The sequence below is a fragment of the Chiloscyllium plagiosum genome, unplaced genomic scaffold, assembly GCF_037043375.1.
Source record: "Chiloscyllium plagiosum isolate Xiang-an unplaced genomic scaffold, Cpla_swu_hap1 HiC_scaffold_23, whole genome shotgun sequence".
Lineage (NCBI taxonomy): Eukaryota > Metazoa > Chordata > Chondrichthyes > Orectolobiformes > Hemiscylliidae > Chiloscyllium > Chiloscyllium plagiosum.
In genome coordinates, this window is record NW_028270161.1 from 22,788,176 (window position 1) to 23,031,968 (window position 243,793).

A 243,793-nucleotide genomic window follows, 5' to 3' on the forward strand; every position below is an offset into this window, starting at 1 on the left:
CTGTTTTGTATGACTTTCTGAATACTTTTGCAGAACAAAGCCCTATGATGATTCACTAAGTGAAAACACTTTTAACTTATAATACTTCATCTAATAATATTTGTATTTAACAAGAATTTTAAAAATTTCTGGACACCTCAGCAGGCTTTTTTTAAGTTACCCAAAACTCTTTAAAAAAGACAGTTTTGAGAAGCCTTCCAAAAACTGTCCAACTTGATCACAATACAGCATGATACAAAAAAGAAATTCCCAAAGTCTGTAAATGGGCACCCCCCCTATGTTAGAGGGTGTACGTTTGAGGTTTAGACTTTGTCCTGCTTATGAAAAAATGGACTCTGCTCATTTTCATACTGGAAATTTAAATTTGCTCTCAAAGAAGCAAAGATTTGGTGATTCCCAGTCTTAGCCCTAACTCTAGGAAGATGCATTAACCCAGCCTTCTGTGTCTAGGCTGTGCTATATCTGCCCTGAGAGTCTTTGACAGGATAGTGCACAAGATGCTTTTTTTTCTGTATCTAATCAATGCGGTACTTGCTAAACAGGACAGTGTAAGGGGGTGCTTTACCCAATATTTCATTAATGCTATAATCGCTATGGAGGTATTTGATTATGCTTGTAGCTTGGAAGGCTCACAAAATTCTGAGTTACAAATGATTCTATACAGAAATCTAATGAGGCAAATAAAATTCAAATCCTTCTGCATTATCATGATGTGAGAGATTGAGGCTGTTTTTCAATGTAACTGATGCATTTTTTCTTGCAATGGGGGCACAAAACCATTTTACTTTGATGCAAATTAGAAATAGAGGGGCAATTGTGAAATAAGAATGTTTTTGAATGTTTTGAGATTTCTTGCAGATCTGGGGTGTTCCTCATGTACTGTGTGATACATTGAGCAGTATGAAGCTCTCTGCAACCGAACTCTCTATTGTTTTCACATGACAAGATAATAATGCCCACAAAATAGGCTGCCAATAAATCAGAACATTTTCTGTCAACAGTCAACCTAAATAAGATGTGGACAAAAAAAAGAATTGATAGTTAGCAAACTGAAATTTGACATGATATTTTTAAAGGTGCTAAAGGCTGTTTCAGCTAATCAGTCAAACCAGAGAACATGGTCTGAGCTTGAAGAGGGGCATTTCAAAAAAAGGCTGCAGAAACCTGGGGTGGAATCTTCTGCCCCTCAAGCATTTGGAACATTTCTGGGACTTAGACCCACCAAGGGTCGGAGGTTCTCCGAGGGGCAGAATCTTCTGAAAAACTGCCAACAGGAGATCATTGTACTGTTCAGTTAAGGACAATAGCCCGGTTCCTGAGGTACGGGTGACTGGCAGAGGGTGTGACAGATGGCAGCCTTATTGTGAGAGGTAGTTGATGCCAACACAGGGATTGGAGTGCCATTGTACTCAAGGTAGAGTGTTATCAGCTGCTTGCTTAATAAATGAACTATGGAAAGTATATAATACATAGTGTTACAGGAGATCCCTCCACAGGAATGGTTGGCACAGCCTCCATTATTTGCAATTATACAGCTTAATAACAGCATCAGTACAATGAGACACCAACAGTGCTCCGTCACCCACTAGGAGACTGCCTCCTCTCCTGACTCAGGGTGTGAAAGGTCCAGTAGCAGAAGAACCTTACAGGAGTTTATGTTTTGGTTGTAAGTTTTAAATTGACTTTGATTACTGCCAAATGGGTAGCCACTGCCACTTGAAAGCTACCTCTTACAAGGTCATTTGGGTGTCAGAAAACGTGTCTATTGAGAGAGTAGTAGATGCATGGAACGCACTGCCTGCAACAGTAGTAGACTTGCCAACTTTAAAGGCATTTAACTGGTTATTGGAGACATATATGGATGAAAATGGAATAGTGTAGGTTAGATAGGCTTCAGATTGGTTCCACAGGTTGACATAACATCGAGGGCTGAAGGGCCTGTACTACACTGTAATGTTCTATGTTCTATGTCTGGGAATCAATCAGATATAAAACATTCAGCATTTATTCCCAGTCCAGCCTCCAGTCCCGTGTCCTGGGGCCAGGATCATTCCACACAATATTTAGTAAGTAACTCAAAAAAAGCTCTAAAGGAAATGGTAAAAGCACTTGCATGAATTCATTCTAATACAAATGTGATAAACATAATTCAGAAATAACACTTTGCGATACAGCATTTGAGTTCTTTGAGACATAATATGAGGTAAATGTAGGATGATTAGAAGAAACATGTGACTTTGGAGCTAAGGTTCCCAAATTTCTCCCTCACTGGAAGATTTCCTCATCTTATGAGTGGGTTTGCTGTAGACTGGTTAATTGCATTTAATTGCCATGATTAGTCAACAATTCTGTAATCATTATATCAAGGAACTACTAGGATGATTGAAAGTGAAATGGATGGCCTTTGAGTTTACATCTAGCATTTCTTGATTATTTTGAAATCACTGCAAACAATGACACAAATCATTCCGTGTCCAGACAGGCTGACCCAACCTTACACGACAACCTGTATGATGGTATACCCCAATACCACCTTTTCAGCACTGTCCTGAGGGTCACTGGACCCAAAACATTAACTCTGCTTTCTCACCATAGATGCTGCCAGATCTGCTTGGTGTTTCCAACAACTTGTTTTTGTTTCTGATTTCCCACACCTACAGTTCTTGCAGTTTTTTGAAAATCCCACTCCTTGTATTAGATAAGCAAAGCTGTCCTGTCATCAAAAATGGAGAAGACTGAAGTAATTGAATTTTGGTGCTTTGGATCCTGGTCGGGCAGCATTTTGATTTTAAAAGTCTTATCCTCATTTTCAGTTCCCTCTTTGCACTCACCCTTCCCTATCTCAGCAATCTCCTCCAACCCCTCAATTCTTTGAGATCTCTCCGCTCATCCAAGTCTGCCATTTAACACATAGCTTCACTATTGGCAACCGTGTCTTCAGCTGTTAAGGCCTGAAGTTCTGGAAATCTCTCCTCAGTGTATCCACTACTTTCCTCCTTTGAAATGCTCTCGTAAACAAATCGGTTTGACCAAGGTTTTATCAACCTTTCCTGACTTCTCTTACGACACTGTACAATGTTGTCTGATTACATTCATGTGAAGCACTTTAGGATGTTTTACTCCATTAATGGCATGATATTAATGCAAATTGTTGTTCTAGTTCAATGGGCAAGTTTCCATGCTTCACTTTCATGTTGCTTGAAAACTGAAAATAAAACCAGAGAGGAAAAGTACAACGATTAATAATCATTGTCAGAACCAAGGTCTTGTTAATCCTCAAGTGAATGACTGAGAGGATTACTGTCAAATTGTACCCACAGGGAAATTCTCCAATTAAACAGGATAAAATGACTGTGAAAGATAAAGAAATGTAAAGCATTTAATAGGACTATAGTCTTTATTGGATCCAAAGATAACAAGTATTTAATCCTTTCTCTCCTGGACAAACATTGCCTCAGGAAGCTTCTTAACTGAAATGTCATGCCAAACTTTAATGCAACGGTTCAACTTTCTACATTCGGGTCACAGGTTCAGACCCCAGATGTGCTCTCACTCCCACTTGCTTCATTCACTCAAACTCACTCTCTTGCTGCCTATCATTTCCCAAAGACCCATTCCTTCAGTCCACATTCACCCAGAGACACTCCTCATCTCTGCAACTCAGTCCTTCAGTCCACATCATTCGGACTGTATCTCTCTCAATTCCCATCACTCAGACTCATGCCCTCAGTCTTCATCACTGTGACTGAGTATTCAGTCCCCACTGTCTATTCCCACTCCCTTAATCCGCCATCTAAATTCATCGAGATCTACCTCAGGTTTCCCCCAAGCACCATGACACATTCAAAATTCTCCTCATTATGGTCAAGTTCGTACATGGTTCCGCTCATTGACTAGCTTAGTAAGTGCTTCTAGTCTTCCAATGTCTACATATTCATTCAGGAATGCATGCTGATTTAAGTTATACCAATGGTAAGGGATATGGAGCTCTCTAGCGCAGCTCTGGAATTCCTTCACTAAACCTCTCCCTCATTCTTTGTTATACTTTTAAAAATACTATTTATTTTACAAAGCTATCTGTTGTTATCTGTCCTTATCATTTCCATATATGGCTCAGAGTTATTTTTTGTTTAATAATGCAACTTCAGAATTTTTACTACATCGGAAACATTTTACAAATTCATAGTTTTGTTGTTTGACAGGGAAAATGAGAGTGAGTGAGAAAGAGACACAGAAAGATAGATAGAGAGAGAGAAAATGAGTTGGATAAAAACCCGTTTGCACAGCTGTCTAAGATGTGGGGACATCTTTTGCAAGTTACTGAACCTACAGCAAATGAATCCCAAATATCTTCCAATAAACATTACTCCCCAAGCCCTACATCACCCTGCACAGTGCAACCAGTGAGCATCTTCTCTGCGGCACTGCGTGGATTTTTAATCACTATTCACATCTAACAGATGTTCTGCTCAGTCCACAGAGGGACCTGACTGACTCTCAGCTCCGATACTCTGTGTAATTAGGTTGAATCTGTCTTACTGCTTATTAACAAGTGCCTTTGGGGAGCGTGGGAGCTCAGCATGCTTATAACAGAGGTGCATCAGTTCCAGTCAACTGAGTCAGCAATTCTGCCGCTGTGCACATGACTCCAGTGATGATAATGTTATACAGACATCTATATACCCACACACACAGTTCCTTCACACATGCTGGTACCCTTTCTTACTCACTTCACCACTTGTCTTGATACTCTGTACACACATCTTACCATACACGCACAATCCCCACATCCACAAGAATGTCCAGCACACACACAACCATCCCTCTCCCAAGTGCACACACTCACCATCAGGTTCCATTCAGATTTAATCAGATCACTCCCCCTAAATACACTCGAAAGAAATGCAGAAACAAAATACTATTTCAGAGATGTTGTGGTCCACAATCTACTCAGTGCAAACTCATTAACTGGAGCTGCATATTTTAAATATTTATTTAGATATTACAGTGAATTGCAATTACTGATAATTGTTATAGGCCAGATCTTTGGACTGAATGTTTTGTACAGTTTCTATCCTGAGAGATGTTTTTTTTTTTGTTATCCATATTATTTGAATTGCTGCAATAATGGAGTGATAGCGTTTCTGTTTCAATCTCATTGAAAAATTCATAACTGGTTATTTTTCAGTGCCAGTCTGGTTTAATGGGCAGATAAAACAATATTGTCCGAAAAAATCCTGACTATGTCACCGGGTAGAAAACTGAAACACAATATCATTGCAAATGAAACCAGGAGAGTCACAACAGAGGGAATACTTGGACAGTGGTGAGATGTGGATTGAAAGGAGATGTCAGAATGGTGAGGATCAGCCAACAACAGTCTGCATTCCATGAGTGAACTAAAGAAAACAGAAGAGCACCTATATTCAGAGTTTGGAATAATCTGGCAGATGTGACAGGAGACAAGCTTTTGCAGATGTTCAGATTTGTACAAGAGGGATGGAATTTGAAAAAGGAAACAACTTTTTCTCAGTTTTTTTTAATACCACAGACTGAGATTCCAAATCTGACATTGATATCTTTACACATAAAATTAGTGCAATGGTCAGGGCCCAGCATGTGCAGACAGAATGGGATGACACATTAAAACGTGTTCCACTTGTTCCACCTTGGAACCCATACATTGATAAAGGTGAATCGCAGCATCTGTCCTAGTGGGTACTCTTGGCTCAGGCAAGTTTGTGGACGCCAAGTGAATGGGGCCTCAGTCTTTCGACAGCAACGTTTTGCTTTGTTTGCTGGCCGATCTAGTACGTTTATTCCAAGTAAGGCAGTGAGTCATATAGGTCAGCAAGACCTAAGGTTCCTTTTATGGCCTGTAGCCCATTGGTTTATTTCTGCTCGCACAACTCTACAGTGCCCTTTGAGACATGCAAAACCAGTCAGTTCCGTACTGCTTAACAAAACAAAGTAGGGCATCAGTTGAAGACAGATCTGGACTTAACAGTGATGTTCCAAACAATGGAATAAACTGCTTGTGCTCATCATTTAGCCTCACATAGAAGCGTATTGAAGGGCAACAGGTCGACATAGTACAGGCAATCCTAATTCCAAATACTCCCCAGAGTTTATCAAAGATACAAATAAAAGTTCAATGTGGGGAAGTGTTGAAATTCCAAACTTTGGGAAAAAGAATTTTGAGGACAAAATACTTTTACAAAAAGGTGAGAGATTTGTAAACAGAGTCATAGAGATGTACAGCACAGAAACAGACCCTTCGGTCCAACACGTCCATGCCGACCAGATATCCCAACCCAATCTAGTCCCACCTGCCAGCACCCACTCCATATCCCTTCAAACCCTTCCTATTCATATACCCAACCAAATGCCTCTTAAATGTTGCAATTGTACCAGTTTCCATCACTTCCTCTGGCAGTTCATTCCATACACATACCATCTTCTGCGTGAAAACGTTGCCCCTTAGGTCTCTTTTATATCTTTCCCCTCTCACTCTAAACCTATGCCCTCTAGTTCTGGACTCCCCCACCCCAGGGAAAACACCTTGTCTATTTATCCTACCCATGCCCCTCATGATTTTATAAGCCTCTATAAGGTCACCCCTCAGCCTTCGACATTCCAGGGAAAACAGCCCCAGCCTATTCAACCTCTCCCTACAGCTCAAATCCTCCAACCCTGGCAGCATCATCCTTGTAAATCTTTTGAGTCCTTTCAAGGTTCACAGCATCCTTCCAATAGGAAGGAGACCAGAATTGCACACAATATTCCAACAGTGGCCTAATCAATGTCCTGTACAGCCGCACCATGACCTCCCAACTCCTGTACTCATTACTCTGACCAATAAAGGAAAGCATACCAAACACCTTCTTCACTATCCTATCTACCTGCGACTCCATTTTCAAGGAACTATGAACCTGCACTCCAAGGTCTCCTTGTTCAGTAACACTCTCTTGGTCCTTACCGTTAAGTGTATAAGTCCTGCTAAGATTTGCTTTCCCAAAATGCAGCAGTTTGTACTGAGAGAAATTTGGATGAGCCTGTACACAAAACACAAAGTTAACATGAACAACTTGAAATTAGGAAAATTCTAACAAAGGGGTTGGAGCAAGGAAATGTTGTTACGAGGGTTTTGGTGAGATTGCTCCTGAAATATTTTGTACAACTTTGATCTCTATACCTAAAGAAGGACATGCTTGCCTTAAAGGCAGTAAAACAAAGTCTGATTAGATTTGATTCCTGGAATGAGAGATTGAGTAAAATGTATTAATATTCACTGGCATTTACAATGAGGAGGTAGTTCACTGAAACATAAGAAGGATTTAATAGGTTATCTGCTGAGAAGCTCTTTCTCCTGGTTAGAGCTAGGATCATAGAATCCTTACAGTGCACAAAGAGGTTATTTGGGCCACCGAGTCTGCACCAGCCTTTCAAACAGCATCACACCCAGATTAACCCCTTACCCTATCTCTGTAACCTTATATTTACCATGGTTAACCCAGCCAGCCTGCACATCTTTGGACTGTGGGAGGAAACTGGAATACCCAGTGGAAATCCATGCAGATACGGGGAGAACTTACAAACTCCACACAGACTGCAATCAGCCTCAGGTCCCTGGTGCTGAGAGGCAGCGGTGCTAACCCTCTGGACTCAGTCTCAGGAAAAGGAGTCGGTTGTTTAGAACTGAGAGCAAGAGAAATTTCTTCACTCAGAGAGCTGAGTATCTCTACTCAAGGACTGTGAACATGAAGTCAACTACATATTCAAAACTGTGATCTATAGACCTTTTTCAAAACCGAAGGGAATCAAAGGATTTGGGAATAGTGCAGGAAGATGGAATTGAAATAGAGGTTCAGCCGTGAATTGTCTGAACTGGAGATCAGATTCAAGTGGTTTACATTTGCTCCTATTTCTTGTGTTCCCAACTACATTTCAATTATATTACAACTAAAGGCTCCTTCTTAAAAAATAACATGATATGCAGCTATAAGGTTCAAGATCAATAAGTATAAGTGCAAATGATTAAATAATGCCAGTTATGAATAGATATGCTGAGACCACTGAAGGATCAGAGGTGATGCACTGATCTAGTTCTTTAAACTTTCTGAATAAAACACAAAAAGGCTGAAGTCCAGGTTAATTCATGGCTTTCCTATGCAGAGACTTTTAGCAATAAATGCAGAATACTTCTTCAACTGCTGCAGATTTTACACAGGAATTTATTTCTCTGGAAAACTGCCCAATGCAGAGTTTTATTGACTCAGCAGAATTGCCATGCGTAAGATGCATCACCAGCCTGAAATAATTTTACAACCATATTAAAAAGTCAAAAAAGTAATTTACAGATTAACATTGATCTAAGGTTATACTTTGGGTAAGGGCATACAATCTATGCTCGAGTCAAATATGATAAGGAAAATAAAAATAATAACAGACAAGTTCCAACAGTATTTACAAAATAATCGCCTTCTCAACAGACCCTGGAAACAAAGAATGACTTGTTTTTTTAAACTCCAGAGCTGTGGGTACTGAGGTAACTAAAGCACAATCCACACACCCTGCTGCAGGCAGGCTCTGAAGAGATGGGTGGATGGATTGCTGGGGTTTTTGCATACTTCCTACTGTTTATGCTTAGCCTCCATTTGGGCCAGTGGAAGATGCTCAAGATGGTTAACATCTCAACAGATGCTTCTTCAAGGTTGGGTGGCCTTACGCAAGATGGCGCATATCTTAACTGAAGCTCTTTTTTATTCATTCACAGAGTGAAGGCATCGTTGGCTAGGCCATCATTTTTGGCCATCTCTAAATGCCCAGAGGGCAGTTAAGTGTCACCACATTGCTGTGGGTCTGGAGTCAGATGTAGACCAGACTAGGTAAGGATGGCAGTTTCATTCCCTAAAGGAATTAGTGAACCAGATGGGCTTTTTCAACAATTGACAAAGGACCCTTGATCATTATTAGACTCTTAATTCCGGATATTCTTATTGAATTCAAATTCCACCATGCACCACGGTGAGATTCAAACCTGGGTTCCCAGAACATTGGTCTCTGGATTAACAATTCAGTGGTAATACTGAAGCCTCCCTCCTCTTGAAGCGCTTTCTCAGTCCATCTGATAACTGGCTTCCTCAACAAAGTTTGCAGTAGGGAGTTCACTTCAGAAGTCTTGTGTCAGGCATGCAGAGAATGTGACTCATCCATTGCAGCTGATTGACTGTAATCAGTGGGGATGTTGGCTTACAACATTGATATTGGAGTGGTTTTCTGCCACTGGATTGGCGGTACTGCTCAGAGACCTGAAGCGTCGATTCTCCTGTTCCTTGGATGCTGCCTGACCTGCTGCGCTTTTCCAGCAACACATTTTCAGCTCTGATCTCCAGCATCTGCAGCCCTCACTTTCTCTCGGTACTGTTCAGAGATATCATTGAGGATACTTCAAGGGATTTGAGATATCTGCTGTATGTTGTCCTTATCCTCAATGCATACAGAAAATCAGGTAGCACCACTACGGTGCAGATGTGTTGTCAGGTTTCAGGTCTTTATCATCAAACACTTTTCTTCAGAAAGCCAAATACTGCACAAATGCACGGGAGGCGGTTTTGAATTTCATCATGTGTGAATGTCTGCACTTACTGTAATGAGGCTGCACAGGAATGAGAATTGATCCACATTGTCAGTGACTTGCCATGGACCCTGACAGTTGGGGGACAGTGTTGCCCAAGTGAGTGAAAGCTAGCAGAGGACTAGTGACTTCCAGGCATGTAGACAAAGGCACATTCTCTCATATACCACAATTAACATATTGGCAATGCCTCAGTTAGTGCACATACCATCACTACAAACAATGACGAGACAAAATACAGGAGAGAGACAGAATGCTATCTTTATACCAAGTTACCAAGCAATCTCTCCCTCAATGTCATCAATACTAAAGATTCAATCATCGACTTTAGGAAGCAGTGAGGAGGGCATGCCCCTATTGACATCAGTGGAACTGATCTGGAAATAATTGAGAGCATCAAGTTCCTAGCAGTGATGATCACCAATGATCTGTCCTGGACCACCTACCCTGTTGCAACAGGCAGAAAGGTACAACACCTCACCTTCCTCAGGTGGCTAGGGAAATTTGGTATGTCCATAAAGACTCTCACCAACTTTTATAAATGCACCATTAAATCCATATAATGTGGAAATAAAGCCATTCGGACCATCGTGTCCACCCAACCTTCCTAACAGTATCCATCCAGACCCACCTCCCTACTTTATCCCTGTAACCCCGCCTTTCCCACCCACCCAGCCTGCACATCCCTGGACACAAAGGACAATTTAGTATGGCCAATCCACCTAACCGGTACATTTTTGGACTGTGGGAGGAAACCCCCGCAGATGCAAGGAGAATGTGCAAACCCCACACAGACAGACAGTCACTAAAGGTGGAATTGAACCAGGACCCTAGTGCTGTGAGGCAGCAATGCTAACCACTAAGCCACTGTGCCACTGTGCCACCCTAGAAAGCATTCAATCTGGATACATTATGCTTTGGTAAGGCAACTGCTCTACGCAGGACTGTAAATTAACTACAGAGAGTTGCAACACAGCTCAGTCGATCATGCAAGCCAACCTTCCATCCATTGACTCCATCTACACTTCCTGCTATCTCAGAAAGGCAACCAACGTCATTAAAGACTCCTCCCACCCCAGTTATAATCTCTTCCAACCTCACCCATCAGGCAGAAGATACAAAAGCTTAAACACACGTACCAATAGGTTCAATGACAGCTACTTCCCTGCTGTTATTACACTTCTGAATGGACCACTCAAATTTCAAATCTGATATTGATCTTATATGTTGTGCACCTTCTTTGCAGCTGTAACTCTGCATTCCTCACTCTGTTTTATCACTCAATGATCATCGTTTGGTATGATCTGCCTGTACTGCACACAAAACTTTTCACTGCACCTAGGTACATGTGACAATAATAAATCAATTCAAATATCGGTGTACTGCAGCTTGTCAACCAAGGTTGGGATAGTCAAGGTTCCGGACTGATAGCAGTGCTCGGTGAAAGGTCTCCAGATTATCCATTGGAGAATCTCCACAAAAATAGGAAGCTCCACGGATACGGGGACAGAGTGTGACAGTGAGGAAGACAGAGAAAACCACAGTGTGATGAGATACCCTTGCTTGATACCAGTTTCCATACATATTGGGTCTGCGGTGGATCTGAGAATTATAGCACACGGACAATAATCTTTAGATCCCATATCCATGTTAGACACCGAGTGACACTCCTGCTATACTGCCTAATCAGTGCATTTGGAGAAGTAATTCTGGATCATCCCATTGCAACACGTTCTTGTTCATCGTCAGGTCAAGGTCACTTCAATGCTGCAAGTGCACCTCTCATAGAAACCTGACTCAACTCAAAGCCAAAATAGAAAAGGTGCATTCAATATATCTGCTTCAAGCCATTAAAACCATTGGCAAAATTTATTGGGGAAAGCACCAGGCCTCCTTCTCCTTTCCAAACTTTAACACAACAGCCTAATCAACTGAAGGAGCTTCTGGACTGAAACAGACAGCTGGGTCTGGTCCTTCTGTTCTGTAATATGCCTGACTGCCAAAGGATGCAAATTGCTCCATATTGCTTCCTAGCTCGAAGTAGGATATAGTTTACAGTTTCCAGATTCTCTCCACAGTCTCACCCAAGTTACCATCTTAAGTTGCAATCCTCAGCAGTAGGTATGTAAATTTAGAAAATACCAAAGACAAGATGGAACAATGTGGATCCATGTCCTTGCTGATCATGCTCTTTGCTGCCTCAGGATAAAAGGCAGTTGTGACAAGTTGCACTGAGCCTGGCTGAGGTATGAGCAGGAACTCTGAGCTCAGCCGAGCTGCTCAGTATCATATACAACTATCGGATTTTTAAATAGATTCATTTCAGACAATAAACCATGAGAGCATTTGAATTGTTTTTAATTAATGCCACACTGAGTTGATATACAATAAGTAGAGATGAGCACTAAAAAGTCCATCAAGCGTAAAAACATAAACGTAGCATTGAACTTTCCCACCCTCTGAAGATGCTGACTCCTCCCTGGGTATGGATTCTATGAGTTTTGCTCTCCCTGTATTCCCTTGCATAAAGGGCTCAGGGACTGCTTGCGGGCAAGCTGCACCTCTGTCCAGAGGATGGCAGCCCAAGCTAATCTGACATTACATTATATTTTCATGAATCCAAACACACTTTGACTTTTCAACAGGAGACAGTGGGTAATAATTAAGAGCAGGAACTCCAGTTTCTTCTCCCGTTCACAGTTCAATGATACACCAATGGTACAGAGGCTTGGCAAAGGTGATCTGAATCAGTAGCTTGGAACAGCCAGTACCACACCAACAGGTATTTTATCCCATCCTGTGGCCCAGAGGACTCCAAACCACATGATTTCTTTCTCACCCAGCACTGATGACAGCAACTCCACAATATTTTTTAAAAAGCCCCATGAAGAGGGGTCAAGCCAAGAGGGTCACACAACAGACACATTTTCAAGTGCAGTGGAAGATCTCTAGAACAACAGACCTTGGGGATAGGGAACAATTCTTGCACATTGCTACTCAGAGGCAAAGAGGGTTGATACAGGCATGTCATGGGATATAAACAGCAGAGCTGCAAGACATTGTGCTGCTCTCACACCACTCCCACCCTACCCAACATCTGTACAACTGCTGTTTGTGCTCCAGTTTCTTTTTGTTTAAATAGTTGAGCAGCTTGAGTGAGGAGAATAAGGGAGAATAAAGTCCTCCGCAGGCCAGGAAATGAATTTGCCATCACACTTATAAATCAGCCATGCTATGAAGTAGCTTCCTTATTCAGTGTGTTGCGGTGAATGTTAGAAGATGAAAGTTCAGAGATGAGTTCCTTCCCACAATGTAGAACAGAGTGCATCAGAGCCTTCACTCCAATATTAAGGCTCCTCTCCTTGGCAAACATCATCATGGTGATTGGGTTTTCTCATTTTTTGATTTGTCATCATCTTTGGCAGCAATATCTTCCTTTGCTTCCAAGTCAAAGTTCTGGTGGAGAAGGGAGGAGGTAGAGTCAGCCTGGTATATAAGTTAGAAACACATATATCCGTCACCTGACTGCTGCAGGAGTCCCACAGCCTCACCTTCTCTCCATTTCCACATACTGGTCCCAAACTGATCCCACTGCCTCACTATCTCCACTTAATCATAACGTTACCAAACTAACATTATATTGGCTGCTGTAGATTTTTATATAAACAAGTAAGAGTCAAATCTTAGAACAGTATGAAGTGAAACTCAACCAATGCCAGACTGTTTTTAAGCATTGAGACAGCTGGCAGTTAAGATCAACTATCAGTAAATGCAACAAGAGAGATGTCACGCCTCACGGAGCATGACGGGCAGAGAGCCAGGCTCACGGAGCAAGATAAATACTAATTCCACAATATGTGTACTTACCTACATGCTCTGAGATAGCATTCCCATGGCCAATGACCAATGTGTTGGTAGAAATTTGGAGGGTGCGACAGCATTTACTGGTTGACTTTTTAGTAACTGGGTATAACACTGGGCCCAGTCATCTCAATGCAGCACAACAGTACCACCTGCCAGGACAGCACTGAAACTGCAGTACAATGCTGCTGGAATATTAGCAGAGTACTGGATAACTAAAGGCTGGCAGTGGTGAGATATGTGTGAAGAAGAGGCAATTTAAGCAAACAGGTAAAAACAATGACTGCAGATGCTGGAAACCAGATTTTGGATTAGTGGAGCTGGAAGAGCACAGCAGTTCAGGCAGCATCCGAGGAGCAGCAAAATCGACGTTTCGGGCAAAAGCCCTGCACCACTAATTGATTTTAACCCTACTGCGAATCCTCTTGCAAGGATGCCTGCCTTGAAGAAGTTTTCCTCCTCTCTCTACAAGTATCTCTCCACGCTTCAGGCTCTCTGCCTTTATTCCTGATGAAGGGCTTTTGCCCGAAACATCGATTTTGCTGCTCCTCCGATGCTGCCTGAACTGCTGTGCTCTTCCAGCACCACTAATCCAAAATTTAAGCATACAGCACATTGTACAAAACTGACAGAGAGGGCGACAAAGTGAGCAACACACAAGAGGGAATCATACACACAAACAGAAAGGTAAAGACGCTGATTGTTGCACACACTATGCAGGATTGTGGGGTGTGGGGAGAGGCTACAGATTGAGGCAGAGTGTGGCAGGTGGTACACACTCAGACAGAGCGCAGGGCAGCACAAAGAATCTTATGTAGTGTTTTTTTAAACTGATGGAATGGCAAGGCTAGACAGAGGCGACACATTCTCTTCCAAAATTGGCTCAGATTGCCTTAGTTAGATCTTTTCACAACGTAAAACATTCCCCACCAATCCCTCCCCAGCTAATACTTTATGTGACAAGCCAAGGCCTTGTCACCTCTGGAACAGAAATTGCAGAGAGCAGGTTAATCTCACAAACTGACATCTATTCTGTGCCCCACTGAGCTCAGAATGAGATCCATTCTCCCAGCAATCATCTTGCAAATGAGGTTTAGTAAATGCAAACTTTCAGAAAGGATAAAAAAAAACCCATCTGTGTTTGATTAGCTAATCTCAGTCAAAATGTCATCTATTACTACAATTTCCAAGAGTGCCCTGAGCTTGGGACTGGATGAGGGTATAGTCAGTCAGGATTCTCCCTCAGGTTTGCCGAGACTCCCTGCTGGAATCAGTGGGTTTGAGAATGCTCGGTGAGAATGCAAGCAGGACCCTTGCTGTCTAACAGCTGTCTTGACCAGTAAATGAAGAATTGGGAAGACCGTATGAAGGGATGCTGGGAGACAGCTGCTATTTGCAAGAAAACCTAACCTCCTCCTTCACTGGGTGAGAGAAATATCAGCTAGTTCTCACTAAGTCTCTCTGGCCTATGGCTCCCTTCTAATCAAACTTAATGCAGGTCTTAGAAATAGCATTGCCTCTCCCTCTGGAAATTTTGTAACCCTTTAACCATAACAGTGACTTCACACTTTAGATTAGATTAGATTCCCCACAGTATGGAAACAGGCCCTTCGGCCTTACAAGTCCAGACCAACCCTCCGAAGAGTAAGCCACCCAGACCCGTTCCGCTACCCCTACATTTACCCCTGACTAATATAGCTATCAATGTAGCATGACCAATTCACCTCACCTGCCCATCTTTGGACTGTGGGAGGAACCCAGAGCACCCGGAGGAAACCCACACAGACACAGGGAGAATGTGCAAACTCCACAGAGACAGTCGCCCGAGGCAGGAATCAACCCCGGGTCTCTGGCGCTGGGAGGCAGCAGTGCTAAGCACGGAGCCACCGTGCAGCCCCATGACCTGCCTTTCATTCTCTGAAAGCCAAAGGAAGCTGGGTTGAACAGAGAGCCTTCTCATGCTGAGCCAGTTGATATTTTAAGAGGAACCTGTGCTGGCTGCAGCATCCATGATGACAGGTAACCTTATCTCAAAAGAGTATGGGATTCCAGATTCCCGTCCTCTCCATTTTCCAACATCTTAATTTCATCATCTTTCATTGTCTTGTTGAAATGATCTTTCCCATCATTCTCAGTTCTCTCTTAAAATAAAATTCCATGCACAAAACGTCCTTGGTTCTCATTACCAGCACAATGCTGTCCTCTCCCAGCCACACTTGTTGTTTGGTCCATTCTAAGGACCAGCACATAACTTGACTTCTGGGTGTAATGAAGGACACAATGACCTGTTCTTTTACAGCTAACACATATTGACAGACCAGCCACAATTCAGAATATTTTTCTTTCACAGGATGTGGGCCTGGTTGGCTAGGCCATTTGTTATCCACCTCAAACTGCCCTTGAGAAGCCTTCTTAAACCGGGTGGAGTTTAAAGACGATAACTCTTCTTTTTTTATTTTTGGACTGTGACCCAGAAGCCATATAAACAGCAGAAAGAGATGCTGCACTTTTAAAGACAAGTTATTGGAATTCATTGTGAGTTGCAGTTTCACAACTGTGTTCAAACAATGGAGGATTGCTCGATTCATCAGTGTTGGCTGTGTGTACATTCAGGGCAGTTTTGCTCAAAGACAGCCTGTTCATTAGATTTTGAATCAGGATGAGTTGAGTTGAGAGAGTCAGCAGTGTTCAGCAGGACAATTATCTGACTGGTTCCTGGGTTTGGGGTCAGCCTGTCCATGAATACAGTAGCGGAAAGCCTTCAGATCCTAAAACGGCAGCATTTCTGTCACTCCTTGCTGAGCAGAAACAAAGAATTGGAAGATAGCCAGTTATTCTCACCTACTATTTGTCTACAAGTTGCTGTCTCCAGCCAGTGACTGAGGCCAAAAGATTAGCATACTAACTAATCAGTATCTACAGTAAAGATATGAACTTGGAAAGAAGATCAGAGATCTGAAGGAGTTGCAAAACAGCAAAAGGACACCTCACTGCATCCTGTGGACTTATGCTATTGAACCATGTTCTCTTATGTTTGTCCTCCACCAGAAACACTTACGTTCTTTTGTTTCACTATGTCCATCTGCACATTGGTGCAGAGGGTTAAGGGATAGAGTTTAAGTCATATTTTGTTTGCCTGTGGTTATTTTAAATAAATTGCAGCTTCTTGTTAAGTCCAGAAACTTGATCAGTGTAACGTTAACCTAATTATACAGGAAATTTGGGGACTTTGAGTTGTGTGGTTACACCTTTAACTTTTGCGACAAGCAAGGTATCAGTGGGACTCTGGTATCGGCACATTTTCCTAAATGAGTTGTGACAGGTGCAAGCACATAGTGAAGAAGAGGTCACATAACTGTAGGTCAGGAGAGCAACTTACAGGTAGGGATGTACACATACATCAGCTGCCTTTGTCCTTCTAAGGGCAGAGGTCACAAATGTGGAAGGTGCTGTTGAGCAGCTTTGATGAGTTGCTGCAGTACATCTTGTAAATGACACACACTGATGGTGAGATTAAACATTTAAGGTGGGTGATGGGGTGCCAATCAAACAGGTTGCTTTGCCCTGAATGGTGTTCATCCTCCAGAGTGTTGCGGGAGATGTACTATCCAGGCAAATGGACAGTACTTCATCACAGTCTCAACTTGTGTCTTGTAGATAGTAGATGACTTTGTAGAGTCAGGTGGTGAATTACTTGCCATAGAATTCACAGTCCTTGACTTCTCTTTTAGTCAAAGTAGCCATATATTACCAATCAATGGTAATCCCCAGAATGTTGACTGTGAGGGATTCAGCAATGATAATGAATGTCAAGAGGAGATGGTGAGGTTGTTGGAGATGGTCATTGCCTGGCACTTGTGTTTTAGCAATGCCAGTTTCTTTTATTTGCACTTCTAATCATTTCTCAGCAGCCCCTTCTGAAAACCACAAATCCAGAGAAGACAGAAGCAAGCCTGACCACAGTCACATCTGGAATCTAACCTGAGCCACTTGCCTGTGGAACATGAGCAGAGAAAGTACAAGACCGCAGGTACTCCAGTTAATTCCCGAGGCTGAAGATGCTGTGAAGGTTCTACAGGTGAATTCACACCTACCCCAGCAACTGAACACTCACCTCCAGCTCCCGCATGACTTCATCCATGAAATCATTGGTGTTCTGTTTGTATGACACCGCTAGCTTTATTGTGTCCCGAAACAGCTGTAGAGAAAAGAACAGGAGAGGGTGAAGATGCAGGTATAGGTATTTAAGGAAACCATAATTTTGCATGTTTTATAGCACCTTTCACAATCCTGGCACCACAAAGCGTTTTAGAGTTAACAATGAAGTTTAGAAGCATAGGCACACAATAACATTGCCAAATTAGGATCACAATTACGTACACATAAGCTTCCAAAAACCCTGTTGAGATACTGATTACATCATTTTTGTCTATCTTACAGTTGTTGCCCCAAATTTTGGTCCGGTCCACAGGTGGAAAAATAATTTATATATCTACCCAATAAAACTACAATAATCTTAAAGGCTTCAATTTAGACCTGCCCTCAGTCTTCTCCTTCATAGACAAAGGAAGCTTCAGACTTTTCAATAATCCCAGATAACCTTTAATTTTTGTGAAAATCTTTTTTTTTTTTGCATTTACACTGGTGCCTGTTTTCTATAATAGAAAGCAGGACTGTTCAAACAAGCCAGGTGTAGTCAAAAGCAAAAATAGAAATTGTGAGACAAACTCAGGTCTAGCAGCTTCTGTGGACAGAAAACAGAGTAAATATTTTCAGGCCAGTGACCCTTCAGGTTTACTACATATTTATTATAATTTCTGCTTTCCAACTTCATTCCCTTAGAAACAAATACTAGTGCTTCGTTTGACTCTTTTTAAAATGGTCTTCTTAACATATCAAAAGTGGAGAATGACTGCATTACCCTTTCACTATCTCACAGGAGGGAATTATTACTGAAATAAGAGCCAAGTTGAAAAAGACAAGAATCAGATTTATGATTGGACGATAGGTTATATAATCTGCCCACCTCTGCTCCATCTCAACCACTGGACTGCAGCCTACAAAATGGCTCCCAGTGCACAAAAAGGTGCTTCAGTTACACAAATGAAATCATCCTGTATTGCCCTCTGTGTATACACCACACTTGCCTTGACAACATTGGTACCATCTGCCGCTGACACAAAATAAAAGGGTAGCCCCTGTTTCTTGGCGAAGTTGAAGCTTTTCTGTGTGATTTTCAGATCAGCTGAAAGACAGAGAGCAGCAAGTAGTTCATTTAGTAGTATGCCAGCAATCACAGTGCCTGTTCACAGTACTACTTCTCCTGAGCATGGAATAGCCAACAAAAGGATGTTTGAGCCCTCACATTCCATCTCTTGCCACAACATGCATGGATACCTTCTCCTTCTGTCCTCTCTCCCTGCTGTCTGCCCCTTACCCACTGTGCTTCTCATCTCTACTTCCCAAGAAAAGTCTCAGGAAAGTGAGCTCAGTGAAACAGATCTGGTTCCTTATCAATTACAATGAAGAGGTGTTCTCCGTCCCAGTACTGTGGCTACCACCTCACTGCAGACAAGGGTGATCTGAGACCTCTAATAGCTTGATCATGCCATTTCAGTATGGCATGACTGGGTTACTTTAGACTCATCAAGTTTAAGAAGAATTGAACAATGTGCATGATAGTAGATAGGATAAGAAAGAAAGTAATTATCTTAGTCAGAAATATTTGTCTTTACATTTTCCTTTCTCCCCAGTGTCAGTCCACTATCTACAAAACACAAGTTCAAGGTGAGATGGGATACTTACTACTTGCCTGGATGAGTGCAGCTCCATCGACACTCAAGCAGCTCAGCAACATCCAGAACGAAGCAGTCTACTTGGTTGGCACTATATCCACTATATTCAATATTCACTCTCTTTGCCATCAGCAACTGATAACTGCATCTACAAGATGCACTGCAGCAACTCAACAAGGCTCCTTTGACTGCATCTTCCAAACCCATGACCTCTACCACGCAGGATAAATGGCAGTGAATGCATGTGAACACCATGACTTGCAAGTACCCCTCCAAGAGCACTCAGAACCTGACTGGACCAATTGGTGGAGGTATTCAACCTCTCCTTACTACAAGTCAAAGTCCCTGTCTGCTTCAAGAAGACCACAGTGATCCCGGTACCTAAGAAAGCACATGCAATGTGCCTTAATGACGACCTCCCAGTGGCTCTCACCTCAATAATCACAAAGTGATTCAAAAGGCTGGTCATGGCCGACGTCAACTCCAGTCACTCATCCTGCCTCGATCCCCTACAAATTGCCTATCGATATAACAGGTCCACAGCAGACCCTGTATCTCTAGCTCTGCACCTATATCTGGAATGTCTGGACAACAAGGACACCTACATCAGACTCCTGCTCATTGACGACAGCTACACAGTACATGTGACAATGAATCAAATCAAATCAAATCATCCTGATTTGGAACTATGTTGCAATGTTTTAACTGTGACCGGGTCCAAGTCTGGAATTCCCTCCTTGACAGCATTGTGTGCCTACATTGTAATAATTGCAGCAGTTCAAGGAAGCACCTCATCACCGTTTTCTCAAGAGCAGCTTGAGATGGGCCACAAATGCTGTCCTAGCCAGCAATGGCAACATTCCATGAATTAATTTTAAAAACCCTGAAGGATGTTAAGACAATCATACCTGCACTCCTGTGTCCACTCTTGAATGAGCACACCCAGACATTTTTATTTTTTTTCGATCCCTATTTAAAATCACTCCAAAATACTTCACATGTGATGAGGTATTGGAAGATTAGGTAGGCAAGACCAGCACTTAATATGTGCAAAACAAAACTTATGAAGAACACCCAGGAAATTCTTTGCAGAAACAGTGAAATGGACGTACAGGATGAAATTCCCAAAATCCTTAGCAGCCAAATATGATAAAGTGTGAAATTCCTCCTAATCAATAAGCTGAATGAGTTTGGTCATTAGCATCTACTTATGGTCTCCTGTCTTGTTCATTTAAAACTTCATATGGAGATGAAAGAACAGAATGAAAGTCATTGCTTCTCATACTGCCAGATAAATAATCTTCAAACTTACCGTCTATTTTGTTAGCAACAACTACACAGGGGATTTCTGGCCGAGACTCCCTCAGCTCTGTGTACCAATTAGTCAGGTTTTTGTAAGTTATCTTCCGCTGGACATCAAACACCTAACGTCAAAATTTTAAAAAATGAAATTAGTTTTCTTCTAATTAATAGTATCTGGTCTGTTCTTTCTGCACCTTGACAGATATGAGACAGAGTAAACTCCCTCTACACTATTTCCCACAGCAACGACATGCTGGATTCAGTATACAGAAAGTCATCATAGAATCCCTACAGTGTGGAAACAGGCCATTTGGCCCATCGAGTCCACACTGACCCTTCGAACAGCATCCCACCCAGACGCAGTTCCCTACTTTATCCCTATAACCATGCATTTCCAAGGGCTAATCTAGCTAGCCTACACATTCCTGTACACTACGGGCAATTTAGCATGGCCAATCCCCCTCAACTGCACATCTTTGGGCTGTGGGAGGAAACCAGAACACCCAGAGGAAACCCATGCAGACCAGGGAGAACATGAAACTCCACACCGACAGTCACCCGAGGCTGGATTCAAACTCGGGTCCCCGGCACTGTGAGGCATTTAACACTTAATGTTGGTGTTTCAAATGTTGAAGTGGCAGACATGTTACAGGCTGCTCAGTACAGGTTCCGCTGCTTCATTGGAAATTATAGTTTATTGGCCAGTTGGTGAAAAACTCTAACATTACCTGAAAAACAAAATGGGCCTCATCACAGCTGGGTAGCTCAAGTAGGAGTCAAATGACAACGGAAGATTTTAATCAAGCCACCTTTGACAGCAGATTTGTTACTGATGCAGACAGGTGTGTGAAACTCTGGGAAATTGTTGGTGATCAGTAATCCCATAATGGTACGTGTGGCAATGAGTACTAGGATCTTTCCACTCCAACTCCAGGTAAGGCTGCCAGTGGGATCTGGCTGTGTGGGGGGGTTGCTGTTAGGTCGCACAGATTTAAAACATTCTCAAAGCATTGACATTGCCAATTTGTGTCTGATGTCCCTGGACTAGATTTCTATGTCACAACTCAGATCAACTTGTTTACTTTGTATCAGGCAAAATGAATCTCATTCTATGTTGTGTTTGGAGCATAATGAGATGATATATTTCAATCTATTGGTTAGTGATAATGCACTTTATTTCTGAATTAAATAATTTTACATTTTGTACTGAATTGGAATTGAAGACCACTCACCATTATACAAGCATGTGCCTTATGGTAATAAGATGGGTGCATACTCTGAAAACGTTCTTGGCCTGCTGTATCCCAGAAATCTGTGAAAGAAAACACCCAGTTTCAACTTCTCTATTTCAAATCATAAATGTTAAAATTAAGGAGATTCAAGCCAACAAATTTTTTTCGCTCTGCCTAAACCTCACCCACCCTTGATCATAACCCTTCTTTCACAAGTGTTTCAATCCATTCTCCTCGCATACTTAACTGCCCCAATTCCTCGGTACAGTTTGGATCACGTCCTTCCACAGGATCGTAAAGAGGACACTATCCTCTCACTTCTTTTGGTTTCATCTTTTGTTCAATGATAGATTCTCAGTCACGAGCAAAAGCGTGATGTTTGCAAGCTTTCAAGATTTCAGCACATAACCGAAGCCAAACCTTCAGGGCAGTACTGAGGAACACTGCACTATCAGAGGGGTTGTCTTTCAGATGAGACATTAAAGAGAGGACACATCTGACCTCAGGCTAGGAATACTGAAGATCCCACTACACACTGAAAAAGAACACAGGAATTCTGATCCTCTAGCCAAAATTTATTCCACTTTCACTAAAATTGATGATTTGGTCACTTACCTTACTGCTGTTTTATGCAAAATGGACACATTTTCAGAACCACAATACATCAAAATTATTTCATTTGATATGTTGGGTTTTCTGACATTCTCAGGTTGTGAAAGGTGCAACATAAATGAAATTCATGTTGTTTTTTCCCTTTCAATTTGATCTTTACCGCAACTACATTTACCAACTTTGGAGACCTATTCCCTGATCCTATGTGCAAACAAAATTTTCAATCTTTGTCTAAAAAGTTTGAACTGTCCCACAGGATCCATAGGCTATTAGGAGGAGAGATTCCCACTATTTTCTGTGAATAGTGTTTTCATATTTAATTGCTAAATGGCCAGGCTCTAACAGGACCACTAACTATCCATTGTATGAAAATTTTGATGACTTGACAACTCAACCAGTCAGCAAATTCAGAATATCTTTAGTGCCATTCATGGCACAGAAGGGTTTTGACCCAATCAAGTCCTGACAGCAAGCCAATAAGTCCTACTTTCCCACTCTAACCCCATAGACTAACAAATCACTTCAATTTTCCTCAAGTGACCATTCAAATTTCTTTTGAAATCACAGTTTCCACTAACCTGCCAGGTCAGAACCATGCAATGCATAAAAGTTTTTCCTCACATGCCCCCTGAATCGCTTGCCCAAAACCATAAATCTGTGTTCCTCATCCTTCAGTCATCAGCTAATAAGAGTGTTCCAGGTCTATCTTATCCAAAACTGTCATAGTCTTGCACCTCACACTCAAATCTTCCTCAATCTCACCACCTTCTCACCTACCCAGACTTGTAGTAAAAATCCCTCATACTTGGTATCATTCTGGTAAATCTCCTGTGCTGCTCCTCAAGGGTCCTTATGTTATTTTTCCAAATTCTGGTGGCCAGAACTGGATACAATATTTGAGTTTTGGCCTAACCAAAGCTTAATTTTGATTCAGCAGAACTCGCTTTTGTATTCAATACTTACTTAAAATGAAACCTAAAATCTCTAGGCTTTGCTAATTACTTTCTCAATATGTCCTACCACCTCCTGAGAACAATGCACATGAAACCACAGGCCCTCCCCCTTTCACTCCACAATCTTTCAAACTACCATTAACTCAAATACCCCTGTCTTTATCCTTTCACCAAAATGTGGCACCCATCTGCTTTGTGTCTTCCCATTCTATTAGCCTTTCCCTCATTATCATCCTTATTCTGTCATTCTTCTAAGTTTGATGTCATTCACAAATTTTGAAATTTAATTATGTATTTAAATACCCTCGACCTAGTACTGACTCGTGCAGAAAAGAAACACACTAATATCTTTCAGTCTGAAACAATAATCTTTAATGCTTTCTGTCCTTTAAAGAAATTTTACATCCAACCTGACATTTAAATTCCATTTGCTATAATTTTGTTAACCAGCCTGTGTGCGCATTTTGTCAAACACTGTTAAAATCCATCCAGGTATTATCCATTTCATCAATCTTCTCTAATACTTCATCAAAAAGTTCAATTACTCAAGCACAATCTACCAATTACAAATCCATGCAAGGTTTCCCTAATCAACCCAAACCTCTTCGAGTGAGTGCATATTGTTGTTCCCTTATTATTTTCAAAAAGTCTGGATGTAGGTTTGCTCGCTGAGCTGGAAGGTTCTTTTCCTGACGTTTCGTCACCCTACCAGCTAACATCTTCAGTGGGCCTCAGGCGAAACACTGCTGATAATTCCTGCTTTCTATTTATATGTTTGGGTTTCTTTGGGTTGGTGATATCATTTCCTGTGGTGACATCACCACAGGAAATGACATCACCAACCCAAAGAAACCCAAACATATAAATAGAAAGCAGGAATTATCAGCAGTGCTTCGCCTGAGGCCCACTGAAGATGTTAGCTAGTAGGGTGACGAAATTCTGGAAATGAATCTTCCAGCTTATCGAATAAACCTACATCCAGAATCTCAACCTGAGCTACAAATCTTCTCAAAACTCGTTTCAAAACATTATTGTTGTTAAAATAGCTAGTCTATAGTTATTAGGGTTGCATTCAAACCTGAGTGGGGGGCTTTTTCTGAATAGACAGGACCCCTCTCCTTTAGTTTTGGTGCAATGAAGGTCAAGAATAATTAAGAAATGTAACACTTACCCACGAGAACAGTCTTGTCATTGACAGTGGTGGTGTACTTGTACAGTGTGAGCGCATAAGTGGACAACTGCTGAGGGCGACTGCAATCTGAGTTAAGGTATAAAAGACTCACACAGAAAATAAAATTATCCTGCGAAATAAAAATGATATACGAGTTTTACATTTAACATTTTCAACATATTACACTATCGCTCATTTGTGATACAGCTGCAAAAAACGATTGTCAGAGTCATACAGCATGGAAACAGACACTTCGGTCCAACATGCCGAACATGTTCCCAAACTAAACTAGTCACACCTGCCTGCGCTTAGCCCATATCCTTCCAAACCTTTAATGTCTATGTATTTACCCAAATGTCTTTTAAACATCGTAACTGCATCTGCATCCACCACTTCCTCTGCCAGTTCATTCCACACACTAACCACTGTAAAAAAAAAGTTGCCCCTCTTGTTGTTTTTCAATTTTTCTCCTCGCAACTTAAAAAATGCCTCCCAGTTTTGAACTCCCTCACCTTATGAAAATTACCTTTGCTGTTCATCATATCTATGCCTCTCATGACTTTATAAACCTCTATAAAGACACCCTCAACTTCGGATGCTCCAGTGAAAGAATATTTTTCTAACTCAAACCCTCCACTCTAGCAACATTCTGGTAAATCTTTTCCGAAACCTCTCCAAGTTAATAAGATCCTTCTATAACAGGTTGACAGAACTGCATACTGTACCCCAGAAAAGGCCTCACCAATGCCCTGTACACTGTGACATCCCAACAACTATACTGAAGTCTGAATATTGAAGGCAAGCTGCTAAACACCTTCATAACCACCTTGCCCTACCTGTGATGCAAGATGCAAGAATTATGTACCTGAACTTCTCGGTCTCTCTGTCCTACAACACTACTCAGGGTCCTACCATTAATCATGTAAGGCCCGCCTTTGTTAGTTTTACAAACTGCAATATCTTGCATTTATCCAAACACCATCTGCCACTCAACTCACTGACCCAATTGATCAAGATCTCTTTGTAATCTCAGATAACCTTTCACTGTCCACAATACCACCAATTTTGATGGCATCCACAAATTTACTAACCCTGCCCCCCCCATATTCTCATCCAAATAATTTACATAAATGACAAACAAAAGTGGAACCAGTACTGATCCCGATGGAACACCGTTGGTCACAGGCCTCCAGTCTGACAAACAACGCTTCAGCACCACCCTCTTTCTCCTACCGGAAAGCAAATTTGTACCCAATTGGTAAGCTCATCCTGAATCCTCTGTGATCTACCTTTATTAATCAGTCTACCATGCGGAACCTTATCAAAGGATTTTCTAAAGTCCAACATCTACCACTCTGCCCTCACCAATCATTTTATTACTTCCTCAAAAAACTCAGTCAGGTTTGCGGGACACGATTTTAATTGGATTAAGGCAAATTTTAATGGTATGAGACACGATTTCCCTCGCACATACTTGGCTTCTCCAAATGCATGTAAATCCTACCTTTCAGAATCATTTCCACCAAATTACACATCACCAATGTCAGACTGACAGGTCTATAGTTCCCAGGTTTCTCCTTACAGCCTCTCTCAAATAAAGGCATAACATTAGCCACCTTCAGTCCTGTGGCACCTCACCCATGATTAATGATGATACAAATATTTCTGCTCGGGGCCCCACAATTTCCTCCCTAACTTCCCTCAATGTCCAAAGACACACTTGATCAGGTCCTGGAAATTTATTCACCTTTATGTTCCTTTCCTGTAACGTATACAGTTTTTAAAACATCAATATTTATTTCCGAGTTATTGAGCCCCCATTTCTAGTTGCGCAGGATTATTGTTTATTCTTGATGTGAACCTCAATATCTTTATTCATCCATTGTTCTCTACTCTTATCAGCCTTACCTTTCACTCTAACAGGAACATAATGCCTCTGAACTCTCGTTCTCATACATTTGAAAGTGTCCAACTTGTCAATTGTCCCTTTACCAGTGAACCAACCATTCCAACCAACTTTTGAAAATTCTTGTCTCATACCATTAAAATTTGCCTTAATCCAATTAAAAACTTTAACTTTTACATATATTATAGTGTCGTGCATTTATATAACCCTTCAATGTCGTAACGTTCCAACACACTTCACTTGAATGTATTCACGCAATATTTGACATTGAGTCACATATGGAGATTTTACAGCAGATGGCCAAAAGCTTAATCAAAGAGGTAGCTTCTTAAAAGGAGGAATGATTGGTAAAGACAAATTTTTAAAAAACCATGAAATTACTTTGTAACTTTTTTCAAAAAAAAACTTATGTCACGTTGGAAACAACATGAACATACTCCAGATGTTAGAAAATTGAAATTAAAGCAGCATTGCACACTCATTCAACTGAAACTCTGACTTATTTCCTCGTTCCACAGATGTTGCCTGCTTTGACAAGCATGCCCAAATTTCATGCAAAACATTACAAGCTGCTACAAATGGTGAAATTAACTTCAGTTCACGAATAGCTACAATTATCTAGATGAATGGTGAGTTGTTTTCTTAAACCACCAGCAGCAATACTTCAGAGGGTGTGAAGTTGGTGTAGGATTGGATTCACATTAATAGGTTTAGAGTATTATTAAAAGGCATTGGTCAACACGACAGCTCTTACTGCAATCTAACAAGTAGTGTCCTTTACTGAGAATAACTTTTCAATTCCAGAATTTTTAAATGAATTCAAAGCTTGCTGGGCTCTAAACTCTCATTCTCGAGTTTACTACCTTAGTAACATAAGCATTGTGTTACCAGGCCTGTAGCATTAGTAAAGGTAATGTATAAGTACAAAAGAATATTAATTACACTCCACCAGCCTCCATTTCCAAAGGCCTGTGACCAATGGAGTGCCACAAGGATTGGTGCTGGGTCCACTATTCTTCCATCATTTACATAAATGAACTGGATGTGAGCATAAGAGGTATAGTTAGTAAGTTTGCAGATGACACCAAAATTGGAGGTGTAGTGGACAGTGAAGAAGGTTACCCCAGATTACAACGGTATCTTGATCAGATGGACCAATGGACTGAGAAGTGGCAGATGAAGTTTAGTTTAGATGAATGTGAGGTTCTGCATTTTTGGAAAGCAAATCTTAGCAGGACTTATACATTTTATGGTATGGTCGTAGAGAGCTCAAAGGATACTATCCATCCATCAGGAACCTTTCCATTAACCTGCAAAAGTACACCATCAAAATTATATTAGTACAATTTCTTATCTTTCTTGATTGACTGTCCCAATTTCGTTTACACCACCTCAGCATTTCCCATTTGAGGATGACTTTCCCATCTGTAAAATCCCCTGGAGCTCCCAAAAATCAACACCATACCCTTGGAGTTTCTTTCACCTGTATCACTGTTAGTGGTACTGTCGAAGCTATTGACTTTGAAGAGACAGGGAATCTGACTTTGGTTGTTTTTTCGGAACTTTCAAAACAGCAAATTCTGAACCTATGACCAGGGAGCAAAAGCAGGTCATTCAGCCCCTTGAGTCTGCTCTACTATTCAATAAGACCATAGCTGATTTGTTTCTGTTTTGAATTCCACATTCTCATCTACCCCTCATAACCTTTGATCCCCCACCCAACAAGAATCTACCTCCACCTTAAATATATTCAAGACCCCACCTTCACTGTCTTCTGAGCGAGATAATTCCAAGAGTACATGTCCCCTAATTCTGCACTTGCCCACAAGAGAAAGCATACTTTCCATGTTCACATAACTTCCCTTTCTCAAAACTGTACTAACTGTTGATTGCCTTGAGATTTCCCAAGTATCCAACGTTAACCTCCTTAATGATCAATAATGACACTTTCCCCATGACAGACATCAAGCTAACTGGCCTACAATTTGCTTTTTTCTGCCTCCTTTTCTTCTTGCATACAGCAGTTATAATTGTTACTTTCCTATCTGACAGAATTTTTACAGAATCTAGCAAATTTGGAAAATGAACGCACTGGTTTCTTCACTCAAAGTTTAAAATGTTACTCTTAAACCTACTTTTCTCCCTTTCAAACTGAATGTTAAATACAATCAACTTGTAGTTGTCGCTACCCAGAGGTGCCTTTACTGAAGTGGTTAGTGATCGTGTTGCATTATGCAATACGAAATCCAATGTAACCCACTCTCTAGGTGGTTCCAGAACATGCTGCTCTAAGAAATTCTCAAACAAATGCTATAAACTCTTTATCCAGCCTACTATTGCCATTCTGATTTTTCCAATTTATGTGTACATTAAAATCACCATGATTACTGAATTCTCTTAATCATAAGCATCCAAATATAGAACATTGGAACAGTCAGCCATTCAGCCCTTCAAGCTTGCTCCTGCTTTCCCTTCAGAAATCCTCACTCTGTCCGACCCTGTCACTATCTTCCAGGTGCTCTGCTATTTCATCTTTTATGATGGACTTTAGCATTTTCCTCCTACTGGTGTCAAGGTAACTGGTCTATTATGTTCTGCTTTCTTTCAGCTTTCCTTCTTAAATAGTGGGGTTACATTAGGCTAGCCTTCAATCCATAGGAATTGTTCCAGAGTCCATGGAAGTTTGGAAGATGACCACTAGTATACCTTCTACTTCTAGGACCACTTCCCTCAATGCTCTGGGATGAAGGTTATCAGGTCATGGGAATTTATCTGCCTTGAATCTCATTAGTTTCCCCAGTACCATTTCCCTACCAATACTAACAAATCTGTCAATTCCTCTTTCTCATTAGACTCTGTGCTCATTGCATATTTATGGGACATCATTTGTGTTTTCTTTTGTAAGACAGAGCTAAAGTACATATTCAATTGTTCTGCCATCTCTTTGTTGTGATTAAAGTAATAATCAAGTTCTGCTCTTCAGCTTGGAGCCCAACACCTCATATTGACCATGCAGAAACTGTTTCCTTGTCTAGCCTGAATCACTGGTACTCACATGAACCACAATAACTGAATTTTTCCCCCTCCCATTCCAAGTGCCTGTCCAGTCCTGAGTAGATGTCCCAATCTGACACCAGGTAAGCAATCTAGCTATCTAAACCTGTACTCTTGGCTGCACAGAACACACTCACACTCCCTCTCTCTCTCTCTCCATATATACTATTTCCTCCTAGCACTACATTCCATTTTGCTCCCACTCCGAATTAGCTGCTTGTACCATGGTGCCATGGTCAGTCAGCTGATCCACCCTGCACCTCATCAAAAGTAGAAAGAACCTCAGATATGGAAATGTGTTGCTGGAAAAGCGCAGCAGGTCAGGCAGCATCTAGGGAACAGGAGAATCGACGTTTCGGGCATTAGCCCGAAACGTCGATTCTCCTGTTCCCTAGATGCTGCCTGACCTGCTGCGCTTTTCCAGCAACACATTTCCATCTCTGATCTCCAGCATCTGCAGACCTCACTTTCTCCTCCTAGAAAGAACCTCAAACCAGTTGGACAACTGCAAAGGCTGAGCCACCTACTCTCTTGCACTCTGGGTACCCTTACCTGCCTCACTTGCAGTCACACCCTCCTTTTCTTAAACACTGACCAAATTGGAAGTGCACATTGCAAGGGGCATAACCAACACCTATTATGACATATTCAGGTCTCCCTCCTTGATGTGCTGTACTGCTTGTAGTTCAGTCTTTAGTTTATAAACTCTGAAACAAAGTCACTTGAACTCTAAACAATTACCAAACCTGGATTTGCCCTGGACCACACTCACATCCAGGAGTTCCTACATGCTGCAGCTATAACACATCGCCTGCCATCCTTACTGTGTTTTAGTTGGCTATCTAAATAAGCTATTTAATTTTTTTTTTTACACATCTTATTTATCCTATTAGCTCTTGTACTCTTGTAAATCATAGGAACAAAATATTGTAGACCTTAATCACTTACCAGGTGCCCACCAGCTAGCTCCTTCCAGCTAGCTGGAACCAATACCAACCTACCAGCAAGCTGCCTCCATGTCTTTCTTTTTTCTGCTCTTCTGATGCTGACTGCTTCTTGGCCCTTTCTTCGCTGCTCTTTGTGTAACTACTGCTTCACAGCTGCCTTCATTTCTTTTGTCCCCTCCAAAATATTCAGCCTATATTCTCCCAGAACATTTCCGTCCTTATTTCCAAGTGTCAGAAGGCTCTGGAATGCAGCATGGTTCACGTACATGGGGTTTAAACATAGGTTGGCAGATTTAGTTTCACCACAGCACTATAGTTACTCTCCAACCAGGACCTCACATCATTTCAGTAGCAGCCTGTTTTGTAGGGCAACTTCCAGCTTGTCCCTGCTCACCACAGCTTCTTCTCCAACACACGCAAGAAACCTGAGGACCTTGACATTCCAATAAGTGCGACCTACGTATACTTAATTTTCCTTCCCCTTCCTTACTCTTCTTCAGATCTCCCTCCTCTTTAGCATCCTGTCCAACAAGCCTACCAGTTCTAATCATGAAAGGTGACTGAGGGCCACACCAGCAGCACGGTACAGAATAAGCATTCATGTCAAACCAAATTGAGGCCTGCAGGAGAAAGACAGGGAAGGCTATTTTGATAAGGTTAGATTAAGAACCTGGGAAAATTTTCAAATGGTGATTGAAAACAGGCACAGTCTGACTGCACTGAATGGCCTGTTATTATGCTGTACATTCTAAGTATTTTTAACTGGTCATTTTCATGTGTTCCTATATGATTAGATAAGCACCCTGGTTATGGATTGCTTGATTATTGTGGCACAGATACAAAGAGACGAGGACCATCACAGGTTCCAAGTCCATACTAAAACTAGATAATCCCTGCCTTGGATCAACCCTCCCGTCAGTAATCTCTGGGAGAGGGATGGGAGAAAAGTATGCAAGGGATTGTCCTCTTTATCATTAAGCAAATCCTGCCAGACAAGGTGAGAATGCACCTGTCACCAGATGACACACCAAGCCAGGTTTACAATGCCTGACCCCTATGATCAAACAGCCCTTGTTGTCCAGGCTCTGAAATGAGGGTCAATGGGTGAAATATTGGAGGGTTGGTATAATCTGTCCCATAACAAAGAGCTGCTGTTCCAGGACAGGATGAGGACGAATAACACCCAATTGTTTTGTTGTAATCTGCCTCTTTACATTTCTGCCAATGTATGCTCACCCAAACGTTTTACTCACTTGGACTTTCCAACGGCACTGTCACCCAGACAGATAATTTTGATGTGTTCATCGCCATCGTACTTATCTTGGTTCAGGTCAGAGAGACTACTACTCTCTGTGGCCATATTCTCGCCAAAAATGTCACAGCTTCAAGTGACTGCACTTGATCTTCTCCACTAATTGCTGGCTGAGTGTGCCTGCTGCTCCTGCAAGCACTCTACACACTCTAGAACTCCCACTCTGCCCCTAACCTGCCGACTAATCTGCATATAACAATTACCAATTCTCCCACTCTCTCTTCTTATATCCTTCCTTGGGTCACTGTTCTTTTCGTGTATTATTCAAAAAGCCAAACTATCCCCAATTTAAGCCCAACATTAACTCCTGACCAGTGTTTTATTTCTAAAATAGACTGATTACTTCAGTGCTGAACGCCTCTTTATTCATCTTCCCACTGGTCTCACAGTATTCAGTTCAATAAGTCTTACCCTGTCCCTAATTATTTTCTGTTCGTCTATATTTCAATTCTGCGTCAGTCTTTTAATCTCAGACTCCGCTTCCTGTCCTATGATCCAGACACCTCCTCTTAACCTATCTGTCACAATATGTTCTCTTGGTCTGGCTATCCTTGCACTTCCTTCGTGAATTAGTTTCTCTCTCGCTCTGTCCCTCTGTATTTGTATCGTTAACAGAAGTCTTGATTCTCTTACACTCTGACACTGTTTCTTTGCTTTTCTGTCCAAACTTCTCACACCCTAAATCTTTTCACACGTGTTTTGCTCCCAGATGTTGCTATTAACGAATGCCTTCACTGTGTCAGCTGAAGGTCAGTTTCTTTCTAAGGGTCTAATTTTTAAATCACTGCCTCAGGTAACTCCTTCTCTCTGATTCTCAGTAATCTCAGTCTTTGCCAACTGCCCCTTGATCAGGTTTTTTTAAAAAAATGTTGCACTTTGTGAGTGTGCTTTTAGTAATAGCATTATTTTTATATCTCACACCATTTCTTCTGTATAGTTTTCAATTGTTCTTAGCTGTCTAACTGGCTGCACCTTTCTGTGTCTCAATTTCTACGTCTCACACTCACACTCTGAATATAACTGCCCCTTTATCTTTCTGTCCACTCACTCCCTTTATAAGTTTACTTTGCTGTCCATAAGATTTTCTCTCAGACCTCTTAGCCCTAATAAAAATATAAATAAAAATAATCACAGCATGTCAGTTTTGCTCTGTCGCTAAGTTTACCAATATGTACATGTTCCCTTTCTCTTCATATCTCTACCTACGTATACAACCATGTTATACACCACTCCTTCGCTAATTATCCCTCAGCTTCTTTTAATGCCAATCTATGTTCATAACTAAGCCTTATCTGTCTCTATCCCTCTAGCTGTATTCCTTTTGCTCCAAATTTCTCCCTTTGCTTCTATTCCTATTTCTTTTCCCTCTCTACACTGAAGCCTGTGTCCCTTTCTCTTTAGCCCACTGTCTCTCTAGCTCTTTCTCTCCCTCACTCCGTCTCCTTTTCTATTACTCACTCTCCCTCCCTCCTCTTCTAGGTTTCTTACTCTATGTCCCTATTTCTCTTCCTATCTCTCTCTCTTTTACTTCTCCCACCCTGTCTTCTATTTCAATTTCTCCCAGGCTCTCTCTCCCTCTCTTCGATTCCTCTCTCTCCTCCTCTTTTTCTCTCACCCTCTATCTCTCCTTTTTCTTCCTCGCTCTATTTCTCCTTTTTCTCTCTCCCTCTATCCAACTGTCTCTTCCTCCTATCGCTCTCTCCCTCTATTTCACACCCCTCCCTATTCCTCCATCTCCCACTATTCCTCTCTCTATTTCTTTCTCTCTCTCCCTTCCAACTCTATTCTTATCTTTCTATTCCTCCCTATTTCTCCTAATCTCTCTCTCTCCCTCCCTCCCTCCCCCTCTCTATTCCTTCCTCCCTCTATTCCTCCCCCTCTCTTTATTCCTCCCCCTCTCTTTATTCCTCCCTCTCCCTCTATTCCTCCCTCTCTCTCTATTCCTCCCTCTCTCTCTCTCTCTCTCTCTATTCCTCCCTCTCTCTCTCTATTCCTCCCCCCCCTCTCTCTCTCTCTCTCTATTCCTCCCTCTCTCTCTATTCTTCCCTCTCCCTCTATCCCTCCCTCCCTCTCTAATCTGTCTCCTCTCTTTCTAATCCTCTGTTTCTTGCAGCTATGCAACAGACGCCAAGAAGGTCCCCGATAGGAGCTGTCTAAGGAACGCCTGAAAGCTCGACGCCAGTACCGATCTATAAATGGAACTAATACAACAAATATTATAAACCGGATAAAATATAAACAACAACTAAGTAAATTCCGTCACCGGCACGCTTTCCACAGGACCCCAACTGGACAGCCTAAACCATTCCCGATACCATTCTCCGAAGACCCCAGGCCCAGGCCCAGTCCCGCCTCCAGGGGACGGCCGGCCCATCGTGTAGCCCCGCCCCTCGGTAGAGTCCCACCTCGTGGTAACACCCCCACATTGTGTACCTTTCTACGAGGAGCTCCGCCTCCACAATAGGCCCCGCCTCCTTGAGGTCCCACCCTAACCCCAGAATGAGGAATCCCATCATTATCTTATTTTCGTTTCAGATTTTCAGCATTTTGCAGAGGGAAGGTTACACAATAACTGTTGCTGCGGTTATATCTTTGATCATTCTTCTTGCAGGAATAGGATAGAATATGCACCGCCACATGCACTTTTACATGAAAAATACAGTGGGAAGTTTGATAAGTTGCCCCACCATGGCGCCTACATCAATGATAAAGAAAAATAAAATTTATCAATTTCACCAACACCTTCCACCCTGCCCTCAGGTTCACCTGGACCATTTTGAACACCTCCCTCCTCTCCCTTGACCTCGCTATCTCCATTTCCGGCGACCGACTCAACACAGACATCTAATTCGAACCCACCGACTCCCACAGCTATCTGGACAACACCTCCTCCCTCCCTGCCTCCTGTAAAAACACTATCCCTTACTCCCAAACTCTCCAACTCTGCCGCATCTGCTCCCAGAAGGAGCAATTCCATTCCAGAACATCCCAGATGGCCTCCTTCAAGGATCACAAATTCTTCTCCCGCGTGGTCAACAATGCCCTCAAGCGCATCTTCTCCACTACCTTCACCTCTGCCCTTGAACCCCACCCCTCCAATCGCAATAAGGATAGAACTCCCCTTCCACCCCATCAATCTCTGCCATTTCTGCTACCTGCAGTTAGACCCCACCACCAGAGATATATTTCCCTCCCCGCCCCTATCAGCACTATGCAGAGGCTGTTCCCTCCGCGACTCCCTCGACAGGTCCAAACCCGCCCCCCACTAACCCTCCGTTCACTGCTGGCACCATCCCTTGTCACTGCAGGACGTGTAAAACCTGCACCCAAACTTCCCCCTCATCTCCATTCAAGGCTCCAAAGAATCCTTTCACATTGGGCAGAGATTTTCCTCCATATCCAAACACCTCATCTACTGTGTCTGTTGTTCCCGATGTGGTCTCCTGTACAGGACGCTAACTTGCAGAATGGTTCAGCGAACATCTCCAGTACACACACACCCAACAACTCCACCGCCCTATGGCTGATCATGTCACCTCCCTCTCCCACTCTGCCAAGGACATGCAAGTCCTGGGCCTCCTCCACGGCCAAAACAAGCCACCCAAAGCCTGGAGGAGGAATGCCTTAGCATTCTCCAACCACACAGCATCAATGTTGATTTCACCAGTCTCCTCAACTCCCCTCCCCCCACCTTATCCTAGACCCAGCCCTCCAACTCAGCAGTGCCCTTTTGAACTGTCCGACCTGTCCATCTTGCTTCCCACCTGTCTGCTCCACCCTCTGCTCCAAACTATCACCATCACCCCCCACCTTCATTTACCTATTGGCTTCCAAGCTACGTTCCCCCCAACCCCACCCCCCCTCCCATTTATCTCTCAGGCCCCTTGGGCACCACCACCCCATCCCTCCATTTCTGATAAAGGACTTCTGCTCAAAATGTCAACTTTCCTGCTCCTCGGCTACTGCCTGACCTGCTGTGCTTTTCCAGCACCACACGTTTTGACTCTGATCTCCAGCGTCTGCAGTCCTCACTTTCTCCAAAGTTCATTGCAGTCAGGTTAATGGCTCCAGGGTTCGAGGAAACCCAATTAAGGAACAATGAACCCTGAAGTTGCAGCCTGGATGAGTCTGCCTTGCCGAGCTGCTAGAACACTGGACCAGAAGCCTCTGCTGAAGAAGACCACCACGCCAGGCCAAGATGGCCTCTCCTGGACAATAACAGGCAGCTGGAAAACCTGTATGCTGAAGATGAAGAAGACCTCCAAGTGGGACAAAACCATCACACAGGGAGACTGTGACGCTGTGCTGAGACTGCCATCTCTCCTCCTTCAGATGCCCTGACCCAGCAGCAGACTCAGAGGCTGGCCTGCGAGTCATGGGCAGGGGAGTGAGTCCGGCTTGATGATGCTTCTCCTTTAACAAGATTATGTTGTCCTTGGTTTTTTTTTTCTCAGGTGGCCGTAAAAGACTCAGGTTCGGAAAAGTCTGGGTTTCAATGGGTTTTGGGGCTAATTTAATTATAGCTAACAGACACTGTCTCAGGCAAAAGGCTTTTAAGTTTATAAAAACACTTGTACAATGAAAAGGGAGTGGCCAGTTCTCTCAGTTCAGATTTTACTCTGGTTTTGGTTTGGTCTGGCTATTCACTGAAAGCGGTCAGGCAGTTGTGAAAGCTACTGGACCCAAAGAAGAAGGTCCAGGCAGATCTTCCTCTTCCTCTGACATCTCTCCTGTAAGACAAGGGGTGTTTATGGGGATTGTTGCAAGTATTGGGAACAGCATCTTTACGTTGGGGTAATCTGTTGGGCTTTTGGATTGGTTAAGTTATTCAGTATTCTGTTCTCTTTTGTTTGTGTTTCATTTGGTAATCTTGTAAATAAATTCTGTTTTGTTTAAAACTAAGTGGTTTGACCAGCTGCATCACTCTTGGAAAATCCATGTTACACTTGCTTAAAACAATGAACAAAGTTAGGGTCTGAGCTACTTTCTTGAAATGTTTTGAAGGGGTCTGGCCTGGTCCATAACAACCTGCTTCCTGTTCACTGGGAGATCCTGGGCTGGACTAGAGCTGTGTCTGGCTCGTCCCCTGTTTCTTCCACTGCCGCCAACACCGGAGGCCTCCTCCCTGACCTGCCACTCTCCAGAGTCCAAAGAAAAAAACAAATAAAAAAGAAAAGAGAAAGAGCCAAAGGAAAAAAAAAACAGAAAGAAAGCTGATGGCTGTGGATGAACCCTATCTACTCCGCCGCCATCTTGATTAAAAAAAACTCCACCAAAGTGCAGCAGATGCTGGGACATTGAGTAATTTTAAGGAAAAGATAGACAGATGAATAATTAATAATCATGGAATCCACACAGTGTGTAAGCAGGCCATTTAGCCCATCGGGTTCACACTCAACCTTCAAAGAACATCCAACCCAGAACCACCCCCTAACCTATCCACGTAACCCTGCATTTTCCATGGCTAATCCATCTCATCAGCCCCTCCCTAGACACTATGGAGCAATTTAGCATGGTCAATCCACCTAACCTGCACATCTTTTGCTTGTGAGAGAAAACTGGATCACCTGCAGGAAATTCACGGTGAGAATGTGCAAACTCCACCCAGTCGGTGACCCAAGGCTCGAATCGAAGCCGAATCCCTGGTGCTGTGAGGCAGCAGTGTGAACCATTGATGTGTTGAAGGGTTGAGAACGGGCAGCAAAGTGAAGGTGAGGCGACAATAAGATCACCATGATCTTACTAAATGCTGGAGCAGGCTGAATTATCAACTCCTGCTCCTAGTTCTTGTGTTCCTCTGTAATGTCAACTTTGAACTGTCACATGATGTACTTCATAAATGTAGTTTGAAAGCAAAATCTCCAAACCAAAGAATAAGGAATGTTGTTTACTGATGTGGTTAAGACTTAAAACAGAAGGAAAACCTGAGGGACGCAGCTTGGTTGAGTGTATGTTGGCCACAATACTGTTGCATCTTTTAGGGCACAGTTGAAGTGAAGTGTTAAAATATTAACCAGGAGGTGAAGATGTTTCAGCTGGACAGATGAGATGTCATTTGGCCCCCATCACTCATGTGGAAATAGATTTTATTAAGAAAGGAATAACACTGTTGTATCTTTACATTGGGTTGCCAAGGTTCCAGGAAATGAGAGTTAATCTCCCAGCTGGGCAACCCAAGAGAACAATAGTCGAGATATTAAAAGAATTAGATGCTTTTTGATTTTCTACGAACAATTTAGTTTATTGGTTATATAACTGATGTAATAGGTTGTTTCACTGGATTGAGCTGTAGAAGCAAGGAGATTATATAATTGACACAGCAAGTGCATGCTCGAGCAGAATTGGCAAGCCAATTTATCCATCACTTTACAGCCAATTAGTGTTTTTGTATAATGTGGGGGTAGCCTTGCCTTCTGTACGATGACGGCTTATGATTAGATTAGATTACTTACAGTGTGGAAACAGGCTTTTCGGCCCAACAAGTCCACACCGACCCTCCGAAGAGCAACTCACCCAGACCCATTCCCCTACATTTACCCAACACTACGGGCAATTTAGCATGACCAATTCACCTAACCTGCACATTTTTGGACTGTGGGAGGAAACCGGAGCACCCGGAGTAAACCCACGCAGACACAGGGAGAATATGCAAACTCCTCACAGACAGTTGCCTGAGGCAGGAATTGAACCCTAGCCTCTGGCACTGTGAGACAGCAGTGCTAACCACTGTGCCACCGTGCCACCCAGATGTCTGTATGTATGGAATGAGTCACCAGAGGAAGTCTTATGTTTAAGACCACCTGAGTGGCTCAGGAACCTCACCATCTCCAGCTGTTTTGCATTGGCTGTAATGTAAGACAATGATCTAAGAAGCTGCACAATGTGCTGGTCTCTATTTACCCTGAGCCCTTTTCTTGGCTGACTGCCCTTTTTGTTTCTGCTTACTTTTTCCAATCCCCTCTCAAACAATCATCCATCAGAGGTTACGTAGATTAGCAAATTCCTTCCAGTCATCAGGATCAATGTCAGTCATTATCATATCTCACTTACAAATGTTCCTGTAGTGGACTTAGAGTCATAGAGATATACAGCATGGAAACAGACCCTTCTGTCCAACTCATCCATGCTGACCAGATATCCTAAATAAATCCAGTCCCATTTGCTAGCATTTGGCCCATATCCCTCTAAACCTTTCATAATTATATACCCAACCAGCTGTGTTTTAAATGTAGTAATCAAACCAGCCTTCACCATACAGACACCTGGGAATCTGTGAACTGACTTCAAGTTGACCACATGGAAGGTCCTAATGTATGTGGCCATCAGTAACCTGATGACATGGCCAAGTCAGTGCAGACATCCTTGGTTTAGCAATGTGTGTATGTTGGTGGGTTAGCATGTTCCAGAATTCCAGCCAAGAGATCCTGAACATAGATCTGAGATAGCAAAGATGAAAACTATTGAGTCTTCTCTTCTGTATTTTATTTTGAAGTCCCATTTTAATATAGGAAACCTGCAACCAGCAGCACACAGTTAAACAATTACCAGGTTGTAGGTTTGTGTGTCACTCTGTAGATTTGAGCAAAAACAATCATCACTGACAAACTGTTAGTGAGGGAGAGATATTGACTAGGATATGAGGCAAAATCTTTCCAAAAGTGCTACTTCCTTTTTTTTATCCATCTGAGGGGACAGGCTCTTGATCTACCATCACCTCCAGAGGAGTATGGCATTGAAATGTCCATTTAGTTTATGTGGTCAAGCTTCTCAATTGAAATTGAACCTACAACCTTCTCAGTCAGAGGCAAGCATTAACTATTAAGCCAAATTTGACACCTATCAGAGTTAAATGGAAGGTTTATCCTTATACAGTATCTGATCACTCTTTGTGAACTGTCCACACAAGACAATTGCCATGCCTAGACATCTTAAAATGGCAAGAGTTCACTAAGAATAATAACTGGTTAATCTGCTATTGATGATGTTGGCTGCAGGCGAGTGTAACTGGACAATCAAATGAAACATTAATTGTCTATTCCTTGAAAAATTGACTGGGGACTTTCTTCTCAAAATATTATAGTTCCTGTAATGGAAGTGCTTCCATGTGGTGGCTCAGTGGTTAGCACTGCTGCCTTGCAACACCAGGGACCAGGGTTCAGTTCCTGGGGCAACTGTCTGTGTGGAGTTTGTACATTCTGCCTGTGTCTGTGTGGGTTTCCTCCAGGTGTGGCAGTTTCCTCCCACAGTCCAAAGATGTGCAGGTTAGATGGATTAGCCTTGGGAAATACAGAGTTACAGGTAAGGGTTGGGACTGGGTGGGATGCTCTTTGGAAGCTTGGTGTGGACTTGATGGGCCAAATGGCCTGCTTCCACACTGCAGGGATTCGATGATTGAGTAGGAAATTCCAGACTAAGATTAAGCTATTGAGTAGGACATTCCAGACTTCTGACCAAGCAGTGATGGATGCCAATATATTTCTCAGTTGGAAGTTTTCTCAAATAAAAACAGAATTGCTGAAGAAACTCAGCAGGTCTGGCAACATCTGTGGAGAGAGGAACAGTGTTAATATTTTAATTCCAGTTCAACACTTCAGAATTTTGTTTTCATTGAATTTTTTTCTGCCTATTACTCCTTTATGTTGTAACCACTGCATCTTCATGGTTGATCTATTATCTGCTCTACTGAGCTGCCCTGGACTGGTGCCCTATGGGTGTAAGAACCATTTATGACCATTTAATGATTCTTGCAGCTGGTGCTGGTGGAGGGTTGTTTTTCAGACAGGAGGCCTGTGACTAATGGATCAGTGCTGGGTCTTCTACTTTTCATCATTTATATAAATGATTAGGATGTGAGCATAAGAGGTATAGTTAGTAAGTTTGCTGATGACACTAAAATTGGAGGTGTAGTGGACAATGAAGAAGGTTACCTCAGATGACAACGGATCTTGATCAGATGGGCCAATGGGCTGAGAAGTGGCAGATGGAGTTTAATTCAGATAATGCAAGGTGCTGCATTTTGGGAAAGCAAATCTTAGCAGGACTTATACACTTAATGGTAAAGTCCTCAGGAGTGTTGCTGAACAAAGAGACCTTGGAGTACAGATTCATAGCTCCTTGAAAGTGGAGTTGCAAGTAGATAGGATAGTGAAGAAGGCGTTTGGTATGCTTTCCTTTATTGGTCAGAGTACTGAGTACAGGAGTTGGGAGGTCATGTTGCGGCTGTACAGGACATTGGTTCAGCCACTGTTGGAATATTGCGTGCAATTCTGGTCTCCTTCTTTTTGGAAAGATGTTGTGAAACTTAAAAGGGTTTAGAAAAGACTTACAAGGATGTTGCCAGGGTTGGAGGGTTTGAGCTATAGGGAGAGGTTCAATAGGCTTGGGCTGTTTTCCCTGGAACGTCAGAGGCTGAAGGGTGACCTTATAGAGGCTTATAAAATCATGAGGTGCATGGCTAGGATAAATAGACAAAGTCTTTTCCCTGGGGTTTGGGAGTCCAGAACTAGACGGCACAGTTTTAGGGTGAGAGGGGAAAGATATAAAAGAGACCTAAGAGGCAACTTTTTCACTCAGAGGGTGGTACGTGTATGGAATGAGCTACCAGAGGAAGTGGGGGAAGCTAGTACAATTGGAACATTTAAAAGGTATCTGGATGGGTATATAAATAGGAAGGTTTTGGAGGGATATGGGCCAGGTGCTGGCAGGTGGGACTAGATTGGGTTGGGATATCTGGTTGGCATGGACGAGTTGGACCGAAGGGTGTGTTTCCATGCTGTACATCTCTATGACATGAACAGACACAGACTCAGTCATCTGGAAACACTGCAATATTTTGGACACTGACTGAAATAGTGCAGGGAGAAATATTTGGAGATCAACATAGGCTGTGAGTTGAGTGTGCCTTCCAACACTGAACCTCCACAGCTATCCCTGCCACTGCTTATCTGTCATGATTTGGAGATGCCGGTGTTGGACTGGGATGTACAAAGTTAAAAATCACACAACACCAGGTTATAGTCCAACAGGTTTAATTGGAAGCACACTAGCTTTCGGAGCGACGCTCCTTGATGAAGGAGTGTCGCTCCGAAAGCTAGTGTGCTTCCAATTAAACCTGTTGGACTATAACCTGGTGTTGTGTGATTTTTAACTGCTTATCTGCTCATCCTCACTCGTGAACTGTGGATCATTGGAAGAATAGTCGTCATAATCTCTCAGGACCCACCAAAGTGTGAGAGTTTGTACTGCCATTTGTAGTATGGTATGTCAGAACGTAGCCATATATAAGCTTGAGAAGCAAGATATAGCCTACTTGAGTTTTCTCCACAGCTCAATAAGATTTAACCTGTAACTTATGCCTAGAGAGCACAGGTTTAAGGTGAGAGGTATAAAGGGACCTTAGGGGCGAATGTTTCACACAGAGAGTGGTGCATGTTTGGAATGAGCTGCGAGAGGAGCAGGTGGAGGTGGGTACAATTACAACATTTAAAAGGCATCTGGTTGGATACATGATAAAAAGGTTTTAGAAGCATATGGGCCAAATGCTGGCAAACGGAACTAGATTAACGTAGAATATTTGGTGAGCATGGACGGGTTGAATTGAAGGCTGTATTTCTGTGCTGTACGTTTCTATGACTCTTCAGATTTTCCCACCCAATAGTCATATCCACTGCTTCCCTTCGTCTCCAAAAATATATCTATTTCTGACTCAGCTGGCTGAGTAAAAGAAATTGCTGCCAGTAATAGAAATATCACGAACCAATTAAAGGGCATCAATTAAAGCTTTTTGACAAAGAAAACAATGCTAACATGGTTAGAATCTTGAATAGCCAGCTTGAGAGTATGGTGGGGGCAGATTAAATGAAAGCCATAAAAAAAGTAAGTACCTGAATTTTGTTTTAAAATGCAGGGTCAGAATGTGGGAGAATGGGATTAGATGACTCTTGTAGAGAGGCAGTAGGGACACAACAGGCTGAATGGCTTCTTGTTTATAGCTATTCTATGATACTATGAGAACCTGCAGTGATGTTATTCCCAGTTATGTCTTTTGAGGTGACAAGGATTGTGGTTTTAGAAGTTCTTGTTGAATGTTATTCTTAATAAATGGCTCTATGTGAGAATTTTTTTTTAAAAAGCTATTGCTTGTGATAAGATTTCCATTCCTATTTTTGGCTCGAGAAACCAGAGAGCAAATGCACACTTCATTGTTGAGTGACTACATGTTAAATAACACAGGCATTCCCTCCTGGTTATAAAACATTGAATGCTTCAGTACCATTTTAAATGAAACTGGTGCATGTATGAATCCTTTGAAAGTCAGCAGTAATTTTACTTTTTGATTTCGGATAGATAGGCTTATTAGAAATGCTTAATGACAAAGTCATTAAATAATCAGCTTTGTCTGATAAAAGCTGGCCATTTGCTGTCTTGTCTTGATCTTGGATACTCTGGGCTCACAGAGGCCTTTGGTGCAATGCTCATTAATGGCAGGAAAGCAATTTCAACCATTGAGTCATTGATCTAGCTTGACTAGAAGTTCTGTATCCAATGCATGCACAGTTTCACACAGGCTGAGCAGATTTCAAGTCACATCCTCATCTAATGTGTTTCAGTCATTTCATTGGATGCTGTAGGAGTGAGTCAAAGCTACAGAGAGCTAAAACCCATGTACAGATCATACAAATCAGCATTGAAAAAATGATTCTGGGAACTTTGAAAATTTCTATTTTGGTGTCATAAAATGGTTTAAAGGCCAGGCATAAAAATAAATGCTACATCTGCTGATTTATTTTGCTTTTGTACAAATCTACCTTTCATGGTAATATTAATTTGTAGCTTCGCTGGATATAAATACCCTGTTAATGTGATAATTTCAATCACGGGCATAAAAACAACTGATGATCATTAATAGAATCTATATGGGCTGTGGAAGGGAATTAAATGGGAAGGAGACTAAGGGCTTGGAGGGGGTATAACATTGATTAATTGAATGCAGCTTGTGATGAGAAAGAAGGCTTGAAAAACTGTTTCATTACAACAATATAGGTTTCAAAACAGAAAGATAAACAGTTGTTTGGTTATATAGAACTTGAATATTGCTGAAAAGGGAGTCACATTTCCAAAGTGTTATATCTTGCACTCATCAGGACAAACACAAGAATTCCATATTTCAAATGATCGCAACAATTTACATGACAGCGGAGAAGGATACCGACTCATTGGCAAGTCAGCATTGATAGGCTCAAGCATATCTTGTGTTTGTCCTGGGAAATGTACAATGAAAGCAACATAACTCTCTTTTCAACAATAGTCAGGCAATATACTAATGTGCTTCAGGGAAGATAACTGCCATCCTTACCTGGTCTGATCTACATGTGATTCACAAACCCCAGCAATATGGTTGACTCTTAACTGCCTTCTGGACAATTAGGGATGGACACTGAATGATGGCCCAGCCAGAGACAGCCATATTCCATGAATGAATTACCAAACTATAAAAGTTACTAAATTCGAGACTGTGGAATTCATATTTGGCTTTGTGTTTGAGGCAGGAACTGGGTCAACTTTGAACACTAAATTGGATTGTGGCTGAAAGAAAAAGAAAACTTATTGCGACAAATGTGATTTGGAGCATTTGCTCACATGTTGTATGCACACTGACAAAGACACAGTCCATTCATTTGAGAGTGGTTGGAGAGAGATCAGTAGCTACAGTATAGAAAAGCACCAGTGTGGTATCTTTGTACTGTCTCCTCATCACAACTTCCAGATTCATCCTGAACAAGCTGTGTCAGCCGCTGTCTGAAAGTAGTGTTTCAGGCTTATGATTTCTATCTCCTAATGGCTGAAAAATCCAATGTTATCTGCTCTATCAGACGTTTCCAAATGTAATTAACAGAATTGATCAGCTGGAGCATCACAATCTTCCCCTGGCATTATTAAAACTCATTAGATATACTCCAGGAGCCATTGTTATAATTTCTCCTACAATGTCCCATCAAATATTCCCGAGGTTTGTACAGCGTGTGATAAATAACTCTTCACTCACAAAGTGAAAGCTCTGTGCTGACACCAGGCTGAATTGAATTAAACATATTAAGGCTGCTGTGTGAATGTCTTGCAAACCTTTCCTGATATATCCCATTCTGGAGCTGTAATCATGGAAGGTCTCAGACTGCAGTAATATGGAAGGTTTTTCACTGTTATGGAAAAGTTAGATTATAACATACAATTGGTGCATCAAGGTACAAGTCTTAGGATCATAACTATGGAAACAATGGGAGAAATGAGAGGAAATATTTTCACACACACAGCAGTATTAAAACATGAATGCTTTATTACAAGGAGCTATTCAGGCAGACACCAGAATAACAATTAAAAAGGAATTCAATGAGAATTTGAACACTTTTCCAGCGTATGCAAAGTCAATTTATAATTCCAGCAACTTGAAGCATTGTGAGCTAACCTCACAGGTCCCTGATCGTTGCGTTAGTTCAGCAACATGGAGTGCAGTTTGCATTTGTGCACAAAGGTAGCTGTCATCATCACAAAGTTTTCATGAGCGATGATTTGAGGCTATCCAGTTAAGAAATGCCAAAGTGCAAAATGACCAGTTGATGGGATCAGAGACAATACAGTGATTGAAAGGGGACATCTGCTGTCACTTTAGATCATGAGTCAGTGAGGAAAATTCAAAACGTGACCAACTGATATGAAATAAAGCAAAGGACACATCTGAGCTTGGGACCAGGACTAGGGGAAAAAACTTGCTGGTGATCACAGAACCCGCTGGTGGCTGATAGCCGTAAGGTGCTTAGTAAGAAAATAAACAGAGGCAAATACACAAAAGTACTCAGAGTATTAGTCTTCCATTTCCCTAACCCTATATAGTACTCATCCCTGGAACATGTGGATAATAAGAATACCTATATCAAGCTTCTACTTATTGACTATAGTTCCATCTTCAAAATTACCTGAACTGCCTATATTGCACACAAAACAGAACTTTTCACTGTACTTAGGTACATGTGACAAGAATAAATCAAATCAAATCCACAGTCTTCCCAGAAATAGGGCACAAAAGACAAGTCTCCTAAGGTGCATAGGACAAATAGTCAGAACAAGGAACAATATCTTGCAGTACAAGACAACTGGTCATCCGGTCAACCATGTTAAGTACCTTGAAGATGGAGAGGGATGGAGCAATGGAGTTAATTGATAACAAGATGTTATCACAATGTTTATTCATCAATTTTGTGTCTGAAGGAGGAATACATAGAGGAGCTGTTTTACCATGAGATAAAGTAGACCGCAAGGAGCCTGACAGAAAATACTTCATTATTTGCAGCTGAGTAAACATCAGTCGAATGTGTAGTGAGCAATTCTAATCTGAAAACTCATTATTCCACACTAAATAGAAGAATGATAAATGGGAAGTCAAGGAATTTGCTCCCCAGGCAAAGCCAGCAAGTTTGGCAATTAGATAAGAATTTGGAAAGGAAAACATAAAGGATACAGGGAAATAAGATTAGAATAAGTAGATCTGAATTAGCGCTGACAGACAGTGATAGTTGGTATTCAAATTTTCTATGCTGGGATCTGTCAGTGTGGTAACTCTTTCAATCATAGAAACAGCAGAATTTGGGTTTTAATGAGAAGCAGAAGAAATTATTTATGTTTTGCAGATGCAATATTATTACAATCTTGATGAGTTTTAAATCCAGTTGTGGGAGGTTTGGTATTGATAGCGAAAGGTGAGATAAACTCCATTTGCATTGGTCTATGCTCACTGTATCAGCTCCACATAATTTGCTGGGAAGAGTCCGACCTTGCCATTGCATTGGCCCTGCCACCAGCCCTCATCAACCATCTCGATGTTTGTAATGATGTCTTTGGGATCAAAGGAGATTTCGTCGTCGCCCTCTGTAACATATTTAAAGGAGAATTGATGGTCAATACAAAAGCAAGTTGCTGTTGAATCAAGCCAAACATTTCTGCAATGGCTGCAATGGGGAGCAGCAAATTATTTCCCGCTTCTTTAAGACAGCGTTGGATTTATATAGCACCTTTTCAAACCTTCGCATGTCCAAATAGCATTACAATCAATGAAGTGCATTTGGAGCGTAGTCACTGTTATAATGTAGGGAAGACGACAGCCAAACAGTGTACCAGAATACTATACAAACATTAATAATGAATAAATAATCTGCTCTAGCAACGTTATTTGAGGATAATATTACTACTCTTCATTGAATAGGACAATCAGACTTTTGCTGTCATTGTGATTATGCTTCAAACTTCCTTTATCAGCTGTAAAGCTGTTTGGGACAATCTGAAGGCATCAAAAGGCAGGACAAAACACAGCTTTCTTTATGTCCATTTTCTACCCCACCCAACAGAGAGCAATGGGACCTCAATTTAATATTAGATTAGATTACTTACAGTGTGGAAACAGGCCCTTCGGCCCAACAAGTCCACACTAACCCGACGAAGCGCAACCCGCCCAGACCCATTCCCTTACATTTACCCCTTCACCTAACACTACGGGCAATTTAACATGGCCAATTCACCTAACCTGCACATTTTTGGATTATGGGAGGAAACCGGAGCACCCGGAGGAAACCCACGCAGACACGGGGAGAACGTGCAAACTCACACAGAGAGTCGCCTGAGGCGGGAATTGAACCCGGGTCTCTGGCGCTGTGAGGCAGCAGTGCTAACCACTGTGCCACTGTGCCGCCCAATAGCTAATCTGAAGGACAGCACTCTGGCAGTGCAGCATGTCTCTTGCAATTTAAACCATCACTCGTTAACTGGCTCTGTGGTTACCACATTTGGGGAGTGCATGGGGCTCATTCGAAAGAACAGCAGTTAATTTCTGAAAGCCTTGTAGAGGTGAGAGTGCTGCCCACCAAGTCATGGCTGGCATTGACGCATGGGGTGCTTTAATGGGAGCTAAGTGTGTAACAAAGACAGATTTGAGGACTTGGAGTGTAAAAGAGACATTGGAATTATGTTGTGAATGATGAGCTTCATAGGGGTTGAGGCACAAGGGTTCAGTTCATACTCCAGCTGAAAGGATGTGGTAAGTGATAAAGAGAGGGATCTGTATTGGAGCTTCAGCTTTTCACCATAATGTCACAAACACATCATTATGATTCTGTAGATTTGTAAGGATAACTTGCTAAAAGCAAATTATTGTGTCAAAAACTTTGAATTTAGAATTAAGTTAAAAGCCATTGGACTGGGAGATAAATGTTTTAAACAAAGGTTAGTCACAACAGACAGCTGTTTCCATGGATATTTATGTAAAGTTTGTCAGACTCTGCAATCTCTAGACTATCTGTAAAGAGTCATTTAAATGCAAAAGGATCCTCCAGAGATGTGCACTCGATCTTATAAAGGTCTGAAGTCTTCCTGGCTTCTGAGAAAACAAGAGACAGGAACAATACTTCAAAGGGACTTCAAAGTGGGTAACATGTTTGCCTATTGGAACATCATCTCATTTGAAATTAACAGAGCAGCCATTTTTACTTTAGCTTGAAAGTCATTATTTTGGAACCGCCAGCAAAACTTCTGAGAGATATCATTGGAGGAGATTCTCAGCCAAGGGAACAGGGAGGAAGGTAGCCAGGAATGAATTTTTATTCTGTCAAAAGAGTCCAGGCAATCTCTAAGTGCTGTAACTGTGGGACCAGTGAGGAACAAGAAGCTTTCACTCTCTCCCCTTCTCCCAAAACCTGCTGACCACCAGCCAGTATACCTGTACTGGCAAAACCGTGTACCATAGAGGCCATCACATCAGATTTGTTTGAATCTGACTTCAAATTTCAACCTTTCACTTTGGAAAGAGAAATTTTAAGAAGTAATAAGTCTGCAATGATCTTGGAAACATCTTTATAAGCATCTTTCATCCTTACCTACTTCTAATGTTCATATATATCCTTTGAGCTAATAGCCCTAGTTTTGCAAACAAAAGGCAAACATTTATCTTGTTTAAGAGTAAACCTTTGCTCCTGGATATTTGATAAAATCAAAATTAAATGGGGCCTACATATGAACTTTGTACAAATTCTTGAACAAATCTGAGGATATGTGTGTTGTGCAGTTGTAATAATTAATACCAATGAACTGGATGATGGATTAGAGAGTTTTGAATCCAAGTGTGTAGATGACAATGAAGTAGGAGACAGTAATTTTTGCATAAGCAAGCAGTAGGTTACAAGAGGATTTGGACAGGCCTCACTGGGTGGGCAAATTAATAGCAAGTCAAGTCAAATGAGGTCATCCATGTTCGATCGAGAAAAGGCAAATCCGAACTGTTTTTTAATGGTGAGAAACTAGAAACTGTGAAAGAACAAAGGAATTCAGATCCAAATGGATATAAATTGCTACAAGCTAATAGTAAGGTACAAAAAGATGAGCAAAAGGTGAATGGAATGTGAATGTTTATCCCATTGGGGCTGAATTACTAATGAAAGGAAAAGATATTTATTTGTCCACAATTTTAGTCAGATGCCATCTGTAATACTGCAGTCAGTTCTGGGCATCCATTTCTATGGAAGGGTATAAAAGACTTGCAGCTAATACAATGACGATTCACCAGAATTACACTGCAGTTGAAATTGTTAAATTATGAGGTCAGATTGCATTAACCTGACTCGTAATTTACAATTTCATCATATGTTTTGAGATTTTTGAATGATAAAAGAATTATTAGAAATAGGAGTAGTCCTTTTTTAATGAAAAATTGTACATGAGATATGAGCATAGCTGGCAAGTTCAGCATCTATTGTCCATCATTAATTTCCCTTGAGAAAGTAAAGATGAGCTATTTTATAATCTGCAGTAAATGCACAGTTCGGCTAAGTAGGTGGTACCATGATTTTGAACTAGCAACAATGAAGAAATGCTGATTAGTTTCTAAATCAGATTTAGGTATCACCTTGGAAGCAAATTTGCTGATGGTGATATTCCTATGTGCCTGCTGCCCTTTAGTCTCCTAATTGGGAGAGCTCACAGGTTCGGAAATACCAGCAAAGAAGAATTGGTGAACTGATTCAGTGCATCCTATCGATTGGACACACTGATGCCACATGGCGGTGCGAGATGGAATGAATGGGGACTGGGTAAATGATCAAATCATTCCCTTTGTCCTGGTTGGTGTCAGGTTTCTTGAGTGTTGCTGGAGATACACACTTATCCAAGCATGTGGACAGTATTCCATCACAGCCCAGTCTTTTGTACCTTATAGATACTAGAAAAATTCTGGAGATTCACAAGTTAGGTTATTGAGCACGGAATTTCCAGCCTCTCACCTGCTCATGAAGATAAAGCATTTATATAGCTGGTCTACTTTGGTATTATAAGACCATAAGACATTGTAGTGGAAGTAAGGCCATTCTGCCCATCGGATCCACTCTGCCATTCAATCATGGCTGATGGGCATTTCACTTACCCACACTCTCCCCGTGTCCCTTAATTTCTTGTGAGATTAAGAATTTATCAATCTCTGCCTTGAAAACACTTAATGTCCCGGTCTCCACTGCACTTCATGGCAATGAATTCCATAGGCTCACCATGCTCTGGATGAAGAAATGTCTTCTCATTTCCATTCTAAATTGACCCCCTCTAATTTTAAGGCTGTGCCCATGGGTCCTAGGACCCCCGCCAGACGGAAATAATTTCCCAGCATTCACTCTTTCTAAGCCATGCATTACCTTCTATTAGATCTCCCCTCAACCTTCTTAATTCTAATGAATACAATCCCAGAATCCTCAGCCATTCATCGTATGTTAGACCTTCCATTCCAGGGATCATCCGTGTGAATCTCCGCTGGACACGCTCCGGTGCCAGTATGTCCTTCCTGAGGTGTGGGACCCAAAACTGGACGCAGTATTCTAAATGGGGCCTAGCCAGAGCTTTATAAAGTCTCAGGAGCACATCGCTGCTTTTATATTCCAGCCGTCTTGAGACAAATGGCAACATTATATTTGCTTTCTTAACCACGGACTTAACCTACAAGTCAACCTTTAGAGAATCCTGGCCTAGCATTCCCAGATCCCTTTGTACTTTGGCTTTAAGAACTTTCTCACTGTTTAGAAAATAGTCCATGTCTGTATTCTTTTTTCCAAAATGCAAGACCTTGCATTTGCTCACAGCGAATTTCATTAGCCATTTCCTAGACCACTCTTCTAAACTGTCTAAATCTTTCTGCAGCCTCCCCACCTCCTCAGAACTACCTGCTGGTCCACCTAACTTCGTATCATCAGTGAACTTCGCCAGAATGCCCCAGTTCCTTCATCCAGATCATTAATATATACGGCCCCAACACTGAACCCTGCGGGACACCACTTGTCACTAGCTGCCATTCCAAAAAGAACCTTTTATTCCAACTCTCTGCCTTTTGTCAGACAGCCAATCCTCAATCCGTGCCTGTAGCTCACCTCGAACACCATGGGCCCTCACCTTACTCAGCAGCCTACTGTGAGGCACCTTATCAAAGGCCTTTTGGAAGTCGAGGTAGATAACATCCACTGGGGTTCCCTGGTCTAACCTACTTATTACCTCTTCAAAGAATTCTAACAGATTTGTCAGGCACGACCTCCCCTGACTAAATCCACGCTGACTTGTTCTAATCGACCCTGCACTACCATGTTGGATCAATGGTAATGACGAGAATGTTAATGGTGGCAAACTCACAGTCATAAGTAATCACTGCTGATAGTAATCTCATTGAAAGTCAATAGGAGGTGGTCAGAGATAATTATTATCTAGTACTTACATGACATTCGCACCACATGAGATTCCAACCCTTAACTCCAGACTCCCCTCTCACTTCCCCTATCTCCACCCATACAAAATGGATAGGTTCCCTCTATTTCCATTGACTCAAATTTTCCTTGGCTCCTTGATGCCACTCTGGTTTAAACTCTGGATCTTTTTAATTCTGCAGATTTGACCACATTTGGACAAAAGCAGTATTGGAGTCTGGAGCTGACTGATCCTGTCAGGATCCCAACTGAGTGTAGATGAGCAAGTCATCGATGAGTAAAGTGCCACTTGATAACACTGACAAAGGCATCTTCCACCACTTTGCTAATGATCAAAGGTAAACTGGACAAAAACTGGTTGGGTTGGAACTGTCCTGATTTTTGTGGAAGGGACAATTTTCCACATTGATGGCTGGATGCCAGTTTGTGGTCTCCTCTACATCGGGGAGACAGGATGCCTTCTTGTGGATCATTTCAGAGAACATCTCTGGGCCACCTGCACCCACCAACCCCACCACCCCGTGGCTGAAAACTTCAACCTCCCCTCCCACCCCATCAAGGACATGCAGATCCTGGGCCACCTCCACCACCAAACCGTTACCACCTGACGCCTGGAGGAGGAACGCCTCATATTCCGCCTTGGGATCTTGCAACCACACGGGATCAATGTGGATTTCAACAGCTTCCTCATTTCCCCTCCCCCCCACATTACTCCAACCCCAAGCCTCAGCACAACCCTCCGGACCTGTTCCATCACTCCCCCCCAACCTATCACCTTCTTCCTCACCTTCATCCACCTATCGCTTTCTCAGCTACCTTTCCCAAAACCCCACCCCCTCCTATTTATCTCTCAGTCCTGACCCACATGCCTCATTCCTGATGAAGGGCTAATGCCCGAAACGTCGATTCTCCTGCTCCTCGGATGCTGCCTGACCTGCTGTGCTTTTCCAACACTACACTCTCAACTCTGTATTGGAATAATCTAACTTGAAGTGTTGCTAGTTCTGGAGCATGTCTTCAGTACTCCAACTGGGGATGTTGTTACTCAAAGATTCTTCAGTGTTCAGTATGGTCTGCCATAGCTTTACGCTATGTGGAGTGGGTTTAATTGGCTGAAGTCAGATGGAGTATAATGTAAGCAAATGTGAGTTCATGCACTGTGATGAGAGGAATCAAAAGGCAGACTATTATTTAAATAAATAAAGATTCAACAACAGTGCAGCAAAGAGCTATCTGGTGTTCTGCAGATGCAGCAAGTAATTAAGTAGGCAAATGGAATTTTGACCTTTACTGCTACTGGGGTTGGAATATAAATGTATGGAAGTGTTGTTGCAACTGTACTGGGAGTTGGTGATACCATACTTGGAACAGTATGTACTGTTTTGGTCCGTGTATTTAAGAAAGGATATACTAGCACTGAGGGAAGTTCAAAATGGTTCATTAGGCTGATCCTCGGGATGAAGGAGTTGACTTATCAAGAAGGGTGAAACAGGTGAGGCCTTTATTTATTAGAATTTTAAAAAATGAAAAGTGTTATATTGAAACATGCGAGATTCTGAGGGCACTTGACATTGTAGATGTTAAAAGGATGCTTCAACTGGGAGGAGAATCTCAAAATTGGAGGCACAATGTAGATGTATAAAGGGACTTGGGTATCCTAGTCAATCAGTCACTGAAGGCCAACATGCAAATGCAATAAGCTGTTAGGCAGGCTAATGGAACATTAACTTTTATTGCAAGAGGATTTGAGTACAGGAGTAGTGAAGCCTTGCATCAGTTGTGTTGGAGCTTGGTTAGAACACACTGTAACACTGGGTGTAGTTTGGATCTCCTTCTCTCAGGTAAGATATTATTACCACAGAGGAAGTACAACAAAAGTTCATCAGACTTGTTTCTCGGGTGGCAGGACTGTCCTATGAAGACAGATTGTGCAAATGGGCTTGCATTCTCTAGAATTTCAATGAATGAGGGATGATCTCATTGAATCTTCAGAATACTTAAAGAGATGGTGATAAATGCCCTGGTTGGAAAATCTAGAACCAGGTGGTTTAATTTAAAAATACATGGAGAGCCACCTAGGACTGAAATGAGGAGACATATTTTTACTCAGAATCTGGTAAATAGAGTCATGCAGTCATAAAGTCATACAATATAGCAACAGAGCCTTCAGTCCAACTCATAGAATCATAGCCCTATTCCTGATGAAAGGCTTTTGCCCGAAACATCGATTTTCCTGCTCCTCGGATGCTGCCTGACCTACTGTGCTTTTCCAGCACCACTCTAAACTAGATTCATAGAATCATAGAGTCATACAGCACAGCAACAGAGCCTTTGGTCCAACTCATAGGACCATAGAATCATACAGCACAGCAACAGAGCCTTCGGTCCAACTCATAGAATCATAGAGTCATTCAGTTTGCAAAAAGGTCCTTTGGTGAAACCATTCCACGCCAACCATGTTCCCAAAACAAACTAGTTCCACCTGCTTGCATTTGGCCCATATCCCTCCAAACCTTTCCTAATCATGTACTTATCCAGATGTCTTTTAAGTGTTGTAACTATACTCGCATCCACCACATCCTCTGGTAGTTCATTCTATACACTAACCACTAAAACAGTTGCCCCTCATTGCCTTTTTAAAACTTTCTCCTCTCACCTTAAAAATACACCACTTTGTTTTGAACTCCGTCACCTTATGGAAAAGACCTTTGCTATTCATCTTATCAATGCCCCTCAAGATGTTTCATAAATGTGTATAAGGTTACCCTCTACCTCATGCACTCTAGTGAAAAAAGTTCCAGCTTATCCCTCTCCTTCTAACTCAAAACCTTCATTCCTGGCAACATCCTGGTAAATCTTTTCTGAACCCTCTCCAGTTTAATGACATCTTTGCTATAACAAGGTGACCAGAACTGCACACAGTACTCTAGAAGAGGCCTCACCAATGTCCTATGCTATCTCAACATGACATCCCAACTCCTATACTCTAGAGATTTATCTAACGTTTTGTTAGATTCCTCTTCAGTAATGTGAGCTGTTTTCAATACATCAATATTTCTTTCACTGAGCTCTCTAACCTCCATTTTTTACTTGACAGTAAAAATTGATACAAAATACTCATTTAAAATCTCTCCTGTCTCCCAAGGTTCAATACCAAGATGACCTTGTTGGTCTTTAAGGGGCCCTACTCTCTCTTTTCCTCTTAATGTACTTGTAGAATCTCTTTGTGTTATCCTTAACCTTATCTGTCAAGGCTATCTCAATATCCCCTCTTTTTCTTCCTGATATGCCTCTTAAGAATGCCTCTACATTCTTTATATTCTTCAAGAGATTCATTTGATGCAAGTTGTCTATATCTAATATATGATTCTTTTTATTTTTGACTAGAATCTCAATATTATTATTCATTCATTGTTCCCTAATCATACCAGCCAAGTTTTTACCAAAATACAATACCTCACATTTGGAATTCTGGCTATGGAAGCACAGTTGTTGAGTATATTTTAAATTGAGGTTGATAAGTCTTTGGTTATTGATACTGAAAAGAGTTATGGGAATAGTATGAGTACAAGGCAGTCAACCATGATCAGATTAAATGGCGGGGCAGACTTGATAGGCAGGATTGCCTACTCCCCGTCTTCCTCCATTTACAAAATAAGAGGACACTCACTTAAAACAGAGAGGCGCAGGATTTTTTTTCTTTGAAGATAGTGAATATCTGAAATAATCTAACCCAGAGAATTATGAAAGCTAGATCACTAAAAATATTTAAGGAGGGGGTAGTTGTTTGAAATACCAGGGAGTTGAGGGTATGGAAGAGTAAAGGACTGAGGCAGACCAGCCATGATTCTATTGAATGGCAAGGCAGGCCTGAGGGGTCAAATGGCCAATTCCTGTCCTATTTGTTTTGTTTCATGTCTCAACAGACTGATCTATCTCTCATTTTAAGATTACGGCTCATTGTTATGAAATTCCCAGAGTAAATGATTTACTTTTTTTGATCTTATTAACTCCTTTAATGACCTTATACACCTCAATCACCCCTTAATTTTCTATATGAAGGGATAACACAAATAATTAACACAGCCTGCCATCATAATTTAACTTGCAAAGCTCATTTTGGTGAAATGATTTGTGTTCAGAACATCTGGAAACAACCTTGGAATTAGACTGAGCAACATCAGGAAACCCTTCTCCGATAGAAATTCTGGAATTTTCTCCCAGGATGTCTTTCAATCAAGCAATGCAGGACTGATGTTTCCAGATTTTTGGGAGGCAAGGGCATCACACAAAACCTTTTTTTTTAGTAAAAGTGAGTCAATGGAGTTGAAGTACAGGTTAGCTGTGTTCTAATAAAATGGCAGAATAACTGGACCCCTCCTGCTCCCCGACAGGAAGTCAACTGACAGATGACATGAAGTAGAACTGACAAACTCCAAGGAAAGGTTTACTGCCCACACTCCACCGGGAACTGGACTAAGCAAGCTAAATAGTGAGGTTTGTGTGAAACACTTTGCAATGAATTACTTTATTTATTTATTATATCAATGACTTACCTCCTTGGTAATCATACAAAGCTACTGCAGTCACACCAGCATTGGCAATGTCATAAATACTCTCTGCATCTATAAATAAATTATAACAACAAGATTTTAAGCAACAGGAAATGATACCGGTCCTGTAATTTTGATGATTTTAGCCATTACCTGACCGTATTTTTAAACCCATCTGTCCACTGTTCTTCCATATCCCTTAAATGTGATTATTGTTAAAGTTCCCAAACACACCAATGCCCTCATTTATACCAACTCACGCTCCTCCCCATACCCTCAAAACCATTTTTCCCCACAGCACAATCCAGAGTATATTATCCTTCACATGCATCCAGATGATCTAGAGACGGTATCTCACCAGCTTTGGCCTCTGTGTTCACTGGTGCCAACTCCTCATAGTCTCCCTGATCATCCACATCTTCCTTGGGCACTGTTTGCTGAGAATAGTCCATAATGTTTTCATAGTCTTCATCAGTCACTTGCTGTAAAGCATAACAGATAGGCAAGCAATTTGTAACTAAATGTCACACTCAGCAAGATGGGCAATAGGCATTGCTACAACAGGCTCTACAATGAGAGATGACCTATGGCCTTTGCTGATAAATACAGACATGGAATTCCCAAGAGGATAGGGTCAGCCTTGCCTGTAACATGCCCGTGCCTGACATAATGAAATAGCTTTGCTATGAGGTCTAAGCTGATCACCAAAATCCACCGAAATCCTTCTTTACATCATCAGATTGCAATCTGTATGTTTAATCAGACCTTGACTGTCATTCTTACTCTGGCCCAATGAATTATTTTCCACCGAGATAACAATAAGTTAAAACCAACAAGTAGGAACGTGCTAATGAGCCTCAAAAAATAAAGTTTAGGCATCCCCCTACTTGGAATGGGCAATACAGTGAACCCTCCCATCCTCAACTCCATTACCATATCTGTCTGTACAGTAAAGTCCTTGGGAAACCCTTCCCCCATAGAACATAGGATATCAGTGGTGGAGTGACTCAAATTGCAGAATTCAGATAGAGTTAATAAATTTGCGGATGACGCTAAGGTCGGAGGAGTTGTGAGTAATGCCAAAGGATGTTGCAGGTTACAAGTGGATATAGATAAGCTGCAGAGCCAGGCTGAGAGGTGGCAAATGGAGTTTAATGTGGGAAAGTGTGAGGTGATTCACTTTAGACAGAGTAACTGGAATGCAAAGTACTGGGCTAATGGTAAGATTCTTGGGAGTGTAGATGAGCAGAGAGATCTCGGTGTCCATGTACATAGATCCTTGAAAGTTGCCACCCAGGTTGTAGGATTGTTAAGAAGGCATACAGTATGTTAGCTTTGGCCCTCGATGTTGCACTGACCTGTGGAACCAATCTGAAGCCCATATATCCTACATTATTCCATTTTCATCTATATGTTTATCCATTGACTCTAAATGCCCTTAAAGTTGGGGAGTCCACTCCTGTTGCAGGCAGTGCATTCCACGCCCCGACTACTCTCTGAGTAAAGACACTACCTCTGATATCTATCCCATATCTATCATCCCTCAAATTAAAGCTATGTCCCCTCCTGTTTGCCATCACCATCTGAGGAAAAAGGCTCTCCCTATCCACCCGATCTAACCCACTGATTATTTTATATGTCTCAATTAAGTCACCGCTCAAGCTTCTCTCTAATGAAAACACCCTCAAGTCCCTCAGCCTTTCCTCATAAGACATTCCCTCCATACCAGGCAACATCCTAGTAAATCTCCTCTGAACCCCTTCCAAAACCTACACATCCTTCCTATAATGTGGTGACCAAAACTGTACACAATACTCCAAGTGTGGCCACACCAGAGTTTTGTACAGCTGCAGCATGACCTTGTGCCTCTGAAACTCAATCCCTCTATCAATAAAAGCTAACATACTATATGCCTTCTGAACAATCCTACAACCTGGGTGGCAACTTTCAAGGATCTATGTACATGGACACTGAGATCTCTCTGCTCATCTACACTACCAAGAATCTTACCATTAGCCCAGTACTTTGTATTCCAGTTACTCCGTCTAAAGTGTATCACCTCACACTTTTCCGCATTAAACTCCATTTGCCACCTCTCAGCCCAGCTCTGCAGCTTATCTATATCCACTTGTAACCTGCAACATCCTTTGGCATTACTCACAACTCCACCGACCTTAGCGTCATCCGCAAATTTATTAACTCTATCTGAATTCTGCAATTTGAGTCACTCCACCACTGATAGCCATGTTTTGAGCTTCAAGAACACTAAGCTCTGGAAACCCCTCCCTAAACGTCTCTGCCTCTCTTCCTTTAAGACATCCCTCAGAACCTACTACTTTGACCAAGCATTTACTCAGCTGCCCTATTATTTCCTCATGTAGCTCCGTGCTATACATTGCTTTATGATGCCCATGTGAAGTGACTTAATACGTTTTATTGGGTTTAAAGTGCAAGTTGTTGCAATTGCAGTAACTCCCTCTGTACTGTTTCATCAACCACTTCCAGTCACATACAGCATAGTTACATTTAAAATGAAGCTCCCTCTACACTTTCCCCAAGCACTTGTGGGATAGATACAGTATATACCTAGTAACTCTCCCTTTATGTAATTCCATTATCTATACCCAAGATGGGTAGAGTATGCAGTTACATACACAGTAAAGCTCTCTAATCTAAAGGGCAGGCAAAGCATAATGTTCCCTCTGCCAACTATTACACTGGGTGACTTTTTATTAGAATGGCACTTATTATCAGATCAGTTAGAATACAGGAACAAGGATGTACTGCTATGGCTTATAAGGCTCTGGTCGGATCGCATTTAGAATATTGTGAGCAATTTTGGACCCCGTATCTCAGGAAGGTTGTGCTGCCCTTGGAAGGGATCCACAGGCAGTTTACAACAATGACCCTGGGGATGAAGGGCTCGTCATATAAGGAGCAGTTGAGGACCTTGAGTTTGTATGGAGTTTAGAATAATGAGGCGGATTTCATTGAAACTTACAGAATACAGAGAGACCTGGATGGAGTGGATGTGAAAATGTTTCCCCTGGTACGAGAGATTAGGACCTGAGGGCACAGCCTCAGAGTGAAGGGACGATCTTTTAAAAATAAGATGAGGAGAAATTTCTTCAGCCAGAGGATGGAGAATCTATGGAATGTATTGCTGCAGTGGGCTGTGGAAGCCAAGTTATTGAATGTATTGAAGACATACTTAGATAGTTCCTTGATTAGTAAGGAGATCAAAGGTTGTAGGGAGATGGGATTGAGAAACATATCAGCTGAATGGCCTAATTCTGCTGCTCTATTTTATGGTTTTATGTGTTTTCCCATTTCCCAAAGTGGCCACCATCTGGTCTTCTAATGCCAACCCTGGCTGAAACATTGGCTGTGGTGCTTAGGTCTCATGGTGACTCTGTGATTGCCCAAAACTATTCCATGTAGAAACATTACTTTGGGTAGAAAATGCTTGAGAAAGTACACGGAATGCTGTAGAAACTTTAATGTTCTGCCTTGTCCTTTGGTGGTTAATGATCAGATATCCATTACCTCCTGGTAAGACTCAGGATTGTCATAGACAGAGGCTTCATCTGGCTCTGGCTCTGGCTCTGGCTTTGGATTTGGCTCTGGCTCTGGCTCTTGTTCTGGTTGTGGCTCTGGCTCTGGCTCTGGCTCTGGCTCATTCATTGCTTTTTGACCCCGGGTTCGAGGAACAGGTGGAAGCCGTTTTGTTCTCTCAGGTTCTTGTATTTCTGCCTCTTCCTCCTGGCACACTTCCTCCTGTGAATGAAGAGGGTTAAAGGTTAATGTGGGAGGAATCGTTTGAACCCGAGTGCATTGTATAAGTGGTCAGTTCCCAACACATCTGGCTGATGACCTCTCAACTCAAGACCTTCTGTCATTCAGTAATTTTTTTAACTCTCTGTTTAATCCATCCCACTTGGCTCAATTCTCTCTCTCGTGTCTTCCCAAGGAACATCACCATCCCCCCTACCCAACCCAATCAGTGCTTCCTTTCACTTTCCCTCCCGGATTTTCATTTTTTTTAAACCAACTCATTTTATTTCCTGTTCTAACCCCGCACCAAGGCCTCAAGCTCTTTTCAGACATTTTCTCAGATGCCTGAGATTCTGACATCACAAATCCAGCTGTTTGTTCACATGTTAATCCTGATGGTGTGTGTGTGAGGTCCTCCCTGTCTGAAGACCCCACACAACTGCCCATTCAACAGGAGTGGCTTCAGTGACTGGTCCTCCTATCACCAACGTTTGAATCTTTCATCAGCCTGGCATAGACAAAAGATTCAGATCAGTGGCACACAGCCATACAGCAAACAAACTTGCTGACACATTATGTGAAGACACACTCCCAGGCTTTCAATAATGTGTGCAGTCAGAGAGACATATGGATGACTCTGTGAGTAAATGGTGAGAAGGAGCTGCCAATCCATGTGCTGATGAATAGCGTTTTGCACTCCACACTATGTTCATGGATTGTCTGCCTTGACCCAGTGACAGCAGTCTGTTCCTCACTCAGCAGGTCAAAGCTTCATAGTCTCAATCCAGAGATTGGAACCCATTTGAGTGGGAGCAGCGGCCGAGTTGAGGTGAACCCGGGAGACTACAGCTAAGGTAAGAGTTTTTTTCAAAATTACTTACCTGTAGCGGGCAGCGGTGTTTTGTTTTCTCTCTCCTTCACAGAAAGAGCGGGAGCAGCAGAGGAAGTGACGGCAAGCAGAGGGGCAGCTGAGACCCGGAAGCAGTTAGTGTAAACTTAGCTGGGTAGGTTTTTTCACCCTTTAAAAGCGTGAAGGACCTCCTGCGGCCATTCCCCTCAAGAACAAGTATACCGTTTTGGATACTTGTGGGGGGGATGACTTACCAGGGGTAAGTAACGGGGCTCAGGTCTCTGGCACGGAGCCTGTCCCCGTTACTCAGAAGGGAAGGGTGAAGAAGAGCAGAGCAGTAGTAATTAGGGACTCGATAGTTAGGGGCACAGATAGGCGGTTTTGTGGGAACGAGAGAGACTCACGTTTGGTATGTTGCCTCCCAGGTGCAAGGGTACGTGATGTCTCTGATCGTGTTTTCCGGGTCCTGGAGGGGGAGGGGGAGCAACCCGAAGTCGTGGTCCACATTGGCACCAACGACATAGGTAGGAGGAGTGCTGAGGATGTTAGACAGGCTTTCAGGGAGCTAGGTTGGAAGCTCGGAGTTAGAACAAACAGAGTTGTTGTCTCTGGTTTGTTACCCGTGCCACGTGATAGAGATTCGAGGAATAGGGAGAGAGAACACTTAAATGCGTGGCTTCAGGGATGGTGCAGGAGGGAGGGGTTCCAGTTTTTGGATAACTGGGGTTCTTTCTGGGGACGGTGGGACCTCTATAAACAGGATGGTCTACACCTGAACCTGAGGGGAACCAGTATCCTTGGGGGGAGGTTTGCTAGTGCTCTTGGGGGGGGTTTAAACTAACTCGGCAGGGGCATGGGAACCCAGATTGTAGCTTCAGGGTGCAGGGCCTGGAGTGTAGGGAGGTGAGGAACATGGCATCAATTTCCAAGGAGGGTGCCTGTAAACAGGGAAGTGGCTTGAAGTGTGTATACTTCAATGCAAGAAGTATACGAAATAAGGTAGGTGAACTTGCAGCGTGGGTTGGTACCTGGGACTTCGATGTTGTGGCTATTACGGAGACATGGCTAGAACAGGGACAGGATTGGCTGTTGCAGGTTCCGGGATTTAAATGTTTTAGTAGGGTCAGAGGTGGGGGTAAAAGAGGGGGAGGTGTGGCATTGCTTGTCAAAGATAGTATTACAGCGGTGGAAAGGACGATGGATGAGGACTTGCCATCTGAGGTAGTTTGGGCTGAGGTTAGGAATAGGAAAGGTGAGGTCACCCTGTTAGGAGTCTTTTACAGGCCTCCTAATAGTCCTAGAATCATTGAAGAAAGGATTGGGAAGGTGATTCAGGAGATGAGTGACAGTAATAGGGTGGTTGTTATGGGGGACTTTAACTTTCCTGATATTGATTGGGAAAGCTATAGCTCAAGTTCGTTAGATGGGTCAGTGTTTGTTCAATGTGTGCAGGAGAGTTTCCTGACACAATATGTAGACAGGCCAACAAGAGGTGAGGCCATACTGGATTTGGTTCTGGGTAACGAACCAGGCCAGGTATTAGAATTAAAGGTAGGTGAGCACTTTGGGGATAGTGACCATAATTCGGTGATTTTTACACTCGTGATGGAGAGGGATAAGTGTGTACTACAGGGCAAGAGTTATAGTTGGGGTAAGGGAAATTATGATGCGGTGAGGCATGACTTAGGATGTGTGGCTTGGAAAAGTAGACTCCAAGGCAAGAGTGTAAAGGATATGTGGAACTTGTTCAAGGGGCAACTATTGAGTGTCCTTGATAATTATGTACCTGTCAGGCAGGAAGGAAAGGGTCGTGCGAGGGAGCCGTGGTTTAATAAGGAATTGGAATCCCTTGTTAAATGGAAGAGGGCGGCCTATCTCAAGATGAGACGTGAAGGTTCAATTGGGGCGATTGAGAGTTATAGGGTAGCCAGGAAGGACCTGAAGAGAGAGCTAAAAGCAGCAAGGAGGGGACATGAAAGGTCCTTAGTCGATAGGATTAGGGAAAACCCTAAGGCTTTCTATAGGTATGTTAGGAATAAAAGAATGACTAGGGTAGGAATAGGTCCAGTCAAGGATAGTAGTGGGAAGTTGCGTGTGGAGGCGGAAGAGATTGGGGAGACACTGAATGAATACTTTTCTTCAGTATTTACTCAGGAACAGGGCATTGTTGTAGATGAGAATACTGAGTCACAAATAAGTAGAATGGATGGCTTTGAGGTATGTAGAGAAGAGGTGTTGGAAATCCTGGAAAAGGTGAAAATTGATAAGTCCCCTGGGCCTGATGGCATTTATCCTAGGATTCTCTGGGAAGCAAGGGAGGAGATTGCAGAGCCATTGGCCTTGATTTTTATGTCCTCTTTGTCTACAGGAGTAGTCCCAGAAGACTGGAGGATAGCAAATGTGGTTCCCTTGTTCAAAAAGGGGAGTAGGGATAGCCCTAGTAACTATAGGCCGGTGAGTCTCACTTCTGTTGTGGGCAAAGTCTTAGAGAGAATTGTAAGGGATAGGATTTATGCACATCTGGATAGGAATAATGTGATCAAGGATAGTCAGCATGGTTTTGTGAAGGGCAAGTCGTGCCTCACAAACCTTATTGAATTCTTTGAAAAGGTGACGAAGGAGGTTGATGAGGGGAAAGCGGTAGATGTGGTATATATGGATTTTAGTAAGGCGTTTGATAAGGTTCCCCATGGTAGGCTACTGCAGAAAATACGGAGATATGGCATTGAGGGTGAATTGGAGGTTTGGATTAGGAATTGGCTGGATGGAAGAAGACAGAGGGTAGTAGTTGATGGCAAAGTTTCTTCATGGAGTGCCGTCACTAGCGGTGTTCCGCAAGGATCTGTTTTGGGACCATTGCTGTTTGTCATTTTTATAAATGACCTGGAAGAGGGGTTAGAAGGTTGGGTGAGCAAGTTTGCGGATGATACGAAAGTCGGAGGAGTTGTTGACAGTGAGGAAGCATGTGGCAGGTTACAGCAGGATATAGAGAAGCTGCAGAGCTGGGCAGAAAGGTGGCAGATGGAATTCAATGTAGCTAAGTGCGAGGTGATTCACTTTGGGAAGAATAACAAAAAGATGGGGTACTGGGCTAATGGTCGGATACTTGGTAGTGTGGATGAACAGAGGGATCTTGGTGTCCATGTACACAGATCTCTGAAAGTTGCCACCCAGGTAAATAGTGCGGTGAGGAAGGCATATGGCGTACTGGCTTTTATTGGTAGAGGAATTGAGTTCCGGAGTCCTGAGGTCATGATGCAGTTGTATAAGACTCTGGTACGGCCGCATCTGGAATATTGTGTGCAGTTTTGGTCGCCATACTATAGGAAGGATGTGGAGGCATTGGAACGGGTGCAGAGGAGGTTTACCAGGATGTTGCCTGGTATGGAAGGAAAATCGTATGAGGAAAGACTGAGGCACTTGGAGCTGTTTTCACTAGAGAAAAGAAGGTTTAGGGGTGACTTGATTGAGGTGTACAAGATGATTAGGGGGTTAGATAGGGTAGACAGTATGAACCTTTTCCCGCGTATGGAGTCGGGTATTACAAGAGGGCATAGCTTTAAATTAAGGGGGGGTAGATATAGGACTGATGTTAGGGGTAGGTTCTTCACTCAGCGAGTCGTTAGTTCATGGAATGCCCTACCAGTAACAGTGGTGGACTCTCCCTCTTTATGGGCATTTAAGAGGGCATTGGATAGGTATATGGAGGATAGTGGGTTAGTGTAGTTTAGGTGGGCTTGGATCGGCGCAACATCGAGGGCCCAAGGGCCTGTACTGCGCTGTATTCTTCTATGTTCTATGTTCACTTCAAAGGGGCAGGGAGAGCTGTACCCTCAGAGGGCAGTATTAAGGGTGTGCCACACTCTCAGAGGGCAGTACAGAGAGTGTGCATCACTCTCAGAGGGGCAGCACTGAGGGTGTGCTGCACTCTCAGAGGGGCAATACTGAGGGAGTTCCGCACTTGAGAGGGCAGCAGTGAGGGAGTGCTGCACTCTCAGATGGCAGTACTGAGGGAGCGCGGCACTCTAGAGGGGCAACACTGAGGGAGTGTTGCATTATAGAGGGCAGTAGTGAGGAAGTGCTGCACTCTCAGAGGGCAGTACCAAGGGAATGCCACACTCTCAGAGGGCCAGTACTGAGGGGTTGCTGCATTCTCAGAGGTGCAGTACTGAGGGAATGCCACACTCTCAGAGGGCAGTACTGAGGGAGTGCTGCACTGTCAGAGGGGCAGCACTGAGGGAGTGCCACACTTTCAGAGGGGCAGTACTGAGGGAGTGCCACACTCTCAGAGGGGCAGCACTGAGGGAGTGCCACACTCTCAGAGGGGCAGTACTCAGGGAGTGCCACATTCTCAGAGGGGCAGTACTGAGGGTGTGCTGCACTCTCAGAGGGGCAATACTGAGGGAGTTCCGCACTTGAGAGGGCAGCAGTGAGGGAATGCTGCACTCTCAGATGGCAGTACTGAGGGAGCGCTGCACTCTAGAGGGGCAGCACTGAAGGAGTGTTGCGCTATAGAGGGCAGTAGTGAGGGAGTGCTGCACTCTCAGAGGGCAGTACCAAGGGAATGCCACACTCTCAGAGGGGCAGTGTTGAGGGGGTGCTGCATTCTCAGAGGTGCAGTACTGAGGGAATGCCGCACTCTCAGAGGGCAGCACTGAGGGAGTGCTGCTCTCTCAGAGGGGCAGCACTGAGGGAGTGCCACACTTTCAGAGGGGCAGTACTGAGGGAGTGCCACACTTTCAGAGGGGCAGTACTGAGGGAGTGCCACACTTTCAGAGGGGCAGTACTGAGGGAGTGCCACACTCTCAGAGGGGCAGCACTGAGGGCGTGCCACACTCTCAGAGGGGCAGTACTCAGGGAGTGCCACACTCTCAGAGGGCAGCACTGAGGGAGTGCCACACTTTCAGAGGGGCAGCACTGAGGGAGTGCCACACTCTCAGAGGGCAGCACTAAGGGAGTGCCACACTCTCAGAGGGGCAGTACTCAGGGAGTGCCACACTCTCAGAGGGGCAGCATTGAGGGAGTGCCACACTCTCAGAGGGGCAGTACTCAGGGAGTGCCACACTCTCAGAGGGGCAGCACTGAGGGCGTGCCACACTCTCAGAGGGGTAGTACTGAGGGAATGCCGCACTCTCAGAGGGCAGTACTGAGGGAGTGCTGCACTCTCAGAGGGGCAGCACTGAGGGAGTGACACACTTTCAGAGGGGCAGTACTGAGGGAGTGCCACACTCTCAGAGGGCAGCACTGAGGAAGTGTTGCACTCTTGGAGGGAAGTACTGAGGGAGTGCCACACTTTCAGAGGGGCAGCACTGAGGGAGTGCCACACTCTCAGAGGGCAGCACTAAGGGAGTGCCACACTCTCAGAGGGGCAGTACTCAGGGAGTGCCACACTCTCAGAGGGCAGCACTGAGGGAGTGCCACACTTTCAGAGGGGCAGTACTGAGGGAGTGCCACACTCTCAGAGGGGCAGCATTGAGGGAGTGTCACACTCTCAGAGGGCAGCACTGAGGAAGTGTTGCACTCTTGGAGGGAAGTACTGAGGGAGTGCCACACTTTCAGAGGGGCAGCACTGAGGGAGTGCCACACTCTCAGAGGGCAGCACTAAGGGAGTGCCACACTCTCAGAGGGGCAGTACTGAGGGAGTGCCACACTCTCAGAGGGCAGCACTGAGGGAGTGCCACACTCTCAGAGGGGCAGTACTCAGGGAGTGCCGCACTCTCAGACGGCAGTACTGAGGGAGTGCCACACTCTCAGAGGGGCAGCACTGAGGGAGTGCCGCACTCTCAGATGGCAGCACGAAGGGAGTGCCACACTTTCAGAGGGCAGCACTGAGGAAGTGTTGCACTCTCGGAGGGAAGCACTGAGAGAGTGCCACACTTTCAGATGGCAGCACGAAGGGAGTGCCACACTTTCAGAGGGCAGCACTGAGGGAGTGCCACACTCTCAGAGGGCAGCACTGAGGAAGTGTTGCACTCTCGGAGGGAAGCACTGAGGGAGTGCCACACTTTCAGAGGGGCAGCACTGAGGGAGTGCCACACTCTCAGAGGGCAGCACTGAGGGCGTGCCACACTCTCAGGGTTCAGAATTGACGGAGTGCTACACTCTGGTGAGGCAGTGTTGATAGAATGCTGCATTGTTGGTGAACCAGTACTGCACTATTGACCAGCTGCCTTTCAGGTACAACATCAAAGCTGCTGCCATCTTCAGGGGTATTGCTCACGTGTTTCCGATGGGTATAATTTCCTGGGATAATTTTACAAACAAGACACTTGTGTCAGAAATCTCATTCCTGACACAAAAAAAACTCGAAACCTGTTTCTAACAGCAGTCACCATTACAGAGAAAGATCTCTCTACAGTAAAAGGTCAAACAAGTGCACTCCTTCCTCATAAAATAGGATGGAGGCAATAAACTTATCACGCAGCTGGCCAAAGTGTTAGGACAGAGTAGGTAATTGCACATAGCTCAAAGCTCACTTCCAGTGAGATACCAACTGGCTGTCACTCATTTAGAGGCATAGAGAAGTACAGCACAGAAACAGATCCTTCCATCCAATTCGTCCATGCTGACCAGATATCCTAAATTAATCTCGTCCCATTTGCCTGCATTTGGCCCATATCCCTCTAAACCCTTCTTATTCATATACCCATCCAGATGCCTTTTAAGTATTGTTATTGTACCAGCCTCCACCACTTATTCTGGCAGCTCGTTCCTTACGTGCACCATCCTCTGCGTGAAAAAGTTTCCCCTTTTTGATTAGATTAGATTCTCTACAGTGTGGAAACAGGCCCTTCAGCCCAACAAGTCCACACCGACCCTCCGAAGAGTAACCCACCCAGACCCATTTCGCTTAGGTCCCTTTTCAAACTTTCTCTTCTCATCTTAAACCTATGCCCTCTAGTTTTGGACTTCCCACCCTGGGAAAAGATCTTAACTATTCACCCTGCCCATGCCCCTCATGATTTTATAAACCTCTATAAGGTCACCCTTCAGCCTCTGATACTCCAGGGAAAATAGTTCCAACCTATTCAGCCTCCTTCTACAGCACAAACCCTCCAGCTCTGACAACATCCTTGTAAATCTTTTCTGAACTCTTTCAAGTTTCACACCATCCTTTCTATAACAGAGAGATCAGAATTCAAAGGTGGCTGAGCCAATGTTCTGTATAGGTGCAACATGACCTCCCAACTCCTATACTCAATGCACTGACCTAAAAAGGCAAGGATACCAAACACCACATTCATTAAGGTCTTGGAATCCATTGTGAAAGATGAGATTGCTGAATACTTGGAAGTATATGGTAAAATAGGGCAAAGTCAGCACGGTTTCATCAAGGTGAGGTCATGTCTAACAAATCTGCTAGAATTCTTTGAGGAAGTAACAAGCAGATTAGACCAAGGAGAGCCAATGGATGTTATCCACCTAGTCTTCAAGAAGGCCTTTGACAAGGTGCCGTACATGAGGCTACTGAGTAAGATAAGGGCCCATGGTGTTAGAGGCAAGATGCTAGCATGGATAGAGCTTGGCTGTCAGGCAGAGAGTGGGGATAAAAGGGTCAGGATGGCAGCCAGTGACAAGTGGTGTTCCGCAAAGCTCAGTGTTGGGACCACAGCTTTTCACTTTATATATTAATGATCTAGATGAAGGAACTGAGGGCATTCTAGCTAAATTTGCAGCTGATACAAAAATAGATAGAGGGACAGGTAGCATTGAGGAGGTGAGGAGGCTGCAGAAGGATTTGACAGGTTTGTAGAGTGGGCAAAGAAGTGTCAGATGGAGTACAACATTGGAAAATGTAAATTCATGCACTTTGGTAGGAAGCAAAGAGGAATGGATTATTTTCTAAATGGGGAGAAAATTCAGAAGTTGGAAGTGCAAAGAGACTTAGGAGTTCTAGCAAGGATTCTCTCAAGGTAAACTTGCAGGTTGAGTCAGTGGTTAGAAAGGCAAATGCAATGAGGGCATTTATTTTGAGAGGACTTGAATATAAAAACAGGGATGTACTTATGAGGCTTTATAAGACCATGGTCAGACCACATTTGGAGTATTGTGGGGAGTTTTGGGCCCCATATCTCAGGAAGGCTGTACTGGCCCTGGAGCAGGTTCAGAGGAGGTTCGTGAGAATGGTCCCAGGAATGAAAAGCTTAACATATGAGGAAGATTTGAGGATGCCAGGTCTATACTCAATGAAGTTTAGAAAGATGACAGGGAATCTAATTGAAACATACAGAATGCTGGATTGCCTGGACAGAGTAGATGTTGGGAAGCTGTTTCCATTGATAGGAGAGACTAGGACCAGAGGGCACAGCCTTAGGCAAAAGGAAAGACCTTTTAGAATGGAGATAAGGAGAAACCTCTTCAGCCAGAGAGTGGTGAATCTATGGAATTCATTGCCTCAGAAGGCTGTGAAGGCCCGGTCATTGCATATATGTAAGACTAAGATAAATATGTTCTTGAGTATCAGGGGATCAAGGGTTATGGGGAGAAAGCAGGTGAGAAATTTATCAGCTATGACTGATTGGCGGGCAGACTCAATGGGCTGGTCCTATGTCTTATGGTCTTATCCTATTTACCTGTCATTCCACTATCAAGGAACTTTGAACTTGCATTCCAAGGTCTCTTTGTTCAGCAACATTCCCCAAGGCCTTACCATTAAGTGTATAAGTCCTGCTTTGATGTGCCTTTCAAAAATGCAGCATGTCATATTTATCAAAATTAAACTCCATCTGCAACTCCTTGGCCCATTGGCCTATCTGATCAAGATCCCATTGTACTTTGAGGTAACCTTCTTTGCTGTCCACTACACCTCCAATTTTGGTGTCATCTGTAAACTTACTAACCACACCTCCTATGTTCAAATCCAAATCATTTTATAAAGCATAAAAAGCCATCGATCCAGCAACAACCCTTTTGACACACCGCTGGTCACAGGCCTCCAATTTGAAAAGTAACCCACCCCCACCACTTCTTCTTCTATCTTTGAACCAGTTCTGTATCCAAGTGGCTAGTTGTCCCTGTACTCCATGTGGTTGAACCTTGTTAATCAGTCTACCTTGTCAAACGCTTTACTGAAGTCCATATAGATCACGTCTATCACTCTGCCCCCATCAATCCTCTTTGTTACTTCTTCAAAAAACTCAATCAAGCTTGTGAGACATGATTTCCCACACACAAAGCCATGTTGACTATCCCTAATCAGTCCTTGCCTGTCCAAATGTATGTAAATCCTGTCCCTCAGAATTCCCCCCAGGTCTGTCACTTGCTTACCTGCTGCTTCCTTTGTGCCTGCTCTCGCTCCTGTTTCTCTCGGGCTTGTCTCCGAGCCCTCTCCTCCTCCGCTCTCTTTTTGTTCTCTTCTTCACTGGCTTTAGCCAAGTTCTCGAACCTGGCCTTCAGGCTACTTGCGCCACTGTTGGCTGCAGATACAAAGCCGGAGATGGTCTGTGAGAAAAATGGGGTAGGGGGAGCAGATAGACACAGAGATAAAAGGAGGAGAGGGAGAAAAGAGAACAAAAAGGGAGGAAGAGAGCTTGGGAATAGAGGAAAGGAGAAAATGGAGGGGGGAAGAAAGGAAAATAAGAGAAAATGGATGACAAATTCATTTGAGTTGAGACAGGAGATTCTGGGAGAAGGGAGACTAAGGGAGGAATAGGATTAAAAGGCAGGCAAGGAAGGTGAGAATCAGAAATAAGAGAGATAGATATAGGTTTGTTCTGAGGAAAAGTCACCTGACCCAAAACATTAACACTGATTTCTCTTCACAGATGCTGCCGGATGTGCTGAGTGTTTCCAGCAATTTGTGTTCTTAATTGGATATAGGTTTGGTTCTCAGATGTGAAAAGAATGATGGAGGGAGGACGTCAAGTGGTGGAAAATGTGCAAGTTAAAAAGTGTAATACAGAGAGAGTAACAGAGGATGCCTCGGTTATTAAAATCGCTTCATGACATAATATGTACATGTGAGTATAATGGAACAGGGTGACAAAACACTGACACAGGGAGCACAGAAAGAAGGTGGAAATACTGACACACAGAACACTATATTAGTGTGTGGGAACATTGCTGAAAATGTGTTGCTGGAAAAGCGCAGCAGGTCAGGCAGCATCCAAGGAACAGGAGAATCGACGTTTCGGGCATAAGCCTGCCCGAAACGTCGATTCTCCTGTTCCTTGGATGCTGCCTGACCTGCTGCGCTTTTCCAGCAACACATTTTCAGCTCGGGATCTCCAGCATCTGCAGTCCTCACTTTCTCCTGTGTGGGAACATTGTCAAACTGGAACTCCTATCTTCCTTATGTATTGAAAATGAAACATTGTATGTATGTAATAGGGTATATGGAGAATGTGATCTGCTGTGGCTATCAGACCACTCATCATTACAGAGAACAGGAATGCATCAGTCCAATTACCAGTCAGCACTGGCCAAACTTATTCCAGACTGGCAGCACTGGAGTTGGCCTCAGTACCTCTGGGCTAAGCCGTGACAGAAGAGATGAAGTAGCTCAGGAATAAAAGCCATGGACCAGTATTCCAGCTGCTGATTGATGTTAATTCCCTAAGAGGGACATCGGTGTATCACTGGCACAGAAGGGTGTGATGAGTCTTGGATGTAATGACATCTCTTGCTGAGAGTCCCTCTCTGGGCTCAGACATTGATGAGCTACTGGGAGTTTGTCTGATTCTCAGTGAATAGAACTCAGGTAAGGGTCAGAGCATCCAGGGAAACCGTGGAGGAATGGAGAGACAGGAAACTGAAAAGTAACAATGTGAATCGTTTGCCAATTAAGATGATGGAACCAACTTGGCACCATCTACACTTATATTCCAGACTCTAGCCATCATTCCGGATCGGTTACACCAACTCACCAGCTTCTACAGGCCTTGTCTTTTGATAGGACGAGGTTGGACTCTCCATCTCAGTGAAAGAGGCAGCGTTCTAGAACATGAATTGAGAAACCAGTCAGTCAACCAACAGTGTAACAAGAGAGTAAAAACAGACCTGAGCTTCAGTTAGTCACCATACCATAAGGACATTAAAATATAGGAGCAGAATTAGGCCATTCGGTCCATCGGCCTTGCCATTTGATCATTGCTGGTAGGTTTCTGACTCCCATTCTCCTGTTCACTCCCTGTGACCCTTGACACCCTTACTAATCAAGATCCTTGCCCAGAGACTAGCAGTCCTGCAGAATGCTAATCCCATACACACACTCCCCTGCTCAAGGGCAAGAAAAGACGAAACAGGTTTTGTGTCCCCCCGGAAGTCTCCTGTACACCTCTGAAAGGTCAGCTCCAAAGCACAGGCCTGGCCTGTGGATTTCTCTACTGTAGCTTGATCATTCAGCTGAGGGACAAATCCCTGGGGAGAACGATAAGGGTTTATAAAATAGCAATTAGGATGTAAATGTGACATTGCTAAGGGTGAGCGTGACTTACCAGTGAACTTAAGGCCAAACTTTCTCCCTCCACAGGGCTTCAAGAGTCTGGCTGTGGGACAGGCAGAATAATCAGGAGGGCTCTTCAACTAAAGCCAGCAGGTGTCAGCAGCTGCCTGGGGACACCACATGTTCTCTGCAGAGAACATTCCCTTTATTTCAACTCTGTCTGCTAATTCACCAACAATTTCCAAATCAACTCCCAACTTTCCCTCTAATTCTGTATGCTTTCATTTTAGTCACAACCTTTCATTTTTCCAGGGGCACAGTAAGGGCATAAATGTAAATTCAAGTCATCAGCTCAAGTCCTGGGTCAGGGCTCGAACCTACAATCCTTTCAGGTGAGACTGCTACCTCCAAGCCTCACTGACACATAAAAGATTCAACTCAATGAAGTTGGAGAAGAATTTTGAAAGTTAATCTGTACAGGAAATGTAAAGGTACAACAATGTAGATATCCGTCAATGTACTGTTGGCATGGAAATGATAAAACATCAATCAAGCTATTGGCGCCATGTATCTGAATACTTGACTCTCTAATCTGCTGGAACATTGATGTAAAGAGTCATGGTTCAAAGGGCAACACAGCAACAAGGGGAAGAGCAAGTAAGTAAGTCAAAGTGCAAAGCCAAGCTTGGGTTTACAATATTAGAATCATTGGGTCATACAGCTTAGAAGCAGACCGTGCAGTCCAACTCATCCAAGTTAACCAGGTATCTGAAACTGAACTAGTCCCATTTGCCTGTGTTTAGCCCACTGTTGGAAAAAAGGACACCTCAGAGAATGGGGACATTCCGTGGCTTGCATTGTTACATAGAGCTGTGACACATCTGATGGAGTTTAAATGAGTACCTTGTCCATCCGGTCCTGCTGTACACCATATCGCCCACCGAAGCCCTTGGCATAATCTGTAGAAGGAAGGCAAACAACACAGAAATGACAAAAAGGAGTAAGAGCTCTGTTTGATCTCTCTTAACGCCACTTCCAGGGAATTGATGTTAATCATGGTGCTCTGAGGTTGGCTAACTCAGCATGGGCCAAGCATTGAACGTGGGGCCTTTAACAAGGCCCAGTGTCATAGCGAGTTATACAAGTAGGAACTGGAAGCTCCTTGAGTACATGTAAATTGGATCATGAGTGATCTATATCCGAATACCAGTTGTGCAATTGGGAAAGGTCTGGGATTTTGCAGCATTATCATGCCTTGCAGTTGCTTGCTTAAGGGGCAATGTGGTGTGTGCTTAACCAAGACCCATCTCTATTTCACCAGAACCACATTAGTTCATCCCTTAACTCTATCCACAGAGGAGTGCGTAGTGCTAGAGTACTGGTGGGCAGCTAATGGTCCAATACACAAAATGGGAGATGGAATAAAACTGTGAGTCAAAGTCCATTCAGTTTGATGGGAAAATCCTGGGATCTACACTATAAACAACAGAAGCACATCCAGAAACAGGAAATACATTCAAACATAGTCAGCACAGAGTCTGAAGTGTTTAGTCATCTTTAATTAATTTCATAGAATTACTTGAATTGTAACGGAGAATACAAAATAACAACATCCAACGGTATTTATATAGCACTCTTTTTAGTTTTCATAGAATATGAGTTTTTTTTTGGTCCATTTCCAATTGTGCTTGAGAAAGTGTTGGTGTGGTATGTTCTTGAACATTGTTGTCCTATTTAGGACAGATCAATCCACAGTGCAGTTGAAATGAGCATAGTGCTGTCCTGTTACACTTTTTCTTACAACTGTGTAATTATAATATAAAATATTTTGTAAAGAAGTCTTATCTACCTTTGTCAAATGGGCACAGAAACTTCGAAGGTGGCTTGCTGAAGTCACATGACTGTTGTACAGCTCTATGACTCTACTCTTGTTGATTCACTACAGCCAAGAAAACAGACAGACTGATGTGTTACCAATCACAAAGGGCGCCACTTAGGATTCCATTCACCCTCAGGAAAACAGTGGGCCCTTCTAAAATTGTGAGAATTCAAAGCTTCTGAGAGAATAGGGCACGGGAAGGACACTACCAAGAATTCCAGCACAATTGGCTTTGTTTTGTGGAACAGTGCTTCATCAAAGATATGTAGCAGCAATTTTAAGTTTTCACCTGTGAGCAATCAGTTGTGAACTACCATTTTGAGCAACAATTAAAACAGAACTCTGAAAGAGGCCATCAGAGATCGAGGGGGTCATCAATAGGAACACAAAGGGAGGCCAACCAACGACAGGTCTACAATACTGTTGTGACTGGAACTGGGTGGATCCCATTGTCAATGATGGGGTTGTTAACCTGGGTACATCATGGAGCCCTGGCTGACAGATATAAACAGGGACATCTCCTGATGTCAGGGACAGACTCTGAGCTGGCTGTCACAGCCAGTTCACTGTCCCCATGTAAGTAAAAGAGTGACTTGGTGATGGGATACTGGCCTCTGTGCAGTTATTTCAAACACTGAACCAGGTTATCATAGGCCACAACCTGCAGTGTCATAAACGTAAAATAAAGGGAATTTCACTTCCTCCTGGAACCTGTAATGCTCAATCCACCTGTGAGAAAAATCTCCAACAATTCGACTACAGAAACCATCACAGTATCTGACTTTAACTTTCAATCCCTTCACCTTAGAAAGAGATATCTTTAAACAAGGCAAGCCCTCAACACTAACAGGCCAATCTTGCTTTCACCATTATTTGTATCTTTTACCAATACTTTTTCAGCCTTATATCTGCATTTCAGCCAATAATTGTATTACTTTTTACTTTGAAATAAGAATTTCAGTGGTGGTTATTCAAAAACTAGCCTTTGATCATTTGAAGGTCAAATGCTGGCCAAGTTTAATTTAGAACATTCAAAAAAACTCACAGAGGGCTAAAATGAGCTGTACAAATTTTCAGTCTTCACAAACAGAGCTGCTATAGCAATGGCATCTTCATAAACATGATGTTATCCAAACCTCTGCTGCCTGTGTCCTTACTCTCACTGTGTGCTGTTCAACTGTTTGCTGACCTGTGCTGACTCCTGATTGAGCAGTACCCCGTCTGTAATTTTCTTGTTCAATTTTGTTTTCAAATCACTCCATGGCCTTCCCCTTCTGAGCAGTCTCCTCCAGCACACTAACTCTACACGATATCTGCTTTAATTCTGAACTCTTGAGGATTCATGATTTTAACTGCTCCACCGTTGTCTCACCTGCCTACGTCCTACGTTCTGCAATTCCCACCCTAAATCTCTGGTTGTCTTGATCTCTTTTTCCTCCTTTTAAAGCCTACCTCTTTGACCATCTGTCCGAAGGATTTACCAGGTTGATGTCAAACTTTGCTCAAAACTGCACAGTGCGCTACTTTGGAACCAATCATTATGTTCAAGGTGCTATATAAATGCGAGTTATTGTTGATGAATTTCAGTTTAGTGAGAATGTCCCCCAAGTTCTCATCGCACTCAGTGGGAGATCAGGCTTCTCTCCCCCACTTGGCATTGTAAATATATAAATGGCTGATTGATGGGTACAGGGAGCTGCTCCACTGAGCTCTTGCCCCTCGATGCCAATATTGGAATTTTCCACCAGAGGTAAGATGACCAGACTGTCCCAAAGTGGGATCGTGAACTACAATGAGATGCAGTCGATATATGACATACTTGAATCGTTTGTATCCCCTTGTATGCAGGATGCCGATACAGACAGTCCTAGAGTTGCTGCAGGCATTGGCAGAAGGGGTTATGTTTGAAATGGGTCATTTGACCTCAGTTAGTCAGATAATGATTGCTTGGGTTGCTTGAAATGGCAATGCCAACCTTCCCTTTACACAGGAGGATAAGCTGTAACCCCTCCTGCCCAAAGTGAGCATACAGACACTGTCCCTCCCCAACCCAGCATCTTCCCTCAGAATGATTGTGGGGGAGGAGGCTGTTGTCAGGGATTAAAACAGAGCTGACCAAAGTCTGGCCTTACTGATGGTCACTCATGGCCTGGCAGATCTCTGACAAAGCTCCCCATTGTCACTAGCTCACTATTGTCTGGTATTATCGGCGGGAGGTGGGGGGGGGGCAGTGCACCCATATTTATTTACTGCCAAGATCTTCACTCTGCCCCTCACCTGTCTGTGATTCATGAAGCTTCACCTCCTCCTTATGATCCCAACCGTGTGCAGTTTTATCCTGGTGGTCCTTCTGTACTCCATACTTCCCTCCAAACCCTTTCGCATAATCTGCAAGGCAATTGCATCAATCTCACATTCTTGGTGCCAAGGGCTACCCGTTATATCATGCAGTCAGTCAGGTGAATGCGGTAAGTTGATTCATGCAAAGAGGGTGAATTCTCAGAGACTTTATCTCTCCCCATTTGGATTTAGTAGAGCCAACAGTGAAGGGGTGAAAATCCCCCCCAGGTGTTTCACGGGACACAAACTAAGACACTTTCTGAAGCTACAACAAATTGGTATAATGCTAAAATAATCATAATATAGCCGTCTCAATCAGGAAGATTTATTCAGGGAATGTAAAGCAGAATTCCACTGGCAGGGAGAGGGTTTTGATTTAGTGGGTGGGAATAGGAGCTGCCATTCTGTATGGGGGATGGGGAATGGGACCATGGGAAGTGAGGGAGCAGTTGTACCATTCTGTGTGCGTGGATGGGAGATGTAGGAATACAAGGTATCAGTTTGTGTGAATGGGTGAGATTGGGTTGCACAGTGGCTCAGTGGTTAACGCTGCTGCCTCACAATGCTAGGAATGCATGCTCAATTCCAGCCTCTGGCAACCCAAAATGTGCAGGTTAGGTGAATTGGCCATGCTAAATTGCCTGTAGTGTTAGGTGAAGGGGTAAATGTAGGGGAATGGGTCTAGGTGGGTTACGTTTCGGCGGGTCGGTGTGGACTTGTTGGGCCGAAGGGCCTGTTTCCACACTGTATGTAATCTAATCATATCAGTAGTGGACAGCACGGTGGCACAGTGGTTAGCACTGCTGCCTCACAGCGCCAGAGACCTGGGTTCAATTCCCGCCTCACAGCTCTTGAGTACAGAACTCATGTCCTTTAAGTGGAGAAATATCTTTTCTTCTCAGTTCTAAATGGCTGACACTTTATTCTGAGTATCCAAGCCCTCACTCATGAGAAACATCCACCGATCATCTATTGGCACGGTGGCACAGTGGTTAGCACTGCTGCCTCACAGCGCCAGAGACCCGGGTTCAATTCCCGTCTCAGGCGACTGACTGTGTGGAGTTTGCACATTCTCCCCGTGTCTGCGCGGGTTTCCTCTGGGTGCTCTGGTTTCCTCCCACAGTCCAAAGATGTGCAGGTTAAGTGAATTGGCCATGCTAAATTGCCCATAGTGTTAGGTAAGGGGTAAATGTAGGGGTATGGGTGGGTTGTGCTTCGGCGGGTCGGTGTGGACTTGTTGGGCCGAAGGGCCTGTTTCCACACTGTAATGTAATCTAATCTAAACCCTGTGTGGAGTTGCAAATTCTTCCTGTGTCTGCGCGGGTTTCCTCTGGGTGCTCCAGTTTCCTCCCAACACTCCAAAGATGTGCAGGTTATGTTGATTGGCCATGGTAAATTGCACGTAGTGTCCAGGTATGTGCAGGCTTGGTGGATTAGCCATGGGAAATGCAGGGATGGAAGAAGGGAGGTGGATCTGGGTGGGATGATCTTTGGAAGGTTGGTGCAGACTTCATGGGCACTGTAGGGATTTGATGTGGGAATGGGAATGCATGGAAATAGAGGTACCACCCTGTGAGATTAGCAGGAGGGGTGTGATGAACATACCTTTCTGTGAATCATGTTTCTCAGTTGTTCCTTTGTAGTCATATCCCAGAGCAGATTTATCCACTTTGTCCTTTTCAACTCCGTATTTCCCTCCAAATCCTTTGGCATAATCTGAGAGAGTTGAAGAAACAATCAAATCAGGGTAAATCTCAAACCATTTGACTCACTGTGGTTTTGCCAAACATATAAAGGAGATACACAAGTTAATCCCAACTCTGCTCTTTCCCAGATGTTACTCCTCAAGGAGGAAGGGGCTGGTAATCAAGCCCCACTATGCCAGGTCTTGTGCCAAAAGCATGAATGTTTTATTGAATCACCAAAATGGTCAATTTGTTTCCATTTATTACTCATTAATAGAACATAAGAGATTTTCACTAGGTTTCTCTAATAAATGCAAAGATAACTTGTTTCTTGTAACCAAACTTACTCTTTAAACTTATGAAAAAAATTGGTTAAGAACTAAGCTGTATTCAAGATTTAAACTTTTCTCTTAATCTTGGATAAACACTTTGGGAAAAAAGCAAGACAATACAGCTCTGCAGAGGTAATAGACAGTTTATTAATTTGAAATGGATTGAAGGGCTATGGGGAGTGGGTAGGAAAGGTGAGTTGAGGCTGAGATGAGGTCCGCCATTATTGTATTAAATGCCGAGAAGGCTTGAGGGACTGAATTGCTTACTCCAGCTCCGAGTTCTTTATGTTGATGTGGATTTTAAAAAATGAATACGAAAATTCTTTGGTGGACCAAGGGTCATAGAGTCAGAGAGATGTACAGCATAGAAACAAAACCTTCAGTTCAACTCATCCATGCTGACCAGGTATCTGAACCGAATCTAGTCCCACCTGCCAGCACCCAACCTGTACCCCTCCAAACCCTTCCTATTCATATACCCATCCAGAAGTCTTTTAAATGTTGCAGTTGTACCAGCCTCCACCACTTCCTCTGGCAGCCCATTTCACACATGTACTACCCTCTGCATGAAAAAGTTTTCTCTTAGGTCTCTTATACCTTTCCCCTCTCACCCTAAACTGATGCCCTGTAGTTCTGGACTCTTCCATCCCAGAGAAAAGACCTTGTCTATTTATCCTATCCTTGCCCCTCATGATTTTATAAACCTCTATAATGTCACCCCTCAGCCTCTGATGCTCCAGGGAAAACTGCCTATTCAGCCTCTCCCTAAAGCTCAAATCCTCCAACCCTGGCAACATCCTTGTAAATCTTTTCTGAACCCTTTCAAGTTTCACAACATCTTTCCAATAGGAAGGAGACCAGAATTGCACGCAATATTCCAACAGTGGCCTAACCAATGTCCTGTACAGCCGCAACATGACCTCCTAACTCCTGTACTCAATACTCTGACCAATAAAGGAAAGCATACCAATCGCCTTCTTCACTATCCTATCTACCTGCGACTCTATATTCAAGAAGCTATGAACCTGCACTCCAAGATCTCTTTGTTCAGCAACATTCCCTAGGACTTTACCATTAAGTGGATACATCCTGCTAAGTTTGCTTTCCCAAAATGCAATACTTCGCATTTATCTAAATTAAACTCCATCTGCCACTTCTCAGCCCATTGGCCCATCTGGTCCAGATCCTGTTGTAATCTGAGGTAACCTTCTTCACTGTCCACTATACCTCCAATTTTGGTGTCATCTGCAAACTTACTAACCATACCTCTTATGCTCTTATCCAAATCATTTAGGTAAATGACAAAAAGTAGTGGACCCAGCACCAATCCTTGTTGCACACCACTGGTCATAGGCCTCCAGTCTGAAAAGCAATCCTCCTCCATCACCCTCTGTCTTCTACCTTCGAGCCAGTTCTGTACCTAAATGTACAGTCTTCCAGCACCTCACCTGTGACTATCGATGATACAAATATCTCAGCAAAGGGCTCAGCAATCACTTCCCTAACTTTCCACAGATCATGTCCTGGGGATTTGTCCACTTTTATGCATTTCAAGACATCCAGCACTTCCTTCTCTGTAATGTCGACGTTTTTCAAGATGTCACCATCTATTTCTCTACATTCTATATCCTCCATGTGCTTCTCCACAGCAAACACTGATGCAAAATACTTGTTTAGTATCTCCCCCATCCCCTGCGGTTCCACACAAAGGCCGCCTTGCTGATCTTTGAGGGGCCCTATTCTCTCCCTAGTTACCCTTTTGTCCTTAATGTATTTGTAAAAACCCTTTGGATTCTCCTTAACCCTATTTGCCAAAGCTATCTGATGTCCCCTTTTTGCCCTCCTGATTTGTCTCTTAAGTATACTCCTACTGCCTTTATACTCTTCTAAGGTTTCACTTGATCTGTCCTGTCTCTACTTGACATATGCTTCCTTCTTAAGTCCAATCTCAAAACATAAAATGGGGAGATCTCAAAATATAAAATGCTGATAGCTGTAGAATTGATGAGGTATTCAAATAACAGTGAATCCAGATTAAAGTCTATTAGAAATCTTGATATTTGACTTTTGGGATCCTTCAATATTTTAGCCAAGAGAGAGGGATCATTGCAGCTAGTTCTGCTTTAGGGTTTTTTTCCTAGCTTTTCCAGTGGAGACACCAAGTCATGCTTTTCCCAGCTTGGAAGTCTTTCTTCAGCTGACATAGTTGGATATACTGAATTCACATCAATTCCAGACCAGAGACTGTTGCTAGACAATCTTAAGCATACAGCCTCTTGTAGGTTGTCCAGCATTTAACACCATGAAACACAGCTCTCATCTTTCTTAATCTTGCCTTTCTTCTACAAAGTTAGCTGAAGTTTTGTAAACAGTGGGTGAACCACCACACATTTCAAACTTCTGACGTTTCAGTTCCAAGAGATTACTTGGCAAACACTCTTCAACCCAGAAATGGTTCGAAATCTTGTTCCCTCTTCCAGCTTCTTTCACATATTCTTAAGCAAATCACATTCCCAAAAATGTACACAAGCAATTGCCATTTGAAAGTTCCTAAGGAATCTAATTCCAGGATCCTTTTAGGTAGCGCCTTCTCGGTTTTAGCCATCAAGAAAAACAATCTTTTCTCCACTTTAGTTTTTTATCCAATTATTTGAAATCTGTGACCCTTTTGGTATAGCAAAGGATTTCTCTGCAGTTCCTCCACAAAAAAAAATCTCCCATCATTTCAAATATTGTTAAAAGGTCTCCCATTATCCTTCCCTGCTCCAAAACCATCAACTCCAATTTATCCAACTTCTCCACAAAATACAAGCTGAGGCAGATGGAGGTCAGTATGGGAAAGAGAGAAGTGAACCACAGAAAGAGGGATGTATTTACATTGGAGTATATAATGCTCCTTTTGGCTCTTATCTTGAGCACTGCACTCAGTCTGGGCACTGTATCTCAGGACAGATTCATTAGAACTTTAACAGGGCTAAAGAGTTAAATGATGAGGACAAGTTGCAAAAACTATAAATAAAGAAAATTGAGGCATGATACGACTTTAAGATGACTGAAGGAATTGACAGAGCAGACAGAGAGAAACCATTCCCTCTGGTGACAAAGTGGTCAACAAGGGATAGAACACCAAAATTACAGAGTCGAGCCTTTTGGGACTGAGAGCAGGAACCAACACTTTTTACACAGGGGAATCCAGAATTCACTCACCCAGACCAGGAATCAAGCGAGAATATCAGAACTGAGATCATTTGAGTTTTGTTAGATAAGAAAATTAAGGGAAATGGATCTAAGTTGGGAAAATGGAATGAAAGTACATGTTAGCCAGGATCTAATTCAGACTTGTCCTATGTTTGGACATCCTTATTTACTCTCTGCTTTCTCCCTCTTCACTCACTCTCGTACACACATGCGGCAGGAGTCTGGTCTACCCCAGGTCCTGTGTTCTGATGATGTACTGTTCTGTGCCAGGTCAGGCAGGTATCATTCTGAGTGGATTGGGGAGTTGTAATGAACATACCTTTCTGTGAACCATGTTTCTCAGTTGTTCCTTTGTAGTCATATCCCAAAGCAGATTTATCCACCTTGTCCTTTTCAACTCCATACTTCCCTCCAAATCCTTTGGCATAATCTGAGGGAGACATGAATATCACAGAATGTCAAACCACAGTGAACACAGAGTATATCACACACCCAGGTAAATGAAGAGAATATCACGTATCCAGTAATGCAGAGAGATTACTGACTCAGATCAACTTCAGATAAATACATACATTATCATATTAGATAGCATCAGGTATACTGGAGAGATACCAAGCAGTACCACATACCCAGACAGATGCAGATGGTATCACACACTCAGGTTAAACAACGGGTAACACATATCCAGATAAATATAAGTGACCAAACACTTATATAAATACAGAGAGTATCACACACTCTGTTAAATACAGAGAATGTCACACACTCTGTTAAATACAGAGAATGTCACACACTCTGTGAAATACAGAGAGTATCCCACACTCTGTTAAATACAGAGAATGTCACACAACTAGAGAAATTCAGAGTGTCACACACCCGGGTTGATACAAAGCGTGCTGCACACCAGAAAATGCTGAAGATATCACACACTGGGACAAATATACAGAGTACTTTACATAAACGCTGGAAAATACAAAAGCTTTCACGCAGCCAGATAAAAAGTCTATTACACACATGGACAAATGCAGATTACTACAAATTCAGATTATTATTACTGGGAAACTTTGCTCTAAAATAAACAGAACCACATATCTTTAAGTTTGATCTGTATTTCTGTATAGTGAATGCTGGTGGAAGACGTTTTTTCTAGTTTCATTTTTGATATCTGCAGATAGCACTGGGTTGTCTGGAAATTACTTTATATAACTTTAAATAAAGTCTTTCCTCACAGGGCAACAGATCAGTTCTTTCGAAAACAATGATGAAAGAGGAAGAATATTTGGCTGTTGTCACGCATGAAGGTAAAGTGACAAATTCTCTTTTTTTGAAAAAGGGACTTCTGAAAGGTCTATCAATGTGTGGGATACTTTCAGAGAGAAGCAGTTCATTCAGAGAGAAAAGGTCTTTAAGATCAGCAGTACAGTTCAGACATCTTCAAAGCAACCAGGGCAGAATTAAAGAAGACCTGAATGGCTTTGGAGTTAGCAAGAGAAAATCTCCAGAAACAGGGTGTCTTAATGTGTCAGAGAGGAAGGTATCTAACAAGGCTGTGAACGCAGGAATGTAAGGAACAAATGTTAAGAAATGAGTGAGCTGTATTATAGTTTGCTGAAGGTATACAATGAAGAAACATTAACAAAAGAAGATAGCACAGGGAGAATGGACAAGTTCGCTGTAAAAAAGCCAAATACAGCAGTGCCAACTGAACAAAGAACTTTAATGTGGAAACGGGGGAACATTCACAGAAGCTTGAGTATGGGGTGGCACAGTAGCTCAGTGGTTAGCACTGCTGCCTTGCAGCGCTAGGGACCTGGGTTCGATTCCAGCCTCGGGTGACTGTCTGTGTGGAGTTTGCACATTCTCCCCCTTTCTGAGTGGGTTTCCTCTGCGTGCTCTGGTTTCCTCCCACATTCCGAAGATGTCCGGATCAGGTGAATTAGCCATGCTAAATTGCCCGTAGTGTTAGGTGCATTAGTAGGGAGTAGGCGTGTGGGTGGACTACTCTTCATAGGGCCGGTGTGGACTTGTTGGGCCAAAGGGCCTGTTTCCGCATTGTAGGGAATCTAATCTGTAAGGTTCCAATTGAGGGCGCAAGAAACAAGCCATTATTTCTGATATTTATTATAAGACCATTTCAAATTGTTTTTATAGTGTTTCTTTTCTTTTGCAGGAATAAATTTTGATTTTCTATTGTTAAAAGTACATTGATCTGTGACAGACTACCACGGGAAACAAAGTATGAACATAAACCATACGATCTATCAGTTCAGAGTCACTTTCAGCTCGGATTATAACTTACCTTTTTGTGAAGAATGTTTGTCCACCTCTCCTTTGTACTCATATCCCACAGCAGACTGTAAGAGAGAGCAACAAGACTGAGTTATGTAGGAACAGAGTAATGAACACAAAGATGGCTATCTTCATATTTAGATAAACATATTTAAGAACAAAGATAAACAAGAAAAGACAAATGACATTCTTCCAGTGATCAACTCCACCCACCCCGATATCTGTCATTCCTCTCCAACATCCCTTGTCCCCCTTAACCACATTTCCCCATATTCCTCATCTCCCACCTTTCCCCGTATCCCTCGTCACCTCCTATGCAACATATCCATTCCCCTCATCCCCCTACCCACCATCCCAATATTCCACATCCCCATCCACTCTGTCCCACATGCCTCACTAACTCCCCCTCACCTTCCCTATCCCTCATGAACCCCAACTCATCCTTTCCCTCATCCCCTATCTTCCCTCACCTTTGCCCCATATCGCTCCTTGGCCCATCTTCTCCTTATATTCTTTAACTTTCCCTCTCTTTAAAAATACAAATAGTTGTCCATTGAATCGAAATTTTGTCTGATAACAAACCTGTGAATTGCATTGGAATATTTCACTATTTTAAAGCTGCTATATAAACAAAGTCACTGTTGTTTATATTCACTGTAAATGATCCCATCAAACAAAAAAACAGGATACTTACAGGCTGAGTAAGATACAGAGCATAATTCCATCTAAACTATTCAAACAATTCAGGCTGGTACAAACTGAGTTAGACACAGTAAAACTCCCTTTACACTGTCCCATCAAATACCCCCAGGACAGGTACAATCTCGGTTTAGATACATGGTAAAGCTCACTCAGTGATGCTTCAATAATCATCATTAAACATTAGCTAAGGCCAGGTGACGTTCTATGTCTCACCCTTCTGGTTTCTACCGCCAGTGAATGCTGGTGGATGAATTAAATTACAGCTGAGTCACTGACTGTTGCCAGAGACTGCAGACCTCTCTACTCCTGTGTGTGGACTGGGGGAGGTCCCTCAGGTTAAAAGGTCTCTGCCCCTCTACTCTGTTGTCACACCCACAGACTTACAGTCACTGGAGAGTTCCATTTTACCCTTACCTTGTCTGTCCGATCTCTCTGAACTCCGTACTTCCCACCGAATCCCTTGGCTGCATCGGTCTGTGATGAATGCTTTTCAACATCTGCTACGTACTCATTTCCTAAGGCAGACTGGGGGAAGAGGAATACCAAAAATGAGAGCATGCACACAACCTGCCCGTCATCCCCAGAGACAGTGTTCCATTGGCATTGTGTAACCCAGAGGCTACATTTGGGCTGGGTCCTGGTGAAACTATTGCCAATGTCAACAGTTAATGGCGCCACTCAATCACTCCACACTCACACAGTTCCTCAGTCACTCCAGGCTCACCCATCACTCCCAGCTCCCCCACTGTTTCCTGCTTATCCAAAACGTCATCTTAGGAGTGGTGGCAAGCATACAGTATGCCTGCTATATCGTCCTGGGCATTCTCCTACTCCCGTGCAGTTCCTCTCCTGTTCTAGAAGGTTTCAGCTCATCTTTCTAAGACCCTGCCTCTCCTGTTACTGCAGCCTGCTGTTCTAGAACACTGTCTGTCTTTACGAGCATGCACCTTCTTCTGGTCCTGGCATACTGCTGCTCCTGCTCCAGATCATTCTGTAAACGGTTCAGTATATGAAGTTTGTGATCCAGATTTCCATTCCTAGTAGCATTCAAGAAAATTTGGGAGCACAGACAAACTGGAATGATAAATTACCTTGTCCATTCGATCCTTCTGGACCCCAAACTTGCCACCATATCCGTACGATGCTTTTGCTCCTTCCTCCAGCTCTTTCTTCTTTATGGTCTCATGATCTTTTGAGACGTTTTGCCTCAGCTCATGGACGCTGCCAAAATAAAAACCCAGGGTGTCATAGCTCAGGGTTGGAGCAGTGTTTTACAGGAATGTGCATTCATCGTATGAATCTACATGCCCAAGGAGGGAGAGGATGAAGAGCGGTAGACCAGACCTACCTTATCCTACGGTCCAGCTGTAGAAGAAAACAAATCTAGGAAGTGCACCATTCTGACCCCACCAGACAAGGAAAGGACTTCATCCCTGTTTATCTGGGAGACACTTTAGTCCATGTCTCAGTGTTCCCAGCTTCAGATCCTGAGGTAGCCTGAATTTTAAAGAGGAGTCTGGCAGTGAAACCTCTGTGCACCAGCAAGAAATGAAGAAAGCTGTAACACACCCACCCCCTGCCAGCTAGCTGGATAGCAATACATCCCTCCTCCAGTCAGTCAGAGGAAACCAAGTCAACAGCCGCACAGTAAATTGCATGGATGAATGGGAAAGATGTTCAGCTACATCACATTCGAACTATGCACTCCCTTCATTTCTGTTTGCTCCCCTTCCCTTTGTTAAGAGATCACTCAGTATAAGGTTTTCAATTATCAGGATTCCAATATCTTTATTCATGCTACTTCTCATTATCTCTTACACAGGACTCTGCACTTCGATACTGAAGGTCTTTCAATGTATTTCATTGCATCCTCTCTCAATATAAACCTTACTGATCCATCACTGAAGTATTCAGCTGTTTCCTTAAATGCATCCAAATTCTCATGTCTGTCACTCTTCCCGCTAACTCTATTTTGCCGGGAATCTTCCCCCATACAAGGAAATCTTTGATGCGTGGCCCAAACCCAATCTTTACTCCCTGATCCTCTTGTTCTCCTGTCTCATCTTTCCCTCAGTTTTGGACATGGTGATGTGCAAATGAAGCTGGAGAATGACGTCCTTAGCTTCACTGAGAAGAGAGTGGTGGGCTCCTTATTGGGTAAGTAGCTGTTTGTACAACATGATAGTTTGCCAGGTCACTTTACCAGAGTCATCCGAGTACACTGGGAATTGAGTCACATGTGGGTTGGAGGTGGCAAGTTCATTTCCTGAAGCCCATGGCCCACTTGGAAGATTTGGACCTGTTTGGTATTTACTGTAATAAACTCTCTGCATTTTACTTTTGCCACCAGGTCTGAGGAGCCCAAACTAGTCCAGACTTCACTCAAAAGCTCTTCGCTCTGACCATAGTGGTCAGCTTCGCTGTTCGGCTGGGCATAGACTGTCGGGTGCAGAAATAGGCTGTCGTCATGGGCAGGAACAATCTGGGTAAAGATGCTTCACACATGAGGAAATCGACAACTCAAATTAATCTAAAAATGCAGTTGAATGTTTACGGGCATTTTATTTCCTCACGATGCACCAAAATATTTCACGGACTTTGAAAGGCTTTCGTGTTATGTAAGCAAACACAGTAGCCAATAGGATTCAGTAAAGAACAATGAAGCAAATGGATGGGGAAACTAATTTTAATAATACTAGGAAAGGGATGAATGTTGGTCAGTAAAGCAGAAGAACTCATCTTAACTTCTCGAAATGCACTGTGGGTATACAAAACCCATCTTTGTAGGATTTCTCAGTTTAATATCCCAATCATAAGCCTTTCCATTTATTCTTCCCAAAGTTCCAGGTATCATTTCACCATTGGGAGCCCAGGTCCCACTGCCAGCCTCTTTGGAGAGATGGATGTGACTTTACCCCTAGAGGGCACTCTCAGGGGAGGACAGGCACAATCATGTTTCTCAACATTTCAATCAACCTCAGGAAATAAAGTTTTATTTTGTGGTTATTCACAAGTCAAGAAGGGACTGCAATCTCTTAGTCTCGGTGAACAAATTTTGCAGCTGTTGAGACCATCTCCAATCTCAGAGAGTCCGGAAGCTTCTCGTCTCTGCACAGTTGTGGTGTGCTGTCTACAGATGCCCTAATTTGGTGATTGGCCTTTTGCAAGAGCAGCTTACGACATCCTTGTCTGTAGTCAATGCACCAGCAGCTTTGTCATCCCTCCCCCATTAAGGAAACCACAGAAATTGCTCAAACAGGAAACTTGAAGAATAAGAACAAGAATATAAGCGACAGGCTGAGGACAATGAACTCCTCAGTCAATTTTAGGACTGAGCTATTGACAATTGACTTGCCTCCCATCCAGTGCTGCTAAATTCTGCTTTGCACTGTCCAGAAACTCCTACATGTTAAACTCACTACTTTAACAGAAACAGAGATTGCTGGAAAAGCTCAGCAGGTCTGGCAGCATCTGTGAAGATAAATCAGAGTTAACGTTTCGGGTCCGGTGATCCTTCCTCAGGACAGTGGATAAAGGGGATCCAGTGGCACTACTTTCAAAAAGAACGAGGGTGGCGGGAGGGTTCTCCAGGACTCCTTCCCTTAACTTATCTTGGTCATTATCATGTTGCTGTTTGCTGTGTGCAAGCTGGCTGTCACATTTGCTGTTTTATTATGACTACACTGTACATCATTGTCAGTAAAGTGCATCATCTGATGGTCATGAATCGTTTTACATAAATGCAAGTTTTTCTTCATGTAACAGCACCTTTCTTCCCCTCTGGCCTTGACCACTGAAGAACACCACAAGCTCCTCAGCGTAATGTAGTCTTCCATTGTCCCTGGCTCTGAATTCTGCAATTTTCTAATACAATTGTGTGGGTGTTGAAGGCCCCTACTGGCAGTAGGACCATGCCCAGAATAATCCCTCCACTGTTCTGCTGCAATATTTCCCTGTTGTTATTAAATCAGGGCGTATCCCACATTTGCAATCCCTCCCAATACTTACTTGATGTGCTGGGGCCGGCCTGACCCTGTGACAGTCTTTGCACCCCATCGCTGCTCCTGCTCTGAAATGTCGTTCTGAAACAAGAGAAATTGGAACTATATCAATCGGAATATTCCTCATGGGCAGGACACTATTTCAGTCGTACGGTACAGGGTTCTAAAAACAGCAAAATACTGCAGATGCGAGAAACCTGAAGTGAAAATAGAATATGATGGAGAAACTAGAGACATACCACACTCAAAACATTCCTCGTGCCTCAGATGCTGCCAGACCTGCATAGTTTCACCAGCATTTCCCATTTTTATTTGGTACGGGTTGAAACCTGTTCCAGGCAGTGTCGGAACAGGATCTCCAGGACAGAATTCTGGATTAACACTGAAACAGGCTTCATCTGGATGGCAGCACTGAAACAGAACTGCACTATTGGAGAAACTGTACTAATAGAACTCCACACCGTCAGGGACAGTACTGAGACAGCACTGTACTGTTGGAGAGACTGTACTGATAGAGTTCCACACTGTCAGGGACAGTATACAGAGAGCACTGTACCGTTGGAGAGGCAGTACTGATAGAGTTCCACACTGTCAGGGACAGTACTGAGAGAGCACTGTACTGTTGGAGAGACAGTACTGATAGAGTTCCACACTGTCAGGGACAGTACTGATAGAGTTCCACACTGTCAGGGACAGTACTGAGAGAGCACGGTACTGTGGGGGGGACAGTACTGATAGAGTTCCACACTGTCAGGGACAGTACTCAGAGAGCATGGTACTGTTGGAGAGACAGTACTGATAGAGTTCCACACTGTCAGGGACAGTATACAGAGAGCACGGTACTGTTGGAGAGACAGTACTGATAGAGTTCCACACTGTCAGGGACAGTATTGATAGAGTTACACACTGTCAGGGACAGTACTGCTAGAGTTCCACACTGTCAGGGACAGTACTGAGAGAGCACGGTACTGTTGGAGAGACAGTACTGATAGAGTTCCACAATGTCAGGGAAGTATACAGAGAGCACTGTACTGTTGGAGAGGCAGTACTGATAGAGTTCCACACTGTCAGGGACAGTACTGAGAGAGCACTGTACTGTTGGAGAGACAGTACTGATAGAGTTCCACACTGTCAGGGACAGTACTGATAGAGTTCCACACTGTCAGGGACAGTACTCAGAGAGCATGGTACTGTTGGAGAGACAGTACTGATAGAGTTCCACACTGTCAGGGACAGTATACAGAGAGCACGGTACTGTTGGAGAGACAGTACTGATAGAGTTCCACACTGTCAGGGACAGTATTGATAGAGTTACACACTGTCAGGGACAGTACTGCTAGAGTTCCACACTGTCAGGGACAGTACTGAGAGAGCACGGTACTGTTGGAGAGACAGTACTGATAGAGTTCCACAATGTCAGGGAAGTATACAGAGAGCACTGTACTGTTGGAGAGGCAGTACTGATAGAGTTCCACACTGTCAGGGACAGTACTGAGAGAGTTCCACACTGTCAGGGACAGTACTGAGAGAGCACTGTACTGTTTGAGAGGCAGTACTGATAGAGTTCCACACTGTCAGGGACAGTACTGAGAGAGTTCCACACTGTCAGGGACAGTACTGAGAGAGTTCCACACTGTCAGGGACAGTACTGAGAGAGTTCCACACTGTCAGGGGCAGTACTGAGAGAGTTCCACACTGTCAGGAACAGTACTGTGAGAGCACTGTACTGTTGGAGAGGCAGTACTGATAGAGTTCCACACTGTCAGGGACAGTACTGAGAGAGCACTGTACGTTTGGAGAGGCAGTACTGAGAGAGTTCCACACTGTCAGGAACAGTACTGAGAGAGCACTGTACTGTTGGAGAGGCAGTACTGATAGAGATCCACACTGTCGGGGACAGTACTGAGAGTGCACTGTACTTTTGGAGAGGCAGTACTGAGAGAGTTCCACACTGTCAGGGACACTACTGAGAGAGCACGGTACTGTTGGAGAGGCAGTACTGCTAGAGTTCCACACTGTCAGGGACAGTACTGCTAGAATTCCACACTGTCAGGGACAGTACTGAGAGAGCACAGTACTGTTGGAGAGACAGTACTGATAGAGTTCCACACTGTCAGGGACAGTACTGATAGAGTTCCACACTGTCAGGGACAGTACTGAGAGAGCACAGTACTGTTGGAGAGACAGTACTGATAGAGTTCCACACTGTCAGGGACAGTATTGATAGAGTTCCACACTGTCAGGGACAGTACTGAGAGAGCACTGTACTGTTGGAGAGGCAGTACTGATAGAGATCCACACTGTCGGGGACAGTACTGAGAGAGCACTGTACTGTTGGAGAGACAGTACTGATAGAGTTCCACACTGTCAGGGACAGTACTGAGAGAGCACGGTACTATTGGAGAGACAGTACTGATAGAGTTCCACACTGTCAGGGACAGTACTGAGAGAGCACTGTACGTTTGGAGAGGCAGTACTGAGAGAGTTCCACACTGTCAGGAACAGTACTGAGAGAGCACTGTACTGTTGGGGAGGCAGTACTGATAGAGATCCACACTGTCGGGGACAGTACTGAGAGTGCACTGTACTTTTGGAGAGGCAGTACTGAGAGAGTTCCACACTGTCAGGGACACTACTGAGAGAGCACGGTACTGTTGGAGAGGCAGTACTGCTAGAGTTCCACACTGTCAGGGACAGTACTGCTAGAATTCCACACTGTCAGGGACAGTACTGAGAGAGCACAGTACTGTTGGAGAGACAGTACTGATAGAGTTCCACACTGTCAGGGACAGTACTGATAGAGTTCCACACTGTCAGGGACAGTACTGAGAGAGCACAGTACTGTTGGAGAGACAGTACTGATAGAGTTCCACACTGTCAGGGACAGTATTGATAGAGTTCCACACTGTCAGGGACAGTACTGAGAGAGCACTGTACTGTTGGAGAGGCAGTACTGATAGAGTTCCACACTGTCAGGGACAGTACTGAGAGAGCACGGTACTGTTGGAGAGGCAGTACTAATAGAGTTCCACACTGTCGGGGCAGTACTGAGAGAGTTCCACACTGTCAGGGACAGTACTGATAAAGATCCACACTGTCAGGGACAGTACTGAGAGAGCACTGTACTGTTGGAGAGGCAGTACTGATAAAGATCCACACTGTCGGGGACAGTACTGAGAGAGCACTGTACTTTTGGAAAGGCAGTACTGCTAGAGTTCCACACTGTCGGGGCAGTACTGAGAGAGTTCCACACTGTCAGGGACAGTACTGTTAGAGTTCCACACTGTCAGGGACAGTACTGAGAGAGTTCCACACTGTCAGGGACAGTACTGAGAGAGTTCCCCACTGTCAGGGGCAGTACTGAGAGAGTTCCACACTGTCAGGGGCAGTACTGCTAGAGTTCCACACTGTCAGGGGCAGTACTGCTAGAGTTCCACACTGTCGGGGCAGTACTGCTAGAGTTCCACACTGTCAGGGACAGTACTGCTAGAGTTCCACACTGTCAGGGACAGTACTGCTAGAGTTCCACACTGTCAGGGACAGTACTGAGAGAGTTCCACACTGTCAGGGGCAGTACTGATAGAGTTCCACACTGTCAGGGGCAGTACTGAGAGAGTTCCACACTGTCAGTGACAGTACTGAGAGAGTTCCACACTGTCAGGGACAGTACTGAGAGAGTTCCACACTGTCAGGGGCAGTACTGAGAGAGTTCCACACTGTCAGGGGCAGTACTGAGAGAGTTCCACACTGTCAGGGGCAGTACTGATAGAGTTCCACACTGTCAGGGGCAGGACTGAGGAAGCACTGTACTGTTGGAGAGTAAATATTGTTGTAGTTTTGTGTTTATTGGCACAATTGTACCAATTTCACACGTGGATTGGTAAATGCACTGAAATCTTTCTATTTGAAGACCATGTTCAGGAAGCAGATTTTTTCCCAAGTTCAGCAAATGTTGTTCCAGGAAAAGTAGTTTTAATCCGTCATATCATTTGCGACAACATTAGCTGTTGTTCACATGCTGTGTATCCTGGTTACTTGCACATTAGTATGTTTCATGTTAAAGTGATTTCACAACAAATATTGAGAGATGGTAAACAGAGAGGAAAAAGGAGGAGGGAGGGGTTTAGTAATGAGAGAGCACTGTCCGAGGGTGGTGTAAAAGGATTACAACAGAGTTGGAAAGGAAGTATTGAGGTGTCAGTGCAAGGTCAGAAGAGTCAATCTCCATATATTACACCAGTGTCGTGTCTCTCTTCCTTCAACTGAAGATGTTTCAGAGTTCTCATAGCGTACTGGAAATGTTTCATCCTCCTTCACCATTGGCCTCTAATCTTATTGTTGTTGGGTTGATGTCCCATCACTCTGTCCTTTCGGGTTTTGTGTTATATAGCTGTAGGTACAGTATGTGATAAATAGTTTTTGCACCATTTGGTTAGGCATGTTCAGCCAAGGTTTCTACTCAGTGATCCTGCAAGAAACTGAGTGTCTGCTTCCTGATCAAGCTCAGCAATGATGTCTTACATGATGTCTAATCTAGCAACACACATAGGAGTAGTCTATTCAGTCCATTGTGTCCATGTCACCATTCAACATGACCATAGATGCTCCTCCATCTCAGTGCCATACTCCATCTTTCTCCCCATATACCTTGACACCCTTACTCTCTAGAAATATATTTATTTCTTAATTATATTCAGTGACTGGCCCTCCACAGCATTCTACAGCAGACAAGACCACAGTTTACAATCTTCCAAGTGAAGAGATTTCTTCTCGTCTCAGTCTGAATTGGCCCAGCAGATATCCTGAGATAGTGATTCCCCCCTGTTCTGGACCTCTATATCAGGGGATCCCTGTATCCAGACTATCCAGCTCTATTGGACCTTTACATGTTTCAATCAGATCATCTTTCATTCCTGTAAACTCCAGTGAATACAGGGCCAGTCGGCCCAACTCCCAATAAACCTGCCATCCCAGGAATTATGCTGGTGAACCTTTGCACTACTCCTTCTATGCCAAATGTATCTTTTCAAAAATAAAGGGGCCAAACCTGCACTCAACATCCTGATGTAGTCTCACCAAGGCCCTGTACAGCTTCAGTGTGATTTCCTTGCTATTATACTCAAATCCTCTCACAAGGAAGGGGGACAAACTACAAGCCTTCCTAACAGCTTGCTGCACCTGTTTGCCTACTTTCAATGGCCAATGTACAAGACAAAATTTGTACATTAACATTTCCCAATCTATCATCATTTAACTTCCATCTCCCCAGACCGTTTCTCCTTTAAAAATAAACAACTTCAAATGAGGCACATCACATTTCACCAGCTAATATTTACCCACTCATTCATTTTGTCTGAACTGGCCTGAGGCCACTTTACATCTTCTTGACCACTCACAATCCTAAGTATTTCTGTGTTGTCAGAACTCTTGGGAAATATTGCTTTTTATGCTTCTGTCGCCTAAATTGTTCATTTATTGTCAATAGCTGGGGTACAGGTGCTGACCCCTGTGGGGCCTCACTAGTCACCCTGTTCACTCTGGAAATAATCCATTCATTCCTAATTCTTTTCCTGCCTGGTAACCAATTCTCAATCCATGATACAATTCACAATCCATCACCTGATTCACAATCCATGATCCAATTCATAATCCACAATCCAATTTACAAGCTATCATTCAATTCACAATCCAAGATCCAATTCCCAATTCATGATCAAATTCACAATCCACGATCCAGTTCATAATCCACAATTCAATTCACAATCCATCACCTTGCAATTCTGGTCTCCTTCCTATCGGAAAGATGTTGTGAAACTTGAAAGGGTTCAGAAAAGATTTACAACGATGTTGCCAGGGATGGAGGGTTTGAGCTATAGGGAGAGGCTGATTGGCTGGGGCAGTTTTCCCTGGAGCGTCGGAGGCTGACGGGTGACCTTATAGAGGTTTATAAAATCATGAGGGGCATGCATAGGATAAATAGACAAAGTCTTTTCCCTGGGGTGGGGGAGTCCAGAATTAGAGGGCATTGGTCTCGGATGAGAAGAGAAAAATTTAAAAGGGACCTAAGGGGCAGCTTTTTCACGCAGAGGGGGTGTATTTATTAAATGAGCTGCAGAGGAAGTGGTGGAGGCTGATACAAGTACAGCATTTAAAAGGTATCTGGATGGGTATATGAATAGGAAGGGTTTAGAGGGATATGGGCCAAGTGCTGGCAAATGGGTTGGGATATCTGGTCAGCATGGATAAGTTGGACTGAAGGGTCTGTTTCTGTGCTGCACATATCTAAAACCCTATCTAACTCTCAATCCATGTTCCAGTTTTCGAGCTACACAATTCCAGGCTCAGACAAGAAAGATCTGTTGAATATAACACGGGGTTTAGCTGGCACCATTTGAACAGCCCCAGCAAAGCCTCAGGAAGAAGGAAACAAAGTAGACAGTAGATTTCAGGATTGAGATGTTACAATTCCATTGACATTATTCATTGTACTGTAACCACTCCAATCTGAAAAGTGTGGGACCAAGTCATTTCTGGATTTCGGAATTTCTCGATTGTGTTGAGAACAGAAATGTTCAGCAGCTTTTCATTTCCTGTCATCAGGCAGAGAGGACAAACAAGAAAAAGAAATTTCAAATGATCTCAAGATTTCATTCTTCAGGGAAAAGACTGCTCATTGGTTGGTGAGTTGACTCTGATTGGCTGAGCTGTTGCCACGGCAAAAGCATCATGAACTACAGATTCCTAAGAGAATGATGTCAGAGTGCCTAACCTTTAATGTGAGATTTGTAAAACAGTATTGTCAATATTTACCTGTCACCAAACACGGAGATAAAATATTATACAGCAGTAATAAAATTACTTTATTTACCCAAATACTGCATCTTCCATTTTTCAGCTCCCAATGTGCTATACCAAAATAAGTTTGTGAGTTGCTTGGATCTATTTAAAAACGTTCTGGATGCTCCGATGTTTCCAAACCATTGACATTCTGATTGGGGATGTTGCAGTGTATCTGCAGAGTTTTACCCTCACAGGAAAGTGAAAGGGCAGTACTTCTCCCACTGCACTAACCAGTTCCCATGATAGGCAACAACTTCTGAGTCAAAGCACATGGTGCTGGAAAAGTACAGCCGGCCAGGCAGCATCTGAGGAGCAGGAGAATCAATGTTTTGAGCAGAAACTCTTCATCAGGAAGAACTTCTGCACTGCCCTATCAAATCCTCAGCACTGAACTGATTGAGTGCATTAATTCCACAGCTCAGAAAAGTTCATCCGATGCACAACTCTGTTTTCCAGAATAGATGTTCTCTTTATCCATCCCAACTGAACAAATATTAGAAGAGGTAACGATCACATTACCTGGGCTCTGTCAGAACATACCTTGATTATTGTGTTCAGTTCTTTTTCCCGGAAAAGCAAAGGGCTGTTCAGGTACATGGGAGAGGGCAGAGAGGAGGAACCAGGAAGTAATGAGAAAATACTGGAGCCGCTGGGCTTCTCAAACAGGAAGGCAAGTGTTGAAAAGGTATTCTTACTGGAATGGTCGACCTGAAATCCTAGTTTAAGAGTAACTTTGTGAAAGCAAATGGACAAAGATTGAAACTGACACCAGTTAAACTCAGAGGACTGATTCTTCTGTGTTGGATGTGTGATCCACATTTGCGATGGACTCCCAGAGAAAGAAGTGGAACCAAAAGCTGTGAATCATATAAAAACTTAGTTTTTAATTCATTTACAGGATGTGGGTATCGCTAGCTAGGCCAGCATTTATTGCGCATCCCTAATTACCCCGAAGGCAGTTGAGAGTCAACCACATTGCTGTGGGTCTAGATTCACGTGTAGGCCAGACCAGGTAAGGGTGGCGGTTTCCATCCCTAAAGGACATGAGTGAACAAGATGGGATTTTCCTGACAATTGACAGTGTTCATCATTAGACTTCTAATTCCCAAATTTTATTGAATTCAAACTCCACAGTCTACTATGGTGGGATTTGAACCCAGGTCCTCAGAACATTACCTGGGTCTCCAGATCACTAGTCTAACAGTAATACCATCACATCAGAGTTGGAGGGGAGACAGACAGAGAAAGGGGAAGGGGAAGAGGGTGAGATGAGAGGAGAAAAATAGGAGGAAAGAGCAGGGGAGAAAGGCAGAAAGTGAGAGGCAAGAGGAAAGGGTTGAGAGACGTGGGAAGTGGGTTGGGGAAGATAGGTAAGGCGGCTTGAAGGAAGAGTGGTAAGGGAAGGGCAGGAAGTGAAGAGAAGGAGAGGCAATTGAGGGGAAGTGGGGGGAAGCAGGAGATGAACGAGGGGAGGGAGACAAAGCAGAGAAGGTATAAAGGAAAATTAAAAGTTACAAGAGCAGAAACAGAGAGAAGGGGGAAAGGAGGATGGGAATAGAATGAGCTGAAATGAATGGTATCAGTATGGTCTGCTGCTCTCTCCTGGGCTTTGGTTTTGTAAAGCGGAAGATGAGGTAGTGCAGTTAAGGAGAAGGCAAACTGATCACAGCAGTAACACTGGCTAAAGGGGAAGTTCAAGTTGACCACACTTCCTGTTTTTCAGCTGATGGTCCATAGTTTAAGATCAGCATTGTTGCCTGTCAATGATGTCTGTGTTATATTCTTCATGTTAGCATCATAAATTACAAAAATATTCCAATAATAAGTTTTAAATAACAGAATTGTTAAGGCTGCATTGATCTCAGACTAAGTGGAGGTTATGATCATGTGATGGGTATGTCCCTGTGCTAATAATCTAGGAAATCTGAAGCTTAAATTCCTGAGAACTTGAATTCAGTTTTTTTGTTAAAAAAAACAAATAAAAATCACATCAGTAAGACTGACCAGTGGAGCTATCTGATTACCTTAGATATCCAACCCATCAGCTTTATCAACATCCTGCTGATGTGTTGAAGACTGTGCTCCAGAATTCAACATGCCCCCTAGCCACATTGCTGTAAGGAAAGGCTCCAGGGTTTTCAACCACTCAACACAGTCACACACTCAATCTATACACAATGACACACATGCATATACTATCAACCTACACAACTCAAATCCTATACATGCATTCAAACACTCAACCTATACATGGACACTCAACCCACACAAATACACATACCCATGATCTCAACCCATACACACACACTCAACACACACACACACACACCCTCACAGACAGACACACACACAGTCAACTCACACACAGACTCAGAGAGACACACACACCAGTAAATAGACAGGGACATAAAGAAAATGAAAGGTGGACTATCAGAGAGACGAATAAATCATGAAATTGCTAATGACACCCACACTCCAGCTCAACATTTTCCCTCTTCTTATGCATGGGGTGAATAGACTTTCCACCTGACCATTTTGTTGTTTTCTATCTTTTCCAGTTTACTTTCCAAATGTTACCAGCTCCCCACCACTGAAGGTGTTAGTTCCTTGCGGGGAACATAGCTCTCCAGATATCCAGTGTCCTGCTTTGTGATCTTTTACAATGTATGAGCGAAAGAATTCAGTGCAGGAAGACTGTTCCATCAGACAGAGCCACATGCTCACTCCTGTCCTTATCCCAACCTACATTCACAGACAAGAACTTCCAGCAGGGGGAGAAACAAAGGAGCAAGAATTTTCCTGAGTGCAGGAAGACTAATGGCATTATGTCGATGAGCAGAACTAACCCAACAATCACCAACGATTCAACGTGGCATCCTCTTTGTCTTTAACTCAACTTCAGACTGAATAATCAACTGCCCTGCCAGGGAAGGCTGAATGTCGAGAGTTACACTGGCTGCTGAAGGGAAGCCCAGCTCAGACAGAGAACAGGAAGAAGTCATTCTATTGCAACTTTATAAAAAGACTGACTTTCAAAGTTTGTCATTGAATCTTCCAGGTTTGAGTGAGACTACCTGGACTAATATAGGACCAAATCAGTCAACAGAGTCATACTCCATGACTTTATTAACTGCTTTATACCTACATCACTCCAGATATTCTCACTCAAACCTGGAGGATTTAATGATGGAACTTTGATATTCAGGTCTCCAGAGAATATAGGACAAGGCCATTCAGTGTGGCAATCCCATTTCCGGGGAATTTTCGAGACCGTTTTAAAGTTCGGAATTTATTGAAACAAAAATGGATTACTCACAACGAAGTCAGGATCTGTTTCCCAATCATCCCCATCCTTCTCTGCTTCCACTTTGACGTTATGGCCCACTGCTGATTTCCACATTTCTGAGAGCCAAAAGAAAAGGATTTAATAAACAAACTAGCAACAACATGAAACCAGCTAATTGAGATCTCCCACAGGCCCATTTATATGTGACCCTCTTAAAGACTCCATCCCACCCACTGAATCCATGAAGAGATGGTTCTGCTAAAGTATATACAAAATCCATCCAGGTGGTGGAGAACAGGAGGGCTCCACTTACAAAGATTCACTTTCGGGGGAATACTGATATTTAGTTAGTATTGCTATGATGTGTTTTCTATTGACTGGGTGCTGTCAGTGAACATTCAATCCTCACAGCCAGTTCCATCATTACTGAAGGCAGAATCCAAAGCTCATGGCCTGGCTTCGACAGAAATGTTAAAATTCATCCATCAGCATATAGCCCACCTCCTTTGAATGTTACTGCCTCACTTTTAGGTTATTTATACATGACCTTACACGAGTGTAACTGAGCATGTTGCAAAACAAAATCTCAAGTCCCTTATGCTTTGGTGTGTAACATTTTCCACAAAACAGTTAGATAAAGTACAGTATAATCCATGCAAGCTGAGATAGAGCCTTTAACTAATCACAACAGCACCTGCATAAATTTTATAGTGCCAGATAAACTGTTCTCTCATATCGCCTATTGGGTAACTCACAATTGAATAGTTACAAGGTGATCCTGACCCTGAATAAATGGTCATTCCGTACAGTTACACAGTTGGTCACCCCGACTCTGAATAAACAGTAAACTGTGTACAGTTACACAATGAGTGATCCTAACCCTGGATAACCAGTGTATCTACACAGTTGCACAGTGAGTCACTTCGACCAAGTTTGCCATAATCGTTCTGAATTTACTAATATTAAGAGCATGAGGAGCTCTCAAAAGCTTCCAACAGCGAGACGGTGAGAGACCCCTTCCCTGAGTAAGTAGTGACAGTGTACAGTTACATTGTGAGTGAATTTTATCTTGAATAAACACTGTTTCTGTAGTTACATAGGAAGCGACCCATATCCTGAATAAATAGTGACTATGTAAGTTACAAAGTGAGTGAATATTATCCTGCATAAACAGTGAATCTGCACAGTTACAGAGTGAGTGACCATACCCTGCATAAACAGCGTATCTACACAGTTACACATTGAGTTACCATACCCTGAATAAACAGTGTATTTGCACAGTTACAAAGTGAGTGACCATACCCTGAATAAACAGTGTATCTGTACAGTTACAGAGTGAGTGACAATACCCTGAATAAACAGTGTATCTGCACAGTTACACAGTGAGTGACCATACCCTGCATAATCAGTGTATCTGCACAGTTACAAAGGGAGTGACCATACCCTGAATAAACAGTGTATCTGTACAGTTACACAGTGAGTGACCATACCCTGAATAAACAATGTATTTGCACAGTTACAAAGTGGATGAACATACCCTGAACAAACAGTGTATCTGTACAGTTACAGAGTGTGTGACCATACCCCGAATAAACACTGTATCTGTACAGTTACACAGTGAGTGGCCATACACAGAATAAACAGTGTATCTGTACAATTACACAGTGAGTGACTATACTCTGCATAATCAGTGTATCTGTACAGTTACACAGTGAGTGACCATACCCAGAATAAACAGTGAATCTGCACAGTTACACAGTGACTGGCCACACCCTGAATAAACAGTGAATCTGCACAGTTATACAGTGAGTGACCATACCCTGAATAAACAGTGTATCTGTACAGTTACACAGTGAGTGACCATACCCTGAATAAACAGTGAATCTGCACAGTTACACAGTGAGTGACCATATCCTGAATAAACAGTGAATCTGCACAGTTACACAGTGAGTGACCATACCTTGAATAAACAGTATATCTGCACAGTTACAGTGAGTGACCATACCCTGAATAAACAGTGTATCTGCACAGTTCCAGTGAGTGACCATACCCTGAATAAACAGTGTATCTGCACAGTTACACAGTGAGTGGCCATACCCAGAATAAACAGTGTATCTGCACAGTTACACAGTGAATGAGCATACCCTGAATAAACAGTGTATCTGCACAGTTACGCAGTGAGTGGCCATACCCAGAATAAACAGTGTATCTGCACAGTTACACAGTGAATGAGCATGTCCTGAATAAACAGTGTATCTGCGCAGTTACACATTGAGTGACCATACCCTGAATAAACAGTGAACTTGCACAATTACAAAGTGAGTGACCATACACTGAATAAACACTGTATCTGTACAGTAACACAGTGAGTGACCATACCCTGAATAAACAGTGTATCTGCACAGTTACACAGTGAGTGGCCACACCCTGAATAGACAGTGTACCTGTACAGTTACACAGTGACTGACCATACCCTGAATAAACAGTGTATCTGTACAGTTACGCAGTGTGTGACCATACCCTGAATAAACAGTGTATCTACACAATTACACATTGAGTGACCATACCCTGAATAAACAATGTATTTGCACAGTTACACAATGAGTGACCACACCCTGAATAAACAGTGTATCTGCACAGTTACACTGTGAGTGACCATACCCTGAATAAACAGTGTATCTGCACAGTTACACTGAGTGACCATACTCTGAATAAACAGTGTATCTGCACAGTTACATAGTAAGTGACCATACCCTACATAAACAGTGTATCTGCACAGTTACAGTGAGTGACCATACCCTGAATAAACAGTTTATCTGCACAGTTACACATTGAGTGACCACACCCTGAATAAACAGTGTATTTGCACAGTTACAAAGTGAGTGACCGTACCCTGAATAAACAGTGTATCTGCACAGTTACACAGTGAGTGACCGTACCCTGAATAAACAGTGTATCTGTACAGTTACAGTGAGTGACCAGACACTGAAAAAACAGTGTATCTGTACAGTTACACAGAGGAGTGACCATACCCTGAAAAAACAGTGTATCTGCACAGTTACAGTGAGTGACCAGACACTGAGAAAACAGTGTATCTGTACAGTTATACAGTGAGTGACCATACCCTGAATAAACAGTGTATCTACACAGTTACACATTGAGTGATCATACCCTGAATAAACAGTGTATCTGCACAGTTACAGTGAGTGACCATACCCTGAATAAACAGTGTATCTGCACAGTTACACAGTGAGTGGCCATACCCAGAATAAACAGTGTATCTGCACAGTTACACAGTGAATGAGCATGCCCTGAATAAACAGTGTATCTGTACAGTTACACAGTGAGTGACCATACCCTGAATAAACACTGTTTCTGTACAGTTACACAGTGAGTGACCATACCCTGAATAAACAGTGTATCTGCACAGTTACAGTGAGTGACTATACCCTGAATAAACAGTGTATCTGCGCAGTTACACATTGAGTGACCATACCCTGAATAAACAGTGAACTTGCACAATTACAAAGTGAGTGACCATACACTGAATAAACAGTGTATCTGTACAGTTATACAGTGAGTGACCATACCCTGAATAAACAGTGCATCTACACAGTTACACAGTGAGTGATCATACCCTGAATAAACAGTGTATCTGCACAGTTACACAGTGAGTGACCATACCCTGAATAAACAGTGTATCTGCACAGTTACACAGTGAGTGACCATACCCTGAACAAACAGTGTATCTGCACAGTTACAGTGAGTGACTATACCCTGAATAAAAAGTGTATCTGCGCAGTTACACATTGAGTGACCATACCCTGAATAAACAGTGAACTTGCACAATTACAAAGTGAGTGACCATACACTGAATAAACAGTGTATCTGTACAGTTACACAGTGAGTGACCATACCCTGAATAAACAGTGTATCTCTGCAGTTACACTGTGAGCGACCATGCCCTGAATAAACAGTGTATCTGCACAGTTACACAGTGAGTGACAGTACCTTGAATAAACAGCGTATCTGTACAGTAACACAGTGAGTGACCATTACCCGAATAAACACTGTATCTGTACAGTTACACAGTGAGTGACCATACCTTGAATAAACAGTATATCTGCACAGTTACAGTGAGTGACCAAACACTGAAAAAACAGTGTATCTGTACAGTTACACAGAGGAGTGACCATACCCTGAGAAAACAGTGTATCTGCACAGTTACAGTGAGTGACCAGACACTGAGAAAACAGTGTATCTGTACAGTTATACAGTGAGTGACCATACCCTGAATAAACAGTGTATCTACACAGTTACAGTGAGTGACCATACCCTGAATAAACAGTGTATCTGCACAGTTACACATTGATTGACCATACCCTGCATAATCAGTGTATCTGCACAGTTACACAGTGAGTGACTGTACCCTGAATAAACAGTGTATCTGAACAGTAACACAGTGAGTGACCATACCCTGAATAAACAGTGTATCTACACAGTTACACAGTGAGTGACCATACCCTGAATAAACACTGTATCTGTACAGTTACACATTGAGTGACCATACCCTGAATAAACAGTGTATCTGCACAGTTACAGTGAGTGACCATACCCTGAATAAACAGTGTATCCGCACAGTGACACTGAGTGACCATACTCGGAATAAACAGTGTATCTGCACAGTTACATAGTAAGTGACCATACCCTACATAAACAGTGTATCTGCACAGTTACAGTGAGTGACCATACCCTGAATAAACAGTTTATCTGCACAGTTACACAGTGAGTGACCACACCCTGAATAAACAGTGTATTTGCACAGTTACAAAGTGAGTGACCGTACCCTGAATAAACAGTGTATCTGCACAGTTACACAGTGAGTGACCGTACCCTGAATAAACAGTGTATCTGTACAGTTACACAGTGGAGTGACCATACCCTGAATAAACAGTGTATCTGCACAATTACAGTGAGTGACCAGACACTGTAAAAACAGTGTATCTGTACAGTTATACAGTGAGTGACCATACCCTGAATAAACAGTGCATCTACACAGTTACACATTGAGTGATCATACCCTGAATAAACAGTGTATCTGCACAGTTACAGTGAGTGACCATACCCTGAATAAACAGTGTATCTGCACAGTTACACAGTGAGTGGCCATACCCAGAAGAAACAGTTTATCTGCACAGTTACACAGTGAATGAGCATACCCTGAATAAACACTGTTTCTGTACAGTTACACAGTGAGTGACCATACCCTGAATAAACAGTGTATCTGCACAGTTACAGTGAGTGACTATACCCTGAATAAACAGTGTATCTGCGCAGTTACACATTGAGTGACCATACCCTGAATAAACAGTGAACTTGCACAATTACAAAGTGAGTGACCATGCACTGAATAAACAGTGTATCTGTACAGTTACACAGTGAGTGACCATACCCTGAATAAACAGTATATCTGCACAGTTACAGTTAGTGACCAGGCATTGAATAAGCAGTGTATTTGTACAGTTATACAGTGAGTGACCATACCCTGAATTAACAGTGCATCTACACAGTTACACAGTGAGTGACCATACCCTGCATAATCAGTGTATCTGCACAGTTACACAGTGAGTGACCATACCCTGAATAAACAGTGTATCTGCACAGTTACACAGTGAGTGACCATACCCTGCATAATCAGTGTATCTGCGCAGTTACACAGTGAGTGACCATACCCTGAATAAACAGTGAACTTGCACAATTACAAAGTGAGTGACCATACACTGAATAAACAGTGTATCTGTACAGTTACACAGTGAGTGACCATACCCTGAATAAACAGTGTATCTGCGCAGTTACACAGTGAGCGACCATGCCTTGAATAAACAGTGTATCTGCACAGTTACACAGTGAGTGACCGTACCTTCAATAAACAGTGTATCTGTACAGTAACACAGAGAGTGACCATTACCCGAATAAACACTGTATCTGTACAGTTACACAGTGAGTGACCATACCTTGAATAAACAGTATATCTGCACAGTTACAGTGAGTGACCAGACACTGAATAAACAGTGCATCTGTACAGTTATACAGTGAGTGACCATACCCTGAATAAACAGTGTATCTGCACAGTTCCACAGTGAGTGGCCGCACCCTGAACAGACAGTGTACCTGTGCATTTACACAGTGAGTGACCATACCCTGAATAAACAGTTCATCTGCACAGTTACACAGTGAGTGACCATACCCTGAATAAACAGTGTATCTGCACAGTTACAGTGAGTGACCATACCCTGCATAATCAGTGTATCTGCGCAGTTACACAGTGAGCGACCGTACCCTGAATAAACAGTGTATCTGCACAGTTACACAGTGAGTGACCGTACCCTGAATAAACAATGTATTTGCACAGTTATACAGTGAGTGACCATACCCTGCATAATCAGTGTATCGACAAAGTTACAAAGTGAGTGACCATACCCTGAATAAACAGTGTATCTGCACAGTTACACATTGAGTGAACATACCCAGAATAAACAGTGTATTTGCACAGTTACAAAGTGAGTGACCATACTCTGAATAAACAGTGTATCTGTAGAGTTACACAGTGAGTGACCAGACCCTGAATAAACAGTGTATCTGTACAGTTACACAGTGAGTGACCAGACCCTGAATAAACAGTGTACCTGTACAGTTACACAGTGAGTGGCCATACCCAGAATAAACAGTGTATCTGTACATTTACACAGTGAGTGACCATACCCCGAATAAACACTGTGTCAGTACAGTTACAAATGAGTGACCATAACCCAAACAAACAGCGTATCTGCACAGTTTCAGTGAGTGACCATACCTTGAATAAACAGTGTATCTATACAGTTACACAGTGAGTGACCATACCCCGAATACACAGTGTATCTACATAGTTACAGTGAATGACCATACCCTGAATTAACAGTGTATCTGCGCAGTTACACAGTGAGTGACCATACCCTGAATAAACAGTGTATCTGCACAGTTACACTGAGTGACCATACTCTGAATAAACAGTGTATCTGCACAGTTACATAGTAAGTGACCATACCCTACATAATCAGTGTATCTGCACAGTTACACAATGAGTGATCATACCCTGAATAAACAGTGTATCTGTACAGTTACACAGTGAGTGACCCTACCCTGAATAAACAGTGTATCTGCACAGTTACAGTGAGTGACCATACCCTGAATAAACAGTGTATCTGCACAGTTACACAGTGAGTGACCACACCCTGAATAAACAGTGAATTTGCACAGTTACAAAGTGTAGTGACCGTACCCTGAATAAACACTGTATCTGAACAGTTACACAGTGGAGTGACCATACCCTGAATAAACAGTGTATCGACACAGTTACACAGTGAGTGACCACACCCTGAATAAACAGTGTATTTGCACAGTTACAAAGTGAGTGACCGTACCCTGAATAAACAGTGTATCTGCACAGTTACACAGTGAGTGACCGTACCCTGAATAAACAATGTATTTGCACAGTTATACAGTGAGTGACCATACCCTGCATAATCAGTGTATCGACAAAGTTACAAAGTGAGTGACCATACCCTGAATAAACAGTGTATCTGCACAGTTACACATTGAGTGAACATACCCAGAATAAACAGTGTATTTGCACAGTTACAAAGTGAGTGACCATACTCTGAATAAACAGTGTATCTGTAGAGTTACACAGTGAGTGACCAGACCCTGAATAAACAGTGTATCTGTACAGTTACACAGTGAGTGACCAGACCCTGAATAAACAGTGTATCTGTACAGTTACACAGTGAGTGGCCATACCCAGAATAAACAGTGTATCTGTACATTTACACAGTGAGTGACCAGACCCTGAATAAACAGTGTATCTGTACAGTTACACAGTGAGTGACGATACCCTGAATAAACAGTGTATTTGCACAGTTACAAAGTGAGTGAACATACTCTGAATAAACAGTGTATCTGTAGAGTTACACAGTGAGTGACCATACCTCGAATAAACTATGTATTTGCACAGTTACAAAGTGAGTGACCATACCCTGAACCAACAGTGTGTCTGTACAGTTACACAGTGTGTGACCATACCCCGAATAAACACTGTATCTGTACAGTTACACAGTGAGTGGCCATACCCAGAATAAACAGTGTATCTGCACAGTTACAGTGAGTGACATTACCCTGAACAGACAGTGTATCTGCACAGTTACAGTGAGTGACCATACCCTGAATAAACATTGTATCTGCACAGTTACAGTGAGTGACCAGACACTGAAAAAACAGTGTATCTGTACAGTTATACAGTGAGTGACCGTACCCTGAATAAACAGTGTATCTGCACAGTTACAGTGAGTGACCAGACACTGCAAAAACAGTGTATCTGTACAGTTATACATTGAGTGATCATACCTTGAATAAACAATATATCTGCACAGTTACAGTGAGTGACCATACCCTGAACCAACAGTGTGTCTGTACAGTTACACAGTGTGTGACCATACCCCGAATAAACACTGTATCTGTACAGTTACACAGTGAGTGGCCATACCCAGAATAAACAGCGTACTTGTAGTTACACAGTGAGTGACCAGACCCTGAATAAACAGTGTATCTGTACAGTTACACATTGAGTGACCATACCCTGAATAAACAGTGTATTTGCACAGTTACAAAGTGAGTGACCATACCCTGAATAAACAGTGTATCTGCACAGTTACACATTGAGTGACCATACCCTGAATAAACAGTGCATCTGCACAGTTACACATTGAGTGACCATTCCCTGAATAAACAATGTATTTGAACAGTTACACAATGAGTGACCACACCCTGAATAAACAGTGTATTTGCACAGTTACAAAGTGAGTGACCATACCCTGAATAAACAGTGTACTTGTACAGTTACACAGTGAGTGACCAGACCCTGAATAAACAGTGTATCTGTACAGTTACACAATGAGTGACCACACCCTGAATAAACAGTGTATTTGCACAGTTACACATTGATTGACCATACCCTGCATAAACAGTGTATCTGCACAGTTACACAGTTAGTGACTGTACCCTGAATAAACAGTGTATCTGAACAGTTACACAGTGAGTGACCATACCCTGAATAAACAGTGTATCTACACAGTTACACAGTGAGTGACCATACCCTGAATAAACTCTGTATCTGTACAGTTACACAGTGAGTGACCATACCCTGAATAAACAGTGTATCTGCACAGTTACACTGTGAGTGACCATACCCTGAATAAACAGTGGATCTGCACAGTTACACATTGAGTGACCATTCCCTGAATAAACAATGTATTTGAACAGTTACACAATGAGTGACCACACCCTGAATAAACAATGTATTTGCACAGTTACAAAGTGAGTGACCATACCCTGAATAAACAGTGTACTTGTACAGTTACACAGTGAGTGACCAGACCCTGAATAAACAGTGTATCTGTACAGTTACACAATGAGTGACCACACCCTGAATAAACAGTGTATTTGCACAGTTACACATTGATTGACCATACCCTGCATAAACAGTGTATCTGCACAGTTACACAGTTAGTGACTGTACCCTGAATAAACAGTGTATCTGAACAATTACACAGTGAGTGACCATACCCTGAATAAACAGTGTATCTATACAGTTACACAGTGAGTGACCATACCCTGAATAAACTCTGTATCTGTACAGTTACACAGTGAGTGACCATACCTTGAATAAACAGTGTATCTGCACAGTTACACTGTGAGTGACCATACCCTGAATAAACAGAGTATCTGTACAGTTACACAGTGAGTGACTGTACCCTGAATAAACAGTGTATCTGAACAATTACACAGTGAGTGACCATACCCTGAATAAACAGTGTATTTGCACAGTTACAAAGTGAGGGAACATACTCTGAATAAACAGTGTATCTGTAGAGTTACACAGTGAGTGACCATACCTCGAATAAACTATGTATTTGCACAGTTACAAAGTGAGTGACCATACCCTGAACCAACAGTGTGTCTGTACAGTTACACAGTGTGTGACCATACCCCAAATAAACACTGTATCTGTACAGTTACACAGTGAGTGGCCATACCCAGAATAAACAGCGTACTTGTACAGTTACACAGTGAGTGACCAGACCCTGAATAAACAGTGTATCTGTACAGTTACACATTGAGTGACCATACCCTGAATAAACAGTGTATTTGCACAGTTACAAAGTGAGTGACCATACCCTGAATAAACAGTGTATCTGTACAGTTACGCAGTGTGTGACCATACCCTGAATAAACAGTGTATCTACACAGTTACACATTGAGTGACCATTCCCTGAATAAACAATGTATTTGAACAGTTACACAATGAGTGACCACACCCTGAATAAACAGTGTATTTGGACAGTTACAAAGTGAGTGACCATACACTGCATAAACAGTGTACTTGTACAGTTACACAGTGAGTGACCAGACCCTGAATAAACAGTGTATCTGTACAGTTACACAATGAGTGACCACACCCTGAATAAACAGTGTATTTGCACAGTTACAAAGTGAGTGACCGTACCCTGAATAAACAGTGTATCTGCACAGTTACACAGTGGAGTGACCATACCCTGAATAAACAGTGTATCTGTACAGTTATACAGTGAGTGACCATACCCTGATTAAACAGTGTATCTGCACAGTTACAGTGAGTGACCATACCCTGAATAAACAGTGTATCTGCACAGTTACAGTGAGTGACCATACCCTGAACAGACAGTGTATCTGCACAGTTATAGTGAGTGACCATACCCTGAATAAACAGTGTATCTGCACAGTTACAGTGAGTGACCAGACACTGAAAAAACAGTGTATCTGTACAGTTATACAGTGAGTGACCGTACCCTGAATAAACAGTGTATCTGCACAGTTACAGTGAGTGACCGGACACTGCAAAAACAGTGTATCTGTACAGTTATAAATTGAGTGATCATACCCTGAATAAACAGTATATCTGCACAGTTACAGTGAGTGACCATACCCTGAATAAACAGTGCATCTGCACAGTTACAGTGAGTGACCATACCCTGAATAAACAGTATATCTGCACAGTTACAGTGAGTGGCCATACCCTGAATAAACAGTGTATCTGCACAGTTACACAGTGATTGAGCATGCCCTGAATAAACACTGTTTCTGTACAGTTACACAGTGAGTGACCATACCCTGAATAAACAGTGTATCTGTACAGTTACAGTGAGTGACTATACCCTGAATAAACAGTGTATCTGCGCAGTTACACATTGAGTGACCATACCCTGAATAAACAGTGAACTTGCACAATTACAAAGTGAGTGACCATACACTGAATAAACAGTCTATCTGTACAGTTACACAGTGAGTGACCATACCCTGAATAAACAGTGTATCTGTGCAGTTACACAGTGAGCGACCATGCCCTGAATAAACAGTGTATCTGTACAGTTACACAGTGAGTGACCATACCTTGAATAAACAGTATATCTGCACAGTTACAGTGAGTGACCAGACACTGAATAAACAGTGTATCTGTACAGTTATACAGTGAGTGACCATACCCTGAATAAACAGTGTATCTGCACAGTTACACAGTGAGTGGCCGCACCCTGAACAGACAGTGTACCTGTACAGTTACACAGTGAGTGACCATACCCTGAATAAACAGTGCATCTACACAGTTACACATTGAGTGATCATACCCTGAATAAACAGTGTATATGCACAGTTACAGTGAGTGACCATACCCTGAATAAACAGTGTATCTGCACAGTTACACAGTGAGTGGCCACTCCCTGAACAGACAGTGTGCCTGTACAGTTACACAGTGAGTGACCATACCCTGAATAAACAGTGTATCAGTACAGTAACACAGTGAGTGACCATACCCCGAATAAACACTGTATGTATACAGTTACACAGTGAGTGACCATATCTTGAATAAACAGTATATCTGCACAGTTACAGTGAGTGAGCAGACACTGAATAAACAGTGTATCTGTACAGTTACACAGTGAGTTACCATTCCCTGCATAAACAGTGCATCTACACAGTTACATAGTGAGTGACCATACCCCGAATAAACAGTGTGTCAGCACAGTTACTGTGAGTGACCAAAGCCTGAATAAACAGTGTATCTGCAGTTACACAGTGAGTGACCATACCCTGAATAAACAGTGTACCCACACAGTTACACAGTGAGTGACCATACCCCGAATAAACAGAAGTATCTGCACAGTTACACAGTGAGTGACCATACCCTGCATAATCAGTGTATCTGCACAGTTACACAGTGAGTGACCATACCCTGAATAAACAGTGTATCTGTACAGTTACACAGTGAGTGACCATACCCTGAATAAACAGGGTATCTGTACAGTTACACAGTGAGTGACCATACCCGGAATAAACAGTTTATTTGCACAGTTACACAGTGAGTGACCATACCCTGAACAGACAGTGTATCTGTACATTTACACAGTGAGTGACCATACCGTGAATAACAGGTGTATATCAACTGTTACACTTTGAGTGACCATTCCCTGAACAAACAGTGTATCTACACAGTTACACAGTGAGTGACCATACCCTGAATAAGCAGTCTATCAGTACAGTTACACAGTGAGTGACCATACCCCATATAAACAGTGTATCTGCACAGTTACAGTGAGTGACGATACCTTGAATAAACAGTGTATTTGTACACTTACACAGTGAGTGACAATACCCTGAAAAAACATTGTATCTATACAGTTACACAGTGGGTGACCATACCCTGAATAAACAGTCTATCTGTACAGTTACACAGTGAGTGACCATACCCCGAATAAACAGTGTATTTGTACAGTAACACAGTGAGTGACCATACCCCGAATAAACACTGTATCTATACAGTTACACAGTGAGTGACCATACCTTGAATAAACAATATATCTGCACAGTTACAGTGAGTGACCAGACACTGAACCAACAGTGTGTCTGTACAGTTACACAGTGTGTGACCATACCCCGAATAAACACTGTATCTGTACAGTTACACAGTGAGTGGCCATACCCAGAATAAACAGTGTATCTGCACAGTTACAGTGAGTGACATTACCCTGAACAGACAGTGTATCTGCACAGTTACAGTGAGTGACCATACCCTGAATAAACATTGTATCTGCACAGTTACAGTGAGTGACCAGACACTGAAAAAACAGTGTATCTGTACAGTTATACAGTGAGTGACCGTACCCTGAATAAACAGTGTATCTGCACAGTTACAGTGAGTGACCAGACACTGCAAAAACAGTGTATCTGTACAGTTATACATTGAGTGATCATACCTTGAATAAACAATATATCTGCACAGTTACAGTGAGTGACCATACCCTGAACCAACAGTGTGTCTGTACAGTTACACAGTGTGTGACCATACCCCGAATAAACACTGTATCTGTACAGTTACACAGTGAGTGGCCATACCCAGAATAAACAGCGTACTTGTAGTTACACAGTGAGTGACCAGACCCTGAATAAACAGTGTATCTGTACAGTTACACATTGAGTGACCATACCCTGAATAAACAGTGTATTTGCACAGTTACAAAGTGAGTGACCATACCCTGAATAAACAGTGTATCTGCACAGTTACACATTGAGTGACCATACCCTGAATAAACAGTGCATCTGCACAGTTACACATTGAGTGACCATTCCCTGAATAAACAATGTATTTGAACAGTTACACAATGAGTGACCACACCCTGAATAAACAGTGTATTTGCACAGTTACAAAGTGAGTGACCATACCCTGAATAAACAGTGTACTTGTACAGTTACACAGTGAGTGACCAGACCCTGAATAAACAGTGTATCTGTACAGTTACACAATGAGTGACCACACCCTGAATAAACAGTGTATTTGCACAGTTACACATTGATTGACCATACCCTGCATAAACAGTGTATCTGCACAGTTACACAGTTAGTGACTGTACCCTGAATAAACAGTGTATCTGAACAGTTACACAGTGAGTGACCATACCCTGAATAAACAGTGTATCTACACAGTTACACAGTGAGTGACCATACCCTGAATAAACTCTGTATCTGTACAGTTACACAGTGAGTGACCATACCCTGAATAAACAGTGTATCTGCACAGTTACACAGTGAGTGACCATACCCTGCATAATCAGTGTATCTGCGCAGTTACACAGTGAGTGACCATACCCTGAATAAACAGTGAACTTGCACAATTACAAAGTGAGTGACCATACACTGAATAAACAGTGTATCTGTACAGTTACACAGTGAGTGACCATACCCTGAATAAACAGTGTATCTGCGCAGTTACACAGTGAGCGACCATGCCTTGAATAAACAGTGTATCTGTACAGTTACACAATGAGTGACCACACCCTGAATAAACAGTGTATTTGCACAGTTACACATTGATTGACCATACCCTGCATAAACAGTGTATCTGCACAGTAACACAGTTAGTGACTGTACCCTGAATAAACAGTGTATCTGAACAATTACACAGTGAGTGACCATACCCTGAATAAACAGTGTATCTATACAGTTACACAGTGAGTGACCATACCCTGAATAAACTGTGTATCTGCACAGTTACACTGTGAGTGACCATACCCTGAATAAACAGAGTATCTGTACAGTTACACAGTGAGTGACTGTACCCTGAATAAACAGTGTATCTGAACAATTACACAGTGAGTGACCATACCCTGAATAAACAGTGTATTTGCACAGTTACAAAGTGAGGGAACATACTCTGAATAAACAGTGTATCTGTAGAGTTACACAGTGAGTGACCATACCTCGAATAAACTATGTATTTGCACAGTTACAAAGTGAGTGACCATACCCTGAACCAACAGTGTGTCTGTACAGTTACACAGTGTGTGACCATACCCCAAATAAACACTGTATCTGTACAGTTACACAGTGAGTGGCCATACCCAGAATAAACAGCGTACTTGTACAGTTACACAGTGAGTGACCAGACCCTGAATAAACAGTGTATCTGTACAGTTACACATTGAGTGACCATACCCTGAATAAACAGTGTATTTGCACAGTTACAAAGTGAGTGACCATACCCTGAATAAACAGTGTATCTGTACAGTTACGCAGTGTGTGACCATACCCTGAATAAACAGTGTATCTACACAGTTACACATTGAGTGACCATTCCCTGAATAAACAATGTATTTGAACAGTTACACAATGAGTGACCACACCCTGAATAAACAGTGTATTTGGACAGTTACAAAGTGAGTGACCATACACTGCATAAACAGTGTACTTGTACAGTTACACAGTGAGTGACCAGACCCTGAATAAACAGTGTATCTGTACAGTTACACAATGAGTGACCACACCCTGAATAAACAGTGTATTTGCACAGTTACAAAGTGAGTGACCGTACCCTGAATAAACAGTGTATCTGCACAGTTACACAGTGGAGTGACCATACCCTGAATAAACAGTGTATCTGTACAGTTATACAGTGAGTGACCATACCCTGATTAAACAGTGTATCTGCACAGTTACAGTGAGTGACCATACCCTGAATAAACAGTGTATCTGCACAGTTACAGTGAGTGACCATACCCTGAACAGACAGTGTATCTGCACAGTTATAGTGAGTGACCATACCCTGAATAAACAGTGTATCTGCACAGTTACAGTGAGTGACCAGACACTGAAAAAACAGTGTATCTGTACAGTTATACAGTGAGTGACCGTACCCTGAATAAACAGTGTATCTGCACAGTTACAGTGAGTGACCGGACACTGCAAAAACAGTGTATCTGTACAGTTATAAATTGAGTGATCATACCCTGAATAAACAGTATATCTGCACAGTTACAGTGAGTGACCATACCCTGAATAAACAGTGCATCTGCACAGTTACAGTGAGTGACCATACCCTGAATAAACAGTATATCTGCACAGTTACAGTGAGTGGCCATACCCTGAATAAACAGTGTATCTGCACAGTTACACAGTGATTGAGCATGCCCTGAATAAACACTGTTTCTGTACAGTTACACAGTGAGTGACCATACCCTGAATAAACAGTGTATCTGTACAGTTACAGTGAGTGACTATACCCTGAATAAACAGTGTATCTGCGCAGTTACACATTGAGTGACCATACCCTGAATAAACAGTGAACTTGCACAATTACAAAGTGAGTGACCATACACTGAATAAACAGTCTATCTGTACAGTTACACAGTGAGTGACCATACCCTGAATAAACAGTGTATCTGTGCAGTTACACAGTGAGCGACCATGCCCTGAATAAACAGTGTATCTGTACAGTTACACAGTGAGTGACCATACCTTGAATAAACAGTATATCTGCACAGTTACAGTGAGTGACCAGACACTGAATAAACAGTGTATCTGTACAGTTATACAGTGAGTGACCATACCCTGAATAAACAGTGTATCTGCACAGTTACACAGTGAGTGGCCGCACCCTGAACAGACAGTGTACCTGTACAGTTACACAGTGAGTGACCATACCCTGAATAAACAGTGCATCTACACAGTTACACATTGAGTGATCATACCCTGAATAAACAGTGTATATGCACAGTTACAGTGAGTGACCATACCCTGAATAAACAGTGTATCTGCACAGTTACACAGTGAGTGGCCACTCCCTGAACAGACAGTGTGCCTGTACAGTTACACAGTGAGTGACCATACCCTGAATAAACAGTGTATCAGTACAGTAACACAGTGAGTGACCATACCCCGAATAAACACTGTATGTATACAGTTACACAGTGAGTGACCATATCTTGAATAAACAGTATATCTGCACAGTTACAGTGAGTGAGCAGACACTGAATAAACAGTGTATCTGTACAGTTACACAGTGAGTTACCATTCCCTGCATAAACAGTGCATCTACACAGTTACATAGTGAGTGACCATACCCCGAATAAACAGTGTGTCAGCACAGTTACTGTGAGTGACCAAAGCCTGAATAAACAGTGTATCTGCAGTTACACAGTGAGTGACCATACCCTGAATAAACAGTGTACCCACACAGTTACACAGTGAGTGACCATACCCCGAATAAACAGAAGTATCTGCACAGTTACACAGTGAGTGACCATACCCTGCATAATCAGTGTATCTGCACAGTTACACAGTGAGTGACCATACCCTGAATAAACAGTGTATCTGTACAGTTACACAGTGAGTGACCATACCCTGAATAAACAGGGTATCTGTACAGTTACACAGTGAGTGACCATACCCGGAATAAACAGTTTATTTGCACAGTTACACAGTGAGTGACCATACCCTGAACAGACAGTGTATCTGTACATTTACACAGTGAGTGACCATACCGTGAATAACAGGTGTATATCAACTGTTACACTTTGAGTGACCATTCCCTGAACAAACAGTGTATCTACACAGTTACACAGTGAGTGACCATACCCTGAATAAGCAGTCTATCAGTACAGTTACACAGTGAGTGACCATACCCCATATAAACAGTGTATCTGCACAGTTACAGTGAGTGACGATACCTTGAATAAACAGTGTATTTGTACACTTACACAGTGAGTGACAATACCCTGAAAAAACATTGTATCTATACAGTTACACAGTGGGTGACCATACCCTGAATAAACAGTCTATCTGTACAGTTACACAGTGAGTGACCATACCCCGAATAAACAGTGTATTTGTACAGTAACACAGTGAGTGACCATACCCCGAATAAACACTGTATCTATACAGTTACACAGTGAGTGACCATACCTTGAATAAACAATATATCTGCACAGTTACAGTGAGTGACCAGACACTGAATAAACAGTGTATCTGCACAGTTACAGTGAGTGACCATACCCTGAATAAACAGTGTATCTGCACAGTTACACAGTGAGTGGCCATACCCAGAAGAAACAGTGTATCTGCACAGTTACACAGTGAATGAGCATGCCCTGAATAAACAGTGTATCTGTACAGTTACACAGTGAGTGACCATGCGCTGAATAAACACTGTTTCCGAACAGTTACACAGTGAGTGACCATACACTGAGTAAACAGTGTATCTGCGCAGTTACACATTGAGTGACCATACCCTGAATAAACAGTGAACTTGCACAATTACAAAGTGAGTGACCATACACTGAATAAACAGTGTATCTGTACAGTTACACAGTGAGTGACCGTACCTTGAATAAACAGTGTATCTGTACAGTAACACAGTGAGTGACCATTACCCGAATAAACACTGTATCTGTACAGTTACACAGTGAGTGACCATACCTTGAATAAACAGTATATCTGCACAGTTACAGTGATTGACCATACCCTGAATAAACAGTGTATCTGCACAGTTACAGTGAGTGACCATACCCTGAACAGACAGTGTATCTGCACAGTTATAGTGAGTGACCATACCCTGAATAAACAGTGTATCTGCACAGTTACAGTGAGTGACCAGACACTGAAAAAACAGTGTATCTGTACAGTTATACAGTGAGTGACCGTACCCTGAATAAACAGTGTATCTGCACAGTTACAGTGAGTGACCGGACACTGCAAAAACAGTGTATCTGTACAGTTATAAATTGAGTGATCATACCCTGAATAAACAGTATATCTGCACAGTTACAGTGAGTGACCATACCCTGAATAAACAGTGCATCTGCACAGTTACAGTGAGTGACCATACCCTGAATAAACAGTATATCTGCACAGTTACAGTGAGTGGCCATACCCTGAATAAACAGTGTATCTGCACAGTTACACAGTGATTGAGCATGCCCTGAATAAACACTGTTTCTGTACAGTTACACAGTGAGTGACCATACCCTGAATAAACAGTGTATCTGTACAGTTACAGTGAGTGACTATACCCTGAATAAACAGTGTATCTGCGCAGTTACACATTGAGTGACCATACCCTGAATAAACAGTGAACTTGCACAATTACAAAGTGAGTGACCATACACTGAATAAACAGTCTATCTGTACAGTTACACAGTGAGTGACCATACCCTGAATAAACAGTGTATCTGTGCAGTTACACAGTGAGCGACCATGCCCTGAATAAACAGTGTATCTGTACAGTTACACAGTGAGTGACCATACCTTGAATAAACAGTATATCTGCACAGTTACTGTGAGTGACCAGACACTGAATAAACAGTGTATCTGTACAGTTATACAGTGAGTGACCATACCCTGAATAAACAGTGTATCTGCACAGTTACACAGTGAGTGGCCGCACCCTGAACAGACAGTGTACCTGTACAGTTACACAGTGAGTGACCATACCCTGAATAAACAGTGCATCTACACAGTTACACATTGAGTGATCATACCCTGAATAAACAGTGTATATGCACAGTTACAGTGAGTGACCATACCCTGAATAAACAGTGTATCTGCACAGTTACACAGTGAGTGGCCACTCCCTGAACAGACAGTGTGCCTGTACAGTTACACAGTGAGTGACCATACCCTGAATAAACAGTGTATCAGTACAGTAACACAGTGAGTGACCATACCCCGAATAAACACTGTATGTATACAGTTACACAGTGAGTGACCATATCTTGAATAAACAGTATATCTGCACAGTTACAGTGAGTGAGCAGACACTGAATAAACAGTGTATCTGTACAGTTACACAGTGAGTTACCATTCCCTGCATAAACAGTGCATCTACACAGTTACATAGTGAGTGACCATACCCCGAATAAACAGTGTGTCAGCACAGTTACTGTGAGTGACCAAAGCCTGAATAAACAGTGTATCTGCAGTTACACAGTGAGTGACCATACCCTGAATAAACAGTGTACCCACACAGTTACACAGTGAGTGACCATACCCCGAATAAACAGAAGTATCTGCACAGTTACACAGTGAGTGACCATACCCTGCATAATCAGTGTATCTGCACAGTTACACAGTGAGTGACCATACCCTGAATAAACAGTGTATCTGTACAGTTACACAGTGAGTGACCATACCCTGAATAAACAGGGTATCTGTACAGTTACACAGTGAGTGACCATACCCGGAATAAACAGTTTATTTGCACAGTTACACAGTGAGTGACCATACCCTGAACAGACAGTGTATCTGTACATTTACACAGTGAGTGACCATACCGTGAATAACAGGTGTATATCAACTGTTACACTTTGAGTGACCATTCCCTGAACAAACAGTGTATCTACACAGTTACACAGTGAGTGACCATACCCTGAATAAGCAGTCTATCAGTACAGTTACACAGTGAGTGACCATACCCCATATAAACAGTGTATCTGCACAGTTACAGTGAGTGACGATACCTTGAATAAACAGTGTATTTGTACACTTACACAGTGAGTGACAATACCCTGAAAAAACATTGTATCTATACAGTTACACAGTGGGTGACCATACCCTGAATAAACAGTCTATCTGTACAGTTACACAGTGAGTGACCATACCCCGAATAAACAGTGTATTTGTACAGTAACACAGTGAGTGACCATACCCCGAATAAACACTGTATCTATACAGTTACACAGTGAGTGACCATACCTTGAATAAACAATATATCTGCACAGTTACAGTGAGTGACCAGACACTGAATAAACAGTGTATCTGCACAGTTACAGTGAGTGACCATACCCTGAATAAACAGTGTATCTGCACAGTTACACAGTGAGTGGCCATACCCAGAAGAAACAGTGTATCTGCACAGTTACACAGTGAATGAGCATGCCCTGAATAAACAGTGTATCTGTACAGTTACACAGTGAGTGACCATGCGCTGAATAAACACTGTTTCCGAACAGTTACACAGTGAGTGACCATACACTGAGTAAACAGTGTATCTGCGCAGTTACACATTGAGTGACCATACCCTGAATAAACAGTGAACTTGCACAATTACAAAGTGAGTGACCATACACTGAATAAACAGTGTATCTGTACAGTTACACAGTGAGTGACCGTACCTTGAATAAACAGTGTATCTGTACAGTAACACAGTGAGTGACCATTACCCGAATAAACACTGTAACTGTACAGTTACACAGTGAGTGACCATACCTTGAATAAACAGTATATCTGCACAGTTACAGTGATTGACCATACCCTGAATAAACAGTGTATCTGCACAGTTACAGTGAGTGACCATACCCTGAATAAACAGTGTATCTGCACAGTTACACAGTGAGTGGCCACACCCTGAACAGACAGTGTACCTGTACAGTTACACAGTGAGTGACCATACCCTGAATAAACAGTGTATCTGCACAGTTACAGTGAGTGACCATACCCTGAATAAACAGTGTATATGCACAGTTACACAGTGAGTGACCATACCCCGAATAATCAGTGTATCTGCGCAGTTACACAGTGAGTGACCGTACCCTGAATAAACAGTGTATCTGTACGGTAACCCAGTGAGTGACCATTCCCCGAATAAACACTGGATCTGTACAGTTACAAGTGAGTGACCATAACCCGAACAAACAGTGTATCTGCACAGTTTCAGTGAGTGACCATACCTTGAATAAACAGTGTATCTGTACAGTTTCACAGTGAGTGACCATACCCCGAATAAACAATGTATTTGCACAGTTACAAAGTGAGTGACCATACCCTGAACAAACAGTGTATCTGTAGAGTTACACAGTGAGTGACCATACCTCGAATAAACTATGTATTTGCACAGTTACAAAGTGAGTGACCATACCCTGAACCAACAGTGTGTCTGTACAGTTACACAGTGTGTGATCATACCCCGAATAAACACTGTATCTGTACAGTTACACAGTGAGTGGCCATACCCAGAATAAACAGCGTACTTGTACAGTTACACAGTGAGTGACCAGACCCTGAATAAACAGTGTATCTGTACAGTTACACATTGAGTGACCATACCCTAAATAAACAGTGTATTTGCACAGTTACAAAGTGAGTGACCATACCCTGAATAAACCGTGTATCTGTACAGTTACGCAGTGTGTGACCATACCCTGAATAAACAGTGTATCTACACAGTTACACATTGAGTGACCATTCCCTGAATAAACAATGTATTTGAACAGTTACACAATGAGTGACCACACCCTGAATAAACAGTGTATTTGCACAGTTACAAAGTGAGTGACCATACACTGCATAAACAGTGTACTTGTACAGTTACACAGTGAGTGACCAGACCGTGAATAAACAGTGTATCTGTACAGTTACACAATGAGTGACCACACCCTGAATAAACAGTGTATTTGCAGAGTTACAAAGTGAGTGACCATACCCTGAATAAACAGTGTATCTGCACAGTTACACATTGATTGACCATACCCTGCATAAACAGTGTATCTGCACAGTTACCCAGTTAGTGACTGTACCCTGAATAAACAGTGTATCTGAACAGTTACACAGTGAGTGACCATACCCTGAATAAACAGTGTATCTACACAGTTACACATTGAGTGATCATACCCTGAATAAACTCTGTATCTGTACAGTTACACAGTGAGTGACCATACACTGAATAAACAGTGTATCTGCACAGTTACACTGTGAGTGACCATACCCTGAATAAACAGTGTACCTGCACAGTTACACTGAGTGAGCATACTCTGAATAAACAGTGTATCTGCACAGTTACATAGTAAGTGACCATACCCTACATAATCAGTGTATCTGCACAGTTAAACAATGAGTGATCATACCCTGAATAAACAGTGTATCTGTACAGTTACACAGTGAGTGACCATACCCAGAATAAACAGTGTATCTGCACAGTTACAGTGAGTGACCATACCCTGACTAAACAGTGTATCTGCACAGTTACACAGTGAGTGACCACACCCTGAATAAATAAAGTATTTGCACAGTTCCAAAGTGAGTGACCGTACCCTGAATAAACAGTGTATCTGCACAGTTACACAGTGAGTGACCATACCCTGAATAAACAGTGTATCTACACAGTTACACATTGAGTGATCATACCCTGAATAAACTCTGTATCTGTACAGTTACACAGTGAGTGACTATACACTGAATAAACAGTGTATCTGCACAGTTACACAGTGAGTGACCACACCCTGAATAAATAAAGTATTTGCACAGTTCCAAAGTGAGTGACCGTACCCTGAATAAACAGTGTATCTGCACAGTTACACAGTGAGTGACCGGACCCTGAGAAAACAGTGTATCTGTACAGTTACACAGTGGAGTGACCATACACTGAATAAACAGTGTATCTGCACAGTTACAGTGAGTGACCAGACACTGAAAAAACAGTGTATCTGTACAGTTATACAGTGAGTGACCATACCCTGAATAAACAGTTTATCTGCACAGTTACACAGTGAGTGACCACACCCTGAATAAATAGTTTATTTGCACAGTTCCAAAGTGAGTGACCGTACCCTGAATAAACAGTGTATCTGCACAGTTACACAGTGAGTGACCGTACCCTGAATAAACAGTGTATCTGTACAGTTACACAGTGGAGTGACCATACACTGAATAAACAGTGTATCTGCACAGTTACAGTGAGTGACCAGACACTGAAAAAACAGTGTATCTGTACAGTTATACAGTGAGTGACCATACCCTGAATAAACAGTGTATCTGCACAGTTACATAGTAAGTGACCATACCCTACATAAACAGTGTATCTGCACAGTTACAGTGAGTGACCATACCCTGAATAAACAGTTTATGTGCACAGTTACACAGTGAGTGACCACACCCTGAATAAACAGTGTCTTTGCACAGTTACAAAGTGAGTGACCATACCCTGAATAAACAGTGTATCTGCACAGTTACACAGTGAGTGACCGTACCCTGAATAAACAGTGTATCTGTACAGTTACACAGTGGAGTGACCATACCCTGAATAAACAGTGCATCTGCACAGTTACAGTGAGTGACCAGACACTGAAAAAACAGTGTATCTGTACAGTTATACAGTGAGTGACCATACCCTGAATAAACAGTGCATCTACACAGTTACACATTGAGTGATCATACCCTGAATAAACAGTGTATCTGCACAGTTACAGTGAGTGACCATACCCTGAATAAACAGTGTATCTGCACAGTTACACAGTGAGTGGCCATACCCAGAAGAAACAGTGTATCTGCACAGTTACACAGTGAATGAGCATACCCTGAATAAACACTGTTTCTGTACAGTTACACAGTGAGTGACCATACCCTGAATAAACAGTGTATCTGCACAGTTACAGTGAGTGACTATACCCTGAATAAACAGTGTATCTGCGCAGTTACACATTGAGTGACCATACCCTGAATAAACAGTGAACTTGCACAATTACAAAGTGAGTGACCATGCACTGAATAAACAGTGTATCTGTACAGTTACACAGTGAGTGACCATACCCTGAATAAACAGTATATCTGCACAGTTACAGTTAGTGACCAGGCATTGAATAAGCAGTGTATTTGTACAGTTATACAGTGAGTGACCATACCCTGAATTAACAGTGAATCTACACAGTTACACAGTGAGTGACCATACCCTGAATAAACAGTGTATCTGCGCAGTTACACAGTGAGTGACCATACCCTGCATAATCAGTGTATCTGCGCAGTTACACAGTGAGTGACCATACCCTGAATAAACAGTGAACTTGCACAATTACAAAGTGAGTGACCATACACTGAATAAACAGTGTATCTGTACAGTTACACAGTGAGTGACCATACCCTGAATAAACAGTGTATCTGCGCAGTTACACAGTGAGCGACCATGCCTTGAATAAACAGTGTATCTGCACAGTTACACAGTGAGTGACCGTACCTTCAATAAACAGTGTATCTGTACAGTAACACAGTGAGTGACCATACCTTGAATAAACAGTATATCTGCACAGTTACAGTGAGTGACCAGACACTGAATAAACAGTGCATCTGTTCAGTTATACATTGAGTGACCATACCCTGAATAAACAGTGTATCTGCACAGTTACACAGTGAGTGGCCGCACCCTGAACAGACAGTGTACCTGTGCAGTTACACAGTGAGTGACCATACCCTGAATAAACAGTGCATCTGCACAGTTACACAGTGAGTGACCATACCCTGAATAAACAGTGTATCTGCACAGTTACAGTGAGTGACCATACCCTGCATAATCAGTGTATCTGCGCAGTTACACAGTGAGCGACCGTACCCTGAATAAACAGTGTATCTGCACAGTTACACAGTGAGTGACCGTACCCTGAATAAACAATGTATTTGCACAGTTATACAGTGAGTGACCATACCCTGCATAATCAGTGTATCGACAAAGTTACATAGTGAGTGACCATACCCTGAATAAACAGTGTATCTGTAGAGTTACACAGTGAGTGACCAGACCCTGAATAAACAGTGTATCTGTACAGTTACACAGTGAGTGACCAGTCCCTGAATAAACAGTGTATCTGAACAGTTACACAGTGAGTGGCCATACCCAGAATAAACAGTGTATCTGTACATTTACACAGTGAGTGACCATACCCCGAATAAACACTGTGTCAGTACAGTTACAAGTGAGTGACCATAACCCAAACAAACAGCGTATCTGCACAGTTTCAGTGAGTGACCATACCTTGAATAAACAGTGTATCTATACAGTTACACATTGACTGACCATACCCCGAATACACAGTGTATCTACATAGTTACAGTGAATGACCATACCCTGAATTAACAGTGTATCTGCGCAGTTACACAGTGAGTGACCATACCCTGAATAAACAGTGTATCTGCACAGTTACACTGAGTGACCATACTCTGAATAAACAGTGTATCTGCACAGTTACATAGTAAGTGACCATACCCTACATAATCAGTGTATCTGCACAGTTACACAATGAGTGATCATACCCTGAATAAACAGTGTATCTGTACAGTTACACAGTGAGTGACCCTACCCTGAATAAACAGTGTATCTGCACAGTTACAGTGAGTGACCATACCCTGAATAAACAGTGTATCTGCACAGTTACACAGTGAGTGACCACACCCTGAATAAACAGTGTATTTGCACAGTTACAAAGTGTAGTGACCGTACCCTGAATAAACACTGTATCTGAACAGTTACACAGTGGAGTGACCATACCCTGAATAAACAGTGTATCGACACAGTTACACAGTGAGTGACCACACCCTGAATAAACAGTGTATTTGCACAGTTACAAAGTGAGTGACCGTACCCTGAATAAACAGTGTATCTGCACAGTTACACAGTGGAGTGACCATACCCTGAATAAACAGTGTATTTGCACAGTTATACAGTGAGTGACCATACCCTGCATAATCAGTGTATCGACAAAGTTACACATTGAGTGAACATACCCAGAATAAACAGTGTATTTGCACAGTTACAAAGTGAGTGACCAGACTCTGAATAAACAGTGTATCTGTGGAGTTACACAGTGAGTGACCAGACCCTGAATAAACAGTGTATCTGTACAGTTACACAGTGAGTGACCAGACCCTGAATAAACAGTGTATCTGTACAGTTACACAGTGAGTGGCCATACCCAGAATAAACAGTGTATCTGTACATTTACACAGTGAGTGACCAGACCCTGAATAAACAGTGTATCTGTACAGTTACACAGTGAGTGACCATACCTCGAATAAACTATGTATTTGCACAGTTACAAAGTGAGTGACCATACCCTGAACCAACAGTGTATCTGTACAGTTACACAGTGTGTGACCATACCCAGAATAAACAGTGTATCTGCACAGTTACAGTGAGTGACCATACCCTGAATAAACAGTGTATCTGCACAGTTACAGTGAATGACCATACCCTGAACAGACAGTGTATCTGCACAGTTACAGTGAGTGACCATACCCTGAATAAACAGTGTATCTGCACAGTTACAGTGAGTGACCAGACACTGAAAAAACAGTGTATCTGTACAGTTATACAGTGAGTGACCGTACCCTGAATAAACAGTGTATCTGCACAGTTACAGTGAGTGACCAGACACTGCAAAAACAGTGTATCTGTACAGTTATACATTGAGTGATCATACCCTGAATAAACAGTATATCTGCACAGTTACAGTGAGTGACCATACCCTGAACCAACAGTGTGTCTGTACAGTTACACAGTGTGTGACCATACCCCGAATAAACACTGTATCTGTACAGTTACACAGTGAGTGGCCATACCCAGAATAAACAGCGTACTTGTAGTTACACAGTGAGTGACCAGACCCTGAATAAACAGTGTATCTGTACAGTTACACATTGAGTGACCATACCCTGAATAAACAGTGTATTTGCACAGTTACAAAGTGAGTGACCATACCCTGAATAAACAGTGTATCTGCACAGTTACACATTGAGTGACCAGACCCTGAATAAACAGTGTATCTGTACAGTTACACAATGAGTGACCACACCCTGAATAAACAGTGTATTTGCACAGTTACACATTGATTGACCATACCCTGCATAAACAGTGTATCTGCACAGTTACACATTGAGTGAACATACCCAGAATAAACAGTGTATTTGCACAGTTACAAAGTGAGTGACCATACTCTGAATAAACAGTGTATCTGTAGAGTTACACAGTGAGTGACGATACCCTGAATAAACAGTGTATTTGCACAGTTACAAAGTGAGTGAACATACTCTGAATAAACAGTGTATCTGTAGAGTTACACAGTGAGTGACCATACCTCGAATAAACTATGTATTTGCACAGTTACAAAGTGAGTGACCATACCCTGAACCAACAGTGTGTCTGTACAGTTACACAGTGTGTGACCATACCCCGAATAAACACTGTATCTGTACAGTTACACAGTGAGTGGCCATACCCAGAATAAACAGTGTATCTGCACAGTTACAGTGAGTGACATTACCCTGAACAGACAGTGTATCTGCACAGTTACAGTGAGTGACCATACCCTGAATAAACATTGTATCTGCACAGTTACAGTGAGTGACCAGACACTGAAAAAACAGTGTATCTGTACAGTTATACAGTGAGTGACCGTACCCTGAATAAACAGTGTATCTGCACAGTTACAGTGAGTGACCAGACACTGCAAAAACAGTGTATCTGTACAGTTATACATTGAGTGATCATACCCTGAATAAACAGTATATCTGCACAGTTACAGTGAGTGACCATACCCTGAACCAACAGTGTGTCTGTACAGTTACACAGTGTGTGACCATACCCCGAATAAACACTGTATCTGTACAGTTACACAGTGAGTGGCCATACCCAGAATAAACAGCGTACTTGTAGTTACACAGTGAGTGACCAGACCCTGAATAAACAGTGTATCTGTACAGTTACACATTGAGTGACCATACCCTGAATAAACAGTGTATTTGCACAGTTACAAAGTGAGTGACCATACCCTGAATAAACAGTGTATCTGCACAGTTACACATTGAGTGACCATACCCTGAATAAACAGTGCATCTGCACAGTTACACATTGAGTGACCATTCCCTGAATAAACAATGTATTTGAACAGTTACACAATGAGTGACCACACCCTGAATAAACAGTGTATTTGCACAGTTACAAAGTGAGTGACCATACCCTGAATAAACAGTGTACTTGTACAGTTACACAGTGAGTGACCAGACCCTGAATAAACAGTGTATCTGTACAGTTACACAATGAGTGACCACACCCTGAATAAACAGTGTATTTGCACAGTTACACATTGATTGACCATACCCTGCATAAACAGTGTATCTGCACAGTTACACAGTTAGTGACTGTACCCTGAATAAACAGTGTATCTGAACAGTTACACAGTGAGTGACCATACCCTGAATAAACAGTGTATCTACACAGTTACACAGTGAGTGACCATACCCTGAATAAACTCTGTATCTGTACAGTTACACAGTGAGTGACCATACCCTGAATAAACAGTGTATCTGCACAGTTACACTGTGAGTGACCATACCCTGAATAAACAGAGTATCTGTACAGTTACACAGTGAGTGACTGTACCCTGAATAAACAATGTATTTGAACAGTTACACAATGAGTGACCACACCCTGAATAAACAATGTATTTGCACAGTTACAAAGTGAGTGACCATACCCTGAATAAACAGTGTACTTGTACAGTTACACAGTGAGTGACCAGACCCTGAATAAACAGTGTATCTGTACAGTTACACAATGAGTGACCACACCCTGAATAAACAGTGTATTTGCACAGTTACACATTGATTGACCATACCCTGCATAAACAGTGTATCTGCACAGTTACACAGTTAGTGACTGTACCCTGAATAAACAGTGTATCTGAACAATTACACAGTGAGTGACCATACCCTGAATAAACTCTGTATCTGTACAGTTACACAGTGAGTGACCATACCCTGAATAAACAGTGTATCTGCACAGTTACACTGTGAGTGACCATACCCTGAATAAACAGAGTATCTGTACAGTTACACAGTGAGTGACTGTACCCTGAATAAACAGTGTATCTGCACAGTTACACAGTGAGTGACCATACCCTGAATAAACAGTGTATTTGCACAGTTACAAAGTGAGGGAACATACTCTGAATAAACAGTGTATCTGTAGAGTTACACAGTGAGTGACCATACCTCGAATAAACTATGTATTTGCACAGTTACAAAGTGAGTGACCATACCCTGAACCAACAGTGTGTCTGTACAGTTACACAGTGTGTGACCATACCCCAAATAAACACTGTATCTGTACAGTTACACAGTGAGTGGCCATACCCAAAATAAACAGCGTACTTGTACAGTTACACAGTGAGTGACCAGACCCTGAATAAACAGTGTATCTGTACAGTTACACATTGAGTGACCATACCCTGAATAAACAGTGTATTTGCACAGTTACAAAGTGAGTGACCATACCCAGAATAAACAGTGTATCTGTACAGTTACGCAGTGTGTGACCAAACCCTGAATAAACAGTGTATCTACACAGTTACACATTGAGTGACCATTCCCTGAATAAACAATGTATTTGAACAGTTACACAATGAGTGACCACACCCTGAATAAACAGTGTATTTGCACAGTTACAAAGTGAGTGACCGTACCCTGAATAAACAGTGTATCTGCACAGTTACACAGTGGAGTGACCATACCCTGAATAAACAGTGTATCTGTACAGTTATACAGTGAGTGACCATACCCTGAATAAACAGTGTATCTGCACAGTTACAGTGAGTGACCATACCCTGAATAAACAGTGTATCTGCACAGTTACAGTGAGTGACCATACCCTGAACAGACAGTGTATCTGCACAGCTATAGTGAGTGACCATACCCTGAATAAACAGTGTATCTGCACAGTTACAGTGAGTGACCAGACACTGAAAAAACAGTGTATCTGTACAGTTATACAGTGAGTGACCGTACCCTGAATAAACAGTGTATCTGCACAGTTACAGTGAGTGACCGGACACTGCAAAAACAGTGTATCTGTACAGTTATACATTGAGTGATCATACCCTGAATAAACAGTATATCTGCACAGTTACAGTGAGTGACCATACCCTGAATAAACAGTGCATCTGCACAGTTACAGTGAGTGGCCATACCCTGAATAAACAGTGTATCTGCACAGTTACAGTGAGTGGCCATACCCTGAATAAACAGTGTATCTGCACAGTTACACAGTGAATGAGCATGCCCTGAATAAACAGTGTATCTGTCCAGTTACACAGTGAGTGACCATACCCTGAATAAACAGTGTACCTGTACAGTTACACAGTGAGTGACTATACCCTGAATAAACAGTGCATCTACACAGTTACACATTGAGTGATCATACCCTGAATAAACAGTGTATATGCACAGTTACAGTGAGTGACCATACCCTGAATAAACAGTGTATCTGCACAGTTACACAGTGAGTGGCCACTCCCTGAACAGACAGTGTGCCTGTACAGTTACACAGTGAGTGACCATACCCTGAATAAACAGTGTATCAGTACAGTAACACAGTGAGTGACCATACCCCGAATAAACACTGTATGTATACAGTTACACAGTGAGTGACCATATCTTGAATAAACAGTATATCTGCACAGTTACAGTGAGTGAGCAGACACTGAATAAACAGTGTATCTGCACAGTTACACAGTGAGTTACCATTCCCTGCATAAACAGTGCATCTACACAGTTACATAGTGAGTGACCATACCCCGAATAAACAGTGTGTCAGCACAGTTACTGTGAGTGACCAAAGCCTGAATAAACAGTGTATCTGCAGTTACACAGTGAGTGACCATACCCTGAATAAACAGTGTACCTACACAGTTACACAGTGAGTGACCATACCCCGAATAAACAGAAGTATCTGCACAGTTACACAGTGAGTGACCATACCCTGCATAATCAGTGTATCTGCACAGTTACACAGTGAGTGACCATACCCTGAATAAACAGTGTATCTGTACAGTTACACAGTGAGTGACCATACCCTGAATAAACAGTGTATCTGTACAGTTACACAGTGAGTGACCATACCCGGAATAAACAGTTTATTTGCACAGTTACAACGTGAGTGACCATACCCTGAACAGACAGTGTATCTGTACATTTACACAGTGAGTGACCATACCGTGAATAATAATGTGTATATGCACTGTTACACCTTGAGTGACCATTCCCTGAATAAACAGTGTATCTACACAGTTACACAGTGAGTGACCATACCCTGAATAAGCAGTGTATCAGTACAGTTACACAGTGAGTGACCATACCCCGAATAAACAGTGTATCTGCACAGTTACAGTGAGTGACGATACCTTGAATAAACAGTGTATTTCTACACTTACACAGTGAGTGACAATACCCTGAAAAAACATTGTATCTATACAGTTACACAGTGGGTGACCATACCCTAAATAAACAGTCTATCTGTACAGTTACACAGTGAGTGACCATACCCCCAATAAACAGTGTATTTGTACAGTAACACAGTGAGTGACCATACCCCGAATAAACACTGTATCTATACAGTTACACAGTGAGTGACCATACCTTGAATAAACAATATATCTGCACAGTTACAGTGAGTGACCAGACACTGAATAAACAGTGTATCTGCACAGTTACAGTGAGTGACCATACCCTGAATAAACAGTGTATCTGCACAGTTACACAGTGAGTGGCTATACCCAGAAGAAACAGTGTATCTGCACAGTTACACAGTGAATGAGCATGCCCTGAATTAACAGTGTATCTGTACAGTTACACAGTGAGTGACCATGCGCTGAATAAACACTGTTTCCGAACAGTTACACAGTGAGTGACCATACACTGAGTAAACAGTGTATCTGCGCAGTTACACATTGAGTGACCATACCCTGAATAAACAGGGAACTTGCACAATTACAAAGTGAGTGACCATACACTGAATAAACAGTGTATCTGTACAGTTACACAGTGAGTGACCATACCGTGAATAATAGGTGTATATGCACTGTTACACTTTGAGTGACCATTCCCTGAATAAACAGTGTATCTACACAGTTACACAGTGAGTGACCATACCCTGAATCAGCAGTGTATCAGTACAGTTACACAGTGAGTGACCATACCCCGAATAAACAGTGTATCTGCACAGTTACTTGAGTGACGATACCTTGAATAAACAGTGCATCTGTACACTTACACAGTGAGTGACAATACCCTGAAAAAACATTGTATCTGTACAGTTACACAGTGAGTGACCATACCCCGAATAAACAGTGTATTTGTACAGTAACACAGTGAGTGACCATACCCCGAATAAACACTGTATCTATACAGTTACACAGTGAGTGACCATACCTTGAATAAACAATATATCTGCACAGTTACAGTGAGTGACCAGACACTGAATAAACAGTGTATCTGCACAGTTACAGTGAGTGACCATACCCTGAATAAACAGTGTATCTGCACAGTTACACAGTGAGTGGCCATACCCAGAAGAAACAGTGTATCTGCACAGTTACACAGTGAATGAGCATGCCCTGAATAAACAGTGTATCTGTACAGTTACACAGTGAGTGACCATGCGCTGAATAAACACTGTTTCCGAACAGTTACACAGTGAGTGACCATACACTGAGTAAACAGTGTATCTGCGCAGTTACACATTGAGTGACCATACCCTGAATAAACAGTGAACTTGCACAATTACAAAGTGAGTGACCATACACTGAATAAACAGTGTATCTGTACAGTTACACAGTGAGTGACCATGCCCTGAATAAACAGTGTATCTGCACAGTTACACAGTGAGTGACCGTACCTTGAATAAACAGTGTATCTGTACAGTAACACAGTGAGTGACCATACCTTGAATAAACAGTATATCTGCACAGTTACAGTGAGTGACCAGACCCTGAATAAACAGTGTATCTGTACAGTTACACAGTGAGTGACCAGACCCTGAATAAACAGTGTACCTGTACAGTTACACAGTGAGTGGCCATACCCAGAATAAACAGTGTATCTGTACATTTACACAGTGAGTGACCATACCCCGAATAAACACTGTGTCAGTACAGTTACAAGTGAGTGACCATAACCCAAACAAACAGCGTATCTGCACATTTTCAGTGAGTGACCATACCTTGAATAAACAGTGTATCTATACAGTTACACAGTGAGTGACCATACCCCGAATACACAGTGTATCTACATAGTTACAGTGAATGACCATACCCTGAATTAACAGTGTATCTGCGCAGTTACACAGTGAGTGACCATACCCTGAATAAACAGTGTATCTGCACAGTTACACTGAGTGACCATACTCTGAATAAACAGTGTATCTGCACAGTTACATAGTAAGTGACCATACCCTACATAATCAGTGTATCTGCACAGTTACACAATGAGTGATCATACCCTGAATAAACAGTGTATCTGTACAGTTACACAGTGAGTGACCCTACCCTGAATAAACAGTGTATCTGCACAGTTACAGTGAGTGACCATACCCTGAATAAACAGTGTATCTGCACAGTTACACAGTGAGTGACCACACCCTGAATAAACAGTGTATTTGCACAGTTACAAAGTGTAGTGACCGTACCCTGAATAAACACTGTATCTGAACAGTTACACAGTGGAGTGACCATACCCTGAATAAACAGTGTATCGACACAGTTACACAGTGAGTGACCACACCCTGAATAAACAGTGTATTTGCACAGTTACAAAGTGAGTGACCGTACCCTGAATAAACAGTGTATCTGCACAGTTACACAGTGAGTGACCGTACCCTGAATAAACAATGTATTTGCACAGTTATACAGTGAGTGACCATACCCTGCATAATCAGTGTATCGACAAAGTTACAAAGTGAGTGACCATACCCTGAATAAACAGTGTATCTGCACAGTTACACATTGAGTGAACATACCCAGAATAAACAGTGTATTTGCACAGTTACAAAGTGAGTGACCAGACTCTGAATAAACAGTGTATCTGTAGAGTTACACAGTGAGTGACCAGACCCTGAATAAACAGTGTATCTGTACAGTTACACAGTGAGTGACCAGACCCTGAATAAACAGTGTATCTGTACAGTTACACAGTGAGTGGCCATACCCAGAATAAACAGTGTATCTGTACATTTACACAGTGAGTGACCAGACCCTGAATAAACAGTGTATCTGTACAGTTACACAGTGAGTGACGATACCCTGAATAAACAGTGTATTTGCACAGTTACAAAGTGAGTGAACATACTCTGAATAAACAGTGTATCTGTAGAGTTACACAGTGAGTGACCATACCTCGAATAAACTATGTATTTGCACAGTTACACAGTGTGTGACCATACCCAGAATAAACAGTGTATCTGCACAGTTACAGTGAGTGACCATACCCTGAACAGACAGTGTATCTGCACAGTTACAGTGAGTGACCATACCCTGAATAAACAGTGTATCTGCACAGTTACAGTGAGTGACCAGACACTGAAAAAACAGTGTATCTGTACAGTTATACAGTGAGTGACCGTACCCTGAATAAACAGTGTATCTGCACAGTTACAGTGAGTGACCAGACACTGCAAAAACAGTGTATCTGTACAGTTATACATTGAGTGATCATACCCTGAATAAACAGTATATCTGCACAGTTACAGTGAGTGACCATACCCTGAACCAACAGTGTGTCTGTACAGTTACACAGTGTGTGACCATACCCCGAATAAACACTGTATCTGTACAGTTACACAGTGAGTGGCCATACCCAGAATAAACAGCGTACTTGTAGTTACACAGTGAGTGACCAGACCCTGAATAAACAGTGTATCTGTACAGTTACACATTGAGTGACCATACCCTGAATAAACAGTGTATTTGCACAGTTACAAAGTGAGTGACCATACCCTGAATAAACAGTGTATCTGCACAGTTACACATTGAGTGACCATACCCTGAATAAACAGTGCATCTGCACAGTTACACATTGAGTGACCATTCCCTGAATAAACAATGTATTTGAACAGTTACACAATGAGTGACCACACCCTGAATAAACAGTGTATTTGCACAGTTACAAAGTGAGTGACCATACCCTGAATAAACAGTGTACTTGGACAGTTACACAGTGAGTGACCAGACCCTGAATAAACAGTGTATCTGTACAGTTACACAATGAGTGACCACACCCTGAATAAACAGTGTATTTGCACAGTTACACATTGATTGACCATACCCTGCATAAACAGTGTATCTGCACAGTTACACATTGAGTGAACATACCCAGAATAAACAGTGTATTTGCACAGTTACAAAGTGAGTGACCATACTCTGAATAAACAGTGTATCTGTAGAGTTACACAGTGAGTGACGATACCCTGAATAAACAGTGTATTTGCACAGTTACAAAGTGAGTGAACATACTCTGAATAAACAGTGTATCTGTAGAGTTACACAGTGAGTGACCATACCTCGAATAAACTATGTATTTGCACAGTTACAAAGTGAGTGACCATACCCTGAACCAACAGTGTGTCTGTACAGTTACACAGTGTGTGACCATACCCCGAATAAACACTGTATCTGTACAGTTACACAGTGAGTGGCCATACCCAGAATAAACAGTGTATCTGCACAGTTACAGTGAGTGACATTACCCTGAACAGACAGTGTATCTGCACAGTTACAGTGAGTGACCATACCCTGAATAAACATTGTATCTGCACAGTTACAGTGAGTGACCAGACACTGAAAAAACAGTGTATCTGTACAGTTATACAGTGAGTGACCGTACCCTGAATAAACAGTGTATCTGCACAGTTACAGTGAGTGACCAGACACTGCAAAAACAGTGTATCTGTACAGTTATACATTGAGTGATCATACCCTGAATAAACAGTATATCTGCACAGTTACAGTGAGTGACCATACCCTGAACCAACAGTGTGTCTGTACAGTTACACAGTGTGTGACCATACCCCGAATAAACACTGTATCTGTACAGTTACACAGTGAGTGGCCATACCCAGAATAAACAGCGTACTTGTAGTTACACAGTGAGTGACCAGACCCTGAATAAACAGTGTATCTGTACAGTTACACATTGAGTGACCATACCCTGAATAAACAGTGTATTTGCACAGTTACAAAGTGAGTGACCATACCCTGAATAAACAGTGTATCTGCACAGTTACACATTGAGTGACCATACCCTGAATAAACAGTGCATCTGCACAGTTACACATTGAGTGACCATTCCCTGAATAAACAATGTATTTGAACAGTTACACAATGAGTGACCACACCCTGAATAAACAGTGTATTTGCACAGTTACAAAGTGAGTGACCATACCCTGAATAAACAGTGTACTTGTACAGTTACACAGTGAGTGACCAGACCCTGAATAAACAGTGTATCTGTACAGTTACACAATGAGTGACCACACCCTGAATAAACAGTGTATTTGCACAGTTACACATTGATTGACCATACCCTGCATAAACAGTGTATCTGCACAGTTACACAGTTAGTGACTGTACCCTGAATAAACAGTGTATCTGAACAGTTACACAGTGAGTGACCATACCCTGAATAAACAGTGTATCTACACAGTTACACAGTGAGTGACCATACCCTGAATAAACTCTGTATCTGTACAGTTACACAGTGAGTGACCATACCCTGAATAAACAGTGTATCTGCACAGTTACACTGTGAGTGACCATACCCTGAATAAACAGAGTATCTGTACAGTTACACAGTGAGTGACTGTACCCTGAATAAACAATGTATTTGAACAGTTACACAATGAGTGACCACACCCTGAATAAACAATGTATTTGCACAGTTACAAAGTGAGTGACCATACCCTGAATAAACAGTGTACTTGTACAGTTACACAGTGAGTGACCAGACCCTGAATAAACAGTGTATCTGTACAGTTACACAATGTGTGACCACACCCTGAATAAACAGTGTATTTGCACAGTTACACATTGATTGACCATACCCTGAATAAACAGTGTATCTGAACAATTACACAGTGAGTGACCATACCCTGAATAAACAGTGTATCTACACAGTTACACAGTGAGTGACCATACCCTGAATAAACTCTGTATCTGTACAGTTACACAGTGAGTGACCATACCCTGAATAAACAGTGTATGTGCACAGTTACACTGTGAGTGACCATACCCTGAATAAACAGAGTATCTGTACAGTTACACAGTGAGTGACTGTACCCTGAATAAACAGTGTATCTGCACAGTTACACAGTGAGTGACCATACCCTGAATAAACAGTGTATTTGCACAGTTACAAAGTGAGGGAACATACTCTGAATAAACAGTGTATCTGTAGAGTTACACAGTGAGTGACCATACCTCGAATAAACTATGTATTTGCACAGTTACAAAGTGAGTGACCATACCCTGAACCAACAGTGTGTCTGTACAGTTACACAGTGTGTGACCATACCCCAAATAAACACTGTATCTGTACAGTTACACAGTGAGTGGCCATACCCAGAATAAACAGCGTACTTGTACAGTTACACAGTGAGTGACCAGACCCTGAATAAACAGTGTATCTGTACAGTTACACATTGAGTGACCATACCCTGAATAAACAGTGTATTTGCACAGTTACAAAGTGAGTGACCATACCCAGAATAAACAGTGTATCTGTACAGTTACGCAGTGTGTGACCATACCCTGAATAAACAGTGTATCTACACAGTTACACATTGAGTGACCATTCCCTGAATAAACAATGTATTTGAACAGTTACACAATGAGTGACCACACCCTGAATAAACAGTGTATTTGCACAGTTACAAAGTGAGTGACCGTACCCTGAATAAACAGTGTATCTGCACAGTTACACAGTGGAGTGACCATACCCTGAATAAACAGTGTATCTGTACAGTTATACAGTGAGTGACCATACCCTGAATAAACAGTGTATCTGCACAGTTACAGTGAGTGACCATACCCTTAATAAACAGTGTATCTGCACAGTTACAGTGAGTGACCATACCCTGAACAGACAGTGTATCTGCACAGCTATAGTGAGTGACCATACCCTGAATAAACAGTGTATCTGCACAGTTACAGTGAGTGACCAGACACTGAAAAAACAGTGTATCTGTACAGTTATACAGTGAGTGACCGTACCCTGAATAAACAGTGTATCTGCACAGTTACAGTGAGTGACCGGACACTGCAAAAACAGTGTATCTGTACAGTTATACATTGAGTGATCATACCCTGAATAAACAGTGTATCTGCACAGTTACAGTGAGTGACCATACCCTGAATAAACAGTGTATCTGCACAGTTACAGTGAGTGACCATACCCTGAACAGACAGTGTATCTGCACAGCTATAGTGAGTGACCATACCCTGAATAAACAGTGTATTTGCACAGTTACAAAGTGAGTGACCATACCCAGAATAAACAGTGTATCTGTACAGTTACGCAGTGTGTGACCATACCCTGAATAAACAGTGTATCTACACAGTTACACATTGAGTGACCATTCCCTGAATAAACAATGTATTTGAACAGTTACACAATGAGTGACCACACCCTGAATAAACATTGTATCTGTACAGTTACACAGTGAGTGACCATACCCCGAATAAACAGTGTATTTGTACAGTTATACAGTGAGTGACCATACCCTGAATAAACAGTGTATCTGTACAGTTATACAGTGAGTGACCATACCCTGAATAAACAGTGTATCTGCACAGTTACAGTGAGTGACCATACCCTGAATAAACAGTGTATCTGCACAGTTACAGTGAGTGACCATACCCTGAACAGACAGTGTATCTGCACAGCTATAGTGAGTGACCATACCCTGAATAAACAGTGTATCTGCACAGTTACAGTGAGTGACCAGACACTGAAAAAACAGTGTATCTGTACAGTTATACAGTGAGTGACCGTACCCTGAATAAACAGTGTATCTGCACAGTTACAGTGAGTGACCGGACACTGCAAAAACAGTGTATCTGTACAGTTATAAATTGAGTGATCATACCCTGAATAAACAGTATATCTGCACAGTTACAGTGAGTGACCATACCCTGAATAAACAGTGCATCTGCACAGTTACAGTGAGTGGCCATACCCTGAATAAACAGTGTATCTGCACAGTTACAGTGAGTGGCCATACCCTGAATAAACAGTGTATCTGCATAGTTACACAGTGAATGAGCATGCCCTGAATAAACAGTGTATCTGTCCAGTTACACAGTGAGTGACCATACCCTGAATAAACAGTGTACCTGTACAGTTACACAGTGAGTGACTATACCCTGAATAAACAGTGCATCTACACAGTTACACATTGAGTGATCATACCCTGAATAAACAGTGTATATGCACAGTTACAGTGAGTGACCATACCCTGAATAAACAGTGTATCTGCACAGTTACACAGTGAGTGGCCACTCCCTGAACAGACAGTGTGCCTGTACAGTTACACAGTGAGTGACCATACCCTGAATAAACAGTGTATCAGTACAGTAACACAGTGAGTGACCATACCCCGAATAAACACTGTATGTATACAGTTACACAGTGAGTGACCATATCTTGAATAAACGGTATATCTGCACAGTTACAGTGAGTGAGCAGACACTGAATAAACAGTGTATCTGCACAGTTACACAGTGAGTTACCATTCCCTGCATAAACAGTGCATCTACACAGTTACATAGTGAGTGACCATACCCCGAATAAACAGTGTGTCAGCACAGTTACTGTGAGTGACCAAAGCCTGAATAAACAGTGTATCTGCAGTTACACAGTGAGTGACCATACCCTGAATAAACAGTGTACCTACACAGTTACACAGTGAGTGACCATACCCCGAATAAACAGAAGTATCTGCACAGTTACACAGTGAGTGACCATACCCTGCATAATCAGTGTATCTGCACAGTTACACAGTGAGTGACCATACCCTGAATAAACAGTGTATCTGTACAGTTACATAGTGAGTGACCATACCCTGAATAAACAGGGTATCTGTACAGTTACACAGTGAGTGACCATACCCGGAATAAACAGTTTATTTGCACAGTTACAACGTGAGTGACCATACCCTGAACAGACAGTGTATCTGTACATTTACACAGTGAGTGACCATACCGTGAATAATAATGTGTATATGCACTGTTACACCTTGAGTGACCATTCCCTGAATAAACAGTGTATCTACACAGTTACACAGTGAGTGACCATACCCTGAATAAGCAGTGTATCAGTACAGTTACACAGTGAGTGACCATACCCCGAATAAACAGTGTATCTGCACAGTTACAGTGAGTGACGATACCTTGAATAAACAGTGTATTTCTACACTTACACAGTGAGTGACAATACCCTGAAAAAACATTGTATCTATACAGTTACACAGTGGGTGACCATACCCTGAATAAACAGTCTATCTGTACAGTTACACAGTGAGTGACCATACCCCCAATAAACAGTGTATTTGTACAGTTATACAGTGAGTGACCATACCCTGAATAAACAGTGTATCTGTACAGTTATACAGTGAGTGACCATACCCTGAATAAACAGTGTATCTGCACAGTTACAGTGAGTGACCATACCCTGAATAAACAGTGTATCTGCACAGTTACAGTGAGTGACCATACCCTGAACAGACAGTGTATCTGCACAGCTATAGTGAGTGACCATACCCTGAATAAACAGTGTATCTGCACAGTTACAGTGAGTGACCAGACACTGAAAAAACAGTGTATCTGTACAGTTATACAGTGAGTGACCGTACCCTGAATAAACAGTGTATCTGCACAGTTACAGTGAGTGACCGGACACTGCAAAAACAGTGTATCTGTACAGTTATACATTGAGTGATCATACCCTGAATAAACAGTATATCTGCACAGTTACAGTGAGTGACCATACCCTGAATAAACAGTGCATCTGCACAGTTACAGTGAGTGGCCATACCCTGAATAAACAGTGTATCTGCACAGTTACAGTGAGTGGCCATACCCTGAATAAACAGTGTATCTGCACAGTTACACAGTGAATGAGCATGCCCTGAATAAACAGTGTATCTGTCCAGTTACACAGTGAGTGACCATACCCTGAATAAACAGTGTACCTGTACAGTTACACAGTGAGTGACTATACCCTGAATAAACAGTGCATCTACACAGTTACACATTGAGTGATCATACCCTGAATAAACAGTGTATATGCACAGTTACAGTGAGTGACCATACCCTGAATAAACAGTGTATCTGCACAGTTACACAGTGAGTGGCCACTCCCTGAACAGACAGTGTGCCTGTACAGTTACACAGTGAGTGACCATACCCTGAATAAACAGTGTATCAGTACAGTAACACAGTGAGTGACCATACCCCGAATAAACACTGTATGTATACAGTTACACAGTGAGTGACCATATCTTGAATAAACAGTATATCTGCACAGTTACAGTGAGTGAGCAGACACTGAATAAACAGTGTATCTGCACAGTTACACAGTGAGTTACCATTCCCTGCATAAACAGTGCATCTACACAGTTACATAGTGAGTGACCATACCCCGAATAAACAGTGTGTCAGCACAGTTACTGTGAGTGACCAAAGCCTGAATAAACAGTGTATCTGCAGTTACACAGTGAGTGACCATACCCTGAATAAACAGTGTACCTACACAGTTACACAGTGAGTGACCATACCCCGAATAAACAGAAGTATCTGCACAGTTACACAGTGAGTGACCATACCCTGCATAATCAGTGTATCTGCACAGTTACACAGTGAGTGACCATACCCTGAATAAACAGTGTATCTGTACAGTTACACAGTGAGTGACCATACCCTGAATAATCAGTGTATCTGCACAGTTACACAGTGAGTGACCATACCCTGAATAAACAGTGTATTTGTACAGTAACACAGTGAGTGACCATACCCCGAATAAACACTGTATCTATACAGTTACACAGTGAGTGACCATACCTTGAATAAACAATATATCTGCACAGTTACAGTGAGTGACCAGACACTGAATAAACAGTGTATCTGCACAGTTACAGTGAGTGACCATACCCTGAATAAACAGTGTATCTGCACAGTTACACAGTGAGTGGCCATACCCAGAAGAAACAGTGTATCTGCACAGTTACACAGTGAATGAGCATGCCCTGAATTAACAGTGTATCTGTACAGTTACACAGTGAGTGACCATGCGCTGAATAAACACTGTTTCCGAACAGTTACACAGTGAGTGACCATACACTGAGTAAACAGTGTATCTGCGCAGTTACACATTGAGTGACCATACCCTGAATAAACAGGGAACTTGCACAATTACAAAGTGAGTGACCATACACTGAATAAACAGTGTATCTGTACAGTTACACAGTGAGTGACCATACCGTGAATAATAGGTGTATATGCACTGTTACACTTTGAGTGACCATTCCCTGAATAAACAGTGGATCTACACAGTGACACAGTGAGTGACCATACCCTGAATCAGCAGTGTATCAGTACAGTTACACAGTGAGTGACCATACCCCGAATAAACAGTGTATCTGCACAGTTACTTGAGTGACGATACCTTGAATAAACAGTGTATCTGTACAGTTACAGTGAGTGACCATACCCTGAATAAACAGTGTATCTGCACAGTTACAGTGAGTGACCAGTCACTGAATAAACAGTATATCTGTACAGTTATAAGTGAGTGACCATACGCTGAATAAACAGTGTATCTGCACAGTTACAGTGAGTGACCATACCCTGAATAAACAGTGTATCTGCACAGTTACAGTGAGTGACCATACCCTGAATAAACAGTGTATCTGCACAGTTACACAGTGAGTAGCCACACCCTGAACAGACAGTGTACCTGTACAGTTACACAGTGAGTGACCATACCCTGAATAAACAGTGTATCTGCACAGTTACAGTGAGTGACCATACCCTGAATAAACAGTGTATATGCACAGTTACACAGTGAGTGACCATACCCTGCATAATCAGTGTATCTGCGCAGTTACACAGTGAGTGACCGTACCCTGAATAAACAGTGTATCTGTACGGTAACCCAGTGAGTGACCATTCCCCGAATAAACACTGGATCTGTACAGTTACAAGTGAGTGACCATAACCCGAACAAACAGTGTATCTGCACAGTTTCAGTGAGTGACCATACCTTGAATAAACAGTGTATCTGTACAGTTACACAGTGAGTGACCATACCCCGAATAAACAATGTATTTGCACAGTTACAAAGTGAGTGACCATACCCTGAACAAACAGTGTATCTGTACAGTTACACAGTGAGTGACCATACCTCGAATAAACTATGTATTTGCACAGTTACAAAGTGAGTGACCAGACCCTGAACCAACAGTGTGTCTGTACAGTTACACAGTGTGTGACCATACCCCGAATAAACACTGTATCTGTACAGTTACACAGTGAGTGGCCATACCCAGAATAAACAGCGTACTTGTACAGTTACACAGTGAGTGACCAGACCCTGAATAAACAGTGTATCTGTACAGTTACACATTGAGTGACCATACCCTAAATAAACAGTGCATTTGCACAGTTACAAAGTGAGTGACCATACCCTGAATAAACAGTGTATCTGTACAGTTACGCAGTGTGTGACCATACCCTGAAAAAACAGTGTATCTACACAGTTACACATTGAGTGACCATTCCCTGAATAAACAATGTATTTGAACAGTTACACAATGAGTGACCACACCCTGAATAAACAGTGTATTTGCACAGTTACAAAGTGAGTGACCATACACTGCATAAACAGTGTACTTGTACAGTTACACAGTGAGTGACCAGACCGTGAATAAACAGTGTATCTGTACAGTTACACAATGAGTGACCACACCCTGAATAAACAGTGTATTTGCACAGTTACAAAGTGAGTGACCATACCCTGAATAAACAGTGTATCTGCACAGTTACACATTGATTGACCATACCCTGCATAAACAGTGTATCTGCACAGTTACCCAGTTAGTGACTGTACCCTGAATAAACAGTGTATCTGAACAGTTACACAGTGAGTGACCATACCCTGAATAAACAGTGTATCTACACAGTTACACATTGAGTGATCATACCCTGAATAAACTCTGTATCTGTACAGTTACACAGTGAGTGACCATACACTGAATAAACAGTGTATCTGCACAGTTACACTGTGAGTGACCATACCCTGAATAAACAGTGTATCTGCACAGTTACACTGAGTGAGCATACTCTGAATAAACAGTGTATCTGCACAGTTACATAGTAAGTGACCATACCCTACATAATCAGTGTATCTGCACAGTTACACAATGAGTGATCATACCCTGAATAAACAGTGTATCTGTACAGTTACACAGTGAGTGACCATACCCAGAATAAACAGTGTATCTGCACAGTTACAGTGAGTGACCATACCCTGACTAAACAGTGTATCTGCACAGTTACACAGTGAGTGACCATTCCCTGAATAAACAATGTATTTGAACAGTTACACAATGAGTGACCACACCCTGAATAAACAGTGTATTTGCACAGTTACAAAGCGAGTGACCAGACCCTGAATAAACAGTGTATCTGTACAGTTACACATTGAGTGACCATACCCTGAATAAACAGTGTATTTGCACAGTTCCAAAGTGAGTGACCATACCCTGAATAAACAGTGTATCTGTACAGTTACGCAGTGTGTGACCATACCCTGAATAAACAGTGTATCTACACAGTTACACATTGAGTGACCATACCCTGAATAAACAGTGTATCTGCACAGTTACAGTGAGTGACCATACCCTGAATAAACAGTGTATCTACACAGTTACAGTGAGTGACCATACCCTGAATAAACAGTGTATCTGCACAGTTACAGTGAGTGACCATACCCTGAATAAACAGTGTATCTGTACAGTTACAGTGAGTGACCATACCCTGAATAAACAGTGTATCTGCACAGTTACAGTGAGTGACCAGACACTGAAAAAACAGTGTATCTGCACAGTTACAGTGAGTGACCAGACACTGGAAAAACAGTGTATCTGTACAGTTATACAGTGAGTGACCATACCCTGAATAAACAGTGTATCTGCACAGTTACAGTGAGTGACCATACCCTGAATAAACAGTGTATCTGTACAGTTACACAGTGAGTGACCATACCCAGAATAAACAGTGTATCTGCACAGTTACAGTGAGTGACCATACCCTGACTAAACAGTGTATCTGCACAGTTACACAGTGAGTGACCACACCCTGAATAAATAGTGTATTTGCACAGTTCCAAAGTGAGTGACCGTACCCTGAATAAACAGTGTATCTGCACAGTTACACAGTGAGTGACCGTACCCTGAATAAACAGTGTATCTGTACAGTTACACAGTGGAGTGACCATACACTGAATAAACAGTGTATCTGCACAGTTACAGTGAGTGACCAGACACTGAAAAAACAGTGTATCTGTACAGTTATACAGTGAGTGACCATACCCTGAATACACAGTGCATCTACACAGTTACACATTGAGTGATCATACCCTGAATAAACAGTGTATCTGCACAGTTACAGTGAGTGACCATACCCTGAATAAACAGTGTATCTACACAGTTACAGTGAGTGACCATACCCTGAATAAACAGTGTATCTGCACAGTTACAGTGAGTGACCATACCCTGAATAAACAGTGTATCTGTACAGTTACAGTGAGTGACCATACCCTGAATAAACAGTGTATCTGCACAGTTACAGTGAGTGACCAGACACTGAAAAAACAGTGTATCTGCACAGTTACAGTGAGTGACCAGACACTGGAAAAACAGTGTATCTGTACAGTTATACAGTGAGTGACCATACCCTGAATAAACAGTGTATCTGCACAGTTACAGTGAGTGACCATACCCTGAATAAACAGTGTATCTGCACAGTTATACAGTGAGTGACCATACCCTGAATAAACAGTGTATCTGCACAGTTACAGTGAGTGACCATACCCTGAATAAACAGTGTATCTGCACAGTTACAGTGAGTGACCAGACACTGAAAAAACAGTGTATCTGTACAGTTATACAGTCAGTGACCATACCCTGAATAAACAGTGTATCTGCACAGTTACAGTGAGTGACCAGAAACTGCAAAAACAGTGTATCTGTACAGTTATACAGTGAGTGATCATACCCTGAATAAACAGTAGAACTGCACAGTTACAGTGAGTGACCATACCCCGAATAAACACTGGATCTGTACAGTTACAAGTGAGTGACCATAACCCGAACAAACAGTGTATCTGCACAGTTTCAGTGAGTGACCATACCTTGAATAAACAGTGTATCTGTACAGTTACACAGTGAGTGACCATACCCCGAATAAACAATGTATTTGCACAGTTACAAAGTGAGTGACCATACCCTGAACAAACAGTGTATCTGTACAGTTACACAGTGAGTGGCCATACCCAGAATAAACAGTGTATCTGTACTGTTACACAGTGAGTGACCAGACCCTGAATAAACAGTGTATCTGTACAGTTACACATTGAGTGACCATACCCTGAATAAACAGTGTATTTGCACAGTTCCAAAGTGAGTGACCATACCCTGAATAAACAGTGTATCTGTACAGTTACGCAGTGTGTGACCATACCCTGAATAAACAGTGTATCTACACAGTTACACATTGAGTGACCATACCCTGAATAAACAATGTATTTGAACAGTTACACAATGAGTGACCACACCCTGAATAAACAGTGTATTTGCACAGTTACAAAGCGAGTGACCATACCCTGAATAAACAGTGTATCTGCACAGTTACACAATGAGTGACCACACCCTGAATAAACAGTGTATTTGCACAGTTACAAAGTGAGTGACCATACCCTGAATAAACAGTGTATCTGTACAGTTACACAGTGAGTGACCATGCCCTGAATAAACAGTGTATCTGTACAGTTACGCAGTGTGTGACCATACCCTGAATAAACAGTGCATCTACACAGTTACACATTGAGTGACCATTCCCTGAATAAACAATGTATTTGAACAGTTACACAATGAGTGACCACACCCTGAATAAACAGTGTATTTGCACAGTTACAAAGCGAGTGACCATACCCTGAATAAACAGTGTATCTGCACAGTTACACATTGAGTGACCATACCCTGCATAATCAGTGTATCTGCACAGTTACACAGTGAGTGACTGTACCCTGAATAAACAGTGTATCTGAACAGTTACACATTGAGTGACCATACCCTGCATAATCAGTGTATCTGCACAGTTACACAGTGAGTGACTGTACCCTGAATAAACAGTGTATCTGTACAGTAACACAGTGAGTGACCATACCCCAAATAAACACTGTATCTGTACAGTTACACGGTGAGTGACCAGACCCTGAATAAACAGTATACCTGCACAGTTACACAGTGAATGAGCATGCCCTGAATAAACAGTGTATCTGTACAGTTACACAGTGAGTGACCATACCCTGAATAAACAGTGTATCTACACAGTTACACAGTGAGTGACCATACCCTGAATAAACACTGTATCTGTACAATTACACAGTGAGTGACCATACCTTGAATAAACAGTATATCTGCACAGTTAGAGTGAGGGACCATACCCTGAATAAACACTGTATCTGTACAGTTACACAGTGAGTGACCATACCCTGAATAAACAGTGCATCTGCACAGTTACAAAGTGAGTGACCATACCCTGAATAGACAGTGTATCTGCACAGTTACACAGTGAGTGACCATACCCTGAATAAACAGTGTATCTGCACAGTTACATAGTAAGTGACCATACCCTGCATAATTAGTGTATCTACACAGTTACACAGTGAGTGACCATACCCTGAATAAACACTGTATCTGTACAATTACACAGTGAGTGACCATACCCTGAATAAACACTGTATCTGTACAGTTCCACAGTGAGTGACCATACCCTGAATAAACAGTGTATCTGCACAGTTACATAGTAAGTGACCATACCCTGCATAATCAGCGTATCTGCACAGTTACACAGTGAGTGACTGTACCCTGAATAAACAGTGTATCTGAACAGTTACACAGTGAGTGACCATACCCTGCATAATTAGTGTATCTGCATAGTTACACAGTGAGTGACCGTACCCTGAATATACACTGTATCTGCACAATAACATAGTGAGTGACCATACCCTGAATAATCACTGTATCTGTACAGTTACACAGTGAGTGACCATACCTTGAATAAACAGTGTATCTGTACAGTTACACAGTGAGTGACCATACCCTGCATAATCAGTGTATCTGCACAGTTACAAAGTTAGTGACCATACCCTGAATAAACAGAGTATCTACACAGTTACACATTGAGTGACCATAACCAGAATAAACAGTGTATTTGCACAGTTACAAAGTGAGTGACCATACCCTGAATAAACAATGTATCTACACAGTTACACATTGAATGACCGTACCCTGAATAAACACTGTATCTGAACAGTTACACAATGAGTGACCACACCCTGAATAAACAGTGTATCTGTACAGTTACACAGTGAGTGACCATACCCTGCATAATCAGTGTATCTGCACAGTTACAAAGTTAGTGACCATACGCTGAATAAACAGAGTATCTACACAGTTACACATTGAGTGACCATACCCAGAATAAACAGTGTATTTGCACAGTTACGCAGTGTGTGACCATACCCTGAATAAACAGTGTATCTACACAGTTACACATTGAATGACCGTACCCTGAATACACACTGTATCTGAACAGTTACACAATGAGTGACCACACCCTGAATAAACAGTGTATTTGCACAGTTACAAAGCGAGTCACCATACCCTGAATAAACAGTGTATCTGCACAGTTACACTGAGTGACCATACTCTGAATAAACAGTGTATCTGCACAGTTTCAGTGAGTGACCATACCTTGAATAAACAGTGTATCTGTACAGTTACACAGTGAGTGACCATACCCCGAATAAACAATGTATTTGCACAGTTACAAAGTGAGTGACCATACCCTGAATAAACAGTGTATCTGTACAGTTACGCAGTGAGTGGCCATACCCAGAATAAACAGTGTATCTGTACTGTTACACAGTGAGTGACCAGACCCTGAATAAACAGTGTATCTGTACAGTTACACATTGAGTGACCATACCCTGAATAAACAGTGTATTTGCACAGTTCCAAAGTGAGTGACCATACCCTGAATAAACAGTGTATCTGTACAGTTACGCAGTGTGTGACCATACCCTGAATAAATAGTGTATCTACACAGTTACACATTGAGTGACCATACCCTGAATAAACAATGTATTTGAACAGTTACACAATGAGTGACCACACCCTGAATAAACAGTGTATTTGCACAGTTACAAAGCGAGTGACCGTACCCTGAATAAACAGTGTATCTGTACAGTTACACAGTGGAGTGACCATACACTGAATAAACAGTGTATCTGCACAGTTACAGTGAGTGACCAGACACTGAAAAAACAGTGTATCTGTACAGTTATACAGTGAGTGACCATACCCTGAATACACAGTGCATCTACACAGTTACACATTGAGTGATCATACCCTGAATAAACAGTGTATCTGCACAGTTACAGTGAGTGACCATACCCTGAATAAACAGTGTATCTACACAGTTACAGTGAGTGACCATACCCTGAATAAACAGTGTATCTGCACAGTTACAGTGAGTGACCATACCCTGAATAAACAGTGTATCTGTACAGTTACAGTGAGTGACCATACCCTGAATAAACAGTGTATCTGCACAGTTACAGTGAGTGACCAGACACTGAAAAAACAGTGTATCTGCACAGTTACAGTGAGTGACCAGACACTGGAAAAACAGTGTATCTGTACAGTTATACAGTGAGTGACCATACCCTGAATAAACAGTGTATCTGCACAGTTACAGTGAGTGACCATACCCTGAATAAACAGTGTATCTGCACAGTTATACAGTGAGTGACCATACCCTGAATAAACAGTGTATCTGCACAGTTACAGTGAGTGACCATACCCTGAATAAACAGTGTATCTGCACAGTTACAGTGAGTGACCAGACACTGAAAAAACAGTGTATCTGTACAGTTATACAGTCAGTGACCATACCCTGAATAAACAGTGTATCTGCACAGTTACAGTGAGTGACCAGAAACTGCAAAAACAGTGTATCTGTACAGTTATACAGTGAGTGATCATACCCTGAATAAACAGTAGAACTGCACAGTTACAGTGAGTGACCATACCCCGAATAAACACTGGATCTGTACAGTTACAAGTGAGTGACCATAACCCGAACAAACAGTGTATCTGCACAGTTTCAGTGAGTGACCATACCTTGAATAAACAGTGTATCTGTACAGTTACACAGTGAGTGACCATACCCCGAATAAACAATGTATTTGCACAGTTACAAAGTGAGTGACCATACCCTGAACAAACAGTGTATCTGTACAGTTACACAGTGAGTGGCCATACCCAGAATAAACAGTGTATCTGTACTGTTACACAGTGAGTGACCAGACCCTGAATAAACAGTGTATCTGTACAGTTACACATTGAGTGACCATACCCTGAATAAACAGTGTATTTGCACAGTTCCAAAGTGAGTGACCATACCCTGAATAAACAGTGTATCTGTACAGTTACGCAGTGTGTGACCATACCCTGAATAAACAGTGTATCTACACAGTTACACATTGAGTGACCATACCCTGAATAAACAATGTATTTGAACAGTTACACAATGAGTGACCACACCCTGAATAAACAGTGTATTTGCACAGTTACAAAGCGAGTGACCATACCCTGAATAAACAGTGTATCTGCACAGTTACACAATGAGTGACCACACCCTGAATAAACAGTGTATTTGCACAGTTACAAAGTGAGTGACCATACCCTGAATAAACAGTGTATCTGTACAGTTACACAGTGAGTGACCATGCCCTGAATAAACAGTGTATCTGTACAGTTACGCAGTGTGTGACCATACCCTGAATAAACAGTGCATCTACACAGTTACACATTGAGTGACCATTCCCTGAATAAACAATGTATTTGAACAGTTACACAATGAGTGACCACACCCTGAATAAACAGTGTATTTGCACAGTTACAAAGCGAGTGACCATACCCTGAATAAACAGTGTATCTGCACAGTTACACATTGAGTGACCATACCCTGCATAATCAGTGTATCTGCACAGTTACACAGTGAGTGACTGTACCCTGAATAAACAGTGTATCTGAACAGTTACACATTGAGTGACCATACCCTGCATAATCAGTGTATCTGCACAGTTACACAGTGAGTGACTGTACCCTGAATAAACAGTGTATCTGTACAGTAACACAGTGAGTGACCATACCCCAAATAAACACTGTATCTGTACAGTTACACGGTGAGTGACCATACCCTGAATAAACAGTATACCTGCACAGTTACACAGTGAATGAGCATGCCCTGAATAAACAGTGTATCTGTACAGTTACACAGTGAGTGACCATACCCTGAATAAACAGTGTATCTACACAGTTACACAGTGAGTGACCATACCCTGAATAAACACTGTATCTGTACAATTACACAGTGAGTGACCATACCTTGAATAAACAGTATATCTGCACAGTTAGAGTGAGGGACCATACCCTGAATAAACACTGTATCTGTACAGTTACACAGTGAGTGACCATACCCTGAATAAACAGTGCATCTGCACAGTTACAAAGTGAGTGACCATACCCTGAATAGACAGTGTATCTGCACAGTTACACAGTGAGTGACCATACCCTGAATAAACAGTGTATCTGCACAGTTACATAGTAAGTGACCATACCCTGCATAATTAGTGTATCTACACAGTTACACAGTGAGTGACCATACCCTGAATAAACACTGTATCTGTACAATTACACAGTGAGTGACCATACCCTGAATAAACACTGTATCTGTACAGTTCCACAGTGAGTGACCATACCCTGAATAAACAGTGTATCTGCACAGTTACATAGTAAGTGACCATACCCTGCATAATCAGCGTATCTGCACAGTTACACAGTGAGTGACTGTACCCTGAATAAACAGTGTATCTGAACAGTTACACAGTGAGTGACCATACCCTGCATAATTAGTGTATCTGCATAGTTACACAGTGAGTGACCGTACCCTGAATATACACTGTATCTGCACAATAACATAGTGAGTGACCATACCCTGAATAATCACTGTATCTGTACAGTTACACAGTGAGTGACCATACCTTGAATAAACAGTGTATCTGTACAGTTACACAGTGAGTGACCATACCCTGCATAATCAGTGTATCTGCACAGTTACAAAGTTAGTGACCATACCCTGAATAAACAGAGTATCTACACAGTTACACATTGAGTGACCATAACCAGAATAAACAGTGTATTTGCACAGTTACAAAGTGAGTGACCATACCCTGAATAAACAATGTATCTACACAGTTACACATTGAATGACCGTACCCTGAATAAACACTGTATCTGAACAGTTACACAATGAGTGACCACACCCTGAATAAACAGTGTATCTGTACAGTTACACAGTGAGTGACCATACCCTGCATAATCAGTGTATCTGCACAGTTACAAAGTTAGTGACCATACGCTGAATAAACAGAGTATCTACACAGTTACACATTGAGTGACCATACCCAGAATAAACAGTGTATTTGCACAGTTACGCAGTGTGTGACCATACCCTGAATAAACAGTGTATCTACACAGTTACACATTGAATGACCGTACCCTGAATACACACTGTATCTGAACAGTTACACAATGAGTGACCACACCCTGAATAAACAGTGTATTTGCACAGTTACAAAGCGAGTCACCATACCCTGAATAAACAGTGTATCTGCACAGTTACACTGAGTGACCATACTCTGAATAAACAGTGTATCTGCACAGTTTCAGTGAGTGACCATACCTTGAATAAACAGTGTATCTGTACAGTTACACAGTGAGTGACCATACCCCGAATAAACAATGTATTTGCACAGTTACAAAGTGAGTGACCATACCCTGAACAAACAGTGTATCTGTACAGTTACACAGTGAGTGGCCATACCCAGAATAAACAGTGTATCTGTACTGTTACACAGTGAGTGACCAGACCCTGAATAAACAGTGTATCTGTACAGTTACACATTGAGTGACCATACCCTGAATAAACAGTGTATTTGCACAGTTCCAAAGTGAGTGACCATACCCTGAATAAACAGTGTATCTGTACAGTTACGCAGTGTGTGACCATACCCTGAATAAATAGTGTATCTACACAGTTACACATTGAGTGACCATACCCTGAATAAACAATGTATTTGAACAGTTACACAATGAGTGACCACACCCTGAATAAACAGTGTATTTGCACAGTTACAAAGCGAGTGACCATACCCTGAATAAACAGTGTATCTGCACAGTTACACAATGAGTGACCACACCCTGAATAAACAGTGTATTTGCACAGTTACAAAGTGAGTGACCATACCCTGAATAAACAGTGTATCTGTACAGTTACACAGTGAGTGACCATGCCCTGAATAAACAGTGTATCTGTACAGTTACGCAGTGTGTGACCATACCCTGAATAAACAGTGTATCTACACAGTTACACATTGAGTGACCATACCCTGAATAAACAATGTATTTGAACAGTTACACAATGAGTGACCACACCCTGAATAAACAGTGTATTTGCACAGTTACAAAGCGAGTGACCATACCCTGAATAAACAGTGTATCTGCACAGTTACACATTGAGTGACCATACCCTGCATAATCAGTGTATCTGCACAGTTACACAGTGAGTGACTGTACCCTGAATAAACAGTGTATCTGAACAGTTACACATTGAGTGACCATACCCTGCATAATCAGTGTATCTGCACAGTTACACAGTGAGTGACTGTACCCTGAATAAACAGTGTATCTGTACAGTAACACAGTGAGTGACCATACCCCGAATAAACACTGTATCTGTACAGTTACACGGTGAGTGACCATACCCTGAATAAACAGTGCATCTGCACAGTTACACAGTGAATGAGCATGCCCTGAATAAACAGTGTATCTGTACAGTTACACAGTGAGTGACCATACCCTGAATAAACAGTGTATCTGCACAGTTACACAGTGAGTGACCATACCCTGAATAAACACTGTATCTGTACAATTACACAGTGAGTGACCATACCCTGAATAAACACTGTATCTGTACAGTAACACAGTGAGTGACCATACCTTGAATAAACAGTATATCTGCACAGTTACAGTGAGGGACCATACCCTGAATAAACACTGTATCTGTACAGTTACACAGTGAGTGACCATACCCTGAATAAACAGTGCATCTGCACAGTTACAAAGTTAGTGACCATACCCTGAATAGACAGTGTATCTGCACAGTTACACAGTGAGTGACCATACCCTGAATAAACAGTGTATCTGCACAGTTACATAGTAAGTGACCATACCCTGCATAATTAGTGTATCTACACAGTTACACAGTGAGTGACCATACCCTGAATAAACTCTGTATCTGTACAATTATACAGTGAGTGACCATACCCTGAATAAACACTGTATCTGTACAGTTCCACAGTGAGTGACCATACCCTGAATAAACAGTGTATCTGCACAGTTACATAGTAAGTGACCATACCCTGCATAATCAGTGTATCTGCACAGTTACACAGTGAGTGACTGTACCCTGAATAAACAGTGTATCTGAACAGTTACACATTGAGTGACCATACCCTGCATAATCAGTGTATCTGCACAGTTACACAGTGAGTGACCATACCCTGAATACACAGTGTATCTGTACAGTTACACAGTGAGTGACCATACCCTGAATAAACAGTGCATCTGCACAGTTACAAAGTGAGTGACCATACCCTGAATAGTCAGTGTATCTGCACACTTACACAGTGAGTGACCATACCCTGCATAATCAGTGTATCTGCATAGTTACACAGTGAGTGACCGTACCCTGAATATACACTGTATCTGCACAATAACATAGTGAGTGACCATACCCTGAATAATCACTGTATCTGTACAGTTACACAGTGAGTGACCATACCTTGAATAAACAGTGTATCTGTACAGTTACACAGTGAGTGACCATACCCTGCATAATCAGTGTATCTGCACAGTTACAAAGTGAGTGACCATACCCTGAATAAACAGTATATCTGCACAGTTACACAGTGAGTGACCATACCCCGAATAAACAATGTATTTGCACAGTTACAAAGTGAGTGACCATACCCTGCATAAACAGTGTATCTGTACAGTTACATGGTGTGACCATACCCCAAATAAACACTGTATCTGTACAATCACACAGTGAGTGACTATACTCTGCATAATCAGTGTATCTGTACAGTTACACATTGAGTGACCATACCCAGAATAAACAGTGAATCTGCACAGTTATACAGTGAGTGACCATACCCTGAATAAACAGTGAATTTGCACAGTTACAAAGTGAGTGACCATATCCTGAATAAACAGTGTATCTGTACAGTTACACAGTGAGTGACCATACCCTGAATAAACAGTGTATCTGTACAGTTACACATTGAGTGACCATACCCTGAATATGCACTTTATCTGCACAGTTACACAGTGAGTGACCATACCCTGAATAAACACTGTATCTGTACAATTACACAGTGAGTGACCAGGCCCTGAATAAACACTGTATCTGTACAGTTACACTGTGAGTGACCATACCCTGAATAAACAGTGTATGTGCACAGTTACACTGTGAGTGACCGTACCCTGAATAAACAGTGTATCTGTACAGTTACACAGTGAGTGACCATACCCTGAATAAACAGTGCATCTGCACAGTTACAAAGTGAGTGACCATACCCTGAATAAACACTGTTTCTGTACAGTTACACAGTGAGTGACCATACCCTGAATAAACAGTGTATCTGTACAGTTACACTGTGAATGAGCATGCCCTGAATAAACAGTGTATCTGTACACTTACACTGAGTGAGCATACCCTGAATAAACAGTCTATCTGCACAGTTACACAGTGAGTGACCATACCCTGAATAAACAGTGCATCTGCACAGTTACAAAGTGAGTGACCATACCCTGAATAAACACTGTTTCTGTACAGTTACACAGTGAGTGACCATACCCTGAATAAACAGTGTATCTACACAGTTACACAGTGAATGAGCATGCCCTGAATAAACAGTGTATCTGTACAGTTACACTGAGTGAACATACCCTGAATAAACAGTGTATCTGCACAGTTACACAGTGAGTGACCATAACCTGAATAAACAGTGTATCTGTACAGTAACACAGTGAGTGACCATACCCCGAATAAACACTGTATCTGTACAGTTACACAGTGAGTGACCATACCTTGAATAAACAGTGTATCTGTACAGTTACACAGTGAGTGACCATACCCTGCATAATCAGTGTATCTGCATAGTTACACAGTGAGTGACCGTACCCTGAATAAACACTGTATCTGTACAGTAACACAGTGAGTGACCATACCCCGAATAAACACTGTATCTGTACAGTTACACAGTGAGTCACCATATCCTGAATAAATAGTGTATCTGTACAGTTACAGTGAGTGACCATACCCTGAATAAACAGTGTATCTGCACATTACACATTGAGTGACCATACCCTGAATAAACAGTGTATCTGCACAGTTACACAGTGAATGAGCATGCCCTGAATAAACACTGTATCTGTACAGTTACACAGTGAGTCACCATATCCTGAATAAATAGTGTATCTGTACAGTTACAGTGAGTGACCATACCCTGAATAAACAGTGTATCTGCACATTACACATTGAGTGACCATACCCTGAATAAACAGTGTATCTGCACAGTTACACAGTGAGTGACCATACCCTGAATAAACAGTGTATCTGTACAGTTACAGTGAGTGACCATACTCTGAATTAACAGTGTACATCTGCACAGTTACACAGTGAGTCAACTGTGCGTATTTTTGCCATTGTCTTTCCTGAATTTCCAAATATTAATATCACGAGTAGCTTTGAAGACCTCACTTTTTCTTCCTCCAACACTGCACATCCCCTTCTAGCCTTCCATCCTCCCAGAATACATCACTGTAACGTCGATTAATTGCACCATCTCCAATTTCCTCTTCCTGAGCTTGTGTAATGAAGGCTGTTTTCTCCTGCCCACTCTCACCCTCACATAGAAATGTAACTCCCCCCGCCCAACCATCGCAACACCTCAATACACATATACTATGGAAATCCTGCCCAACCCCAGTCTTCCCTTCACTGTACAAGTATGAACACGGCTTCACCTAACTGCAGAAACTCTCATAATATTCAAGCAGTATTTACATATTCACTTGTGTTGATATAGCCTGCAGGTCTCTGAACCAAAAGGCAGAAGATGGCATTCGTGTAGTCAGATCTTTTCTGACCAGCATGGATACAGTGGGCCAAATGTCTTCCTCCTATCATGGAAACATGTGAAATGCAGCTGTCCTCTTTGCAGTTCTCCTCTGCGAGCCTATGCTTTCTGTTTCACAGTTTATTTGATATATTTATATTTGTTCTGAGCCTCAGTCCTTGTCATGTTCAGACTTCTTCTCTTGTATCTCTGTGCAAAACTGAACTGAGTGAAACTAAATGTTCTGCCATTGATTCATTGCTAAACTCCAAACTGCACTTTGATCTTTCAGTGAAAACTCCCAACCCATCAGAATTGTTAACTCTTTCCCAAATGTGCAACTTACCTTAAAATAGAACAGCCTTAAAAATTAAACATCATTCAGCAGCAGGGCCGGTGATTCATACAGGCCATATCCTGCTCGATACACTGAGTAGGTGTAAACGGAAACAGCCTTTCCAATTTATTATCTTCAGCAAGAAGTTACCTACTTGATTAATTAATCCATTTTATTTCCTCATTCTGAATCGTTAATTAAAGTTTAACAATAGCTTCTTAAACTGATAGGAAGAGGAACCGTTTACTCTACATGTTACACAAAATGAGAAGTTGATTAACCCAGGAGAGAGAAAAATCCAGTTACAAATCAATTTGTTTATTTAGTCATTCAATTTTCCTCCTGTATATGGGCATTGCTGCCCACTCCTAACTGCCTTTAAGAAGGTGGTGATGAGTGCCAACTTGAACCATTGGAGTCTATCTGGTGATGGTGCACCCATAGGTGCTGTTGGGCTGGAATGTCAATAAGACAGTAGGATGATAGACTACAGGAACTGCTAGATCTTGTTATTCATTAACACTCTGCTTCTGAGGGTCATGCCAGAAAAACAGATGATTTTCTCATGTTTGAATTTTACAACAAAAGGACCATCCCCCAAAGTGTCCAGATTGAAAACACGCTCAAAAGAAAATCTGGTCAGAAAGCTCATTATTTTCTCAACAATCAGAGAAAGGCCTAACTTTATAAGCCTCTTTCTAAAGATATAATAATGTTAATACCCCAATGAATCTGCATTTCAATTGTTCCATTGATTTTATATCCTTGCTATATTGCAATGTCTAAAACAGGCACTCACAAAACAGCTGGAGATCTGTTGTTCTATAGTATAATTCCCCCAATTAGATTACAGCCATTAACTTGATTCTGAGTGTCTCTCATTCTACCAATAAATCACCCAATGCCTGATTAGATTTTAGCTTGTACCTCAAACTTGGCTATCTGTTACTTTGTAGATATGTAACCACTGAGATTCCAGCATCTACCTCCCTCGCTGGGTACCTGTTTTCACTGCAGGTGACCAGCCCCCACCAGGATGACCCATGGATTCTTCTCTGAATGGACACTCAATCAGTCCCCATCCATGACCACCCTTTCCTGCCTGGATTAGCTTGCTGTCACATTGAACAACTTCTCCTTTGATTCAACTCATTTCCTCCAAATAAAAACTGTGGCTCTAGGAATCAGTATGGGTCTGGGTGAAGGCTGTCTTCTCTTTGAATTGATTGAACACTCTTTGTCCCAGTCATAGAATCATACAGCATGGAAACAGATCCTCTGGTCTGACCATGCTGACCATAATCTTAAACTAAACTAGTCCCATCTTGCTCCATATCCCTCCAAACATTTCTTATTCATGAGCTTATTCAAATGTCTTTTAAATGTTGTAACTGTACCCACATCCACCACTTCCTCTGGAAGTCATTCCACACATGAACCACTCACCTAAAAAGTTGTCTCTCGCATCTTGTTAAAATCTTCTCCTTTTACCTTAAAAATATACCCCCTAATCTTGAAATCAGTAACCCTAGGAAAAAGACACCTGTCATTCACCTTATCCATGCCCCTCATGATTTTATAAACCTCTATAAGGTCACCTCTCAGCCTCCTGCACTCCAATGAGAAAAGTCCCAGTCTATCCAGCTTCTCCTTGTGACTCAAACCCTCCATTCCTGGCAACATTCAGGTAAATCTCTTTTGAACCATCTCCAGCTTAATAATATCCTTCCTATAACAGAGCGACCAGAACTGAACACAGCACTACAGAAGAGGTCTCACCAACATCCTGTACAACCACAATACAATGCTTAAAAATGTGTTGCTGGAAAAGCGCAGCAGGTCAAGCAGCATCAAAGGAGCAGGAGAATCGACGTTTCGGGCATAAGCCCTTCTTCAGGAATGCTTACGCCCGAAACGTCGATTCTCCTTCTTCTTTGATGCTGCCTGACCTGCTGCGCTTTTCCAGCAACACGTTTTTAAGCTCTGAGCTCCAGCATCTGCAGTCCTCACTTTCTCCAACCATAATATAATGTCCGGCCTCCTACACTGTAATGTCTGAGCAATGAAGGCAAGCGTGCTGAAAGCCTTCTTAACCACTCTATTTACGTGTGACGTATACTTCGAAGAATTATGTGCCTGAACCCCTAGGATTCTCTGTTCCACAACATTACCAAAGCCTGAATTTTAATTTGTAAGTCCGACTCAGATCCCTTTCCACATCTCCTTTCCCAGTCCACTGATAACTGTATGGGCGCCAATTCCTGCTCTCCCCTACAACTGAGAATTTCACCAACTTTGTTTCCAATTTTCACCCTTTTTTCATCATCTGACTTTATATCTGACTCTTCCCTTTCATTCCTTACCATTCTGTCCCCATTTCCAGGAATAGGTTCTCAAATAATATTCAATACAAGCACAGAAAGTCCCATTGCTGCCTTGATCAAACTACTTACCATTTCATTTCCTGTAAGGACTCAGTTCCATTTTCCCAGATTCTCCATTATATTAACTCCAATAATGCAACCTTCTGAGCCACAGCTTCTAACAAGTTTTCCTCTTTCCTCCACTGAGGGTATTCCTGTGGTGGACAGGGCCCTCAACCATGCACTTGCTGCATGTCTGTTGCCATCCTCCTCCCCTCTCTTCCAGGATCTGTGGTAGGGTTCCTCTTGTCCTTATCGGGCTCTTTATTTAACGGTGGCTCAGTGGTTAGCACTGCTGCCTCACAGTGCCAGGGACCCAGGTTCAATTCCAGCCTTGGATGACTGTCTGTGTGGAGTTTGCACATTCTCCCCGTGTCTGCGTGGGTTTCCTCCCGGTGCTCCGGTTTCCTCCCACAGTCACAAAGATGTGCAGGTCAGGTGAATTGGCCATGGCTAAATTGTCTGTAGTGTTCGGTGCATTAGTCAGAGGGAAATGGGTCTGGGTGGGTTACTCTTCGGAGGGTCAGTGTGGACTTGTGGGACCGAAGGGCCTGTTTCCACACTGTAGGGAATCTAATCTAATCTATATCACCCCCTGGCATTTGCACCCACTCCAGCACAACATAACCAAAGTTGTCTTTCCCATCCCTCCTCTTTCAGTATTCCAAAGAGACGGTTCACTCTCTAATATCCTAGTCCACTCCTCCATCCCCCCAACACCCCATTCCCTTCCCACTGCACCTTTCAATGTAAATGCAGTGGATGCAACACTTGCCTCTACCTCTTCCCATCTCACTGTTTCACATCCCAAAGACTGTTTCCAGGTGGAACAGAGCTTTACGAAGAGTATATGTATTACATACTTTCATTTCAGTGTAGTATACGCTTTCTCACAATGCAATTTCTTCCACAATGGGGATTCCAATGTCCGCTTGATGGATTGCTTCCACTCAGCCTACAAGCATGACCCCTCTCTCCTCATTCCTGAAGAAGGGCTCATGCCCGAAACGTCGATTCTCCTGCTCCTTGGACGCTGCCTGACCTGCTGCGCTTTTCCAGCAACACATTTTCAGCTTACACCTGAAACATCAACTTGTCCACCTCCTGATGCTGCCTGTCTACCCAGGCTTTTGGTTGCCTGCTGTTTTAACTCTCTTCTTATTTCCACTGAACCCCCTGGGTTTGACAATCCAACACCTGGAGAAATTCCAGGTCCTGCCCTCACATCTTGAGTCGCTCAACCAACACAATTTTGAAGTTTCAAATGCCCAAATGGGGCCAGTGGTGAGTTTGGTGACCAACCAGTAGCACTGAGCGTTACCAGCAGGTGGGAATTGTCTGTGAAGCAGACAGCAGCCATGATGGGGACTGGTATTAACTTGTCAGATACAGCAGGCAGCTTCTCACAAGGCCCATCCACCTCAATGTGATTGACACCATCCAAACAGTCAAATTCTGGGGAATGCACCTGAACTGATACAGATTCCTCTGGTTTTGGTGATTTTCATTGAAAAGAATTTCCCTTCTCCCTGCTTGCAGGCTCACAGCCCTGGACTTGGTTCAGGTTTGCTGAATTCTCATGTGAAAATTACAGTCCGGTCTGTCCCAGCTGGTGAACCACATCTTCAGAGAATCCAACGGGCCGTGAATTGGTGCTGACCAAGGATCCCTGTTCCCAGTCTCTCCTGTTTCCCACTTTGAAGAATGGAGTGCATCCCGGGACATGACGATCCAGGCATGATTCCCCAAAACAATGATCTTTAAACCGCCCTCACACCCATTCCCTACCTTATGAGCAACAGAAGGGGAGCTGCCGAAGGGATGGCCATGGTCAAGGACACTGGGGATGCCAGAGCTGCTGAGGAAAGTCAGCATTTTCCTTTCAGATCTTCACCAACTGCAAACTGCTTCATTCACCTGAGGGACCTGTAACTGAGTTGATAGGTCATCTGGACCCCTCCATTAGGTTGGAACCCACTCACAGGTATCCCATTATTCCAGGTAAATATTCCTGAGAGAGATCAGGGGTCTCAGGAAGGTATTCCTACACCGCCTGCCTCTCCGAGATGGGCTTGAAGCCGTGAAGTTAATAGAGAGCCGGGTTTGAAGGGAGGTGTCTGTTGAAAGTGACCCTGCCATGTCTCTCTCTGATTAATGATTAACACAGCACTTCCAGGGGGGAGCTTGGAAAGTTACCCGAAAGTTTGGGAAAGTTCAGGAAACTTTCTTACCTGCTGGATGAGTGGGGGAATCTATCGGTCCCGGGATTGTTCGCTTCGGTTCTTGCGAAGAGGCTTGGCTGAGGATCGCGGGGACGCGCGTAGTTTTAAACCAGGAAGGGACACCCTGCGTGTGCGCGCACCGTGCAGATGTCAGCCAGAACTACAAAGCTGTACATTTCAGAGCGGGACCTAGAGACAGTCAGCAGCTCACCGGCCTGGAGCAGGCACTCTGTTTATTTTTTTTGTCCCTGCACCCAAAATGTCAGACCTGCTGTGTTTCTCCAGCACTGTGTGGTTTTAATTCAGGTTCCCAGCAGGTGCATGGTTGGGTTGTTATTAAATACAGAAAATGGTCTGCTTGGATAAGAGATGGGCAGCAATGGCGGGGGCAGTGTTTGCCCTGACCAGGCCTGGTGAACAATTCCACAGGACAGGCCAGTTCACCACATACTGCTCCTGGAGAAGGGGAGGGAGCTCCTGGACAGCAGGTAGTCTGCGGTCCCAAACCCTGGCCTGCAACTGCAACTGTTCCCCTTCAGAATCACTGGGATCACAGCCAATAATCCAGGCTCAGGGCAGATCCTCAGACCAGGATCCAGAATAGATCAGCTTCCTGACCTGGGATTGGATCCAGAACTGGATCAGCTTCCTGACCTGGGACTGAATCCAAGCTCCAAATCCAAACTGTGGCTATAGCCCACTCATGACCCACTCCTGGACCATGGCTTTAGGAGGCCTGGACCATGGCTTTAGGAGGCCTGGACCATGGCTTTAGGAGGCCTGGATTATGGCTTTAGGAAGCCTGGACCAGCCAGTGGACATGGAACTGGGGCCTGTAGACACCACCACGCACTAGCCTCAATTGTATCAGCAGGATCCAGGTGTTCAGCACTTATTGGGAACTCAGGCTAACAATGTCAGATATGAGCAACCCTATGACTGATCGACTGAATGGCCTACTCCTGCTCCTATTCTTATGGACTGAGTGACTTACTCCCCGCCACCCCCAATGGTCTTCGAAGTAACACAGGGCCAAAGAAACAGCTCTCTACTGCCTACTGGTGGCCAATAATCCAGTCACTACAGGTGATCGCGGATGAGGTAACTCCATTCTCCGGCATCTCCAGCTCACTTCATCAAACAGGCATTCACACGTTGTAAAGAGAGTTTGACCACTTGGATTATCCAAGTTAGCCCTCCTACAGCCAGCAATTACATCATAGCATCCTTTCTACCACATACCATCTGGAAACCCACTGTTCCACGATGAAAGGGCCAGTGGGATCACCTATCACACTATTTTATCCATTCCCCCAATTCCATGGTTGGCTTCCAATCATCTAGTCGCTGTAAACTTCAGTTGTTCCCAAACTCTGATGTCTGTGTATCCCAGCTCAGTGACTGACATTCAACCGTAAACTTGCTGCCTACTGATCGATAATAGCTTTTGTTTCTCCAGCTTTCCAATTCGACTCGCAGTGTTCAAATCCATCTATCAGCCCTGGCAGCCCTGAAATGCTTTGAGGTCTGTTCTCCTGCAGCTCTGACCTCTTGTGCATCTGCAGTTTTCATTATGCTGGTAGCAGTGGCTAGGCTTTCATCTACACCAGCTCAAAGTTCTGGAATTCCTTCCTCAAACCATACTGCCTTCCTCTCCTTTAAGATGCTCCTCAAAAGTCTATTTCTTTCACTAAAGTTTTGGTCTCCTGCCTTAATACCTCCTTATATGGCTGTCAAATCTAGATCACTACTACAGAGTGCAGAGGATGTCTTACTTCTCAAGGGAAGCTGGAAAGAGAACATCCATTCCTTTTCAGTTATCATGAAGCACATTGCTATCGTCAAAATAAGCACACAACACATATCCTGGCAGGGACAAGCCAAGACAGGTTGAATACTTCCCGTCTGACACTCCCTCACCCCAGTGCTCAGGCATGTAGCCTGATGCTGCAGGCCAGTCACACACAACAGGATTGCTATACAGGACTACCACCGCCTGCACAGAGCCCACTGTGAGGAATGAACCACAGACTGTATCCAAGGGAGCATGAGGGCAAGGCAAAGTGTGAAGGAGAAGGTATCAGGAAGAAAGGACAGGAACATCTTTAATGTTCATTCATGGGATGTGCGCTTTACCAGCAATTTTTACCTGTTTCAAATTGCTTTTAAGTCATGGTGAGCTACCTTATCGAACGACTATAGTCCAGTTGCTGTAGGGTGACCCACAGTGCCATTGTGAAGGGGGTTCCAGGATTAAAAACAGTGATATAGTTTCATGTCAGGATGGTGAGTAGCTTGAGGCAAACTTGCAGCTTATCCAGTTCCCATTATCTATAAGAACATAAGAAATAGTCACAGGACATTCCCCCCCCCCCCCACCAAGCCAACTCCACCGTTCTATAAGATGATGGCTGCTCTGCCCCGGCCCTCAACACCTCTTTCATGTCAGCTCCTCAAGGCCCTGAATTTCCTAATATCTATCCATTTCCTCTTTAAATGCTTTGTAACCTTAAACTTCACAACATCTGGGGGTAAAGAATTCCAAATAATCACTACCTTGAGAGAAGGAATTCTTTTGCATCTTAGTTTTAGGTTGAATTGAATCTATTGTCCTGTGTACCAAGGCACAGAGAAAAGCTTTGTCTTATGACCAATACAGGCAGATCACAGAGCTACGTGGCATAGATAATAAATAGTAGGTAAACAGCAGCAAAAACAAAGACACAGGTATCCAAACGAATATTATGAATTTGTCAGTCCATTCAGTATTCTAACAGTAGGGTAGAAACTGTTGCAAAACCGGCTGGCGCGTGTGTTCAGGCCTCTGTACCTTCTCCCCGATGGTAGAAGTTTAGAAAAATATTGACAGGGTGGGATGGATCTTTGAGAATGCTGGCACCCTTTCCTTGACAGCGGGCCTGGCAAATGGATTTTATAGATGGGAAGTTGGCCTTTGTGATTATCCGGGCCGAGTTCACCATTCTCTGTAACTGTCTCCGATCTTGAATGGTACAGCTGCCATACCAGGTAGTGATACATCCAGACAGAATGCTCTGGATGGCACACCTATAAACGTTGGCAAGGGTATTCGCCGTCATGTCAAATTTCCACAGCTGCCTGAGGAAGAAGAGACGTTGTTGGGCCTTTGTAACCACTGCGACCACATGAAGAGTCCAAGAAAGCTTGGTGTGGATGACCACTCCCAAGAGCTTGACACTGTCCAGTCGTTCTACCTCTGTGCTGTTAACGTATAGGGGGGCATGAGTAACATCCTGCCGAAAGTCAATAATGAGTTCCTTGGTTTTTCCGGCATTGAGAGCTAGGTTGTTCTCAGTGCACCATTTTTCCAGGTCTTCCACCTCCTCTCTGTAGTCTGTTTTGTTGCCATCCGAGATTCAACCGACTATGATGGTGTCATCAGCGAACTTGTAAATGGCATTAGTCTGGTATTTGGTGACGCAGTCATGGGTATACAGTGAGTAGAGTAGGGGGCTGAGTACCCTTTCGGGGCTCCGGTGTTGAGTATTAGTGAGGTTGAAATATTGTACCCAATCTTCACTGATAGTGGCCTGTGGGTCAGGACACTGAGGATCCAGTTGCAGAGAGTGGGGCTTAGTCCAAGACTTAGTAATCAGTCTCGAGGGGATAATAGTGTTGAAGGCTGAACTGTAGTCAATGAGTAGGATTCTTACATAGCTGTCCTTGGCGTCAAGTTGTTCTAGGGAGGAATGAAGGGCAAGTGATATGGCATCTGGTGTGGATCTGTTCGTCTGATAGGCAAATTGGAGTGGGTCCAGAGTAGTGGGGAGGCTGGAGTTGATTAAGGCCATGACCAGCCTTTCAAAGCACTTCATGACCACCGAAGTTAGGGTCACACATTAGCCTTCTTAGACACAGGGATAATTTTGGCCCTCTTGAAACAGGCAGGGACAGTGGCTGGCTGCAGGGACAGGTTCAGTATATCCAAGAAAACCTTTGCCAGTTGATCTGCGCATGCTCCGAGTGCACGGCCTGGTACTCCATCTGATCCCATCACTTTCCTTGGATTCACATGAAGGAAAACTGACCTGACTTCAGATGTACTGACTGTTGGAATAAGTTCATCAGGAATGAATGTCCTCTTACTTCTGTAAATATGGTCCCTTGTTCAAGATTACCCCACTGGTTTAAAAAAAATCAGCATCTCACATGTCAAATCTCTCAGAACTTTGAATGATTCAATCATGTCACCTTCATTTTTTAACACCTTAATGAATAAACGCCTGTGTTTAGTCATTATTGAAAAGTCAATCCTTTTGTTCCATAAATCAGCCAAGTCAATCTCTTTTGAACAATTTCCAGTATCTTACATATGGGGAACAAAAGTGCATCAATACTCCAGCACCGCCTCACCAACACACTGCATGGCAATGAACTCCCTATTTTAAATCTCAAACAATGAAATCAGTCAAGGTCAAAAAGTTCATTTGCCTCCATATTTACTTGCTGCATCTGCATGCCAAAGTTATTTTGCTTCGTACACAAGAACACCCAGATCCCTTTGGGCTGCACTTTCTCAACATATCTATTTAAATAATAACCTGCCTTGCAATTCTTCCAACCGAGATACATAACCTGGCACTTTCCTACATCAAACTCTACCTGCCAAAGTTTTGCCCATTCACTCATCTGGATCCCCTCACAGATTCCTCATGTCTTCATTACACTATGGTCTTCCATCTACTTTTGTATCATTAGCACATTTGGATTAATTGTGCTTTGCCCCTCCTTTAAGTCATTAGTATAGAACTAAGGCCCTAGGTCTCATCCTTGTGGCACTCCACCAATTACACACTTCCAACCTGTAAACCCATTAATTACAACTCTCTATCTTCTGCATGTTAGCCAATCCTCAGTACATTCCCATAAAGCATCCATTATATGCAATACCATTATCCTTCTTGGTGGTAGTGGTCATGGATTCAGAAGGTGCTCGGGGACCTTGTTGAGCTTCTGCAGTACATCTCGTAGATGGTGCACATTGTTGCTCATGAGCAACAGTACAGGAGGGAGTGAATATTAGTGGATGTGTTGCCAACAAACCAGGCTAGACAGTCCCAAATGATGTCAAGCACGAGAAAGACAAGTAAACATGAGCATGGGGAAGGAATGAGGGTGAGAAAGGTTTGGGTGAAAGATCAAATCACAACTTTCAAGATTAAAAATAAATCTTAACTGGGATAAAAGAACTTGGGTTTGATGAGCCCCATGTCCCTTGTTGCCATGTAAACAATGAATGAGAAAATTGAGGCTTCGTTTGATTTCAAAAATATTTTATTTCAAGCCATACATGAAAGCTTTGGTCATTGATATTGCCCCAGCAGCCCTTCCCTCTTCATGCCCTCTGCTGGTTCCTGCACCAATACTGTTGGGAGCAGCTAGCCCCCTCATCCCCACTGTCCATTGACATATGAAAAGGTGTTTCAAGGGGTTCACTTTCCAGCAGAGATCTTACAGACTTTGTCAGGAACTATTGGCAGCCGTTTTATCCATCATGCCCAAGAAAAGAACAAAGTGCTCATCTGATTTGCATAAAATAAATAGACAATCTATTAAATTATATGTATGGGATCGTTTCTGATGAGCGTCGACCACTCACTCATTGTACAAGTAGAAATTTCCCTTAGTCATTGAAATATTTATATATATTTTATTTATAAAAACATATGACTTAAACTCCTGGTGATTTTGTAAGCTGTTAAGAGTCTCTTATTAAAATTCCATCAGTCTGGCCCTCCTTCAGCATCCCTCAATGATAGGACATTCCACACTGTGCCCATGGGATTGGGATAATTTCAGGATCAGTGCTAAATGGGATCGTCCTCTGGTGGTTGGGGACTGGCACCATCCAGGTGAGCTGGTGTGAAGGTCTGGGGGTATTCTCAGGATATTTCTGTTCATTGTTTCTTCACTATACCCAGAGGACATTTACACTGGTGATCCACAGTTTGCCCTCTCTGGGCATCATGCCAATCCTCTCCTTCCAACGGTGGAAAATGATCAAGGATCCACATTCACTGGAAACCGTCTGATCCTTCATTGCTAACTCCCTGCTAAGGGTTAAATCTCTTACTGACGCCCCACCCACATGAAACCACAACCAAACAAGGCACTATTCACCCAGCCCTGGTTGTCACTCACCCAGGAAGAGTTGCAGACAACCTAACCTTGGCATTAACGATACTCTGACACTTCACCCACAGGGTGAGTGTGATCAATGTACCAGTACTCCCTCACTCCATGTCACCCACCAATTCCAACCCATCCTCCCAGACACAGGGCCAGGACCTATCCAACACACATTTGGGATTCAGAACAATTTCAAAGATGAGTTGCAAACCACGAGGAGTTTAAATGAATAAAGTGTAAATGTGAAGTAGGAAGGCACTTGTCAACCAGCTGCCAGGCAGCAGCCTGGGGCCTAGTCCCCACGGCACTGAAACCAGTGAAAAACAATTTGGGATAGTGTGTCCAGTGTACCTGAACAGAAGTGAAGTGTTGCATCTTCCAACACAACCTTCTCTGCCGCTGTACCATGACCTGCTGTCTACGGCCAGCACTGTCCCGAAATCTACCCACATGTTTAACTGAGAGCTGGTAATTGTCTTTCTGCACTACAATCTGCTGGAAAGGATCTCAGTTTGGTTTACTCTCTTGCCCATCTCCTTTCCTAGGTGATGAGATTTAAGTTGTTTCTTAGTGTTTTATATTTATGGGGGGGGGGGGGGGGGGATTCAGTCATTTCCCCCTCCAGAGCATTATCTCATCGCTCTGCTGCAGCCATCTTTGTGGTGCAACATCACCATCTGCTGGAGCTTCGCCAGTACTGCAAATCACTTTCAGCACATCTACATTCTAGTGTTGGAATGTGTATAGAATTGGAAAAGGCTATTGTGCTTCATCAGAGGGAGCATTCCTCCCTTCAGAAAGGAAACAGGGTAAACGTGTTCATTCACATGGCTTGATAATGTTCAGGAGGAGATCAGTGTAAGGGGGGGGATGTGTTTGACAGTCACACTCTTCTGAGTGTCCAAATCTGACATCCACAAGTTGACCTGTGACCTATGATATGTCCACAAGACCTAATCCTGAGTTATCGTTTAGGACAAGCTCCAAGATCAACTCCCCCTCCAGCACTGCAAAATATTGACTGCCACCCATCAATTAAAGCAGTATACAAAAACACCCCTAGCAAAAGCAATGCTGTGTAGAGAGGAAATCGGAGGGAAATCTCATGGAAAGCAAAACATAGTCTCAACTCCAAGTAGAGAGAAGGTTGGTGCTCCTGGGATGACCTGTTGTTACTGGACTCGGTCAGCTTCCTGCCCTCAGCACCATGGGTACTGGAGTTTAGAGGTTCCCGGTGAAGCACAGGAGAACAAGGGTGTGCAGTGCAATGAAATACACAGCAAACAGCAACTTGGTCCGAGATCGGGATTGCAGCAGGGAACAAAACGACCTCACTCTGGTGCCCCTACGAGTCTGAAGACAAAAACAACACAATCATTGAGAGCAATGTGATGGAGGGGATGTGTGTGGACAGTCCAAAGAGGAAGCCAGGAGTGGAGCGGTGGGGTGGTGGGGAAGGAATGGGAGAGGGGATTGGAAGGACAGTGAGGTTCAGTGTTGAGAAAGGAGGGAAGGCACCGCAGTAGGGGAGGGAGCAGCAGAAGTTTTCTCAATAGGAGCATGCTCTCACCTTGCTGGGAGTGGCACTTTCTGGTAACTCGATCAGCATTGAATGCTCCTCCATCGCTGAGGTATTGAGGTTTCGCTCTTGGGCACTGACCCACTCGCTCAGCTCCACACTGAAAGGAAAAAATGATCAAATACAGCCTTTCAATAGCACAGCCACATCCTGTCCCAGCAGGGTCTCACAGCCTCTCCCTTTCCCAGCAGGGTCTCACAGCCCCGTCCTGTCCCAGCAGGGTCTCAAAGCCCCTTCCTTATCCAGCAGGGTCTCACAGCTCTGTCCTGTCCCAGCAGGGTCTCACAGCCTCTCCCTGTCCCAGCAGGGTCTCACAGCCTCTCCCTGTCCCAGCAGGGTCTCATAGCCCTGTCCTGTCCCAGCAGGGTCTCTCAGCCCCGTCCTTATCCAGCAAGGTCCCACAGCCCCTTCCTGTCCCAGCAGGGTCTCACAGCCTCTCCCTGTCCCAGCTGGGACTCACATTTCCTTTCTGTCCCAGCTGGGTCTCACAGCCCCATTCTGTCCCAGCAGGGTCTCACAGCCCCTTCCTGTCCCAGCAGGGTCTCACAGCCCCGTCCTGTCCCAGCAGTGTCTCAGGCCCCGTCCTGTCCCAGGAGGGTCTCAGAGCTTCTCCCTGTCCCAGCAGGGTCTCACAGCCCCGTCCTGTCCCAGCTGGGTCTCACATCCCCTTCCTGTCCCAGCAGGGTCTCACATCCCCTTCCTGTCCCAGCAGTGTCTCACAGCCCCGTCCTGTCCCAGCAGGGTCTCACAGCCTCTCCCTGTCCCAGCTGGGTCTCACAGCTTCTTTATTGTCCAACTCTGGGTACATCGATGCCAGGGGTTCTTGAGTGGCCGTGAGGAATTCACACAACCAGCAGATACAAACCTTCTCATCCTCTCCAGCCTGTTTCACCATTCTATCACTGCTGACCCGGGCTGATATGTACCTCAACTAGATTTCACTGCACACCCCCAATATCCCGACTCAATCTAGATCATGGAATCACATCAACATTTCAGCTGAATCATAGTTTCCACTGCTTTCCAATGGACAGAAATTCCACTGTATACAAAGAAAATGCTTCCTGACTTCGCTCCTAGATGTTTTGGTTTTAATTTCAAAATGGTGCCCCTTTGCTGAGGATTCTCCCAACAAAAAGAAATGAAGGAGGAGGGTATGTGAGGTGGAGAAATACAGGAATAAGTTGCAATGTCGGGATATAAGGAGGAAGTGGGTGGATAGAGTTTCGGAATATGGAAGGAAGCAGTTGAGGCTTGTAAATGGCACAGACCTGAGACTTCCCCATTTGTAACATCCTGCGTTAGAACAAGCTTTCTCAGTCCTGAGGGGATGTCCTTCCTCTAATATCTTCTGACCTCAAAATAAATGTTCCATCCCTTTGCCCCTTTTTAAACGGACTCCTAATTCTCTCCTGCCCAGGTTAGAGAGATCACTTCCCTGTTCTCCCTGAAAAGGTTCCATCCATTCACGTTACCTTTTGAGTCGGTGCTCTGCTGACAACAGGGCTTCCTCAGCAGCCAATCGCTTTTCCCGTTCTTCAGCAAGAGATCCCTCCAATTGGTGGAGTTCTTGTTCACTTCTGTCATGCATCTGTTTAGCTTCAAACAGCCTGTGAAATACAGACCAGGGAAACCAGTGCTTTTCACAGGAAGGTGGCAGGTACTGGACCAGGGATTGGCATTGCTGTGCCCAGGCCTTGTTCAGCCATTTAACCAGAGGGTGATAGATAGACTTTGGTGTAAATACAACACAAATCATTCTTCTCAATCCTCTTATACTTTAGCTTTACACAGATCACAGTTTTGAAATTTCTCACTGGCCTCCAGCCCCAGACCCTTCGTACACAGCTCCTTTAATGCTGTCCCATCAAGGTACAGGCAGGTGAAGCTCTGGCTGTAGGTTTGCTAACTGAACTGGAAGGATCATTTTCAGACGTTTCGTCACCCTACTAGGTAACATCTTCAGTGAGCCTCCGGACAAAGTACTGCTCGCGTTTCCTACTTTCTATTTGTATGTTTGGGTTGGTGATGTCATTTCCTGTGGTGACGTCATTTCCCACGATGATGTCATTTCCCGTTCTTTCTCTCAGGGGGTGGTAAATGGGGTCCAAATCAATGTGTTTGCTGACCCAAACATACAAATAGAAAGCAGGAGACATCAGCAGTGCTTCGTCCGGAGGCTCGTTGATGATGTTACCTAGTATGGTGACGAAACGTCTGAAAATGAAGTTTCCAGCTCAGTGAGCAAACCTACATCCAGAACCTCAACCTGAGCTACAAATCTTCTTTAAACTCACTAAGGTAGAGGTCTCTCTACACTCTCGTATCAGAAAGGCAGAGCAGAGCAGAGCAATCACATCTGATGGAGGGGATCTCCTGAAATGTGAACCGACCTGCTTCCTCTCAGAAGCTGATGCCCCCTGCTGTGCTACTTGTGACACCTTCCCCATCGTCTACCGCCTTCCCTCAGCACAGGCTGATACAAAAAGAGAGGAAATCAGACTGCAAAGAGAAGCAGCCTTTCATCAAAAATGCAATTAAAATGAGCCTTGTGGCAGCGGGAATAAATTACTTCAATGGGGATTATTTACAATGACAGAGAAATTGAGAAATTGTGTCCAAATGGCCACGGATAATTTTGAATTAACAAGCTTTCCGGAAGAACTGTCAAATGCTCAGAGCCTTAATAATGTAGAGACATGAAGAGAAAGATCAATCCAGGGATCTGGGCTCAGAGAAGGGATCTGCAAGCGATCGCAAAGCATACAAGAGCTGCTACTATGGGTTAGCAACCCTCCTTTCTGCACTGTTTCATTGTTTTAACTTGGACTGCGATATTCCCAATACCATAAAAGGAACATGCCGAGGGGGTGATGAGACTAGAACGACCTCTCTCAGTGAAAGCTACAGGGATCCGGCAGCTGCTCATGGGTTAGTCAGTTCCTTACAGGCCCCATTTCAGCCTGTGACATCGGTTATATTAATTACATAACAAACACAACACATAAACAACTCATTTGACCCGATCAACTCCCACCTCGAACACACAAGCTTCTTCTAAATGAACAATCAGTAATACCCTCAAATTCTCCTCTCTCCCATCCTCACCTAGCCTCCCATTCACAATCACCTCAACCACTGCCTTGCTAGTTTCAAGCTGTTTGATCATAGAGAACTTGAGTCTTGCTGGAAAAAAAGACACATTTTGTTGAAGCTTTGTGTCTTGGATTGATCAGGACATTTCGCAAGAATATCAAATCAAGGAGAAAACCAATACTGATACTATAAAAGAGAAGACTGCAGACTGGTTAGGAAGTGGACTCTGATTCGTAGAGGTATTACCATAGGGAACACACCGGTTAATGATGACTGACAGTTCATGATCAAGTTTTGTTTACATTTCACACCAGGGAAATTGACTCTAATTAGTAATTAGAAAGGGAATTTTCAGAAGAAACCTTCAATGAAAATGATGGGGAACATGAAACTTAACTATTGCTCAAAAATATTTGCATTTTTATCCTTCCTTTATTCATGGGCTGAGAGTGTCGCTGCCCATCCCTAATTACCCAGAGGGCAGTTATGAGTCAAATACTTTTGCAATGGGTCTGGGGCCACATGTCGGCCAGACCAGGTAAGGGTGGCAGCTTCCTTCCCTGAAGGACATTAATGAACCAGGTGGGTTTTTCCAACAATCGATAATGGATTCCTGGTCATCCTGAGATTCTTAATTCCAGATTGTTATTGAATTCAAATGCCACCATCTGCAGTGCTGGGATTCGAATCCAGGTCCCCAGAACATTACCTGAATCTCTCGGTTAATAGTCTAGCAATGACACCATGAGGTCATTGCCTCCCACTCTGCCAGTATGTTTTTTCTGTCTGCAAACAGGATCCTGCGTATTAATATGTGATAGCTTCCAGTGCACGTGAGCCCAACTCAATCCTAATGTAACTCCTCACACACTGAAGAGTTATTTTGCAAATGATGTCCCATTACAGAGTCACATTCAATGGTGGCGACTGTGTTGTAACTTTGCAGCGCCGTCTGGCTGGGTGTGGCTCGGCTCTTTGTTTTCACATGCCAATCTATAGGTTGCACATCCCGAGAACTGAAGATTCACAGACCATATTATTCATTTGTAAGGCATGTAGAATGCCTTCTTGGATTGACAGTAGCACCTTGCTAGCGGCAAACAGCACTCATGTTGCTAAACACAGTAGATGAAAAGCTTCGACCAACTCGTTTTGCAGCAATAGTCAAGTTTCATGTTCTGATCACTTTCTATGTTTAAAAAAAGTCTCTTTGAAAATTTCCCTCTCTGATATTTCTTGGCGATCAAAAGGCAGGAAAATTGGTGGGCAAGCAACGAACTTACGTCGAGCAAAGTTACCTAAATAACACAAGTGATATTGATACACCAGCTTTTCCCGATGTAAAAGGTGGAGAATTTATGATCCGGTGTATAACTGAGCAGGCACTCGGAATAAACCTGTTCTTTTAATGTTTTGCAGTGCTGCATCAATCCAAGGGCAAGAGGTGGCCTTACTGGTCTTACCTTTGCTTCAGGTGTCTGAGTTCCATCTCTTTGACGTGTTCCTCGTCTCTGCCCTTCTCCTGGGGGCCACCGGGGGCAGCATCAATCAAGGGGCTCAACTACAAGTCAAAACCAACAACACAGAAACAGGTCAGAACAGCCTCTGGAGACACATCAGATCTCGGGGGTATTCTATTACCTCACACGGAATTATATATACTGGGAATGAAATACAGCTGGAAACAGGAATTTGGGTGGCATATATATTTTTTAAAAAGTCAGCAATGTTATAGGCTGGAGTTTACTTGACAGGTTCAGGCCGATTGAAATATTGAGGAAGGGATACCTGGAAGCGAATCAAAGGCAAGGATCTTGCCCAACTTTCAGTTTCATCCCTTTTCCCATCTCTCCAATCTGGTAATGAAGTTGCTAATTCCCCCAGTTCCTATCGCTGCTCCACCCACCTTCTTCTCTTCCAGGAGATCTGCCGAAGACTGGAGCTGTTGTTCCAGAGTTAGGTGACGTGCCTGTAACTCATTCAGTCGGTGCTGTGTCTCACGCAGGCTCTGCCCCGTTCCTCGCAGCTGAGCAGAGAGTGCGACCTTCTCCTCAAACACCAGCGACATCTGGAGACGGGACACAGCAGGTGAGGGTGGGGAAGACAAGGTGCGTATGTCCTGGGTTTCACCTTTTAATGGTCATGCAGTTCAAAAGGAGGAGTGATGTTGGAAACCGACATGAGGTGGAGTTTTATAACAAGGGGGACCTGATGGCAGGGTCACCTTCCTCAGGAGGCTGGAGTGCAATCAGAAGGGCAGTGCCTTCAGGAGAGTGGTTCAGTGTCAGTTTGGGGGAGGAAGGGAGAGAAAGAGAGAGTGTGCCAATCTCAGAGTGGACAAACGCAGCGCCAACTGCTCTGGGGAAAGGACATCGCACCCACTGCTCCAGGGGAGGGGCACCGAGCGACACTGCTCTGGGTGAGGGGCACCGAGAACTCACCGCTCCGGGGGGGGGGGAAGGACACAGAGCACCCACCCCTCTGGGGGAAGGGACACCAAACGCCCACCACTCTGGGGGAGTGCACAGTAATAATGTAGCACATTCTTATGTACAGCAATAACTTGTCCATGGCACATCACAGTAACTTCATTAAGTTGGTAAGGGCATGTTAGAGACTGCAGGCAACTCGCCAAGGACTTAGAGAGAGTCGACATTTGTCACAGTCCCAGATGGCTGTGACATTGATAAGAAGCTGTTTTGTTACAATGATAGGGACAGAAATCTAATTGGAGGGATTGAAGCATTGACCTGAAATGTTTGGTGCCGAATTGTCAGCATTTGCACTAATTATGCCTCTCAAAGCTGACCACAAATTCAGGATTTAGCTAAAATGCAGATGAACTGCAACAATCCTGAGGTGCGAATCCATCATTGCGAGGTTTGTAACAGGCTGTACTGATAATTCCCGTGGCGAACAGATCAGATACGAAGAGAGAAATGGAAGGCAGGTAATTGGGATGAAAACCCACGTGTGTGCAGGGCCTACCTTGCTGTTGAGTTTCTGGATGCGAAGTTCTTTCTGATGAAGCTCTTTCAAGCTGTTGTTCAGTTGGGACTTCAGCTGGCTGTTCTCAGTCTGCAGCCCTTTCAGCATCTCTCCAGGGTTCACCGCCTCTTCAGGACTCTGTTTAACACATGTCATCGACTCAAACTGAACTTTCTTTTATTAAAAGATCCGATTCCCTAGTTCTGGCTCCAGCCCTCACCTTGGCTTGTTTTCACAAGACTGTCTGTCTCCCTGTGCCAGAATCACTGGCAGAAACCAAACCCCAGCATCCGGTCAGACTGCTCCATACTGCCCTGCACCTGCTCCCCCTTGCTGTTTCTCCATTAACCCCTCTACCTCCAATTAGGCCCTGATCATACTGGGGAAGGGGGCAGGGGAGTAACCACTCAATAGGAGCAAACTGTCTCTCATCGGTTCGTACAGTGACCGTGCGCAACTCCAGGCTGTAAGTGACAGCTCAGAGTCCAGGTCTAGTGGCACAGTGTCAGTCACTGCAGTCAGATCAGGAGAGGGAACCCGTTCTGGTTTTGACACAGTTAAACTCTTGTGAACTCAAGCGCCAGTTCTCCAGCTCCACACTTCAGGGATGGACTCAGTGGTCAACTAACTCCCCAAATCCAGAAGAAAGAATAAAGGAGGAGAAAAAACTAATTTATAGCATCATACAGCACGGAAACACACGCATTGGGAGTTGAATTTTGTTCTCACATCACCACCACTCAGTACCTCGCGTCTCCGTCACTCAGTACCTCGCGTCTCCCTCACTCAGTACCTCGCGTCTCCCTCACTCAGTACCTCGCGTCTCCCTCACTCAGTACCTCGCGTCTCCCTCACTCAGTACCTCGCGTCTCCCTCACTCAGTACCTCGCGTCTCCCTCACTCAGTACCTCGCGTCTCCCTCACTCAGTACCTCGCGTCTCCCTCACTCAGTACCTCGCGTCTCCCTCACTCAGTACCTCGCGTCTCCCTCACACAGTACCTCGCGTCTCCCTCACTCAGTACCTCGCGTCTCCCTCACACAGTACCTCGCGTCTCCCTCACTCAGTACCTCGCGTCTCCCTCACTCAGTACCTCGCGTCTCCCTCACTCAGTACCTCGCGTCTCCCTCACTCAGTACCTCGCGTCTCCCTCACTCAGTACCTCACGTCTCCCTCACTCAGTACCTCACGTCTCCGTCACCCAGTATCTCACGTCACCGAGTATGTAATGTCAGCCCAGTTGTAAAGAGCAGTACCTGCTGGGTCACCTTCAGTCGTAACTCCTGGCACAGGCTCTGAAGCTCCTGGATCTGGTTATCCTTATCAGACACAGCGATCAGATACTGTTCCTTCAGCCTCTCACACTGTTTGGTAAAAGATGTCTTCTCAGATCTACAAGACAGGACAACGGAGTTACACAAAGACACAAGGCAGGAGCATCCCCGCACTAGGGCAGGGTGAGAGGGAGCCCCGCACTGGGACAAGGGAGCGGGAGCCCCACACTAGGGCAGGGTGAGAGGGAGCCCCGCACTGGGACAAGGGAGCGGGAGCCCCACACTAGGGTAGGGGGGAGAGAGAGCCCTGCACTGGGACAGGGCAGTGAGAGCCCCACACTGGGGCAGGGGGAGAGGGAGCCCCACACTGGGGCAGGGGGAGAGGGAGCCCCACACTGGGGCAGGGGGAGAGGGAGCCCCTCACTGGGGCAGGGGGAGAGGGAGCCCCTCACTGGGGCAGGGGGAGACGGAGCCCCGCACTGGGGCAGGGGGAGACGGAGCCCCGCACTGGGGCAGGGGGAGAGGGAGCCCCTCACTGGGGCAGGGGGAGACGGAGCCCCGCACTGGGGCAGGGGGAGAGGAGCCTCTCACTGGGGCAGGGGGAGATGGAGCCCCGCACTGGGGCAGGGGGAGAGGGAGCCCCGCACTGGGGCATGGGGAGAGGGAGCTCCTCACTGAGGCAGGGGGAGAGGGAGTCCCGCACTGGAGCAGGTGGAGAGGGAGCCCCGCACTGGGGCAGTGGGGTGAAGGAGCCCCGCAATGGGGCAGGGGTGAAGGAGCCCCGCACTGGGGCAATGAGAGAGGGAGCCCTGCAGTGGGGTAGGGGAGAGGGAGCCCCGCATTGGGGTAGGGGAGAGGGAGCCCTGTACTGGGATAGGGAAGAGGCAGCCCCACACTGGGAAAGGGGGTGAGGGAGCCCCACACTGGGGCAGGGGGAGCCCCACACTAGGACAGGGGGGAGAGGGAGCCCACACTGGGACAGGGGGAGAGGGAGCCCACACTGGGACAGGGGAATGGGTGCCCCGCACTGGGGCAGGAGGTGAAGGAGCCCCGCACTGGGGCAATGAGAGAGGAAGCCCTGCAGTGGGATGGGGGAGAGGGAGCCCTGTACTGGGATAGGGAAGAGGGAGCCCCACACTGGGGCAGGGGGAGAGGTAGCCCCACACTGGGGCATAGGGAGAGTGAGTCCCACACTGCTGCATGGGGAGAGTGAGCCCCACACTGGGGCATGGGGAGAGGGAGCCCCGCACTGGGATAGGGGGAGAGGGAGCCCCACACTGGGACAGGGGGCCCCGCACTGGGGCAGGGGGAGAGGGAGACCCACACTGGGGCAGGGGGAGAGTGAACCTCACACTGGGGTAGGACTGAGGGAGCCCCACACTGGGGCAGGGGGAGAGTGAACCCCACTCTGAGACAGGGGAGAGGGAGCCCGACACGGGGGCAGGGGAGAGGGAGCCCCACACTGGGGAAGGGGAGAGGGAGCCCCACACGTGGGCAAGGGAGAGGGAGCCCCACACTGAGGCAGTGGAGAGGGAGCCCCACACTGGGGCAGAGGAGAGGGAGCCCCACACTGGGGCATGGGGAGAGGGAGCCCCACACTGAGGCAGAGGGAGTGGGAGCCTCACACTGGGGCAGAGGGAGAGGGAGCCCCACACTGGGACAGGGGGAGAGAGAGCCCCACACTGGGGCAGAGGGAGAGGGAGCCCCACACTGGGACAGGGGGAGAGAGAGCCCCACACTGGGGCAGAGGGAGAGGGAGCCCCACACTGGGGCATAGGGAGAGGGAGCCCCACACTGGGACAGGGGGAGAGGGAGCCCCACACTGGGACAGGGGAGAGGGAGCCCCACACTGGGACAGGGGGAGAGAGAGCCCCACACTGGGGCAGAGGGAGAGGGAGCCCCACACTGGGACAGGGGGAGAGAGAGCCCCACACTGGGGCAGAGGGAGAGGGAGCCCCACACTGGGGCATAGGGAGAGGGAGCCCCACACTGGGACAGGGGGAGAGGGAGCCCCACACTGGGACAGGGGGAGAGGGAGCCCCACACTGGGACAGGGGGAGAGGGTGCCCCACACTGGGACAGGGGGAGAGGGTGCCCCACACTGGGACAGGGGGAGAGGGAGCCCCACACTGGGACAGGGGGAGAGGGAGCCCCACACTGGGACAGGGGGAGAGGGAGCCCCACACTGGGACAGGGGGAGAGGGAGCCCCACACTGGGACAGGGGGAGAGGGAGCCCCACACTGGGACAGGGGGAGAGGGAGCCCCACACTAGGACAGGGGAGAGGGAGCCCCACACTGGGGCATGGGGAGAGGGAACCCCACACTGGGGCAGAGGGAGAGGGAGCCCCACACTGGGGCAGAGGGAGAGGGAGCCCCACACTGGGACAGGGGGAGAGGGAGCCCCACACTGGGACAGGGGGAGAGAGAGCCCCACACTGGGACAGGGGGAGAGGGAGCCCCACACTGGGACAGGGGGAGAGGGAGCCCCACACAGGGACAGGGGAGAGGGAGCCCCACACTGGGGCATGGGGAGAGGGAGCCCCACACTGGGGCTGAGGGAGAGGGAGCCCCACACTGGGGCAGAGGGAGAGGGAGCCCCATACTGTAACAGGGGGAGAGGGAGCCCCATACTGGAACAGGGGGAGAGGGAGCCCCACACTGGGACAGGGGGAGAGGGAGCCCCACACAGGGACAGGGGGAGAGGGAGCCCCACACAGGGACAGGGGAGAGGGAGCCCCACACTGGGGCATGGGGAGAGGGAGCCCCACACTGGGACAGGGGGAGAGGGAGCCCCACACTGGGACAGGGGGAGAGGGAGCCCCACACAGGGACAGGGGAGAGGGAGCCCCACACAGGGACAGGGGAGAGGGAGCCCCACACTGGGACAGGGGGAGAGGGAGCCCCACACTGGGGCACGGGGAGAGGGAGCCGCACACTGGGGCAGGGGAGAGGGAGCCCCATACTGGAACAGGGGGAGAGGGAGCCCCACACTGGGACAGGGGAGAGGGAGCCCCATACTGGAACAGGGGGAGAGGGAGCCCCACACGGGGACAGGGGAGAGAGAGCCCCATACTGGGACAGGGGGAGAGGGAGCCCCACACTGGGGCATGGGGAGAGGGAGCCCCACACAGGGACAGGGGAGAGGGAGCCCCACACTGGGGCATGGGGAGAGGGAGCCCCACACTGGGGCAGGGGGAGAGGGAGCCCCACACTGGGGCAGGGGGAGAGGGAGCCCCACACTGGGGCAGGGGGAGAGGGAGCCCCACACTGGGGCAGAGGGAGAGGGAGCCCCACACTGGAACAGGGGGAGAGGGAGCCCCACACGGGGACAGGGGAGAGAGAGCCCCACACTGGGACAGGGGGAGAGGGAGCCCCACACTGGGACAGGGGGAGAGGGAGCCCCACACTGGGGCATGGGGAGAGGGAGCCCCACACTGGGGCATGGGGAGAGGGAGCCCCACACTGGGACAGGGGGAGAGGGAGCCCCACACTGGGACAGGGGGAGAGGGAGCCCCACACTGGGACAGGGGGAGAGGGAGCCCCACACTGGGACAGGGGGAGAGGGAGCCCCACACAGGGACAGGGGAGAGGGAGCCCCATACTGGAACAGGGGGAGAGGGAGCCCCACACGGGGACAGGGGAGAGAGAGCCCCACACTGGGACAGGGGGAGAGGGAGCCCCACACTGGGGCATGGGGAGAGAGAGCCCCACACTGGGACAGGGGAGAGGGAGCCCCATACTGGAACAGGGGGAGAGGGAGCCCCACACGGGGACAGGGGAGAGAGAGCCCCACACTGGGACAGGGGGAGAGGGAGCCCCACACTGGGGCATGGGGAGAGGGAGCCCCACACTGGGGCATGGGGAGAGGGAGCCCCACACTGGGGCATGGGGAGAGGGAGCCCCACACTGGGGCATGGGGAGAGGGAGCCCCACACTGGGGCATGGGGAGAGGGAGCCCCACACTGGGGCATGGGGAGAGGGAGCCCCACACTGGGGCATGGGGAGAGGAAGCCCCACACTGGGGCATGGGGAGAGGGAGCCCCACACTGGGGCATGGGGAGAGGGAGCCCCCACACTGGGTTAGGGGAGAGGGAGCCCCATACTGGAACAGGGGGAGAGGGAGCCCCATACTGGAACAGGGGGATAGGGAGCCCCACACTGGGACAGGGGGAGAGGGAGCCCCACACAGGGACAGGGGAGAGGGAGCCCCACACTGTGGCATGGGGAGAGGGAGCCCCACACTGGGGCTGAGGGAGAGGGAGCCCCACACTGGGGCAGAGGGAGAGGGAGCCCCATACTGTAACAGGGGGAGAGGGAGCCCCATACTGGAACAGGGGGAGAGGGAGCCCCACACTGGGACAGGGGGAGAGGGAGCCCCACACTGGGGCAGAGGGAGAGGGAGCCCCATACTGTAACAGGGGGAGAGGGAGCCCCATACTGGAACAGGGGGAGAGGGAGCCCCACACTGGGACAGGGGGAGAGGGAGCCCCACACTGGGGCATGGGGAGAGGGAGCCCCACACTGGGGCAGGGGGAGAGGGAGCCCCACACTGGGGCACGGGGAGAGGGAGCCCCACACTGGGGCAGGGGGAGAGGGAGCACCACACTGGGGCAGAGGGAGAGGGAGCCCCACACTGGGACAGGGGAGAGGGAGCCCCATACTGGAACAGGGGGAGAGGGAGCCCCACACTGGGGCATGGGGAGAGGGAGCCCCACACTGGGGCATGGGGAGAGGGAGCCCCACACTGGGGCATGGGGAGAGGGAGCCCCACACTGGGGCATGGGGAGAGGGAGCCCCACACTGGGGCATGGGGAGAGGGAGCCCCACACTGGGGCATGGGGAGAGGGAGCCCCACACTGGGACAGGGGGAGAGGGAGCCCCACACTGGGACAGGGGAGAGGGAGCCCCACACTGGGGCATGGGGAGAGGGAGCCCCACACTGGGACAGGGGGAGAGGGAGCCCCACACTGGGACAGGGGGAGAGGGAGCCCCGCACTGGGGCAGTGGAGAGGGAGCCCAGCACTGGGGCAGGGGGAGAGGGAGCCCCACACTGGGGCGGGGGAGAGGGAGCCCGACATTGGGGCAGGGAAGAGGGAGCCCCACACTGGGACATGGGGAGAGGGAGCCCCGCAATGGTGCAGCGGGAGAGGGAGCCCCACACTGGGGCAGGGCGAGAGGGAGCCCCACACTGGGGCAGGGGGAGAGGAAGCCCCACACTGGGGCATGGGGAGAGGGAGCCCCACACTGGGGCAGAGGGAGAGGGAGCCCCACACTGGGGCAGAGGGAGAGGGAGCCCCACACTGGGACGGGGGGAGAGGGAGCCCCGCACTGGGACGGGGGGAGAGGGAGCCCCACACTGGGACGGGGGGAGAGGGAGCCCCACACTGGGACGGGGGGAGAGGGAGCCCCACACTGGGACGGGGGGAGAGGGAGCCCCACACTGGGACGGGGGGAGAGGGAGCCCCACACTGGGACGGGGGGAGAGGGAGCCCCACACTGGGACGGGGGGAGAGTGAGCCCCACACTGGGACGGGGGGAGAGGGAGCCCCACACTGGGACAGGGGAGAGGGAGCCCCACACTGGGGCAGCGGAGTAATACAGTCCATTTTCGATATATTTTGGGAGCATGGTGCTGCCACTGATTATCGCTTTCACTGATTGGCCCCTTCTCCGAGCGATGTCCAACAGAAACTGATTAAGATCATTCCATCTCAGTCCATGCTTGTCATCTCTGGGATAATGTGGCCCAGAATACATGTTGCTATCCCTTTTCTACCAACAGGTTTTGCACATCAATGTAACTCATTGCTAGAAAATGAACTCTCCAGTCTGTAAAAACAAATTCTTGCTTGTGTATCAGAGCCAATTGGGTGAAGTCTGTCTGCTCATGAAGGTGATTTTGGAGCTATAGCGCTTGCTAAATAGTGACAGAAAAGCAGCAGTCCTCTTTAACCTCAGCTGTCCAAGCTCCTCCTGACAGGAAACACGATCCTTCTCCAGTTGCTCTTGGATCTCTTTGCAGTCGGCAATCTGCTGGGTCTGGGCTTCGAGTCGGCTCCGGAGTTGGGATAGTTCCGCTGTCGCTTCCCTACACTGCATGTACTGCTGCTGCAGCTTTGCCAGCTCCTCCAGCTGCAACACAATGAGGCAGGTTAAACACAGAGATACACCAGGGGAGTACGGAGTAGAATGTAGGACAGCTGCACAAAACTGCTTTCACAGGGGGATGAGAGAGAGAGAAGAGGCAGAGGGGTGCAGGAGCCCAACACAGCGGGCAAGGGAGAGAGTGGCTCCCACAGAACGTTTCAGAACTGGAGAGAGAGGACAACACATTGGCACGGAGAAGAGGACGGGGGGACAGAGGGCGGGACACAGGGACAGAACAGGGAACTGGGGATAGAGGGCGGGACACTGGGACGGAGCAGGGGACTGGCGATAGATTGCAGGACACTGGGACACAGCAGGGGACTGGGGATAGAGGGCGGGACACTGGGACAGAACAGGGGACTGAGTATAGAGGGCGGACACTGGGACAGAACAGGGGATTGAGTATAGAGGGCGGGACACTGGCACAGAGCAGGGGACTGGGGATAGAGGGCGGGACACTGGCACAGAGCAGGGGACTGGGGATACAGGGCGGGACACTGGGACACAGCAGGGGACTGGGGGTAGAGGGCGGGATACTGGAATGGAGCAGGGGACTGGGAATAGATAGCAGGACACTGGGACACAGCAGGGGACTGGGGATAGAGGGCGGCACACTGGGGATAGAGGGCGGGACACTGGGACAGAGCAGGGGACTGGGGATAGATTGCAGGACACTGAGGCACAGCAGGGGACGGGGGATAGAGGGCGGGACACTGGGACGGAGCAGGGGACTGGGGATAGAGGGGTGGACACTCGCTCAGAGTCGGGGACTGGGGATAGAGGGTGGGACACTGGGACAGAGCAGGGACTGGGAATAGAGGGCGGGATACTGGGGCAGAGCAGGGACTGGGAATAGAGGGCAGTATACTGGTATAGAGCAGGGGATTGGGTATAGCGGGCAGGACAGTAGGACAGATCAGGGGACTGGGGATAGAGGGCAGGACACTGGGACAGAGCAGGGAATAGGGGATAGAGGGCAGGACACTGGGACAGAGCGGGAGACTGGGGATAGAGGGTGGGACATTAGGATACAGCAGGAGACTGGGAATAGAGTGTGGGACACTGGGACACAGCAGGGGACTAGGGATAGGGGGCGGGACACTGGGGATAGAGGGTGGGACACTGGGACAGACCAGGGGATTGGGGATAGTGGGCGGGACACTGGGACACAGCAGGGGATTGGGGTTAGAGGGCGGGACACTGGGACACAGCAGGGGTCTGGGGATAGAGGCTGGGTCACTGGGACAGAGTAGGGACTGGGAATAGAGGGCGGGATACTGCGAAAGAGCAGGGGCCTGGGGGTAGAGGGCGTGACACTGGGACAGAGCAGCGGACTGGGGATAGAGGGCGTGACACAGGGACACAGCAGGGGACTGGGGATAGGGGGCGGGACACTGGGACAGACCAGGGGATTGGGGATAGTGGGCGGGACACTGGGACAGACCAGGGGATTGGGGATAGTGGGCGGGACACTGGGACAGAGTAGGGGACTGGGGATAGAGGGCGGGACACTGGGACAGAACAGGGGACTGAGTATAGAGGGCGGGACACTGGGACAGAACAGGGGACTGGGGATAGAGGGCGTGACACTGGGACAGAGCAGGGGACTGGGGATAGAGGGCGTGACACTGGGACGGAGCAGGGGACTGGGGATAGAGGGCGTGACACTGGGACGGAGCAGGGGATTGGGGATAGAGGGTGTGACACTGGGACAGAGCAGAGGCCTGGGGATAGTGGGCAGGACACTGGGACAGAGCAGGGGACTGGGGATAGAGGGCAGGACACTGGGACAGAACAGGGGACTGGGGATAGAGGGCGGGACACTGGGACATAGCAGGGGACTGGGGATAGAGGGCAGGACACTGGGACAGAGCAGGGGACTGGGGATAGAGGGCGGGACACTGGGACATAGCAGGGGACTGGGGATAGAGGGCAGGACACTGGGACAGAGCAGGGGACTGGGGATAGAGGGCGGGACACTGGGACAGAACAGGGGACTGGGGATAGAGGGCGTGACACTGGGACAGAGCAGGGGACTGGGGATAGAGGGCGGGACACTGGGACAGAGCAGGGGACTGGGGATAGAGGGCGTGACACTGGGATGATCCTCGCATTGAGCCGCAGTCCTGAGGATGGCAATACCTTTCACAATCTGGCTGTATAAAACACATGCTTGCAGTCAGCCAATAGCTCATTTTGTAAACCACTTGCACAGGACCATCAGACTGTTAACATTGTAGGAGACGTAGGCCATTCAGCCCATTCTAATCTGACATTCAGAGAGATCATGGATGATCTGATAATCCTGAAATCCACTCTCCTGCCTTTTCCCCATTACCCTTAATTCTCTTACTGATTAAAAATCTCATGAATGTAGTGTCAAAGATGTACAGACCCTTGGGTCCAACATGTCCACGCTCACCTGGTATCCTAAACTGAATTCAATCTTTCCTGTCCATGTACCTGTCTAATTGTCCTTTTGATGTTGTCACTGTACCTGCCCTCCTACCACTTTCTGTGGCAGCTCATTCCGTACACGTACCATCCTCTCAATGAAACCGTTGCCCCTCAGTCCCTTAGTTTGTTCTCCCCAACCTTTGGAAAAATACATCAGCCATTCACCTTACCTATGCCCCCTCTATAAGATCATCCCTCAGCCTCTGATGGTCCAGGGAAAGAAGTCCCAGCCTATTTAGCCTCTCCTTCTAACGCATACCCTCCAGTCCCAGGAACATTTTATAATTTTTCTGTACCTTTCTAGTTTAACAATAGCAGGGCAACCGGAATTGTACACAGTATTCTAAATCTGGCCTCAGCAATATGTTGTACAGCCACATGCTGATGTCCCAACTCCTGTACTCAACGCTCTGACCAATGAAAGCACGCATACCAATTGCCTCCTTCACCACCCTGTCTACCTGCAAGGCCACTTTCGAGGAACTATGAACCTGTACCCCACGACTGAACAACACTCCCCAGGCCCCTACCATTAACTGTGTAAGTCCTGCTCTGGTTTGCCTGACCAAACTGCAACACTACGTGTTTATCAAAATTAAATTCCACCTGCCACTTCTCAGCCCATTGGCCCATCGGATCAAGATCCCGTTGTACACTTAAATAGTGTTTGCCACAGACCACTTAATTAATTTTGGTGTCATCCACAAACTTTCTAACCATACCTCCCACATTCTTATTCAAATTGCTGATATAAACAACAAACAACAATGGACCTAGAACCAATCCTGGTGGCACATTGCTGATCACAGGGCTCCAGCTGAATAATAACACCCTACCACCACACTCTGTCTTCTACTACCAAGCTCATTTTCTCTCCAATTGGCTAGCACCCCCTGGATCCCATGTGATCTAACCTTACTAACCAGTCTACCTTGCAGGAGCTTGGCAAAGGCCTTGCTTAAGGTCAATTAGACAACATCTGCCACGCTCCCTTCATCTAGCTTGTGGTCACTTCTTCAGAAAACTCAATCAAGTTTGTGCGACCTGGTTTCTCTCTGTCAAAGCCAAGGTGACTATCCTTAATCAGTCCTCGCCGTTCCAAAAATGTAAATCCTATCTCTCAGAATTGCCTCCAACAACTTGCCCACTAATGACGTCAGGCTCACCTGTCTTTACATCCCTGGCTTTAACTTGCAGCTTTTCTTAAATAATGGCACAACATTCGTCCTCCTCCAATCTTCGGGCACCTCACCTGTGACTGCCGATGATATAAATATCTCGGCAAGGGGGCCTGCAGTCTCTTCCCAAGCTTTCCCACAATGCTCTGGGATATACCTGACCTGGTCCCAGGCCTTCATGTGTTTTAAGATCTCCAGCACCTCCTCTTCTGTAATATGGATTCTTTTCAAGACATCAATATTTATTTCAGTGACAATAAGGACGGCAGATACTGGAAGCAAGAGTTAATGTATGTGAAGCTGAAAATGCACAGCAGGTCAGACAGTATCTGAGCAACAGCAAAGTCAATGTTCCAGGCTGCAACCCAAAGGGATCTTCTGAAGAAGTATTTCAGCCCAAAACTTTGATTTCTTGCTCCTCAGGTGCTGTCTAACCTGATGTGTTTTTCCCCAAGTTGCCAAGCCTCCATGTCTTTCCCCAAAGTAAATACTGAGGCGAAGTATTCATTTGGTATCTCCTGTGGTTCCACATACAGGCAAACTTCTGCATTCTTTTCTATTACCCTGATGTACTTATGTAAGGCATGATTTGCCTGGGGAGCAGGCAAAACAATACTTTTCACTGTATCTCAGTACATAACAATAATAAATTAAATCTCTCCCTAGTTACTGTTTTGCCCTTAATGTCCTTGGAGAATCTCTGAGGATTCTCCTTAATCCTACTTGCCAAAGCTATCTCAGGTTCCCTTTTTGCTCTCCTGATTTCCCTAAGCGTAATCCCACTCCCACTCCCCATTTACTACTCCATGGATTCACTTGATCCCAACTGTTTCTACTTGAAGAATATATTTAATGATTCTGCCTTGACAGCCCTTTGTGGTAATGAATTCCATGGATTCATATCCTCTGACCCCTCATTCTGAGATCATGCCCTCTGGTCGTAGGCTCTCCCACAAAGGAAAGCAACCTTTCTCCATCTACCCTGTGAGCAGATCTTTCCTGAGATAAGGGACGCAAAACTGTTCATAGCATTCTAGCTGTGATCTATCTAGCGCCTTGTATAGATTTAGCAAAAACTACCCAAACATTTATATTCTATTTCCTTTGAAATAAAGTCCAACACCTCATTAGCCTTCCCGATTATCTGATGAAGTTGGATGCTAGTTTATTGCGATTTATGCCTGAAGACTCCCAAATTCCTCTGTGCTGTGACTTTCTCCAATCTTCCCCCATTTAAATAATATTCAACTCTTCTATTCCTCCTGCTGAAGTGGATATCCTCACATTTTTCCACATTAGATTAGATTCCCTACAGTGTGGAAACAGGCCCTTCGGCCTTACAAGTCCATACCGAAGAGCAACTCACCCAGATGCATTCCCCCATATTTACCCCTGACTAATGCACTTAACATTATGGGCAATTTAGCATGGCCAATTCACCTAACATGCACATCTTTGGACTGTGGAAGGAAACCGGAGGAAATCCACACAGAGAAGATACAAACTCCACACAGACAGTTGCCCGAGGTGGGAATTGAACGCGGGTCCCTGGCGCTGTGAGGCAGCAGTGCTAAACACTGAGCCACCATGCCGCCCATCTGCCATTTTTTTGCCCACTCAATCTGTCTGTATTCCCCTGCAGACGTTTATTGTCATCCTTTCCACTTGCCTTTCCACCGAGCAAGCTTGACTATTATATTTACTTTCCTTCTCCAAGTCATTCATATAGATTGTAATGAAATGCAGCCACAGCACTGATCCCTGCAGTACCACTACCCCACTTGATCTTTCCACTTCTGGCATTACATAGCCTCAGTTTCAGATTTTGTTTCTTTACCTGAATCCCACCAAGTAAAGGGGAGTGGAGATTTTGTGTGAGAAAATCCATCACATTTCTATCAAAAGGCAGAAACTTTTCCGCACTGAGTAGTTAAAATCTGGAATGTGCTATTTGAGAGCATGGTGGAAACGGGATTCCATCGAGGTTACCAAGCTGGATTATTATCAGCTAAGCATGAATGTGCAGCACTATAGAGATGTGGGTGAGTGACACAAAGTGAATTTCCCCTTCAGAGAGCCAGTACAGACTCAGCAGGCTGAATGGCCTTCTCCCGTGTTTGTGCCATTCTCTGCATCATAAACTAACTTGTGATTCCATGTTTAATCAGTAAGCCAAGGGAGCAGCTCAAGGAGGAGATTCACCACTACCTTCATATGGCAACACGGGATTGGCGCTGCCTTGCCAGCAGCACCCACATCCTGAGAACTCATTAAAAGAAATTTAAAGTAATTAACAAATGTTAAACATGCCTTCACAATGTTTAACATGAAAAGAGGCTTATGTAATTTCTTAGTTCATTTGTTTCATCTCAATAAGCCCACAATTCTCTGTGTCTCTCTAATTCTAGTGTCTTGCAGGTCCCTGATCACCTTGTTACTGACAGCCATCCCTTCACAGTTGCTTGGGCCTTAACCTCTGAAATTCCAGCCCTAAATCTCTTTACTACAGTGTCCTCCTTCAGACACTCCTTCTAACCTACCTCTTTGATCAGCCTTTTGACCTACTATCTTCTCACTGTCAAAGTTTGTTTGATAACACTTTTGTAAAATGTGTTGGGTGATTTATTACAGCCTGTAAGGAGTGCTGATTCCGTGGTGGGATATGAGCACGTGAATGAGAATTTGAAATTCGAGACTTTGTTGGTCTTAGAGTCAATGGGGGTCAGTGCACACTCGTGATGTGCTGACTGATATGAAGTATGCTATTGACAGCAGATTGTGCAGGAGAATTAGCTCGGGGCAAAACAAAAAGCAGACATTTACAAAATAATTATTTTCAAACTATGAAGGGAGTCTACAGGTAAAACAAAAAACCATAGTTACCAGTCCATCGCGGTCATTCTGCAATGAAGACAGCGCGTTTCTCAGACTCTGCGCTTCACCTGGCTTTGAAGGCGTTGATGCAGAGCCCTGCTTAACTTCATGAACCTTCTTGCTTTTGGTCACTGCGTCCATCAGTCTGTCCCTTTCATCTTGTAATGTTGTCACAGTTTTGGAGAATGCTTTCAGTTGATTGGCTGAATTTTCTAGTTCCAAGGTTAAGTCATGCACATCCTGCTCTTTGGATGACAGCTGCTTGCTCAGTTCATCAATGCGAATCCGCAGATTGGTTTCAATGCTGCTGCTCTTCATAGCTGCCAGCTCTGATGACAAACAATCCCTCTCTTCCAGCAGTTTATGGAAATCAGTTTTAGACTGCTGTAGCTCTTGATATAGACCTTCACTTCTGTTCTTCTCCAGCTCAAAGTCAGTTGTGTATTTACTCTGTAACTCCTCAAGTTGCCCAAGGAGATGGTCTCGATCGACTTGTAAAGAACTCATGGCTTTCCCAAAAGACAGATTCTGTGCCTTGAGTTGCTCAGCCTCTTCAATTGATTCCCGCAATCTCTGTTCAGTCTCCATGAGGTCCCTGGCCAGTTCGGCCACTCTTTCCTCTGCTGTTTCGGTTTCGTTTCTCATAATGCCGGCATTGTGCTGCATGTTCTGGAGTTCACTTTCGTACCGGACTTCGGCAGCACGCAGCTTTTGCTCAGTTTGCTTCTCAACTGTGACCACTTTCAGCTCCAGCTCAGCCACCGTGTCCTGCATGGAGGAGAGGTTGGCCGTCAGTTTTTCCACCTCCACAGTCTTCTCATCCAACTGACGCTGAAGCAGCTGCACAGGCCCACCAACTGTCAACCTTTCCACCTCTTCCTTCAGCTCACTAATGGTTTTCTCTGCTAATTGCAACTTGTCCTTCTGATTTCGCTTCTCGTCCTTCAGAGCTTTGTTTTCTTGACTGAGTTCATCTGACCCATGCTCCACTTCTTTTAACAGTCTCTCCATGTCCGATTTCTCATTTTCCAATGCTTTAATTCTCTCAAGCTGAGTTTTTAGGAACTGCTTGTGCTGAGAATCCTTCATTGAAATCACCTGGTTAAGGTCCTCTCTGTATTGCAAGAGCTGTGCGTTGAGTTTGGCGTTTTCAGAGTTCAAATCATCTTTCTGCCCTTGCTGGCTCCTTAATTCATTCTTGAGTTTGTTGTTCTCGGTGGCAGCTTCTTGAATCAGTTGGTCTTTTTCTACAATCACCTCGATGTGTTTCTGCTCGAGTTGTTTGTAGTCACTCAGCACTCTCTCCCGGTCATTCTGAAGGGAGGCCATGGACTTTGTGAAAGACTCTAACTTGACCTTGTTCTGCTTTAATTCTTCTTCAATTCTCTTCAGTTTTGCATCCAGATCTTCAATTTCTTTCTGCAGTTTTCGGACTGTGCGCTCTCTCTCCAATTTCTCATCTTCTATCCTCTGAACCTGATTTTCCCAGTGTCTGATTTCTTCAGCATGCTGCTGTTGGGCTTCACTGATGGCATTAGCAACAGCCTCCTCTTTCGCAGCCAGGAGTGAAACAATCTTTTCCTCTTTTTCTCCAATTTCTTTATGCAGCTTCTCAGTTAAAGATTTGGAGCTCTGGAGGTCAGACTGAAGCTGTTCACAGGTCAGCAAGTAATTTTGTGCTTCGGCCTCTTGCTGCCTCAGGCTCTCCTCCAGCTCGCCTTTGGTTGCCTCAAGCTTCTCGAGCAAGCTGCTCAAATCAGCATTTTTTCCTGTCAGGCTCTTAACCTCTTCCGTCATCTTCAGGAGCTCGTTCTGAGAGTCCTTGTGAAGCTTCTGGAATTCTTCTGATTTTGAGAAGAGCTGTTGGTTTTCCTCCTCAATTTTCTTCATTGTCTGCCTATGAACCTCGTCTTCAGATTTGAGCTTTAATTCCCATTCCTGTTCACTCTGCTCCAATCTGAAAAAAGGTCCACAACAGTTATGCAGAGCAGTAAAGTTAACTAAATATTTCGAGCACAGCCTTAAAAATTTCATTTCCTCTCCGGACCCTCACCTCAGCACTCTGTAAAACACCGACTATGAACATGAAGTCAGTTCTGAATGAGTACTTTTACTTAAGCCTATCCCAAACCACTATCTCACCCAGTATTGTCGACCGAAAGATAAAACAACCAGTCCCTCCATGGCCTCCCTTAATTTTTCCAGGTCATCGAAAACAATCCACTAATTCATTAAGAATTCTGTTCCAAATAAAGTAAACTTCTATTCGTTACAAAGGACGACAGCAGGTTTTGACTTCCAATTTTACTAACTAACTGGACCAAGTGCACGCTTCTAAAACATAAATGGAGAATTTGCATCAAAAAGAGTGCATTCAGATGTGCTAAGTTTTATATTCTGTTCATCTCTGGAGTGATTCACGTTTCGTGAAGACACATTAAAGACCAAGGTCCACATATTGCTGGTCATTATAAGGCAGATGAGAATTGGAGAAATAATTCATTGAAAGCCTGACAGAAAATTTGACAGGTTGGTATAACAGCTCATAAACACCAGGATTTCTCAGTTCTGTACATTCCTAGGACCTGGATGAAGACCAGAAGTCCATCCCGGAGCACAGAAATTAATGTTTTTTTTTAAAAACTGTCTGCTCTCAGAATATATATACGTGTCACTGGCATGGCTGTCTTTTATCAAATCCATCATACCATTAGCAGCAAAGACCCAACATCAATGAAGGAGGGGCAATGTACATACAAGGGAGGGAAGTGCATGCGTTTGAGGGGAACCTAGAAGTGCTTGTATTCCCATTTGTTTACTGGAAAAGCGGATGCATTCCTGCAGTGATTCCTGTAAATAGTGCAAACTGCAGCCACAGTGTGTTGCTGAAGGAGGGACTGGATACTTTACCTTGTAGGAGCGCTATGTAGAAACCTAAAAGTAGTGCTTAGACTGACCTTGGAGAAAGTGAGGACTGCAGATGCTGGAGATCAGAGCTGAAAAATGTGTTGCTGGAAAAGCGCAGCAGGTCAGGCAGCATCCAAGCAGCAGGAGAATCGACGTTTCGGGCATAAGCCTTTCTTCAGGAATCCTGAAGAAGGGCTCATCCCCGAATCGTCGATTCTCCTGCTGCTTGGATGCTACCTGACCTGCTGTGCTTAGACTGACCTTGTCAAGTTTGCAAAAGAAAATTGATGGCAGCCGACTCGTTCATCTTTTTGGAATTACAGAAGCGAGCCCTTTTATTCAATCAATACCAAGACCCAAAGGGAGTACAGGCTGTTCTGCTATAACATGTGTTTTATCACCGCAAATTGGCTGTAACACGATTAATAAAACTGTGGATGTTGTTTACGTAATGCAAACATTCAACTGAACGAGTATAGTGATTTTCTATTAGGCACTTCTACAGCACAATTTTCTACAGCGTGAGGTCGCAGAGGAACACAACTGTCGCGTTATAACAGAACAGCCTGTCGGCTTGCCTGCCAGCACATTGGGAAACCATGGAAGTTCACACGTGCTTTACATTGAGCACAGCCAGAGGGTGAAGTACCCCAATGACAGGATAAACACACTGAATGATCTCCCCACAGAACCGTTTCACCTTACCTGGACAGCTTGATCTCCAGTTCCTTGCTGTAAATGGAGGCCTGTCTCAGCTGCTCCTTCAGCTCGTTGCAGTTGTCTTCCTTATCCCTGATCTCTTCCTCTTTCTTCAGAATCGCATCGTTGAACTTGCTTTCCCATGTCTTGGACTCATCAATGATTCGATCCCGGTCATTCTGTAAAGAGGACATGCTACGAGTGAAGGCTGCCAGCTTTGCCAAATTTTCATTGAAGTCAGTTTGAATTTGAGTGGTTTCCTTTTTCTTCTTTTCCAAGATGTCTTTCAGCTCAATAATAGAGTCTTCGGCATGCTTCTTCTCCCGTTCCAAATGCTCCAATTTCTCTTGCATATTTCTGAGCTGCTTTCTATGTTCATTTTGTTGGAGGTGAAGTTTTCTCTTGTGTTCTTCTTCCAAGCTGTTAGCTTGCTCGCGGGCCTTTTCCTCATTAATCTGGAGTTCTTCTTTCAGTTTCAGGTTGTCTGCTCGGATCCTAGCTGCCTCACTTTGGGTGTCATCAAGTCGGACTTTACAGGAAAACAATTCTGCTTCAGTCTTTTTGGATTCCTCAATTTTTGTTGACGTTTCCTTTAGTGCAGCATCCAAACTCTTCCGGGTTTCTTGCTGAACGAATTCCAGTGCTTTGACGGTCTTTTCCAGATCACTGATCTTCTCCTGGTACCGGATGCAATCTTTCTGCAGCTGCTTTACCTCTTGTTGTTTCACCTTAAGCAGCTCCTGCAGTTCTTTGTTGTGGACTTTACGACCTTCTTTTCCCCTTTGCATGGACTTGACTTTTTCCTCAAAATCCTTTTGCATCTTGGCTGCAGATTCTGCCTTCTCACTCTTGAGCTGCCTCACCTCTTCTTCCAGGTTATCTATCTGCTTCTGGGTGTCTTTCACGGTTAGTTCTAGGCCTGAAATGTTGTGACTGTCATCTTTTAATTGCTGTTGATAGTTAGCAATGCTACCATTGAGTTCTGCTAACTGATTCATTAATCGCTCTTCCAAGTCATCCTTCTCCGACTCTGCAGCTGCTTTCTCCTTCTTTAACTCTTCCACTTGTTGAAGCATTTGGCGATTCTCCTTCTCCTGCTCAGATACAGACCTTTGCATCAGTTTCAATTCGTCCTGACACTTCAGCAATTGCTCTTCCAAAGTCTCTTTCTCAATTTTCAAAAGCTGACTCGTTTTCTTCAATTCACTCACCTCATTCTCTAACATTTGCTTGTCAGTTTCCGTCTGTGTTAGTTTTTCGGTTAGCTGTGTCAATTCTGGTCTGCAACTGGCAATTTCATCTAGCGCACTGGGATCAGGGATTTCTTGCGAGCCCTCAGTAGAGGCATGGGTTGTAGGTGACTCTGCAGAAGGACCCAATTTGTTGCTGAATTCTTGTTTCACCTCTGTAACAAGGGATGGTACAATTGCTTCTTCTATCTGAACTTCCTGCCCTGCAGTGACACTACAGCGAATTTTCTCCAATTCTTTTTCACTTATGTCCAGCTTCTCAGTCAGATCCTTCAGTTGCTTCCGCAATGCATTTACCTCCGAATCCAAAGAATCCTTCTGAGCTTTTAATGTCTCAAGTTCATTTGTAACTTTTTCAATTTCTCTCTCTGCTTTCTGCAGCTCTTCCTGAAGCTGATGCTGTGTTGAGTCGGGAGTGACAGACGGTGTAATCTGGCTACTCATTTCAGGCAGTTGCTCTGACTGAAGCTTCTCAATTTCTTCTTCAAGCTCCATAATTTTCTGCTGCTTTGATTTAGCAAACTTCCTCATTTTCTCTTTCATTCCCTCCTGCTCCTGAACAGCCTCCTGTACTTGCTTTTCTAATTGGAGTTTCTGAGCCTCAGCTTCTCGAATTCTACCAAGCAGCTCCTGATTCTCCTGCTTGCTAAAGTCCAGCACACGGCGCATCCTTTCAGTCTCACCACCAACATTCTCGTATGACTGCAGGAGGGTCTCGTATTCCTTCTGGAGGTCTCGGTGTTTGCGTTGCCACTCTGAGCTTTCAGCTGCTTGTTCTCCTTTCAAGAATTCAATCTCCTGCTGCAAGTTTCCTTTCTCCAGCGTTACACTGTCAATGACCAGCTTCAGGCTCTCACATGAAGCACTGAGATTCTGGTTTTCAGTCAGTGATCTATCCACTTCGGTGATTAATTTTTCCTTTTGATCTTGGAGATTCAACATTTTTGCCAGCAGATCCTCTTTGTCTTGCCTCAGATCCTCTGTGGTTTTCTCCATTTCTCTTATCTTGCTACTTAATTCTTCTTTCAATGCTATTACAGAAGCCAGCTCTTCCTTCAGCAACTTATTTGCCTTCAAACTTTCCTTCCGTGAGATCAGGGCTGCTTGTAGCTTCCTCTGTATCTGCTGTCTGGACTTTGCCTCTTCAGCATCTTCTTCTTGCTTCTGCGGAATTTCCAGAATCTCAGTTTGGAACTGCTTTATCTGTTCTTCGTGCTGTTTGGATTGCTGTGCCATTTGCATCTCCAAAGCTCTCACATGCTCTTCCTGATCAGATATCTTCTGTTGCAGGTTGTTGAGGAGTACATCTTTTTCCTTCGACTGCACTTGGAAATGTTCGACTTCCTCATCTTTTTTCTGCAAAAGGTTCTTTAGTTCTTCATATTCCTCGTTTAGTGTGGCCAAGTCTTCAGAGGCACAACTTTCAGCCCTGGCTCTCTCTAAAGCTGTTTTAAGGTCTTCTGCACTTGCTTCTATTTCCTGTTTCCTCTTCTTCAGAAGGTCAAGTTCTTTCAGTAGTTCCTCCTTCTCCAAGTGATGAGTTCTCTGCAGCTCGGAAATTTGATCTTGAAGCTCTGCTGATTCTTCCTTTGCTCTTTGTTGAAGATTTTCTGAGTGCTGCAGTTTTAATGTAATGCTGTCCTTCTCTCTGTGCAACGTCTGGAGGTCTTCCTTTAACTGCGCCACAAAAATATCATCACTTCCTGATCCAGACAGACCTATGAATGTCTGAACTGGTTCAATTTCTGAAGATTCCATCTCCTCACAGCTCCAGCCTGAATGCTGATCTGCCTTTCGGACATGATCCTCACAAGATGGCTTCCCTGCTTGCATTTCCACATCTGAAGACTGTTTCTCTTCCAATAACCGTAATTGCTCTTTCACTTTTGAAAGTTCCTCACAGATGCTCGCTTTCTCCAGATTTTGCTCATTAAAACTCTCCAGCAGAGTATTATACTCCTCTTTCTGTTGTTTCACTTGCTCCCGGTGATGTCTGGTCTTTTCCTGGGCCTTCCTGATCATGTCCTTGCGTGAACTGACAGCCTCCTCGAGTTTCTTCCGTAGTTGATCTTTCTCCTGCTCCAGGGTGAAAAGCTTTGACTCGAGTTCAGTTTGTTTGCCTTTTGCCAACCCTGCCAATGTGGTGAAGGACTCATCTACATTCTTTCCAGAATCTACTTCAGTACACTCAAATTCCACACACTTCTTTTCCACCTCAGGCTGAGACATTAGCTGTTGAATTGTTAACTGCTTGGCGAATAGATCAGCTTCTAAAGAATTCACATGATCTGTTTTTTCCTGTAGGTCCTGTTTCAGACCTTCTACCAAATTCTGAAGCTGACTCACTTTGGCAGCTTCATCTTGCAGGTTTCTGTTAGCACGTTGCAAGTTGGCTTCTTTTTCAGAAAGTGCTCTGGTCAGGTCAATTGTATGTGGATCCTGAGATTGTGCTTCTTTGGGGGGGCTCAGCAACTCTGAAGATACAAAGTCACCACATTCTGACCCAGGCGCTGTTGGTGAGACTTCCTCTGCCTGAAGGTCTTTCTTTTGTGCTGTCTGATTCATTTCTTCCACTTTCTTCAAAAGCTCCTTCCGCTTTATCAAAGCGGCTTGCAGTTTTCTTTTTATCTGTTCATTCTCCGTCTTCAGATTTTCCACTTGCTTTTCCAAACTGTCTTTCTCTTCCAACAACAATTCAAACCCAGCAGCATTATGTTGTAGCAGGTCCACCTGTTCTTTCTCCTGAGGGGACAGCTTGGTCTCAACAATGGGTTTCTCCTGGCCTCCAATTCCCTCCTGTTCTTTTTGCAACAATACAAGTTGCTCCTTCAAGTGTTTTACTTCATTTCCCAGGGAGAATTTGTCTTCGTTCAGTGCGACCATTTTCTCAGACATGCTCATGGTAAGCTCAGCCATTTCAACGTTCCTTGCTGTCAGACTCGTCTGAAGCTGCTGAATTTTACTGGTTTGCTCCGATAAGCTGTGCTGCACACTTAATAGTTCCTGCTCCTTAGAGGCTAACTTCTGCATGAAGTCTTCAACTTTGGACTCCTCATCTGCGATGAGCTGCTTCAAGCTCAAGAGTGCTTCTTCTTTCTCTTGCAACTGTGCTCTTATAGCTTTAGCCTCTACATTCTGCTCAGAGACCTGACACTGGATAGCATCCAGCTCCTTCTCCAAGGCTTCAATTTTCATGTCTTTTGACCTTGATTCATTTTCGACACTGTGAAGTTGCTCTTCCAACAAGCCACTCTGTATGCTCGTATTCTCCAAAAACAACAGATGTCTCCGTTCTTCATTTGCTGCATTCTCCTCAGCTTTTGTAAGTTTTTCTTTCAGCTCAGTTATTGAATGCAACTCCTCCTCATATTGCTGAATCTGACTGAGGAGTTGGTCCTTTTCTAAATGCAGATTATTGATAGTTTCCTTTGCATCCTCGGCCTGTTTCTCACAACTCAAAAGTTTCTGATTTAAACTCGCAAATTCCTCTTGCTTGTCATTTAGCTGCCTTCTGTACAAGGCCTCTGCTGCTTCCAGGTTCTTTTCAAGTTCCTGTACGCGAGCTTGTAGTTTATCAAACTCTCCATCCTCAACCATTCGAAACCCATGAACTTTTCGAACAACCTCATCATCTTGCTCCTTTCCTGAGGCCATCGGCAGTCCACGCTGTGCAATGGAACTATTTTCAAGATGCTCCCCAGAACTATACAGCTCTGTGGTGGAGTAGATGTTCTCATCCAGATGGACAACCGTTGTACTCTTTTGTTGTACTTGTATGATAGAGGTAGTCTTCCCCTCTACTTCCACTGAAATATTGGTGCTTTCGATTTCACTGCCTGACTTCATGCTCTCTTCCAGCAGTGTGATGAAGCTCTTTCCTTCCTTCTCCTGTATCAACACATTCACATTCTTATCAGCTATTGACATGATCTTCTGTTCCAAGGGCAGAAACTGATTTGTGTCCACCAGCTGGATTTGTGAGCCAGTTCCATCTTCTGGTTGTCCTATCCCCGATTTGTCAACCAGCTGCTGGCTCAGCCTTGCTATTTCCTTTTGAGCTTCTGCTAGTTGGTGTGTAACAGCTGCAAGGTCTTTGTCTTTTTCAGAAATAGCCCTCTGTAAGGAATCGAGATCGCTGCACTCCCCGACCTCGGCGTCACCATGCTAGGTTGAAACAAAACATTTTCAGTAATTCCTACAAAATGAAAAACTCGGAAATATAACACCCAACCTAGACATGGTCTGATATTGTAAACCTCTAGCTTTTTGCGCATCCCTGACTTCCTTCATCACACCAATGTAGGTCATGACTTCAGCTGACCAGATTACTACCTCTAGAATTCCTTCCCCAAAACTCTTTACCTCTCCACTTCCATTACTCATTTTAGACCTGATGGTCCTTAAAATATACCACTTTGACAAAACTTTTGTCACCTGCCCTAATATTTCCCCCTTTGGCAGTTATTTTGTCATCTGATTATGTGCCTATGACGCACCTCAAGATAACTAACTAGGCAACAGCTCCACATAGATTCAGGCTGATGTTGATGCAACTATGCAGAGTTTACAAAAATACAAGTAGTAATGGCCAAGTTGTTCTTCCTTTACATTGTAGAACCTGAAGAAACGACATTCCACAACGTAAAGGCAGTACAGCCTCGCCATAACGTGTCCTTGCTGTATTTTTGTAAACTCTGTGCTTACATCAATATCATGGCCCTCAGCCTGAGTGGTGAACCTTTTTTTTCATATTGGTTCAACAAGACGTGCCATCTCTGGCTAGGCCAGCATTTACTGCCCACCCCGAATTGTCCAGACAGCCATTATGAGTCAATCACATTGCAATGGGTATGGAGTCACACATAGGCCAGACCAGATAAGCATGGTAGGTTTCCTTTCCTACAAGACTCTAGTGAACCAGGTGGGGTTTGACGACAATTAACTATATAGTTACATGGTCACCATTAAGCAGCTCTCTGTTCCAGATTTTTTGTATTGAGTTAAAATTTCACTGCCATTCAAACTCATGTCCAGAGAGGTTCTGGATTGCTAGTTCAGTTACATTGCCAGGGCGTCACTGCCTCTCCTATTCATGAACTGGAGAGAAAATTACTTTTTGCCATTCACAAAGAGTCATACATTACAGAAGAGGCCCTTTGGCCCATCAAGTTTGCACTGACAAATAAACTACTCTAAATCTGCACTGGTTCCATTTTCCAGCACTTAGTCCATAGTCTTGAATGATATGACACTTCCAAGTGCTCATCCAGGTACTTTTTAAAGCGTGTGAAGTTTCCCACCTCAACTAGCCCCACAGACAGTGCATTCCAGATTCCCACCATACAGTGGGTAAAACAGTGTTTTATCAAATCTCCTCGAAATCTCTTGCCTTTCAAAATTATACCCTCTTATTACTGACCCTTCAATGAAGGGGACCAGCTGCTTTCTATACACCTTAAACATCCCCTCATTATCGAGTACACCCTCTTGCAGCTTTTTCTGCTCTAAACAAACAACCTGAGCTGTGAACGCTTCCATCTGAGGCTACACCCTTGTTTCAAAGTACATCACATCGCACTTTCAGAGCTAAGTTCCATCTGCCACTGATCTGCCCACCTAACTGATCCATCTAAATCCTCCTGTAACCTAAGACATTCTTCCTCATGTCAAACACCTGATCAATCTTTGCACTGTCTGCAAAATTACTTTTTATTTCTCCCACATTCTCATCTACATCATTTATGAACATCACAAATGTATCCCAACTTGATTGTCCAGAAATTGTTAAATGCCCCTTCACAGCTGGTCATTCAATGCTATGCTGTCCTCCATGGGTGCCTGCATGGTTATGTCTGTTAGTCTTGTTTTAATGGAGCTGAAGTAGCTAACCAGAATGCATGAGTTAATACCTTACCATGGCAAGATGTGAAACTGATTGCAGTTAACCTGGTGTTTTTGCTGACTGACACCAGTGAAGAGGTCATGGAAGCTGCCAGATCATAACACATTAGCTCAACTGGTGCCCTAATATATCTCTCATGTGCCCTATCTGGTCTACACATGGCTCCAGTCCCATAACTGCATTATTATCTGTCATCCATAGTGGTCTAGCAAGTCACTCATTTGACAATGGCTTAGCAGTTCATAAAAACTCAACAATGCATTCACAGGCTACTCAGGTGGGCAATAAATGCCAGTCTTGTCAATGATGCCAACAGCCCAAGAATAAATAAAAACATTTTAAAAGGAAATGGAAACTACACATTAGCAGCTTCAACTGGATACTCCACGTGGAATTTTAGAAAAGTGAAGCTGGCATCACTTACATTTAAATAGCTAATTTCTCTGAAACAATTCAGAGACTTCAGTGCTTTCAACCAAGCTAAACAGCGTCATAAAATCACAAATTACAACCATATAACTATCCCAAACTATTAATTTCTGTTTGGTTAACTCCCTTAAATCCTTTAGTGTTGGATTCAAATTATCGAATGGTTCCAATGTTTTCTTCACAAATAAGAAGCTTTGTGTATGAGTGCAGACACCATGAGGAAAACTTTCCACCCTTTGGGATGAAACTGAGATAGGAAGTGTCACAGCAAGAAGTTCCTGTACCTGAACTTCTGTCAGATCTGCTGCTTTTGGTTCTGGTTCAGCAATATCCTGAAGAACTTCCGCTTTGTTTGCCTGCCCTGCAAACAAAAGTCAAACATCACATCCATCATCTATGATCCACACTTCTCATGAGTTCAAGCACATTTATACATGCATTCTGACTTCTACTGGGACTCTTGTGACTACTGGATACTGCCTGCAAAAGGAAGAGCTAGACTTACCAATTGGCAATACAACGATGCACACTGTCAGCTGAAAAACAGGTCATTTACTACACAATACTCAGAAATGCCAGTCTGCCAGACTTGTCATTCAATGCGTTCCAAAACTCCACCATTAGATGTTGGCCCCTGCTTCAGCCTAGCACCTGGTTACAAGCTCCAAGTGCAGACTGTAAAGGGGCCTGCGGCAAGAACAAGGACTTGGCCTCTGACTCATATAATTATATCTTTACAAGTGGCCAGCACAGAGGATGGCAAATTAGCTGGGACCTACTACCTACAGAGAGTGCAAGGATTAAGGAAGTATGAGTGGACAAACAGTGGGTGGGTTAAAATAAACACATTAACCTTCCTTGCTCAGCAAGTGTGCCTCTGCCAATGCAAATGTGTGATCTTGACAAACTTTGATGTAACAATTTTTCATTTATTTTCTTTTGAAGAAGCAGAAGGAGGAATGGAAGGAGCAATTCGTTGCTGGAAAAAGTATATGTTAGTAGTTAAATTACCCTACCATACAGGCAGCAGAATCCTTCCTACTTTTTACTCCAAGGTTAAGTAATTGGCTGACTAATAGGCTAATTCCCATTCATCTTAATCAAACCCAATAACTGAAGTCTGATGAACTAAGATTATTCTATTCTCCTGTCCTTTTTAACAATTGCTCACTAAAATCCTTGACATGGACACTTCCATGAAGTAGAAACTAACCTTTTATTGGGATGCAGGATGAACTGACAACTGACAAGCGGTGTTCCGCAAGGATCTGTTTTGGGACCATTGCTCTTTGTCATTTTTATAAATGACCTGGAGGAGGTTGGGTGAGCAAGTTTGTGGATGATACGAAAGTCGGTGGAGTTGTTGACAGTGAGGAAGGATGTGGCAGGTTACAGCGGGATATAGATAAGCTGCAGAGCTGGGCAGAAAGGTGGCAAATGGAGTTCAATGTGGGTAAGTGTGAGGTGATTCACTTTGGTATGAGTAACAAAAAGATGGGGTACTGGGCTAATGGTCGGATACTTGGTAGTGTGGATGAGCAGAGGGATCTTGGTGTCCATGTACACAGATCTCTGAAAGTTGCCACCCAGGTAAATAGTGCGGTGAAGAAGGCATATGGCGTACTGGCTTTTATTGGTAGAGGAATTGAGTTCCGGAGTCCTGAGGTCATGTTGCAATTGTATAAGACTCTGGTGCGGCCGCATCTGGAGTATTGTGTGCAGTTTTGGTCGCCATACTATAGGAAGGATGTGGAGGAGGTTTACCAGGATGTTGCCTGGTATGGTAGGAAGATCGTATGAGGAAAGGCTGAGGCACTTGGGGTTGTTTTCATTGGAGAAAAGAAGGTTTAGGGGTGACTTGATAGAGGTGTACAAGATGATTAGGGGTTTAGATAGGGTTGACCATGAGAACCTTTTTCCACGAATGGAGTCAGCTATTACGAGGGGGCATAGCTTTAAATTAAGGGGTGGTAGGTATAGGACAGATGTTAGGGGTAGATTCTTTACTCAGCGAGTCGTGAGTTCATGGAATGCCCTGCCAGTAGCAGTGGTGGACTCTCCCTCTTTATGGGCATTTAAACAGGCATTGGATAGGCATATGGAGGATAGTGGGCTAGTGTAGGTTAGGTGGGCTTGGATCGGCGCAACATCGAGGGCCAAAGGGCCTGTACTGCGCTGTATTTTGCTATGTTCTATGGTCTGTCACAACTTATAAACTTTCTTAACTCTTTCAGATGCAAACAGGTGTGCTGAGCATTATCTCTTTCATTATTTTCCCTTGCTTTTCAAGTACAATCGCATTTAGTGAGTTTTTAGTATTCATCCATGAGAATTGTCAGCACTGACACCTGGAATACCACTACACAACTCAGTAAAAACAACAGCATGACCCAGTACAGCTTGGGTTCGAAGGCAGAGTTATGTTCCCAACATATTCCATCAATATCACCAGAGCAGATGCCGAACAAAGTTCTTGTTAATCTAACTCAACAATGAGCCTCACTCAAGATCCTCAAGGAATAAACGGCATCAACAAGTCTGCTTCCCATTTCCCAGTGTACTTCTTTGTTGACTCGCTGAAAGAAAATTTGTAATAAGTTAATAGAGTTCTGTACTAGGGTTCAAATTATTGAGGGGCTAATTGAGTCTGCCACAAATTTAGTTCAGACAGTAAGTCTTACAACTGTCATTCTAGACTAATGCAGAATCAGGTCCATGGCCCAGGGAACTACCTACACATCTCCCCTTAGAAAGAAAGGATTTTCAATTCCCCTCAATGGATCTCACGTCATCAAGTAGAAGTGAAAGGACAGCTAATAGTAGTACTCTGATATGTCAGAAATTCTACAAACTCAAAATTCTAAAACCTTTTTGAGATTTTCCTCATATTAGATTATACAGTATCCCAAATGATCAAGTTCAGGCCTTCCTGGACTGTATAACTAAGCAACATAAAGAATTACACATCTTGACATGTTTTCACACCATTATCTGGAGCCACTAGAGAATACAAGATGGTTCTGCTCAGAGAGGGGCAGTTTGATAGGGGTGTTCAAAATCATCAGGCCTCCTGATGGTATAATGAGGAGAAACCGTTCCCATTGGCAGAAGGACCTGAGGACATAGATTTACCATAATTGTAACAATCCAAATGGATTAGGAGAACTTTTTTCATACAAAGAGTTATGATATATCATGTATCATTTGAAAGAGTGGTGAAAACAGATTCAGTTGCAATTTTCAGAAGGGAATTCGATAAGTACTTGAAAAGGAAATATGCCTAGGGCAATGAGGCAACAGCAAAATAGTGGAGCTGATTAGGTAACCTTTCACAGGGCCAGCACAGACACGGTGGGCTGAATCATTCTGTGCTGTATCACTTCTTATTTCTGGTAGTGACTGGAGGAAGCCCAGAATTAGATTATTTTAAACAATGACTCTTTCCCAGACCCTGTAAAATAGAATCTCTATTCTCGGTGACCAGCTGAGATCATCATTAATGAAATAAAGTAATACCCAATTCTACAGCAATGCTAGAGGATCTCCCATCATATCGCTTACCAGTAATGTGGGGGGATCTGTATCATGGTTATGGGGTTTAGCTGCTCCCTTAACAGAATTGGTTCAAGATGTTGAATACTCTGCTTCTGTTGCACTGTTTCCCGGTCCAAGGGCAAGCAAAGGGCAGTCAGGACAAGTATACGTTTCAGGCTCCAGATTAATTGCTGGGTAATCATCTGTACAAAGTTCTACTGTCACAAAGCCCAACCATAGCTACCATCTTCTTCAAGTTCCCCCCCCCCCCCAGCTAATAACTCCTCCAACTTTGTTCAATTATCATTACCTGTGATGCCAAATGAACTGTCTCCAGACTGGGTTGGTTGTTCCAGTACCATGGTGTCCAATATATTGCTGCCAGTGTCCCCACACTAAATAGAGAAGCAAAATTGATGGAAGTGCTTTGTTCAAGATACACCAGTGAAGTAAAACTAAACTCCAAGGAGTTATAAAAATTCCGAGACCCTAGCTTCACTTGTACTCTTCACAGTTTGGCTAAAATCTTCTGGGAAGTGCAACCACTGTCAAATTGCCACTCTGCTCTTACTTTTTCACCCAGGATCACATTCCACATCGGCACTTCCAATTTAGGCACCTTCAGAAATGCAGAGCAGATCTGAAATCCACCTATTCCATCATAGTACAGCCAGTTCTGATGTAATGCATTAGTTCCATTCTCGTGCAATCTCGTGTTGTGAGGAAATCGTGCAATAGCCATTTAAACTCATTGGGCCCGAATCGCATTATAGCCAATACAGGTAAGGAAAGTTCATGCTAGACAAATAACGGTCTAAATTCTTCAGTCTCGTTAAAGCCAATTCTCATTGAAGAGACACGCATTATAGCAGAACCGACTGAACAGGGTAGTTGGGGCAAGTCAAACCACATCTCTTTTTTTGTGGCAGTAAAATCTGCGTTTAAATGTCTCAAGACCGTGCATTTACAATAATTAATTATTGTATATATTGGCATTTCTTTCTGCAGTGGGAACACCCACCCCAGCAAAAGTTACCGCTCTGATCTTGCAACTCCCAACAGCAAATACACCTTCCCCCCAAATGCTGATCAGGAACTGAATCGAGAATCTGCACCTCTATATAGCTCAGAACTACAATGTGCGTATGCTCACGAATAGAGCCCTTGGTCAAGTTTAGTGGTGCTGTCAGTGTCTGTGATGTGACCGCCTATCACTACTTCATTACATGTACGGGTTATAAAATTATTCTAACTTATGATGCCATAAAACAACCTCCAATAACCCTGTGTCAATGAGCTGAGATAGACTCACCCAGCTGTAATACTGGGCCAAGCTGGATATTTTAAGCCATCTCCGACTGAAAGCCTATTAACTGCAATATAGATTTGAAGTGGCTCAGCTGTTATACAGTATCTTTATCCTTTACTACTATTAGAAACAAGAACTTCCGTGCTATACCATTCCTTTTTATTCAATGATTAATTACCTAATAGTGACTTCTCCAAAATATATTACATTGTATGAAGTCTTGGGGTACCCCAAGAAGGTGACAAGGCTCAAGTGAAAGGAATCTGCTTCCTTGCTGAAACAAACAAATCCGTGCCCAAGAACTGGTGCTGTCATCTGTTGTGACAACTCCACCATTCTCTTCTACTGGCTTAGATCTCGCCTACCCCAATAGGGTGAAGAAGATTAAACTTGGAGGGGAAAAAAACATAAGAAAAGCCAAGCATCCAAAAATGTTGGCCATCAAAGTTCATCTGTTACATATTGTAAATTTCCCAATGAGATCTATCCATCTGGTACATTTTTTGTCTTACAAAATTGCATTTGCAAGTTGGAAGGAACAGAGTGTCAAAACCTTGGTCAAGACTGGTGCTATTGAACTGTGATTTGGTGTTCTCTTCTCCCACTCTTAACGTGCATCTGTTCACAAAGTGAGGAGTTTATATGTTTAAATGGTAGAGTTACAAATTAGCAGTTTATATTTCCTAATTGCCACGGCTTCAAAACAATCTATCCATAACAGACGGCTATTTTCTTGTTCAGCACAAAAACCTGATGAGTGTTTTATTTTAATTTGCGTTTGCCAGTCAAGTAATTTGGGACTTCCGTCACTTTGACTAAATATTTTCACATTTGTCAAACTTTGGGAACAGAGGAGTTGATTACCAGAGCACCGTCCCAGTAGTCGTGATTTGGAGATGCCGGAGTTGGACTAGGGTGTACAAAGTTAAAAATCACACAATACCAGGTTACAGTCCAACAGGTTTAATTGGAAGCACTAGCTTTCAGAGCACTGCTCCTTCATCAGGTGACAACCACCTGATGCTAGTTCTTCCAATTAAACCTGTTGGACTATAACCTGGTGTCGTGTGATTTTTAACTGTCCCAGTAGGTTGAGACAATATCAACCTCAGGCCCCATTCCAGAAATTTAAGTTTATAATCTAAACTGACATTTCAGTGCTGTATTATGGAGTAACATACTGTTCAAGAAAGTATCAAAGTTGAGGCCCCGTCAGGTGGTTACAAAAGATAATGTGGCACCATTCAAACAAAGCAGGGAGATTCTCACTGGTTACCTTTGTTGCTAGTTACATTCAGACTAACACTGGCTAAACATAAACTATCTAGTCATTTGTACTACTTCTAAACAAAGTAAGCAATTTGGTTACAGGATTACTAACCCATCTGAAAGAACCTTGAGGCACCTGTGCCGATTTCTGGTGGTGTATACAGTTCCCACGACAGGGCCGTCAGCTTGCCTAGAGCAGAGTCTCGCCCAGATGATGCTCCCAGACAATCCAATAGACAAGCAAGCCTCCTAAGATAAACAGTTAGTCAGATGTCCATACCTGAATGTATCCTGGAGCATCGTGAGCCAATGCCTCAGTTCCCTCCTGTTGTTCCAGTTCTTTAATCCTAGCTCGCAGATGTTCTGTTGAAACATAAATGAGAAGCACTTCAGTTTTGATTGCTGTTCTAGGTGATATTATTCAGTTTCATATCTTACCATCACACTAAGAACACAACAGTATTTCAGTAAGTCCTGTCTCTGAGTAGATTTATAGTCTTGCATAGTCAAAACGATAAACCTGCTGCTCCTATAGCTAAACAGAGACCAGACCCCACATTCCCCAGACCCCACATTCCCCACAACAGTATTATACACTTCAACAGGGACAGGACTGGAGAATTACAAATCAGAGCTGTTACAACACAGAAGACCATTCGGTCCACACTTGTGCTCGTGATCTACAAGAACCTACCCTTTCCTGTAACCCTGCAAATATTTTCATTTCAAGTATTTATTCAATTTCCTTTCAAAAGTGACAGTTCAATCACCCTTTTAGATTGTGAATTTCAGATCGTGACCAGTCACTGCAAGAAAATGTTTCCCCATCATGCTGCTTTGGATTTAATCGCCAATACTCCTAATCTTGCAACCTCTCGTTCCTGAACATTTCACCAGTGGGAACAGCTGTTCTCTACATAGGCCCCACATGATTTTGATTAACTCTATCAAATCTCCCATCAACTTTCTCCAAAGAGAAAAACATATCCAAATAACTGACTTTTTTTTCATTAGTGGCACCGTTATCACCTTTTGTTCTGAAGCCTGTATAGCCATTGTAAACGTCATCGCCTTGAATTGGTTACAACATGGTCGATGAGGTTAATCCAATGTTTCAACCTGCATCAGCATTACCTTCTTACTTTTAACTTTAGGTCCCTGATCCTAGCTCGGAGCCAGAAGGCCTAGCTTCAAGCCCACCTGTTCTTGAGGCATGTCATAACGTTTCTGAACAACTTGGTTAGAAAATATTTAGAAAGCCCAGGATCTACACATCTTTTCCACCAGTTTTTCAACCTGCCCTACCACCTTCAATGATTTGGACAAATATACTCTCCAGGTTCTCTGCTCCTGCACCACCTTTTGGAAATTGTGCCCTTTTTAAAAAAAATTTCCTCTCCTCATTCCTTCCTATTGAAATCTTGTACTTCTCGAGCTTAAAGGCCATCTGTCAAACGTCTGCCCGTTTCACGGGCTTTTTTATTCAAAGGCTACACTTCTCAGTTCACAATATTTCCAAGTTTTGGCACGTCTACAAAATTTGAAAATGCATGCTCAAGCCGAGGTCATTAATATATATCAAAAGAAGCAGAGGTCCTAGTTATGACCCTGGAGTATGCTGCTGCATACCTTCCTCCAGTACCAAAAACAACCATTCACAGTTACTCTGTATTTCCTGTCTGTCAGTCAAGTTTATATTCATGCCGTTGCTGTCTCTCCCAATCTGCCGGCTTCTACCATGTTAGCAAGCCTACTAAGTGGCACTTTCTGATGTCCACGTACACACATTAACCAGATTATTCTCAGCAACACTTTCTGATACTTCATCAAAAGACTCAATCATGACCATAGCTCTCTGAAAGTGGCAACACAAAAGGTTAAGACGGTGAAAGAGGCATGCAACATACTTGCCTTCATCGGTCAGAGCAGTGAATATAAAAGTTGGCAAGTCATGTTTCGTCAGGCCACATTTGGATTACTGTACACAATTTTAGTCACCGCACTATAGGAAAGATGTGGAGGTTTTGGAGAGGGTGCCAAAGAGATTTACCAGGGTGTCGCCTGGATTGGAATGTGTTAGCTATGAGGAGAGGTTGGACAAACTTGGGTGGTTTTCACGAGAGTGAAGGCTGAGTGTCAACTTGATATAAGTATATAAAGTTATGAGAGGCATGAACAAGGTAGACAGTCAGAGTCTTAGAATCAAAGCATCCCTACGGTGTGGAAACAGACTCTCCGGCCCAACAAGTCCACAATGACCCTCTGAGTGGTAACCTATCCAGACCCATTCCCCCTACCCTATATTTACCCCTGACTAATGCACCTACCCTAATTGCCCTTAACACTATGGGTAATTTAGTACAGCCAATTCACCTAACCTCCACATCTTTGACTGTGGGAGGATACTGGAGCACCTGGAGGAAACCCACACAGACATGGAGAGAATGTGCAAACTCCACACAGACAGTCACACAAGACTAGAATCAAACTCAGGTCCTTGGCGCTGAGGCAGAAGTGCTAACCACTGAGCCACCGTGCCACCTGATGAGGCAGTCTTTGTTAGCTCCTGTAAGATGTGGACAAGGCATGGCAATTGTAGTACTGACACATCAATCCGCACAGAGGAACCTCGATTATCCGGACGACACAGGCAGGGAGTACTTTGTTCAGATAATCAAATGTTTGGATAACACAGTTTGCCAAGCATCGGACCTTGCAATCTTGCTCAGATAATCCGAATTTCAAACAATCAACGTTCGGATAATCAAGGTTCCTCTGTACATCAATGCTCCTAAGGGTCTGGTCATTGACAGGATACTTTCCTCTTGCATTTAACCTCCCATAGGGCATCAACTCACACCTGAGGGATTAAACTCCACATGCCATTTCTCTGCCCGGCTTTCTAGCTAATCTATATCCTGCTGCATCCTTTGATATCCTTCCTCACTATCCACAACTCCACCAACTTTCGTGTCATCAGCAAACTTTCTAATCAGACCACTGACATCTACGTCCAATTTATTTACATATGTGACAAACAAGAGGTCCCAGCACTGATCCTTGCAGAACACCATTTATCATAGACCACCAGTCAGAAACACCCCTCCACAACTACTTTCTCTCTTCAATGCCCAAGCCAATTTTGCACCTAACTTGATAACTTACCATGGTTTCCATGCAATTTGATCTTCTGGACCAGCCAACCATGGGAGACCTTGTTAAATGTTTAAGTACATGCAGATAACATCCACTGCCTTAGCCTCAATCACCTTCACCACTTCCTCAAAACACTCAATCAAGTTTGTGAGACAAGACCTCCCTTGCATGAAGCCATGCTGACAAACCCAAATAAGGTCATTCTTCTCTAAATGCAAGTGAATCCTGTCATAAGAATCTTCTCCAATAATTTCCTGACCACTGATGCAAGGTTCACTGCCCTATAATTTCCTGGATTATCCATGCTGCCCTTCTTGAGCAAAGGAACAGCAAGGGCTATTGCCTCGTCTTCTGGGAGCTTGCCTGTGGCTAAAGAGGATACAAAGATCCCTGTCAGGGCCCCACCAATCTCCTCACTTGCTTCTGTCAGTATCTGGAGATAGACCCCATCAAGTTTTGGGGAGTGCTGCAACCCACATGGCTACTGGCCAAAAACTGGAAAATTATATGAGTCTGATTATCTACCTGTGCCCTGGCAGGCAAGATTAGCTGAATGGTCTTCTTCAATATAATGGGGGTATGTCTGGGTGGGATGCTCTTCGGAAGATCGGTGCAGACTCGATGGGCCAAATGGCCTCTATGTGCACTGTAGGGATTCTATGATAAGTTGTTTAAACATGATCTGCCTTTAACAAAGTTATGCTGGCTTTCTTTCAATTTACCTTCATTTGTCTCAAGTGACCGATGATTCTTGAGTGGAATTATCATTTTCAAAATGTTCCTATAACTAAGATTTAACTGACCAGCCCATAGCTGCTACACTCTATTTTGAATGAAGGACTGAAACTTGTAATTTTTGCAGTCTTTTCACACCACTCTTGCACCAAAGAACACTTGGGAGATTATAGCCAGCTTTAGTGACAGGAGCAACAAATCACAACCCAGTCTTGTCATTCCAAACTATATCCCCTGACAAACATCAGCAAAATACAGATTAAAAGGTCATCCATCTGTTTAAAGAATGAAATAACATCCCTTTTCAAAGCAAAGCTATTTACCGTTTTCAGTCCTGACCTCCTCATAATCCATTGTCTTCCACATCAGACTTCCCTTCTCTTCTTCTAGTTCTGCCAATCTGTTCTGTGATGCCAACTCCTGTTCCTCAGCAGCAGTCTGGTTATGGGTGACGTGGTTTAAGAAGAATAAAAAACACAAATCATTGAATGTGACAACACCTCTCAAAGGTAATAACCTCTAGAATATGATTTAATTTGGGGGAATTACATTTTTGCTCAGAGTCAATTCACAAATATTAGTTCTGTTGTACGTAAACCTGGACCAGCTACAAGCAATGTCAAAAACCTGCAGCATAGCACAACCTACTGGTCAGAACCTGAAGCTGCACTGTTACAAGCAAATGGCTACATATAGGATTCCTGTTCTGTAAGTTTCACTGACAACTCAATTCTTAAATATTGATGCAAGTCTGATCAGAAACTGCAACAACAAGAAACTCACCATTCTGTTAAATTTTAATTAATATATTAACCGCTATCTTGAGGCAGACCATACTAAAGTCATGATCAAGTGAAGTTTTCAGGAGATGTGGGTCAGAGGACAGAGAATCGTTCGACAAGGGAATTCAAAGGTAGTCCACAGTGTGGTGCTGGAAAAGCACAGCAGGTCAGGCAGCAATCGAGGAGCAGGAGAATCGACGTTTCGGGCAAAAGGCCTTCATCAGGAATGAGGCTTCGTTCCTGATGAATGGCTTTTGCCCGAAACGTCGATTCTCCTGCTCCTCGGATGCTGCCTGACCTGCTGTGCTTTTCCAACACCACACTCTCGACTCTGATCTCCAGCATCTACAGTGCTCACTTTCTCCCAGTTGATTCAAAGGTAGGGCAATCCACAGTTCTATAAAATATTTCTGTGTTCTGTTATTATTAATGATTAAGTAGCAATATCAAAACAAAACAGGGATGGTTCGAGTTTTACTTGGAACGATGAAACTGAGGTGCTGCAACACTACCTCTCAGTGAAGAGCACACCAGTTTTACAGGAGCAAGTGTGGATGTTTGGACTTATAATGGGGAAAAAATGGCAAGAGGTGTGGGCAGCTATAAGATTTTTTGCATCAAATGTAAGGAGAATGGCAACCAGTTTTGTAGCAACTTCTGTAACACACACAAAGTCAGATTTTCTTTATTAGTAAAGCTGGAAATACCCACATCATAACGTACTGTCAAAAAAAGCCTGCGTACTGTAAGGGCATGGTTTAGTTGTTTTCTCAGACTGCTTCAATGCAAGTTGGAAAAACCCATCTGGTTCAGTAATGTTCTTTAGGGAAGGAAACTGCTGTCCTTACCTGTCTGGCCTACACATGACTCCAGACCCACAGACGTGTGGTTGACACTTAACTGTTCTCTGGGCAATTGATGATGGATAATAAATATTGGCTTGGCCAGTGACACCCACAAAAAAATGCTGACTAATCTGGGACATCTACCTTAAAAAGATTCTTCACCAGACGTAAGTGGATTAAGTGGAAAAGTGAACTGAGAATGGTGAGTTAGACAAAGCAGAGCACTCTGACAAACATCTGTACTGGAGAAAAGCACAGGAAGGTTGCAAACATTGATGTGGCGCAGGCAAAAGGTCTTAATAAGGTAAATGGCTTGTCAGTGCTACAAATAGTGGACACAAACCTACAGGAGGATGCAAACAGTTGGACTTAAAAACTTCACACAAGGGTAGGAATACCTGGGAGAATAAAGTGGGACAGTTAAGAGACAAAAAGATAATTCTGGTGAAAAATAACTTTATAAGATCTGAGAGAAGATGATGAAACATAAATTTTGTTCAACTTTGGCTTTGGTCAGGTAGAGTCTAATTAACTGTCTCCACTTACACAGTGAAAAATCACACAACACTAGGTAACAATCAAACATAAGGAGCAGCTCTCCAAAAGCTAGTGCTTCCAAATAAGCCTGCTGGACTATAACCTGGTGTTGTGCGACTTTTAATTTGTAAACCACAGTCTAACACTGGCACCTGTAAATCATGACTTCCATTTATATTGTATAAGACTGAAAGGTTTTTATTATCCTGTTGGAGGAACTGGAAAAGAATACACTTTTAATTGTAATGGGACTAAGCGTGTAGACCAAGGGTTTGAGGCAGACAAATGCAGCATGGGATCATCATCAAAAGAGCTTCTGATAAAAGAATGCAGAGGCCTGTACAATGAGTGGAAGTGGGGGAAGGGCACTTTAATGGAGTAATTGGGATTGCAGATCAGAAACAAGGTGAGACACTGAAGCAATTTACAGCAACAAGAATACATGCACGAGATGGGGACCAGACTTAATCATAAAGCTCAAAACAAAGCAAACCCTGACAAAATAATTTAAAGGCCAAAATCATGGAAACTTATACCATAACGGAGGATGTTCATTAATTATCCTAATATTCTGTTCTTCCCCCATAGTTCCATAACTTCCACTGCTCAAACAGTACTAGAGTGTTATACCCGACAGACTCTTTACTCTTATTTACATTCTCATTTGTATATTTAGAAATAAACCCCCAATAAAAAGCTACACCTGACTGGTCAGGAATGACGGTTAACTGATTTTGGAAATACTGCAGAAATGTTGCCCTCCCCCAATATCATACACTCTTTAATATAGGAAATCACCTCAGCTGAAGCATTTAGGACAATATGACAAGGTTAGGAGAGATGACAAACAATCATTAGGTTTCAGAATACTTTCAAGAAACGTATGGAATGAAGAGAGCAAGTGAAGACTTTTAAGGAGTCCCAGCGATTGGGTAAAGATATCCAAAACCTCTGCTTTAAACTATAGAGAGTGTGAATAACACTTTACGTATTTATATAATACCTTCAACATTATAAAACATCTCAAGGCATTTTTCAGGAGCAATACGAGCCACATATGATGCTTTTAGGGAGAAAGCCTAAGGTTTGGTCAGAGTGTTTTTAAGAAAGTTAAATGAAAAGAGAGATAGAAAACCAACGGGCTTCACAATTAGGGCTTTGGAAACTGAAGACAAAGTTGTCAATGATACAACAATTAAATTCAGGGGTACTATAGGGGCCAGAATTAGAGGAGTGTAGATGTCTCAAGGTTGTTGGGCCAGAGGAGATAATAGTGATAGAGAGGCACAAAGCCATGAAAGGATTGTAAAACAAGGATTGAAAACTTGAAATTTAGGAGTTTAAGACAAGATGATACACAGGAAGCCGAAGAAAAGTAAAGCAAGTGCGAGGGTGAAGACAGAGACCAGGAGCAGCTGCGCTGTTGGATGTGATGATTTATAAACATGAATAATGAAACCGAATTTGCTGCAGTTGGTAATGTGTGCCAATGGAAGTAGACAGGTACAGGGCGATGGGTAATAAGACCAAAGAGTTTGTTTGGAGCCAGGAAGCTGCTAGTGAGGCCAAAAGGAAGGATTTGGAGTAGTCTAAAACAAATCATAATATTAAACTGCCAAAAATCTTAAATAAAAACATTAAATGGAAATACTCAGTAGTCTGGTAGCTTGAAAGTATTCTGAAACCTAATGATTGTTTGTCATCTCTCCTAACCTTGTCATATTGTCCTAAATGCTTCAGCTGAGGTGATTTCCTATATTAAAGAGTGTATGATATTGGGGGAGGGCAACATTTCTGCAGTATTTCCAAAATCAGTTAACCGTCATTCCTGACCAGTCAGGTGTAGCTTTTTATTGGGGGTTTATTTCTAAATATACAAATGAGAATGTAAATAAGAGTAAAGAGTCTAAGAGCAGGGAAACAAATTTAATATTTGAATTCAATTACTTCTTGTCACAACGGTTTCTCGTCAAATCTAACCTTAAGGGAACAAGGCAGATTAGATAAACTATACAAAAAGTTACTAAAAGGTGAAGATTTGTATTTTTAAAGCACTTTTCACAACTATCATATTTCTCAAAGTACTTTACAGTCACAGATATAATGCAGAAAACACAGAAAATATATTATGCAAAGCAAGATCTCACAAACAGCAGCAATCTGATAACAACCAGATAACCTGTTTGTGTGATGTTGACTGAGGGCTAAATATTTTGAGGATGCTGGGGATAATTAAACTTTTTCGAATCAGAGCCATGAAATCTTTCACATCCGCCAAACCAGGCAGATGGCACCTCAGCTTAAAGTCTGATCTGAAAGACAGCACACACAACAGTGCAGCACTCCTTCAGTACAGCACTGCAGTGTCAGCCTTGATTTATCTCTTCAAGCCCTGAGGTTAGACTTAAACCTGTAGTCATGTGATTTGGAGGCAAGAATACAACGAACTCAGTCATGCCAGAACTCCTGTAATAAAATACAGAGGAAGCTCAATTATCTGGCATTGATTATCCGACAAGATTGCAAGGTCCCGATGCTTGGTTGAACTATGTTATCCAGCATTCGATTATCCAGAATTCGATTAACCGAACAAAATACTCCCCGCCTGTGTCCTTCGGATAACTGAGGTTCCTCTGGATCTGATTTAACATTGGTCTGAGGGTGTCACTGGATTACTGTACTGTTAGCTACCACTAATTACCTCATATTTTGCATTAACTGAGAACAAAATATCAATAACCATTGAAATCTAACTGCGTAAGCAGTACTGACATGTAACTGAGATATTAAAAGTGGCACAGAGACAGTTTACAAAGCTGCTTAAAGCTTAATCTTAATCCTGAAATAGCTGCTTAGCTACAGGTTTGAAGCTGTAACAGAGATCTCAGTACTGTTTTCTTAAAATCTTTATTACCATATTTAGCACACGAGGAAATGGCAAGTGAGCTCAGACATTCCATTGTGAGGCACAGAAAGAGAGCTAATCGGTGAGGACATTGATATCCTTGAACTGTCGTGACAGCAACATGTTCACTTTCATTAAAGTTGCACAAACACGCCAGAGTGTGGTATTGGTATACATTTGTGACAATCTTCTGTCAGAAGTACTGAGTGGATGATCCATCAAATCCTTCTCCAGAGGTCCCCAGCATCACAAATGCCAATTGTCAGCAAATTTAATTCACTCCATGTGATATCAAGAAATAGCATTGAATTGTTGGTGCTGATTCTTTGGGACCTGGCACACCAATGCTTGGTGTGGTCATTGTCCACACTGTTCTCCTACAGCACAAATACGATAGAGGAGGGAGAAATAGATATAGTGTAGATTATCCAGAGACCGCCCTGGTCTTGCTGTGCCACACACACAGCTTCAACAAAATTACAAGCAGTGACAAAACCTCCGTTACGCCAATCTCGAACTTCCTACTTGCCAATGTTTGAGGACAATATTGTAGACTTCACAAATCAGCAAACGTGTTTTGTTTTAATTCAATGTATTTTGTCTTATTCATCCCACTATCAAAAACGGTTCGCTAACCTGTAGTAATTGGATTTTCTCCTCAAGCTCCTGGACTCGGACAGATGTCTCCCTTTGTGACGTTAGTTCAGATTCCGATTGCTCACTGACTTCAACCTTCTTCAGTCCATCTATAGGAGTAAAGAAATAGTTCTTCCTGAATTTTAAACTTCATGTCTTGTCTTGAAGACCCCGTGACCAAAATATAAACATAGAACTGAGGAGCTGGGGTAGGCCATTCAGTCATAGACTCATAGAGATGTACAGCATGGAAACAGACCCTTCGGTCCAACCCGTCCATATCGACCAGATATCCCAACCCAATCTAGTCCTGCCTGCTAGCACCCGGCCCATATCCCTCCAAACCCTTCCTATTCATATACCCATCCAAATGCATTTTAAATGTTGCAATTATACCAGCCTCCAGCTCATTCCATACATGTACCACCCTCTACGTGAAAAAGTTGCCCCTTAGGTCTCTTTTATATCTTTCCCCTCTCACCCTAAACCTATGCCCTCTAGTTCTGGACTCCCCAAACCCAGGGAAAAGACTTTGCCTATTTATTCCATCCATGCCCCTCATAATTTTGTAAACCTCTATAAGGTCACCCCTCAGCCTCCGACGCTCCAGGTAAAATAGCCCCAGCCTGTTCAGCCTCTCCCTGTAGCTCAAATCCTCCAACCCTGGGAACATCCTTGTAAATCTTTTCTGAACCCTTTCAAGTTTCACAACATCTTTCCGATAGGAAGGAGACCAGAATTGCATGCAATATTCCAACAGTGGCCTAACCAATGTCCTGTACAGCTGCAACATGACCTCCCAACTCCTGTACTCAATACTCTGACCAATAAAGGAAAGCATACCAAATGCCTTCTTCACTATCCTATCTACCTGCGACTCCACTTTCAAGGAATTATGAACCTGCACTCCAAGGTCTCTTTGTTCAGCAACACTCCCTAGGACCTTACCATTAAGTGTATAAGTCCTGCTAAGATTTGCTTTCCCAAAATGCAGCACTTCGCATTTACCTGAATTAAACTCTATCTGCCACTTCTCAGCCCATTGGCCCATCTGGTCAAGATCCTGTTGTAATCTGAGGTAACCCTCTTCGCTGTCCACTACACCTCCAATTTTGGTGTCATCTGCAAACTTACTAACTGTACCTCTTATGCTCGCATCCAAATCATTTATATAAATGACAAAAAGTAGAGGACCCAGCACCGATCCTTGTGGCACTCCACTGGTCACAGACCTCCAGTCTGAAAAACAACCCTCCACCACCACCCTCGGTCTTCTACCTTTGAGGCAGTTCTGTATCCAAATGGCTAGTTCTCCCTGTATTCCATGAGATCTAACCTTGCTAATCAGTCTCCCATGGGGAACCTTGTTGAACGCCTTACTGAAGTCCATATAGATCACATCTACTGCTCTGCCCTCATCAATCTTCTTTGTTACTTCATCAAAAAGCTCAATCAAGTTTGTGAGACATGATTTCCCACGCACAAAGCCATGTTGACTATCCCGAATCAGTCCTTGCCTTTCCAAATACATGTACATTTTGTCCCTCAGGATTCCCTCCAACAACTTGCCCACCACCGACATCAGGCTCACTGGACTATAGTTCCCTGGCTTGTCCTTACCACCCTTCTTAAACAGTGGCACCACGTTTGCCAACCTCCAGTCTTCCGGCACCTCACCTGTGACTATCGATGACACAAATATCTCAGCAAGAGGCCCAGCAATCACATCTCTAGCTTCCCACAGAGTTCTCAGGTACACCTGATCAGGTCCTGGGGATTTATCCACCTTTACCCGTTTCAAGACATCCACCACTTCCTCCTCTATAATCTGGACATTTTGCAAGATGTCACCATCTATTTCCCTACAGTCTATACCTTCCATATCCTTTTCCACAGTAAATACTGATGCAAAATATTCATTTAGTATCTCCCTCATTTTCTGTGGCTCCACACAAAGGCCGCCTTGCTGATCTTTATGGGGCCCTATTCTCTCCCTAGTTACCCTTTTGTCCTTAATATATTTGTAAAACCCCTTTGGATTTTCCTTAATTCTATTTGCCAAAGCTATCTCATGTCCCCGTTTTGCCCTCCTGTTTTCCCTCTTAAATATACTCCTACTTTCTTTATACTCTTCTAAGGATTCACTCGATCTATCCTGTCTGTACCTGACACATGCTTTCTTCTTTTTCTTAACCAAACCCTCAATTTCTTTAGTCATCCAGCATTCCCTGTAGTTACCAGCCTTCCCTTTCACCCTGATAGGAATATACTTTCTCTGGAACATACTCTCGTCATTCAACTTGATCATGGAGTGAATTCAACTTTATTTTCCTGATTGGCTCTATAACCCTCAACCCTTGTCTATCAAAACTCTCCATTTGAATCAATTCAAGGCCCCAGCTTCTACTGCTTTTGAGGAAAGAGAATTCTACAGACTCACAACCCTCTTCCAAAACAAATTAATTTTCATTTCCATCTCAAAAAGCAAAATCTCTTATTCTTAAACCTTGCCCCTTAATCCTAATTTTCCCCATGAGAGGAAACATCCTTCCCATATCTATACCAACATGACCCCTTATCAGTTTCAATAAGATCATCACTGATTCTTCTCTAAACTCGAATGGATATAGACCCAACTTGTTCAAGTTTTCTTCATAAAACAAATCTTTCATTCCAGGAATGTCTCAAGTGAACAGTCTCTGAACTGCTTCTCAAGCAACTCTATTCTTTTTAAAATAGAGTCAAAGAATCAGAGGTCTACAGCATTGAAAAAGACCCTTCAACTCATCAAGACTGTGGCAGTTGGATACAGCCACCTAACTATTTAATCTCATTGCCCAGCACTTGACCCACAGCCACAGAGTGGGAATTGCAAATGTACATCTAAATACTTATATGCTATGAGGGTTTCTGTTACTATCTCAAATACAGATAGTGATTCCAGATTCCCAGCACCCTCTGGGTGAAAAGCTTGTCCTTACGTCCCTTTAAGTCCCTTGCTTTTACCTTAAATTGATGCCCCTGAGTTTTGATCTCTCCCCTCATAGTTTTACATATTTCAATCACGTCTCTGCTCAGTCTGCTCTGCTTCAAGGAAAACAACTCTCATCTGTTCAAACTTTCTTCCTAACTTTCTTCAGCCCCGGCAACATCCTAGTGAATCTGCTCTGCATCCTCTCCAGTGTTATCAGATTCCTCCTATGAAGGTGACATCACAACTGCACACTACATTCTAATGGAGACCAAAATATACACTATACCCCAAATGTGGTTTTACCAAGACCCTGTCCAGCTGCAGTAAAAGCCACTGCATTTATACTCAATTGCCCTTGAAAATAAATGCCAATATTTCAAGTGCCTTCCGCAGAGCAGCTTGTTGTGGTTCACGTCCCAGGATACTCCGATTCCTCTCACCAGTTCTGCAATCTCTCTCCATATAAATACACCCCTTTTCTAATGGACAAATTCACACTTTCCCACATTATTCTCCACTTGCCAAATGTTTGATCTCTCACTTGTCTGTCTACATTTATTTATCGATTCTTAATCTTGATATCATCAGCAAATTCAGCTACTGTACCTTTGGTCTCCTCATCCAAATCATTGATACAGATTGTAAGTAATGAGTTCTACATAGGGCAGTGGAAAGAAAATTCCACACAGTGACAGTTAGGCTTTTTTTTCTTAATTATCATTTGGTTGTTAAAGCATATTCTTGACCATACAGTACAAAAACATGGCATGAAAGGTGGTGTGAAATTATCCACTTTGGCAGGGATAGCAGAAAACCAGGATACCCTTTAAACAGTGAGAGACTGGGAAATATTGGTATTCAGGAGAGCTTTGGTGCCTTTGTACACGTGTCACAGAAAATTAACATTTAGTTTTAGGAGGAAAAGAAGTATGCAAATCTTCATTACAAAGGGTTACATAGAAACAATGCTTTATTATAATCAGACAGAGCTGTGCTGAGACCAGATGGAGAGTATAATGTACAGCTTTGGTCTCTACATCTGAGGGAAGAGCTACTTGCCTTAGAGGAATACAATGTAAGTTCATTGGATTAATTCCTGGGTTGAAGGATGATTCTAGGAGGAAAGATGAATTGACTTGGTTTATATTCCCTATAATCAAGTCAAAACACAGAATTCCCAAGGGATTGGGAAGATATGTCACTTTGCTAGGGAGTCCAAAACAAGGGGTAACAGTTTAAAAGATATGGGGTGGCTATTTAGAACTGAAATGAGGAAATATATCTGCATTCAAGGGGTTAGGCATCTTTGTAATTCTGTATGCCAGATCATTGGATGTTTAATTATTATATTCAAGACAAAAACCAATAGATTTTTTGGGTATGATAAGAATTAAGGGAAGTGAAAAAAGTGTGGGAAGGTCGAGTGGATAAATCATATCGAATTGAATGAAGGGCAGACCTAAAAAGCTAAATAGAATACTCCTGTTGCTTATGTTTTTCTGTTCTTATAAAACACGTTTGTTTGATTAAATCTCAATTCGAGCCCTGTATCAAAATCTGGATGCCAAGGCTTTGGGACCATGCAGAGGAGATTTACTAGCATGATACCATAATGAGGGACTTCAGTAATCCTGAAAAAAGACATTACAATCTCCATTAAGCATGGATGGGTAGGGGAAGCTTTACTCTGCATTTAAACTATTCAGGTCGAGGATTATTTGACGGCACAGTGCACTGGGAACCTTACTCTGCATTGAATTCATATTGTGCTTGTCCTGCAAATGTTTGTTAGGACAGTCCGGGGGGGGACTTATGTTTATCTTTCCAGCACTGTACCCATCCTGGAAATTATCGATATTGAAGCTAGGTACCTCATGTGCCAATTTTTAAATTAGCACTTTTACTTTAACAAATATTAAGTTGACCGAAATGCTAAGATAAAAAGGCTGGTATCACCTAACTTCTAGAGTACGTCCCCTCCTATCCTTCTCTTTTCATTCACGATGGATTTGTATTCAAAACCGGAATCATCACCCACAATTCTCAAAAAGTTATTGAAACATTTCAAGTCAAGTAATTAATAAATTAAAAAAAGGTAAGTTTGTTTGACTTTGGCATCTTTATATGAAGATTTATTCTGAAGTGCTGCTTGAAGAAACAGGTCTGATGTAGTTTTAAATCAATACCAAAATTATGGAATGCGTTAAACAACTGCATTTGCCTGGTTAACAACCATGCTTTTCAAATTATAAAGTTCTTACATAAGAATATCTGACCAATTTCAGACTAGCATCAATGTATATGTTTAGATATTGTATTTAATTTGATTTATTACTGTCACGTGTACCAAGGTACAGTGAAAAGTGTTATCGTACATGATTTCCAGGCAGATCGCGCTATACAAATGCAGCAAGCTAACAGAACAGAATGCAGGATACAATATTACAGATGCTGAGAAGGTGCAGAGAGAGTTCAACATAACCTGCTATTTGTACTATGTTTGGACTTTTCTGATTATGTTTGATTATAAATAAACATATCATATAATTAGCATGTTAAACTCAGGTCTCTGATTAACCACCATAACAGCATAACATAAGATATTGCTTAATCCCAGAAACAAATGGAAGATAAAATTGGATTTTAATGTAAACCCTCAAAGCAAGTCCTACTCTAAACAGGGATCAGCGATTATTGGAAAGATCATGGAAACCTCTGTTGAAGCACTGAACAAGAAACAAAGATAATGGCTATTTAAAAATGTCTCTCTGACTTTCCTGGAGAGTTTTACTTTGTTACCTTGCAACTCCTTTATTTCATCAGTCAATCTTTTGCACATTCTCTCTTGGTCTTCCATCACACTTTGCAGCTCCTGGTTTTGTGCTGTCAGATCAGCACAGGATGACTGTGCATTTTGCAGTGCCTGTTGCATCTGTGTGACAGTACAATTCTTCTCCATTAACTCAGTCTCATATTTCTCAGTCACCTCCCTCAGCCGTGTTTCAGCCGATAATTTCTCCGATTCTAGTGCAGTTTGTAATATAGCAATGCTGGCCTCGGCCTCTTGCAGCTTTTCCCCGAGGACCTGAAGGACAAAAGCATGTTAAAAAAAATTGAAAAGTTGTTTCAAAGATGTCCCTTTTACAAGCATTTACATGCAGGAACTAAATCTAAAGAAAAGGTAGAAGGTGCCTGGGAATATAACACAATCAGAAAGGAAATCAAATTACTTTAGATACTGCAAACCTGAAAAAAAAAAGAGAAATTGTTGCAAACCCTCAGCAGATCAGGCATCCTCTATGCACAAGAAAGACATATCAACATTGTGACGTGAGGAAAATATGCACACGACACACACTAGATGCAAACAAAAGTAGGCACTTACTGTGCAGACTCAAGTTGTATAGAGCTCATATAAGCAATCATTAACGAGCACAGACACATGTGCTTCCATACATTAGGATTAAAAAATGAATGAAAATGGTCCTTTTAGCTCATTTCCTATAATTCTGGGAGTCACACAATACAACAATAATGGAGCTATTGACCAAACACAGCAAACAATCTTTACCAATTTATCTACAATAGATCCAGGCATGAGGAAAACCTTTGGGTGGACACCTTTGAACCTCAAGTCCAAAGTCAAGGTTTCCTCCCAGTCTGCTGAACTTACCACATGTTATGTTTCTAATTACTCATGTCCACCAACCCAAAATGTTATTGTTTACAACTTGTCCTCCTTGAATTTAAATGAGCTAACACTAACAACTTTCACCGTGCTCCAAGGGAGCCTGTTTTATGGTTTAACTGAAATATTGCTTCTGCACATTGGTTCTGTATTTTCCCTTTCCAAGTGTAGGATGTGCACTGGGATGTATTGTTCCAGGACAAAATTAAACAATTTTTCATCCTCTACTTCACTCAGACTCCAATCTAGCGTGCTTCCATGGGAGAAATTAGCCCTGTCTACTTCAAAGGAAAAAGACAAGAGAGTCTGTTCTCACCCAGTGTCCCCAAGCATCCACTTTCCATCACATCACTGGGTCATATATAACTGCCAGGATGCTGGGAAATTAAGGCCAATTGTAGAATTCCCTTGGTTAGTGGGGCTAATTTGAGAAATGCTTTGAATGTAAAAAAAACTCTCCTGAAACTTCCCTTTACCTCAACAGGTTTTGGCCAATACAGAGACACAGTGAGCTTCATAAACATTAGAACACTCAACTCCATGGAATCTACTGCACATCCCAAAGCACTAACTGAGCACGTTTCACTATCTCTAAATAAAAACCGAAAGAACCGTGGAGGCTGCAAGTCAGAAACAAAAACAGAAGTTGCTGGAAAAGCTCAGCAGGTCTGACAGCATCAAAGTTAACATTTCAGGTCTGTTCTGGTAACAGTTCTGAAGAATGGTCACCAGACCCAAAACGTTAACTTGGATTTCACTTCACAGATGCTGTCAGACCTGCTGAGCTTCAGCAGCACCCTCTGTTTTTGTTTCACTATCTCTAACTGTGCAGCTACCTTCCCTGTCACTTGCTGCTTTACGAAAACCATTATCTTTATTCCTGTTCCCTGGTTTGTTCTGACATCGAAACATGACTTTCTCTTGCCTCCATCTTCCATTATTCAATCCATTTCCTGCTAAATTCATTTTTTCTCCCCACAGGACATAAAAGATATGAAACCCCCTCCCTTCTCAATCTTCTCTTCCTCCTATAGTTTACAGGCATTCAGAAGACAAGTTTCATGGACACCTACATGGAATGAAAATAAAAATTAGGATCAAAAACAGTAGCCGGGCATCTACGAAATTGTTGAGTCAAGATTAGAGTGGCGCTGGAAAAGTAGAGCAGTTCAGGCAGCATTCGAGGAGCAGAAAAATCGACGCTTTGGGCAGGAGCCCTTCTTCAGAATCGACTAAATTGTTGCTAAGTCTAATATCTTTGCAACTTTATTTTCGGATGGAAAGCTTCATTGGTCTGTTCTGTATGTCACTCAGTCTGCACTAACCTGGCGAATTGCGAACTGCCCTCTGAAGTGTTCTGCAAGCCTCCTGGTTATCAAGGCACCAAAAGACAACAAATGTTGAGTTTTGCCAAAGTAACAAAAATTTTTTTTTTTAAATTACCACCCCCAGTTCACGACAGACCTTTTTATCTGAAATCATCTACTTCTCAACTGCTTTTTTTTTCCCCTTTGCTACTATATGTATATGGATCTGTCCTGCCCCACTGTACCCAAGTTTCTTAATAAAAACAAGGAGAGGCTCGATTTAAATGAGTTGAGAAACCTGTTTTTTCTGATCGCTATCATTCAGTTCCTGCTGCAACATCTCCACCACCCGCGTCCGTCCCAGCAGTGCTTCCTCCTTCTCTTCCAGCTTTCTTTGTAATGATTTCACCGTCTGCCAATCAAACAAAATACAAGGTAGAGGGAACAGTGAAAAAGCTTAAGCATTCAGAATCTGAAAAAAGGTAGGAGGTGGCTGGGAACATAACACAATCAGAAAGGAAACCAAATTACTTTAAATGCTGCAAATCTAACAAAAAGAGAAATTGTGGCAAACCCTCAGCAGATCAGGCATCCTCTATGCACAAGACAGACATATCAACATTGTGATGTGAGAACAATTTGCACACACCGAGATACAAACAAAAGTGGGCAAATGCACTTACTATGCATACTCAACTTGTATAGACCTCATATGCATAGAAGCAATCATGAACATGCACAGACACATGTGCTTCCATACATTAGGATTACAAAGAAATGAATGAAAATCAGATTGAAGAGAACCACAGAAAATGTTTCAACTCTTTTTTTTTATATAATTCAGTCCACCTAAGCATCGATCAGCCTGGCCATTCTGAATGTAGCTTTTGCAGTAAGGTGGGCAAAAGTGCATGGATCTGGGCTCATGATTAGCTAGTAAGAGAGGTTCGACAAACTTGGATTGTTATCACTTAAGCATCAGAAGCTGAGAGGCGACCTGATAGCAGTAATTGAAATTATGAGGGGCTCAAATAGCGTGGATAGTCAGGAGTCTTTTCCACGTGAAAATGTCAAATACTAGGGGGCACAGGTTTAAGGTGAAAGGGGGAAAGGTTTAAGGGAGATACATTAGGTATTTGGAACGTGCTGGCAGAGAAGGTGGTAGAAGCATATAATTTAAGTTTAAGAAACATTTAGACAGACACATCAACATGCAGACAGATGGGATTAGTTTAGATTAGCATGTTGGCCCCATAGGGCCTATTCCTGTGCTGTACTGTTCCATGTTAGCTGTACATTTAGTCATGATTTGGAGACACCAGTGTTGGACTGGGGTGTACAAAGGTAAAAATCACATAAAACAGAGAAGGTCTGCGTGAGTATGTTGTGTGTGTGTATGTGTAGTGCAATGGGGTCACCTGTAGTGTGACATGAACCCAAGGTCCCGGTTGAGGCCATCCCCATGGGTACCGAACTTGGCTATCAGCCTCTGCTCAGCCACTTTTCGTTGTTGCCTGTCCTGAAGGTCCGAGGTCAAATGTCCCGGACCGCTGAAGTGTTCTCTGACTGGGAGGGAACACTCCTGTCTGTTAATTGTTGTGCAGTGTCCATTCATCCGTTGCCATAGCCTCTGCCAATGTACTATGCCTCTGGGCATCCTTGCCTGCAGCGTATGTGATAGACAACGTGTGCTGAGTCGCATGAGTACCTGCCACGTACATGGAGGGAGGTGTCCCCACATGTAATGATGAAATCCATGTTGACATTCTGACATGTCTTGCAGCGTTTACTGTGACAGGGTTGTATGGTATCATCCTCAAAGCCGGGCAGTTTGCTACAAACAATGATCTGTTTGAGGTTTGGCGGTTGTTTAAAGGCATTGATAAAGTGTTGCAGGTTGCGAAGAACATGGCATAGTTTTTCGACTCCTGGGAAGTACTGGCAACGAAGGGTACCCTGTCGGTTGCAGCACGTGTCTGTCTCCTGAGGAGGTCATTATGGTTCCTTGTTGTGGCACATCGGAACTGGCGATTGATGAGTTGAACATCATACCCCGTTCATATGAGGGTATCCCTGAGTACTTCCAAGTACCTGCCATGTTCCTCCTCATCTGAACAGATCTGGTGTATGCGTAGGGATTGTCCATAGGGGATGGCTGTTTTAACGTGTTTCAGGTGGAAGCTGGAGAAGTGTAGCATTGTGAGGTTGTCTGTGGATTTGCGGTAGTGAGGTGCTGAGGTGCCCATCCTTGATGGAGATGCATGTGCCCAAGAGTGTGACATATAGTAGAGAGCAGTCCATGGTGAGTTTGATGGTGGAATGAAACTTGTTGATATCACTGCATAGTTTTATCAGCGACTCCTCACCATGGGTCCAGAGGAAGAAAATGTCGTCAATGTACCTGGTGTATAATGTTGGTTGGAGATCCTGCATAGAGAAGAAGTCTTGTTCCAACCTGTGCATGAAAATGTTGGCAAATTGGGGTGCAAATTTGGTCCCCTTGGTTGTTCCGCGTGTCTGGATGAAGAACTGGTTGTCAAAGGTGAAGACGTCGTGATCGAGGATAAAGCGGATGAGTGTAGGACGGTGCTCGGAGGTTGGCAGTTGTTGGTGTTGAGTACTGAGGCTGTTGCCGCGATGCCATCATTGTGGGGAATGCTGGTGTAGAGTGCAGAAACATCCATTGTGATGAGGAACGTTCTCGGTTCAACTGGTCAGTAGGCGCTGCGTTTCTATAAGAAATCTGTAGTGTCACAACAGAAGCTGGGGCTCCCCTGTACAATGGGTTTCAAGATGCCTTCGATATAACCAGAGAGGTTCTCACACAGAGTCCCACTGCCTGATACGATGGGACGTCCTGGTGTATTGCCTCCCACTATGTACGTGGCAGGTACTCATGCGACTCAGCCAACGTTGTCTGTCTCATATGCTGCAGACAAGGATGCCCAGAGGCATGGTACATTGGCAGGTCCAAGCAGTGGCTATGGCAACAGATGAATGGACACCGCACAACAATCAACAGATAGGAGTGTTCCCTCCCAGTCGGAGAACACTTCAGCAGTCCGGGACATTTGACCTCACACCTTCGAATGACCGTCCTCCAAGGCGGACTTCGGGACAGGCAACAACGATAAAGTGGCCGAGCAGAGGTTGATAGCCAAGTTTGGTACCCATGGGGATGGCCTCAACCGGGACTTTGGATTCATGTCACACTACAGGTGATACCATTGCACTATACACACACAGACAGATGGACACACACACTCACGCAGACCCTCTCTCGTACACTCACACATACACTCCCAGACACACCCTCTCACAGACTTACACCCCTTTACACTCACACACATAAACACGCACCCTCATAGACACTCATAACCACTCCCCCCCACAGACACACGCACATGCACACATAGACATATAAGTTTGTGGGGTGAACTTGTACTTGCAGAATTACATTTTTCTTTGCTCAAAAACTGCATGAACCCATGTGAGATTCTGTAAATCTGTTTTTTAGATTAGAATCAGTCTGACCATTATGGTACAGACAGCCTCACACAGGCAGCTAACACCTTCAATACATTATCTGGGCCGACATGGCACCAATTGTTAAAGTTCACTTGAGAATGTAACTTTTAAAAAAAAAGTTTTGCGATTTACATATGGAAGAACTGAAACCAACATGGTCATTCTAAAAGATGAGAGACTTAACAAACAATCCAGGTCTTTTTCAATATATAATTTCACTTACATTACACTGCAAACTTTTGCTATAAATTCTGTGTCATACAATCTTATTCTCCACAACCACCTCATGAAGGAGCAGCGCTCTGAAAGCTAGTGCTTCCAAATAAACCAGTTGGACTATAACCTGGTGTTGTGTGATTTTTAACTTTGTACATTTAGCATAACTTATTATGTTGTGCTCTCAATGTACTCCCAGACTCAATGTGCCTCATGAACAACTTAACCACAATTACTAAATGCTTTCAGAGAAAGGTAAAGGACTTCAACATCATTTTGCAGCTTCTGCTTTGTGACATTGTTTTTATGCCATATTATACAATTGTTTACCATTCCCTCTTCAAAAAAAGATATACATAAAACCCCCACACAAAAACAGAAATTATTTGAAAAGCTCAGCAGGTCTGGCAGCATCAATGAAGAGAAATCAGAGTTAACGTTTCAGGACCAGTGACCCCTCCTCAGAATGGAGGACCCCATTCTGAGGAAGGTGTAATGAACCTGAAATGTTAACTCTGATTTCTCTTCACAGATACTGCCAGACCTGCTGAGCTTTTCCAGCAACTTCTGTTTTTGTTTCTGACTTACAGCGCCTGCAATTCTTTTGGTTTTGATATAGATACCCAGGTCTTTCTGAAGATAGTCATACCATCACTTGTGGCTCAGTGGTTATAATGTTGCCTCAGAGCCAGAAGGTTGTGGGTCTAGTTGACACCACAGAACTCAGCACATATCAATTCATTGCAGTAGGTGGTGTCATTTTCAGGTTGGACATTAAACTGAGGCAAACTGGGAGAAAGTGAGGGCTGCAGATGCTGGAGATCAGAGTCGAACAGTGTGGTGCTGGGAAAGCACAGCCGGTCAGGCAGCATCTGAGGAGATTCTCCTGCTCTTCAGATACTGCTTGACCTGCTGTGCTTTCCCAGCACCACACTCTTCAATATTAAACTGAGGCCCTGAGTACTATTTCAGTTCAGCATTTAAGATCCCATGACATTATTTTGAAGAGCAAGGGAATTATCTCTGTAGTCCTCATCAATATTTATTCGCTGACCAACATGATCGAATGAGATGATCAGGACATTACTGTTTGTAAGAGTTTGCCCTGTGAGATTGGTTCCTTTGTTTAAACAGTGACTACACTTCATTAGTGGAAAGACAAAGAACTGCGGATTCTGGAAATCGGAAACAAAAACAGAAAGAGCTAAAAAAAACTAAGCATCATCTGTAGTGAGAAAAACAAAGTAAACATTTTGAGTCCAGTGACCTGTTGATGCAAGATTACTGGATTCAAAACATTCACACTTCATTGGTGTAAAGAGCTGTGGAACACCCGAGTTTGTGAAAATGCTCAGTAAATGCAAGTTCTTCCTTAGCTATTCACACAAATTTGCTTCAACAGCAAATCTAATCTAATTGCAGAAACCCATTTCAAAATCAAATATTGCAAATAGAAGATCAAGAACTTCACTGGCTATGATTTCTCAGGCTGAGCATTTTCTACATAGTGCCACCTCGGTGTTCTTTCATTTCACCATTTCTTAACCTATTCAATTTGTCATCATTTCCATCAGACTTTCACCTCCCTATCCGTAATCCACAGTTAATTTATTACTGGTCTAGCAACACTTACTTGTTGCAACTCTTTGTTTATTTCAGATCCGGATGCGAGCTCTTCCTCATGTTTCTGAATGTGCTCTTGGAATCGTGTATCCTTTTTGAGAATGACCTCTTGAACAGAACGGAGCTGTAGTTACAAAACATGAATACATCATTTGGGCTGCAGAAGGATTCAGCTACAAACCCTTTGCTTCTGGGATCGGTCAATGTGAAATTTGCCTGTAGGCTACAGTTTTGACTGATTCATCTATTATATTGCTTTGAATCCTGTAAAAATTCACACCAAATTGCCCTGTTTATAAGATTCCTACGACGACTGATAGGGATTGGAGCAAACCCATCTACTGCATTTGTCCTGAGTGTGTTTAATGGGACAAAGCATCAAACCTTCATCTAAACCAGGCTACCCCTATCCTTCTTTCACAGAAAACTAATCTCTTTACCTGCTGTGCATGTTCAGTCTCTTTCTGCTTCAGAAGTTCATTGGCAGCTTGAAGCTGGTCCTTTGAACTATTGAGAGCTGCCTGCACGGTCTTACAGTTCTCCTCCTGTTGCTCAAGTTGATTCTTAAGCTTTTGGATCTCATCTTGCTGCTCTGGTACGGAGCTTTGTATTAGACGCACCTGTCAATGTAATTTTAAGAAAAATTACAATCTCATTCAAGTTGGTTTTCCAGTTAATGGAGAAATGTAGTAAGTCAGAACGTGATTCTAACAAATTCAAAACAAAGTGAATGGATGAATCTTTCCTGATGAAAGGATTCTATTGAGTTTGGAATGTCTCAATCCAGTTCTCCACAGAAATTAGGCCACATCACATTACTGCTTCTAACATTGCACAAAATTAACAATTTCACTCAAGATGAGCACAAGAATTAACAATTCAAGGCTGTTACTGCTGTGGACATTGAATGCAATTGAAATTTAACCTCTTAGCAAAATTATGCTGTGTGTGTGTTGTGACAGTTTGATTGAACAGTTAAGAGGGAATTTAATGCTGTCTCTTATAAAAACATAAAAAATAGCAGCACGAGTAGTGCAATCAGCCCTTTAAATCTGCTCCACCATTCAATTTGATCATGACAGATCATTCGACTCAGTGCCCTTTATCCCCCAGTCTCCCCATATCCTTTGATTCTTTCAACTTCAAGTATTTCTCAGTCCTTCCTAAAAATATTCAATGTTTGGCCTCAACACATTCTGTGGAAGAGAATTCCACAGGTTCACCTCTCTCTGTGTGCAGACATTTCTCATCATCTCAGTCCTAAATGGCCTACTCTGTATCCTTAGACTGCGCCGCCCCCTGGCTTGGGATTCTCTAATCAGCAGGAACAACTTTCCTGCGTTTACCCTGTCTCATCTTGTCAGAACTTTATAGATTTATATGGGATACGCCTGGTTCTTCTAAACACCAGTGAATATCTCCAGTGAATCTCACTCACATTACCTTTTCCTGAGGGATTTTTCTGGGACCATATAGAGGGAGTTTAACTCCATGCCTAATTTTTGTATCTCACATCCCAAATTATTTCACAGAAGCTTAATAAGAAAAATCAGACACTGATAAAGAAGTATTTGGACAGATAACCAAACTCTTGGTCAAAGAGGCAGAGGAGTTTAAATAAGGAATTTGAGAGATAAGGAGTCTCATTAGCTTAAATTGTAATTTAAATTGCAATCATTATAAGTGAGATGAAAATCAGGGATAGACAAAAGATCAAAAATACAGGAGTGTGGTTTGGAGGAGCTCATAAAGATAGTGAGCAGAGCTACCTTTTGAAAAGAAAACTGACAGGATATTGTTGTGTCAAAGTCATTCCATCTAACACCTAACAATGGCTCCCTTGATGAAGGGATATTTAACTCACAAATAGTAGCTATTTTCAAACCTTCACAAATACCTGTCAAAAGCCAGTGGCTAAAATAACGGTGGATCAGCAAAGCCTAGCAGACAGTAAATAGAACAGAATTTGAAAGACTATAATCTGATCAAAGCAGATCGGCTTCAAAGATTAAAAAGAAAAACTGCTCTCACACTGATTATATCGTTACTCACTTGTTATTTTAGACACTGACTTTCAGTAATTAGGAAACAATGACAAGTCCAGCAGTAGTCTTTGATGGTTAGCTGCACGTCATTATTAGTGTGATTAATATTGATGTATCAAGTGACTGAGAATTAGAATTCTTTCCAATTGACTCCAGTTCGGAGTTAGATATTTCATTTTGGATGTTTCCTGAACTCTGTGTTGGAAAGCTACCTGCATAAAGCAGCAGGGATTGTGTGCCACAAAGCAATGAGGACAGGCACTGCAAAGCAACAATGGTCACTTGGTAACTCGTCATGACAATTTTTTTATCTACTTCACTTTCTCTCAACTTGTTCGTGGTGAATAGGATCTGGCATTGTGTGCTCTGGCTTTAAATCTGAGGTTCCTCAATAAAGTCACCAGCCTCAAAAACTGCAATTAGGTTATGACGTTTCAAGTCAGGTGCACTTGTGTGATTAGTCAAGCAACTGTTTTAAGCTACATGGATGGAATCCTTAAGACCATATATCGATACACAATGGCTCTGTGGTTTGCACATTCTGCCCGTGTCTGCGTGGGTTTCCTCCAGATGCTTCTGTTTCCTCCCGCAGTCCAAAGATGTGCAGGTCAGTGAACTGACCATAGTGTTAGGTGCATCAGTCAGGTGTAAATATAGGGAATAGGTCTAGGTGGATTACTCTTCCGAGGGTCAGTGTGGACTTGATGGGCCAAAGGGCCTGTTTCCGTACTGTAGGGAATCTAATCTTAAAAAAAAACTTGAGTTTATCTGGTTCCTTACCTCAGCAGAATGCTCCTCTGGCTGTGATGAGGGAATACATAATGTTTGTTTCTGCAGTTCCTCGATCCGAGCATTTAACGAGACAACCTTTGCTTTTGCCTGCAGCTTTAGTTTTGCCAATTTGGCATCAAACAGCTCCTTCTCCTCCTGTGAAATAATCAGAGATTCACTGTTATTAAACAGTGCACTCAAAACAACTCCCCCTGCTGCTAAGGTCAGCAATCTACCAGCTTGTGTAGAATCAGGGTCACACATACCAAAATGGGAATGAAGTAGTGTAGAGTTGGGTTCAGCTCCCACCCACATATACTGTCAAGCATATACACACAGATATTAGTTTTGATCTCTATTACAAGGAGGATACAAAGGCACTGGCACAAGTGCGAAAAATATTGATAAAGTTCATAGTAGAACTGAGTGGTTATGTTATGGACCAGACCAGACCTCCTCAAAACATTTTAAGGTAGCCAGACCCTAACGTTTTATATTTCTTTTAGGCAGATGTAATGTGGATATTCCAGGAGCGATGCAGCTGATCAAACCACTCAGCTTTAAACAAAACAGAATTAATAAAACATTATGGATAAAAAAAAAAGAAAAGAAAACAGAATTTAGAATAACAACTTATCTGATAATCCAACCGACACAATATCTAAACTTGACAAAGCTGTTCCAATCCCTGCAACATCTCATAGACACATCCTTTGGCAAAAGGTAAATTTAAATACAGGTTCTCACAGGTAGGAGTTTTCAGAAAAAAAGTTCAGGCAAGACCTCTGTTGAAATATGGAACTTCTTTTCAGTGTACCTGCCTCACTAGATCCACTGGACTTTTTGACTGCTTACTAAAACTAAACCAGACTAGAAAAAAAAACTTTGAGCTGGGAGAACTGGCCACTACCCTGCCATTCTTCAAAGTAACCATTTCCAGACAAATCCGCACCTCTGCTTTTACAACCACTCTTGAAAAAATCCTTGTTAAAGGGGCAGCATTGTCACAGGTATACCCATAGGAAAAGATCAAGGCTATCCTATATGCTAAAGAAAAGTGAACACTGAGTGATACCTTGACAGAGGTCTTCAAAACTATAAATGAATTTGATTGGGTAGATTTAGAGATGTTACCACATGTGGCAGAGATCAAAACAAGCAGGTATAAATATATAGCTAGTCACTAATAAATCCTGTAAGAAATTCAGATGAAACTTTTTTTTAATATTTCTTTTTATTAGAAAAGGTTTTATTCTTTTACAAAATTATACACATACAAAAAAGAAAAACAATATAACAACCTTATATGACAAAAACATTAACAGGAAACTACCTACTACTCTATAGAACAAATCAAAACTATCACAAAAAATACAAGACAATCTTTCCACATTGAGATTCAATAAGTAACTGTACTGAGCAAATTAGGTTAGGCTGACCGAGATTATATGAGACAACCCAATCAAAATTAGAGTAAGTCAAATTAGATATAATAATCTTGAATTAACTTAACTCAAATTAAATTAAAATTAAACTAAAGTATGTTACACCACTCCCATCCACGGGAGCATCAATTATAATACCCTATTTATCAAGCTTCTTTCTTCAGGGCCCCTGGACCGTCAAACCGGCCCCCAGGGTATACAAAGGTCCTGGTCCGTATAAATGTAATTTAAAAAGGGCTGTCATGTTTTATAGAATGGTTCTGTTTTCTGGTGCACCACATGTGAGATAATCTTGGGGGATGTGCTCCATCACCAATCTACGCTACTCCACGAGACCCAGGGTTTTTCTGAGATCCAGTTCATTAGAATGTTCTTCCTTGTACAGTGTGCGAGAATATTAAATAATCTCTTCCCATGTTCATCTAGCGAGGGCAAATATGGCAATCCCAAAAGGAGGGATACCGGATCCACCTTAAGCTCGATTCCCAGAATCCCCTCCAACTCACTCACTATGGCACCCCAGTATCCATGAATCCTGTAACATGACCATAAACAATGTGGAAGGATGCCTGCGCTAATTTTACATTTAGGACATGCTGGCAATGCTCCTTTCTTGAACTTTGCCAACCGTTCTGGAGCAATTTGGGACCTGTGAAGAATCTTCAACTGCATAGTTTGTACTTCATTGTATATTGAAATTTTCCTCACATTCTCCCATGTTTCAAACAAAATTTCTTCCCCTAGTTCCTGACTCTAGACTCCACAGAGTCTTTCAATATCCTGCAGGGCGCAGGCCACCCCCCCCACCCCCGCCCCCACCCCCGTAAATAGTATTGGGTACTGACCGAGAGGGTGCCCGCACACCGGCGCACTCTTCCCTCTACGTTAGACTTGTAGGGCTGAGCCAAGAGCGTGGTCCTTCTCCGTATGTAGTCCCTAATCTGAAAATAATGGAAGAGCTCCCTACTAGGCAGCCCATATTGGTGACTTAATTATTTAAAGGACATCAGGACCTCTCCCTCAAGTAAGTCTCTCAAACAGGAGACTCCCTTGACCTCCTATGCCTTAAAGGCGGAGTCCCCCGACCCTGGCTTAAATCCTGGGGTTCCAACTAAAGAAGTGAACGGTGTGGTCTTATGTGAATTTCCCTCACCCTGCTGTATTATTCCCCACGTTTTGACAGTGTTTACGATAATTTGGCTTTTACAATGCTCAGCCATGGATTTTGTCCGATCCATAAACAGTTAATTATCGAGGGGACAGCTTATCTGAGAAGCCTCGATGTCGTCATATTGATCTTGGATCCTTGTGTACCCATATATGACAATCGGGCATCTATCTGATATCGCTTCAAATCTTGAAGATCCACTCCCCAGCACCCCCCCCCCCCATACCCTGCAACTTAGTCAATTTAATGCCTTGTCGGCTGCCTCCCCTGATGATAAAATTAACTGATTTAACGCCATTCATAAGAACCGCCGCATTGGGGTCATTTTACAGCGCTGCCACTCACCTTCGACACCAAATGAAGGACCCAAGCCAACTACTGAACCTCCGCAGCACCTGCCTGGGCAGCAACAATGGGAGCATTCCCATAGAATATAGTAGCCAAGGAAGAACATTAATGAAGGTTGCTCGGCCTAACCATAATACTGGTAAACCCTGCCACCGCTGCAGATCCTGTATTATCATGACAAACAATTGCACATCTGTACAGCTGATGAAAAATGGGGGTAGTAAAAACATCCAGAAAAGAAAACCCTTTTGCAATCATCGAAAGGGAAACTGTGTTCCATCCTCCAGGTCAGGCACTCCCACCAAACCCCCCAACAGGCAGAGTTTCCAACTTTGTAAAATTTATTCGATATCCCGAGAAGATGCCAAATAATTTAACTTTTTGTATTTACCAGGGTACGGACTTTTCCGGATTCGCTAAAACTAAAAGGATATCATCAGCATGGAGTAATTTTGTGCTCTCCCATTCCTACCTCGGGTACCACTATTTCAGGGTCCTTCCAAACGGGCTCTGCCAATGGTTAAATTACTAAGATAAATAACTGCGGCGAGAGAGGACACCCTTGTCGGCTGCCTCTCCCAGTGCTAAAATTATCTGATTTAACGCCGTTCGTAAGAACTGCCGCCTTGGAGTCATTATATTGCACTGCTCCCGACCTAGTAAACACCCTTCCAAGACCAAAAAGTGTTCTGGTACACCAAAAAGGTATGACCACTCTACCTGATCAAACACCTTTTTTGCGTCTAAGGAGACCACCAAACCCGGAATTAATTGTTGCAGGCATACCTGCACCATATTCAACACCCTCCTGATGTTACCGAAAGAGCTACGGCAGAAGAAACTTAGTTACTCAAAGACTGAGTGGTGAGATCAAGGAGAGATTGTAAGTACAAAGATGCATCTCTTACCCATTTAATGGATGAAACTGATTTGGCAAATACAGGGTTGGGGGCGGGCGGGGGGTGGTAGCTTAGAACAGAATCAGAGACTTAAATTTAAATTTATATAAGGAAAGTAGGAGGACAGGAAAAATATGGAAACCAGTGGGAACTGAATTCAACAATGATACATAGAAGAAATTATTTTGCCTAATAACGCGAGGTGTTTAGTAGAATCATCAAGTGGAATCCTGGAGGTATATACTATGACAGAAAAGTTGTGTGAGAAATGGTACACCTCTCATGCAGATCACAGTTAAACTCCATGACTCACCTTCATTGCAACCTCTTTACTCTGAAGCTGCAAGTCTTTCTCACGTATGAGTTCTTTGAGCTGATCCACAAGCTGCTCAGTCTGTGCCAGACGCTCCAACACATCCTCTGATATCTCAGGACAGGCCTCCATCTCAGGCTGCTGATTGGTCTCCTGCACAATGCAAATAAAGTGGCAGAAAAGACCAGCACTCTCTCAAGGGTCTAACCCATCAGGGAAATTACACTGGTTTTAGTAAAAGAATCTCCATCACAGAATATATGTATTCATTTTTCATCCAGCAAATGTTAAAGATTATTTGAAAAACTGTGCAGTAAACACTCAAGCAGGGCACTAGCAGGTACATCTGTCCACCCAATGCAAAATACCACAGAACTCTGAAATAAAAACTGGAAATATACAGCAGTCTGCAAGTATCTGAGGAGAGAGAAATAGTTAATACTTAATTTTGGTCACTTTCATTAGATCTCAGGGAAACTTCTCCCATCACAGAACTCCAAGCTGAAGGAAGACATTTAGGGCAGAAAGAAATCTGGAGAGAGTAACATAAAAACTGGAAGCGTTGGAAAAACTCAGCAGATCTGGCAACACCTCTGGAGAGAGATGAACAGTTTCTCAGAGATTTGGAAATTCTTCTCCAGTGATAGGTTCAACCTAGTTGAAACAGAAAATGCAAATACTTTGACTACTATCAATAAGCCCATGTCAATATTAAAGAAAACAGTTTAAGTAACTGACTGAAGAAAGCTTGCAGACTAGATAATTAAATAACAAATGGAAATTGACAAAGGTAAATGTGAAATGATGTGCTTTGATTGGAAAAGCAGAATCACGTAACTCACCACCTCCTGAGAACCGCTGGCCCCATCTCCACTATCATCCCCTGAAAGATCCTGCAGCACAGTGTTGACACCCTTCGCCAGGTCTGACAGACGACTCAGCATGGTGGAACTGTACACAGGACAAGAAAACAATGTTAGACTGTTCCCCTACCAAGATAAATTGAAAAGGGGAGAAAGAATAGGATGCAAGTTGGAAACTCATGGTTGGGGGACATCAAAACTTGGGATTGTAGGAGGAAAGGAAGGTTTGAGACATGAGGAATCCACAGTTCTTAGATTTTAATGAAGAACAAAAAAAGGGCAGTGATCTTGTTTTTAACATGATGAGGAGGTGCCAATGTTGGATTGGGGTGGACAAAGTTAAAAATCACACACCAGGTTATAGTCCAGCAGGTTTATTTGGAAGTACAACTTTCGGAGCTTGACTCCTTCATCAGGTAGCTAGTGGGGCAGGATCATAGGACACAGAATTTTTAGCACAAGATCCAAAAGCCAATACTAAACCAAAGTCACCTGCTTCTAAGCGATGCAGCCTTCACTAAATTGTGCAACTTGTTTATAACAATACTAATATGTAAAACAGTTCGACGCTTCACTGGAACATTATAAAATGTAGTAAAATGCCATGTCACATCAGAAAACATTAGGATTGCTGACCAAAAGTTTGGTCAAAGAGAAGTGCATTAACGAAGGAAGATGAGGTAGACAGCTGGAGAGATGTAGGATGGGAATTCTAGAGCTTAGGCTTCAGACAACCAAAGGCAGAGTCACCATTGGTAGCGTGAGTAAAATCAGGTTGTTTGAGATGCAAACTAGAGACATCTAGATGGGTTAAGATTAGAACAACACCCTTCTTCAACAGAAAACACGTCATCATATAAAGGGTGGTCCAAATCTAGAACTCTCTCCGACAGAGCTGTAGATCCCCGAGTTCAATAGAAATGCTTAACATTATGATTAATAGATGTTGCTTAGCTAAGGATATTGAGGGATATGTAATAAAATCATGTACACAGAGCTGAGGTACAATTCAGCTCTGATCTAACTGAATACTAGATTTAAGGGACTAAATGACCTGTTCCTCTGCAATTTAAAGTGTCTCCTTAAAATTAGGTATTTGACAACAAATCAGCAGGGCAAAAAGATTCCAGAGTATATTTGCAAAATTGTGTTTGGATGCAAACAGCTAAATATAGCATTATGTTAAACCTAAAATAAAGTTATTCCTTTTTTAAAATTCAGCCTTGGATTAGAATAAATCCTGAAGCCACTTTAAGGACATGCATTAAATCCTGTCCAACACTGTTCTATTGAGCCTAATACATAAACAACAGAAGGTCACTGAGTTTGGATCATTGCCCTCATATTTACTGCTGGCTGTTAACATCCTGGTTTCGCTAAAGTTAATGATCCAGGCGAGGAAAAGGCTTGAACAGCTGTAAAGAGACTTCAGGAAGCAGGTTTAGCAGCTGAACGTAAAGATTGGAAATCTCTATTATGTTAATATATAACTGGAGATGTAAACTAGAAAAAAATCAGGGAAATCAATCTGGAAGTGAAGATAGCTTTGGCATTTCAAGTAACATTGATACAGCTTAGTGACTGGTGCCAGGGGACTGGAATGTAGAAGAATAGCTATTTAACCTGGAGTGGGGAGTAATTACTTAACGCAAATGGCTACATTTACTAATACAGGAATAGTAACAGGCCATTCAGCCCTTTGAGCATGTTTCTCGACTCAATTAGGTCATTGATGATTTGTACCCAAATTTCCATTTACCTGCTGTGACCCCAAAACAGCGAAGCCAGGGGGAGCTAATGAAGTGATGAAATAAAAAGACAAGCTGAACAGTTCATTCAGCGAGAAGGGGTCATGGAATCCTTTTTAACAAGTCAAATAGCAGGTAGAAAGTAGTGGAAACACATGAAGTAAGTTGACAAATTAAAACAATATGATGGACATGCTGTAGAAATAAGGAAATCAAAAACAGAAACAGAAATTGATGGAAAACCTCAGCAGACCTGGCAGGATCTGGAGGAAAAACCACAATTAATGTTTCAGGTCCAATGACCCTTCAGTTCTGAAGTAGGGTCACTGGATCCAAAACATTCACTTTGTTTTCTGTCCACAGAAGCCACCAGATCTGCTGAGATTTTCCAGCAATTTCTGTTTTTGTTTCTGATTTCCAGCATCTGCAATTCTTTTGGTTTTATTTTGTTTAGGGACATCAAAGTAGTCAGCCAAATATTAAAAGCAAGAGATTAAGGATCGGCAGAGTATGAACACTTGATCATACAGATGGGGTGCTGAGGCTGTGGAATACAGTGTCGGGTCAATGATGTGAAGCAGAGACTGTGTCAATATTTAAAAACTGTTACATAAATGACTGAAGAAAATATGCAGATTGGACAGTTAAGTGGCAAATGTACTTCAGCATAGATAAATGCGAGGTGATTCACTTTGATAGATAAGTAGAAACATGTACAGGACCTTTGTCAGAAGGCTCATAGGGAATCATGGCCAATTCTGGTCTATCAAGTCAGAATCACTGGAGAAAGTGAAAAAGAAATTAGATGGTGCGAGAACAGAGAGATGACAGGTTTCAGAAAACAGATGAAACATTGAACAGATTGTCTTCTGTTTCAGAAAGCAAAAGACCCAAAGACAGCTGAAAGACATCTTTAAAACAAAGAATGGTTTGGAAATGCTGGGGTGGAATGTTTCTCTTGTGAAAGAATGCAAAACTGGGGAGTCAGAAATAGAAGACAGTTACAAGTAAATCCAAGTGAAATAAGGAGAAATTATTTTACTCAGTGTGGTGATAATGTGTAACTCACTACCACAGCCAATCTTCTTTGGGATAATGAGAATAATAAAAAAGTAAAGTTTTACAATGTTGAGTTTTTAATGTAAATTTTATAAATGTGTGAAACAGTAGTTGACTACACATGCAGAAAACAATTCAGTTAACTGTCTACATAACTGAAATGGGCTCATTTTATATTAGTGTACTGGCATAATTGTAATCTCTTCTGTTATTTACAATAAATCAGCAAATCCTGTTAATACTGAAAGTGCAATTAAATGCTTGGACATTGATTTATTGCAGATCAATATCCAGAACAAATCTTATGGATACCGACACTTACAGCCTGTACTGTAGTCGAATGCCTGAGTACCACAATATCTAACCAAAAATTCACATTTCCATTTTCTAAGTAAGAATCCACAATATTCAGCCACAACAATCTGTTCTTATAGAAAGATACACCAGAAAAAGAGGCAATTTGACTGTGTCACATACACACAGTTTAACCTAACATCCAAAAGCTTAACTGAGTATTTCAATGTTCAACACAGTAGTTTTGTGGTCTGCAACATTAATGAAGCAGATGGGATTATGTGGCAGCTTCAGTGGCTATGTTCCCGATATCAGCTGACAAATTAGGAGACTTATTGATTTTAATTTCATAACTTGCTCAGAAATGATTTGAACTCATGGCTTCTCTGGGTTTGGGGCCAGAACCACAAAAGGACTGCAGTCTAGACATTAAGGTTATCCAAATTCTCCAAAAACAAACACTATAATACAATAAACCACCTAACTCACAATAGGATGGCGAAATAGGAAAGTTACTGCCATTGCAGACCAGATTACAAACATTTATGTTTCTACCTCATCCGGGTGCTCTAGCCAAAAATTATAAACTGATTCCACAGTCTCTGGACACAAAAAAGAATCATGTTTCGCCATTTTTTAAACAATGCTAATTGCCTTGTTGTTGAATTTGAGCTTTTATCCTTGTATCCCATTTCCAGATTACACAACTTTTTCTACATTTTTCAGTGCAAGCAGTTTGGTGATAGGGGATGTCTGGTGAGGAGGAAGGTGGGCAGTCAATAAATGTAAAATCAGGGCAGTGTTTTTGACATTGAGCCTACTTTTCAGGCATCACTTTCTTACAATTGATCATGGACAGGCATGGGTCAGTGAGCCTCTTCTGAAGGAGGATCATAGACTCAAGATATTAACTCGGCTTTCTTTCCACAGATGCTGGGTTTTTCCAGCAATTTCTGTTTTTGTTTCTGATTTCCAGGGTCCGCAGTTCTTTATTTTATTTTTGTTGAACCCCACATTACTGCCAGACCATAGGAAAACCATTCAGAAAGTGGGCTCACCAGCAGGATGGACTCACAATAGCACTTTATTTATTATAATCTAAAGGTAAAGACTGTAGATTAGTGTATGTATTTCATCTCAGCAACATCTCATCTCATCACTAAACTCTGATATAAAACTTCCCCACCTCACAGGTCTTGTATCAGAGTGCCCATCTACAGACTCTGGTTTCAAGGAGCACAATAGCAGACCATGGCATCAGTATATCGCAGCCCACCTAAAACCCCAGACACTGGATGCCTCTCCACATCTTGGCAATCAGGTTCCACATCCCTTCCCCTTGAGAATGCTATGGCGATTGGAGAATTCTGCCCACCTCCAAAAGCCCCAGCCTCGACAATCAGGGTCTCCTCCCCATCCCCCTCCACCCCCAGCCTTGACAATCAGGGTCTCCCCCCCATCCCCCTCCACCCCCAGCCTTGACAATCAGGGTCTCCTCCCCATCCCCCTCCACCCCCAGCCTTGACAATCAGGGTCTCCTCCCCATCCCCCTCCACCCCCAGCCTTGACAATCAGGGTCTCCTCCCCATCCCCCTCCACCCCCAGCCTCGACAATCAGGGTCTCCTCCCCATCCCCCTCCACCCCCAGCCTCGACAATCAGGGTCTCCTCCCCATCCCCCTCCACCCCCAGCCTCGACAATCAGGGTCTCCTCCCCATCCCCCTCCACCCCCAGCCTCGACAATCAGGGCCTCTGTTCTTCCCCTCACTTCGCTCTGCAGGAACCAACTCCGCTCCCCAATCGAGGCCGAAGCCCGGGGCCCAGTGCCCCTGAAGCAGGCCCCGCGGGCTCCTGGCTTTACCGGGGGGGTGGGCCGCGGCGAGCAGACCGCCCGAGTGCGGGTGGGGGACGGTCCCGGCGCTATCCCCCCCCCGGGTTCCGCGCTCCCCCTCTGCCGAACTCTCACCCGCCTCCTCCGCGAAGAGCGGCCACATCAGCACCGTGACCCGGAACAAAAACTTACCGTGAGGGGGAGGAGGGCGGGGCGAGCGTGGGAAACACTTCCGGGAGCATCCCCATGGCAACCGGCAGCGTGTGGGGAGAGAGGGAGGGAGGGAGTCAGTGATAATCAACAGCAAAAAATGTAGGTACAAGGTGAATAAAAAATCACAACAAAGGGTGAGAATGAGCATCAGCAAACAGAGAGAGAAACTTCGAGAAAGACCAAAGAGAAATATAAGAGGATTCGCAGGATAAACGAGGAATAATTAAGTGGAACAAGGTTTAAACAAAAATCACACGACACCAGGTTATAATCCAACAGGTTTATTTGGAAACACTAGGTTTTGGAATTCCTCCATCAGGTGATGGTGGAGGCGAAGATCATGCTCACAGAGTTTTGTAGCCAAAGGAGTCCAGTGTCGTGTAGATGTGACCCCAGTCCCAACACCGGCTCCTCCAAGTTAAACGGAACAGTTCAGAGACAGGGACAGGGACAGGGACAGGGGTGTCTGTCTCAAATCTATCCCTCACCGTTTCGTGGCCTGTTGGAGAGACAGCTCCTCCAGATTCAGATGCATGGTGATACACCGCAAAGTGGATGTGGCCAAGGGAGTCCTCAACAAGAACTCCTCCTCACCCCCATGAAGTTAGCGGGTTTTGAGAAGATTTGTAGCTCAGGTTAAGGTTCTGGATGTAGGTTTGCTCGCTGAGCTGGGAGGTTTGTTTTCAGACATTTTGTCTCCATAATATCATCAGTGAACCTCCAGTGTAGCACTGGTGGTATGGCCTGCTTTTTATTTGTGTTTAGGTTTCCTTTGGTTGGTGATGTCATTTCCTGTGGTGATGTCATTTCCAGTTCTTTTTTCTAAGGGGTCATAAATGGGATCCAATTCAATGTATTTGTTGATAGAGTTCGGGCTGGAATGCTATGAAGTTTCATACAGTCTTAGAGCTGTACAGCACAGAAACAGACCCCTCAGTCCAACTGGTCCATGTCGACCTGCTATCCTAAATTAATCTATTCTCATTTGCCAGCATTTGGCCCATATCCCTCTAAACCCTTACTGTTCATGCATC

General features: G+C 43.5%; 4 protein-coding genes across 6 annotated transcripts; all 4 read right to left on the reverse strand.

The window, feature by feature from the left end:
• Positions 1 to 11,978: 11,978 nt before the first annotated feature.
• rabl2 (RAB, member of RAS oncogene family-like 2) lies at positions 11,979 to 34,112 on the reverse strand. Of its 2 annotated transcripts, none has more exons than XM_043713932.2 (8): positions 34,046 to 34,112; positions 27,750 to 27,779; positions 24,564 to 24,643; positions 21,828 to 21,907; positions 20,606 to 20,717; positions 18,646 to 18,743; positions 17,613 to 17,696; positions 11,979 to 13,093 (listed from the first exon to the last, which is right to left on the reverse strand). In XM_043713932.2, exons 2-8 carry the CDS (start codon positions 27,773 to 27,775, stop codon positions 13,013 to 13,015), a joined length of 561 nt encoding a protein of 186 aa, XP_043569867.1. In that variant the 5' UTR covers positions 27,776 to 27,779; positions 34,046 to 34,112; the 3' UTR covers positions 11,979 to 13,012. The 2 variants fall into 2 exon arrangements, with proteins under 2 accessions (XP_043569867.1, XP_043569863.1); XM_043713928.2 differs by lacking the exon at positions 34,046 to 34,112 and adding an exon at positions 31,724 to 33,609.
• Positions 34,113 to 45,097: 10,985 nt separating this feature from the next.
• Positions 45,098 to 161,866, reverse strand: hcls1 (hematopoietic cell-specific Lyn substrate 1). Its single transcript, XM_043713927.2, has 16 exons — positions 161,780 to 161,866; positions 98,694 to 98,779; positions 88,545 to 88,618; positions 85,628 to 85,757; positions 84,951 to 85,061; positions 83,845 to 83,899; positions 81,865 to 81,975; positions 77,936 to 78,046; positions 76,268 to 76,378; positions 73,015 to 73,070; positions 71,594 to 71,663; positions 69,996 to 70,144; positions 59,651 to 59,881; positions 56,463 to 56,586; positions 56,108 to 56,176; positions 45,098 to 46,701 (listed from the first exon to the last, which is right to left on the reverse strand). Exons 2-16 carry the CDS (start codon positions 98,775 to 98,777, stop codon positions 46,565 to 46,567), a joined length of 1,623 nt encoding a protein of 540 aa, XP_043569862.2. The 5' UTR covers positions 98,778 to 98,779; positions 161,780 to 161,866; the 3' UTR covers positions 45,098 to 46,564.
• Positions 161,867 to 167,065: 5,199 nt separating this feature from the next.
• Positions 167,066 to 242,701, reverse strand: LOC122561779 (golgin subfamily B member 1-like). Of its 2 annotated transcripts, XM_043713925.2 has the most exons (23): positions 242,682 to 242,700; positions 237,594 to 237,702; positions 236,752 to 236,904; positions 232,588 to 232,734; positions 230,203 to 230,382; positions 229,773 to 229,886; positions 224,694 to 224,807; positions 222,200 to 222,485; positions 216,427 to 216,536; positions 211,045 to 211,159; positions 207,111 to 207,193; positions 204,563 to 204,647; positions 201,003 to 201,079; positions 193,144 to 198,551; positions 189,541 to 191,488; positions 182,829 to 183,007; positions 176,857 to 176,992; positions 175,602 to 175,739; positions 174,520 to 174,681; positions 174,077 to 174,174; positions 170,993 to 171,127; positions 169,509 to 169,617; positions 167,066 to 169,291 (listed from the first exon to the last, which is right to left on the reverse strand). In XM_043713925.2, exons 2-23 carry the CDS (start codon positions 237,693 to 237,695, stop codon positions 169,160 to 169,162), a joined length of 10,011 nt encoding a protein of 3,336 aa, XP_043569860.2. In that variant the 5' UTR covers positions 237,696 to 237,702; positions 242,682 to 242,700; the 3' UTR covers positions 167,066 to 169,159. The 2 variants fall into 2 exon arrangements, with proteins under 2 accessions (XP_043569860.2, XP_087855584.1); XM_087999458.1 differs by lacking the exon at positions 170,993 to 171,127 and having other exon boundaries at positions 242,682 to 242,701.
• Positions 183,014 to 188,815, reverse strand: LOC148145835 (uncharacterized). Its single transcript, XM_087999278.1, has 2 exons — positions 188,804 to 188,815; positions 183,014 to 184,416 (listed from the first exon to the last, which is right to left on the reverse strand). The coding sequence occupies exons 1-2, from the start codon at positions 188,813 to 188,815 to the stop codon at positions 183,181 to 183,183; spliced, it is 1,248 nt and encodes a 415-aa protein (XP_087855404.1). The 3' UTR covers positions 183,014 to 183,180.
• Positions 242,702 to 243,793: the final 1,092 nt, after the last annotated feature.

Coding starts and splice junctions, on each gene's coding strand:
- rabl2 (XM_043713928.2), bottom strand. CDS start 31,830: ATGGCCACAGAGAGTAGTAGTCTCTCTGACCTGAACCAAGATAAGTAC. Junction 24,644..27,749: donor AGGTTCCTGATGGATGGATA/GTATCCTTTGAG, acceptor CTCAGATTGCAG/TCGCCCTCAGCAGTTGTCCA. Junction 21,908..24,563: donor TGACAAGACTGTTCTCGTGG/GTAAGTGTTACA, acceptor TTTCTTTCACAG/ATTTCTGGGATACAGCAGGC.
- hcls1 (XM_043713927.2), bottom strand. CDS start 98,777: ATGTGGAAATCAGCAGTGGGCCATAACGTCAAAGTGGAAGCAGAGAAG. Junction 85,062..85,627: donor AGAAGGATCGAATGGACAAG/GTAATTTATCAT, acceptor CTCTTCCCCCAG/TCTGCCTTAGGAAATGAGTA. Junction 56,587..59,650: donor ATCCTGAGTCTTACCAGGAG/GTAATGGATATC, acceptor TATGCTTTACAG/CAAGTGACTGATGAAGACTA.
- LOC122561779 (XM_043713925.2), bottom strand. CDS start 237,695: ATGCTGAGTCGTCTGTCAGACCTGGCGAAGGGTGTCAACACTGTGCTG. Junction 230,383..232,587: donor CAGAGGAGCATTCTGCTGAG/GTAAGGAACCAG, acceptor TTACATTGACAG/GTGCGTCTAATACAAAGCTC. Junction 174,175..174,519: donor ATCTCCTGGAAGAGAAGAAG/GTGGGTGGAGCA, acceptor TTTGACTTGTAG/TTGAGCCCCTTGATTGATGC.